At 45.2% G+C, this 288,358-nt stretch overlaps 1 protein-coding gene across 1 annotated transcript; it reads right to left on the reverse strand.

The window, feature by feature from the left end:
- Nucleotides 1–2,903: 2,903 nt before the first annotated feature.
- On the reverse strand, nt 2,904–225,175 carry baiap3 (BAI1 associated protein 3). The gene is made up of 34 exons (XM_059978679.1): nt 225,145–225,175; nt 210,292–210,435; nt 196,071–196,161; nt 192,246–192,323; nt 191,877–191,984; nt 190,680–190,739; nt 187,760–187,826; nt 186,607–186,820; nt 185,373–185,417; nt 66,859–66,936; nt 62,351–62,453; nt 61,282–61,389; nt 60,485–60,577; nt 57,951–58,054; nt 56,590–56,707; nt 36,662–36,786; nt 34,386–34,476; nt 33,649–33,705; nt 32,320–32,417; nt 31,644–31,695; nt 30,665–30,816; nt 27,981–28,101; nt 26,630–26,773; nt 25,192–25,269; nt 23,148–23,363; nt 22,215–22,283; nt 21,765–21,844; nt 20,906–21,014; nt 16,158–16,229; nt 12,321–12,404; nt 9,541–9,661; nt 8,027–8,150; nt 7,345–7,550; nt 2,904–3,651 (listed from the first exon to the last, which is right to left on the reverse strand). The coding sequence occupies exons 2-34, from the start codon at nt 210,369–210,371 to the stop codon at nt 3,551–3,553; spliced, it is 3,447 nt and encodes a 1,148-aa protein (XP_059834662.1). The 5' UTR covers nt 210,372–210,435; nt 225,145–225,175; the 3' UTR covers nt 2,904–3,550.
- Between the last annotated feature and the right edge of the window lie 63,183 nt (nt 225,176–288,358).

Below are 288,358 nucleotides of genomic sequence, written 5' to 3' on the forward strand. Positions count from 1 at the left end.
TCAGAGGCAATCTCAGAAACTCCCAGACAACTCCCTGTAAGAATTACCTAACAGAGTAATGGAGTAGATTTGAGAGGTTGTATGTCTTCTTCTGCTATATTTTGTTTTAAGTTGCCCTGTAGTCATCTTATTGCCTGTAGAAATCAGCTACATCTCATCTTGTTATTAGATGATCTCAGAACCCTCTCAGCTTCATAGAGCAATAAGCAATAAGCAATAAGCAATAAGCAATAAGCCCAGGAGCTACATACTTCACCCACTGTTCACTTAAATTTGAGATCTATGATTTTTATTCGTTGCCTTATTGTGGCTTTCTGCTGACGCCTTTAACGGCTCGTGAATTTTGGCAGCATGAATTCTTTGCTCCCTTTGGTTTTATTAAGTTGTTTTTCCTTGTTTTCATATTTCATGTCTTTCCCATTTCTAACTGTGACAACTAACAGGTGACATGCAGTCTTGTGGAACCTGCGTCACCATTTCTGTTGACTGTAAACTTGAAGTGAGATGCAACCTTGTTTCCTTAGCTCATGGCTTGATGACATTTCGTGTGAGATGAATTGTCGACAATGTCATCAATGACAGTGACTCAGGTAAATATGGGTACTAGTTATACAATCATAGGATGCTACAGAATGAAACAGACCCTTCAGCCCATCTACACCATAGCCCCATATACCTATCCAAGTTTCTCTTATGTGTTGAAGTCAAACCTGCAACCACCACTGGCACTCTCATGACCCTCCAAGTGAAGAAGCTCCCCTTAAACATGTCACCTTTCACCGTAACCCATGACCTCTAGCCCTAGTCTCACCCAACTTCCGTGGGAAAAGCCTGCCTGCTTTTACATTATCTATAACCCTCATAATTGTGTATATCAAATTTCCCCTCATTCTCTTACGCTCTAGGGGATAAAGTCCTAACCTATTCAACCTTTCCCTACAACTCAAGTCCGTAAGTCATATAACCATATACCAATTACAGCATGGAAACAGGCTATCTCGGCCCTTCTAGTCCATGCTGAACACTTACTCTCACCTAGTCCCACCGGCCCGCACTCAGCCCATAACCCTCCATTCCTTTCTTGTCCATATACCTATCCAATTTTGCTTTAAATGACAATACCGAACCTGCCTCTACCACTTCTACTGGAAGCTCGTTCCACACAGCTACCACTCTCTGAGTAAAGAAATTCCCCCTCATGTTACCCTTAAACTTTTTCCCCCTAAATCTCAACTCATGTCCTCTTGTTTGAATCTCCCCTACTCTCAAAGGAAAAAGCCTATCCACGTCAACTCTATCTATCCCCCTCATAATTTTAAATACCTCTATCAAGTCCCCCCTCAACCTTCTATGCTCCAAAGAATAAAGACCTAACTTGTTCAATCTTTCCCTGTAACATAGGTGCTGAAACCCAGGTAATATTCTAGTAAATCTTCTCTGTACTCTCTCTATTTTGTTGACATCTTTCCTATAATTCAGTGACCAGAACTGTACACAACACTCCAAATTTGGCCTTACCAATGCCTTGTACAATTTTAACATTACATCCCAACTCCTATACTCAATGCTCTGATTTATAAAGACCAACATACCAAAAGCTTTCTTCACCACCCTATCTTCAGGGAACTATGCACCATTATTCCTAGATCACAGTGTTCTACTGCATTCTTCAATGCCCTACCATTTACCATATATGTCCTATTTGGATTATTCCTACCAAAATGTAGCACCTCATACTTATCAGCATTAAACTCCATCTGCCATCGTTCAGCCCACTCTTCTAACTGGCCTAAATCTCTCTGCAAACTTTGAAAACCTACTTCATTATCCACAACGCCACCTACCTTAGTATCATCTGCATACTTAATTATCCAATTTACCACCCCATTATCCAGATCATTAATGTATATGACAAACAACATTGGACCTGGTACAGATCCCTAAGGCACACCACTAGTCACTGGCCTCCAACCTGATAAACAGTTATCCGCCACTACTCTCTGGCATCTCCCATCCAGCCATTGTTGAATCCATTTTACTACTTCAATATTAATACCTAATGATTGAACCTTCCTAACTAACCTTCCATGTGGAACCTTGTCAAAGGCCTTACTGAAGTTCACATAGACAACATCCACTGCTTTACCCTTGTCGTTTCCTCGTAACCTCTTCAAAAAATTCAATGATTTGTCAAACATGACCTTCCACGCACAAATCCATGTTGACTGTTCCTAATCAGACCCTGTCTATCCAGATAATTATATATACCATCTCTAAGAATACTTTCCATTAATTTACCCACCACTGACGTCAGCAAGTCCCGGCAGCAACCTTGTAAATTTTCTCTGCCTCTTTCAACCTTACTGATATCTTTCTGGTAGGTACATGACCAGAACAGCACACAATACTCCGAATTAGGCCTTACCAACATCTTACGTAACTTCAACATAACATCCCAACTCCTATAATCAATACTATGATTTATGAAAGCCAATATTCTAAAAGCTCTCTTTACAATCCTGTCTACCTGTGATGCCTCTTTCAAGGAGTTATTGATCTGTGTTCTCAAATCCCTTCGTTCTACCACAATCCTCAGTGTCCTACCACTCACTGTGCAAGTCTTACCCTGGTTTGTCCTCCCACAGTGCAATACATCAGACTTGTCTGCAATAATCCCATGTTAACCCACACTGATTCAACGATTAAATAAGATGATGTTGATTAAATGCTGAATGTTATGTAGGTGGCTGGACCTTCAATGACTGGAATGCAGAAGTAGGATCTTGGCTTAAACTTCATTACCACAATAAAACAGGAGGATGTTTCATTTGAATACTTTTAAACATTTTCAAAATTACAATTACAAAAATCTGACAGAATTTTGGACAAAATTAACACCATTTTTCAACATTTTTCAGACAGAAGTCACTGAAATTCATTACAAAAAGTAACACATTCACATTGATTGTCTTTCTATGGTAATAAATGGGCACTACATCACCTTAGTGACTGCCTACACAGCAGTAAGAAGCATCAGATTGTATTCAAAATTGCAAGAGACTAGGAGCTACTACATTATTTCCACAGTGATGACAGTGAGATGCTATAAGCACTGGAAAAACACTGCACTTCTTTTCTTACCCCATGTCCCACCTCCCCAGGCACAGGATCAGTTTTATTGCTGCTGCACTGAATTGCCTTTTCTTCTTGGATCATATCACTGGATCACACCCACAGCATTGGATTAACATTATCCCTACTGCACTTGATCGTGCCTGTGTCAATGGATCATCACTTCCTCAGCCCCAACACACCGATGACACTAGGTCAACATCACTGCCTCTTCTGTCCTTGCAGCACATGACAAATATTGCCTCCAAAGGTACTGGATCAAATTGCCCCTTACCCTCCCCCTGTGGCATTAGGTCAATGGAGTCTCAATGTTGAGGAGTTTTTGAATGTCTTCAATGTCATATTTACAAACCATGACTCCAACAGTTGATGCATTTCTGTAAGTCCAAATCTTTTACACATTTAAAGTTTGCTTTATTTATTCTGGAGACACCTCCAGCTCCTTCATCATCTTGACAAAGTCCTGTGCTTCTTTATCACCAGTGCGTCCTTCCATTATCTTCACGATTGGTCTCATCACTGTTAAAAAAAATAGTTTTCTATAGAGAGTGAATGCATTACAGGAAAGTGGTGCTGAACCATTTGACCAGGAATGTCCCAATCTAACTGCCCAAAGGATTCAGCAGCAGGTGGGGGGGGGGCACTTCTTTGTAATTCTTGTTCTTGCTACAGACACCTGCAAAACAGATACTATCAGGGGCTGCATTGTCCTCAGGTGCAAACCACAGCAATCACACGTTGATTGCTCATTTAACATGCTCAATCATCATCATCCATACCTGGTGTACTGATCTATAAAATGCCCCACCTCCAGAATCTGTGACTTAGAAAGGACAACAAGCACACTGGAACATTACCCCCACCCCCGCAAGTTTCCCTCCATATCTCACCATCCAGAGTTGAAAATATATCACCTCCCCTTCATTGCCAATGGTCTAAGTATAATGGTACTCCAGTCCAACAGCATTAGGAAAGTGCTGTCACTGCTAGGATTAAGGGTACTTAATGATGGGCAATATGTTCTGTTCTTGTCAGCAGCATGCTGACCCTACAAACATACTTTTCTAAAGAAAACAAATGAGAAAATCTGCAGATGCTGGAAATCCAAGGAACACACACAAATGCTGGAGGAACTCAGCAGGCCAGGCAGCCTCTATGGAAAAAAGTACAACGTTTCGGGCCTAGACCCTCCGGAAGGGTACTTTTTTCCATAGAGGCTGCCTAGTCTGCTGAGTTCCTCCAGCATTTTGTGTCTGTTTCTAAAGAAAACATTTGTTGATATTTAATGTCCATACTTGAGAATGAAAAGCACCTACCTGAGAGCTTTTACTGGTAGCATGAATCAACATAGCAAGGAGAATTCTGGAACTTCACAAAGATTAAACAGACTCAATCCTGATACAAATCAGTTCTACATTTTGCTGATAGGATCATATATCGCATTCCAACTGATCCCTCAAAAATAACTTGAGGGTAAAAGGATTTCAGATGAAGTGAATCGTTGGATGCTACTTTGAAGATTGAGAATGTTCTTGGATTTTCTCCTGCATCACTCCTATAAGAACATTAGTGGAAGAAGCAAGATTGAGCTATTTGCCTCCATGAAGCCTGCTTTACTGTTTGATAGGATCATGATTGAAATCTACTTCCATTCCTACTCTACAAGTTTCCTGAGGTTTTCTTCCCGAGTATTCAAAACCCTATAAAGTCTTCAGTGTACTCGACTAAACAGTCATAATGCTCGGGTAGAGAAATACAAATCCCTGAGAAATAAAATCTCTACCCTTCTTGGTCATTAATGACCAAATTCATTGTTTTAGACTCTTTAGCCAAAGGAAATATCCTCCAAGCACCCACCCAAAGCACCTGAAATCCAAAGTACAAGTTGCAATCTTATTCACCCCAAACTTTGGGACAGTTTTAGGAAAGCAACCTTCTTGGGTCAGATGAGTTGGAAGGGGGAATGGAGGGGTCTGCATCACAGTGTGGAGATGACTCCCATTGGGCAGCAAGGGGTAAATGCCATAGTTTGGGAATTGAAGCCCAACAGGAGTGGAGGGATCGGGGTTGTGTTGTGAGAGATGCAGCCATGGGATGTGAGTATTGCAGCATCATGAGAAAGAACTGCAGACGGAGAGGTGTGACTGCCGGAATGGAAAGGCAATCAGGGCTGCGAGTCTCAAGTTACAAGCTCCCGTTGCAACCCCCCTGCCGTCAGCTTAGGGACATACACCAGATTTTACAGTATCAATTCCTTAAACAAAGAGATTAAAATTCAGCGGAGAATCCAAGGTGTTAGTTTGCCAAATCCCTGTTTAATGGCAAAATAATTCTAATCTCCATTTAGCATTTTAATTATTTACTATACCAGTATGTTAGCTTTATTTGATTTACTTACAAGGAAAAACATCCCATCTTATAACGACATTTTTAGAACCTCACCATTTTGATATTCCCTTTAATATCTGTGGCAAAGTAGATAGCTTTATAGATCCCCACTGCCTCTTTCATGAATCTTCTGTTTTTTAAAAATTCTGTATTCACTTTCAGGTTGTTGATGTTCTCATTACAGCTTCTTTCTCGCCTACTTTGTACCTTTTTAAAATTTTAATAATATGCTCAGTCCCTTCCTATAAGATATTAATATAGATCGTAAATAACTGTGGCTCTTATTGCACAACTAATCCATGTTTGTACATCACTTCTGCTCTGCAAGCCCTGGATTTGTGTAATAACCTCACATTTTTTCATATTATTGATTTTTTATGGAAATACCTCAACAACCACCAGTCTGGCCTAGTCCTTTTCTCAAATCTGGGTTGAATGTCATTAATCATGTTGTGTTTTTATTAGATCAGTTATGTTTCTAGTTAGTTGCTAGTATCTTCCTTACTTCTAATGCCAAATTAACTGGCCACCTGTCTACTCTCTCATTATGATGGTTATTTTTGCTACTATGCAATCCACAAGCATCATTATAAAATCTAGGGAATTCTAGAAAATCAAACCATTCTCTTTGTAACCACCTCTTTAAACAATCCTCTGATGTCGGCCGTCATTGGGGAGCTTGCAATCATACCCTAATGAGTCTGAGCAGTAATAATTCTGAACGGGCACTTAAAAGGAAATATGCCCGCCTCTTGGATCAAAGTGTTCTGACATTAAACCAGCATTTATTGTCTGCACACTGATATTTAGATGTAACCATTTCCAGTTGGGTCACCCTAAAGTGAACTGCACAAGACTCCACTTGTGGCAAGTGAGGAATGCGACGACGAGGCTGTGCACTAACTCCCCTGCTGTCTGTCCTTCAATGAATATTGTCTTTTTTACTAACTTAACATCTTGTAGAGTAATTGATCTAATTAAGCTTTGAGTAGTTGGTATAAATATGGATATGCAAATTACTCGGGCAACTGGCCCTTTGTGACTCAAAACATGACCACTGTATTCCTTCCCCCTACAGATGCTACTCGGCTCATTGAGATCCTCCAGCAGATAAATTTAAGCTCTAGATTCTAACATCAGCAGTCTTACATTTTGTAATATTCTCCCCCATGCTGCTCTGCCCCAGTGAAATATATTTTTAATATATGCAAGATTACCCCTAAGGAAACAACAAACCATAGGCATTGCTACAAAGAATTTGGCCTTCCTGTGTCCTGTGCTTGTTATCAATCTTTAAATCAGCATTTAGGATTATGAGCCTGTTGTGTCGTAGTTGCACTTGTGGCTTGGTGATGTTATGTTGCAATACTGCCATGATTCGAGTGGATTATTATAGGGCCACCAATGTGCTTGAACAGGCAACTGCTTTACTTGGTACGTGGGGACCTTAGTGGTGCTGCCTTGATATCACGCAGTAGTATAATAAATTTTTCCACTGAGCCTGCTGGATTTAAAGAGAATGTGAGAAAGGAAACCTGGTGAGTTTTGAGGGAGTGTGAGAAAAGAACCTAGCTAGTTTTAAGGGAGTCTGGGAGATGAGGACCTGGTGAGTTTAATGAGCGTACAGGAACCCGGGTTTTGGTCTGTTACAGGGTGCATGGGAATGCAAATAAAATCCAGGGTCTCGGAGTGTAAAAGGGAGTCAGATGCCAAATAATTGCTGATGCTGAATCTGAACGAGCATTGTAAAATAAAACTTCGTCTTGGAGTTGCCACAATTATTTTTAACTTTTTATGAGCAGATTTTAAACGTTTGATTCTTACCACTAGGATCAGGGTGAGTCAGTTTTAGAAACACCGGGGAGACTTTTTTTATTCCGCCAGTGATGGCAGGTTTTTGGAACCCGTGAACCTCCTGTAGCAGCATCACAGCTTCTCCTGCAAAGTCATTGGTTGACAGCCAGTCATGGTCCATGACTGTGAAGTGAATACAAGCAATGTTGTTGCTGAACATCTCTTCCGTCACCGTGCTGAAAGAAGTCAAAGCACAGTAAATAAATATTGGAAAAGAAGAATCCTTCCTTCTGAGTCCAAGATGGGCAAGGGAGCTAGATGCCTATGTCTGGTAAATTGTGGAAGCCTGTTAGGAATTTTAATAATATGCAAACATTAATACAAGGTTGCTGGAATTTAACAAGCCATTCTCAAGAGTACTCTGTTCTTTCTTGTTTCAGACAGTTTGATGAAATTATGTTGAAGAAACTTTAACCTATGGTATACCTGTCCCTTGAGTATCTGATAAGGCAGAGGCACTTTACGCTGTAGCTAACCCATACTTTACTCACGAGTGGGATAGGGTAGAGGGAGCTGACCCTGCGTGCAGCCTGCCCAGTTCCTACCTTGAGAGGGTCATTGATAGGAAGCTTAGTTCTGTTTCTAACCTGTGCTAAATCTGCCCAGTGCATGATAGTAGAAAGAATTTAGATAACTGGAGGGAAATACTGACAAGTTAAACAGTTCGTCGAAAATAGGGTGCAGTGTTTTATTCTTGATTTGTGTTCGCTGGCTCTTTACTCCTGGGAAGATGTGCTGAGGAGCGAGTTCGATGATGACAAAAGGATCACTAAGACCTATAAACATGGAGACCAAGAGAACAGTAAATCGTCAAATTCTCATTTCTTCACCTCATCCCAATCCAGCCAAAAATTAAAATATTGTATTTCTGCAAACCGCAACATTTAAAGACAATAGCCTATATGAACAGATGAGACCTACAATTCACTGTTGTAAGATTTGAAACAACCACCAGATTGTACACGACAATATTTTCTTCCGAAGCTGTCTTTCAATCCTAAATAAATTACCCTAGCTTCGACTCATTTCCGCCAAACAATCCCCAACCAAAGTTACAGTACCATTAGACTCCCGGTTTCTGCACAAAATTGAACTAAGTAGCGGAAACTTGTAAAATCAGTTAGCTCTATTGTGGGCATTAGCCCCCGCAGTAACCAAGACGTCTTCAAGGAAGGTGGCGTCCACCCACCACCCGGGCCATGCCCCCTTCTTACTGTTACCATCAGGAAGGAGGTACAGAGCCTGAAGGCACACAGTGATTCAGGAACATCTTCTTCCCCTCTGCCATCCAATTTCTAAATGGACATTGAACCCGTGAATATTACCTCGCTATTTTTTTAATTTCTTTTTTTTGCACTACTTATTTTAACTTAACTATTTAATAGACATATATACTTACTGTAATTCAGGTTTTTTTCTTTGTATTTATTTATTATGTATTTCATTGTACTGCTGCCATAAAGTTAACAAATTTCACGACATATGTGGGTGATATTAAACCAGATTCTGAGTTTAACCCCTCCATCTAAATGTCCAATTAGTCTCACTGTCTCCATATCATCTTGCTTGAATCCATAATTAATCTCTATGTCTTCAGGATCCCCTGAATCCTGTGTCAAACTTAGTCAGATTTCAGTGCCTCCCTCTCTTCCTGCACCGCAATATCAATACCAACTAATCCCACAAGCTGCATACACCTATCTCCTTTCCAATCTAACCTGAGTCCTGACAACTGCCAAACCTTAGTTTAGTTAATCAATGCTATCTTTAGATTAATCACATAATGCGCGTGTGGGGGTGGTTGGTTACACCGATTTTAAAACCAAAGTTACAATACATTAATCATTTCCCCTTCTGCCTTGGACTCCTGAGTTCTATCACTGTTTATAAACAAACTTATAATCAAACGCCACTCTCATTAAGAATGTCAGCCAAAGCAGAAGAGAAGCAGGAGTGGAACGTTAGGCAATGCCACGTGTCTTGATGCCTTCCCAGCTTTTCTGTCCATTTCTTTCATGCTCCCCTACTTTTTTACAATTGTTTTAACAACCCCATGCATCTTTCACACTCTCGAAGGAGATTACACAATTTGTCCCTCTGTTCTTTCCACAGATGTTGATCATGTGTAATTGATACAAAACATCTCGCAGTTGTGGCCCCTCTCACCGTTCGTATCCAAGGCTATCAGGTTTGTAGCGTGTAGGATCTCAATGTACAGCTTGTGCTCAGCAGCTTCATAGTAGCATTTGATGCAAAGCATTCCATACGGCGTTGTCTCCTGTGATTTCTACGGAGGGACACTAAATTAGCATACATTTATAGTGGAGTTATTCCTTCCTATGCAAAAGGATTATTATTATTATTTCACACATTATTGCACTTTGGTAAAGTGATATTCTGTGTATTATGATTCTGTACCTTATTATTAGTTAAGTCTGCACACTGCTAAGTGTGTTTTTAAGTGTTGCTGCTGTAAAGAGATAATTTCCCACTTGGGATCAATAAAGTACTTCATAATATTATTATTATTAATTATTCCCATTTATTCCTCTCTCCTTCCATGTCTGGATACAGCATTACATCAAATCTGCTCTTGCTTGATGCTATGAAGATTTCATGGGGTTTGGCGTCGATGTACAAAACTCCAAGGGACACTGCTATCTACGTTATATATTACTATGTCACCAGCGCTGGTGGGTCTGTCCCGCTGCTGGGCAAAATATTTCCAGGGATCACAACAGAAGAATCTGGCATCACATCTATAAGATATAATTCTGTGAGGATAGCCAGGTCAGGCTGCTGTTTGACTGGCCGTACGATAGCTCTCGCAATCTAGACACCAGTCCCAAAATGCTCATGGAGAACTTTGCAAGAACTGCTGGGCTAAGACCATCTTTGCCACATTCAAATTCAAGTGCAGCCAGGTTGTTGTGGTGGGATTTGTTTCATTCCATCCTCATGCTATCATGATAATAGGGGATGCATTTGCCTGGTCTCTGAATCTATTCCAGGGAGCACCTGAGGGTTAACCCTATTTATGCAATCCTGGGGTCAAATATAGTTCAGGCAGCGTAAAGAGAACAAACGTCCTTCCTAGAAGGATTTTACCGAACAAGGTTTTTCTTGACAATCCAAGGGCCCTATGGTGAACATTACTAAAAAATTTTAGTATTTAAGTTCTTAAATCCAGATTTTTTTAAAACAAATGTAAAATCCTCTGCTTGCCTGGATCTCCAGAACATTGGCTTTGAGGTCAGAAAATATTAGTAGTTCAGTCAAATAAACACACCAACCATCAAAATAAATCCCCCAAACAACCGAGCAACCCTCCAAATGGTGAACTTGAAGCTGCAATTTGGAAGAGTTTAGGAGGTGGGTCATGTTTCTATCTTGTGATGAACCTGTGCTGCAGAAAGGGAGCCTTAGTTGTGCTGTCACCAGATATAGAAAGTGTTGGAAATATCGCGCAGCGCCTTGGAATCATATAGACCAGAAATAGGCTCTTTGGCACCCCATGCCTATACCCATCTTAACAAAATATTCATCCGCACTCGCTGGCCGCTTTATTAGGTTCAGGGGTGAAACATGGCATGGTCTTCCTTTGCTGTAGTCCATCCTCTTCAAGGTTGGACAAGCTATTCATTCAGAGATGCTCTTCTGCACACCATGGTTATATGTTACTGTCACCTTCCTGTCAGCTTGAACCGGTCTGACCATTCTCCTCTAACCTCTTACCTTAACGAGGTGTTTTCACCCACAGACCTGCTGCTCACTGGATGCTCTTTGTTTCTCACACCATTCTCTGTAAACATTACAGACTATTGTGCATAAAAATCCTAGGCAATCTGAGATTCTCAAACTAGCCCATCTGGCACCAACAGACATTCCATGTTCAAAGTTACTTTTAATTCACATTTCCCCCCACCCCATTCTGATGTTTGAACTGAACTTCTTGACCAGGTCTGCATGCTTTTATGCATTGAGTTGCTGCCACATGATTGGCTGATTAGATATTTGCATTAACGAGCAGGTGTACAGGTGTTCCTAATAAAGTGGCCACTGAGTGTAAGTATATTCCATGGAGAAGCAAACAAGGTAACAATTCTAATTAATCACCTTCCATCAGCACCAGGAAAATTAGATCATGTGTATGTTTTAAGTTTCAGAGTCGAGGAAGGGGTGCATGAGAAGCAGGGTTTCAATGGAAATGCAATGTATTCTATTCAGTTCTCATAATGAGGTCTCCACTACATTGGGGAATCCAAAACATATTGGGAGACTGATTTGTAAAAAAAAAACATCTGTTACATGCACAGGGGTGATCCTGAGCTGTAATTCGCTCTCCCATTCCACTGTGACTTCTTTGGCTCCGAGCTCCTGCACTGTTCTAGTGAGGCCCAGCTTCAGCTCAAGGATCAGTATCAGATCTTCTGATTAGGCACATTACAAGTTTCAGAACTCAACATCAAATTCAGTGATCTCTTACATCTCACCTTTTCAGTCAGAGTCAGAAATAGCCTGTTCTGATTAAAGGCCATCAACTAACTGGTTGATTTGCTGAGTGTTTCTTGCATTTTCTTTTATTTTGGATTTCCAGTAACTAGAGCCTTTTGCATCAGTTTTATTTTAATGTATGCTTTGCCTTCCATTCACCTTCCTCTACCTCTGTCTCCTCCAGATGGAACAGCTGCAGTGAACCAGCCTCTTTCATCCTGCACCACCACTCTGGGGATTGTATTAATCAACCTTCTTTGTCTCCCGCTTATCACGCACATCTCCCTCGTTCTCCTCTTCCTTTCCTCCTCTTTAACTTGAAACTTATTTGGCTTCCAACCGTTTGTGATTGTGATGGAAGCTCACAGGTCTGCTGAGACTCTGCAGCATTTGAATTTTTGTTTGCTTTGTGGAGCCAGTGTAAATGGAACTTCAACAGCTGATGCACTAACCTGCTGCTGTATTTTTGCCTGGTAGGCCTTCTCGATTAGCTGTTGTGTTGAGCATTTGTTTAGATGCAATTCTTCCTTCAATGCCTGGAGATCCAATGTTAAAAGATACAGAAGTGAAGAAAATATATTGAAAGATAGATTAAAATCATGGAACTATGCAACAATATATTCAGTAATTGATCCATGGTGGTAATACAATCAGTATATGTGGAAGTAAAGAGGGAAGCTTAAAGCACTGTCAAAATATTGTTGAATATTTGTTCGATAGAGATAAAACAGCTGAGGATTTAGCTTGATAGGAAAAGGCAGGAACATTTATTTTGATATTCATCCTAAAAGAGTGTTAGAAATAGAGAATGCAGAATACAGTGTGAGAGAGAAATGAAAATAATAGAAATTGCTATTTCTGGGTCGCACGGTGCTATTACAGGTTGGGGTGTCGTAGTTTGGAGTTCAATTCTGGTGTCAGTGGTAAGGAGTCTCTGTACGTCCTTCTAGTGGAATACGTGGGTTTTCCTTGAGTGCTCTGGTTTCCTCACACAGTCCCAAGACGTACCGGGTAGGTTAACTGGACATTGTAACTCGTCTCGTGATTAGGTTCAGGTTAAATCAGGGCTGTCGGGGGTTGCTGGGGCAGCGTGACTCGAAGGGCCAGAAGTCCGACTCTGCCTTGTATTGCCAATAAATAAACAGAATTGGGGAGAAGGTGGAATGAGTAGGGACAGGAAGAGAAGCAGTGTGAGATATGGAGAGAAACAGTTTGAGATATGGAGAGAAACAGTGTGAGCTACGGAGACAGTGTGAGATATGGAGAGAAACAGTGTGAGATGTGGAGACAGTGTGAGATATGGAGAGAAACAGTTTGAGATATGGAGAGAAACAGTGTGAGATATGGAGAGAAACAGTTTGAGATATGGAGACAGTGTGAGATGTGGAGACAGTGTGAGATGTGGAGACAGTGTGAGATGTGGAGACAGTGTGAGATATGGAGACAACGTGAGATATGGAGAGGAACAGTTTGAGATATGGAGACAGTGTGAGATGTGGAGAGAACAGTGTGAGATATGGAGAGAAACAGTGTGAGATATGGAGAGAAACAGTGTGAGATGTGGAGACAGTGTGAGATATGGAGAGAAACAGTTTGAGATATGGAGACAGTGTGAGATATGGAGACAGTGTGAGATGTGGAGACAGTGTGAGATATGGAGACAGTGTGAGATATGGAGACAGTGTGAGATATGGAGAGAAACAGTTTGAGATATGGAGACAGTGTGCGATATGGAGAGAAACAGTTTGAGATGTGGAGACAGTGTGAGATATGGAGAGAGACAGTTTGAGATATGGAGACAGTGTGAGATATGGAGACAGTGTGAGATGTGGAGACAGTGTGAGATATGGAGACAGTGTGAGATATGGAGACAGTGTGAGATGTGGAGACAGTGTGAGATATGGAGACAGTGTGAGATATGGAGAGAAACAGTTTGAGATATGGAGACAGTGTGCGATATGGAGAGTGTGAGATGTGGAGACAGTGTGAGATGTGGAGACAGTGTGAGATATGGAGAGAAACAGTTTGAGATACGGAGACAGTGTGAGATGTGGAGACAGTGTGAGATATGGAGACAACGTGAGATATGGAGAGGAACAGTTTGAGATGCGGAGACAGTGTGAGATGTGGAGACAGTGTGAGATATGGAGAGAAACAGTGTGAGATACGGAGACAGTGTGAGATGTGGAGACAGTGTGAGATATGGAGACAACGTGAGATATGGAGAGGAACAGTGTGAGATGTGGAGACAGTGTGAGATATGGAGAGTGTGAGATGTGGAGAGAAACAGTGTGAGATATGGAGAGAACAGTGTGAGATATGGAGACAGTGTGAGATGTGGAGACAGTGTGAGATATGGAGACTGTGTGAGATATGGAGAGAAACAGTTTGAGATATGGAGACAGTGTGAGATGTGGAGACAGTGTGAGATGTGGTGACAGTGTGAGATATGGAGACAACGTGAGATATGGAGAGGAACAGTTTGAGATACGGAGACAGTGTGAGATGTGGAGACAGTGTGAGATATGGAGAGAAACAGTTTGAGATACGGAGACAGTGTGAGATGTGGAGACAGTGTGAGATGTGGAGACAGTGTGAGATATGGAGACAACGTGAGATATGGAGAGGAACAGTGTGAGATGTGGAGACAGTGTGAGATATGGAGACAACGTGAGATATGGAGAGGAACAGTGTGAGATATGGAGACAGTGTGAGATGTGGATACAGTGTGAGATATGGAGACAGTGTGAGATATGGAGAGAAACAGTTTGAGATACGGAGACAGTGTGAGATGTGGAGACAGTGTGAGATATGGAGACAACGTGAGATATGGAGAGTGTGAGATGTGGAGACAGTGTGAGATATGGAGAGAACAGTGTGAGATGTGGAGAGGAACAGTGTGAGATGTGGAGAGGAACAGTGTGAGATGTGGAGAGGAACAGTGTGAGATATGGAGACAATGTGAGATATGGAGAAGAACAGTGTGAGATATGGAGACAATGTGAGATATGGAGAGAACAGTGTGAGATATGGAGACAATGTGAGATATGGAGGTGTGGAGACAGTGTGAGATGTGGAGACAGTTGAGATATGGAGACAGTGTGAGATATGGAGAGAAACTGTTTGAGATATGGAGACAGTGTGAGATATGGAGAGAAACAGTTTGAGATACGGAGACAGTGTGAGATGTGGAGACAGTGTGAGATATGGAGACAACGTGAGATATGGAGAGTGTGAGATGTGGAGACAGTGTGAGATATGGAGAGAACAGTGTGAGATGTGGAGAGGAACAGTGTGAGATGTGGAGAGGAACAGTGTGAGATGTGGAGAGGAACAGTGTGAGATATGGAGAGAACAGTGTGAGATATGGAGAGAAACAGTTTGAAATATGGAGACAGTGTGAGATATGGAGAGGAACAGTGTGAGATATGGAGACAATGTGAGATATGGAGAGAACAGTGTGAGATACGGAGACAGTGTGAGATGTGGAGACAGTGTGAGATGTGGAGACAGTGTGAGATGTGGAGACAGTGTGAGATGTGGAGACAGTGTGAGATATGGAGACAACGTGAGATATGGAGAGGAACAGTGTGAGATGTGGAGACAGTGTGAGATATGGAGAGAGTGTGAGATGTGGAGACAGTTGAGATATGGAGACAGTGTGAGATATGGAGAGAAACTGTTTGAGATATGGAGACAGTGTGAGATATGGAGAGGAACAGTGTGAGATATGGAGACAATGTGAGATATGGAGAAGAACAGTGTGAGATATGGAGACAATGTGAGATATGGAGAGAACAGTGTGAGATATGGAGACAATGTGAGATATGGAGATGTGGAGACAGTGTGAGATGTGGAGAGAACAGTGTGAGATGTGGAGACAGTGTGAGATATGGAGAGAAACAGTGTGAGATATGGAGAGGAACAGTGTGAGATATGGAAAGAACAATGTGAGATATGGAGAGGAACAGTGTGAGATATGGAGACAGTGTGAGATATGGAGATAAAGGAAAGAAGAGTGTGATGAAAAGGTTGAAGAGATAAAGAGTGGAGAGAGAGAAGAATAGATCGCAAGAAAGACTGCAGAGAGGGAGGGATGGACAAAAGAAAGCAGACACAGCAGACCAGTGGCTAGGAGAATATATCCTAAGGCCCCTATTAAAACGATTTTTATGTATCCCCTCTATTTTCACTTGGTAAATAAATATCTCAGCAAGGGCGAAGGCCATCATTTCATTTTGCCAGTGCTACTACTTCATTTGCATCTTTGTGAAGACAGCAGCATTTACCTTGTAACTCTCATTCCGTAAGGCCTGAACTGGCAATCCTTGTTCCTCAGCATGAAGAAACACCACAAGTGCCTAAGGAGAAAAAAGAATTAATGCAGAGTGTCGCACTACCACATTAGACCCTCTAGGCAGCAGTTTGTGAGCTATGGCTGCAGAAAAGGCCAAACCACGTTGAACCCATGGACTAAGCCATGGTTGCAGCTTGTTGCAAGTTTTATAAGTGGGCATGGGGTAGTTTCTGACTGGAAGCACCACTGCTCCCAGTATACTGGGCCACTGTGACCAGCTGGCATTAGACAGGGACTGGAGCTCCCACATGTTTTTCTGCAGGATAACCTAGAGGGATAGGGTGGGGGGGTGGGGTTTGGTGTTGGAGTTGGAAGGTGACTAGTGGTAAGGAAGAATATACATTGGGCTGAGGGAGGGTGGCCAGTAGTCAGGAGCTGTCTGGTAGGTGGCTCACATTAGTGCAGTTCATGGTAATTAATTTTGAAGGACAGTCAGAAATAGTTGTCAACGCTTTTCTCAATGTAATAAAATGTAAAATGGGTCTTGAGAAGTCATTGTTGAACAGAAACATTTAAGAACTTCTGGTTTAAGCTGACATTTTAGTGCAGATAGTAGAGGTGTCACACTGTCAGACAATTCAGGTGGGTCTAACACAGGTATGGGCACTATTATGAGGAAAGTTTTCTTATTACAAAACCACATTTATCACTTTCTAAACACAATCCTACAAAACAACAGGGGGATTATTCATTTAATGTAATAATCTGTAATTGTTTTATGGTCATCAACTGTGGAATTGGAGGGTGTGAAATCTGGTGTAGGACTGTGTCAAATGACAGTTCACGTGCTTAGTGTCAAAATGCAGGTTGCATTAAATCTGGAACCACAAAGTTGGAGATGTCACAATGGGGAAAATGGGAAAAGAGGCAATACAGGCAGTGCTGGCATATTTGTTCTACATGTTGGAGACACATTAGCAGCTGGGAGATAAGGTTTAATAGGTATTTTGAAATGGACAAACAGTCAACAAAAGCCAACATAGTAACATACAGTACTTTCAAAGACAAAGATGAACAGACATACATTAACTGACAGGTGTGAATTTGGGAGGAAAGAAGAAACAGGAAAGAGATGTCAGGTTGAATTGGTCACCTGTTGTACAATCTGGTCAGAATTCTTGGTATGGAACTTACATCCTGAGCATCAAAGGACCTGACAAACTCAACTCAGAATTAGTTTACTGCTAATAACAAGCACACTTTATCACAGGATGACTAGGCATCCTGATTATTTGGCATCATCCATGTATTACAAGCTTTGTTCAATCAAGAAACTGTTGCCATGCTGAGAGTTTACACATGACATCTGGTCATTTAGAATGACAAGAGTTTAGTGAAAATTGTAAGTAGTTTGCAGTATAATAGCATATGTGTGAAATATAACAGGAGGTGTGTATGCAATAGCTGGCTGGAGTTTCAGCAGCAGATTGGTGCTTCTGCCAATGCATCAATAGCCATCATCACAGTGAGCACTGGCCAAAGGCACCTTCTTGTCCTTTTCTCCAAGCAAGCATAGTCTTTGGCTGCTCCTCCTGCGCCAGGGGGGCGATGAGCATTGGAGACATGGGTGGGTGTGAGTTAGGGAGGGAGGAAAGTACAGAAAGGAGGACCTGTGTGCTTGCCTCTGACATCGCTCCTTGTTCATCCCCACACCCCGTTTCTGCTATCATACCTTCTGTACCCAAGCCCCCTTTCCCTTTCCTTTAGTAACTGCTCTGAAGCGTGATCACTTGAGGACACGTAGATTGATAAGAGACAACTAACCATTGCAGCTAGGAAATCCACCTATGGTCTACCTATGCATATTCTGAATAAAGTACTCAAATCAGCCATTAAGTATTAAATCAAACTGAGCATCGTCCCCGTTATTAATGAAAGGGTACAGGTACAGGGGCCAGCCATGGCACATCTGTGATGAGTGCCAAGAGTTGACTAGAAGCACATCCATGTTTTTCACTCCACCAGCCTCCACATTCAACAGTTCATCCTCCATAATTTATTAAACCTCCAAGGTGATCCCACCACCAGATATGTCTCCCCTACTCCCTGTTCAGAAGTACTGAGATCTGCTTTACCAACTTTCCCTATCATAAAACCTGCAGGAGTTTCAACAGCTGCCTTTTTAACTCATCCATTCCTGTAATCCAAACAGTCCTTCCAGGAAAAGTGGCGATTCAGATCTCCTTCTTCCACGCAAGTATCTTACAACAGATTGTGCTCTCCTCAGGACTGAGAAAACCAATCACAGACTGAGAACAACTTTGTTTGGTGTGCAAAGTTATCCTGAGAGTCCAGTTGCTTGTCACCTCAAATCTCCATTCTCTAATCTGAGCTGTGTCTTTGATATCTCACACTGTCCTAATAAACGTACACTTGAGCAGTCTGTCATCTTCCAGACTCACCACTGAAGTTCACAACCTCACGAACAGCATTCAGCTTCACTTTTCTCTTTTTCACTGGCATTTCAGGCTTCATTCGCTTCTTCCTAATTCACCCTAGACTCACCTTTTGTCATTTAGTACACTTTGCTCGCCTCTCCGCTAGCATCTTCACTTCTTATGTCACCCTCTCTCAGACTCCTTCCCCTTCCTTTGTAAATTTCAATTTAGCTCATTCACACTTATCCCAGTGCTAATGAAAGGTTGTAGACCTGCTACTTTCTGCATGGATGCTGCTTGAATTGCAGAGTCTTTCCAACATTTTCCGTTTTTATTAGGAGTGAATTCCCCTGGAGAAAATGTTTATAGAATTATGAAGTGGTGCAAGCAGACCGTTGAAGACAAAGTGTTACTTGAGAAGGCCATGAGGTAACTGTGGGTAAATCTCATTTCTACACAAAATGACCTGAAGAAATGAACTTGAACCCATAATGAACTTTGCAGCCATTTGCAAAGCAGTGTCTTATTCACTAAACATTATTATTCACTGACGTTGAAATTGTTTTGGGCAAATGACATGTAAAGCCACTGAAGCCTCCCTCACCTGCTTCTTCAACAGCATGTGTTCAAAGGACTTGTTCCTCAGCTTAGTTATGGCTATGGAGCTCAGTCTACGTGCATGCGCTATTTTGTATTACTACACATGCTACTACCCCTAGCATCAAACACACCCTTACTGAAAGAATGGGTCCTTACTTTGCACACTTGCTATCTGGTCACCCTATTCCAGCAGGAAATCCAATATAAGACAGTAGAAGCAGCCTAGAGCAGACGAGAACAAAGACATCTTCAGACCAAGAAAAAAAATCATGGACTTCAGGCATAAACTTTTCATCTCACAGGAATGTAGGCTGAGTTTTAATCCTGTTAACTCTGATAGACATTCACTGGGACTCGTTACCCCAAACTTTACAGGTAATATAACCTCAGTGTAGAGTCACAGCACGGGAAAGCCAAGTTCAACCCTGACCTCGGGTGTGTGGAGTTTGCATGTTCTCCCTGTGATCATGTGAGTTTCCTTAGTGTTCTCTGATTTCCTTCCACATCCCATAAAAGTGCTGGCTGGTAGATTAACTGGCCTCTTAAAAATTGCCCCAGTGTGCAGATGAGTGGAAGTACCTAGAGGGAGCTGATGAGAAGGTACTGTTAGGATTCGTGTCTATTCCAGAGTTGACCAGCAGGGGGCAGACAGAGTTCCCTAAGGGTTTTTTCCCTTTGGGTAAAAGGGGTTCCCTAAGGGTCTGATTGGACTCTATTCTTATTGATCATTGGCTGCACATGTTCCCAATTATCATTTGTCTGTCTAAACCCTACTTCCTGTATCTTACTTGCTTAGTCTTATAGTGTGATCTTGTGAGAAGCAAGAGCATGCACGCGTGCATGTTTTTTAAATGCCTGCTTACCTCCTGCCTTTCTGGATCCTACTTGTGCATCCAGATCTTGGATTGCTGCGTTTTTGAGTTGGACCGGTGGCCTGTTTTTGCCCATCTTGGCTACAAGAAAGTAAAGCTTGCTTTTGAACCTGCACATCAGCTACATCGTGGTTTCTGCAGTTGGGTTCTCTCACAGTCCTCAGTGTTGGACTTTCAACCCAGCAGTCAGATTTTAATCCCCAATCGGGCTATTTCCCTTACATGTAGGGAGAATAAAAATGGAATTAAAACAGGATTAATGTAAATGGTGGTCAACGGTTAACACAGACCTGATGGGCTGAAGGGCCTGTTCCTTTGCTGCATCTCTCTGATGCTGTGACTCCAAGCTACCACTTTATTTCTAATTTGTGTTCACTGTTACTGGACAAATTACTCACTTTTAACTAAAAGGGCATCAGCCAAATAATTACGAACAAAGAACCATATCCAAGTTAAAACCTTTCCTCAGCCACACATCTGCTTCGCTTTGTGTGCTTCATAGAAACCTGTTTATAATGCGGCAAGCGTAAAAATTGCCCATAAGAATGATTCTTAACTAGTGAAGCAACCATTTAAGGAACCCAAGTTATTAATCTGTACACTAAACTGATGTTTAGAGACTGAAGATAGAGATAAGCTGGACACACAGTGGAACAACATGTAATGTGAAAATGAGTTGTTTCTTTTGGTGGAGTACTAAGTGTCCACTGGTGGTCAGTGCCAGGATGCAATGGATACAGATGCAGTCATTTGCCACATAGAAATCTTAGCACAAATTGGGAATGGGCTGGTGCAAGTGTTGGTGACTGGACCCCGTTCTGTGTTCTAACCTCCAGAGTAAAGTGAAATCGCTCGTAGAATTCAGCAGACACCCCAGTATTTGTAGCCAATGCTTCAGCAATCAAATCCAACAGCAATTTCCACAGAGTAGTCAATATCCTGGAGAAAGACAGAAAAATCCATTGGCAGGGATGCCAGGAAGAAGCATTGAGTTTGGTTTGGTTGAAAGGGTCAAACAGTGGATCTTTACCTCTTGAGTCATTGGGACAGATTCTTTTCAAGGTGCCCTTAATATTAAAATATTCTTCAACAATTTCATTCAAAGTATGGACTAAATATAGAGTAAACCTCATAAATTTTGAAAAAAAATTGCATATGTTGGGACTTTGGACAAAGCGTTTCTGCCCAGAAACGTTAACTTCATTTTCCGGCATATTGTGTTTTTGTCTAACATAGAGTGAAGCTTGCTTTATACCAAGCCGTTCTCTCCAAATTGGGTAGAGCATAGAGATTTTACTTCACTGTCCCATCAGACAGTGTGTCGTCATGTACAGCATTCTCTCAGAGCTGATATGAAGTAAGGCTGATCTGGTTGTCAGTCTGTATTGGGTTGGAATCCATGTTCCAGAAGATAATAGAATTTAAACAAGTGAATTGTTCAATTGCTCCAGTATAAGTCTCAAACACATCAGGTTGACTTTAAACCAATAACTCCTAATCCACATGACCTGTCTATCTGACATTACAACAATGACTACACTTCAGAAATACTTGGTGTATTTCAGTGCAACAACTTCCAGGTTATTAATACTCAGTGTAAATACCTTGGAAGGGGTTGAGGGTATGAAAGTCTCTACAGAAATAATATTGTTTTCTGTTATCGATTTGGATCTTGTTGAACTTACTTACTTGCAGAGGTTCTCCTGCACAAGCCATTCACTGAGGATTATTAGATTGTCATCCAGCAATTTCATCAGTGGAGACACCGCCTTCAACAAGACAGATACAGGTGTGGGTAAGCGCATTGCAGTCAGGCCTAATCTACCTTGACGCGATATTTTCAGAGACACATACGCGATCAAACACCACCGAAAACTTGACTCATTTTCCAAATATTACCTTCCTCGCCCAATCTCTCAATCCCCATCTCATCCATCCATTATTCCCAGCCCCCTCCTCCTCTGAGCTCTCAGCATAAACTGTGGATCAGTTTCTTGTGTAATGAGGCTGAGACCCATGATGGGTGAACTGATCCACTTCATTCGGTGCCCAGATGTGTGAGGACAAGAGATGGAGCCTGCCCCTGCTGAAGAGTGGTTCCTAGGTAATCTACCATGACAGTCTCACCAAGTCACGTACATCATCAGGCTGGATGGAATCTGGAGACAAGCTAATATGTTGAATGTACTTTCGCAAGTCAAGGACCATCTGCAAAACAATCCACAGAAAATAGTGTTAGACTGGCGAATGAGAAACTTGCATGTTCCCACCAGGATATCCTCTTTACTTGAGGGTGCAGACCAGTTTGATGCTTCGATTCGGTGGGTAGAGGCTCACCTCTGAACTCCGAACATATCAAATCCCAGTCCCACAGAACAAGGTGAACCCCAGCTGATTCACAACTGGATCAAAACAATCTTGGCCAAATTAGCCCAATCTCCAGAGGGTCAAATTGATCTCCATTAAGTCACAGTGAACCACAAACAGAAATGCCACTTGATGAGATCAAGTGAGGTTATCCTGACTACATGAAACTGGTCTACATTGGATCTGGTGCTCAGCAGATTAAACAGATTCCTGCTGTATCAGATTGATCCTGACAGACCACACCAGCTCTATTGGAACAAATTACCTCCATTGGATCAAACAGGCTCCACCAGATCAATCAATCTCTGATAGATCAAAATGTTGCCATTGATCCTATAACTGGATTGAATGAAGCCCCATTGAACCGCTAAATCTTCATCATGTAAAGTTGACTCTTACTGGGCCAGACCCAAATGCTGCCCACTGGATGTACTGGGTGCAAATGGACCAGAAGAAACTGATCCCCATTGAGCAGGCTGGTCCCAGCTGGATTGAAGCAGTCGCCACTGTGACAAATCTATTCCCAGCAGATCGAGCTATGCTCCAGTAGTTTAAACTACATCAAGCTTCATCAGACCGTGAGGACTCCTGCTGTTTGCTCCAAATTCCACCACTGTTGTCATTCCCCACGGGATCAGCATGCTTCCTGTCCCAATCTTATCTGTGCAGGCTTTCCCCTTGTTCTAATTGTGCCACGCTGCTCACCTTCTCCACCACCTGGTTGATCATGTAGTTGGACTGCCGCTGCATGCCCGCGTTGATGCTCTGCAGCTGGGTGTCCAGGGCTCGCTGCACCTGCTGCTTCCCTTCCAGCCCACAGAGCTGCTCCACCGACATCGCCACCTCCTGCCATTGCAACTCCTTCGGCAGGTTCCAAATGTACTTGTGCACGTGCTCGATGTTATTCAGGACAATGCACAGCTGAGGAAGCGGAAGGAAAACAACCATGAGAAGGAGGAGGAGTGGCAAGACCAATACAGAGATGGGAATCGGCGGGATAAGGGCAGGATACAAGACACCGGGCAGAGCGTCAGCACTTGGTTATTCAGTTCATTTCTTGCAGAAGCTGAATTCCCTCAGTAAAATCAAACAGGTAATAGGTTGTCCTGCCATACAGCAGGAAGAAGAGCCTTCAGTCCATTGAGTCCATACTGTCAAGCACCCATTTAGACTAATCCCATCTTATTGTTTTCACATTCCCTCACTAGCACACTTGGAGCAATTTACAGTGGCCAATTAATGGGCCATCCTGCATCGTTGGGACCTGGGTGGAAACTGGGGAACTGGGAGGAGCCCCACATGGTCACAGGTAGAACATGCAAAGTCCACACACAGACAAGGTCAGGAGGTCAACACCAAACCTGGGTCACAGAAGCTGAGAGGTCACTGTGCTATGCTGGAGCTGGAGGGTTAATATCAAGATGGTGGCCTCTTATAGTGAATGCTGAGATGGTTGCCATGGTAATGTAGTGCCCTCTGTGAGGAGTTTGTGAACTTTCTCCCTGTGACAGCATGGGTTTTCACTGGGTTCTCCAATCTCCTCCCGCAGTCCAAAGACCTACAAGCTAATATGTTCATTGGTCATTGTAAGTTGTCCTTTGATCAGGCTAACAGGTGGGTGGCTAGGCAATGCGGCTCATTGGGCTGGAAGGGCCTGTTCCGTGCTGTATCTCGTAAAAGTAGTTTGTCATATTGTCAGGGTCCTAGTAATAGGAACTGCTGTAGTTCACAGACTCCATCCTAATCCCAAACTGATCTTTGCTGCAAACTCTAATTTAAGGGTTAAGAGGCAGAAGAGGGAGGGTGTTTCTGTTCAAGGCACCACCGGGTACGGAGAGGTTTTGTGGGTAATGGGTGAATTGAGCTTGGGTTGGGGGTGTACCATTCTTACACCCTGGCACCTGCTCTCCACTCACCATTTCTCGATTAATTACAAGCAGGAGAAGTCGGACAAGTCAGACCATTTCCAGAAGGTGTTTTAATAATTTAAAATAAATGGAATCCTCATTTTATAAACAGGTTTGCAGCATTAAATGTGACTGGAGGATCTCTCCAGATCTTCAGAAAGTTGGAAGCTAAAAGGAGACCTGGAGAGGTTGGAAGATATGGTAACATAACTTGACTGTTTTTCTGGAGGAACAGAAGTACTTGCTTTGAAACCAAGTTCTGTCAGTCCACGCACACTCCCGTGAATCTTCCTGGACTCACAACATGGTCTGACCCCATCTCAGCCAATTAGAAGCCAAGCAAGTTAATTAAGCTGACCGAAGGGGCCCACCATTTTCACTAAAAGCTTGTGTTGTACCCTTAGAACCAGGAATACAATAGAGCTAAAGCACTCAGCTTGCCTCTGTGCCTCCAAAGCTGCCTAGAGCCAACAGCATAAGCTATTTATCTGCATCAGCTTCCCACCGACTCGGGATGAAGAGGTCCGGTGTGCTATAGGACAGGAATGATAAATAGGCGTTAGGCAAATTGGTATTCTGTACAGTGGAGTCAATTGGGAAATGGTTTGCCCGTTAGGGATTCTATTCACTGGATATAAATGGAAAGGGCTTTGACCAGTTGGAGTTCTGTATAGTGGAACTGAGTGGGAGGAATTGGGTTCATTGGGATTTTGTGTATTAACAGTAAACAGGAGGTGGAATTCTATCTGGAGTCAAGGGCTATACTACACGATATCTGAAATAAAGAATAAGATGTGATTTATTGGATTCCTTCATATTGACAAGGGTTTGTCAGTGCTCACCTGTTGTGTAATTTTCTTCTGATCATCTGATTTTTGTCTGATCATTTCTGAGTACATCACAGCTGCATTGCAAATGTCCTGGAAAAAGACATTGAAGTGTTAGTCTATTTGAATCAGAGGTTCTATAAGGAGAACCAACCATTGGTACCTACTTACTGCCAATCCTGCTGTTTATCCAGTATTTATTTCCAGATTTCAGCAACTGCAACATCAGTTCTACATCTCCTGTGGATAACTATTGAGGTCTGCAGATAATGAGCCTTCCACCACTCTCTCGAAGCCACTTTAAACAATGGCGTCAGTCAGTCTCCCCATCACCAGCATTCCCTCTGTTCCTCCTAACTCTCTACAATAAAGCATACTTTTTTAAACAACACACCCTACTTTAGACAAAATGTCATCAATCTGAAATGGTTCCTCTCCGCACTGATGCTGCCCGACTTGCTCGTCATCCCCGGCATTTTCTGGGTTTATTTTGGATTTTCAGTGTCTCGCTTTTGACTGGTGCTGGGAATGCTGCTTGCAGAGTATCCAATCCGGATACTAAACTAATCCCCTGATTCCAAGTCTATTGTACCACACTCACGCAGCTCATTGGAATAATCTGAACTAGCAGAAAGCTAGAGCGGCTGCAGTTTGAATGTGTATTTGCCTTTCACACAGAAACCTTGCGAAGCATGTGACACAGAACAACTTAAACCAGTGAAGGATAGCTGCTGAACTGTTACTTTCTGCTTAAGTCAAGATTGAGAGAAGTGGGCATAAGGGACCATGAAATATTTGTAGGTCATGATCCAGTCTGAGTCAACTGAAGTGACAACTAACTAGACTGAACAAGATTGAATGGAGCTCTTGGAAACCATGCAGATTACTCTCTGTAATCAGCAGCTCAGGTTAGTTAAGCAACCATCTTTGGTGTCTCTCTTGTGAGTTTTATTCACTTCTCAGCCTCTTTATTCCAGTTTCTTCACTCCAGCCAGAGAATCTTATCACTGGTTAAACAGGAGGAGAAGATCCCAGCAGGCTAATGTGTTCCAGATCCCAACAGGCTAATGTGTTCCAGATCCCAACAGGCTAATGTGTTCGAGATCCCAGCAGGCTAATGTGTTCAAGATCCCAACAGGCTAATGTGTTCGAGATCCCATCAGGCTAATGTGTTCCAGATCCCAACAGGATAATGTGTTCCAGATCCCAACAGGCTAACGTCCTCGAGATCCCAGCAAGCTAATGTGTTCAAGATCCCAGCAGGCTAATGTGTTCGAGATCCCAGCAGGCTAATGTGTTTGAGATCCCAGCAGGCTAATGTGTTCAAGATCCCAGCAGGCTAATGTGTTCGAGATCCCAGCAGGCTAATGTGCTCGAGATTCCAGCGGGCTAATGTGCCTGGTTTGCTCTGTCTTTCTACACAGTATTGGGAGGAATCAGCGCGGTTACTCACATCAGTGATCTTTGTTACAAACACAAAAGCTCCCATTGGGTCAGGCCAGGCCAGCTGTAGCCAGAAGCTCTTGATCTGACTGAAGCAGGTCACCACATCAACTGCTGAGCTGCTGTGCTTGGACAGTGTGTCGACAGGATCAAGCTGAGAAAGAAAACCACAAACGTTCACCGTCATTACCAGCAGAAAGAAGAACAGGGCAGCACAGAATTCACCAGCAGACAGAATCATTCATTCAACACACACAGCCCTATTGCTTGCTCCATCCAAACTTTGAATCACCTGCCATTTCCCATCCGCATCCTCCCTTGTCAAGAAGTCTACCCTCCCTCTGATTCTCCTTTGTTGTGCTCCTTCAAAGAAAAAATGTAACCATACAGCACAGAAAGAAGCCCATCTTTCCATGATGGCTTTACTAATCATGAAGTCAACTTAAAAATAATCCCAACTGCCTGTACATTGATCAATATTCTTCCATTCCCTGCCTGCTCATATGCCTGTCTAATTCCTTTTAAATATTACTATTGTTTCTGCTTTCACCTCCTCTCCTGGCAGTACTTTCCAGGCACCCGTTACAAAAAACTTGCTCTCAAATCTTCTTTAAACTTTTTTTTCACCTTAAATCTCTGCCCTCTAGTATTTGACTCCTCCAGCCTGGGAAAAAGACTGACTTTCTACGTTGGTCATGTTCTATCAGTTTGCACACCAGCATCTGGCGCTCCAGAGAAAACCTTTCCTTATTGCCAGACCTCTCTAATCCAGGCAAAATCCTGGAGAATCCCTCTTGCATTCTCTCGGAAACTTCCACATCTCTCCTGTATTGCAACAACCAGAACTGCAACAATGTTCCAAATGCAAAGTTTTATATGGCTACTCAAAGTCCTGACTGCTAACGGAATGTATACCATAAACCTTCTTTACCACCCTAAATACTTGTATCACTAATTCAGGGAGCAACTTCCTAGCTCTTTGCTTCATCCCTCCCCCTCCAAGTTTCACCCATCATCTGGTGGTTCTCTCTTCCCTCCCCGTACGTTTTAAGACTTTTTCTCCAGTCCTGCCGAAGGGTTTCAGCCCGAAATGTCAACTGTACTTTTTTCCCATAAACGCTGACCGGCCTGCTGAGTTCCTCCAGCATTGTGTGTATGTGTGTTGCTCGGATTTCCAGCATTTGCAGATTTTCTCTTGTTTTACACACTCATTTTGTACTACAGTTCACTGATGTGAGTGAGTGGAACCTGCTAGCACAATTGTCAGCTGAGTGCAAGAGGAAGGGAAGAGCAAAAGGCCTACCTCATCAAAAACATGAAAAGCTGTTTGCTGATTCCATTTACCTTCTCAAGTCATTTACCTGATCCACCATCACCGCCTTCGTGATTCGTTCACATGCCTTCTCATAAACAATGTGTAGCCACTTGTTAATAGATATCTGGAACCAATCATGGAAATTCCCGAGTCCCAGATCTGAGTCCCTGGAGAGGTGGAGATAAACAGATTTAAGGCCTGAACAGGATGCAGTATTACAATTCTCCCTGCTAGGTCTTCGGGATCTGATGATAGACCAACCCCTGCTCGTTGGAATCAGCATGACATGATTCTCTGCTGAGTGGGATCTGTGTGTTTGATCATTCCCGTTGGGTGGGACCCAGTATGGGATTGCTGCTCTTCTTCACCCATAGGGAGATGCTGCTTCAGCTCAATGTTTCTTTGAACAGTACTGCACCTGAGATATAAAATCACCTGTATATAAAATCAGAGCGGATTTTATATGCAGTTGTAGAAAGTCCTTAGACTCACATCCTTCTGTAATGAGTGCTACCATTGGGCTATGATCGACATCCACATATGACATACATTTCTGGACATTTCACTTTTGGAAAGGTATCGTGGCCTTGGAAGAGACGCCGAGAAGATCACCTGGAATGGCCCTGGGGATGAGGGACTTCAATGTGGAGCAGCCAGGATTGTTTTTAGATGAGAGCAGGTTGAGAAAATTTCATAGAGGTGGCTCAAATGGAGTAATGTTAAAAGATCAAAACGGCATGCATATGGACACACAATTTAGGAGCATGAGTTGGCCACTCGATCTCTCAAGTCTGCTACACATTTTCTAAGATCAGGGTTTATCTGATTGTCATCCCATCTTTGCGTTGAAGCTTCTCCCTTTTCACCCCCTTATTTATCAAGAATCAATATGGTTCTCTCTTAAAAGTTATCAAAAATGTTGGTTCCATCACAGGGAAAGACTGTTACAAAGACTTGTAGCCCTTCAAGAGAAAAAGAAGTTCTATCTTAAAGGATGATCCTTTATTTTTAAACAGTGAACCTCATTCCAGATCATTCACAAAATGATATGCCCTCTGAGTGTTCACACCAGGAAAATCTTTGGTTAGTATGGTCCCCTTACTGCATAAACTATTATTCACACTCACTGTCACTCCCTATGACTTAGAGCATTTCATCCCAGGTACTGTATTGAAGGAAAATGTTGCATCTTGTGTAAATATCATTCCAGTCTCCCAAATTCCCAGTTCTGTTGATAATGCTACTTTCTACATCACAGTACTTTGATCTCTCTTTTTCCTCAACTGCTTGTAACCTTCCACCATGGTTGACAAGATATTCAGCCATGCCTGTTCTATTGCCCAAACCCACCTTCAGTTGTTGTAGTTCCACACTATGGAGCATCCACCATAATATCTGAATCCTCCAGCCTTATGCCTTCTCTAAAAGCTCTTCCCCTCCCCTCCTCCTTAAAGTTATTGAAAGAACTGTTCCTTCCTGAATCTCTGATTCAGTCTTCCCTTTCATCTTCTGCTTACTATGCACATGCGGGGCAATACCCATTTACCTCCAAGCATATCAGATGAAGGCAGGATTCACTTGCTCTTCAAATTGAGCATTCTACTGTTAGTGCTCACTCTGTGGTTTACATTACATTGGGAAATGCAGAGTGGGTGACATTTCTGCAGGAAACTTCATTCAGAGCACAAGTTCCACCCAGACTTTCAGCTGGCTGTTACTTTACCTCTCAATTTCTCTCTGACACGTCTGTCTTTGTCCTCCTGCACTATTTCAATGAAACTTAAGTAACAACACCCAATCTTCCTGCTAAGGTGGCATCACAGCCTGGTATGGAAACACCAATGCCTCTGAGCAGAAAGTCCGACAGAAAGTAGTGGATTTGGCTCAGTACATCACAGCTGAAGTCCTCCCACCCACTGAGCATATCTATTTGAATTATTATCATAGGAAAGCAGAATTCATCAAAGAGATCCCCACCACCCAGGTCATGCTCTCTTCTCACTGCTGCCATCAGGTAGAAGGTACAAGGGCCTCAGGACTTGCACCACCATTTCCAAAAGGGGATAACTAAACTCAGCTTCACTTGCCCCATCATTGAAATGTTCCCACAACATGTAATCTCATTTTCAAGGACCCTTTATCTCTTTACCTTATGTTCTCATTATTTATTTATATTTGCATTTGCACAGTTTGTTGCCTTCTGCACTCTGGCTGATCTTTCATTGATCCTGTTATTGTTACTATTCCATAGATTTGCTGACTGTGCCCACAGGAAAATTAATGTCAGGGTTGTATACGGTGACATATATGTACTTTGATAACAAAATTTACTTTGAATATTGAATGGACTTCCAGACTGAACATTGAATTCAACACTTACAGATAATCAGCACATTTTTCATTGCTCATTTTCAATAATTATCATTTTGGGGGTAGTTTTATATTTTATTCATCTTCTGCTTCTCAAGCTCCAGATACTTTCTATTTTTCACCGATGCCTTGACCACTCTTTCTCACCTGGCTCCATCACCACTTTGATCATTCATTCATTTCTATCCTCTCCCTTCACAGAGACCCCTCTCTGCTTCCTCCCCCATTCTCTGCACTCTGAAGCTTGTTTTATTTCCTAGTCCTCATAAATGATCAGCAACCTGAAACATTAATGCTTTCTCGCTGCAACCCTCTGATCTTCCAAGTAATTTAAAATAGTTGTAGCTTCAGTCAACTCACTTCAACGGCAGGAATTCCCTGAAGTGTTTAATTTCCTTCAGAGACAGATATAGCTCGAACAGTGTCTCTGCAATTTGCTGGCTCATCATTGACCTCTCCTGTTCCATGGCTGCTCCCAGCTCCTCCATTACTGTCAAGACATCATCTGCAATCTGCGGGAGGCATCAAACAGCAAGCTTAGGAAATCAGTTCGTGACTCAGCTAGAGACTAGGATGCAGTTTGAAAAGAGCCAAGATTCTCAGGTGGTCCTGTGTCACAGTCTTGTGGGGTTCTGCCTCCTCAGTGGAGAAGGAGCCTACCAGAAACAGAAACTACTCTGACGGATTTAATAACATGATGATGACAGGAGGGAGTTGTACGACAGGACCAATGCTCTGATTCTGAATGCGGTAAGTTCTTATCAAGCCCAAGTTGTTCATTTGCAATGAACAGTAGCCATACTGAGTAGGTCCCATCCACTCATTGTGAGAGTCAGGTACACAGCTGTCCAAAATCATCCACCCATTCCGAAAAACCTAAATGAGGAGATGGGAGATGCTGTCAAGGTAATGTAAAGGTCATGGTGGAACAAAACTACACTGGGAGATCATCAAATGAGGTGTGTCATAGGAGGAATGTAATGCCTGGGTCTCAGTTTGCTGATGTTCACACATTGTCTCAATTTGGAAAAGTCTTTGGCTGCAGGCTGATCTTTCACAAATGGGGTGCTCAATCCTCACAATACAGGCTCACCAGCAAAGCCTCCGTGGTGGAGAAGGATGGGGCCAATGCTGAGAAACTCATTTGTGAAAAGGCGGGGGACTTCCTCTCAGGGTATCTAAGGTTAGTCCCAATCTGTCCAATGGGGAGTTCACCCTCACACGGGGCTTACTCTATAATTCACTCACACCCATTGGGGGCTATCTCTGGGTGACTCTCACATGGGATGGGGGCTTACTTCACAGCAGATTCAGTCTCTGATATTCTCGGTATCCTTACCAGTTTCTCCAGCTGCTGGTAAGTCAAACTAAAGTACTCAATCTTCACAACACTAGAAACAGAAAGACATTCTTTTAAGATTACAAGGAACAGCAGCTCAGTGCAGTTAAAACCCCTTAAGAAGTTCATCCACACATCTGTATGAACATCTCTCTGGCATACCTCATTACCCCCTGACAAAGACTGAGGCATAATGTCAAGCTGGTAAAGTGGGATCGGCTCAGGGCAGGGCTCCAAGAACACAAGGAATTACTACTGTGTGCAAAGGAGAAGTTCAATCTGCACCAACACCTCATGCTCCATCCCTGTCTCGTGACCACCGCCTCACTGTCTCACCAAAGCCCGTCCAACCTCATCCTCCCCTCCTTCACCCACTCCGAACCCACCAAAGAATAAGAAAATAATCCACAATAAATCCAAAGAGGTTTTTAGATAAGCAACCCAAAGCAGAAGCACTGGATGATCTGGTGAATTATGTGTCCTCAAATGGGACAGAGGTATTGCTACGGTGTATGTCTTGTAGTGGTGGATTGGGGAAGCTCTACCATGTACCTCACTCATACTGCAGTATAGTTTTACTTCACAGCACCGGTCAAGTACAAGATACAGTTTCCTCTATCCTTAATTTAATCTCATAAAGTAATTGAAATGCTATAAAAAAAGCTAAAATGCTTACCTCATAAATATTTTGCCGTAGAGTTTTTGTTTTTTGCGCAAATCTGTGCAAACGGTGTCAACCAACAAGACCAGAGCCCTCAGCCGAGCCTGATCTGACTGAAATTTAAAGACAATGTTTTACAATGCAAGGAATCTTCCATTTCCACTTCACACCCCTCAAACCCAAATCACTCCAAAATCTCTCCCCTTGACCTGTCCTCTGCCCCAAGCACAGCTCACCCCCTAAATCCCAAAATGCCCCCATTCTGAACACAAATCATCCCCCAAAACTCAACCTGCAATCCACCCCAGACCCAGATTATTCCACAAACATACCTCACTCTTCCAAACGTAATTCAACCAATTCTGATGAATGATCATTTTTCTGAAACATTAACTCCATTTCTCTCTCCCCAGGTGATCCCCAACAGCTGAATAGTTCTAGCATTCTCTAACATTATTTCAGAATTCCAACATGTCAGTTTTTATCTTTCCCTTTCACTAATACATCGCCCACTTAATACAAAACCCCTCACAGGTAGGAGGCCTTCGGGCGGATCCGCTTGTGTTCATGGTTTGTGGTGTAGTAACAAGCTCCATCACTGAAACAGCCATCCTTCCCCATCCTTCTCACAGTCTGAGCTCGTACAGCCAAGCTGATCATGACAATTTAAAAAAAACGCCGGTGCAGAAAATATGAAAAACTCAAAAATGCAGGAAGTACTAAGCAGGTCAGGCTGTATCTGTGAGAAGATAAATGGCTCCTGACCATCCATCAAAAATATGATGTAAATTTCAAGTAGGTCCTGATGAATGATCATTCATCAAGAGTTCATGATCATGAGTTCGTTAATAAATGAGGAAGACTGAGTATTCAGCAACAATGGATAACAGGGAGACTGAGTATTCAACAACAATGGATAAGAGGGAGACTGAGTATTCAACAACAATGGATAACAGGGAGACTGAGTATTCAACAACAATGGATAACAGGGAGACTGAGTATTCAACAACAATGGATAAGAAGAAGACTGAGTATTCAACAACAATGGATAACAGGGAGACTGAGTATTCAACAACAATGGATAACAGGGAGACTGAGTATTCAACAACAATGGATAAGAGGGAGACTGAGTATTCAACAACAATGGATAACAGGGAGACTGAGTATTCAACAACAATGGATAACAGGGAGACTGAGTATTCAACAACAATGGATAAGAGGGAGACTGAGTATTCAGCAACAATGGACAACAGAGGGAGATTGAGTATTCAAGTAGCAATGGACAACAATGCCAAGTCACATTCCTGTGCTTTTACACAGACTCTCGAATTCACATCAACATACCTTGGTTACTGGTTTGAAGCTTTCTTGCATTTTCTCATACCATTCAACCGTGGATTTCTATAAAATTAGCACAGTGCCAATTACTACAGTGTTACTTTTCTCAGGGTTTCTTGATGCATGGTTGCAAATGCATTAACTGCAGTTGTTGCACAATCCGGTGCAGCTATGTTTATTCTCAGTCTGACTGAAACTGTATTCAGCTGACTGCAAGATACAACACACTTCCTACAACATATTCTCATCAACAATCTCTTTTGTCTTCCTTCTCACCTAAAAGAAGTTGAAAAATTGAGCTACTTGACAACTAACAGTATAAGAACTTTATTGTTCACTTCTTGGGTACATTCTCTCCCCCTCCCACAGAACCCACTGAAGAATGATATAGCACGTTATTTCATATAAAACTGTATTCAATTTTGACCTGCTGCCCTCGGCCCTTAGTTCTGATGAATTGTATGTTGCTGTGATTCTGGCTTCTCATCATCTTTACAAACCAGATCATCAAAGGGTTCTTTGGCATCTTTCCCTCTGTGAGCTTATGACATTTGCAGCTGTTATAGTCATGTCATAGCTCCAGAAGCCTCTCCAGTGGTACTTTATCAACAGCATTCTGCAAGATGAGTTACTTTACATCTGATGGGTTCTTTCCTCATTCCCACTAACAACATGCAGGTGAGCTTGACTGCATTGTTACCTTGTAGATTGTGCCTACTGACAGTGACAGTCACACACTGTACCTTTACTCTCACAACCAGTTCCTCATGGAGCGACTTGTCGACAGGGCAGAGTACTTTGAAAGCCTCCATGGAGTGAATCTTCAGCAAGCACCTGAAAATATTGAAGGAGAATGGATGAGAGAAGCATGGAGGGGTGGGGGGGGGGGGAATCTTGAAAAAGAAAAGAGCTGGGATGGGGATAGACATAGGGGAATAGTATGAGAGAGGGAAAGAAATAAACGGAGAGAACGAGATAGAAAGGTAATGAAACAGAGAGCTGGAGACAATGACAGCGAGAGAAAATCAGAGTGAGAAGGAGGCAAGGAAGGTGATGATAGATCTTGAATCTGAACATCTACATTGTTCAGCTTTTCATGTTTATGCTGCTTAAAAGGGGTAACCCCTACTAATCCCATCTTCCAGCCCTGCATCAGAGTCCTTGCAAACAGCCCTTTGTGTGCATGTCCAAGTACTGTGCAACTGTGCTAAGGGTAGTGCTGAAAATGCCCTTCCAAGCTGTGCTTTCCAGACCCCTACCACCCTCCGGATATAAAATATTTCCTCATCTCCGTTATGCTTTGTAATTTGAAAACGTTAAGCTAGTTCAAAGGAAAAGACGGGCATCTGAAATGTGAATCAAACTTAGTTTTCACTTTAATCGAGGCGTGTGTATATCATGTGGCTGAGTAATAGCATATGCAATTAACATATATATATACATAAACTGTAATGAATTAGTTAAATGAAGAGGAATACTTAATCAACCAATATGTTTACAATATTACTGAAATATTAAATACACAACCATCTCCCCTTCAGTTCTTCCGCCAATTACTTTAAATCTACACACCCTGGTTTGCAACTCCTTAGCTAAAGAGAGGGCTAAATTCCTTCCCCTATTAGAAAGATCAAGATGGAGAGGGAAGTAGAGAGAGACATTAGTTATTGGTTAAACATCCTCTCCATTGCAGCAGTTCTGTTTCTCCCACTATAGTTACTGACTTGCTGGGGCACATGGACCAAGAGGAGAGCTGGTCTGACCATTAACCTGTATGGCTGAGCTGGTCACTGAAGGGTTGGTTGTTCTGATAATGCACCAACCCACTATGACTGCTGATCACTATTCAGTAAAGGGACAGGTGATCTTTGCAGGTGTCAGATAGGCTGCGTTGATTGGTTCAGATATAAAGCTCTCCTTGATCAAATAGAGTGCCTGCACTCGCTGGCCCAGTTTGTTTTCTAGTCTGGCTTAACATGCTTCTGGCTTCATGGTCTGACCTGGAATGCTTCGGCCTGTTACAACTTGGTTTGGCTTCTGGCCACTTCATTGCCATCAGACACTGGAGATGAAGATCTGTCTCTTCCTCTGTCCAGGAGTCACCTGCCTCTTTTTGGTGTCAGCTACATTGGAAATGACCTCTAATACCACTGTGGCAGGGTGGGGAGCTGAAAGGGGCAAATTGTCATTTACATAAGAGAAAGGAGTGGGAGTCGGCCATCCGGCCCATTGAGCCTGCCCTGTCATTCAATAAGATCATGGCTGATCTGTCCGTAAACTCAGCTCCATCTACCTGCCTTTTGCCCATAACCCTTAATACCCCTACTATGTAAAAACCTATCTAACTGTATCTTAAATATATTTAAAGAAGAAGCCTCAACTGCTTCCCTGGGCAGAGAATTCCACAGATTCACCACTCTTTGGGAAAAACAGTTTCTCCTCATCTCTGTCCTAAATCTTCTTCCCTGAATCTTGAGGCAATGTCCCCTGGTTCTAATCTCACCTACCAATGGAAACAACTTTCCTACTTCTATCTTATCTATCCCTTTCAAAATTTTGTATGTTTCTATAAGATCCCCTCTCATTCTTCTGAGCTCAGAGAGTATAGTCCCAGGCAACTCAGTCTCTCCTCCTAGGTTAACCCCTTCATCTCTGGAATCAACCTGGTGAACCTCCTCTGCACTGACTCCAAAGCCAGTATATCCTTCCTCAAGTATGGAGACCAGAACTGCATTCATACCGAGCTGAGAGATCCAGTTACCTCAGTCAGCTTATTAATACCCCTCATAATTATAGATATCTCTATAAGATCAGCTCTCATCCTCCAGGAATGAAAAGCCCCTTGCTCAATCATCAAGTTGCCCCTCAGGTCCCTTTTAAATCCTCAGTCTCTCACCCTAAATCCCAGCCTCTTCTCATAAATCAAGCCCACTAGTCCTGGCGATGTCCTTCCTGTCTGATATGCTGTGGTCTAGTTTTACAAGTGCAGCTTAATCTGGCTCGGCTTGGTCCGGATTACCTCAGCATCAACTCCAGCTGCTTCAGCGCCTTTGGAGCATTGAAGGGAAAGACCTGTCTCATCCTGTGGAGCAACATCCAGCAGTAGTTGATGAAAAGGACAAAACTATCGCACAGGGACTCTTCCTGCAACAAACCAAAGTTACAGATATGAGACAACCATTACAATAGCTGAAATTATCGTAATGAGACGACCATTACAATAGCTGAAATGACAATAAGTCATTGGAATTCTGATGCTGGGACTTTGCTTTCCAGGGGTAGGTGTGATGTGGGTTGACGGTGGAAAATTCCAGAAAGAGTGACGAGCTCCTGCAATTTACCATCTGTTCTTTTGTCTAGACCAGGGCTTCCCAACCTGAGGTCCATGAACCCCTTGCTTAATGGTATTGGTCCATGGCATAAAATAGGTTGGGAACCTCTGGTCTGGAATATAAGCTTCTGGATTTAGCCCTTATTAATGCAGTAAGTACTTGAAGCAGTGAGTTCTGATGGTTCTGCCTGCTTAGAGCACAGCACGCCAGGAGAATTATGAGGAGTTCTGCATACATTAACTAGGACAGAAATTCTCTAGAACAGCCAAAGGGAACTTGTTTTATTAATGCACCCAAGTCGAATGACATGCTCAAAACAGTACAAATTCTTAAAGAGGAAATACATGCAGCATTCTTAAAAAGATGCATTAATATAGAATAATAACATCACATTCCTACATCCATAATAGCTAAAATAACCATTTTGGTCTTGTCCTTTGATCATTTTAAGATGCTTCATGGACTGCACCTGGTGAATTCTGGGTGGGAGGGTGTTGGATGCAAGGACTAAGGTGTTTCAGTTTCTTCTTCAATTTTGGAATAAATGTTTTGCACCTAGGGTGTTAATCATCAGTCTCATGGGTAATCGCTGGAAGACACATATGCACGGATTGTGTTGTGACTGTCAACGAAAGCCACTGGAGACACACGCAGCTGGGAGTATAAAAATCTTTATTTGGCACACACAAGCTGACACATTTGAAGTCATTCTGGAGGGAGGCTTTCTGACCCAACAATATTTCACATTTTTATATGCTAAAGATCAAAGATAAAGCAGGACAATTCTATCATTACGATGTATCTACAATGCTTCCTTTGAATTACATATACTTTTCAAACACCTAGATATTCACACCAACACTTCCAACACCCGAAATGCAGGTTAATCACCACTGAGTCTGGGCTGCATTCATGCATATCCAGACATCTCAGGTCAATGGGGTGCTTCCTGGCTTGTAATAGACCCCAATCTACAGATCCAAGTAGATCATTGTTCTGAGCAGCATTTTAAATTCAATCCACAATTGATGATTCAGATCTGAAGACTGGCTACTGTTGAAATTAATATTTGCTATATTCCATAACTCCAGAATATGCCCTGACAGACTGCATGAAGCAAAAGTGGCTGGTGCTGTTTATAGTGTTGTTTTGTATTCAGTAAAGTTCTTGCTTCCTTTTGGCTTGAACAATATGGATGACTTCCTTTAGCATTTGCATAAATCTTTCTGCTTCAGCATTGGCTTGTGGCCAGCCAGGTGTGATCTTGTCATATAGGAAACCTAGGAAGTTTGTGAACTTGGTGAATTGCTCACTATTGTACGGTGATCCATTATCTATCCTTGTTTGCAGTGCACCAAGCAACAGTGGTATATTCACCCTTCGGCTTAGTGGCATTCACAGGAGGGCTCCTCACACGTCCTACGACAGGGATTGTACTCATTGACAACCTCAAGCAAAAGACTGGTAGAAGATAAGTCAGCAAAGCCAACACTAACACTAGCCCTTTGGGTAACTCTGACATTCACATCAGTTCTTGCAGAATTAATAACGTGGTTATTTTGCACATGAAGTTTGGAGTCTGAGCTCAGAGATGAATCCACTGTGGACACTCGTCTCCCCACCGCTGAGGACATTTTCAGAAGGCAGTGCCTCAAGAAAGCAGCATCCACCATAAGGACCCTCTGCAACATGCCCTCTTCTCATTCCTATCATCAGGGAGGAGGCACAGGAGCCCGAAGGTGAACACTCAGTGTTTAGGAACAGATGTTTCCCCTATGCCATCAGACTTCTGAATGATCCATGCATCTCACTACTTTGCTCCCTTTTTGCACTGCTTAATTGTTTTTTATATATTTTGTGTTGTAATATTTTATCCACTACATTGTACTGCCACAATTCAAGTTTCACAACATAGCAGAAATGTCTGATGCAAGGGGCATAAAGTGATTGGAGGAAAGTGTAGGGGGTTGGTCAGAGGCAGGTTCTTTACAGAGAGTGTGGTGGTGGAAGAGGTACCTACATTAGTAGCATTTAAGAGACCCCTAGGCACCCGTATGATATGAAAATGGAGGGCTATGTGGGAGGGAGGGGTTAGATTGATCATGGATTGGGTTAAAAGGTCAGCACAACATTGTGGGCTGAAGGGCCTGTCCTGTGTTATGCCAGTGATAATACACCTGATTATGATTATGACATCAAACAATATCAACCTGAGAACCAAGGCTTCTTCTTTAATTGTTGTTTAGTTCCTTTGAACTGTTGATTAACTTCATCAAAGTCAAAATAAAATTTATTATCAAAGTGCGTACTTTACCGTGCACAATCCTGATTCATTTTCCTGTGGGCTTACTCAGCAAATCTATAGGATAGTAACTGTGCAAACACGAAGAAATCCGCAGATGCTGGAAATTCAAACAACACACACAAAATGCTGGTGGAACACAGCAGGCCAGGCAGCATTTATAGGGAGAAGCGCTGTTGACATTTTGGGCCGAGACCCTTCGTCAGAACTAACCGAAAGGAAAGTTACTAAGAGATTTGAAAGTAGGAGGGGGAGGGGAAAATGCGAAATGATAGAAGACTGGAGGGGTGGGATGAAGCTAAGAGCTGGAAAGGTGATTGGCGAAAGTGATACAGAGCTGGAGAAGGGAAAGGATCATGGGACTGGAGGCCTAGGGAGAAAGAAATGGGGGAGGGTGGGAGCACCAGAGGGAGATGGAGAACAGGCAGGGTGATGGGCAGAGAGAGAGGAAAAAAAAACAAACAACTAAATATGTCAGGGATGGGGTAAGAAGGGAAGGAGGGGCATTAAAGGAAGTTAGAGAAGTCAATGTTCATGCCATCAGGTTGGAGGCTACCCAGCCGGTATATAAGGTGTTGTTCCTCCAACCTGAGTTTGGATTCATTTTGACAGTAGAGGAGGCCATGGATAGAAATATCAGAATGGGAATGGGATGTGGAATTAAAATGTGTGGCCACTGGGAGATCCTGCTTTCTCTGGCGGACTGAGCATAGGTGTTCAGCGAAACGGTCTCCCAGTCTGCGTCGAGTCTCACCAATTTATAAAAGGCCACACCGGGAGCACCGGACGCAGTATACCACACCAGCCGACTCACAGGTGAAGTGTCGCCTCACCTGGAAGGGCTGTCTGGGGCCCTGAATGGTGGTGAGGGAGGAAGTGTAGGGGCAGGTGTAGCACTTGTTCCGTTTACAAGGATAAGTGCCAGGAGGGAGATCGGTGGGAAGGGATGGGGGGACGAGTAGACAAGGGAGTCGTGTAGGGAGTGATCCCTGCGAAAAGCAGAAAGAGGGGGGGGAGGGAAAAATTTGTTTGGTAGTGAGATCCAGTTGGAGGCTGCGGAAGTTACGGAGAATTATACATTGGACCTGGAGGCTGGTGGGGTGGCAGGTAAGGACAAGGGGAACCCTATCCCGAGTGGGGTGGCGGTTAGATGGGGTGAGGGCAGATGTGCAGGAAATGGGAGAGATAAACTGTAACGGATAGTAACTGTAACAGGATTAATGAAACATCACCCAGGGTGCAAGAGAACAAACTGTAAATGCAAATGTAAGTAAATAGCGATAAATAACCAGATCTTGAGATGATGAGATAAAGAGTCCTTAAATTGAGATCATTGACTGTGGGAAACATCTCACCGATGGAGTGTAGTTACTGTGTCCCCTTTTGTTCGAGAGCCTGATGGTTGAGGGGTAGTGGCTGTTCTTGAAGCTGGTGGCGTGAGTCCTGGGCTCGCTCTCGCACCTTCTGCCCGATGGGAGCAGCGAGAAGAGAGTATGGCCTGGGTGGTGGGGATCTCTGCTTTCCTACAACAGGATTTCATGTCGCTTTGCTCAATGCTTGGGAGAGCGTGATCTAACTGGGCTGAATCCACTAGGTTGTGTAGGATTTTCCGCTCAAAGGCATTGGTGCCAGTCAATACTCTCTCCACTATGCATCTATATTAGTTTGTCAAAGTTTTAAGATGTCACATGCATAGTGTCTGCTTTGTAACAGACTGCGTAATGACTTTACTTTTATTTTGCAGTCCGAGCTCCGAGATGGTGCAGTTGGAGTTGAGCTGCATTTGCAGTTAATGTGTAACGTCACTAGAGGGCGCACTCTCTATGAGATTTCTCCATTTTGTGTCTGAATTGCTGCGGCTCTCGGGGAAGAAATGTAATCTTGGCGTTCCGACAGTTTTGATTTTGTTTCGTGTCAAACTCACAGCCAATATTTACTGTTCTGTGGCCCTTTCTTCACAGCTAATTGAGTCACTGATAGCACCGCATTTGTGATCTTTACAACGGAAAGAGCTGAGCGGTGTTAACAACCAGACGTGTAATCGCAGTGACTTGAGATTAAGTAAAATATCATGCAGGTTTTCTTGGAATTGAATGTCGTTTGAGATGAAAATATTCCTAGAACTTTAAAGGAGTGGTGCAGTTGTAAGGAAATGTGCTCGCTGAGTTAAGCTGGTTGGAGGCTCGTTCACTCTTCATGTTAGCAGAAACCCAGTATGAACCGGTATGTGCAATGGCAATTTCAACATTCATTTCTAGCCACGGGTGAGCGGGGTGAAAAACGTAGGATCATCACAATTGTTGCTGAGTTCTGCTTTGACTTCCACATTGCTACCTGGTCTGATGAGGCTGGAAACCTTTGATGTGCTGAGTGACAAACGCTTGCAAATTCATTAAGAATTTCTACACGATACGTACTGCTTTCTTTTGGCAGGACATTCTTCTTTGCGAGGACAGCTTCAACCCCACTATTATAAGACTACTGAAACGGTTTCCCAGTGTGATACGATAGACCCTTAGCCACAGAATTTACCTCTCTGTCTCTCTACACCGCACTTTCTCTGTAGTTGCAACAGTTCATTCTGAATTCTGTCATTATTTTACTTTGTACTACCTCGGTACATCATGTACCGAATTGATCTGTGTGAACAGTAGTAAGTCAACTTTTTCACTGTACCTCGGTACAAGTGACAATAATAAACCAATTCCAATCCCAGCTGCCAGTTTAGATGTAACACTGGGAGTTCAGAAATGTTGTCGATTTTTTTTCTATAAATGGTTCTTTTCTGGGATCTATTTCTCTTCTAACAGTACTGTACTTTGTAGATTTTTTTTCCCTCAACTGCTCTTGTGTGTCTTTAACTGCTGGTTGAAAGCGACTCCACAGTGGGAGGTGGGGATTGGCCCATGGACGGAGCATTAGTTTCCAATTAGCTGATGACATCACGGCGCCATACGGGTTTGAACCAATCACACGGCAGCTGTGTGTTCCTGGGTTGTCGTGGACCAGGTAGATGGTCCACGGTAACCTGGAACCTTCCCAGGTTCCCCAGGAAAGGTAGACAGCGGGTGAATGTTAGAGTACTGCAGGCTGAGGGTCACCGTGCGTATGAATATAGAGATTGTTACAGGCCCTTCGGCCCACGATGTTGTGCCGACCATGTCACCTACTCTAGAAATTGCCTAGAATTTCCGTACCGCATAGTCCTCTATTTTTTTTTCTATGCTCAATGTACCTATCCGGCTCTACCACCGTCTCTGACAGTGCATTCTACCGCTCTATGTTTAGTGTCTGCTTTCTCCTGCTACTTATGGCGCTCCATTTAAATAGGTATTTGTGACTGAGTTTAGCTTCAAATGTTTCCTGAATGTTTAGTGTCCGTCTTGTCTTGTAAATAAATAGTTACCTTACTTAACGGGAGTGAGTCTATTCTGTCCCCAGTCTCAGAACCCGCAAGCTCTAGTCTCTGAAAACGACAATCATCTGCTAACTCAGACAGCTTGACACCCTCCATCAGGCGGTTGCTCTGATATTCATTCTTCAAGGTTTTCCGTTTTTAGCTGTTGCTCCAGGATCAGTCGATTCACGTTTTGGAACAGGTTGTCTCAGATACAAGCAGTATTGATCAACTGATCATTTCTTAGCTTGTGCAGAGGGACGTAATGACCTCATATCACATTCTTTTGTGGACTACAACATAGTTGGTGCATTTTGTTCTTCTAGGCAGCAGTTGTGGGCGGTAATGTGTCATAAATATCCAGCAATTCTATCTGTACTCGGCACAATGACAATAAAATTGAATCTAATCCAACCCATTGTGTAACAGGAGTACTTTTTTCTTACGAATGTGATTCCAAATCCTGTCATTGCTCTCAAAAGCTGCAAAGCCACTTTTCTCAGTGGGCAGAACTGCAGATCATAGGAGCAGAATTAGGCCATTCAGCCCATCGAGTCTGCTCCACCATTCCATAGTGGCTGATGTATTATCACCCCCTCAACTCCAGTCTCCTGCCTTTGCCCTGTAACTTTTGACACCCTGATTAATACACCCAATCACCTGGCCTGCACAGCTGTTTGTGGCAAGGAATTTCACAGATTTAGCACATTCTGGCGAAATAAACTTTTCATCATCTCTGTTCTAAATGGATGTCCCTCTGTTCAAAGGCAGCACCCTCCAGTCCTAGACTCCCCCACTATAGGAAACATCCTCTCCACATCTACTCCATCTAAGCTTTTCAATATTCGACAGGTTTCAATTTGATTCCCCTCATTCTACTAAACTCCAGTAAGTACAGGCCCAGAGCCATCAAATGCTCCTCACATGTTAACCCTTTCATTCCTGGGTTCATTCTTATGAACCTCCTCTGAACCCTCTTCAATGCCATCACATCATTTCTCAGATAAAGGGCCCAAAGCTGCTCACAATCCTCCAAGTGTGGTCTGAGCGATACCTTATAAAGCCTCAGCATTACATCCTTGCTTTTATATTCTAGACCCCTCGAAATGAATGCTAACATTGCATTTGCCTTCCTCTCCATAGTCTCAGCCTGCAAGTTAACCCTGAGGGAATCCTGCATGAGGACTCCCAAGTCTGTTTGCACCTCTGAGTTTTGAATTTTCTCCCTTTTTAGAAAATAGTCCACCTGCCTTTATTCCTTCTACCAAAGTGCAGGACCATATACTTCCCTACTCTATATTCCATCTGCCACTTCTTACCCCATTCTCCCAATCTGTCCAAGACAGCCCTTCTGCAGCCTCCCTGCTTCCTCAGCACTTCCTGCTGCTCCACCTATCTTCATATCATCCGCAAACTTGGTAACAAAGCCATCAGTTCCTTCATCCGAATCATTGACATGTAAAGTGAAAAGAAGTGGTCTAAAACCGAACCCTGTGGCACATCACTGGTCTCCAGCAGCCAACCAGAAAAAACCTCCTCTATTCTGACTCCTTCCCTCCTGTTAGTCAGTCAATCACCTATCCATGCCAGTACATTTCCTGTAATACCATGGGCTCTTATCTTGTTAAGCAGCCTCATGTGTGCCACCTTGTCAAAGGCCTTCTGAAAATCCAAGTAAACAACACCCATCGACTCTCCTTTATCTATCCTCAAAAGAATTCCAACAGATTTGTAAAGCAAGATTTCCCCTTAAGGAAACCATGCTAACTTTGTCTTACTTTATCATGTGCCTCTAAGTACCCTAACCTCACCCTTAATAATAGGCTCCAACATCTGTCCAACCATTGAATCAGCCTATATTTTCCTTTTTTCTGTTTCCCTCCCTTCTTAAAGACTGGAGTGACATTTGCAGTTTTCCAGTTCTCCAGAACCATTCCAGAATCTAGTGATTCTTGAAAGATAGAGTGTCAGCTTTCATAAATTGAGGGATAGAGTTAAGAGTCATGAGGTAATGATGCAACTCTATAAAACTCAGGTTAGGCCACACTTGGAGTTCTGTGTCCAGTTCTGATTGCCTCACTATCAGAAGGATTTGGAAACATTGGAAAGGGTACAGAAGAGATTGCCAGGATGCTGCCTGGCTTAGAGAGTATGGATTATGATCAGAGATTAAGGGAACTAGGGCTTTACTCTTTGGAGAGAAGGAGGATTGAGGAGACATGATAGAGGTGTACACAATATTAAGAGGAATAGATAGAGTGGACAACCAGCCACCACTGGACACCATTGGACACCACTGCTCAATACAAGAGGACATGGCTTTAAGGTAAGGGGTGGGAAGTTCAAGGGGGATATTAGAGGAAGGTTTTTTATTCAGAGAGTGGTTGGTGCATGGAATGCACTGCCTGAGTCAGTGGTGGAGGCAGATACACTAGTGAAGTTTAAGAGACTACTAGACGGGTATATGGAGGAATTTAGGGTGGGGGGGGGATATATGGCAGGCAGGGTTTAAGGGTTGGCACAACATTGTGGGCTGAAGGGCCTGTACTGTGCTGTACTATTCTATGTTCTATAGTTACTACTGCCTCCACAATCACTTCAGCTACCTCTTTCAGATGTCTTATCTACCTTCAGACTTTTCAGCTTCCCAAGCATCTTCTCCTTAGTAATAGCAATGACACTCACTTCTGCCCCCTGAAAAACTCACATTTCTGCTAGTGTCTTCCACAGTGAAGACTGTCGCAAAATACTTATTAAGTTCGTTCACCATTTTGTTGCCCCCATTACTACCCCTCCAGCATCATTTCCAGTGGTCTTGAGATCCACAGTCATCTCTCTTTTACTCTTTATATATCTGGAAAATCTTTTTGCACCTTTTATATTATTGGCTAACCTACCTTCATATTTCATAATTTCCCTCTTTATGGGTTTTTTAGTTGTGTACGGTTTGTCTTTAAAAGCTTCCCAACACTCTAACTTCCCACTAAGTTTTGCTTTATCATATGCCCTCTCTTTTGCCTTCATGCTGTTTTTGACTTCCCTTCTCAGCCACAGTTGCTTCATCTTGCCCGTAGAATACTTCTTCATCTTTGGGATGGACCTTTCTTCTGCCTTCCAATTTGCCCTCAGAAATTCCAGTCATTGCTATTCTGCCGTCATCCCTGCTAGTGTCCCCGTCCAATCAACTTTGTCCAGCTCCTCTCTCATGTCTCTGTAATTTCCTTTACTCCACTGTAATACTGATACATCTGATTTAGCTGTTCCTTCTCAAACAGCAGGGTGAATTCTATCATAGTATGATTACTACCTCCTAGGGGTTCCTTTACCTTCAGCTTCCTAATCAAATCTGGATCATTACATAACACCTGCTACATCCGTAGCCCCCTCCTTTGTGAGAATCGCAAGATCACTATTGAGTTGGGTCAAAGGGGGCCCAGGAAATGAGAGAGGGACGTGCAAAATGCCTCGTTTCCCCGGCGATGTAAGGCTACGGGACATGGCCATTGTCTCCGGAAGACCAAGTTGTGTATTGAGTACTGTACTATTCATTGAAGCCCCTCAGGGGATGACCAGAGTGGGCTGGTTGAGGGATTGCATCATCCCAACCTGATTGACATCTGAGACCCCGTGAGTAAGGATAAAAGAGGGTCTGGGGAACAACCCCCTCAGACACACCAGAAGAAACGTTAAGCGACCACGTAACAGCAGGAAGTCATCTGAAGGAAGCCACGTACGTTCAATTCCATGGCTGGAACCACGGAAAACAGCTTTTAGCTAACAACGGGGGAATCCGCTCCCCTGACTTAACGGATTGGCATCATAAAAGACCTGGGCAAGTTTAAACTGCATCGCTTTTAAACCCAACAACGCTGCAGCTTGAACGAACTGATAGTGACTGTTATCTTTCCATCGGACAATACATTAACCCCTAGACAACAATAGAGCTATTTCTTAATGGTTATTATTATACCCGCGCTTTAGATTGGTTATTATTATACCCGCGCTTTAGATTTAGTATTGACAACGTATATTATCCATATGTTTGCATTAATCTTATTTTTGTGCCCTTTATCAATAAATACTTTTAAAAGTAGTACCATCAGACTTCAACGGTCCTCTCTATCTTTGCTGGTAAGTGATCCAGTTATGGGATTTCGTAACAAAGTTGGGGTTCTCGTCTCGGGATTTGACACCAGATTGGGAGGCCAGTGAATTGGGCTTGTAGGTCCAAAACTTGGATCTGGTTATGCGGGTAGCCAGATGGGAAACCAGCAAAGAAGGATGTGGGTGAATTTAGCGAAAACCCGACTCTGGAGGCAGCCACCAAATCAGACTTGATAAAATTGGCGAAGGAGTTAAACCTCGCAGGGGTGAGGTTGTCAATGAAAAAGCGGGAGGTGCGAAGGGCAATAACTCAGTATTGGGAAGAATGTGTTTACAGATGAGGTATTGGAAAATATCCCTGAAGAGGCACCCGCTAGTGGGACGGCTCAGTTAGAGTTGGAGAAATTAAAGTTGGAACATGCAATTCAGTTAAAGCAGCTGGAGGCAGCTTAGAGAGAGAGAGAGAGGGGGAAAGGGCCGAGAGAGAGAAAGAGAGGGAGCATGCGCTCCAGCTGAAGGTGTTAGAGGTGAAACTAGAGCATGAAATGTGGTTAAGACAGCTGGAAGCAACTGAGAAAGAGAAACAGAGGAAACATGACTTGGAGATGGAGAAGTTACGGCAGGAGCCACGAGTTCCGGGGTCAGACCGAGAGGAGCGGTTCAATGTTAGTTGAGAGTTGAGGTTAGTACCTCCGTTCGAGGAGCCGGATGTTGACAGTTATTTCTTGCTTTTTGAAAAGGCGGCAGTGAATCAGAAGTGGCCCAGAGGTCAGTGGGTGGCGCTGTTACAGAGTGTGTGAAAGGGGAAGGCACAGCGGGCATATATGGTGTTGGCCATGGAGGAGGGAGGGGAGAAGAGGTATGACGAAGTAAAGGCGGCCATTCTCCGGAGTTATGAGCTAGTGCCTGAGGCGTATAGACAAAAGTTTAGAAATTTAAGGAAAGGGTTGAATCAGACGTATACCGAGTTTGCCTATGAGAAGGGTGTGCTCTTGGACCGTTGGTGCACCTCAGAGAGAGTGGAAGAGGATTATGGGCGTCTCAGGGAGTTAATTCTGATTGAGGAATTTAAAGGTTGTGTTTCGGAGGATATCCGGACATATTTGAATGAGAAGCCGCATAAGTCCATCTTGGAATTTGCTAGTTTCACAGATGAATATGCCCTAACCCACAAGACAAAGTTTTCCTCGAATAAAAGTTCCCAGAGAGACCATGGGAACGATTGAGAAAGTCCGCTGGCTGAGGCAGAGGTCCCGCCGGGAGCTAGTGGTAAGGTTGAGGGGGAAAGGCCAGATGGCCAGAGATTTCCAGGCTTGACCTGTTTTAATTGTGGAAAGGGGGGGCACATTGCATCTAGGTGCTTTGCTCTGAGGAAAGAGACAGGAAAAGGGAAAGCAGCAGTCCTTATCGGATGTGCTATGGTAATCAGTAGATTGACAAGAGAGCCCCGGGTAGACAGAGTACGAGAAAGGTCTGAGACTTGTCTGTCATACGGAACCGTGTCTGTGAGGGAGGGAGACACACCAGTTCCTGTACGGATCTGGAGAGACACAGGGGCTGAGCTATCGTTGATCAGCAGTAAGTTACTAGAGTTTGGTCGCAAGATGAGAATGGTAGCTGTGAAGGGAATAAGTAAAGGAACAGAAATGGTGCCCTTACATAAGGTCATTATGGATTGTGAGCTGGTGTCTGGACCAGTTGAAATAGGGGTGCGACCAGACTTCCCGAGAACTGACGCGGATGTCCTTCTCGGTAACGATTTAGCAGGTGGTAAGGTTTGGTCAGCAATGCTACCGACCCGCCGGCCAGTGAGTGTTGCGGCCCCGCCCCTAGATTCCCAGATCTATCCCGCATGCGAGATCACTCGCAGCCTGTCGAGGAAGGCAGCTGAGAATGAGAGCAGTTTAAATCTGGCCAGTTTTGATTTGGCCGAGACGTTTCTACTGTCCCTGTACCACGAGGGTTTAGAGGGTGGTAAAACAAAGAGTAGCAAAGTGAAGGAGGGTAAGGGAGTGGAGGTAGATCTGCCCTTAGCGAGGAGAAAGGTCCTAGAGTCAGGAAATAAAGATGAGGAACCGATAGAGCGGTTAAGAGGTCCAGGGTTGGACAGGGATGATCTGTCTGGTTTGGCAGAACTGTTTGAAGAAGTTGAAAATTCTAAAGGTGTTCCTGATAATGAAATGAGGGCAGCCCTAAATGAAAAGGGTGCTCTTGCCTGGAAGAAGTCTGCTGGGTTGGCAGATGAGGTTGTTTCAGCCCGTGGGGTTGAGTTTACTCCGGAAGGGAGTTGCCCAGAGAGTACCTGGGAGGATCGGGGAAATGTAGAATTTGAAAAGGGTACAGGTATTGAAAGCCTGGAAGAGGCCAATGTCCCGTTTGAATGTGTCCAAGATGGGGATGCATGTGGTACCGAACCTAGTAACGGAGCTCAGAAAAAGCCTGAGGTATTTGATTTAGTGGAATGAGACGGCCGTCCTTGTGAGTCAGATAGACTTGGTTCAGTGAAGTGTTATGATCCCAGCCCCCTCCTTTGTGAGAATCGCAAGAGCACTAGTTGAGTGGGGGTCAGTAGACCCAGGAAGTGAGAGAGAGAGAGAGAGAGACGTGCCGAATACCGCGTTCCACCGGGATGCAAAATAAGGCGACATTGACTATTGTCTCATGGAGACCACGTGCAAGCCCTCGGGCAAGGTGGGCTGGTTGAGAGAGAGATTGCATCATCCCAACCTGATTGACACCTGCGATCCCGTGAGGAAGTATAAAGGAAGGTCTGGGGGGGGACGACCCCTTCAGACGCACCAAGAAGACACGATTAGCGATCCCATCGTAGTGGGAAGCCATTTTGAAGGAAGCCACGTGTGTTAGATTCCGGGCCTGGAGTCTGTGGCTGGAATCACGGAAAACCACTTTTAACTAACAATGGGGGAGCCCGGTCCCCTGATTCAACAGATTTGCTTCATAAAGACCCGGGCAAGTTTTCCTTTTCTCACCAATCTCTCTCTCTCTCCAACACGTGAAACCCAGCGGTTCCCAAAAGGCTGAAGCCTGCAGACTTCTGAGTGACTTTTATAATTCCAGTGGACAATATATTATCCCCTAGACAAACGATAGAACGATTTCTTAATGATGATTATTAGTATACCCGTGCTTTAGATTGAGTATTGACGACGTATATTATCTGAATGTTTTTATTAACTTTACTTTTGTGCCTCTTTATAAATAAGAGACTTTTGAAAATAGTGCCATCAGACTTCATCGGACCTCTGTCTTTGCTGGTAAGTGATCCAGTTACAGGATACGTAACAGAAGAAAGGGTTAACCTTGGTAATAGTGGGAAGTGAGAGTTCCCAGGTGTTTGTGCTCGAAGGTGTGTTGAAAGTTAATGCGGAGTTCAAAAATGGGGAGATAAATATTATCATTGAAGGAAATGGGAAATCTGTAGTTCCCAAATCGAATGAAGAAATTTTAAACCCTGCCGATCGCTTACAGATTAAGCCGGAAGATGTCAGGGCCCCTCACGCTATTGTTATTCCAGAGTGTGGTGTGAAAAGGCAGAATTTGAAATGCTGCTTGAGCAAAGCGGTTGAACTGAAAACACATAGCCTGAATGGTCCTGGCAAGAGGGCTAGCCACCTGGGCAAAATTAAAGAGTTGGGTGGAAATTCAGAAGGTGGTCTAAGTTTGGGACACGGTGTTGATAAAATAATTCCTATATCTCACCACATTACCCAAGCTCCCCACATGGGACCTCACCGGAAAAGAGGTGACGGTTAAGGAGGACGCCATTTTTAAATAGCAAATCTGGTTTTACGGGATTTCGACACAGCCTATGAATAATAAAGACAACCCCCTTGGAAGCCTGCCTGTTCAGTTTGAAAACGACCGAAAAATTTGTAGTTCTATAAACTTTTGTAGATGCACGGAAGCTAAGATCACAACTCCTTAGAGTTGTTGCTGAAGGAAAGAAATAAAAATAGGTGGTTATTAAATTGAAGTCTGATGCTACAAAACTTTAGTATGGTACACGATGTTAAGGTATTGAAGAAAGTGACACTGTAATCGTTAACTGTTTAGATACTGAATTGAATGTATCACTGTATTACTCTGTAGAAAAAAAAACTTTGATGTTGTGTTAGATTCTAACACCCTGTAAGACTCTGTATTATTTTGTTTTTTTCCGATGGTAAAAAACGCACTGAAGAAAGGGGTTGTTACGTCCGTAGCCCCCTCTTTTGTGAGAATCGCAAGATCACTGTTGGGTTGGGTCAAAGGGGGCCCAGGAAATGAGAGAGGGACGTGCAAAATGCCTCGTTTCCCCAGTGATGTAAAGCTACTGGACATGGCCATTGTCTCCGGAAGACCAAGTTGTGTATTGAGTACTGTACTATTCATTGAAGCCCCTCAGGGGATGACCAGAGTGGGCTGGTTGAGGGATTGCATCATCCCAACCTGATTGACATCTGAGACCCCGTGAGTAAGGATAAAAGAGGGTCTGGGGAACAACCCCCTCAGACGCACCAGAAGAAACGTTAAGTGACCACGTAACAGCAGGAAGTCATCTGAAGGAAGCCACGTGCGTTCAATTCCATGGCTGGAACCACAGAAAACAGCTTTTAGCTAACAATGGGGGAATCTGCTCCCCTGACTTAACGGATTGGCATCATAAAAGACCTGGGCAAGTTTAAACTGCATCGCTTTTAAACCCAACAACGCTGCAGCTTGAACGAACTGATAGTGACTGTTATCTTTCCATTGGACAATACATTAACCCCTAAACAACGATAGAGCTATTTCTTATTGGTTATTATACCCGCGCTTTAGATTTAGTATTGACGATGTATATTATCCATATGTTTGCATTAATCTTATTTTTGTGTCCTTTATCAATAAATACTTTAAAAAATAGTACCATCAGACTTCAACGGACCTCTCTATCTTTGCTGGTAAGTGATCCAGTTACGGGATTTCGTAACACACCCAATCCAGAATTGCCATTCCCCTAATCGGTTCAACCACAAATTACTCTAAAGAGCCATCCTGTTGTTCTACTACAAATTCCCTCCCTTGGGATCCAGATCAACCTGATTCTCTAATCTACCTGGATATTGAAATCCCCATGATTATTGACAGTTGGCACATTTTTCACGCCACAGTCTCGAGGAGGCACTGGATTGCACATAATCAGGCAATACAAAGAAGTTAGGATTAAGCACAGCGGCCATTGTGTGAGTGGGTCAGTGTTAAAATGGGGAATTGAGGCTTTGGCTCAACAAGGAGAGGCGAAGGCCATAGGTAGACTTCTTTCTTTCTTTCTTTCTTTCTTATTGCACAGTTAGAGCCGTGGGGATGCCAAGCGGGATAGTGGGATGCTCCTCCTGCAGGATGTGGGAAGGCAGGGAGACCTCCAGTGTCCCTGACAACTACACCTGTGAGAAGTGCACGGAGCTGCAGCTTCTAACAGACCATGATAAGGGGCTGGAGCTGGAACTGATCATTCGGGAGGCTGAGGGATTCATAGACAGAACATACAGGGAGGTAGTTACATCCAGGACACAGATAACCGGGTGACTGTCAGCAGAGAGTTAGGTAGCCAGTGCAGAGTGTTCCTGTGGCTGTCCCCACAACAATGAGTATATTGATTTGGATACTGCTGGGGTGGGGTTGGGGGGGAAGCCACAGCGGTCAGATCTCTGGCACTGAGTCTGGCTCTGTGACTCAGAAGAGAAGGTGGGAGAAGAGGTGAGCTGTGGTGATAGAGGATTCATTGGTTATGGGAACAGAAAGGAGGTTCTACCAGTGTAAAATACAGAACATGGAATAGTACAGTGCAGGAACAAGCCCTTCAGCCCACAATGTTGTACTGAACTAGCTAAAAAGTAAATCAAAAACTCCCAAAAATCACACCCTCCTATCTACACAATGTCCATATCCCTCCATTTTCTTAATATTCATATGCCTCTCTCTTAAAAGCCTGTAATGCATTTGCCTCTTCCACCCTTCCAGGCAGTGCATTGTAGGCATCTATCCCGTTCTGAGTAAAAAACCTGCCTCTCACATCCCCCTTGAACTTACCCCCCTCTTACCTTCAATGCATGTCCGCTGGTATTAGACATTTCAACCCTGGAAAACAGATACTCTCTGTCCACTCTATCTATGCCTCTCATAATCTTATAAACGTCTATCAGCTCTCCCCTCAGCTTCCGCCACTCCAGAGAAAACGATATGAGTTTGTCTAGCCTCTCATGATAGCACATTCCCTCTAAACCAGACAGCATCCTGGTAGACCTCCTGCACCCTCCCCAAAGCCTCAACATCCTTCCTATAGTGGGGAAACCAAAAATGTATACAATACTCCAGATGTGACCTAACCAGAGTTCTATAAAGTTGCAACATAATCTGTTGACTTTTGAACTAACAAAACCAGGCATTCCATAAGCCTTCTTAACCACTTTATTGACCTGTGTAGCCATTTTCATGGAGCTATGAACTTCAATCCCAAGATCTCTCTGTTCAGCAACATTGTTAAGGATCTTGCCCTTAACAGTGTACTGTCTCTTTGCATTTGCCCTACCAAGGTGCAACTCCTCACATTTATCTGGGTTAAACTCCATCTGCCATTTCCCTGCCCATATCTGCAACTGCTGTATATTGTACTGAATTCTTTGCCAGTCGTCTACACTATCCACAAATCCACAACCTTGGTATTATCTGCAAATTTACTAACCCACCCATCTACATTTTCATCCAGGTCATTTATACACATCACAAACAGCAGTGATCCCAGCTCAGATCCCTGCAGAACAACACTAATTACAGACCATAAGATTTAGGAGTAGAAGTAGGCCATTTGGTCCATCAAGTCTGCTCTGCCATTCAATCATGGGCTGATCCAATTCTTCCAGTCATCCCCACTCCCCTGCCTTCTCCCCATACCCTTTGATGCCCTGGCTAATCAAAAACCTATCCATCTCTGCCTTAAATACACCTAATGACTTGGCCTCCACAGCCACTCATGGCAACAAATTCCACAGATTTACCACCCTCTGACTAAAGTAATTTCTCTGCATCTCTGTTCCAAATGGACGTCCTTCAATCCTGAATTTGTGCCCTCTTGTCCAAGAATCCCCTACCATAGGAAATAACCTTGCCATATCTAATCTGTTCAGGCATTTTAGCATTCGGAATGTTTCTATGAGATCCCCTCTCATTCTCCTCAACTCCAGGGAATACAGCCCAAGAGCTGCCAGATGTTCCTCATACGGTAACCCTTTCATTCCTGGAATCATTTTCTCTGAACCCTCTCCAATGTCAAGACCTCCAGTTCAAATAAATCCCTTTGACCACTAACCCCCATCTTCTTTGCACAAGCCAGTTCTGAGTCCAAACAGCCAATTCAGCACGGATCCCGTGATTTTAATCCTCTGGATTCACTTCCCACGAGGGACTTTGTCAAACCTCTTACTAACATCCACTGCTCTACCTTCATCAATCTCATCACCTTGTCAAAAAACTCAATCAAGCTGGTAAAATGTGACTTACTAGCTCTCCATGCTGGCTCTCCCTGACTAGACCATGGGTTTTTAAATGCTCATATACCCTATCCCGAAGAGCTTTCTCCAGCAATTTCCCTGTAGCTGGCGTGAAATTTAGCACTCTACAGTTTCCATGATATTCCCTTGCTCCCTGGAGGTACTGTACGGTGATTCAGGAGGTTTGTTGCCTCCTGGCTGCTATGGTCTGGGACATCTTGGATCAAGTCCTCGGCATTCTTAAGTGAGAGGGTGAGCAGCCAGAGGTTGTGGTCCACATGGGCAGAAGGGTGACAAGGTCCTGCAAAGGAGATACTAGATCTTCTGTTAGGGAATGAAACAGGGCTGGTGATAAAAATTTGGGTAGAAGTTTGTAGGGGAACACTTTCCAACTAGTGATCATAATGCCTATAGTTTCAAGGTAATTAATTATGGAGAAGGATAGATCTGGTCCTCAAATTGAGATTCGAAATTGGAGAGAGGCCAATTTGGATGGCATCAGAAAGGATCTGGCAAGTGTGGATTTGGACAGGCTACCTTCTGGCAAAGGTGTACTTGGTAAGTGGGAGGCCTTCAAAAGTGAAATATTGAGAGTATGTTCCTATCAGAATAAAAGACAATGACAATGGGTTTAGGGAACCTTGGTTTTCGAGAGATATTGTGGTCCTTGTTATGAAGAAGGAGGTGGCAGGCAGGAACAAATGCGGTACTTGAGGAGTATAAGAAATACAAGAGAACACTTAAGAAAGAAATCAGGAGGGCTAAAAAAAAGGCATGAGTTTGCTTTTGCAGACAAGACGAAGGAGAATCCTAAGGGCTTGTTCAGATATATTAAGAGCAAAAGGGAGAAAGTTGGTTCTCTGAAAAATTGAGTGGTAATCTATACATGGAGTTGAAAATGTTGGGGGAGATCTTAAATGTTCTTCTCTACCTGTGTTTACCTGGGGGCTGGACACAGAGTCTGTAGATAGGAGCCGAGGTGATAGACCAAAAGAGATTACAGAGAACGAGGTGTTTGCTGACTTGAGGTAAACTGGGGTGGGTAAACCCCCAGGGCCTGACAATGTGTTCCCTCAGACCCTGAGGGAGGCTGGTGCGGAAATGGCAGCCGCCCTCGCACGGATATTTAAAACTTCCTTAGCCACGGGGGAGGTGCTGGTTATAGGTGATTAATTAGGTAGACTCACTGCTGCATGACTTAGAACAACAGCTGCTTTTATTCGTTACTACGCTAAAGATACTGGAGAGGTTCAGCAAATAACAGGGTTCGCTAAATAAACACGTATGCACATACATGTGTGAACACATGCATGCTCACATTTACACTGACATTAGTAATGTATATCTTATTCAAAGCATATGAAAGAGACCCTCACGCACACATTTACACTGGCATTAGTAATGTATATCTTATTCAAAGTATATGAAAGAGACCCTCACGCACACATTTACACTGGCATTAGTAATGTATATCTTATTCAAAGTATATGAAAGAGACCCTCACGCACACATTTACACTGGTGTTAGTAATGTATATCTTATTCAAAGTATATGAAAGAGACCCTCACGCACATATTTACACTGGCATTAGTAATGTATATCTTATTCAAAGTATATGAAAGAGACCCTCACGCACACATTTACACTGGCATTAGTAATGTATATCTTATTCAAAGTATATGAAAGAGACCCTCACGCACACATTTACACTGGCATTAGTAATGTATATCTTATTCAAAGTATATGAAAGAGACCCTCACGCACACATTTACACTGGCATTAGTAATGTATATCTTATTCAAAGTATATGAAAGAGACCCTCACGCACACATTTACACTGGCGTTAGTAATGTATATCTTATTCAAAGCACATGAAAGAGACTCTCATGCGCACATTCAGACACTCACACTTCCCCCAATAAGCAAGGAGTACATCCAATACTGTGCAGGAGGGCCCATACACAGACACACAAGCACGCACCATTCACAAAGCACAAGAACAAATACGTAAACACATACTGACCCAAGTGCATATGGAAATGTGTCTATGTCGACAGCCTTTTCATTTAACTCAAGCTTTGGCTGAATACAGATTTTGAAACATGCTATATGAGCCAGCAGTTTGCCAACACTTACTGACCAAAATCAACAGTAGAGACTCGTAACATGGGGAAGTACTGACGAATGTTGAGCACCAGATCTGTCCCCACCTCCAGAGGCAGTGAATAAAGTGGAAGGGGTAATATCTTTCATTTATGATATTCCGTGATCCCACTGCCTTACCTGCTCTTGAGTGAGAGAGTTTAAGTCTAACTTCTTATCCAGTTCCTCAAGCAACTGGTGAAGGAAGCCATAGTCCACAGACTGGAGCTGGTGGTGTTTGCTGTAGGCCAGCCACTCTCTGCAGAGGGAGAAAAGTTACTCACTCATTGGTCCTGTTTATTATTTGTGGATCATTCCATTTATATGACAAAGATAATGGAGTTTTATTCTATATATACAACCCTTGCTTATTTTTTTCTGTGAGTATTTCAATAGGTACATTTAATGTCAGAGGAATGTATACAATATACATCCTGAAATGCTTTTTCTTCACAAACATCCACAAAAACAGAGAAGTGCCCCAAAGAATGAATGACAGTTAAACGTTAGAACCCCAAAGCACCTTCCCAAATTATTTGATTGATAGTTTAGAGGAAACTTCATCTAGTCAAGTCTAGTTATGATTATGGTCACGTGTACAAATGTAATGAGGTATAATGTTATCTTTTGTATCCTCAAAATATTAAACTAATTCAAATAGAGACACGGAAGTCTGAAATGTGAGTTCAATTATAGGTTTACTTTAATTGAGTTGTGCATGTGTCAAGTGGTAATGAGATGATGTATGCAATTATCATATTTTTACATATAACCCATAATTAATTTTTAAAGGCACAAGAATGCTTAATCAATATATATACAATATTACTCAAATATTATTGAAATAATAAATATACAAAACATATGGTACAACAAAAAACTTGCTTGTGGCAACATCACAGGCATGGAGGTACAGACAACACCCAGAATATAAATTATACATTAATTATATGTAAAATTATACCATACAGTGTTAAAAAATCTGACTGTGCAAAAGCAAGACCTTAGTGCAAAATAAATGAAAGACACAATTGAGAACAAGTCTATGATAGTGCAGGGTGTATCTGTAATGTTCTGCTATTGAGATAGGGCTAAGGTTGTGCAGGCTGATTCAAGAAGACCATTTAGGAGAGAAAATGTTTCTGAACCTGATGGTGTAGGACTTCAGGCTTCTTTATCCAGACAGTAGCAACAAGAAGATGGATGTGGGAATCCTTGATAACAGCTGCAGCCTTCCTGAGGCAGTGCCTCCTGTATACGCTGTCAGTGGTGGGAGGGCTGTGCCTGTAATGGACTGGGCTGTGTCCATTTCTCTCTGCAGCCTCTGTAAACCTGTGCTGGAACTGCCCTGGGGATGACTGATGTTGCTCTCTTTATGAATGGTGCCTTCCCAATGCAGATCTCTGGGTCTTAAACCGATGAATGCCAATAGCAGTATTTAAAGCATTACTATGATCAGCAGGCTTTATTATTTAAGGAAAATGCCAATGGGTTATACTCACACAGATGCCTTTTGTTGAGGTGAGAGGTCAATTTGCATGGCATGCTGGGAGAGGATGGTGACAGCATGCTTGCTGAGGCCCCCGTGGAAGCTGCCCTGGTCATTCTATGAGGAAAAGTAGAGAGTCAGAGTTACTCACTCATGTGAGGAATTTCTTCTCTGGTTCCCCCTGCCCTCTCCCTTACCATTCTGCCAGTGGGAATGAATGACCACAGAACATAAAACAGCCCAGCACAGACAGGCCCTTCCGCCTGTCATGTTTTAACCTAGTCCAAGGCCATTTTAACGCTTCCCTTCCATAAACCCCTCCATTTCTCTTTCATTGAGAGAAAGAGACATTCTAAGAGTCTCTTAAATGTCCCTAATATATCTGCCTCTACCACCACCAGCAAATCTACCTCTGACATCCTGGCCATACTGTCCTCCAATCCTGTTAAATTTATGCCCTTTCATACCCGCCATTTCCGCTCAGCATAACGCTGGTGAGCGGAAGCAGAGTCCCAAGGTTTTGGCCATCACTGTTGAGGACCATCTCCTCTCTCCTCACAGGTGAAGGCCTGAGTGGATTTTGTCTCCGCCAACACCATAATGGTAATCCCTAACCGTGCAAGTGGTCAGTATGGCTGAGATGGGCTGGATGGCCTGTTTCCCTGCTCTATCGCTCTATAACTGTGAGACATCAGTGCGGTAAAGTAACAGAGGCTGACACCTCAACGTCTGCATGGAGCTCCCAACTCAGGACTTGAGATTCAAGCTTGTTTAACATCGTTTCCTGTTCACAAGTGTAAAGGAGAACAACATAATTGTTCCTCTGAATCCAATGCAGGACAAAAATCACAAAAGGTAAAGAACAAAATAACAATAAAAACACAATAAATATAAATACATAAGATAGCCTAGGTACATAGATTGATTGCATGTCCTTAAAGTGACTCTAGGCACAGGAGTGTCTGTACGTAAGGTGACTGACAGGAAATGATGAAGTAGTGGTGGTTGGGGGTGTGCAGGGGTGGGTTAGTGGCTGGAGGTGTTGATCAGCCTTACTGCTCGGGGAAAGTCACTGTTTTTGAGTCTGCTGGTGGTGCGATGCATGCTATGTGACGTCCTTCCTGACGGTAGTGGGAGAAACAGACCATAATCAGGGTGGGTGGGGCCTTTCATGATGTTATTGGCCCTTTTCCGGCACCCTTCTGTACATGTGTCCTTGGTGGTGGGTAGAAGGGTGCTGATGATGCGCTGGGCAGTTTTGACTACCCGTTGTACAGCCTTGCTGTCCGCCGCAGTGTGGTCTCCGTACCGCGCAGTGATGCAGCTTGTCGGGATGCTCTCCACTGCGCATCGGTAGAATATCGTGAGTATGGGTGTGTACAGTCCAGCTCCCTTCAGCCTCCTCAGAAAGCAGAGGTGCTGGCGAGCTTTCCTGAATATGTAAGGTGTGTTCTGGGATCGTGGAAGGTGAGATGTGCACTCCCAGCAATTTGAAACTGCCTCCAGTTTCCTCCGCTGTAGCACTGACATATAAAGGGGCGAGTTCTCCGAAAGCTGATAACCATCTCCTTGGTCTTGTTTATGGAATGCCCTGGTTCATACTTTTACTGTTATGCTGTAAGTATTTCATTTAGCACCTCTGTAAGAGCAGTCCGTTCTGTTTTCAGCCTGTTTGGGTTATTGTTGCAGATAAGAGATGAAGAGAAATGTGTGCCATCCAATTAGGATGGTGGGATTAAGGCGAGGTTTTCTGTTGACCTCTGTTTCGGGACTGGCGTGGAAAATCTACCACAGAGGACTTATCTGAAGTGTGCGTCTGATATGAGAAGGGAGCTGAGAAAGGCTTACGAAATAGTTGAGGTCTCGGCTCCCAAGCAGAATAAAGGAAACCAGGGCGTTTCATTAACAGTGAGGAAGAGGTTATTTTCCCGGCACTTGGCCTTGGGCTCTTCCACCTCCTCTCTGTAGGCTGCCTCGTCGTCGTTGGTGATGAGCCCTGCCGCTGTCGTGTCACCGGTGAAATTGATGAAGTGATTACTTGGGTGTTTGGCCATGCAGTTGCGTGTGATCGGAGTGTACAGCAGTGGGCTCCGCTCACAGCCCCTTGAGGCACCCATGTCGAGGATGATGGGGAGGGAGCATCTTGACTATCTGAGGTGGTGCATTTAGACTGACGAGTAGGAGTTTGTTCACCAAGGTCTGCAGGGCAATAGCGTTGAATGCTGAAGTGAAACCCAGAAACAGTATTCTGACATGAGTGTCCATGTTTTCTAGGTTGTCAGGGCCAGGAGCATGACAGATGCCATAGTGGTATTTCCGTAAGTGTCCACTGTGGCAGAAATGGAGTGTTTGAAGTGTGCTATTATCTGCCGAATTATTGCAATTTAAATTGCAAATAATTACAAATATTTTACAGCAAATGGATTTGGTGGCACACCAATTCAAATGATCGCATGCCAGAGTTTGACCATGCATGAGAAATTTAATATCCGCTCATATCATTTACATACAAACCTGACCACACCCACTTGTGCCAAATGCACTTACCCACAGTTTGGGAAGCTCGGCTGTTAGCAGCTGCCTCAGCACCAGCTCATGGATCATCACGGGTTCCGTCGTGCTGGACAACTCTGTATCTCTCTGCAAGAAGAGGGAACAGCTGCCACCAGTCAGGCCACAGATACTGCGCCCGCTGCTGCTCCATCACAGCCGAAGAGACTGACTGACTCTGGGTGTGCATTTCCCTCTTGACTGTGGTATAGGATATCCTGCTCCTGAATGCACTGGCTCTGACTGGGGTTTGGCTCCCTTCTCTTCTGAAGCCAGTGAGTCTCACTGGGGGCAGGCACCATTTCAGCCTGAAGGCATTAACTCTGACTGGGGTTTGGGTCCTTTCTCTTCTGAAGCCACTGAGTCTCACTGGGGGACAGGCCCCATTTTGGCCTGAAGGCACTGGCTCTGACTGGGGTTTGGATCCCCTCTTCTGAAGCCAGTGAGTCTCACTGGGGGCAGGCACCATTTCGGCCTGAAGGCACTGGCTCTGACTGGGGTTTGGATCCACTCCTCTTCTGACGCTGCTGATTCTGAACTCTGGTGCCCTGGAGAGCCTTTCTCTTCCTCTCATCTGATTGTCTAACATCTCTGCTCAGTGTTCGCAGCCTCATCAAATGTCTGAGCTGTTTATGCCTAGGCTTTGGTGCTTAGAATAGAGCAGAGCCCTCAGTTATCACTAACAGATGCACAGTCCCATGGTAAAGATCTCATTAAGGAATACTGACACATCACAGAGCCACACCAGGGACTCATCCTGACTTATCACTTTCCCATTGTGCCAGCCCTGTTACCTGCATCATGGTCAGGGAGAGAACGAGGTGGCAATCTCCTTCAACCCGAGAAGTGCTTGATCGAGGCTCCAGTTTATACCACGTGTCAATCCCTTCGACAGGAATTTCCTGATGAAGGAACAGAAGAGATTCAGATTTTGGAATGAACCGGTGGAAACAAGAGACTGCAGAGGCTGGAATCTGCAGGAGGAGCATAGAGACACAAGAAATCCTGCAGATGCTAGAAATCTTCAGCAACATCCACAAAATGCTGGAGGAATTCTGCAGGTCAGGCAGCGTCTACGGAGGGAAATTAATGGTCAACATTTTGGGCCGTGGGCCCTTTGTCAGGAACTTCTGATGAAGGAGTTCAGTCCGAAATGGCGACCATTCACTTCCCTCCGTAGATGCTGCCTGACCTGCTGAGCTCTTCTAGTATTTTGCGGGTGTTTCTGGAAGAACTTGCTCTAGAAGGACCCACAGCTTTCTGCCAGCAGATTGTTTGTTGAATTGAAATGACCAACCTGAGGCAGTGCTCAGATCCTATTGTATTGCTTGGGCTTTTGGACAAGGCCTTGGGCACAGCTTGAGGTCATGTGGAGCCTGGAATAGATCCCCAAGCCAGGACCTGTGGTACGTCTGTTGCCTGTAGCTTTGGATCCAGCCTGTGGGACAGGGGAGCATGGGGTATATACACAGGTACACACTGCCTGAGCACAGGCAGGGGCCTGCAGAACAACATGGTACAGGCTGGGGCTGTGCTCCTGCGGGACACAATCAGCAGCCTGATTACTGGAGAGAAGGTCAGTTTTAAGGGGAAGAGCTGCTTCTTGCTGGGGCAGTAAACGCAAGACATCCTGCAGATGTTGGAGATCCAGAGCAGCACACACACACACACACAATGTTGGAAGAACTCTGCAGGTCAGATGGCATTGACTGAGAGGAGTAAACAGTCTCTGCTTCAGGCTAAGACTCAGCCCGAAATGTCGACTCTTGATTCCTCTCCATCGGTGCTGCCTGATCTGCTGAGTTCCTCCGGCAGTTTGTGTGTGTGCCTTCGGTGACAAACTGCTCCCTGCGTCACACTTACGCTGACAGGAATATCGAGGCAGCCGAGGAAATCGTCCATGTTTTCTTCCTGTGAACCCGAGGACCCGTTAGCTCGAGCTGACTTCATGATCTGTTTGAAGTACCTATGTAAATAAAATGACAATCGGTAAATTGTGAGAGAAGCAGGACACCTGAAGCTGGAGGCGAAGCTTGACCGGGCATACCAGCCCTGAGTGACTGGACAGGAGCATCCACCAGAACCACTCAGGCAAAGGAAAGTAGATGATAAAGATCCCTTTGTACAGAGTGAACTGGAACTTCACTCCTACACTGTTGCATAGAAAGATACTCCCAAACAATCTAATGGTGCTTTCCCAATGAGTTAAAACAATGTCTGATTGAGCACACAACCTTGGACGTTGACTGTCCATTTCCCTCCATAGATGCCGCCTGACCCGCAGTTCCTCCAGCTTCTCGATGTCTGATTAATTCTTGGTAATATTTAAATAATTAAAAATGTTATTAGATTAACTCAATAAAAAGGTTCATAAAAACAGTCTTGTTTAGAATACACGAGATTCTGTAGATGTTGGAAATCCTGATGGTGGGTCTCATCGGCTGTTTATTCCTCTTCACAGATGCTGCCTGACTTGCTGAGTTCTGCCAGTGTTTTGTGTGTGTTACTCTTGTTTAGACAAGTTCCATCTATACCCTCCCATGGCAGGTGGAATAGAACGAGAAGTAACTAAGGCTATTTTGACAAAATTCCATACTTTGTATTAATTGATTATGCCACTTGAAATGCCATGTTCTGAATCCTGCAGCGTTGGTACTTGTAGAAGCATCGATTGCAGACAACATTAGCTGTGCTTGCTGTGCCCTGGGATGTAGATAAAGTGGGTCACCTCGCTGTGACTATGTGGGCTTCAGGCCCTCTGGTTTCCTCTCGCATGCCAAAGGCTGAGTAATTAATGTAAATTATCCCAATTGCTGGTGGGAGAGTCAGGGGTTAGAGGGTGAGTGGGGAAATAGGATTGAGGATAGTGCTCTGGGAGTGATATAGACTCTGCACTGAAATGAAGGAAATATGAATATGAGTGGATATGAAGAAAATTCCCATTGAGACGAAGATTAGGAACCAGGAGACAAGGAATGGAGATGACTGGCAAATGTTGATTCTGATTAGTAAAATGTTCTTGCAAAAAATAAACAAGCGAAGGGTAGTACAGACTTACTAAGGACCAGCACAGAAGTTCGTCATGGATATTAGTCCTCGTTTAAGTTGTATGATTAGAGTTATATCAGAGGTAAGGGCGTCGCCCATTCCTTAAGAAAATGTATTTAGGGGTATAGGTGGGTGATGTGCCCCAAGGAAGATTCAGGGAGAAAGGTGAGACAGAAGATGAGTCACCTGGGGATGCCCTACTCACTGAGGGGACAATTGAGAAAGCAGTAGCTCTCCACGTGAAGCTGAGCGGAAGGGGATGAAGATTTACTGCAGAGACAGGATTCTTCTCCATTGACCTTCAACCTGTTCCAAGACTGAACATGAGAACACAGGAGTAGAAGCAGAACCCATTCAGCCCCCTTACTCTGTCAGAGCAGGAATGGTTCTTTCCAGTGTGGATGATATCACAGTTTTCACACCACATTCAAATTGCCCAATCACTCAGCCCAACCACACGGTCTATCAGCCTTCCTGCATTCTCCTCACACCACACTGCCACTTAACTTTGTATCATTAGTGGACTTGGAGTTACTACACTTGACTTCCTCATTCCTTTTATTGATGCAGATGATTAAAGACTGGGGGTCCCAGCACTAATCTCACACTAGCTACACACAGCCTTCCAACATGAAATTGTTCCTACTTAATGCTTTCTTTCAGACAATCCTCAGTCCATGCCGATGTATTTTGAATACTCCCATGGCCTACTTTGCACTTAGTTTAATCATCCTGAATGGCACCATATGAAAGGCCTTTAGCAAATCCAAACATTGCACATTCACCAGCTCCCTTTATCTAATCTATTAAACTAGTTAAAACTTCAAAGAAGATTCGAAGAACCTCAAAAAACCTCAAGGATTATTTACTTTTCATTAATCCTTGCTGTGCCTGTTTAGTCCAATTATTATTTTCTAAGCATTCCATTTTCCACTTTCTTTGTTGCAGATTCCAGCATTTTCCTTGCTATTGATGACAAGGTCAATAATTCCCTGTTTACTTACTTCCAGTCTGTGATAATCATTCTCAATCAATTGGGAGATAATATTATCCATTATAGATACTTATGTCAAATGCTGGTGATCCATGTCACCAGATTCTGGGAGTTCATGGACATTTCAACCCAATAATTTTTCCAAAATGCTTTATGCTTGCAATAATTTCTTCGAGCTCTTCCTTCCCTTTAAACCTAGTGTTCTCTCCAGAATGAGAACCGGCAGTGTTGTGCACTGGAATGGCACACAGGGCAACCTTGTGACCCTGTATATCTCTACAAGACACCTCATTGCCTGGGAACAGAAACTACCTGAAGCCTAAAGGCAAGATCAAAACTTGATCAAAGGCGAAAAGGTAAAGAACTGAGTTTCTCTCAAAGAACCGAGTTTTAATAAGGAAATTAAAAGTTGAGCATGGTAAACTGCCCATCTGAGCCTCTTTATTTTAATTTTAATTTAATTTTTATTGACATACAGTGCAAAATAGACCCTTCCGGCCCTTTCAAGGCATGCCACCCAACAATCCCCTGATTTAACTCTAGTCTAACCATGGGACAGTTTACAATGACCATTTACAATGATCATGGGCCTGTTTACAATGACCATTTACAATGATCATGGGCCTGTTTACAATGACCATTTAGAATGACCATGGGACAGTTTACAATAACCATTTACAATGACCATGGGCCTGTTTACAATGACCATTTAGAATGTCAATGCAACAGTTTACAATGACCATGGGACTGTTTACAATGACCATGGGACAATTTACAATGACCATGAGACAATTTAGACTGTGGGAAGAAACCCGCGCACCTGAAGGAAGCCTACACGGTCACAGGGAGAAAGTACAAACTCCTTACAGGCAGCGGTGGGAACTGAACCTGGGTCACCGGTACTGTAAAGTGTTGTGCTAACCACTACGCTACTGTGCTTGCTTGTAATTAGAATTTTTTTTAATGGTGTAACCTGCCATCTCAGCACAACACATTTCTAAAGTGCTTTTTTAGGAGCTTAGGAAAATCGAGGGTTATGCAGTAAGGAAATTCTAGGCAGCTTCTAGAGTATTTTGTGGGCCAAAGGACCTGTAATGTGCTGTAGATTTTCTGTGCTTTTCTATGCTAAACAAGGATGTGTTAATAACCTGGAACAAATCGGAATATTTAATCCACATTTCTGTCTTTAACAGCGTATAGAATGACAAAATTCCTCCAGTTTGTATGAATGGGATTTAATTGCAAATTTAGGAATGTGTAAAATTGATGAGAAGAAATAATTGAAATTGGAGTGCTAAGTGGTGTTGGGATCCTGATCCTGAAAGATGTTCACTATAAAGACCTTCAAGCTGTGCTTGGGTATAATTAAGTAGAAACTTTCTCTTGTGTCCTTGATAATGGACTTTCTGGGAGAAGCAGCTGAGCGAACCTGGTCATTATCTGAGGCACAGAGAGAAAAGATCAAATGGCATGTGGCATGAAAAAGAGATGCTAATGTGAGTGCAGCTGTTCAGAGTGAAAACAGAAGTGTGCAGCAATGCAGGCTTGTTAATGTGTTTCAGAGCAAAAAAAAATCTAAGTCATCAGGCTATAGCTGTCAAAAATACCTGTAGACAGAGAAAAAGACTATGAGACCAACATAACAGAGCTAAACCACACGGGCATTTTTGACACAAACTGAAGATGGGCTCTGGAAGTGTTGGAAATGAAGGGAAGATAATGGTTTACAATGATTTTCTGTGTGGTTGTATGCTTGCAAAGGGACAATAAAGAAGCTCTTTAACGTTACAATGAAATACTGTAATTTTCTTTGTAGAAGTTATTTACAGTTTTGAATAAAGAAATTATAGAAACGGGCAAATAGCTTAGAAATGTCAGGGTTAGTTTGATGCTACATGGGAAACTTCCTTTCAGAATGTGGGGAAAACGTAACTAAATTCTATCTTGTCCAGATGAAGTACTGCATTATAATTCCTGCAGTTTGTCTGTTTACAACATAGAACAATAGAAAATATCAGTTATGTAAATTTCTTTCACAAGGCTACAGTTCAGAAAAACAAATCTATATATGGGCAAAGTAGATTAATAAACCTGGGTAAAGAAGCCACTGGGAGTACTTGCCTAGTGGGTTCTGTCTGGAAGAGTTGTACAAAATGTTCTTGGAAAGGGTAACAAATGTATGACTGACAATGATAAACATCTAGGTTCGGTGACAGGCTCCTTTAATTGAGCAATTGAGTCAAGGGATATAATTAAAGTGATGGTTTTGTAATGCGATGGTCTTGTGACATTTATTTGATTGGATAATGAATGGGGCAATTTAACTTACCTGCCCATTCCTTTCAAACCACTGATCTGATTGAGATTTTTACATGCCTCAGCAACTGAAACATCGTCATCATGGTCCCTAGGGAGAGAACAACAATGCGTTGATATTCATTTCATGCTTTAAGCCTCCTTGCTGGTTGCAGTGTATATATGTGTGTGCCCACCGTGTAGGGTTCTGAGCAAGTTCACAAGTTGTTTCACGTCATGCAACTCTGGCACAAATACTGGGGCAGGAAGGAACTGGACCGTCATACCAAATTAGGCTGGGGCCAGAATCCATTTGTCAGGAATGCAGCAAGGCTCAGGGAAAGGAGCTAACATAATTTGTAGATCTAAAGCAAACTATGGGACAAAAGGAGGCCAATCATCAGAAACATATACCAAAGGGAAATTAAAGGATGTAAGTTTTAATCTAGGAGAGAGAAATAAGAAATATGTGAGTAAATAAATAATTTGGTGCAGGTGATACAAACAATTTTGTTCTCTGAGAATGCTTCATGTATAAATATTGAGTGATACACTTGCATAAAGTGAATGATATAGCAGCTGAAATTGAGAGCATCAGATATTCGACTGATGTAAATATATCAGGTTATAACATTCAAAGCTCAAAAGTTGGAAAAAGTTCAAAATAAGTGAATTTATTATCAAAGTAAAAATATATGTCACCTTATACAACCCTGAGATACATTTTCTTGTGGGCAGACTCAGCAAATCTGTAGAATTATAACCATAAGCAGAATCAATGAAAGATCAACTAGAGTCCAGAGAAAGGAAACTGTGGAAATGCAAATATAAATACATAGCAATAAATAATGAGAACATGAGGGTAATGAGATAGAGAGTCCTTGAAAGTGAGATTGGTGGTAGTGGAAACATTTCAATGATGGGACAAGTGAAGTTGAATGAAGTTATCCCCTTTTATTCTAGAGCTTGATGATTGAGGGATAGTAACTGTTTTTGAACTTGGTGGTGTGAGTCCTGAGGCTCCCGTACCATCAGCGGGAAGAGAGCATGAACTGTGTGGTGGGATCTCTGATAATGGGTGCTGCTTTTCTACAGTAGCGTTTCATGTAGATGTGCTCAGTGGTTCAGACCAACAACAGAATAAAAAGGCAGAGAAGGGTGAACAGACTTGATGACTAATGTTGTAACCTCACTATTGTTGGGGGAAGAAACAAAGATGTTCTAGTAAGAATAGAAAGAATTGAGAATTTGAAAAATATTTAATATTCATTTGTAGTAGTAAAATCAGAAGGAATAAAATGTGTGTTATTAATAGTATAGCTTAACTTTCCTGTAGATTGGGATAAGTAAATTAACTCTTGTCTGTAGAGTAAATGCATAGATTACACTTCTGCAACAACATATTCCCCCAAAGAAAAAGATCAGGTCACACAGTACTTTGTAATGAATAGAAGTCTAACTATCTGTGAATATTTTAATATTTAATCCTTGTAATTATAGTATGAGTTGGTCTAATGACATTAAACAGCTATTAAAATTCCTGATTAGATTAGGACTGACTTCCATGTGCTGAGGCAGAAGATATTCGCGATGAATTGCACAAATCTGCTTATACGTGAAGCCACTGGGAAGTGCATGAGAAGGTGCAGTGGTATACTGATGATATAGAGGGATCTTGGGCTCCAAGTCCATACCTCCAACATTCAAGCTTCGAGCTGATTTATCAGGTGTACTTTGGAACATACAGTGAAATATGTCATTTGCATTAACAACCAACATAGTCAAGGGTGTGCTGGGGGCAGTTCACAGGTATCGCCACTGAAAGTGACTGCACAGGTTGATAGGGTGGTAAAGAAGGTATTTGGCATACTTGCCTTTATTATTCGAGGCACCAAGTTCAAGAGTCGCAAAGTTGCATTTCAGCTTTACAAATTTATAACATTTAGTTCTGGTTGCCATATTATGGGAATGAAGTGGGGTCTTTGGAGAGAGTGCAGAAGAGGTTTACCAGGATGTTGCCTGGATTAGAGGGCAAGTATTAGAAGGAGAGGTCGGACAAACATGGCTTTTTCCTCTAGAATGTTGGAGGTTGAGGGGAAAGCTGATAGAAAGTTATAAAATTATGAAAAGCACAGATTGTTTTGCCTGCAGGCACCTCCCAGTATCCCACCAACTAACAGGAGTCCCTTGACACTTTTCAAACACATCACCGGCAGCCTATTTAACCCTAGCTCTCATCCACAGTCCTTGTTCACTCATTAAACTGGCTGGACTCATTCAATTACTCCTAGCTTTCAACTTCCTTATAGCCTGTTGTGTTTAGTATTTGTTCTCTCATGTTCTGTGGCCCCTTGTGGCTTGTTACTTTCAGAATATTATTAAAGTTCTTGATCACCACTAATTCATCACTGCTCCTCTGATTTTAGGTCAAGCTTCCTCTTCATTTCCTGTCATAGGCAGCTGGTATCTTTGTCCCAGGGCTAAAATTTTGAAGATAGGAGGGAGTAAGGTGAAATGAGATGTGCAGAGTAGGGCAATTGCTTCACACAGATTGTGACTGATGCTTACAATGCGATGCCTGGGAAGGTGGTGGAAATGCAACAGAATAATTAAAGGAGGTTGTTCGATAGATATGTGAATGTACAGGGAGTGCAGGGTTAGTGTAGGCAGAATGGATTAGATCAGTTAGATATTTGGAAAAAATCAGGCAGATACTGGATCCCAAGAGAAAAAAATATGGAATGCCCAAGAAACGGCTTTTTAGAGCAGCTTATGGTCAAGCTCAGTAGAGAGAAGCAAATTCTCGATTTGGTGTTGTGCAATGAACCAGGTTTAATTAGGGAGCTTAAGGCAAAGGCACCCTTAGGAGACAGTGACCAAAATGTGATAGAATCCACTTTGAAGTCTGAAAAGCAAAAGCTAAAATTGGATGTGTTCGTATCACAATTGAGGAAATGTAACTACAGAGTCATGAGAGAGGATCTGGCCTGATTGGAAGGTACAGCAGCAGGGGTGATGGCTGCAATGGCTGGGGTTTCTGAGTGTAATTCAGAAGACACGGAATCAGTTCATCCTAAAGAAGAAACATTCCAAAAAGTAGGATATGACAAATGTGGCTGACAGGGAAAGCCAAAGATGTCAGGAAAGCAAAAGAAAAGCCACACAATCTAACAAAATTTTGTGGGAAGCTTTTCAAAACCAGCAGAAAGCTACTAAGCAAGCTATAGGGAGGGAAAAAAGAAGAAATATGAACATAAGCTAGCCAATGATATGAAAGAGGATACCAGAGGTTTATTTTTCAGATAGAGCAAGAAGAAAAGAGAGACAAGACTGGACATTGATCCACTGGAAACAGACATTGGAGAAGTAGTAACGGGAACAAAGGTGAACTGAATAAGTATTTTGCATCAGTTTTCACTGTGGAAGTCACCAGAAACATGCCAGAAATTTGAGTAAGTCAGGGAGCAGAAATGCATGTAGTTGCTATTACTATGTGAGAAGGTGCTTGGGAAGCTGAAAGGTATGAAGATAGGTAAGTCACCTGGACTGCACGGAATATAGCCCAGGGTTCTGAAAGAGGTAGCTGGAGAGATTGTGAAGGCATTAAGATTGATCTTTCAAGAATCACTAGATTCTGGAATGGCTCTGGAGGACTGGAAAATTGCAAATATCACTCCACTTTTAAGAAGGCAGAGAGACAAAAGGCAGGGTATTACAAGCTACCCAGCCTGGCTTCAGTGGCTGGTAAGATGTTAGAGTCCATGATTAAGGAAGTGGTTTCGGGGTACTTGGAGGCACATGGTAAAATGGGTCGAAGTCAGCATGGTTTTCTTAGGGGAAACTCTTGCCTGACAAATCTGTTAGAATTCTTTGAGGAAATAACAGACAGGACAGCCAAAGGAGAGTCAGTGGATGTTGCCCACTTAGATTTCCAGAAGGCCTTTGGCAAGGTGCCACACATGAGGCTGCTAACAAGACATTCTACAGGATATATACTGTACGAGCACCAATGAAAGATTCGCTGACTGGCAGAAAGTAAAGAGTGGGAACAAAGTGTACCTTCAGTGGTGTTCTGCAGGGACTGCTGTTGGCTCCACTTCTTTTCACGTTAAATGTTAATGATCTAGATGATGGAATTGATGGCTTTGTGTCTATGGTTGAGGATAACACAAAGATAAGAGGAGGGGCGGGTAGTGTTGAGGGAGTGTTGAAGTGTGGCCTCCTGTATATCTGCGAGACCCAGTGTAGATTGGGAGACCGCCTTGCCGATTACCTACGCTCCGTTCGCCAGAAAAAGAGGGATCGCCTGGTGGCTACCCATTTAATTCCACTTCCCATTCCCATTCCAACATGTCAGTTCATGGCCTCCTCTACTGCTGTGATGAAGCCACACTCAGGCTGGGGGAGCAACACCTTATATTCTGTCTGGGTAGCCTCAAAGCTGATGGCATGAATATCGATTTCTTGAACTTCTGGTAGTTGCCCCCCCCCCCCTTCACCATTCCTCATTCCCATTCCCCTCTCTCACCTTACCTGCCCATCTCCTCCCTCTGGTGCTCCTCCCCTTCCCTTTCCTCCATGGCCTTCTGTCTGTTCCTATCTGATTCTCCTTCTCCAGCCTTTTATCTCTTTCACCAATCGACTTCCCAGCTCTCTACTTCACCTCTCCTGGTTTCACCTGTCACTCTACTACCTTGTATTCTTTCCTACCCACCACCCACCTACTTACTCCCTCACCTCTCATCTTTCTCTCTGGTTCTGATGAAAAGTCCCGGCCCGAAATGTCAACTGTTTACTCTTTCCCACAGACGCTGCCCGGCATTCTGTGTGCGTTGCTTGGATTTCCAGCATCGGCAGGTTTTCACTTGTTAGTGTTGAAGAAGCAGGAATTCTGCAGAAGGACCTGGGCTGATGACGAGAATGGGCAATAGAGTGGGAGATGGAATACAGTGTAGGGATGTGTGTGGTTATGCACTTTGGTAGAAAGAGTAAATGAACAGTCTATTCACTAAGCAAGGGGCAAATTCAGGAATCTGACGTACAAAGGGACTTGGGATCCGAGTGCAGGATTCCCTAAAGTTAACTTAGAGGTTGAATTGGTAGTAAGAAATAGAATGGTAGCGTTCATTTTGAGAGGACTAGAATATAAAAGCAAGGATGTGATGCTGGGACTATAAGAGGCATTGGTCAGACCACATTTGGAGAGTTGTGAACTGTTTTGGGTCCCTTATCTAAGGAAGGGTCTGCTGCCCTTCGAGAGGGTCCGGGGGGAATTTACAAAAATGATCCCAGGAAAGAAAGGGTTAACATATGAGGAGTGTTTGATGGCTCTAGGCCTTTATTCACAAAGAGAATTTAGAATAATGAAAGGGGATCTCACTGAAACCTACCAAATATCAAAAGGCCTGGATAGACTGGACATGGACTCGTATAGTAGACGAGTCTAGGACCGGAGAGCACAGCCTCAGAATAGAAGAACGTCCCTTTAGAACAGAGATGAGGAGGAACTTCTTTAGCCAGAGAATCTGTGGAATTCATTGCCACATATGCCTATGGTGGCAAAGTCATTGGGTGCATTTAAAATGGAGCTTGATAGGTTTTTGATTAGTAAGGGTATCAAAGATTATGGGGAGAAGCAGGAGAATAGGGTTGAGAGAGAAAAGTACTCAGCCATGATCGAATGCCAGAATGGACACGATGGACTGAATGGCCTAATTATGCTCCTATATCTTATGGCCTTAGTTCATTAGTTCAGTACAACATTATGGGCTGAAGTGCTTGTTCCTGTTCTCTTCCGTTCTATGTTCCGTGTTGTATTCAGAATAGTTTTATACCAATCAATTCACAAGAGTCCTGGATGTGAAACCAAACCCTTGTGGAATGTGGATGGTCAGCATAAAGTTAAAATAAAGCAGGCAATGTGTTAAAGACTGGTGTCAATCTGAGAAACTGGGAAGGGTACGAAGCAACATGAAGTCATGTGAAAAGAACATCAAAATCAAACAAAGATTTCTATTCTTATATCAGGAAGATGGGAGTAGCCAGCGTCAATGTGGGGTCCATAACAATGGATAACTCATACAGCAGGTTAAATAAAGAAGTGGTAGATTTTTTTCCAGTATTTATAGCAGGAGAAGAGAGCAACCCTCAGTCATCAAAGGAAACTAACAGTCAGTCACCCAAAGTGACCATAAGCAAAGTTGGAGGGGTTGAAGGAAAGAACTGAAACTGTTGTGGTTTGTGCGACGCTATTGCAGATTGGGGCGTTTGAGAGTTCAAAGTTCAATTCTGGAGGCTGTTATGAAAGGAGTCTCTGTACGTCCTCCCCATCGAATGTGTAGATTTCCTCCAGGTTCTCTGGTTTCCTCCCACAGTCCAAAGACGTAGTGGTTAGGCCAATTAGTCCTGCGTTTAGGTTGGGGTTAATCGGGTTTGTTGGGGGTTGCTGGGGCAGTGCGGCTCAAAGGGCCAGAAAAGTCTACTTCGCACTGTCTCACTAATTAAAATAAATAATTACAAGACCATAAGATATAGGAGCAGAATCAGGCCATTTGGCCCATCAAGTGTGCTCTACCATTTCATCAATAAGGAATGACAAATTCCCAGGAGCGGGTGGTAATAATCTCAGGGTGTTAAAGGAAACTTCAGATGATTAATGCATAATCATCCAAAATTCTCTCAGTTGAAGAGCAATCATTTAGATTAGGTAACTACGTATATCAGCCTGCTGTTGAAAAATGAGGGGAGAGTAAAAATGAAGAATTACGGACCATTAGCCCAAGTTGTCAGGAAGTGATGCAGTTCCTCAGCTTGGGCAGATCCTTGGGCGTTGAGAGCGACCTGTTTCCACTACAAGCCTGCAAGCTCTGATGGGGCCAGTTCATCTAGCGAGAGGCTCACCATGGCTGCCTCAGGTGGGGAGTTTGTGAGATGGTGCCGTTTACACTCGGCTTCTCAATGCCATTCGCAATATAGCTTCTCCTCTCTGTGAGGCAGGGATTCTCACAAGTCAGGGTTGATTTTACACCTTCCAAGTAAAATATCCTTGATTCATTCCCACTGACCACTGGGCAATCTTGCAGCTAAGACAGAGATCAGAACACAGTAACTGTATTGGGAGTTGGCCGGTGGGTGTGTGAAATATACAATGAAAATACTGGCCGATCAGACGCATCTGTGGGAGGAGATGCAGTTAACATTTCAGGTCTGAGGAATTGCCCAAGGAGAGGGAAGCGAGAAACCAGATTAGTTTTCAGTGGTAGAGGAGGTTAGGGAACAGATCGTGCTTGAAGGCTGCTTGTGTGGGATGATCCTGTGGGTTTATGGCCGGTGGGTGACAGAGATAGTGACTGTGGATTTAGGGTCAATGTGGGGGAGACAGAGACCCCATGAGTCTAAAGGCAGTCATGGTGGTAAATGAATTCACAACGAGTAAATGGTTGATCTGATTGCAGGAGACTGTGATCTGGCAGGACTGTGTGGACAGATTTCCCACAACTTTTGGGGAGAGCTCAGGTATCTTTGGGGTGAGCAGCCAGCAGCTTGAAAGTGATGGGAAGCCGGGTAGGGGAGAGGGACAGGGAACTGCGTGTTGGTAGTGAAATGTAGTGACTGATTACACTAAGCACTTTGAATTGCTCAGAGAGACCTGGCAGAGATGTGTGGAATGGGCAACTTGTGTCCGTGGCGCAGATGTAGGTTCCTGAAGAAATAACTAAGGCTGTGAACAAAGGGAAGTCTATCGATTTTATTCATAGGGATTTACAGGCTACATTTAACGACATCGCTCAGGATAGAAAAGCTCATGGAATTGAAGGAAAGTTGTTGACCCTTCTAGGCAGATAATGGGTAGGCTGTCAAATGATCAGGATATGCCTCATTGCATCAATGCTGGTAAGTGCATTTAGAAACGGTTTAGATTACGGGATTGATACTGATGTCCAACATGGCCAAATGCTTAAGCATAAAATTGCAAAGAATGTTGCAAAGATTAAAGAATTGAACAGAACTGTGGCAAATGTCTTTCACTGGGGGATAAAATAGATCCACTTTTGACCAGACAATGGCAGAATAGTGTCCCTTCTAAATGGTGTGACACATCCTTGCACTGTGGGAAGTGATGGATGTGACCTATACTGAGGAGTGATTGGCTCCTGTTGTATGGTGATGAGTGTGATCTATACTGAGGAGTGATCGGCTCCTGTTGTATAGTGATGAGTGTGATCTACACTGAGGAGTGATCGGCTCCTGTTGTATAGTGATGGGTGTGATCTATACTGAGGAGTGATCGGCTCCTGTTGTATAGTGATGGGTGTGATCTATACTGAGGAGTGATCGGCTCCTGTTGTATAGTGATGAGTGTGATCTATACTGAGGAGTGATCGGCTACTGTTGTATAGTGATGAGTGTGATCTATACTGAGGAGTGATCGGCTCCTGTTGTATAGTGATGGGTGTGATCTATACTGAGGAGTGATCGGCTCCTGTTGTATAGTGATGGGTGTGATCTATACTGAGGAGTGTCTGGGTCCTGTTGTACAGTGATGGTCTGATCTATACTGAGGAGTGTCTGGGTACTGTTGTATAGTGATGAGTGTGATCTATACTGAGGAGTATCTGGGTCCTGTTGTATAGTGATGGGTATGATCTATACTGAGGAGTGTCTGGGACCTGTTGTATAGTGATGGGTGTGATCTATACTGAGGAATGTCTGGGTGCTGTTGTACAGCGATGGGTGTGATCTATACTGAGGAGTGTCTGGGTCCTGTTGTATAGTGATGTGTGTGATCTATACTGAGGAATGTCTGGGTGCTGTTGTACAGCGATGGGTGTGATCTATACTGAGGAGTGTCTGGGTGCTGTTGTGTAGTGATGGGTGTGATCTATACTGAGGAGTGATCGGCTCCTGTTGTATAGTGATGGATATGATCTATACTGGGGAGTTTCTGGGTCCTTTTGTATAGTGATGGGTGTGATCTATACTGAGGAGTGATCGGCTCCTGTTGTACAGTGATGGGTGTGATCTATACTGAGGAGTGATCGGCTCCTGTTGTACAGTGATGGGTGTGATCTATACTGAGGAGTGATCGGCTCCTGTTGTATAGTGATGGGTGTGATCTATGCTGAGGAGTGATCGGCTCCTGTTGTATAGTGATGTGTGTGATCTATACTGAGGAGTGTCTGGGTCCTGTTGTATAGTGATGTGTGTGATCTATACTGAGGAGTGTCTGGGTCCTGTTGTATAGTGATGAGTGTGATCTATACTGAGGAATGTCTGGGTGCTGTTGTACAGTGATCGGTGTGATCTATGCTGAGGAGTGTCTGGGTCCTGTTGTATAGTGATGTGTGTGATCTATACTGAGGAGTGATCGGCTCCTGTTGTATAGTGATGAGCGTGATCTGTAGTGAGGAGTGTCTGGGTCCTGTTGTATAGTGATGTATGTGATCTATACTGAGGAGTGTCTGGGTGCTGTTGTATAGTGATCGGTGTGATCTATACTGAGGAGTGGCTGGGTGCTGTTGTATAGTGATGTGTGTGATCTATGCTGTGGAGAGTCCGGCTCCTGTTATATAGTGATGGGTGTGATCTATACTGAGGAGTGATCGGCTCCTGTTGTATAGTGATGGATATGATCTATACTGGGGAGTTTCTGGGTCCTTTTGTATAGTGATGGGTGTGATCTATACTGAGGAGTGATCGGCTCCTGTTGTATAGTGATGGGTGTGATCTATGCTGAGGAGTGATCGGCTCCTGTTGTATAGTGATGTGTGTGATCTATACTGAGGAGTGTCTGGGTCCTGTTGTATAGTGATGTGTGTGATCTATACTGAGGAGTGTCTGGGTCCTGTTGTATAGTGATGTGTGTGATCTATACTGAGGAGTGTCTGGGTCCTGTTGTGTAGTGATGAGTGTGATCTATACTGAGGAGTGTCTGGGTGCTGTTGTATAGTGATGTGTGTGATCTATACTGAGGAGTGATCGGCTCCTGTTGTATAGTGATGAGCGTGATCTGTAGTGAGGAGTGTCCGGGTGCTGTTGTATAGTGATGTGTGTGATCTATGCTGTGGAGAGTCCGGCTCCTGTTATATAGTGATGGGTGTGATCTATACTGAGGAGCGATCGGCTCCTGTTGTATAGTGATGGATATGATCTATACTGGGGAGTTTCTGGGTCCTTTTGTATAGTGATGGGTGTGATCTATACTGAGGAGTGATCGGCTCCTGTTGTACAGTGATGGGTGTGATCTATGCTGAGGAGTGATCGGCTCCTGTTGTACAGTGATGGGTGTGATCTATACTGAGGAGTGTCTGGGTCCGGTTGTATAGTGATGGGTGTGATCTATACTGAGGAGTGATCGGCTCCTGTTGTATAGTGATGGGTGTGATCTAGGCTGAGGAGTGATTGGCTCCTGTTGTATAGTGATGGGTATGATCTATACTGAGGAGTGTCTGGGTCCTGTTGTATAGTGATGGGTGTGATCTATACTGAGGAGTGATCGGCTCCTGTTGTATAGTGATGAGTGTGATCTATACTGAGGAGTGTCTGGGTCCTGTTGTATAGTGATGAGTGTGATCTATGCTGAGGAGTGATCGGCTCCTGTTGTATAGTGATGAGTGTGATCTATACTGAGGAGTGTCTGGGTCCTGTTGCATAGTGATGGGTGTGATCTATACTGAGGAGTGATCGGCTCCTGTAGTACAGTGATGGGTGTGATCTATGCTGAGGAGTGTCTGGGTCCTGTTGTATAGTGATGGGTCTGATCTATATTGATGAGTGTCTGGGTCCTGTTGTATAGTGATGGGTGTGATCTATACTGAGGAGTGTCTGGGTCCTGTTGTATAGTGATGGGTGTGATCTATACTGAGGAGTGTCTGGGTCCTGTTGTATAGTGATGGGTATGATCTATACTGAGGAGTGTCTGGGTCCTGTTGTACAGTGATGGGTGTGATCTACACTGAGGAGTGACTGGGTCCTGTTGTATAGTGATGAGTGTGATCTATACTGAGGAGTGTCTGGGTCCTGTTGTATAGTGATGGGTGTGATCTATACTGAGGAGTGATCGGCTCCTGTTGTATAGTGATGAGCGTGGTCTATATTCAGGAGTGTCTGGGTCCTGTTGTATAGTGATGTATGTGATCTATACTGAGGAGTGTCTGGGTCCTGTTGTATAGTGATGTGTGTGATCTATACTGAGGAGTGTCTGGGTCCTGTTGTATAGTGATGGGTGTGATCTATACTGAGGAGTGTCTGGGTCCTGTTGTACAGTGATGTATGTGATCTATACTGAGGAGTGTCTGGGTCCTGTTGTATAGTGATGTATGTGATCTATACTGAGGAGTGTCTGGGTCCTGTTGTATAGTGATGTATGTGATATATACTGAGGAGTGTCTGGGTCCTGTTGTATAGTGATGTATGTGATCTATACTGAGGAGTGTCTGGGTCCTGTTGTATAGTGATGGGTATGACCTATACTGAGGAGTGTCTGGGTCCTGTTGTATAGTGATGTATGTGATCTATACTGAGGAGTGTCTGGGTCCTGTTGTATAGTGATGGGTATGATCTATACTGAGGAGTGTCTGGGTCCTGTTGTATAGTGATGTATGTGATCTATACTGAGGAGTGTCTGTGTCCTGTTGTATAGTGATGGGTGTGATCTATACTGAGGAGTGTCTGGGTCCTCTTGTATAGTGATGAGTGTGATCTATACTGAGGAGTGTCTGGGTCCCCTTGTATAGTGATGAGTGTGAACTATACTGAGGAGTGATCGGCTCCTGTTGTATAGTGATGTACGTGATCTATACTGAGGAGTGATCGGCTCCTGTTGTATAGTGATGAGTGTGATCTATACTGAGCAGTGATCAGCTCCTGTTGTATAGTGATGGGTGTGATCTGTACTGAGGAGTGATCGGCTCCTGTTGTATAGTGATGTATGTGATCTATACTGAGGAGTGTCTGGGTCCTGTTGTATAGTGATGTGTGTGATCTATACTGAGGAGTGTCTGGGTCCTGTTGTATAGTGATGTATGTGATCTATACTGAGGAGTGTCTGGGTCCTGTTGTATAGTGATGTGTGTGATCTATACCGAGGAGTGTCTGGGTCCTGTTGTACAGTGATGGGTGTGATCTATACTGAGGAGTGTCTGGGTCCTGTTGTATAGTGATGGGTATGACCTATACTGAGGAGTGTCTGTGTCCTGTTGTATAGTGATGGGTGTGATCTATACTGAGGAGTGTCTGGGTCCTGTTGTATAGTGATGAGTGAACTATACTGAGGAGTGATCGACTCCTGTTGTATAGTGATGTATGTGATCTATACTGAGGAGTGATCGGCTCCTGTTGTATAGTGATGTGTGTGATCTATACTGAGGAGTGATCGGCTCCTGTTGTATAGTGATGAGTGTGATCTATACTGAGCAGTGATCAGCTCCTATTGTATAGTGATGGGTGTGATCTGTACTGAGGAGTGATCGGCTCCTGTTGTATAGTGATGTATGTGATCTATACTGAGGAGTGTCTGGGTCCTGTTGTATAGTGATGTGTGTGATCTATACTGAGGAGTGTCTGGGTCCTGTTGTATAGTGATGTATGTGATCTATACTGAGGAGTGTCTGGGTCCTGTTGTATAGTGATGTGTGTGATCTATACCGAGGAGTGTCTGGGTCCTGTTGTACAGTGATGGGTGTGATCTATACTGAGGAGTGTCTGGGTCCTGTTGTATAGTGATGGGTATGACCTATACTGAGGAGTGTCTGTGTCCTGTTGTATAGTGATGGGTGTGATCTATACTGAGGAGTGTCTGGGTCCTGTTGTATAGTGATGAGTGAACTATACTGAGGAGTGATCGACTCCTGTTGTATAGTGATGTATGTGATCTATACTGAGGAGTGATCGGCTCCTGTTGTATAGTGATGTGTGTGATCTATACTGAGGAGTGATCGGCTCCTGTTGTATAGTGATGAGTGTGATCTATACTGAGCAGTGATCAGCTCCTATTGTATAGTGATGGGTGTGATCTATACTGAGGAGTGATCGGCCCCTGTTGTATAGTGATGAATGTGATCTATACTGAGCAGTGATCGGCTCCTGTTGTATAGTGATGAGTGTGTTCTATACTGAGGAGTGATCGGCTCCTGTTGTATAGTGATGAGTGTGATCTATACTGAGGAGTGTCTGGGACCTGTTGTATAGTGATGTATGTGATCTATACTGAGGAGTGTCTTGGTCCTGTTGTATAGTGATGTGTGTGATCTATACTGAGGAGTGATCGGCTCCTGTTGTACAGTGATGGGTGTGATCTATACTGAGGAGTGTCTGGGTCCGGTTGTATAGTGATGGGTGTGATCTATACTGAGGAGTGATCGGCTCCTGTTGTATAGTGATGGGTGTGATCTAGGCTGAGGAGTGATTGGCTCCTGTTGTATAGTGATGGGTATGATCTATACTGAGGAGTGTCTGGGTCCTGTTGTATAGTGATGGGTGTGATCTATACTGAGGAGTGATCGGCTCCTGTTGTATAGTGATGAGTGTGATCTATACTGAGGAGTGTCTGGGTCCTGTTGTATAGTGATGAGTGTGATCTATGCTGAGGAGTGATCGGCTCCTGTTGTATAGTGATGAGTGTGATCTATACTGAGGAGTGTCTGGGTCCTGTTGCATAGTGATGGGTGTGATCTATACTGAGGAGTGATCGGCTCCTGTAGTACAGTGATGGGTGTGATCTATGCTGAGGAGTGTCTGGGTCCTGTTGTATAGTGATGGGTCTGATCTATATTGATGAGTGTCTGGGTCCTGTTGTATAGTGATGGGTGTGATCTATACTGAGGAGTGTCTGGGTCCTGTTGTATAGTGATGGGTGTGATCTATACTGAGGAGTGTCTGGGTCCTGTTGTATAGTGATGGGTATGATCTATACTGAGGAGTGTCTGGGTCCTGTTGTACAGTGATGGGTGTGATCTACACTGAGGAGTGACTGGGTCCTGTTGTATAGTGATGAGTGTGATCTATACTGAGGAGTGTCTGGGTCCTGTTGTATAGTGATGGGTGTGATCTATACTGAGGAGTGATCGGCTCCTGTTGTATAGTGATGAGCGTGGTCTATATTCAGGAGTGTCTGGGTCCTGTTGTATAGTGATGTATGTGATCTATACTGAGGAGTGTCTGGGTCCTGTTGTATAGTGATGTGTGTGATCTATACTGAGGAGTGTCTGGGTCCTGTTGTATAGTGATGGGTGTGATCTATACTGAGGAGTGTCTGGGTCCTGTTGTACAGTGATGTATGTGATCTATACTGAGGAGTGTCTGGGTCCTGTTGTATAGTGATGTATGTGATCTATACTGAGGAGTGTCTGGGTCCTGTTGTATAGTGATGTATGTGATATATACTGAGGAGTGTCTGGGTCCTGTTGTATAGTGATGTATGTGATCTATACTGAGGAGTGTCTGGGTCCTGTTGTATAGTGATGGGTATGACCTATACTGAGGAGTGTCTGGGTCCTGTTGTATAGTGATGTATGTGATCTATACTGAGGAGTGTCTGGGTCCTGTTGTATAGTGATGGGTATGATCTATACTGAGGAGTGTCTGGGTCCTGTTGTATAGTGATGTATGTGATCTATACTGAGGAGTGTCTGTGTCCTGTTGTATAGTGATGGGTGTGATCTATACTGAGGAGTGTCTGGGTCCTCTTGTATAGTGATGAGTGTGATCTATACTGAGGAGTGTCTGGGTCCCCTTGTATAGTGATGAGTGTGAACTATACTGAGGAGTGATCGGCTCCTGTTGTATAGTGATGTACGTGATCTATACTGAGGAGTGATCGGCTCCTGTTGTATAGTGATGAGTGTGATCTATACTGAGCAGTGATCAGCTCCTGTTGTATAGTGATGGGTGTGATCTGTACTGAGGAGTGATCGGCTCCTGTTGTATAGTGATGTATGTGATCTATACTGAGGAGTGTCTGGGTCCTGTTGTATAGTGATGTGTGTGATCTATACTGAGGAGTGTCTGGGTCCTGTTGTATAGTGATGTATGTGATCTATACTGAGGAGTGTCTGGGTCCTGTTGTATAGTGATGTGTGTGATCTATACCGAGGAGTGTCTGGGTCCTGTTGTACAGTGATGGGTGTGATCTATACTGAGGAGTGTCTGGGTCCTGTTGTATAGTGATGGGTATGACCTATACTGAGGAGTGTCTGTGTCCTGTTGTATAGTGATGGGTGTGATCTATACTGAGGAGTGTCTGGGTCCTGTTGTATAGTGATGAGTGAACTATACTGAGGAGTGATCGACTCCTGTTGTATAGTGATGTATGTGATCTATACTGAGGAGTGATCGGCTCCTGTTGTATAGTGATGTGTGTGATCTATACTGAGGAGTGATCGGCTCCTGTTGTATAGTGATGAGTGTGATCTATACTGAGCAGTGATCAGCTCCTATTGTATAGTGATGGGTGTGATCTGTACTGAGGAGTGATCGGCTCCTGTTGTATAGTGATGTATGTGATCTATACTGAGGAGTGTCTGTGTCCTGTTGTATAGTGATGTGTGTGATCTATACTGAGGAGTGTCTGGGTCCTGTTGTATAGTGATGTATGTGATCTATACTGAGGAGTGTCTGGGTCCTGTTGTATAGTGATGTGTGTGATCTATACCGAGGAGTGTCTGGGTCCTGTTGTACAGTGATGGGTGTGATCTATACTGAGGAGTGTCTGGGTCCTGTTGTATAGTGATGGGTATGACCTATACTGAGGAGTGTCTGTGTCCTGTTGTATAGTGATGGGTGTGATCTATACTGAGGAGTGTCTGGGTCCTGTTGTATAGTGATGAGTGAACTATACTGAGGAGTGATCGACTCCTGTTGTATAGTGATGTATGTGATCTATACTGAGGAGTGATCGGCTCCTGTTGTATAGTGATGTGTGTGATCTATACTGAGGAGTGATCGGCTCCTGTTGTATAGTGATGAGTGTGATCTATACTGAGCAGTGATCAGCTCCTATTGTATAGTGATGGGTGTGATCTATACTGAGGAGTGATCGGCCCCTGTTGTATAGTGATGAATGTGATCTATACTGAGCAGTGATCGGCTCCTGTTGTATAGTGATGAGTGTGTTCTATACTGAGGAGTGATCGGCTCCTGTTGTATAGTGATGAGTGTGATCTATACTGAGGAGTGTCTGGGACCTGTTGTATAGTGATGTATGTGATCTATACTGAGGAGTGTCTTGGTCCTGTTGTATAGTGATGTATGTGATCTATACTGAGGAGTGTCTGGGTCCTGTTATATAGTGATGAGTGTGATCTATACCGAGGAGTGTCTGGGTCCTGTTGTATAGTGATGGGTGTGATCTATACTGAGGAGTGTCTGGGTCCTGTTGTATAGTGATGTGTGTGATCTATACCGAGGAGTGTCTGGGTCCTGTTGTACAGCGATGGGTGTGATCTATACTGAGGAGTGTCTGGGTCCTGTTGTATAGTGATGAGTGTGATCTATACCGAGGAATGTCTGGGTCCTGTTGTATAGTGATGTATGTGATCTATACTGAGGAGTGTCTGGGTCCTGTTGTATAGTGATGTATGTGATCTATACTGAGGAGTGTCTGGGTCCTGTTGTATAGTGATGGGTGTGATCTATACTGAGGAGTGACTGGGTCCTGTTGTATAGAGATGAGTGTGATCTATACTGAGGAGTGTCTGGGTCCTGTTGTATAGTGATGTGTGTGATCTATACTGAGGATTGTCTGGGTCCTGTTGTGTAGTGATGAGTGTGATCTATACCGAGGAGTGTCTGGGTCCTGTTGTATAGTGATGTGTGTGATCTATACTGAGGAGTGTCTGGGTTCTGTTGTATAGTGATGAGTGTGATCTATACTGAGGAGTGTCTGGGTCCTGTTGTATACCGATGAGTGTGATCTATACTGAGGAGTGTCTGGGTCCTGTTGTATAGTGATGAGTGTGATCTATACTGAGGAGTGTCTGGGTCCTGTTGTATAGTGATGTATGTGATCTATACTGAGGAGTTTCTGGGTCCTGTTGTATAGTGATGGGTGTGATCTATACTGTGGAGTGTCTGGGTCCTGTTGTATAGTGATGTATGTGATCTATACTGAGGAGATTCTGGGTCCTGTTGCATAGTGATGGGTGTGATCTATACAGAGGAGTGTCTGGGTGCTGTTGTACAGCGATGGGTGTGATCTATACTGAGGAGTGTCTGGGTCCTGTTGTTTACTGATGAGTGTGATCTATACTGAGGAGTGATCGGCTCCTGTTGTATAGTGATGAGTGTGATCTATACTGAGGAGTGTCTGGGTCCTGTTGTATAGTGATGTATGTGATCTATACTGAGGAGTGTCTGGGTCCTGTTGTATAGTGATGTATGTGATCTATACTGAGGAGTGTCTGGGTCCTGTTGTATAGTGATGAGTGTGATCTATGCTGAGGAGTGATCGGCTCCTGTTGTATAGTGATGAGTGTGATCTATACTGAGGAGTGTCTGGGTCCTGTTGCATAGTGATGGGTGTGATCTATACTGAGGAGTGATCGGCTCCTGTAGTACAGTGATGGGTGTGATCTATGCTGAGGAGTGTCTGGGTCCTGTTGTATAGTGATGGGTCTGATCTATATTGATGAGTGTCTGGGTCCTGTTGTATAGTGATGGGTGTGATCTATACTGAGGAGTGTCTGGGTCCTCTTGAATAGTGATGAGTGTGATCTATACTGAGGAGTGTCTGGGTCCTCTTGTATAGTGATGAGTGTGAACTATACTGAGGAGTGATCGGCTCCTGTTGTATAGTGATGTGTGTGATCTATACTGAGGAGTGATCGGCTCCTGTTGTATAGTGATGAGCGTGATCTGTAGTGAGGAGTGTCCGGGTGCTGTTGTATAGTGATGTGTGTGATCTATGCTGTGGAGAGTCCGGCTCCTGTTATATAGTGATGGGTGTGATCTATACTGAGGAGCGATCGGCTCCTGTTGTATAGTGATGGATATGATCTATACTGGGGAGTTTCTGGGTCCTTTTGTATAGTGATGGGTGTGATCTATACTGAGGAGTGATCGGCTCCTGTTGTACAGTGATGGGTGTGATCTATGCTGAGGAGTGATCGGCTCCTGTTGTACAGTGATGGGTGTGATCTATACTGAGGAGTGTCTGGGTCCGGTTGTATAGTGATGGGTGTGATCTATACTGAGGAGTGATCGGCTCCTGTTGTATAGTGATGGGTGTGATCTAGGCTGAGGAGTGATTGGCTCCTGTTGTATAGTGATGGGTATGATCTATACTGAGGAGTGTCTGGGTCCTGTTGTATAGTGATGGGTGTGATCTATACTGAGGAGTGATCGGCTCCTGTTGTATAGTGATGAGTGTGATCTATACTGAGGAGTGTCTGGGTCCTGTTGTATAGTGATGAGTGTGATCTATGCTGAGGAGTGATCGGCTCCTGTTGTATAGTGATGAGTGTGATCTATACTGAGGAGTGTCTGGGTCCTGTTGCATAGTGATGGGTGTGATCTATACTGAGGAGTGATCGGCTCCTGTAGTACAGTGATGGGTGTGATCTATGCTGAGGAGTGTCTGGGTCCTGTTGTATAGTGATGGGTCTGATCTATATTGATGAGTGTCTGGGTCCTGTTGTATAGTGATGGGTGTGATCTATACTGAGGAGTGTCTGGGTCCTGTTGTATAGTGATGGGTGTGATCTATACTGAGGAGTGTCTGGGTCCTGTTGTATAGTGATGGGTATGATCTATACTGAGGAGTGTCTGGGTCCTGTTGTACAGTGATGGGTGTGATCTACACTGAGGAGTGACTGGGTCCTGTTGTATAGTGATGAGTGTGATCTATACTGAGGAGTGTCTGGGTCCTGTTGTATAGTGATGGGTGTGATCTATACTGAGGAGTGATCGGCTCCTGTTGTATAGTGATGAGCGTGGTCTATATTCAGGAGTGTCTGGGTCCTGTTGTATAGTGATGTATGTGATCTATACTGAGGAGTGTCTGGGTCCTGTTGTATAGTGATGTGTGTGATCTATACTGAGGAGTGTCTGGGTCCTGTTGTATAGTGATGGGTGTGATCTATACTGAGGAGTGTCTGGGTCCTGTTGTACAGTGATGTATGTGATCTATACTGAGGAGTGTCTGGGTCCTGTTGTATAGTGATGTATGTGATCTATACTGAGGAGTGTCTGGGTCCTGTTGTATAGTGATGTATGTGATATATACTGAGGAGTGTCTGGGTCCTGTTGTATAGTGATGTATGTGATCTATACTGAGGAGTGTCTGGGTCCTGTTGTATAGTGATGGGTATGACCTATACTGAGGAGTGTCTGGGTCCTGTTGTATAGTGATGTATGTGATCTATACTGAGGAGTGTCTGGGTCCTGTTGTATAGTGATGGGTATGATCTATACTGAGGAGTGTCTGGGTCCTGTTGTATAGTGATGTATGTGATCTATACTGAGGAGTGTCTGTGTCCTGTTGTATAGTGATGGGTGTGATCTATACTGAGGAGTGTCTGGGTCCTCTTGTATAGTGATGAGTGTGATCTATACTGAGGAGTGTCTGGGTCCCCTTGTATAGTGATGAGTGTGAACTATACTGAGGAGTGATCGGCTCCTGTTGTATAGTGATGTACGTGATCTATACTGAGGAGTGATCGGCTCCTGTTGTATAGTGATGAGTGTGATCTATACTGAGCAGTGATCAGCTCCTGTTGTATAGTGATGGGTGTGATCTGTACTGAGGAGTGATCGGCTCCTGTTGTATAGTGATGTATGTGATCTATACTGAGGAGTGTCTGGGTCCTGTTGTATAGTGATGTGTGTGATCTATACTGAGGAGTGTCTGGGTCCTGTTGTATAGTGATGTATGTGATCTATACTGAGGAGTGTCTGGGTCCTGTTGTATAGTGATGTGTGTGATCTATACCGAGGAGTGTCTGGGTCCTGTTGTACAGTGATGGGTGTGATCTATACTCAGGAGTGTCTGGGTCCTGTTGTATAGTGATGGGTATGACCTATACTGAGGAGTGTCTGTGTCCTGTTGTATAGTGATGGGTGTGATCTATACTGAGGAGTGTCTGGGTCCTGTTGTATAGTGATGAGTGAACTATACTGAGGAGTGATCGACTCCTGTTGTATAGTGATGTATGTGATCTATACTGAGGAGTGATCGGCTCCTGTTGTATAGTGATGTGTGTGATCTATACTGAGGAGTGATCGGCTCCTGTTGTATAGTGATGAGTGTGATCTATACTGAGCAGTGATCAGCTCCTATTGTATAGTGATGGGTGTGATCTGTACTGAGGAGTGATCGGCTCCTGTTGTATAGTGATGTATGTGATCTATACTGAGGAGTGTCTGGGTCCTGTTGTATAGTGATGTGTGTGATCTATACTGAGGAGTGTCTGGGTCCTGTTGTATAGTGATGTATGTGATCTATACTGAGGAGTGTCTGGGTCCTGTTGTATAGTGATGTGTGTGATCTATACCGAGGAGTGTCTGGGTCCTGTTGTACAGTGATGGGTGTGATCTATACTGAGGAGTGTCTGGGTCCTGTTGTATAGTGATGGGTATGACCTATACTGAGGAGTGTCTGTGTCCTGTTGTATAGTGATGGGTGTGATCTATACTGAGGAGTGTCTGGGTCCTGTTGTATAGTGATGAGTGAACTATACTGAGGAGTGATCGACTCCTGTTGTATAGTGATGTATGTGATCTATACTGAGGAGTGATCGGCTCCTGTTGTATAGTGATGTGTGTGATCTATACTGAGGAGTGATCGGCTCCTGTTGTATAGTGATGAGTGTGATCTATACTGAGCAGTGATCAGCTCCTATTGTATAGTGATGGGTGTGATCTATACTGAGGAGTGATCGGCCCCTGTTGTATAGTGATGAATGTGATCTATACTGAGGAGTGATCGGCTCCTGTTGTATAATGATGAGTGTGATCTATACTGAGCAGTGATCGGCTCCTGTTGTATAGTGATGAGTGTGTTCTATACTGAGGAGTGATCGGCTCCTGTTGTATAGTGATGAGTGTGATCTATACTGAGGAGTGTCTGGGACCTGTTGTATAGTGATGTATGTGATCTATACTGAGGAGTGTCTTGGTCCTGTTGTATAGTGATGTATGTGATCTATACTGAGGAGTGTCTGGGTCCTGTTATATAGTGATGAGTGTGATCTATACTGAGGAGTGTCTGGGTCCTGTTGTATAGTGATGAGTGTGATCTATACCGAGGAGTGTCTGGGTCCTGTTGTATAGTGATGGGTGTGATCTATACTGAGGAGTGTCTGGGTCCTGTTGTATAGTGATGTGTGTGATCTATACCGAGGAGTGTCTGGGTCCTGTTGTACAGCGATGGGTGTGATCTATACTGAGGAGTGTCTGGGTCCTGTTGTATAGTGATGAGTGTGATCTATACCGAGGAATGTCTGGGTCCTGTTGTATAGTGATGTATGTGATCTATACTGAGGAGTGTCTGGGTCCTGTTGTATAGTGATGTATGTGATCTATACTGAGGAGTGTCTGGGTCCTGTTGTATAGTGATGGGTGTGATCTATACTGAGGAGTGACTGGGTCCTGTTGTATAGAGATGAGTGTGATCTATACTGAGGAGTGTCTGGGTCCTGTTGTATAGTGATGTGTGTGATCTATACTGAGGATTGTCTGGGTCCTGTTGTGTAGTGATGAGTGTGATCTATACCGAGGAGTGTCTGGGTCCTGTTGTATAGTGATGTGTGTGATCTATACTGAGGAGTGTCTGGGTTCTGTTGTATAGTGATGAGTGTGATCTATACTGAGGAGTGTCTGGGTCCTGTTGTATACCGATGAGTGTGATCTATACTGAGGAGTGTCTGGGTCCTGTTGTATAGTGATGAGTGTGATCTATACTGAGGAGTGTCTGGGTCCTGTTGTATAGTGATGTATGTGATCTATACTGAGGAGTTTCTGGGTCCTGTTGTATAGTGATGGGTGTGATCTATATTGTGGAGTGTCTGGGTCCTGTTGTATAGTGATGTATGTGATCTATACTGAGGAGATTCTGGGTCCTGTTGCATAGTGATGGGTGTGATCTATACAGAGGAGTGTCTGGGTGCTGTTGTACAGCGATGGGTGTGATCTATACTGAGGAGTGTCTGGGTCCTGTTGTTTACTGATGAGTGTGATCTATACTGAGGAGTGATCGGCTCCTGTTGTATAGTGATGAGTGTGATCTATACTGAGGAGTGTCTGGGTCCTGTTGTATAGTGATGTATGTGATCTATACTGAGGAGTGTCTGGGTCCTGTTGTATAGTGATGTATGTGATCTATACTGAGGAGTGTCTGGGTCCTGTTGTATAGTGATGAGTGTGATCTATGCTGAGGAGTGATCGGCTCCTGTTGTATAGTGATGAGTGTGATCTATACTGAGGAGTGTCTGGGTCCTGTTGCATAGTGATGGGTGTGATCTATACTGAGGAGTGATCGGCTCCTGTAGTACAGTGATGGGTGTGATCTATGCTGAGGAGTGTCTGGGTCCTGTTGTATAGTGATGGGTCTGATCTATATTGATGAGTGTCTGGGTCCTGTTGTATAGTGATGGGTGTGATCTATACTGAGGAGTGTCTGGGTCCTGTTGTATAGTGATGGGTGTGATCTATACTGAGGAGTGTCTGGGTCCTGTTGTATAGTGATGGGTATGATCTATACTGAGGAGTGTCTGGGTCCTGTTGTACAGTGATGGGTGTGATCTACACTGAGGAGTGACTGGGTCCTGTTGTATAGTGATGAGTGTGATCTATACTGAGGAGTGTCTGGGTCCTGTTGTATAGTGATGGGTGTGATCTATACTGAGGAGTGATCGGCTCCTGTTGTATAGTGATGAGCGTGGTCTATATTCAGGAGTGTCTGGGTCCTGTTGTATAGTGATGTATGTGATCTATACTGAGGAGTGTCTGGGTCCTGTTGTATAGTGATGTGTGTGATCTATACTGAGGAGTGTCTGGGTCCTGTTGTATAGTGATGGGTGTGATCTATACTGAGGAGTGTCTGGGTCCTGTTGTACAGTGATGTATGTGATCTATACTGAGGAGTGTCTGGGTCCTGTTGTATAGTGATGTATGTGATCTATACTGAGGAGTGTCTGGGTCCTGTTGTATAGTGATGTATGTGATATATACTGAGGAGTGTCTGGGTCCTGTTGTATAGTGATGTATGTGATCTATACTGAGGAGTGTCTGGGTCCTGTTGTATAGTGATGGGTATGACCTATACTGAGGAGTGTCTGGGTCCTGTTGTATAGTGATGTATGTGATCTATACTGAGGAGTGTCTGGGTCCTGTTGTATAGTGATGGGTATGATCTATACTGAGGAGTGTCTGGGTCCTGTTGTATAGTGATGTATGTGATCTATACTGAGGAGTGTCTGTGTCCTGTTGTATAGTGATGGGTGTGATCTATACTGAGGAGTGTCTGGGTCCTCTTGTATAGTGATGAGTGTGATCTATACTGAGGAGTGTCTGGGTCCCCTTGTATAGTGATGAGTGTGAACTATACTGAGGAGTGATCGGCTCCTGTTGTATAGTGATGTACGTGATCTATACTGAGGAGTGATCGGCTCCTGTTGTATAGTGATGAGTGTGATCTATACTGAGCAGTGATCAGCTCCTGTTGTATAGTGATGGGTGTGATCTGTACTGAGGAGTGATCGGCTCCTGTTGTATAGTGATGTATGTGATCTATACTGAGGAGTGTCTGGGTCCTGTTGTATAGTGATGTGTGTGATCTATACTGAGGAGTGTCTGGGTCCTGTTGTATAGTGATGTATGTGATCTATACTGAGGAGTGTCTGGGTCCTGTTGTATAGTGATGTGTGTGATCTATACCGAGGAGTGTCTGGGTCCTGTTGTACAGTGATGGGTGTGATCTATACTGAGGAGTGTCTGGGTCCTGTTGTATAGTGATGGGTATGACCTATACTGAGGAGTGTCTGTGTCCTGTTGTATAGTGATGGGTGTGATCTATACTGAGGAGTGTCTGGGTCCTGTTGTATAGTGATGAGTGAACTATACTGAGGAGTGATCGACTCCTGTTGTATAGTGATGTATGTGATCTATACTGAGGAGTGATCGGCTCCTGTTGTATAGTGATGTGTGTGATCTATACTGAGGAGTGATCGGCTCCTGTTGTATAGTGATGAGTGTGATCTATACTGAGCAGTGATCAGCTCCTATTGTATAGTGATGGGTGTGATCTGTACTGAGGAGTGATCGGCTCCTGTTGTATAGTGATGTATGTGATCTATACTGAGGAGTGTCTGGGTCCTGTTGTATAGTGATGTGTGTGATCTATACTGAGGAGTGTCTGGGTCCTGTTGTATAGTGATGTATGTGATCTATACTGAGGAGTGTCTGGGTCCTGTTGTATAGTGATGTGTGTGATCTATACCGAGGAGTGTCTGGGTCCTGTTGTACAGTGATGGGTGTGATCTATACTGAGGAGTGTCTGGGTCCTGTTGTATAGTGATGGGTATGACCTATACTGAGGAGTGTCTGTGTCCTGTTGTATAGTGATGGGTGTGATCTATACTGAGGAGTGTCTGGGTCCTGTTGTATAGTGATGAGTGAACTATACTGAGGAGTGATCGACTCCTGTTGTATAGTGATGTATGTGATCTATACTGAGGAGTGATCGGCTCCTGTTGTATAGTGATGTGTGTGATCTATACTGAGGAGTGATCGGCTCCTGTTGTATAGTGATGAGTGTGATCTATACTGAGCAGTGATCAGCTCCTATTGTATAGTGATGGGTGTGATCTATACTGAGGAGTGATCGGCCCCTGTTGTATAGTGATGAATGTGATCTATACTGAGGAGTGATCGGCTCCTGTTGTATAATGATGAGTGTGATCTATACTGAGCAGTGATCGGCTCCTGTTGTATAGTGATGAGTGTGTTCTATACTGAGGAGTGATCGGCTCCTGTTGTATAGTGATGAGTGTGATCTATACTGAGGAGTGTCTGGGTCCTGTTGTATAGTGATGTATGTGATCTATACTGAGGAGTGTCTTGGTCCTGTTGTATAGTGATGTATGTGATCTATACTGAGGAGTGTCTGGGTCCTGTTATATAGTGATGAGTGTGATCTATACTGAGGAGTGTCTGGGTCCTGTTGTATAGTGATGAGTGTGATCTATACCGAGGAGTGTCTGGGTCCTGTTGTATAGTGATGGGTGTGATCTATACTGAGGAGTGTCTGGGTCCTGTTGTATAGTGATGTGTGTGATCTATACCGAGGAGTGTCTGGGTCCTGTTGTACAGCGATGGGTGTGATCTATACTGAGGAGTGTCTGGGTCCTGTTGTATAGTGATGAGTGTGATCTATACCGAGGAATGTCTGGGTCCTGTTGTATAGTGATGTATGTGATCTATACTGAGGAGTGTCTGGGTCCTGTTGTATAGTGATGTATGTGATCTATACTGAGGAGTGTCTGGGTCCTGTTGTATAGTGATGGGTGTGATCTATACTGAGGAGTGACTGGGTCCTGTTGTATAGAGATGAGTGTGATCTATACTGAGGAGTGTCTGGGTCCTGTTGTATAGTGATGTGTGTGATCTATACTGAGGATTGTCTGGGTCCTGTTGTGTAGTGATGAGTGTGATCTATACCGAGGAGTGTCTGGGTCCTGTTGTATAGTGATGTGTGTGATCTATACTGAGGAGTGTCTGGGTTCTGTTGTATAGTGATGAGTGTGATCTATACTGAGGAGTGTCTGGGTCCTGTTGTATACCGATGAGTGTGATCTATACTGAGGAGTGTCTGGGTCCTGTTGTATAGTGATGAGTGTGATCTATACTGAGGAGTGTCTGGGTCCTGTTGTATAGTGATGTATGTGATCTATACTGAGGAGTTTCTGGGTCCTGTTGTATAGTGATGGGTGTGATCTATACTGTGGAGTGTCTGGGTCCTGTTGTATAGTGATGTATGTGATCTATACTGAGGAGATTCTGGGTCCTGTTGCATAGTGATGGGTGTGATCTATACAGAGGAGTGTCTGGGTGCTGTTGTACAGCGATGGGTGTGATCTATACTGAGGAGTGTCTGGGTCCTGTTGTTTACTGATGAGTGTGATCTATACTGAGGAGTGATCGGCTCCTGTTGTATAGTGATGAGTGTGATCTATACTGAGGAGTGTCTTGGTCCTGTTGTATAGTGATGGGTGTGATCTATGCTGAGGAGTGTCTGGGTCCTGTTGTATAGTGATGTGTGTGATCTATACTGAGGAGTGATCGGCTCCTGTTGTATAGTGATGGGTGTGATCTATACTGAGGAGTGTCTGGGTGCTGTTGTACAGCGATGGGTGTGATCTATACTGAGGAGTGTCTGGGTCCTGTTGTTTACTGATGAGTGTGATCTATACTGAGGAGTGATCGGCTCCTGTTGTATAGTGATGAGTGTGATCTATACTGAGGAGTGTCTGGGTCCTGTTGTATAGTGATGGGTGTGATCTATACTGAGGAGTGATCGGCTCCTGTTGTATAGTGATGAGCGTGGTCTATATTCAGGAGTGTCTGGGTCCTGTTGTATAGTGATGTATGTGATCTATACTGAGGAGTGTCTGGGTCCTGTTGTATAGTGATGTGTGTGATCTATACTGAGGAGTGTCTGGGTCCTGTTGTATAGTGATGTATGTGATCTATACTGAGGAGTGTCTGGGTCCTGTTGTATAGTGTTGTGTGTGATCTATACTGAGGAGTGTCTGGGTCCTGTTGTATAGTGATGTGTGTGATCTATACCGAGGAGTGTCTGGGTCCTGTTGTATAGTGATGAGTGTGATCTATACTGAGGAGTGTCTGGGTCCTGTTGTATAGTGATGTGTGTGATCTATACTGAGGATTGTCTGGGTCCTGTTGTGTAGTGATGAGTGTGATCTATACCGAGGAGTGTCTGGGTCCTGTTGTATAGTGATGTGTGTGATCTATACTGAGGAGTGTCTGGGTTCTGTTGTATAGTGATGAGTGTGATCTATACTGAGGAGTGTCTGGGTCCTGTTGTATACCGATGAGTGTGATCTATACTGAGGAGTGTCTGGGTCCTGTTGTATAGTGATGAGTGTGATCTATACTGAGGAGTGTCTGGGTCCTGTTGTATAGTGATGTATGTGATCTATACTGAGGAGTTTCTGGGTCCTGTTGTATAGTGATGGGTGTGATCTATACTGTGGAGTGTCTGGGTCCTGTTGTATAGTGATGTATGTGATCTATACTGAGGAGATTCTGGGTCCTGTTGCATAGTGATGGGTGTGATCTATACAGAGGAGTGTCTGGGTGCTGTTGTACAGCGATGGGTGTGATCTATACTGAGGAGTGTCTGGGTCCTGTTGTTTACTGATGAGTGTGATCTATACTGAGGAGTGATCGGCTCCTGTTGTATAGTGATGAGTGTGATCTATACTGAGGAGTGTCTTGGTCCTGTTGTATAGTGATGGGTGTGATCTATGCTGAGGAGTGTCTGGGTCCTGTTGTATAGTGATGTGTGTGATCTATACTGAGGAGTGATCGGCTCCTGTTGTATAGTGATGGGTGTGATCTATACTGAGGAGTGTCTGGGTGCTGTTGTACAGCGATGGGTGTGATCTATACTGAGGAGTGTCTGGGTCCTGTTGTTTACTGATGAGTGTGATCTATACTGAGGAGTGATCGGCTCCTGTTGTATAGTGATGAGTGTGATCTATACTGAGGAGTGTCTGGGTCCTGTTGTATAGTGATGGGTGTGATCTATACTGAGGAGTGATCGGCTCCTGTTGTATAGTGATGAGCGTGGTCTATATTCAGGAGTGTCTGGGTCCTGTTGTATAGTGATGTATGTGATCTATACTGAGGAGTGTCTGGGTCCTGTTGTATAGTGATGTGTGTGATCTATACTGAGGAGTGTCTGGGTCCTGTTGTATAGTGATGTATGTGATCTATACTGAGGAGTGTCTGGGTACTGTTGTATAGTGTTGTGTGTGATCTATACTGAGGAGTGTCTGGGTCCTGTTGTATAGTGATGTATGTGATCTATACCGAGGAGTGTCTGGGTCCTGTTGTATAGTGATGTGTGTGATCTATACTGAGGAGTGTCTGGGTCCTGTTGTATAGTGATGGGTATGACCTATACTGAGGAGTGTCTGTGTCCTGTTTTATAGTGATGGGTGTGATCTATACTGAGGAGTGTCTGGGTCCTCTTGTATAGTGATGAGTGTGAACTATACTGAGGAGTGATCGGCTCCTGTTGTATAGTGATGTATGTGATCTATACTGAGGAGTGATCGGCTCCTGTTGTATAGTGATGAGTGTGATCTATACTGAGCAGTGATCAGCTCCTGTTGTATAGTGATGGGTGTGATCTGTACTGAGGAGTGATCGGCTCCTGTTGTATAGTGATGTATGTGATCTATACTGAGGAGTGATCGGCTCCTGTTGTATAGTGATGAGTGTGATCTATACTGAGGAGTGTCTGGGTCCTGTTGTATAGTGATGTGTGTGATCTATACTGAGGAGTGTCTGGGTCCTGTTGTATAGTGATGTATGTGATCTATACTGAGGAGTGTCTGGGTCCTGTTGTATAGTGATGTGTGTGATCTATACGGAGGAGTGTCTGGGTACTGTTGTACAGTGATGGGTGTGATCTATACTGAGGAGTGTCTGGGTCCTGTTGTATAGTGATGGGTATGACCTATACTGAGGAGTGTCTGTGTCCTGTTGTATAGTGATGGGTGTGATCTATACTGAGGAGTGTCTGGGTCCTCTTGTATAGTGATGAGTGTGAACTATACTGAGGAGTGATCGACTCTGTTGTATAGTGATGTATGTGATCTATACTGAGGAGTGATCGGCTCCTGTTGTATAGTGATGAGTGTGATCTATACTGAGCAGTGATCAGCTCCTGTTGTATAGTGATGGGTGTGATCTATACTGAGGAGTGATCGGCTCCTGTTGTATAGTGATGTATGTGATCTATACTGAGGAGTGATCGGCTCCTGTTGTATATTGATGAGTGTGATCTATACTGAGCAGTGATCAGCTCCTGTTGTACAGTGATGGGTATGATCTATACTGAGGAGCGTCTGGGTCCTCTTGTATAGTGATGAGTGTGAACTATACTGAGGAGTGATCGGCTCCTGTTGTATAGTGATGAGTGTGATCTATACTGAGCAGTGATCAGCTCCTGTTGTATAGTGATGGGTGTGATCTATACAGAGGAGTGATCGGCCCCTGTTGTATAGTGATGAATGTGATCTATACTGAGGAGTGATCGGCTCCTGTTGTATCAGTGATGAGTGTGATCTATACTGAGCAGTGATCGGCTCTTGTTGTATAGTGATGGGTGTGATCTATACTGAGGAGTGATCGGCCCCTGTTGTATAGTGATGAATGTGATCTATACTGAGGAGTGATCGGCTCCTGTTGTATAGTGATGAGTGTGATCTATACTGAGCAGTGATCGGCTCCTGTTGTATAGTGATGAGTGTGATCTATACTGAGAGTGATCGGCTCCTGTTGTATAGTGATGAGTGTGATCTATACTGAGCAGTGATCGGCTCCTGTTGTACAGTGATGAGTGTGATCTATACTGAGGAGTGATCGGCTCCTGTTGTATAGTGATGGGTGTGATCTATACTGAGGAGTGATCGGCCCCTGTTGTATAGTGATGAATGTGATCTATACTGAGGAGTGATCGGCTCCTGTTGTATAGTGATGAGTGTGATCTATACTGAGCAGTGATCGGCTCCTGTTGTATAGTGATGAGTGTGATCTATACTGAGGAGTGATCGGCTCCTGTTGTATAGTGATGAGTGTGATCTATACCGAGGAGTGTCTGGGTCCTGTTGTATAGTGATGGGTGTGATCTATACTGAGGAGTGTCTGGGTCCTGTTGTACAGCGATGGGTGTGATCTATACTGAGGAGTTTCTGGGTCCTGTTGTATAGTGATGAGTGTGATCTATACCGAGGAGTGTCTGGGTCCTGTTGTATAGTGATGTATGTGATCTATACTGAGGAGTGTCTGGGTCCTGTTGTATAGTGATGTATGTGATCTATACTGAGGAGTGTCTGGGTCCTGTTGTATAGTGATGTGTGTGATCTATACTGAGGAGTGTCTGGGTCCTGTTGTATAGTGATGTATGTGATCTATACCGAGGAGTGTCTGGGTCCTGTTGTATAGTGATGTATGTGATCTATACTGAGGAGTGTCTGGGTCCTGTTCTATAGTGATGGGTATGACCTATACTGAGGAGTGTCTGTGTCCTGTTATATATTGATGAGTGTGATCTATACTGAGGAGTGTCTGGGTCCTGTTGTATAGTGATGAGTGTGAACTATACTGAGGAGTGATCGACTCCTGTTGTATAGTGATGTATGTGATCTATACTGAGGAGTGATCGGCTCCTGTTGTATAGTGATGTATGTGATCTATACTGAGGAGTGATCGGCTCCTGTTGTATAGTGATGAATGTGATCTATACTGAGCAGTGATCAGCTCCTGTTGTACAGTGATGGGTATGATCTATACTGAGGAGTGTCTGGGTCCTCTTGTATAGTGAAGAGTGTGAACTATACTGAGGAGTGATCGGGTCCTGTTGTATAGTGATGAGTGTGATCTATACTGAGCAGTGATTAGCTCCTGTTGTATAGTGATGGGTGTGATCTATACTGAGGAGTGATCGGCCCCTGTTGTATAGTGATGAATGTGATCTATACTGAGGAGTGATCGGCTCCTGTTGTATTGTGATGAGTGTGATCTATACTGAGCAGTGATCGGCTCCTGTTGTATAGTGATGAGTGTGATCTATACTGAGGAGTGATCGGCCCCTGTTGTATAGTGATGAATGTGATCTATACTGAGGAGTGATCGGCTCCTGTTGTATAGTGATGAGTGTGATCTATACTGAGCAGTGATCGGCTCCTGTTGTATAGTGATGAGTGTGATCTATACTGAGGAGTGATCGGCTCCTGTTGTATTGTGATGAGTGTGATCTATACTGAGGAGTGTCTGGGTCCTGTTATATATTGATGAGTGTGATCTATACTGAGGAGTGTCTGGGTCCTGTTGTATAGTGATGAGTGTGATCTATACCGAGAAGTGTCTGGGTCCTGTTGTATAGTGATGGGTGTGATCTATACTGAGGAGTGTCTGGGTCCTGTTGTACAGCGATGGGTGTGATCTATACTGAGGAGTGTCCGGGTCCTGTTGTATAGTGATGAGTGTGATCTATACCGAGGAGTGTCTGAGTCCTGTTGTATAGTGATGTATGTGATCTATACTGAGGAGTGTCTGGGTCCTGTTGTATAGTGATGGGTGTGATCTATATTCAGGAGTCTCTGGGTCCTGTTGTATAGTGATGAGTGTGATCTATACTGGGGAGTTTCTGGGTCCTTTTGTATAGTGATGGGTGTGATCTATACTGAGGAGAGATCGGCTCCTGTTGTATAGTGATGGGTGTGATCTATGCTGAGGAGTGATCGGCTCCTGTTGTATAGTGATGTGTGTGATCTATACTGAGGAGTGTCTGGGTCCTGCTGTATAGTGATGTGTGTGATCTATACTGAGGAGTGTCTGGGTCCTGTTGTATAGTGATGTGTGTGATCTATACTGAGGAGTGTCTGGGTCCTGTTGTGTAGTGATGAGTGTGATCTATACTGAGGAGTGTCTGGGTGCTGTTGTATAGTGATGTGTGTGATCTATACTGAGGAGTGATCGGCTCCTGTTGTATAGTGATGAGCGTGATCTGTAGTGAGGAGTGTCTGGGTGCTGTTGTATAGTGATGTGTGTGATCTATGCTGTGGAGAGTCCGGCTCCTGTTATATAGTGATGGGTGTGATCTATACTGAGGAGTGATCGGCTCCTGTTGTATAGTGATGGATATGATCTATACTGGGGAGTTTCTGGGTCCTTTTGTATAGTGATGGGTGTGATCTATACTGAGGAGTGATCGGCTCCTGTTGTACAGTGATGGGTGTGATCTATGCTGAGGAGTGATCGGCTCCTGTTGTACAGTGATGGGTGTGATCTATACTGAGGAGTGATCGGCTCCTGTTGTATAGTGATGGGTGTGATCTATGCTGAGGAGTGATCGGCTCCTGTTGTACAGTGATGGGTGTGATCTATACTGAGGAGTGTCTGGGTCCGGTTGTATAGTGATGGGTGTGATCTATACTGAGGAGTGATCGGCTCCTGTTGTATAGTGATGGGTGTGATCTAGGCTGAGGAGTGATTGGCTCCTGTTGTATAGTGATGGGTATGATCTATACTGAGGAGTGTCTGGGTCCTGTTGTATAGTGATGGGTGTGATCTATACTGAGGAGTGATCGGCTCCTGTTGTATAGTGATGAGTGTGATCTATACTGAGGAGTGTCTGGGTCCTGTTGTATAGTGATGAGTGTGATCTATGCTGAGGAGTAATCGGCTCCTGTTGTATAGTGATGAGTGTGATCTATACTGAGGAGTGTCTGGGTCCTGTTGTATAGTGATGGGTGTGATCTATACTGAGGAGTGATCGGCTCCTGTTGTATAGTGATGAGTGTGATCTATACTGAGTAGTGATCGGCTCCTGTTGTATAGTGATGTGTGTGATCTATACTGAGGAGTGTCTGGGTCCTGTTGTATAGTGATGTGTGTGATCTATGCTGTGGAGAGTCCGGCTCCTGTTATATAGTGATGAGTGTGATCTATACTGAGGAGTGATCGGCTCCTGTAGTACAGTGATGGGTGTGATCTATGCTGAGGAGTGTCTGGGTCCTGTGGTATAGTGATGGGTGTGATCTATATTGATGAGTGTCTGGGTCCTGTTGTATAGTGATGGGTGTGATCTATACTGAGGAGTGTCTGGGTCCTGTTGTATAGTGATGGGTGTGATCTATACTGAGGAGTGTCTGGGTCCTGTTGTATAGTGATGAGTGTGATCTATACTGAGGAGTGTCTGGGTCCTGTTGTATAGTGATGAGTGTGATCTATACTGAGGAGTGATCGGCTCCTGTTGTATAGTGATGAGTGTGATCTATACTGAGGAGTGTCTGGGTCCTGTTGTACAGTGATGGGTGTGATCTACACTGAGGAGTGACTGGGTCCTGTTGTATAGTGATGAATGTGATCTATACTGAGGAGTGTCTGGGTCCTGTTGTATAGTGATGGGTGTGATCTATACTGAGGAGTGTCTGGGTCCTGTTGTATAGTGATGAGTGTGATCTATATTCAGGAGTGTGTGGGTCCTGTTGTATAGTGATGGGTGTGATCTATACTGAGGAGTGATCGGCTCCTGTTGTATAGTGATGGGTATGATCTATACTGAGTAGTGTCTGGGTCCTGTTGTATAGTGATGGGTGTGATCTATACTGAGGAGTGTCTGGGTCCTGTTGTATAGTGATGAGTGTGATCTATATTCAGGAGTGTCTGGGTCCTGTTGTATAGTGATGGGTGTGATCTATACTGAGGAGTGTCTGGGTCCTGTTGTATAGTGATGAGTGTGATCTATACTGAGGAGTGTCTGGGTCCTGTTGTACAGTGATGGGTGTGATCTATACTGAGGAGTTTCTGGGTCTTGTTGCATAGTGATGGGTGTGATCTATACTGAGGAGTGTCTGGGTGCTGTTGTACCGCGATGGGTGTGATCTATACTGAGGAGTGTCTGGGTCCTGTTGTTTACTGATGAGTGTGATCTATACTGAGGAGTGATCGGCTCCTGTTGTATAGTGATGAGTGTGATCTATACTGAGGAGTGTCTGGGTCCTGTTGTATAGTGATGGGTGTGATCTATACTGAGGAGTGATCGGTTCCTGTTGTATAGTGATGAGCGTGGTCTATATTCAGGAGTGTCTGGGTCCTGTTGTATAGTGATGTATGTGATCTATACTGAGGAGTGTCTGGGTCCTGTTGTATAGTGATGTGTGTGATCTATACTGAGGAGTGTCTGGGTCCTGTTGTATAGTGATGGGTGTGATCTATACTGAGGAGTGTCTGGGTCCTGTTGTACAGTGATGTATGTGATCTATACTGAGGAGTGTCTGGGTCCTGTTGTATAGTGATGTATGTGATCTATACTGAGGAGTGTCTGGGTCCTGTTGTATAGTGATGGGTGTGATCTATATTGATGAGTGTCTGGGTCCTGTTGTATAGTGATGGGTGTGATCTATACTGAGGAGTGTCTGGGTCCTGTTGTATAGTGATGGGTGTGATCTATACTGAGGAGTGTCTGGGTCCTGTTGTATAGTGATGAGTGTGATCTATACTGAGGAGTGTCTGGGTCCTGTTGTATAGTGATGAGTGTGATCTATACTGAGGAGTGATCGGCTCCTGTTGTATAGTGATGGGTATGATCTATACTGAGGAGTGTCTGGGTCCTGTTGTACAGTGATGGGTGTGATCTACACTGAGGAGTGACTGGGTCCTGTTGTATAGTGATGAATGTGATCTATACTGAGGAGTGTCTGGGTCCTGTTGTATAGTGATGGGTGTGATCTATACTGAGGAGTGTCTGGGTCCTGTTGTATAGTGATGAGTGTGATCTATATTCAGGAGTGTGTGGGTCCTGTTGTATAGTGATGGGTGTGATCTATACTGAGGAGTGATCGGCTCCTGTTGTATAGTGATGGGTATGATCTATACTGAGGAGTGTCTGGGTCCTGTTGTGTAGTGATGGGTGTGATCTATACTGAGGAGTGTCTGGGTCCTGTTGTATAGTGATGAGTGTGATCTATATTCAGGAGTGTCTGGGTCCTGTTGTATAGTGATGGGTGTGATCTATACTGAGGAGTGTCTGGGTCCTGTTGTATAGTGATGAGTGTGATCTATACTGAGGAGTGTCTGGGTCCTGTTGTACAGTGATGGGTGTGATCTATACTGAGGAGTTTCTGGGTCTTGTTGCATAGTGATGGGTGTGATCTATACTGAGGAGTGTCTGGGTGCTGTTGTACAGCGATGGGTGTGATCTATACTGAGGAGTGTCTGGGTCCTGTTGTTTACTGATGAGTGTGATCTATACTGAGGAGTGATCGGCTCCTGTTGTATAGTGATGAGTGTGATCTATACTGAGGAGTGTCTGGGTCCTGCTGTATAGTGATGGGTGTGATCTATACTGAGGAGTGATCGGTTCCTGTTGTATAGTGATGAGCGTGGTCTATATTCAGGAGTGTCTGGGTCCTGTTGTATAGTGATGTATGTGATCTATACTGAGGAGTGTCTGGGTCCTGTTGTATAGTGATGTGTGTGATCTATACTGAGGAGTGTCTGGGTCCTGTTGTATAGTGATGGGTGTGATCTATACTGAGGAGTGTCTGGGTCCTGTTGTACAGTGATGTATGTGATCTATACTGAGGAGTGTCTGGGTCCTGTTGTATAGTGATGTATGTGATCTATACTGAGGAGTGTCTGGGTCCTGTTGTATAGTGATGTGTGTGATCTATACTGAGGAGTGTCTGGGTCCTGTTGTATAGTGATGTATGTGATCTATACTGAGGAGTGTCTGGGTCCTGTTGTATAGTGATGTATGTGATCTATACTGAGGAGTGTCTGGGTCCTGTTGTATAGTGATGGGTATGACCTATACTGAGGAGTGTCTGGGTCCTGTTGTATAGTGATGTATGTGATCTATACTGAGGAGTGTCTGGGTCCTGTTGTATAGTGATGTATGTGATCTATACTGAGGAGTGTCTGGGTCCTGTTGTATAGTGATGGGTATGACCTATACTGAGGAGTGTCTGGGTCCTGTTGTATAGTGATGTATGTGATCTATACTGAGGAGTGTCTGGGTCCTGTTGTATAGTGATGGGTATGATCTATACTGAGGTGTGTCTGGGTCCTGTTGTATAGTGATGTATGTGATCTATACCGAGGAGTGTCTGGGTCCTGTTGTATAGTGATGGGTATGATCTATACTGAGGAGTGTCTGGGTCCTGTTGTATAGTGATGTATGTGATCTATACCGAGGAGTGTCTGGGTCCTGTTGTATAGTGATCTATGTGATCTATACTGAGGAGTGTCTGGGTCCTGTTGTATAGTGATGGGTATGACCTATACTGAGGAGTGACTGTGTCCTGTTGTATAGTGATGGGTGTGATCTATACTGAGGAGTGTCTGGGTCCTCTTGAATAGTGATGAGTGTGATCTATACTGAGGAGTGTCTGGGTCCTCTTGTATAGTGATGAGTGTGAACTATACTGAGGAGTGATCGGCTCCTGTTGTATAGTGATGTATGTGATCTATACTGAGGAGTGATCGGCTCCTGTTGTATAGTGATGAGTGTGATCTATACAGAGCAGTGATCAGCTCCTGTTGTATAGTGATGGGTGTGATCTGTACTGAGGAGTGATCGGCTCCTGTTGTATAGTGATGTATGTGATCTATACTGAGGAGTGATCGGCTCCTGTTGTATAGTGATGAGTGTGATCTATACTGAGGAGTGTCTGGGTCCTGTTGTATAGTGATGTGTGTGATCTATACTGAGGACTGTCTGGGTCATGTTGTATAGTGATGTATGTGATCTATACTGAGGAGTGTCTGGGTCCTGTTGTACAGTGATGTGTGTGATCTATACCGAGGAGTGTCTGGGTCCTGTTGTACAGTGATGGGTGTGATCTATACTGAGGAGTGTCTGGGTCCTGTTGTATAGTGATGGGTATGACCTATACTGAGGAGTGTCTGTGTCCTGTTGTATAGTGATGGGTGTGATCTATACTGAGGAGTGTCTGGGTCCTGTTGTATAGTGATGAGTGAACTATACTGAGGAGTGATCGACTCCTGTTGTATAGTGATGTATGTGATCTATACTGAGGAGTGATCGGCTCCTGTTGTATAGTGATGAGTGTGATCTATACTGAGGAGTGATCGGCCCCTGTTGTATAGTGATGAATGTGATCTATACTGAGGAGTGATCGGCTCCTGTTGTATAGTGATGAGTGTGATCTATACTGAGGAGTGATCGGCTCCTGTTGTATAGTGATGAGTGTGATCTATACTGAGGAGTGATCGGCTCCTGTTGTATTGTGATGAGTGTGATCTATACTGAGGAGTGTCTGGGTCCTGTTATATATTGATGAGTGTGATCTATACTGAGGAGTGTCTGGGTCCTGTTGTATAGTGATGAGTGTGATCTATACCGAGAAGTGTCTGGGTCCTGTTGTATAGTGATGGGTGTGATCTATACTGAGGAGTGTCTGGGTCCTGTTGTACAGCGATGGGTGTGATCTATACTGAGGAGTGTCTGGGTCCTGTTGTATAGTGATGAGTGTGATCTATACCGAGGAGTGTCTGAGTCCTGTTGTATAGTGATGTATGTGATCTATACTGAGGAGTGTCTGGGTCCTGTTGTATAGTGATGGGTGTGATCTATATTCAGGAGTCTCTGGGTCCTGTTGTATAGTGATGAGTGTGATCTATACTGGGGAGTTTCTGGGTCCTTTTGTATAGTGATGGGTGTGATCTATACTGAGGAGTGATCGGCTCCTGTTGTATAGTGATGGGTGTGATCTATGCTGAGGAGTGATCGGCTCCTGTTGTATAGTGATGTGTGTGATCTATACTGTGGAGTGTCTGGGTCCTGTTGTATAGTGATGTGTGTGATCTATACTGAGGAGTGTCTGGGTCCTGTTGTATAGTGATGTGTGTGATCTATACTGAGGAGTGTCTGGGTCCTGTTGTGTAGTGATGAGTGTGATCTATACTGAGGAGTGTCTGGGTCCTGTTGTATAGTGATGTGTGTGATCTATACTGAGGAGTGTCTGGGTCCTGTTGTATAGTGATGGGTGTGATCTATACTGAGGAGTGTCTGGGTCCTGTTGTACAGTGATGTATGTGATCTATACTGAGGAGTGTCTGGGTCCTGTTGTATAGTGATGTATGTGATCTATACTGAGGAGTGTCTGGGTGCTGTAGTATAGTGATGTGTGTGATCTATACTGAGGAGTGATCGGCTCCTGTTGTACAGTGATGGGTGTGATCTATACTGAGGAGTGTCTGGGTCCGGTTGTATAGTGATGGGTGTGATCTATACTGAGGAGTGATCGGCTCCTGTTGTATAGTGATGGGTGTGATCTAGGCTGAGGAGTGATTGGCTCCTGTTGTATAGTGATGGGTATGATCTATACTGAGGAGTGTCTGGGTCCTGTTGTATAGTGATGGGTGTGATCTATACTGAGGAGTGATCGGCTCCTGTTGTATAGTGATGAGTGTGATCTATACTGAGGAGTGTCTGGGTCCTGTTGTATAGTGATGAGTGTGATCTATACTGAGGAGTGTCTGGGTCCTGTTGTATAGTGATGGGTGTGATCTATACTGAGGAGTGATCGGCTCCTGTTGTATAGTGATGAGTGTGATCTATACTGAGTAGTGATCGGCTCCTGTTGTATAGTGATGTGTGTGATCTATACTGAGGAGTGTCTGGGTCCTGTTGTATAGTGATGTGTGTGATCTATGCTGTGGAGAGTCCGGCTCCTGTTATATAGTGATGAGTGTGATCTATACTGAGGAGTGATCGGCTCCTGTTGTATAGTGATGGGTATGATCTATACTGAGGAGTGATCGGCTCCTGTAGTACAGTGATGGGTGTGATCTATGCTGAGGAGTGTCTGGGTCCTGTTGTATAGTGATGGGTGTGATCTATATTGATGAGTGTCTGGGTCCTGTTGTATAGTGATGGGTGTGATCTATACTGAGGAGTGTCTGGGTCCTGTTGTATAGTGATGGGTGTGATCTATACTGAGGAGTGTCTGGGTCCTGTTGTATAGTGATGAGTGTGATCTATACTGAGGAGTGTCTGGGTCCTGTTGTATAGTGATGAGTGTGATCTATACAGAGGTGTGATCGGCTCCTGTTGTATAGTGATGGGTATGATCTATACTGAGGAGTGTCTGGGTCCTGTTGTACAGTGATGGGTGTGATCTACACTGAGGAGTGACTGGGTCCTGTTGTATAGTGATGAGTGTGATCTATACTGAGGAGTGTCTGGGTCCTGTTGTATAGTGATGGGTGTGATCTATACTGAGGAGTGTCTGGGTCCTGTTGTATAGTGATGAGTGTGATCTATATTCAGGAGTGTGTGGGTCCTGTTGTATAGTGATGGGTGTGATCTATACTGAGGAGTGATAGGCTCCTGTTGTATAGTGATGAGCGTGATCTGTAGTGAGGAGTGTCTGGGTCCTGTTGTACAGCGATGGGTGTGATCTATACTGAGGAGTGTCTGGGTCCTGTTGTATAGTGATGGGTGTGATCTATACTGAGGAGTGTCTGGGTCCTGTTGAATAGTGATGAGTGTGAACTATATTCAGGAGTGTCTGGGTCCTGTTGTATAGTGATGGGTGTGATCTATACTGAGGAGTGTCTGGGTCCTGTTGTATAGTGATGAGTGTGATCTATACTGAGGAGTTTCTGGGTCTTGTTGCATAGTGATGGGTGTGATCTATACTGAGGAGTGTCTGGGTCCTGTTGAATAGTGATGAGTGTGAACTATATTCAGGAGTGTCTGGGTCCTGTTGTTTACTGATGAGTGTGATCTATACTGAGGAGTGATCGGCTCCTGTTGTATAGTGATGAGTGTGATCTATACTGAGGAGTGTCTGGGTCCTGTTGTATAGTGATGGGTGTGATCTATACTGAGGAGTGATCGGTTCCTGTTGTATAGTGATGAGCGTGGTCTATATTCAGGAGTGTCTGGGTCCTGTTGTATAGTGATGTATGTGATCTATACTGAGGAGTGTCTGGGTCCTGTTGTATAGTGATGTGTGTGATCTATACTGAGGAGTGTCTGGGTCCTGTTGTATAGTGATGGGTGTGATCTATACTGAGGAGTGTCTGGGTCCTGTTGTACAGTGATGTATGTGATCTATACTGAGGAGTGTCTGGGTCCTGTTGTATAGTGATGTATGTGATCTATACTGAGGAGTGTCTGGGTCCTGTTGTATAGTGATGTGTGTGATCTATACTGAGGAGTGTCTGGGTCCTGTTGTATAGTGATGTATGTGATCTATACTGAGGAGTGTCTGGGTCCTGTTGTATAGTGATGTATGTGATCTATACTGAGGAGTGTCTGGGTCCTGTTGTATAGTGATGGGTATGACCTATACTGAGGAGTGTCTGGGTCCTGTTGTATAGTGATGTATGTGATCTATACTGAGGAGTGTCTGGGTCCTGTTGTATAGTGATGTATGTGATATATACTGAGGAGTGTCTGGGTCCTGTTGTATAGTGATGGGTATGACCTATACTGAGGAGTGTCTGGGTCCTGTTGTATAGTGATGTATGTGATCTATACTGAGGAGTGTCTGGGTCCTGTTGTATAGTGATGGGTATGATCTATACTGAGGTGTGTCTGGGTCCTGTTGTATAGTGATGTATGTGATCTATACCGAGGAGTGTCTGGGTCCTGTTGTATAGTGATGGGTATGATCTATACTGAGGAGTGTCTGGGTCCTGTTGTATAGTGATGTATGTGATCTATACCGAGGAGTGTCTGGGTCCTGTTGTATAGTGATGTATGTGATCTATACTGAGGAGTGTCTGGGTCCTGTTGTATAGTGATGGGTATGACCTATACTGAGGAGTGACTGTGTCCTGTTGTATAGTGATGGGTGTGATCTATACTGAGGAGTGTCTGGGTCCTCTTAAATAGTGATGAGTGTGATCTATACTGAGGAGTGTCTGGGTCCTCTTGTATAGTGATGAGTGTGAACTATACTGAGGAGTGATCGGCTCCTGTTGTATAGTGATGTATGTGATCTATACTGAGGAGTGATCGGCTCCTGTTGTATAGTGATGAGTGTGATCTATACTGAGCAGTGATCAGCTCCTGTTGTATAGTGATGGGTGTGATCTGTACTGAGGAGTGATCGGCTCCTGTTGTATAGTGATGTATGTGATCTATACTGAGGAGTGATCGGCTCCTGTTGTATAGTGATGAGTGTGATCTATACTGAGGAGTGTCTGGGTCCTGTTGTATAGTGATGTGTGTGATCTATACTGAGGAGTGTCTGGGTCCTGTTGTATAGTGATGTATGTGATCTATACTGAGGAGTGTCTGGGTCCTGTTGTATAGTGATGTGTGTGATCTATACCGAGGAGTGTCTGGGTCCTGTTGTACAGTGATGGGTGTGATCTATACTGAGGAGTGTCTGGGTCCTGTTGTATAGTGATGGGTATGACCTATACTGAGGAGTGTCTGTGTCCTGTTGTATAGTGATGGGTGTGATCTATACTGAGGAGTGTCTGGGTCCTGTTGTATAGTGATGAGTGAACTATACTGAGGAGTGATCGACTCCTGTTGTATAGTGATGTATGTGATCTATACTGAGGAGTGATCGGCTCCTGTTGTATAGTGATGAGTGTGATCTATACTGAGGAGTGATCGGCCCCTGTTGTATAGTGATGAATGTGATCTATACTGAGGAGTGTCTGAGTCCTGTTGTATAGTGATGTGTGTGATCTATACTGAGGAGTGTCTGGGTCCTGTTGTATAGTGATGTGTGTGATCTATACTGAGGAGTGTCTGGGTCCTGTTGTACAGTGATGGGTGTGATCTATCCTGAGGAGTGTCTGGGTCCTGTTGTATAGTGATGAATGTGATCTATACTGAGGAGTGATCGGCTCCTGTTGTATAGTGATGAGTGTGATCTATACTGAGCAGTGATCGGCTCCTGTTGTATAGTGATGAGTGTGATCTATACTGAGGAGTGATCGGCTCCTGTTGTATTGTGATGAGTGTGATCTATACTGAGGAGTGTCTGGGTCCTGTTATATATTGATGAGTGTGATCTATACTGAGGAGTGTCTGGGTCCTGTTGTATAGTGATGAGTGTGATCTATACCGAGAAGTGTCTGGGTCCTGTTGTATAGTGATGGGTGTGATCTATACTGAGGAGTGTCTGGGTCCTGTTGTACAGCGATGGGTGTGATCTATACTGAGGAGTGTCTGGGTCCTGTTGTATAGTGATGAGTGTGATCTATACCGAGGAGTGTCTGAGTCCTGTTGTATAGTGATGTATGTGATCTATACTGAGGAGTGTCTGGGTCCTGTTGTATAGTGATGGGTGTGATCTATATTCAGGAGTCTCTGGGTCCTGTTGTATAGTGATGAGTGTGATCTATACTGGGGAGTTTCTGGGTCCTTTTGTATAGTGATGGGTGTGATCTATACTGAGGAGTGATCGGCTCCTGTTGTATAGTGATGGGTGTGATCTATGCTGAGGAGTGATCGGCTCCTGTTGTATAGTGATGTGTGTGATCTATACTGAGGAGTGTCTGGGTCCTGTTGTATAGTGATGTGTGTGATCTATACTGAGGAGTGTCTGGGTCCTGTTGTATAGTGATGTGTGTGATCTATACTGAGGAGTGTCTGGGTCCTGTTGTGTAGTGATCAGTGTGATCTATACTGAGGAGTGTCTGGGTGCTGTAGTATAGTGATGTGTGTGATCTATACTGAGGAGTGATCGGCTCCTGTTGTATAGTGATGAGCGTGATCTGTAGTGAGGAGTGTCTGGGTGCTGTTGTATAGTGATGTGTGTGATCTATGCTGTGGAGAGTCCGGCTCCTGTTATATAGTGATGGGTGTGATCTATACTGAGGAGTGATCGGCTCCTGTTGTATAGTGATGGATATGATCTATACTGGGGAGTTTCTGGGTCCTTTTGTATAGTGATGGGTGTGATCTATACTGAGGAGTGTCTGGGTCCTGTTGTATAGTGATGTATGTGATCTATACTGAGGAGTGTCTGGGTCCTGTTGTATAGTGATGTGTGTGATCTATACTGAGGAGTGTCTGGGTCCTGTTGTATAGTGATGTATGTGATCTATACTGAGGAGTGTCTGGGTCCTGTTGTGTAGTGATGTATGTGATCTATACTGAGGAGTGTCTGGGTCCTGTTGTATAGTGATGGGTATGACCTATACTGAGGAGTGTCTGGGTCCTGTTGTATAGTGATGTATGTGATCTATACTGAGGAGTGTCTGGGTCCTGTTGTATAGTGATGTATGTGATATATACTGAGGAGTGTCTGGGTCCTGTTGTATAGTGATGGGTATGACCTATACTGAGGAGTGTCTGGGTCCTGTTGTATAGTGATGTATGTGATCTATACTGAGGAGTGTCTGGGTCCTGTTGTATAGTGATGGGTATGATCTATACTGAGGTGTGTCTGGGTCCTGTTGTATAGTGATGTATGTGATCTATACCGAGGAGTGTCTGGGTCCTGTTGTATAGTGATGGGTATGATCTATACTGAGGAGTGTCTGGGTCCTGTTGTATAGTGATGTATGTGATCTATACCGAGGAGTGTCTGGGTCCTGTTGTATAGTGATGTATGTGATCTATACTGAGGAGTGTCTGGGTCCTGTTGTATAGTGATGGGTATGACCTATACTGAGGAGTGACTGTGTCCTGTTGTATAGTGATGGGTGTGATCTATACTGAGGAGTGTCTGGGTCCTCTTAAATAGTGATGAGTGTGATCTATACTGAGGAGTGTCTGGGTCCTCTTGTATAGTGATGAGTGTGAACTATACTGAGGAGTGATCGGCTCCTGTTGTATAGTGATGTATGTGATCTATACTGAGGAGTGATCGGCTCCTGTTGTATAGTGATGAGTGTGATCTATACTGAGCAGTGATCAGCTCCTGTTGTATAGTGATGGGTGTGATCTGTACTGAGGAGTGATCGGCTCCTGTTGTATAGTGATGTATGTGATCTATACTGAGGAGTGATCGGCTCCTGTTGTATAGTGATGAGTGTGATCTATACTGAGGAGTGTCTGGGTCCTGTTGTATAGTGATGTGTGTGATCTATACTGAGGAGTGTCTGGGTCCTGTTGTATAGTGATGTATGTGATCTATACTGAGGAGTGTCTGGGTCCTGTTGTATAGTGATGTGTGTGATCTATACCGAGGAGTGTCTGGGTCCTGTTGTACAGTGATGGGTGTGATCTATACTGAGGAGTGTCAGGGTCCTGTTGTATAGTGATGGGTATGACCTATACTGAGGAGTGTCTGTGTCCTGTTGTATAGTGATGGGTGTGATCTATACTGAGGAGTGTCTGGGTCCTGTTGTATAGTGATGAGTGAACTATACTGAGGAGTGATCGACTCCTGTTGTATAGTGATGTATGTGATCTATACTGAGGAGTGATCGGCTCCTGTTGTATAGTGATGAGTGTGATCTATACTGAGGAGTGATCGGCCCCTGTTGTATAGTGATGAATGTGATCTATACTGAGGAGTGATCGGCTCCTGTTGTATAGTGATGAGTGTGATCTATACTGAGCAGTGATCGGCTCCTGTTGTATAGTGATGAGTGTGATCTATACTGAGGAGTGATCGGCTCCTGTTGTATTGTGATGAGTGTGATCTATACTGAGGAGTGTCTGGGTCCTGTTATATATTGATGAGTGTGATCTATACTGAGGAGTGTCTGGGTCCTGTTGTATAGTGATGAGTGTGATCTATACCGAGAAGTGTCTGGGTCCTGTTGTATAGTGATGGGTGTGATCTATACTGAGGAGTGTCTGTGTCCTGTTGTACAGCGATGGGTGTGATCTATACTGAGGAGTGTCTGGGTCCTGTTGTATAGTGATGAGTGTGATCTATACCGAGGAGTGTCTGAGTCCTGTTGTATAGTGATGTATGTGATCTATACTGAGGAGTGTCTGGGTCCTGTTGTATAGTGATGGGTGTGATCTATATTCAGGAGTCTCTGGGTCCTGTTGTATAGTGATGAGTGTGATCTATACTGGGGAGTTTCTGGGTCCTTTTGTATAGTGATGGGTGTGATCTATACTGAGGAGTGATCGGCTCCTGTTGTATAGTGATGGGTGTGATCTATGCTGAGGAGTGATCGGCTCCTGTTGTATAGTGATGTGTGTGATCTATACTGAGGAGTGTCTGGGTCCTGTTGTATAGTGATGTGTGTGATCTATACTGAGGAGTGTCTGGGTCCTGTTGTATAGTGATGTGTGTGATCTATACTGAGGAGTGTCTGGGTCCTGTTGTGTAGTGATGAGTGTGATCTATACTGAGGAGTGTCTGGGTGCTGTAGTATAGTGATGTGTGTGATCTATACTGAGGAGTGATCGGCTCCTGTTGTATAGTGATGAGCGTGATCTGTAGTGAGGAGTGTCTGGGTGCTGTTGTATAGTGATGTGTGTGATCTATGCTGTGGAGAGTCCGGCTCCTGTTATATAGTGATGGGTGTGATCTATACTGAGGAGTGATCGGCTCCTGTTGTATAGTGATGGATATGATCTATACTGGGGAGTTTCTGGGTCCTTTTGTATAGTGATGGGTGTGATCTATACTGAGGAGTGATCGGCTCCTGTTGTACAGTGATGGGTGTGATCTATGCTGAGGAGTGATCGGCTCCTGTTGTACAGTGATGGGTGTGATCTATACTGAGGAGTGATCGGCTCCTGTTGTATAGTGATGGGTGTGATCTATGCTGAGGAGTGATCGGCTCCTGTTGTACAGTGATGGGTGTGATCTATACTGAGGAGTGTCTGGGTCCGGTTGTATAGTGATGGGTGTGATCTATACTGAGGAGTGATCGGCTCCTGTTGTATAGTGATGGGTGTGATCTAGGCTGAGGAGTGATTGGCTCCTGTTGTATAGTGATGGGTATGATCTATACTGAGGAGTGTCTGGGTCCTGTTGTATAGTGATGGGTGTGATCTATACTGAGGAGTGATCGGCTCCTGTTGTATAGTGATGAGTGTGATCTATACTGAGGAGTGTCTGGGTCCTGTTGTATAGTGATGAGTGTGATCTATGCTGAGGAGTGATCGGCTCCTGTTGTATAGTGATGAGTGTGATCTATACTGAGGAGTGTCTGGGTCCTGTTGTATAGTGATGGGTGTGATCTATACTGAGGAGTGATCGGCTCCTGTTGTATAGTGATGAGTGTGATCTATACTGAGTAGTGATCGGCTCCTGTTGTATAGTGATGTGTGTGATCTATACTGAGGAGTGTCTGGGTCCTGTTGTATAGTGATGTGTGTGATCTATGCTGTGGAGAGTCCGGCTCCTGTTATATAGTGATGATTGTGATCTATACTGAGGAGTGATCGGCTCCTGTTGTATAGTGATGGGTATGATCTATACTGAGGAGTGATCGGCTCCTGTAGTACAGTGATGGGTGTGATCTATGCTGAGGAGTGTCTGGGTCCTGTTGTATAGTGATGGGTGTGATCTATATTGATGAGTGTCTGGGTCCTGTTGTATAGTGATGGGTGTGATCTATACTGAGGAGTGTCTGGGTCCTGTTGTATAGTGATGGGTGTGATCTATACTGAGGAGTGTCTGGGTCCTGTTGTATAGTGATGAGTGTGATCTATACTGAGGAGTGTCTGGGTCCTGTTGTATAGTGATGGGTGTGATCTATACTGAGGAGTGTCTGGGTCCTGTTGTATAGTGATGAGTGTGATCTATATTCAGGAGTGTGTGGGTCCTGTTGTATAGTGATGAGTGTGATCTATATTCAGGAGTGTGTGGGTCCTGTTGTATAGTGATGGGTGTGATCTATACTGAGGAGTGTCTGGGTCCTGTTGTATAGTGATGGGTGTGATCTATACTGAGGAGTGTCTGGGTCCTGTTGTATAGTGATGAGTGTGATCTATATTCAGGAGTGTCTGGGTCCTGTTGTATAGTGATGGGTGTGATCTATACTGAGGAGTGTCTGGGTCCTGTTGTATAGTGATGAGTGTGATCTATATTCAGGAGTGTGTGGGTCCTGTTGTACAGCGATGGGTGTGATCTATACTGAGGAGTGTCTGGGTCCTGTTGTATAGTGATGGGTGTGATCTATACTGAGGAGTGTCTGGGTCCTGTTGTATAGTGATGAGTGTGATCTATATTCAGGAGTGTCTGGGTCCTGTTGTATAGTGATGGGTGTGATCTATACTGAGGAGTGTCTGGGTCCTGTTGTATAGTGATGAGTGTGATCTATACTGAGGAGTGTCTGGGTCCTGTTGTACAGTGATGGGTGTGATCTATACTGAGGAGTTTCTGGGTCTTGTTGCATAGTGATGGGTGTGATCTATACTGAGGAGTGTCTGGGTGCTGTTGTACAGCGATGGGTGTGATCTATACTGAGGAGTGTCTGGGTCCTGTTGTTTACTGATGAGTGTGATCTATACTGAGGAGTGATCGGCTCCTGTTGTATAGTGATGAGTGTGATCTATACTGAGTAGTGTCTGGGTCCTGTTGTATAGTGATGGGTGTAATCTATACTGAGGAGTGATCGGTTCCTGTTGTATAGTGATGAGCGTGGTCTATATTCAGGAGTGTCTGGGTCCTGTTGTATAGTGATGTATGTGATCTATACTGAGGAGTGTCTGGGTCCTGTTGTATAGTGATGTGTGTGATCTATACTGAGGAGTGTCTGGGTCCTGTTGTATAGTGATGGGTGTGATCTATACTGAGGAGTGTCTGGGTCCTGTTGTACAGTGATGTATGTGATCTATACTGAGGAGTGTCTGGGTCCTGTTGTATAGTGATGTATGTGATCTATACTGAGGAGTGTCTGGGTCCTGTTGTATAGTGATGTGTGTGATCTATACTGAGGAGTGTCTGGGTCCTGTTGTATAGTGATGTATGTGATCTATACTGAGGAGTGTCTGGGTCCTGTTGTATAGTGATGTATGTGATCTATACTGAGGAGTGTCTGGGTCCTGTTGTATAGTGATGGGTATGACCTATACTGAGGAGTGTCTGGGTCCTGTTGTATAGTGATGTATGTGATCTATACTGAGGAGTGTCTGGGTCCTGTTGTATAGTGATGTATGTGATCTATACTGAGGAGTGTCTGGGTCCTGTTGTATAGTGATGGGTATGACCTATACTGAGGAGTGTCTGGGTCCTGTTGTATAGTGATGTATGTGATCTATACTGAGGAGTGTCTGGGTCCTGTTGTATAGTGATGGGTATGATCTATACTGAGGTGTGTCTGGGTCCTGTTGTATAGTGATGTATGTGATCTATACCGAGGAGTGTCTGGGTCCTGTTGTATAGTGATGGGTATGATCTATACTGAGGAGTGTCTGGGTCCTGTTGTATAGTGATGTATGTGATCTATACCGAGGAGTGTCTGGGTCCTGTTGTATAGTGATGTATGTGATCTATACTGAGGAGTGTCTGGGTCCTGTTGTATAGTGATGGGTATGACCTATACTGAGGAGTGACTGTGTCCTGTTGTATAGTGATGGGTGTGATCTATACTGAGGAGTGTCTGGGTCCTCTTGAATAGTGATGAGTGTGAACTATACTGAGGAGTGATCGGCTCCTGTTGTATAGTGATGTATGTGATCTATACTGAGGAGTGATCGGCTCCTGTTGTATAGTGATGAGTGTGATCTATACTGAGCAGTGATCTGCTCCTGTTGTATAGTGATGGGTGTGATCTGTACTGAGGAGTGATCGGCTCCTGTTGTATAGTGATGTATGTGATCTATACTGAGGAGTGATCGGCTCCTGTTGTATAGTGATGAGTGTGATCTATACTGAGGAGTGTCTGGGTCCTGTTGTATAGTGATGTGTGTGATCTATACTGAGGAGTGTCTGGGTCCTGTTGTATAGTGATGTATGTGATCTATACTGAGGAGTGTCTGGGTCCTGTTGTATAGTGATGTGTGTGATCTATACCGAGGAGTGTCTGGGTCCTGTTGTACAGTGATGGGTGTGATCTATACTGAGGAGTGTCTGGGTCCTGTTGTATAGTGATGGGTATGACCTATACTGAGGAGTGTCTGTGTCCTGTTGTATAGTGATGGGTGTGATCTATACTGAGGAGTGTCTGGGTCCTGTTGTATAGTGATGAGTGAACTATACTGAGGAGTGATCGACTCCTGTTGTATAGTGATGTATGTTATCTATACTGAGGAGTGATCGGCTCCTGTTGTATAGTGATGTGTGTGATCTATACTGAGGAGTGATCGGCTCCTGTTGTATAGTGATGAGTGTGATCTATACTGAGCAGTGATCAGCTCCTGTTGTATAGTGATCGGTGTGATCTATACTGAGGAGTGATCGGCTCCTGTTGTATAGTGATGAGTGTGTTCTATACTGAGGAGTGATCGGCTCCTGTTGTATAGTGATGAGTGTGATCTATACTGAGGAGTGTCTGGGTCCTGTTGTATAGTGATGTATGTGATCTATACTGAGGAGTGTCTTGGTCCTGTTGTATAGTGATGTATGTGATCTATACTGAGGAGTGTCTGGGTCCTGTTATATAGTGATGAGTGTGATCTATACTGAGGAGTGTCTGGGTCCTGTTGAATAGTGATGAGTGTGATCTATACCGAGGAGTGTCTGGGTCCTGTTGTATAGTGATGGGTGTGATCTATACTGAGGAGTGTCTGGGTCCTGTTGTATAGTGATGTGTGTGATCTACACCGAGGAGTGTCTGGGTCCTGTTGTACAGCGATGGGTGTGATCTATACTGAGGAGTGTCTGGGTCCTGTTGTATAGTGATGAGTGTGATCTATACCGAGGAGTGTCTGGGTCCTGTTGTATAGTGATGTATGTGATCTATACTGAGGAGTGTCTGGGTCCTGTTGTATAGTGATGTATGTGATCTATACTGAGGAGTGTCTGGGTCCTGTTGTATAGTGATGGGTGTGATCTATACTGAGGAGTGACTGGGTCCTGTTGTATAGTGATGAGTGTGATCTATACTGAGGAGTGTCTGGGTCCTGTTGTATAGTGATGTGTGTGATCTATACTGAGGATTGTCTGGGTCCTGTTGTGTAGTGATGAGTGTGATCTATACCGAGGAGTGTCTGGGTCCTGTTGTATAGTGATGTGTGTGATCTATACTGAGGAGTGTCTGGGTCCTGTTGTATAGTGATGAGTGTGATCTATACTGAGGAGTGTCTGGGTCCTGTTGTATACCGATGAGTGTGATCTATACTGAGGAGTGTCTGGGTCCTGTTGTATAGTGATGAGTGTGATCTATACTGAGGAGTGTCTGGGTCCTGTTGTATAGTGATGTATGTGATCTATACTGAGGAGTTTCTGGGTCCTGTTGTATAGTGATGGGTGTGATCTATACTGTGGAGTGTCTGGGTCCTGTTGTATAGTGATGTATGAGATCTATACTGAGGAGTTTCTGGGTCCTGTTGTATAGTGATGGGTGTGATCTATACTGTGGAGTGTCTGGGTCCTGTTGTATAGTGATGTATGTGATCTATACTGAGGAGATTCTGGGTCCTGTTGCATAGTGATGGGTGTGTTCTATACTGAGGAGTGTCTGGGTGCTGTTGTACAGCGATGGGTGTGATCTATACTGAGGAGTGTCTGGGTCCTGTTGTTTACTGATGAGTGTGATCTATACTGAGGAGTGATCGGCTCCTGTTGTATAGTGATGAGTGTGATCTATACTGAGGAGTGTCTGGGTCCTGTTGTATAGTGATGGGTGTGATCTATGCTGAGGAGTGTCTGGGTCCTGTTGTATAGTGATGTGTGTGATTTATACTGAGGAGTGATCGGCTCCTGTTGTATAGTGATGGGTGTGATCTATACTGAGGAGTGTCTGGGTGCTGTTGTACAGCGATGGGTGTGATCTATACTGAGGAGTGTCTGGGTCCTGTTGTTTACTGATGAGTGTGATCTATACTGAGGAGTGATCGGCTCCTGTTGTATAGTGATGAGTGTGATCTATACTGAGGAGTGTCTGGGTCCTGTTGTATAGTGATGGGTGTGATCTATACTGAGGAGTGATCGGCTCCTGTTGTATAGTGATGAGCGTGGTCTATATTCAGGAGTGTCTGGGTCCTGTTGTATAGTGATGTGTGTGATCTATACTGAGGAGTGTCTGGGTCCTGTTGTATAGTGATGTATGTGATCTATACTGAGGAGTGTCTGGGTCCTGTTGTATAGTGATGTATGTGATCTATACTGAGGAGTGTCTGGGTCCTGTTGTATAGTGATGTGTGTGATCTATACTGAGGAGTGTCTGGGTCCTGTTGTATAGTGATGTGTGTGATCTATACTGAGCAGTGTCTGGGTCCTGTTGTACAGCGATGGGTGTGATCTATACTGAGGAGTGTCTGGGTCCTGTTGTACAGTGATGTATGTGATCTATACTGAGGAGTGTCTGGGTCCTGTTGTATAGTGATGTATGTGATCTATACTGAGGAGTGTCTGGGTCCTGTTGTATAGTGATGTGTGTGATCTATACTGAGGAGTGTCTGGGTCCTGTTGTATAGTGATGTATGTGATCTATACTGAGGAGTGTCTGGGTCCTGTTGTATAGTGTTGTGTGTGATCTATACTGAGGAGTGTCTGGGTCCTGTTGTATAGTGATGTATGTGATCTATACCGAGGAGTGTCTGGGTCCTGTTGTATAGTGATGTATGTGATCTATACTGAGGAGTGTCTGGGTCCTGTTGTATAGTGATGGGTATGACCTATACTGAGGAGTGTCTGTGTCCTGTTTTATAGTGATGGGTGTGATCTATACTGAGGAGTGTCTGGGTCCTCTTGTAAAGTGATGAGTGGGAACTATACTGAGGAGTGATCGGCTCCTGTTGTATAGTGATGTATGTGATCTATACTGAGGAGTGATCGGCTCCTGTTGTATAGTGATGAGTCTGATCTATACTGAGCAGTGATCAGCTCCTGTTGTATAGTGATGGGTGTGATCTGTACTGAGGAGTGATCGGCTCCTGTTGTATAGTGATGTATGTGTTCTATACTGAGGAGTGATCGGCTCCTGTTGTATAGTGATGTGTGTGATCTATACTGAGGAGTGTCTGGGTCCTGTTGTATAGTGATGTATGTGATCTATACTGAGGAGTGTCTGGGTCCTGTTGTATAGTGATGTGTGTGATCTATACCGAGGAGTGTCTGGGTCCTGTTGTACAGTGATGGGTGTGATCTATACTGAGGAGTGTCTGGGTCCTGTTGTATAGTGATGGGTATGACCTATACTGAGGAGTGTATGTGTCCTGTTGTATAGTGATGGGTGTGATCTATACTGAGGAGTGTCTGGGTCCTGTTGTATAGTGATGAGTGAACTATACTGAGGAGTGATCGACTCCTGTTGTATAGTGATGTATGTTATCTATACTGAGGAGTGATCGGCTCCTGTTGTATAGTGATGTGTGTGATCTATACTGAGGAGTGATCGGCTCCTGTTGTATAGTGATGAGTGTGATCTATACTGAGCAGTGATCAGCTCCTGTTGTATAGTGATCGGTGTGATCTATACTGAGGAGTGATCGGCCCCTGTTGTATAGTGATGAATGTGATCTATACAGAGGAGTGATCGGCTCCTGTTGTATAGTGATGAGTGTGATCTATACTGAGCAGTGATCGGCTCCTGTTGTATAGTGATGAGTGTGTTCTATACTGAGGAGTGATCGGCTCCTGTTGTATAGTGATGAGTGTGATCTATACTGAGGAGTGTCTGGGTCCTGTTGTATAGTGATGTATGTGATCTATACTGAGGAGTGTCTTGGTCCTGTTGTATAGTGATGTATGTGATCTATACTGAGGAGTGTCTGGGTCCTGTTATATAGTGATGAGTGTGATCTATACTGAGGAGTGTCTGGGTCCTGTTGAATAGTGATGAGTGAGATCTATACCGAGGAGTGTCTGGGTCCTGTTGTATAGTGATGGGTGTGATCTATACTGAGGAGTGTCTGGGTCCTGTTGTATAGTGATGTGTGTGATCTATACCGAGGAGTGTCTGGGTCCTGTTGTACAGCGATGGGTGTGATCTATACTGAGGAGTGTCTGGGTCCTGTTGTATAGTGATGAGTGTGATCTATACCGAGGAGTGTCTGGGTCCTGTTGTATAGTGATGTATGTGATCTATACTGAGGAGTGTCTGGGTCCTGTTGTATAGTGATGTATGTGATCTATACTGAGGAGTGTCTGGGTCCTGTTGTATAGTGATGGGTGTGATCTATACTGAGGAGTGACTGGGTCCTGTTGTATAGTGATGAGTGTGATCTATACTGAGGAGTGTCTGGGTCCTGTTGTATAGTGATGTGTGTGATCTATACTGAGGATTGTCTGGGTCCTGTTGTGTAGTGATGAGTGTGATCTATACCGAGGAGTGTCTGGGTCCTGTTGTATAGTGATGTGTGTGATCTATACTGAGGAGTGTCTGGGTCCTGTTGTATAGTGATGAGTGTGATCTATACTGAGGAGTGTCTGGGTCCTGTTGTATACCGATGAGTGTGATCTATACTGAGGAGTGTCTGGGTCCTGTTGTATAGTGATGAGTGTGATCTATACTGAGGAGTGTCTGGGTCCTGTTGTATAGTGATGTATGTGATCTATACTGAGGAGTTTCTGGGTCCTGTTGTATAGTGATGGGTGTGATCTATACTGTGGAGTGTCTGGGTCCTGTTGTATAGTGATGTATGAGATCTATACTGAGGAGTTTCTGGGTCCTGTTGTATAGTGATGGGTGTGATCTATGCTGTGGAGTGTCTGGGTCCTGTTGTATAGTGATGTATGTGATCTATACTGAGGAGATTCTGGGTCCTGTTGCATAGTGATGGGTGTGTTCTATACTGAGGAGTGTCTGGGTGCTGTTGTACAGCGATGGGTGTGATCTATACTGAGGAGTGTCTGGGTCCTGTTGTTTACTGATGAGTGTGATCTATACTGAGGAGTGATCGGCTCCTGTTGTATAGTGATGAGTGTGATCTATACTGAGGAGTGTCTGGGTCCTGTTGTATAGTGATGGGTGTGATCTATGCTGAGGAGTGTCTGGGTCCTGTTGTATAGTGATGTGTGTGATTTATACTGAGGAGTGATCGGCTCCTGTTGTATAGTGATGGGTGTGATCTATACTGAGGAGTGTCTGGGTGCTGTTGTACAGCGATGGGTGTGATCTATACTGAGGAGTGTCTGGGTCCTGTTGTTTACTGATGAGTGTGATCTATACTGAGGAGTGATCGGCTCCTGTTGTATAGTGATGAGTGTGATCTATACTGAGGAGTGTCTGGGTCCTGTTGTATAGTGATGGGTGTGATCTATACTGAGGAGTGATCGGCTCCTGTTGTATAGTGATGAGCGTGGTCTATATTCAGGAGTGTCTCGGTCCTGTTGTATAGTGATGTATGTGATCTATACTGAGGAGTGTCTGGGTCCTGTTGTATAGTGATGTGTGTGATCTATACTGAGGAGTGATCAGCTCCTGTTGTACAGTGATGGGTATGATCTATACTGAGGAGTGTCTGGGTCCTCTTGTATAGTGATGAGTGTGAACTATACTGAGGAGTGATCGGCTCCTGTTGTATAGTGATGAGTGTGATCTATACTGAGCAGTGATCAGCTCCTGTTGTATAGTGATGGGTGTGATCTATACAGAGGAGTGATCGGCCCCTGTTGTATAGTGATGAATGTGATCTATACTGAGGAGTGATCGGCTCCTGTTGTATAGTGATGAGTGTGATCTATACTGAGCAGTGATCGGCTCCTGTTGTACAGTGATGAGTGTGATCTATACTGAGGAGTGATCGGCTCCTGTTGTATAGTGATGGGTGTGATCTATACTGAGGAGTGATCGGCCCCTGTTGTATAGTGATGAATGTGATCTATACTGAGGAGTGATCGGCTCCTGTTGTATAGTGATGAGTGTGATCTATACTGAGCAGTGATCGGCTCCTGTTGTATAGTGATGAGTGTGATCTATACTGAGGAGTGATCGGCTCCTGTTGTATTGTGATGAGTGTGATCTATACTGAGGAGTGTCTGGGTCCTGTTATATATTGATGAGTGTGATCTATACTGAGGAGTGTCTGGGTCCTGTTGTATAGTGATGAGTGTGATCTATACTGAGCAGTGATCAGCTCCTGTTGTATAGTGATGGGTGTGATCTGTACTGAGGAGTGATCGGCTCCTGTTGTATAGTGATGTATGTGATCTATACTGAGGAGTGATCGGCTCCTGTTGTATAGTGATGAGTGTGATCTATACTGAGGAGTGTCTGGGTCCTGTTGTATAGTGATGTGTGTGATCTATACTGAGGAGTGTCTGGGTCCTGTTGTATAGTGATGTATGTGATCTATACTGAGGAGTGTCTGGGTCCTGTTGTATAGTGATGTGTGTGATCTATACCGAGGTGTGTCTGGGTCCTGTTGTACAGTGATGGGTGTGATCTATACTGAGGAGTGTCTGGGTCCTGTTGTATAGTGATGGGTATGACCTATACTGAGGAGTGTCTGTGTCCTGTTGTATAGTGATGGGTGTGATCTATACTGAGGAGTGTCTGGGTCCTCTTGTATAGTGATGAGTGTGAACTATACTGAGGAGTGATCGACTCCTGTTGTATAGTGATGTATGTGATCTATACTGAGGAGTGATCGGCTCCTGTTGTATAGTGATGAGTGTGATCTATACTGAGCAGTGATCGGCTCCTGTTGTATAGTGATGTATGTGTTCTATACTGTGGAGTGATCGGCTCCTGTTGTATAGTGATGTGTGTGATCTATACTGAGGAGTGTCTGGGTCCTGTTGTATAGTGATGTATGTGATCTATACTGAGGAGTGTCTGGGTCCTGTTGTATAGTGATGTGTGTGATCTATACCGAGGAGTGTCTGGGTCCTGTTGTACAGTGATGGGTGTGATCTATACTGAGGAGTGTCTGGGTCCTGTTGTATAGTGATGGGTATGACCTATACTGAGGAGTGTCTGTGTCCTGTTGTATAGTGATGGGTGTGATCTATACTGAGGAGTGTCTGGGTCCTGTTGTATAGTGATGAGTGAACTATACTGAGGAGTGATCGACTCCTGTTGTATAGTGATGTATGTTATCTATACTGAGGAGTGATCGGCTCCTGTTGTATAGTGATGTGTGTGATCTATACTGAGGAGTGATCGGCTCCTGTTGTATAGTGATGAGTGTGATCTATACTGAGCAGTGATCAGCTCCTGTTGTATAGTGATCGGTGTGATCTATACTGAGGAGTGATCGGCCCCTGTTGTATAGTGATGAATGTGATCTATACAGAGGAGTGATCGGCTCCTGTTGTATAGTGATGAGTGTGATCTATACTGAGCAGTGATCGGCTCCTGTTATATAGTGATGAGTGTGTTCTATACTGAGGAGTGATCGGCTCCTGTTGTATAGTGATGAGTGTGATCTATACTGAGGAGTGTCTGGGTCCTGTTGTATAGTGATGTATGTGATCTATACTGAGGAGTGTCTTGGTCCTGTTGTATAGTGATGTATGTGATCTATACTGAGGAGTGTCTGGGTCCTGTTATATAGTGATGAGTGTGATCTATACTGAGGAGTGTCTGGGTCCTGTTGAATAGTGATGAGTGTGATCTATACCGAGGAGTGTCTGGGTCCTGTTGTATAGTGATGGGTGTGATCTATACTGAGGAGTGTCTGGGTCCTGTTGTATAGTGATGTGTGTGATCTATACCGAGGAGTGTCTGGGTCCTGTTGTACAGCGATGGGTGTGATCTATACTGAGGAGTGTCTGGGTCCTGTTGTATAGTGATGAGTGTGATCTATACCGAGGAGTGTCTGGGTCCTGTTGTATAGTGATGTATGTGATCTATACTGAGGAGTGTCTGGGTCCTGTTGTATAGTGATGTATGTGATCTATACTGAGGAGTGTCTGGGTCCTGTTGTATAGTGATGGGTGTGATCTATACTGAGGAGTGACTGGGTCCTGTTGTATAGTGATGAGTGTGATCTATACTGAGGAGTGTCTGGGTCCTGTTGTATAGTGATGTGTGTGATCTATACTGAGGATTGTCTGGGTCCTGTTGTGTAGTGATGAGTGTGATCTATACCGAGGAGTGTCTGGGTCCTGTTGTATAGTGATGTGTGTGATCTATACTGAGGAGTGTCTGGGTCCTGTTGTATAGTGATGAGTGTGATCTATACTGAGGAGTGTCTGGGTCCTGTTGTATACCGATGAGTGTGATCTATACTGAGGAGTGTCTGTGTCCTGTTGTATAGTGATGAGTGTGATCTATACTGAGGAGTGTCTGGGTCCTGTTGTATAGTGATGTATGTGATCTATACTGAGGAGTTTCTGGGTCCTGTTGTATAGTGATGGGTGTGATCTATACTGTGGAGTGTCTGGGTCCTGTTGTATAGTGATGTATGAGATCTATACTGAGGAGTTTCTGGGTCCTGTTGTATAGTGATGGGTGTGATCTATGCTGTGGAGTGTCTGGGTCCTGTTGTATAGTGATGTATGTGATCTATACTGAGGAGATTCTGGGTCCTGTTGCATAGTAATGGGTGTGTTCTATACTGAGGAGTGTCTGGGTGCTGTTGTACAGCGATGGGTGTGATCTATACTGAGGAGTGTCTGGGTCCTGTTGTTTACTGATGAGTGTGATCTATACTGAGGAGTGATCGGCTCCTGTTGTATAGTGATGAGTGTGATCTATACTGAGGAGTGTCTGGGTCCTGTTGTATAGTGATGGGTGTGATCTATGCTGAGGAGTGTCTGGGTCCTGTTGTATAGTGATGTGTGTGATTTATACTGAGGAGTGATCGGCTCCTGTTGTATAGTGATGGGTGTGATCTATACTGAGGAGTGTCTGGGTGCTGTTGTACAGCGATGGGTGTGATCTATACTGAGGAGTGTCTGGGTCCTGTTGTTTACTGATGAGTGTGATCTATACTGAGGAGTGATCGGCTCCTGTTGTATAGTGATGAGTGTGATCTATACTGAGGAGTGTCTGGGTCCTGTTGTATAGTGATGGGTGTGATCTATACTGAGGAGTGATCGGCTCCTGTTGTATAGTGATGAGCGTGGTCTATATTCAGGAGTGTCTCGGTCCTGTTGTATAGTGATGTATGTGATCTATACTGAGGAGTGTCTGGGTCCTGTTGTATAGTGATGTGTGTGATCTATACTGAGGAGTGATCAGCTCCTGTTGTACAGTGATGGGTATGATCTATACTGAGGAGTGTCTGGGTCCTCTTGTATAGTGATGAGTGTGAACTATACTGAGGAGTGATCGGCTCCTGCTGTATAGTGATGAGTGTGATCTATACTGAGCAGTGATCAGCTCCTGTTGTATAGTGATGGGTGTGATCTATACAGAGGAGTGATCGGCCCCTGTTGTATAGTGATGAATGTGATCTATACTGAGGAGTGATCGGCTCCTGTTGTATAGTGATGAGTGTGATCTATACTGAGCAGTGATCGGCTCCTGTTGTACAGTGATGAGTGTGATCTATACTGAGGAGTGATCGGCTCCTGTTGTATAGTGATGGGTGTGATCTATACTGAGGAGTGATCGGCCCCTGTTGTATAGTGATGAATGTGATCTATACTGAGGAGTGATCGGCTCCTGTTGTATAGTGATGAGTGTGATCTATACTGAGCAGTGATCGGCTCCTGTTGTATAGTGATGAGTGTGATCTATACTGAGGAGTGATCGGCTCCTGTTGTATTGTGATGAGTGTGATCTATACTGAGGAGTGTCTGGGTCCTGTTATATATTGATGAGTGTGATCTATACTGAGGAGTGTCTGGGTCCTGTTGTATAGTGATGAGTGTGATCTATACTGAGCAGTGATCAGCTCCTGTTGTATAGTGATGGGTGTGATCTGTACTGAGGAGTGATCGGCTCCTGTTGTATAGTGATGTATGTGATCTATACTGAGGAGTGATCGGCTCCTGTTGTATAGTGATGAGTGTGATCTATACTGAGGAGTGTCTGGGTCCTGTTGTATAGTGATGTGTGTGATCTATACTGAGGAGTGTCTGGGTCCTGTTGTATAGTGATGTATGTGATCTATACTGAGGAGTGTCTGGGTCCTGTTGTATAGTGATGTGTGTGATCTATACCGAGGTGTGTCTGGGTCCTGTTGTACAGTGATGGGTGTGATCTATACTGAGGAGTGTCTGGGTCCTGTTGTATAGTGATGGGTATGACCTATACTGAGGAGTGTCTGTGTCCTGTTGTATAGTGATGGGTGTGATCTATACTGAGGAGTGTCTGGGTCCTCTTGTATAGTGATGAGTGTGAACTATACTGAGGAGTGATCGACTCCTGTTGTATAGTGATGTATGTGATCTATACTGAGGAGTGATCGGCTCCTGTTGTATAGTGATGAGTGTGATCTATACTGAGCAGTGATCAGCTCCTGTTGTATAGTGATGGGTGTGATCTATACTGAGGAGTGATCGGCTCCTGTTGTATAGTGATGTATGTGATCTATACTGAGGAGTGATCGGCTCCTGTTGTATAGTGATGAGTGTGATCTATACTGAGCAGTGATCAGCTCCTGTTGTACAGTGATGGGTATGATCTATACTGAGGAGTGTCTGGGTCCTCTTGTATAGTGATGAGTGTGAACTATACTGAGGAGTGATCGGCTCCTGTTGTATAGTGATGAGTGTGATCTATACTGAGCAGTGATCAGCTCCTGTTGTATAGTGATGGGTGTGATCTATACAGAGGAGTGATCGGACCCTGTTGTATAGTGATGAATGTGATCTATACTGAGGAGTGATCGGCTCCTGTTGTATAGTGATGAGTGTGATCTATACTGAGCAGTGATCGGCTCCTGTTGTACAGTGATGAGTGTGATCTATACTGAGGAGTGATCGGCTCCTGTTGTATAGTGATGGGTGTGATCTATACTGAGGAGTGATCGGCCCCTGTTGTATAGTGATGAATGTGATCTATACTGAGGAGTGATCGGCTCCTGTTGTATAGTGATGAGTGTGATCTATACTGAGCAGTGATCGGCTCCTGTTGTATAGTGATGAGTGTGATCTATACTGAGGAGTGATCGGCTCCTGTTGTATTGTGATGAGTGTGATCTATACTGAGGAGTGTCTGGGTCCTGTTATATATTGATGAGTGTGATCTATACTGAGGAGTGTCTGGGTCCTGTTGTATAGTGATGAGTGTGAGCTATACCGAGGAGTGTCTGGGTCCTGTTGTATAGTGATGGGTGTGATCTATACTGAGGAGTGTCTGGGTCCTGTTGTACAGCGATGGGTATGATCTATACTGAGGAGTTTCTGGGTCCTGTTGTATAGTGATGAGTGTGATCTATACCGAGGAGTGTCTGGGTCCTGTTGTATAGTGATGTATGTGATCTATACTGAGGAGTGTCTGGGTCCTGTTGTATAGTGATGTATGTGATCTATACTGAGGAGTGTCTGGGTCCTGTTGTATAGTGATGTGTGTGATCTATACTGAGGAGTGTCTGGGTCCTGTTGTATAGTGATGTATGTGATCTATACCGAGGAGTGTCTGGGTCCTGTTGTATAGTGATGTATGTGATCTATACTGAGGAGTGTCTGGGTCCTGTTCTATAGTGATGGGTATGACCTATACTGAGGAGTGTCTGTGTCCTGTTGTACAGTGATGGGTGTGATCTACACTGAGGAGTGTCTGGGTCCTCTTGTATAGTGATGAGTGTGAACTATACTGAGGAGTGATCGGCTCCTGTTGTATAGTGATGTATGTGATCTATACTGAGGAGTGATCGGCTCCTGTTGTATAGTGATGAGTGTGATCTATACTGAGCAGTGATCAGCTCCTGTTGTATAGTGATGGGTGTGATCTTTACTGAGGAGTGATCGGCTCCTGTTGTATAGTGATGTATGTGATCTATACTGAGGAGTGATCGGCTCCTGTTGTATAGTGATGAGTGTGATCTATACTGAGGAGTGTCTGGGTCCTGTTGTATAGTGATGAGTGTGATCTATACTGAGGAGTGTCTGGGTCCTGTTGTATAGTGATGTATGTGATCTATACTGAGGAGTGTCTGGGTCCCGTTGTATAGTGATGTGTGTGATCTATACCGAGGAGTGTCTGGGTCCTGTTGTACACTGATGGGTGTGATCTATACTGAGGAGTGTCTGGGTCCTGTTGTATAGTGATGTATGTGATCTATACTGAGGTGTGTCTGGGTCCTGTTGTACAGTGATGGGTATGACCTATACTGAGGAGTGTCTGTGTCCTGTTGTATAGTGATGGGTGTGATCTATACTGAGGAGTGTCTGGGTCCTCTTGTATAGTGATGAGTGTGAACTATACTGAGGAGTGATCGGCTCCTGTTGTATAGTGATGTATGTGATCTATACTGAGGAGTGATCGGCTCCTGTTGTATAGTGATGAGTGTGATCTATACTGAGCAGTGATCAGCTCCTGTTGTACAGTGATGGGTATGATCTATACTGAGGAGTGTCTGGGTCCTCTTGTGTAGTGAAGAGTGTGAACTATACTGAGGAGTGATCGGGTCCTGTTGTATAGTGATGAGTGTGATCTATACTGAGCAGTGATCAGCTCCTGTTGTATAGTGATGGGTGTGATCTATACTGAGGAGTGATCGGCCCCTGTTGTATAGTGATGAATGTGATCTATACTGAGGAGTGATCGGCTCCTGTTGTATAGTGATGAGTGTGATCTATACTGAGCAGTGATCGGCTCCTGTTGTATAGTGATGAGTGTGATCTATACTGAGGAGTGATCGGCCCCTGTTGTATAGTGATGAATGTGATCTATACTGAGGAGTGATCGGCTCCTTTTGTATAGTGATGAGTGTGATCTATACTGAGCAGTGATCGGCTCCTTTTTTATAGTAATGAGGGTGATCTATACTGAGGAGTGATCGGCTCCTGTTGTATTCTGATGAGTGTGATCTATACTGAGGAGTGTCTGGGTCCTGTTATATATTGATGAGTGTGATCTATACTGAGGAGTGTCTGGGTCCTGTTGTATAGTGATGAGTGTGATCTATACCGAGGAGTGTCTGGGTCCTGTTGTATAGTGATGGGTGTGATCTATACTGAGGAGTGTCTGGGTCCTGTTGTACAGCGATGGGTGTGATCTATACTGAGGAGTGTCTGGGTCCTGTTGTATAGTGATGAGTGTGATCTATACCGAGGAGTGTCTGAGTCCTGTTGTATAGTGATGTATGTGATCTATACTGAGGAGTGTCTGGGTCCTGTTGTATAGTGATGGGTGTGATCTATATTCAGGAGTGTCTGGGTCCTGTTGTATAGTGATGAGTGTGATCTATACTGAGGAGTGATCGGCTCCTGTTGTATAGTGATGAGTGTGATCTATACTGAGGAGTGTCTGGGTCCTGTTGTATAGTGATGGGTGTGATCTATACTGAGGAGTGATCGGCTCCTGTTGTATAGTGATGAGCGTGATCTGTAGTGAGGAGTGTCTGAGTCCTGTTGTATAGTGATGTATGTGATCTATACTGAGGAGTGTCTGGGTCCTGTTGTATAGTGATGTGTGTGATCTATACTGAGGAGTGTCTGGGTCCTGTTGTATAGTGATGGGTGTGATCTATACTGAGGAGTGTCTGGGTCCTGTTGTACAGTGATGTATGTGATCTATACTGAGGAGTGTCTGGGTCCTGTTGTATAGTGATGTATGTGATCTATACTGAGGAGTGTCTGGGTCCTGTTGTATAGTGATGTGTGTGATCTATACTGAGGAGTGTCTGGGTCCTGTTGTATAGTGATGTATGTGATCCATACTGAGGAGTGTCTGGGTCCTGTTGTATAGTGATGTGCGTGATCTATACTGAGGAGTGTCTGGGTCCTGTTGTATAGTGATGTATGTGATCTATACCGAGGAGTGTCTGGGTCCTGTTGTATAGTGATGTATGTGATCTATACTGAGGTGTGTCTGGGTCCTGTTGTATAGTGATGGGTATGACCTATACTGAGGAGTGTCTGTGTCCTGTTGTATAGTGATGGGTGTGATCTATACTGAGGAGTGTCTGGGTCCTGTTGTATAGTGATGGGTATGACCTATACTGAGGAGTGTCTGTGGCCTGTTGTATAGTGATGGGTGTGATCTATACTGAGGAGTGTCTGGGTCCTTTTGTATAGTGATGTATGTGATCTATACTGAGGAGTGTCTGGGTCCTGTTGTATAGTGATGTGTGTGATCTATACTGAGGAGTGTCTGGGTCCTGTTGTATAGTGATGTATGTGATCTATACTGAGGAGTGATCGGCCCCTGTTGTATAGTGATGAATGTGATCTATACTGAGGAGTGATCGGCTCCTGTTGTATAGTGATGAATGTGATCTATACTGAGGAGTGATCGGCTCCTGTTGTATAGTGATGAGTGTGATCTATACTGAGCAGTGATCGGCTCCTGTTGTATAGTGATGAGTGTGATCTATACTGAGGAGTGATCGTCTCCTGTTGTATTGTGATGAGTGTGATCTATACTGAGGAGTGTCTGGGTCCTGTTATATATTGATGAGTGTGATCTATACTGAGGAGTGTCTGGGTCCTGTTGTATAGTGATGAGTGTGATCTATACCGAGGAGTGTCTGGGTCCTGTTGTATAGTGATGGGTGTGATCTATACTGAGGAGTGTCTGGGTCCTGTTGTACAGCGATGGGTGTGATCTATACTGAGGAGTGTCTGGGTCCTGTTGTATAGTGATGGGTGTGATCTATACTGAGGAGTGATCGGCTCCTGTTGTATAGTGATGACTGTGATCTATACTGAGGAGTGTCTGGGTCCTGTTGTATAGTGATGGGTGTGATCTATGCTGAGGAGTGTCTGGGTCCTGTTGTATAGTGATGTGTGTGATTTATACTGAGGAGTGTCTGGGTCCTGTTGTATAGTGATGTGTGTGATCTATACTGAGGAGTGTCTGGGTCCTGTTGTATAGTGATGAGCGTGATCTGTAGTCAGGAGTGTCTGAGTCCTGTTGTATAGTGATGTATGTGATCTATACTGAGGAGTGTCTGGGTCCTGTTGTATAGTGATGGGTGTGATCTATACTGAGGAGTGATCGGCTCCTGTTGTATAGTGATGACTGTGATCTATACTGAGGAGTGTCTGGGTCCTGTTGTATAGTGATGGGTGTGATCTATACTGAGGAGTGATCGGCTCCTGTTGTATAGTGATGAGCGTGATCTGTAGTCAGGAGTGTCTGAGTCCTGTTGTATAGTGATGTATGTGATCTATACTGAGGAGTGTCTGGGTCCTGTTGTATAGTGATGGGTGTGATCTATACTGAGGAGTGTCTGGGTCCTGTTGTACAGTGATGTATGTGATCTATACTGAGGAGTGTCTGGGTCCTGTTGTATAGTGATGTATGTGATCTATACTGAGGAGTGTCTGGGTCCTGTTGTATAGTGATGAGTGTGATCTATACTGAGGAGTGATCGGCTCCTGTTGTATAGTGATGAGTGTGATCTATACTGAGGAGTGTCTGGGTCCTGTTGTATAGTGATGGGTGTGATCTATACTGAGGAGTGATCGGCTCCTGTTGTATAGTGATGAGCTTGATCTGTAGTGAGGAGTGTCTGAGTCCTGTTGTATAGTGATGTATGTGATCTATACTGAGGAGTGTCTGGCTCCTGTTGTATAGTGATGTGTGTGATCTATACTGAGGAGTGTCTGGGTCCTGTTGTATAGTGATGTATGTGATCTATACTGAGGAGTGTCTGGGTCCTGTTGTATAGTGATGTGTGTGATCTATACTGAGGAGTGTCTGGGTCCTGTTGTATAGTGATGTATGTGATCTATACTGAGGAGTGTCTGGGTCCTGTTGTATAGTGATGTGTGTGATCTATAGTGAGGAGTGTCTGGGTCCTGTTGTATAGTGATGTATGTGATCTATACTGAGGAGTGTCTGGGTCCTGTTGTATAGTGATGTATGTGATCTATACTGAGGTGTGTCTGGGTCCTGTTGTATAGTGATGTGTATGACCTATACTGAGGAGTGTCTGTGTCCTGTTGTATAGTGATGGGTGTGATCTATACTGAGGAGTGTCTGGGTCCTCTTGTATAATGATGAGTGTGAACTATACTGAGGAGTGATCGGCGCCTGTTGTATAGTGATGTATGTGATCTATACTGAGGAGTGATCGGCTCCTGTTGTATAGTGATGAGTGTGATCTATACAGAGCAGTGATCAGCTCCTGTTGTATAGTGATAGGTGTGATCTGTACTGAGGAGTGATCGGCTCCTGTTGTATAGTGATGTATGTGATCTATACTGAGGAGTGATCGGCTCCTGTTGTATAGTGATGAGTGTGATCTATACTGAGGAGTGTCTGGGTCCTGTTGTATAGTGATGTGTGTGATCTATACTGAGGAGTGTCTGGGTCCTGTTGTATAGTGATGTATGTGATCTATACTGAGGAGTGTCTGTGTCCTGTTGTATAGTGATGGGTGTGATCTATACTGAGGAGTGTCTGGGTCCTCTTGTATAGTGATGAGTGTGAACTATACTGAGGAGTGATCGACTCCTGTTGTATAGTGATGTATGTGATCTATACTGAGGAGTGATCGGCTCCTGTTGTATAGTGATGAGTGTGATCTATACTGAGCAGTGATCAGCTCCTGTTGTATAGTGATGGGTGTGATCCATACTGAGGAGTGATCGGCTCCTGTTGTATAGTGATGGGTGTGATCTATACTGAGGAGTGATCGGCTCCTGTTGTATAGTGATGTATGTGATCTATACTGAGGAGTGTCTGGGTCCTGTTGTATAGTGATGTGTGTGATCTATACTGAGGAGTGTCTGGGTCCTGTTGTATAGTGATGGGTGTGATCTATACTGAGGAGTGTCTGGGTCCTGTTGTATAGTGATGTATGTGATCTATACTGAGGAGTGTCTGGGTCCTGTTGTATAGTGATGAGTGTGATCTATACTGAGGAGTGTCTGGGTCCTGTTGTATAGTGATGAGTGTGATCTATAGTGAGGAGTGTCTGGGTCCTGTTGTACAGTGATGTATGTGATCTATACTGAGGAGTGTCTGGGTCCTGTTGTATAGTGATGTATGTGATCTATACTGAGGAGTGTCTGGGTCCTGTTGTATAGGGATGTGTGTGATCTATACTGAGGAGTGTCTGGGTCCTGTTGTATAGTGATGTATGTGATCTATACTGAGGAGTGTCTGGGTCCTGTTGTATAGGGATGTGTGTGATCTATACTGAGGAGTGTCTGGGTCCTGTTGTATAGTGATGTATGTGATCTATACTGAGGAGTGTCTGGGTCCTGTTGTATAGTGATGAGTGTGATCTATACTGAGGAGTGTCTGCGTCCTGTTGTATAGTGATGAGTGTGATCTATACTGAGGAGTGTCTGGGTCCTGTTGTACAGTGATGTATGTGATCTATACTGAGGAGTGTCTGGGTCCTGTTGTATAGTGATGTATGTGATCTATACTGAGGAGTGTCTGTGTCCTGTTGTATAGTGATGGGAGTGATCTATACTGAGGAGTGTCTGGGTCCTCTTGTATAGTGATGAGTGTGAACTATACTGAGGAGTGATCGACTCCTGTTGTATAGTGATGTATGTGATCTATACTGAGGAGTGATCGGCTCCTGTTGTATAGTGATGAGTGTGATCTATACTGAGCAGTGATCAGCTCCTGTTGTATAGTGATGGGTGTGATCTATACTGAGGAGTGATCGGCTCCTGTTGTATAGTGATGGGTGTGATCTATACTGAGGAGTGATCGGCTCCTGTTGTATAGTGATGTATGTGATCTATACTGAGGAGTGTCTGGGTCCTGTTGTATAGTGATGTGTGTGATCTATACTGAGGAGTGTCTGGGTCCTGTTGTATAGTGATGGGTGTGATCTATACTGAGGAGTGTCTGGGTCCTGTTGTATAGTGATGTATGTGATCTATACTGAGGAGTGTCTGGGTCCTGTTGTATAGTGATGAGTGTGATCTATACTGAGGAGTGTCTGGGTCCTGTTGCACAGTGATGAGTGTGATCTATACTGAGGAGTGTCTGGGTCCTGTTGTACAGTGATGTATGTGATCTATACTGAGGAGTGTCTGGGTCCTGTTGTATAGTGATGTATGTGATCTATACTGAGGAGTGTCTGGGTCCTGTTGTATAGTGATGTGTGTGATCTATACTGAGGAGTGTCTGGGTCCTGTTGTATAGTGATGTATGTGATCTATACTGAGGAGTGTCTGGGTCCTGTTGTATAGTGATGTGTGTGATCTATACTGAGGAGTGTCTGGGTCCTGTTGTATAGTGATGTATGTGATCTATACTGAGGTGTGTCTGGGTCCTGTTGTATAGTGATGGGTATGACCTATACTGAGGAGTGTCTGTGTCCTGTTGTATAGTGATGGGTGTGATCTATACTGAGGAGTGATCAGCTCCAGTTGTACAGTGATGGGTATGATCTATACTGAGGAGTGTCTGGGTCCTCTTGTATAGTGATGTGTGTGAACTATACTGAGGAGTGATCGGCTCCTGTTGTATAGTGATGTATGTGATCTATACTGAGGAGTGATCGGCTCCTGTTGTATAGTGATGAGTGTGATCTATACTGAGCAGTGATCAGCTCCTGTTGTATAGTGATGGGTGTGATCTGTACTGAGGAGTGATCGGCTCCTGTTGTATAGTGATGTATGTGATCTATACTGAGGAGTGATCGGCTCCTGTTGTATAGTGATGAGTGTGATCTATACTGAGGAGTGTCTGTGTCCTGTTGTATAGTGATGGGTGTGATCTATACGGAGGAGTGTCTGGGTCCTCTTGTATAGTGATGAGTGTGAACTATACTGAGGAGTGATCGGCTCCTGTTGTATAGTGATGTATGTGATCTATACTGAGGAGTGATCGGCCCCTGTTGTATAGTGATGAATGTGATCTATACTGAGGAGTGATCGGCTCCTTTTGTATAGTGATGTATGTGATCTGTACTGAGGAGTGATCGGCTCCTGTTGTATAGTGATGTATGTGATCTATACTGAGGAGTGATCGGCTCCTGTTGTATAGTGATGAGTGTGATCTATACTGAGGAGTGTCTGGGTCCTGTTGTATAGTGATGTGTGTGATCTATACTGAGGACTGTCTGGGTCCTGTTGTATAGTGATGTATGTTATCTATACTGAGGAGTGTCTGGGTCCTGTTGTATAGTGATGTGTGTGATCTATACTGAGCAGTGATCAGCTCCTGTTGTATAGTGATGGGTGTGATCTGTACTGAGGAGTGATCGGCTCCTGTTGTATAGTGATGTATGTGATCTATACTGAGGAGTGATCGGCTCCTGTTGTATAGTGATGAGTGTGATCTATACCGAGGAGTGTCTGGGTCCTGTTGTATAGTGATGTATGTGATCTATACTGAGGTGTGTCTGGGTCCTGTTGTATAGTGATGGGTATGACCTATACTGAGGAGTGTCTGTGTCCTGTTGTATAGTGATGGGTGTGATCTATACTGAGGAGTGATCAGCTCCAGTTGTACAGTGATGGGTATGATCTATACTGAGGAGTGTCTGGGTCCTCTTGTATAGTGATGAGTGTGAACTATACTGAGTAGTGATCGGCTCCTGTTGTATAGTGATGTATGTGATCTATACTGAGGAGTGATCGGCTCCTGTTGTATAGTGATGAGTGTGATCTATACTGAGCAGTGATCAGCTCCTGTTGTATAGTGATGGGTGTGATCTGTACTGAGGAGTGATCGGCTCCTGTTGTATAGTGATGTATGTGATCTATACTGAGGAGTGATCGGCTCCTGTTGTATAGTGATGAGTGTGATCTATACTGAGGAGTGTCTGTGTCCTGTTGTATAGTGATGGGTGTGATCTATACGGAGGAGTGTCTGGGTCCTCTTGTATAGTGATGAGTGTGAACTATACTGAGGAGTGATCGGCTCCTGTTGTATAGTGATGTATGTGATCTATACTGAGGAGTGATCGGCCCCTGTTGTATAGTGATGAATGTGATCTATACTGAGGAGTGATCGGCTCCTGTTGTATAGTGATGTATGTGATCTATACTGAGCAGTGATCAGCTCCTGTTGTATAGTGATGGGTGTGATCTGTACTGAGGAGTGATCGGCTCCTGTTGTATAGTGATGTATGTGATCTATACTGAGGAGTGATCGGCTCCTGTTGTATAGTGATGAGTGTGATCTATACTGAGGAGTGTCTGGGTCCTGTTGTATAGTGATGTGTGTGATCTATACTGAGGACTGTCTGGGTCCTGTTGTATAGTGATGTATGTTATCTATACTGAGGAGTGTCTGGGTCCTGTTGTATAGTGATGTGTGTGATCTATACCGAGGAGTGTCTGGGTCCTGTTGTACAGTGATGGGTGTGATCTATACTGAGGAGTGTCTGGGTCCTGTTGTATAGTGATGGGTATGACCTATACTGAGGAGTGTCTGTGTCCTGTTGTATAGTGATGGGTGTGATCTATACTGAGGAGTGTCTGGGTCCTCTTGTATATTGATGAGTGTGAACTATACTGAGGAGTGATCGACTCCTGTTGTATAGTGATGTATGTGATCTATACTGAGGAGTGATCGGCTCCTGTTGTATAGTGATGAGTGTGATCTATACTGAGCAGTGATCAGCTCCTGTTGTATAGTGATGGGTGTGATCTATACTGAGGAGTGATCGGCTCCTGTTGTATAGTGATGTATGTGATCTATACTGAGGAGTGATCGGCTCCTGTTGTATAGTGATGAGTGTGATCTATACTGAGCAGTGATCAGCTCCTGTTGTACAGTGATGGGTATGATCTATACTGAGGAGTGTCTGGGTCCTGTTGTATAGTGATGTATGTGATCTATACTGAGGAGTGTCTGGGTCCTGTTGTATAGTGATGAGTGTGATCTATACTGAGGAGTGTCTGGGTCCTGTTGCACAGTGATGAGTGTGATCTATACTGAGGAGTGTCTGGGTCCTGTTGTACAGTGATGTATGTGATCTATACTGAGGAGTGTCTGGGTCCTGTTGTATAGTGATGTATGTGATCTATACTGAGGAGTGTCTGGGTCCTGTTGTATAGTGATGTGTGTGATCTATACTGAGGAGTGTCTGGGTCCTGTTGTATAGTGATGTATGTGATCTATACTGAGGAGTGTCTGGGTCCTGTTGTATAGTGATGTGTGTGATCTATACTGAGGAGTGTCTGGGTCCTGTTGTATAGTGATGTATGTGATCTATACTGAGGTGTGTCTGGGTCCTGTTGTATAGTGATGGGTATGACCTATACTGAGGAGTGTCTGTGTCCTGTTGTATAGTGATGGGTGTGATCTATACTGAGGAGTGATCAGCTCCAGTTGTACAGTGATGGGTATGATCTATACTGAGGAGTGTCTGGGTCCTCTTGTATAGTGATGAGTGTGAACTATACTGAGGAGTGATCGGCTCCTGTTGTATAGTGATGAGTGTGATCTATACTGAGCAGTGATCAGCTCCTGTTGTATAGTGATGGGTGTGATCTGTACTGAGGAGTGATCGGCTCCTGTTGTATAGTGATGTATGTGATCTATACTGAGGAGTGATCGGCTCCTGTTGTATAGTGATGAGTGTGATCTATACTGAGGAGTGTCTGTGTCCTGTTGTATAGTGATGGGTGTGATCTATACGGAGGAGTGTCTGGGTCCTCTTGTATAGTGATGAGTGTGAACTATACTGAGGAGTGATCGGCTCCTGTTGTATAGTGATGTATGTGATCTATACTGAGGAGTGATCGGCCCCTGTTGTATAGTGATGAATGTGATCTATACTGAGGAGTGATCGGCTCCTTTTGTATAGTGATGTATGTGATCTGTACTGAGGAGTGATCGGCTCCTGTTGTATAGTGATGTATGTGATCTATACTGAGGAGTGATCGGCTCCTGTTGTATAGTGATGAGTGTGATCTATACTGAGGAGTGTCTGGGTCCTGTTGTATAGTGATGTGTGTGATCTATACTGAGGACTGTCTGGGTCCTGTTGTATAGTGATGTATGTTATCTATACTGAGGAGTGTCTGGGTCCTGTTGTATAGTGATGTGTGTGATCTATACTGAGCAGTGATCAGCTCCTGTTGTATAGTGATGGGTGTGATCTGTACTGAGGAGTGATCGGCTCCTGTTGTATAGTGATGTATGTGATCTATACTGAGGAGTGATCGGCTCCTGTTGTATAGTGATGAGTGTGATCTATACCGAGGAGTGTCTGGGTCCTGTTGTATAGTGATGTATGTGATCTATACTGAGGTGTGTCTGGGTCCTGTTGTATAGTGATGGGTATGACCTATACTGAGGAGTGTCTGTGTCCTGTTGTATAGTGATGGGTGTGATCTATACTGAGGAGTGATCAGCTCCAGTTGTACAGTGATGGGTATGATCTATACTGAGGAGTGTCTGGGTCCTCTTGTATAGTGATGAGTGTGAACTATACTGAGTAGTGATCGGCTCCTGTTGTATAGTGATGTATGTGATCTATACTGAGGAGTGATCGGCTCCTGTTGTATAGTGATGAGTGTGATCTATACTGAGCAGTGATCAGCTCCTGTTGTATAGTGATGGGTGTGATCTGTACTGAGGAGTGATCGGCTCCTGTTGTATAGTGATGTATGTGATCTATACTGAGGAGTGATCGGCTCCTGTTGTATAGTGATGAGTGTGATCTATACTGAGGAGTGTCTGTGTCCTGTTGTATAGTGATGGGTGTGATCTATACGGAGGAGTGTCTGGGTCCTCTTGTATAGTGATGAGTGTGAACTATACTGAGGAGTGATCGGCTCCTGTTGTATAGTGATGTATGTGATCTATACTGAGGAGTGATCGGCCCCTGTTGTATAGTGATGAATGTGATCTATACTGAGGAGTGATCGGCTCCTGTTGTATAGTGATGTATGTGATCTATACTGAGCAGTGATCAGCTCCTGTTGTATAGTGATGGGTGTGATCTGTACTGAGGAGTGATCGGCTCCTGTTGTATAGTGATGTATGTGATCTATACTGAGGAGTGATCGGCTCCTGTTGTATAGTGATGAGTGTGATCTATACTGAGGAGTGTCTGGGTCCTGTTGTATAGTGATGTGTGTGATCTATACTGAGGACTGTCTGGGTCCTGTTGTATAGTGATGTATGTTATCTATACTGAGGAGTGTCTGGGTCCTGTTGTATAGTGATGTGTGTGATCTATACCGAGGAGTGTCTGGGTCCTGTTGTACAGTGATGGGTGTGATCTATACTGAGGAGTGTCTGGGTCCTGTTGTATAGTGATGGGTATGACCTATACTGAGGAGTGTCTGTGTCCTGTTGTATAGTGATGGGTGTGATCTATACTGAGGAGTGTCTGGGTCCTCTTGTATATTGATGAGTGTGAACTATACTGAGGAGTGATCGACTCCTGTTGTATAGTGATGTATGTGATCTATACTGAGGAGTGATCGGCTCCTGTTGTATAGTGATGAGTGTGATCTATACTGAGCAGTGATCAGCTCCTGTTGTATAGTGATGGGTGTGATCTATACTGAGGAGTGATCGGCTCCTGTTGTATAGTGATGTATGTGATCTATACTGAGGAGTGATCGGCTCCTGTTGTATAGTGATGAGTGTGATCTATACTGAGCAGTGATCAGCTCCTGTTGTACAGTGATGGGTATGATCTATACTCAGGAGTGTCTGGGTCCTCTTGTATAGTGATGAGTGTGAACTATACTGAGGAGTGATCGGCTCCTGTTGTATAGTGATGAGTGTGATCTATACTGAGCAGTGATCAGCTCCTGTTGTATAGTGATGGGTGTGATCTATACTGAGGAGTGATCGGCCCCTGTTGTATAGTGATGAATGTGATCTGTACTGAGGAGTGATCGGCTCCTGTTGTATAGTGATGAGTGTGATCTATACTGAGCAGTGATCGGCTCCTGTTGTATAGTGATGAGTGTGATCTATACTGAGGAATGATCGGCTCCTGTTGTATAGTGATGGGTGTGATCTATACTGAGGAGTGATCGGCCCCTGTTGTATAGTGATGAATGTGATCTATACTGAGGAGTGATCGGCTCCTGTTGTATAGTGATGAGTGTGATCTATACTGAGCAGTGATCGGCTCCTGTTGTATAGTGATGAGTGTGATCTATACTGAGGAGTGATCGGCTCCTGTTGTATTGTGATGAGTGTGATCTATACTGAGGAGTGTCTGGGTCCTGTTATATATTGATGAGTGTGATCTATACTGAGGAGTGTCTGGGTCCTGTTGTATAGTGATGAGTGTGATCTATACCGAGGAGTGTCTGGGTCCTGTTGTATACTGATGGGTGTGATCTATATTCAGGAGTGTCTGGCTCCTGCTGTGTAGTGATGAGTGTGATCCATACTGAGGAGTTTCTGGGTCCTGTTGTATAGTGATGAATGTGATCTATACTGAGGAGTGTCTGGGTCCTGTTGTATAGTGATGGGTGTGATCTATACTGAGGAGTTTCTGGGTCTTGTTGCATAGTGATGGGTGTGATCTATACTGAGGAGTGTCTGGGTGCTGTTGTACAGCGATGTGTGTGATCTATACTAAGGAGTGTCTGGGTCCTGTTGTATAGTGATGGGTGTGATCTATACTGTGGAGTGTCTGGGTCTTGTTGTATAGTGATGTATGTGATCTATACTGAGGAGTTTCTGGGTCTTGTTGCATAGTGATGGGTGTGATCTATACTGAGGAGTGTCTGGGTGCTGTTGTACAGCGATGGGTGTGATCTATACTGAGGAGTGTCTGGGTCCTGTTGTTTACTGATGAGTGTGATCTATACTGAGGAGTGATCGGCTCCTGTTGTATAGTGATGAGTGTGATCTATACTGAGGAGTGTCTGGGTCCTGTTGTATAGTGATGGGTGTGATCTATGCTGAGGAGTGTCTGGGTCCTGTTGTATAGTGATGTGTGTGATCTATACTGAGGAGTGATCGGCTCCTGTTGTATAGTGATGAGCGTGATCTGTACTGAGGAGTGTCTAGGTCCTGTTGTATAGTGATGGGTGTGATCTATACTGAGGAGTGTCTGGGTCCTGTTGTATAGTGATGTGTGTGATCTATACTGAGGAGTGTCTGGGTCCTGTTGTATAGTGATGGGTGTGATCTATACTGAGGAGTGTCTGGGTCCTGTTGTACAGTGATGTATGTGATCTATACTGAGGAGTGTCTGGGTCCTGTTGTATAGTGATGTATGTGATCTATACTGAGGAGTGTCTGGGTCCTGTTGTATAGTGATGTGTGTGATCTATACTGAGGAGTGTTTGGGTCCTGTTGTATAGTGATGTATGTGATCTATACTGAGGAGTGTCTGGGTCCTGTTGTATAGTGATGTGTGTGATCTATACTGAGGAGTGTCTGGGTCCTGTTGTATAGTGATGTATGTGATCTATACCGAGGAGTGTCTGGGTCCTGTTGTATAGTGATGTATGTGATCTATACTGAGGTGTGTCTGGGTCCTGTTGTATAGTGATGGGTATTACCTATACTGAGGAGTGTCTGTGTCCTGTTGTATAGTGATGGGTGTGATCTATACTGAGGAGTGTCTGGGTCCTCTTGTATAGTGATGAGTGTGAACTATACTGAGGAGTGATCGGCTCCTGTTGTATAGTGATGTATGTGATCTATACTGAGGAGTTATCGGCTCCTGTTGTATAGTGATGAGTGTGATCTATACTGAGCAGTGATCAGCTCCTGTTGTATAGTGATGGGTGTGATCTGTACTGAGGAGTGATCGGCTCCTGTTGTATAGTGATGAGTGTGATCTATACTGAGGAGTGTCTGGGTCCTGTTGTATAGTGATGTGTGTGATCTATACTGAGGAGTGTCTGGGTCCTGTTGTATAGTGATGTATGTGATCTATACTGAGGAGTGTCTGGGTCCTGTTGTATAGTGATGTATGTGATCTATACCGAGGAGTGTCTGTGTCTTGTTGTATAGTGATGGGTGTGATCTATACTGAGGAGTGTCTGGGTCCTCTTGTATAGTGATGAGTGTGAACTATACTGAGGAGTGATCGACTCCTGTTGTATAGTGATGTATGTGATCTATACTGAGGAGTGATCGGCTCCTGTTGTATAGTGATGAGTGTGATCTATACTGAGCAGTGATCAGCTCCTGTTGTATAGTGATGGGTGTGATCTATACTGAGGAGTGATCGGCTCCTGTTGTATAGTGATGGGTGTGATCTATACTGAGGAGTGATCGGCTCCTGTTGTATAGTGATGTATGTGATCTATACTGAGGAGTGATCGGCTCCTGTTGTATAGTGATGAGTGTGATCTATACTGAGCAGTGATCAGCTCCTGTTGTACAGTGATGGGTATGATCTATACTCAGGAGTGTCTGGGTCCTCTTGTATAGTGATGAGTGTGAACTATACTGAGGAGTGATCGGCTCCTGTTGTATAGTGATGTGTGTGATCTATACTGAGGAGTGTCTGGGTCCTGTTGTATAGTGATGTATGTGATCTATACTGAGGAGTGTCTGGGTCCTGTTGTATAGTGATGTGTGTGATCTATACTGAGGAGTGTCTGGGTCCTGTTGTATAGTGATGGGTGTGATCTATACTGAGGAGTGTCTGGGTCCTGTTGTACAGTGATGTATGTGATCTATACTGAGGAGTGTCTGGGTCCTGTTGTATAGTGATGTATGTGATCTATACTGAGGAGTGTCTGGGTCCTGTTGTATAGTGATGTGTGTGATCTATACTGAGGAGTGTCTGGGTCCTGTTGTGTAGTGATGAGTGTGATCTATACTGAGGAGTGATCGGCTCCTGTTGTATAGTGATGTATGTGATCTATACTGAGCAGTGATCAGCTCCTGTTGTATAGTGATGGGTGTGATCTGTACTGAGGAGTGATCGGCTCCTGTTGTATAGTGATGTATGTGATCTATACTGAGGAGTGATCGGCTCCTGTTGTATAGTGATGAGTGTGATCTATACTGAGGAGTGTCTGGGTCCTGTTGTATAGTGATGTGTGTGATCTATACTGAGGACTGTCTGGGTCCTGTTGTATAGTGATGTATGTTATCTATACTGAGGAGTGTCTGGGTCCTGTTGTATAGTGATGTGTGTGATCTATACCGAGGAGTGTCTGGGTCCTGTTGTACAGTGATGGGTGTGATCTATACTGAGGAGTGTCTGGGTCCTGTTGTATAGTGATGGGTATGACCTATACTGAGGAGTGTCTGTGTCCTGTTGTATAGTGATGGGTGTGATCTATACTGAGGAGTGTCTGGGTCCTCTTGTATATTGATGAGTGTGAACTATACTGAGGAGTGATCGACTCCTGTTGTATAGTGATGTATGTGATCTATACTGAGGAGTGATCGGCTCCTGTTGTATAGTGATGAGTGTGATCTATACTGAGCAGTGATCAGCTCCTGTTGTATAGTGATGGGTGTGATCTATACTGAGGAGTGATCGGCTCCTGTTGTATAGTGATGTATGTGATCTATACTGAGGAGTGATCGGCTCCTGTTGTATAGTGATGAGTGTGATCTATACTGAGCAGTGATCAGCTCCTGTTGTACAGTGATGGGTATGATCTATACTCAGGAGTGTCTGGGTCCTCTTGTATAGTGATGAGTGTGAACTATACTGAGGAGTGATCGGCTCCTGTTGTATAGTGATGAGTGTGATCTATACTGAGCAGTGATCAGCTCCTGTTGTATAGTGATGGGTGTGATCTATACTGAGGAGTGATCGGCCCCTGTTGTATAGTGATGAATGTGATCTGTACTGAGGAGTGATCGGCTCCTGTTGTATAGTGATGAGTGTGATCTATACTGAGCAGTGATCGGCTCCTGTTGTATAGTGATGAGTGTGATCTATACTGAGGAATGATCGGCTCCTGTTGTATAGTGATGGGTGTGATCTATACTGAGGAGTGATCGGCCCCTGTTGTATAGTGATGAATGTGATCTATACTGAGGAGTGATCGGCTCCTGTTGTATAGTGATGAGTGTGATCTATACTGAGCAGTGATCGGCTCCTGTTGTATAGTGATGAGTGTGATCTATACTGAGGAGTGATCGGCTCCTGTTGTACAGTGATGTATGTGATCTATACTGAGGAGTGTCTGGGTCCTGTTGTATAGTGATGTATGTGATCTATACTGAGGAGTGTCTGGGTCCTGTTGTATAGTGATGTGTGTGATCTATACTGAGGAGTGTCTGGGTCCTGTTGTGTAGTGATGAGTGTGATCTATACTGAGGAGTGATCGGCTCCTGTTGTATAGTGATGTATGTGATCTATACTGAGCAGTGATCAGCTCCTGTTGTATAGTGATGGGTGTGATCTGTACTGAGGAGTGATCGGCTCCTGTTGTATAGTGATGTATGTGATCTATACTGAGGAGTGATCGGCTCCTGTTGTATAGTGATGAGTGTGATCTATACTGAGGAGTGTCTGGGTCCTGTTGTATAGTGATGTGTGTGATCTATACTGAGGACTGTCTGGGTCCTGTTGTATAGTGATGTATGTTATCTATACTGAGGAGTGTCTGGGTCCTGTTGTATAGTGATGTGTGTGATCTATACCGAGGAGTGTCTGGGTCCTGTTGTACAGTGATGGGTGTGATCTATACTGAGGAGTGTCTGGGTCCTGTTGTATAGTGATGGGTATGACCTATACTGAGGAGTGTCTGTGTCCTGTTGTATAGTGATGGGTGTGATCTATACTGAGGAGTGTCTGGGTCCTCTTGTATATTGATGAGTGTGAACTATACTGAGGAGTGATCGACTCCTGTTGTATAGTGATGTATGTGATCTATACTGAGGAGTGATCGGCTCCTGTTGTATAGTGATGAGTGTGATCTATACTGAGCAGTGATCAGCTCCTGTTGTATAGTGATGGGTGTGATCTATACTGAGGAGTGATCGGCTCCTGTTGTATAGTGATGTATGTGATCTATACTGAGGAGTGATCGGCTCCTGTTGTATAGTGATGAGTGTGATCTATACTGAGCAGTGATCAGCTCCTGTTGTACAGTGATGGGTATGATCTATACTCAGGAGTGTCTGGGTCCTCTTGTATAGTGATGAGTGTGAACTATACTGAGGAGTGATCGGCTCCTGTTGTATAGTGATGAGTGTGATCTATACTGAGCAGTGATCAGCTCCTGTTGTATAGTGATGGGTGTGATCTATACTGAGGAGTGATCGGCCCCTGTTGTATAGTGATGAATGTGATCTGTACTGAGGAGTGATCGGCTCCTGTTGTATAGTGATGAGTGTGATCTATACTGAGCAGTGATCGGCTCCTGTTGTATAGTGATGAGTGTGATCTATACTGAGGAATGATCGGCTCCTGTTGTATAGTGATGGGTGTGATCTATACTGAGGAGTGATCGGCCCCTGTTGTATAGTGATGAATGTGATCTATACTGAGGAGTGATCGGCTCCTGTTGTATAGTGATGAGTGTGATCTATACTGAGGAGTGATCGGCTCCTGTTGTATTGTGATGAGTGTGATCTATACTGAGGAGTGTCTGGGTCCTGTTATATATTGATGAGTGTGATCTATACTGAGGAGTGTCTGGGTCCTGTTGTATAGTGATGAGTGTGATCTATACCGAGGAGTGTCTGGGTCCTGTTGTATACTGATGGGTGTGATCTATATTCAGGAGTGTCTGGCTCCTGCTGTGTAGTGATGAGTGTGATCCATACTGAGGAGTTTCTGGGTCCTGTTGTATAGTGATGAATGTGATCTATACTGAGGAGTGTCTGGGTCCTGTTGTATAGTGATGGGTGTGATCTATACTGAGGAGTTTCTGGGTCTTGTTGCATAGTGATGGGTGTGATCTATACTGAGGAGTGTCTGGGTGCTGTTGTACAGCGATGTGTGTGATCTATACTAAGGAGTGTCTGGGTCCTGTTGTATAGTGATGGGTGTGATCTATACTGTGGAGTGTCTGGGTCTTGTTGTATAGTGATGTATGTGATCTATACTGAGGAGTTTCTGGGTCTTGTTGCATAGTGATGGGTGTGATCTATACTGAGGAGTGTCTGGGTGCTGTTGTACAGCGATGGGTGTGATCTATACTGAGGAGTGTCTGGGTCCTGTTGTTTACTGATGAGTGTGATCTATACTGAGGAGTGATCGGCTCCTGTTGTATAGTGATGAGTGTGATCTATACTGAGGAGTGTCTGGGTCCTGTTGTATAGTGATGGGTGTGATCTATGCTGAGGAGTGTCTGGGTCCTGTTGTATAGTGATGTGTGTGATCTATACTGAGGAGTGATCGGCTCCTGTTGTATAGTGATGAGCGTGATCTGTACTGAGGAGTGTCTAGGTCCTGTTGTATAGTGATGGGTGTGATCTATACTGAGGAGTGTCTGGGTCCTGTTGTATAGTGATGTGTGTGATCTATACTGAGGAGTGTCTGGGTCCTGTTGTATAGTGATGGGTGTGTTCTATACTGAGGAGTGTCTGGGTCCTGTTGTACAGTGATGTATGTGATCTATACTGAGGAGTGTCTGGGTCCTGTTGTATAGTGATGTATGTGATCTATACTGAGGAGTGTCTGGGTCCTGTTGTATAGTGATGTGTGTGATCTATACTGAGGAGTGTTTGGGTCCTGTTGTATAGTGATGTATGTGATCTATACTGAGGAGTGTCTGGGTCCTGTTGTATAGTGATGTGTGTGATCTATACTGAGGAGTGTCTGGGTCCTGTTGTATAGTGATGTATGTGATCTATACCGAGGAGTGTCTGGGTCCTGTTGTATAGTGATGTATGTGATCTATACTGAGGTGTGTCTGGGTCCTGTTGTATAGTGATGGGTATGACCTATACTGAGGAGTGTCTGTGTCCTGTTGTATAGTGATGGGTGTGATCTATACTGAGGAGTGTCTGGGTCCTCTTGTATAGTGATGAGTGTGAACTATACTGAGGAGTGATCGGCTCCTGTTGTATAGTGATGTATGTGATCTATACTGAGGAGTTATCGGCTCCTGTTGTATAGTGATGAGTGTGATCTATACTGAGCAGTGATCAGCTCCTGTTGTACAGTGATGGGTGTGATCTGTACTGAGGAGTGATCGGCTCCTGTTGTATAGTGATGAGTGTGATCTATACTGAGGAGTGTCTGGGTCCTGTTGTATAGTGATGTGTGTGATCTATACTGAGGAGTGTCTGGGTCCTGTTGTATAGTGATGTATGTGATCTATACTGAGGAGTGTCTGGGTCCTGTTGTATAGTGATGTATGTGATCTATACCGAGGAGTGTCTGTGTCTTGTTGTATAGTGATGGGTGTGATCTATACTGAGGAGTGTCTGGGTCCTCTTGTATAGTGATGAGTGTGAACTATACTGAGGAGTGATCGACTCCTGTTGTATAGTGATGTATGTGATCTATACTGAGGAGTGATCGGCTCCTGTTGTATAGTGATGAGTGTGATCTATACTGAGCAGTGATCAGCTCCTGTTGTATAGTGATGGGTGTGATCTATACTGAGGAGTGATCGGCTCCTGTTGTATAGTGATGGGTGTGATCTATACTGAGGAGTGATCGGCTCCTGTTGTATAGTGATGTATGTGATCTATACTGAGGAGTGATCGGCTCCTGTTGTATAGTGATGAGTGTGATCTATACTGAGCAGTGATCAGCTCCTGTTGTACAGTGATGGGTATGATCTATACTCAGGAGTGTCTGGGTCCTCTTGTATAGTGATGAGTGTGAACTATACTGAGGAGTGATCGGCTCCTGTTGTATAGTGATGTGTGTGATCTATACTGAGGAGTGTCTGGGTCCTGTTGTATAGTGATGTATGTGATCTATACTGAGGAGTGTCTGGGTCCTGTTGTATAGTGATGTGTGTGATCTATACTGAGGAGTGTCTGGGTCCTGTTGTATAGTGATGGGTGTGATCTATACTGAGGAGTGTCTGGGTCCTGTTGTACAGTGATGTATGTGATCTATACTGAGGAGTGTCTGGGTCCTGTTGTATAGTGATGTATGTGATCTATACTGAGGAGTGTCTGGGTCCTGTTGTATAGTGATGTGTGTGATCTATACTGAGGAGTGTCTGGGTCCTGTTGTATAGTGATGTATGTGATCTATACTGAGGAGTGTCTGGGTCCTGTTGTATAGTGATGTGTGTGATCTATACTGAGGAGTGTCTGGGTCCTGTTATATAGTGATGTATGTGATCTATACCGAGGAGTGTCTGGGTCCTGTTGTATAGTGATGTATGTGATCTATACTGAGGTGTGTCTGGGTCCTGTTGTATAGTGATGGGTATGACCTATACTGAGGAGTGTCTGTGTCCTGTTGTATAGTGATGGGTGTGATCTATACCGAGGAGTGTCTGGGTCCTCTTGTATAGTGATGAGTGTGAACTATACTGAGGAGTGATCGGCTCCTGTTTTATAGTGATGTATGTGATCTATACTGAGGAGTGATCGGCTCCTGTTGTATAGTGATGAGTGTGATCTATACTGAGCAGTGAACAGCTCCTGTTGTATAGTGATGGGTGTGATCTGTACTGAGGAGTGATCGGCTCCTGTTGTATAGTGATGTATGTGATCTATACTGAGGAGTGATCGGCTCCTGTTGTATAGTGATGAGTGTGATCTATACTGAGGAGTGTCTGGGTCCTGTTGTATAGTGATGTGTGTGATCTATACTGATGAGTGTCTGGGTCCGGTTGTATAGTGATGTATGTGATCTATACTGAGGAGTGTCTGGGTCCTGTTGTATAGTGATGTGTGTGATCTATACCGAGGAGTGTCTGGGTCCTGTTGTACAGTGATGGGTGTGATCTATACTGAGGAGCGTCTGGGTCCAGTTGTATAGTGATGGGTATGACCTATACTGAGGAGTGTCTGTGTTCTGTTGTATAGTGATGGGTGTGATCTATACTGAGGAGTGTCTGGGTCCTCTTGTATAGTGATGAGTGTGAACTATACTGAGGAGTGATCGACTGTTGTATAGTGATGTATGTGATCTATACTGAGGAGTGATCGGCTCCTGTTGTATAGTGATGAGTGTGATCTATACTGAGCAGTGATCAGCTCCTGTTGTATAGTGATGGGTGTGATCTATACTGAGGAGTGATCGGCTCCTGTTGTATAGTGATGAGTGTGATCTATACTGAGGATTGATCGGCTGCTGTTGTATAGTGATGAGTGTGATCTATACTGAGGAGTGTCTGGGTCCTGTTGTATAGTGATGTATGTGATCTATACTGAGGAGTGTCTTGGTCCTGTTGTATAGTGATGTATGTGATCTATACTGAGGAGTGTCTGGGTCCTGTTATATAGTGATGAGTGTGATCTATACTGAGGAGTGTCTGGGTCCTGTTGTATAGTGATGTATGTGATCTATACTGAGGAGTGTCTTGGTCCTGTTGTATAGTGATGTATGTGATCTATACTGAGGAGTTTCTGGGTCCTGTTGTATAGTGGTGAGTGTGATCTATACTGAGGAGTATCTGGGTCCTGTTGTATAGTGATGAGTGTGATCTATACCGAGGAGTGTCTGGGTCCTGTTGTATAGTGATGGGTGTGATCTATACTGAGGAGTGTCTGGGTCCTGTTGTACAGCGATGGGTGTGATCTATACTGAGGAGTGTCTGGGTCCTGTTGTATAGTGATGAGTGTGATCTATACCGAGGAGTGTCTGGGTCCTGTTGTATAGTGATGTATGTGATCTATACTGAGGAGTGTCTGGGTCCTGTTGTATAGTGATGGGTGTGATCTATACTGAGGAGTGTCTGGGTCCTGTTGTACAGTGATGTATGTGATCTATACTGAGGAGTGACTGGGTCCTGTTGTATAGTGATGGGTGTGATCTATACTGTGGAGTGTCTGGGCCCTGTTGTATAGTGATGTATGTGATCTATACTGAGGAGTGTCTGGGTCCTGTTGTACAGTGATGGGTGTGATCTATACTGAGGAGTTTCTGGGTCTTGTTGCATAGTGATGGGTGTGATCTATACTGAGGAGTGTCTGGGTGCTGTTGTACAGCGATGGGTGAGATCTATACTGAGGAGTGTCTGGGTCCTGTTGTTTACTGATGAGTGTAATCTATACTGAGGAGTGATCGGCTCCTGTTGTATAGTGATGAGTGTGATCTATACTGAGGAGTGTCTGGGTCCTGTTGTATAGTGATGGGTGTGATCTATGCTGAGGAGTGTCTGGGTCCTGTTGTATAGTGATGTGTGTGATCTATACTGAGGAGTGATCGGCTCCTGTTGTATAGTGATGAGCGTGATCTGTAGTGAGGAGTGTCTAGGTCCTGTTGTATAGTGATGTATGTGATCTATACTGAGGAGTGTCTGGGTCCTGTTGTATAGTGATGTGTGTGATCTGTACTGAGGAGTGTCTGGGTCCTGTTGTATAGTGATGGGTGTGATCTATACTGAGGAGTGTCTGGGTCCTGTTGTACAGTGATGTATGCGATCTATACTGAGGAGTGTCTGGGTCCTGTTGTATAGTGATGTATGTGATCTATACTGAGGAGTGTCTGGGTCCTGTTGTATAGTGATGTGTGTGATCTATACTGAGGAGTGTCTGGGTCCTGTTGTATAGTGATGTATGTGATCTATACTGAGGAGTGTCTGGGTCCTGTTGTATAATGATGTGTGTGATCTATACTGAGGAGTGTCTGGGTCCTGTTGTATAGTGCTGTATGTGATCTATACCGAGGAGTGTCTGGGTCCTGTTGTATAGTGATGTATGTGATCTATACTGAGGAGTGTCTGGGTCCTGTTGTATAGTGATGTGTGTGATCTATACTGAGGAGTGTCTGGGTCCTGTTGTATAGTGATGTATGTGATCTATACTGAGGTGTGTCTGGGTCCTGTTGTATAGTGATGGGTATGACCTATACTGAGGAGTGTCTGTGTCCTGTTGTATAGTGATGGGTGTGATCTATACCGAGGAGTGTCTGGGTCCTCTTGTATAGTGATGAGTGTGAACTATACTGAGGAGTGATCGGCTCCTGTTGTATAGTGATGTATGTGATCTATACTGAGGAGTGATCGGCTCCTGTTGTATAGTGATGAGTGTGATCTATACTGAGCAGTGATCAGCTCCTGTTGTATAGTGATGGGTGTGATCTGTACTGAGGAGTGATCGGCTCCTGTTGTATAGTGATGTATGTGATCTATACTGAGGAGTGATCGGCTCCTGTTGTATAGTGATGAGTGTGATCTATACTGAGGAGTGTCTGGGTCCTGTTGTATAGTGATGTATGTGATCTATACTGATGAGTGTCTGGGTCCGGTTGTATAGTGATGTATGTGATCTATACTGAGGAGTGTCTGGGTCCTGTTGTATAGTGATGTGTGCGATCTATACCGAGGAGTGTCTGGGTCCTGTTGTACAGTGATGGTTGTGATCTATACTGAGGAGTGTCTGGGTCCTGTTGTATAGTGATGGGTATGACCTATACTGAGGAGTGTCTGTGTCCTGTTGTATAGTGATGGGTGTGATCTATACTGAGGAGTGTCTGGGTCCTCTTGTATAGTGATGAGTGTGAACTATACTGAGGAGTGATCAGCTCCTGTTGTATAGTGATGGGTGTGATCTATACTGAGGAGTGATCGGCTCCTGTTGTATAGTGATGAGTGTGATCTATACTGAGGATTGATCGGCTGCTGTTGTATAGTGATGAGTGTGATCTATACAGAGGAGTGTCTGGGTCCTGTTGTATAGTGATGTATGTGATCTATACTGAGGAGTGTCTTGGTCAGGTTGTATAGTGATGTATGTGATCTATACTGAGGAGTGTCTGGGTCCTGTTATATAGTGATGAGTGTGATCTATACTGAGGAGTGTCTGGGTCCTGTTGTATAGTGATGTATGTGATCTATACTGAGGAGTGTCTTGGTCCTGTTGTATAGTGATGTATGTGATCTATACTGAGGAGTGTCTGGGTCCTGTTGTATAGTGGTGAGTGTGATCTATACTGAGGAGTGTCTGGGTCCTGTTGTATAGTGATGAGTGTGATCTATACCGAGGAGTGTCTGGGTCCTGTTGTATAGTGATGGGTGTGATCTATACTGAGGAGTGTCTGGGTCCTGTTGTACAGCGATGGGTGTGATCTATACTGAGGAGTGTCTGGGTCCTGTTGTATAGTGATGAGTGTGATCTATACCGAGGAGTGTCTGGGTCCTGTTGTATAGTGATGTATGTGATCTATACTGAGGAGTGTCTGGGTCCTGTTGTATAGTGATGGGTGTGATCTATACTGAGGAGTGTCTGGGTCCTGTTGTACAGTGATGTATGTGATCTATACTGAGGAGTGACTGGGTCCTGTTGTATAGTGATGGGTGTGATCTATACTGTGCAGTGTCTGGGCCCTGTTGTATAGTGATGTATGTGATCTATACTGAGGAGTGTCTGGGTCCTGTTGTACAGTGATGGGTGTGATCTATACTGAGGAGTTTCTGGGTCTTGTTGCATAGTGATGGGTGTGATCTATACTGAGGAGTGTCTGGGTGCTGTTGTACAGCGATGGGTGAGATCTATACTAAGGAGTGTCTGGGTCCTGTTGTATAGTGATGAGTGTGATCTATACTGAGGAGTGATCGGCTCCTGTTGTATAGTGATGAGTGTGATCTATACTGAGGAGTGTCTGGGTCCTGTTGTATAGTGATGGGTGTGATCTATGCTGAGGAGTGTCTGGGTCCTGTTGTATAGTGATGTGTGTGATCTATACTGAGGAGTGATCGGCTCCTGTTGTATAGTGATGAGCGTGATCTGTAGTGAGGAGTGTCTAGGTCCTGTTGTATAGTGATGTATGTGATCTATACTGAGGAGTGTCTGGGTCCTGTTGTATAGTGATGTGTGTGATCTGTACTGAGGAGTGTCTGGGTCCTGTTGTATAGTGATGGGTGTGATCTATACTGAGGAGTGTCTGGGTCCTGTTGTACAGTGATGTATGCGATCTATACTGAGGAGTGTCTGGGTCCTGTTGTATAGTGATGTATGTGATCTATACTGAGGAGTGTCTGGGTCCTGTTGTATAGTGACGTGTGTGATCTATACTGAGGAGTGTCTGGGTCCTGTTCTATAGTGATGTATGTGATCTATACTGAGGAGTGTCTGGGTCCTGTTGTATAATGATGTGTGTGATCTATACTGAGGAGTGTCTGGGTCCTGTTGTATAGTGCTGTATGTGATCTATACCGAGGAGTGTCTGGGTCCTGTTGTATAGTGATGTATGTGATCTATACTGAGGAGTGTCTGGGTCCTGTTGTATAGTGATGGGTATGACCTATACTGAGGAGTGTCTGTTTCCTGTTGTATAGTGATGTATGTGATCTATACTGAGGAGTGATCGGCTCCTGTTGTATAGTGATGAGTGTGATCTATACTGAGCAGTGATCAGCTCCTGTTGTATAGTGATGGGTGTGATCTGTACTGAGGAGTGATCGGCTCCTGTTCTATAGTGATGTATGTGATCTATACTGAGGAGTGATCGGCTCCTGTTGTATAGTGATGAGTGTGATCTATACTGAGGAGTGTCTGGGTCCTGTTGTATAGTGATGTGTGTGATCTATACTGATGAGTGTCTGGGTCCGGTTGTATAGTGATGTATGTGATCTATACTGAGGAGTGTCTGGGTCCTGTTGTATAGTGATGTGTGTGATCTATACCGAGGAGTGTCTGGGTCCTGTTGTACAGTGATGGGTGTGATCTATACTGAGGAGTGTCTGGGTCCTGTTGTATAGTGATGGGTATGACCTATACTGAGGAGTGTCTGTGTCCTGTTGTATAGTGATGGGTGTGATCTATACTGAGGAGTGTCTGGGTCCTCTTGTATAGTGATGAGTGTGAACTATACTGAGGAGTGATCGACTGTTGTATAGTGATGTATGTGATCTATACTGAGGAGTGATCGGCTCCTGTTGTATAGTGATGAGTGTGATCTATACTGAGCAGTGATCAGCTCCTGTTGTATAGTGATGGGTGTGATCTATACTGAGGAGTGATCGGCTCCTGTTGTATAGTGATGAGTGTGATCTATACTGAGGATTGATCGGCTGCTGTTGTATAGTGATGAGTGTGATCTATACAGAGGAGTGTCTGGGTCCTGTTGTATAGTGATGTATGTGATCTATACTGAGGAGTGTCTTGGTCCTGTTGTATAGTGATGTATGTGATCTATACTGAGGAGTGTCTGGGTCCTGTTATATAGTGATGAGTGTGATCTATACTGAGGAGTGTCTGGGTCCTGTTGTATAGTGATGTATGTGATCTATACTGAGGAGTGTCTTGGTCCTGTTGTATAGTGATGTATGTGATCTATACTGAGGAGTGTCTGGGTCCTGTTGTATAGTGGTGAGTGTGATCTATACTGAGGAGTGTCTGGGTCCTGTTGTATAGTGATGAGTGTGATCTATACCGAGGAGTGTCTGGGTCCTGTTGTATAGTGATGGGTGTGATCTATACTGAGGAGTGTCTGGGTCCTGTTGTACAGCGATGGGTGTGATCTATACTGAGGAGTGTCTGGGTCCTGTTGTATAGTGATGAGTGTGATCTATACCGAGGAGTGTCTGGGTCCTGTTGTATAGTGATGTATGTGATCTATACTGAGGAGTGTCTGGGTCCTGTTGTATAGTGATGGGTGTGATCTATACTGAGGAGTGTCTGGGTCCTGTTGTACAGTGATGTATGTGATCTATACTGAGGAGTGACTGGGTCCTGTTGTATAGTGATGGGTGTGATCTATACTGAGGAGTGTCTGGGTCCTGTTGTACAGCGATGGGTGTGATCTATACTGAGGAGTGTCTGGGTCCTGTTGTACAGTGATGGGTGTGATCTATACTGAGGAGTTTCTGGGTCTTGTTGCATAGTGATGGGTGTGATCTATACTGAGTAGTGTCTGGGTCCTGTTGTATAGTGATGTATGTGATCTATACTGAGGAGTGACTGGGTCCTGTTGTATAGTGATGTGTGTGATCTATACTGAGGAGTGTCTGGGTCCTGTTGTACAGTGATGGGTGTGATCTATACTGAGGAGTGTCTGGGTGCTGTTGTACAGCGATGGGTGAGATCTATACTGAGGAGTGTCTGGGTCCTGTTGTTTACTGATGAGTGTGATCTATACTGAGGAGTGATCGGCTCCTGTTGTATAGTGATGGGTGTGATCTATGCTGAGGAGTGTCTGGGTCCTGTTGTATAGTGATGTGTGTGATCTATACTGAGGAGTGATCGGCTCCTGTTGTATAGTGATGAGCGTGATCTGTAGTGAGGAGTGTCTAGGTCCTGTTGTATAGTGATGTATGTGATCTATACTGAGGAGTGTCTGGGTCCTGTTGTATAGTGATGTGTGTGATCAGTACTGAGGAGTGTCTGGGTCCTGTTGTATAGTGATGGGTGTGATCTATACTGAGGAGTGTCTGGGTCCTGTTGTACAGTGATGTATGCGATCTATACTGAGGAGTGTCTGGGTCCTGTTGTATAGTGATGTATGTGATCTATACTGAGGAGTGTCTGGGTCCTGTTGTATAGTGATGTGTGTGATCTATACTGAGGAGTGTCTGGGTCCTGTTGTATAGTGATGTATGTGATCTATACTGAGGAGTGTCTGGGTCCTGTTGTATAATGATGTGTGTGATCTATACTGAGGAGTGTCTGGGTCCTGTTGTATAGTGCTGTATGTGATCTATACCGAGGAGTGTCTGGGTCCTGTTGTATAGTGATGTATGTGATCTATACTGAGGAGTGTCTGGGTCCTGTTGTATAGTGATGGGTATGACCTATACTGAGGAGTGTCTGTTTCCTGTTGTATAGTGATGGGTGTGATCTATACTGAGGAGTGTCTGGGTCCTCTTGTATAGTGATGAGTGTGAACTATACTGAGGAGTGATCGGCTCCTGTTGTATAGTGATGGGTGTGATCTATACTGTGCAGTGTCTGGGCCCTGTTGTATAGTGATGTATGTGATCTATACTGAGGAGTGTCTGGGTCCTGTTGTACAGTGATGGGTGTGATCTATACTGAGGAGTTTCTGGGTCTTGTTGCATAGTGATGGGTGTGATCTATACTGAGGAGTGTCTGGGTGCTGTTGTACAGCGATGGGTGAGATCTATACTAAGGAGTGTCTGGGTCCTGTTGTATAGTGATGAGTGTGATCTATACTGAGGAGTGATCGGCTCCTGTTGTATAGTGATGAGTGTGATCTATACTGAGGAGTGTCTGGGTCCTGTTGTATAGTGATGGGTGTGATCTATGCTGAGGAGTGTCTGGGTCCTGTTGTATAGTGATGTGTGTGATCTATACTGAGGAGTGATCGGCTCCTGTTGTATAGTGATGAGCGTGATCTGTAGTGAGGAGTGTCTAGGTCCTGTTGTATAGTGATGTATGTGATCTATACTGAGGAGTGTCTGGGTCCTGTTGTATAGTGATGTGTGTGATCTGTACTGAGGAGTGTCTGGGTCCTGTTGTATAGTGATGGGTGTGATCTATACTGAGGAGTGTCTGGGTCCTGTTGTACAGTGATGTATGCGATCTATACTGAGGAGTGTCTGGGTCCTGTTGTATAGTGATGTATGTGATCTATACTGAGGAGTGTCTGGGTCCTGTTGTATAGTGACGTGTGTGATCTATACTGAGGAGTGTCTGGGTCCTGTTCTATAGTGATGTATGTGATCTATACTGAGGAGTGTCTGGGTCCTGTTGTATAATGATGTGTGTGATCTATACTGAGGAGTGTCTGGGTCCTGTTGTATAGTGCTGTATGTGATCTATACCGAGGAGTGTCTGGGTCCTGTTGTATAGTGATGTATGTGATCTATACTGAGGAGTGTCTGGGTCCTGTTGTATAGTGATGGGTATGACCTATACTGAGGAGTGTCTGTTTCCTGTTGTATAGTGATGTATGTGATCTATACTGAGGAGTGATCGGCTCCTGTTGTATAGTGATGAGTGTGATCTATACTGAGCAGTGATCAGCTCCTGTTGTATAGTGATGGGTGTGATCTGTACTGAGGAGTGATCGGCTCCTGTTCTATAGTGATGTATGTGATCTATACTGAGGAGTGATCGGCTCCTGTTGTATAGTGATGAGTGTGATCTATACTGAGGAGTGTCTGGGTCCTGTTGTATAGTGATGTGTGTGATCTATACTGATGAGTGTCTGGGTCCGGTTGTATAGTGATGTATGTGATCTATACTGAGGAGTGTCTGGGTCCTGTTGTATAGTGATGTGTGTGATCTATACCGAGGAGTGTCTGGGTCCTGTTGTACAGTGATGGGTGTGATCTATACTGAGGAGTGTCTGGGTCCTGTTGTATAGTGATGGGTATGACCTATACTGAGGAGTGTCTGTGTCCTGTTGTATAGTGATGGGTGTGATCTATACTGAGGAGTGTCTGGGTCCTCTTGTATAGTGATGAGTGTGAACTATACTGAGGAGTGATCGACTGTTGTATAGTGATGTATGTGATCTATACTGAGGAGTGATCGGCTCCTGTTGTATAGTGATGAGTGTGATCTATACTGAGCAGTGATCAGCTCCTGTTGTATAGTGATGGGTGTGATCTATACTGAGGAGTGATCGGCTCCTGTTGTATAGTGATGAGTGTGATCTATACTGAGGATTGATCGGCTGCTGTTGTATAGTGATGAGTGTGATCTATACAGAGGAGTGTCTGGGTCCTGTTGTATAGTGATGTATGTGATCTATACTGAGGAGTGTCTTGGTCCTGTTGTATAGTGATGTATGTGATCTATACTGAGGAGTGTCTGGGTCCTGTTATATAGTGATGAGTGTGATCTATACTGAGGAGTGTCTGGGTCCTGTTGTATAGTGATGTATGTGATCTATACTGAGGAGTGTCTTGGTCCTGTTGTATAGTGATGTATGTGATCTATACTGAGGAGTGTCTGGGTCCTGTTGTATAGTGGTGAGTGTGATCTATACTGAGGAGTGTCTGGGTCCTGTTGTATAGTGATGAGTGTGATCTATACCGAGGAGTGTCTGGGTCCTGTTGTATAGTGATGGGTGTGATCTATACTGAGGAGTGTCTGGGTCCTGTTGTACAGCGATGGGTGTGATCTATACTGAGGAGTGTCTTGGTCCTGTTGTATAGTGATGAGTGTGATCTATACCGAGGAGTGTCTAGGTCCTGTTGTATAGTGATGTATGTGATCTATACTGAGGAGTGTCTGGGTCCTGTTGTATAGTGATGGGTGTGATCTATACTGAGGAGTGTCTGGGTCCTGTTGTACAGTGATGTATGTGATCTATACTGAGGAGTGACTGGGTCCTGTTGTATAGTGATGGGTGTGATCTATACTGAGGAGTGTCTGGGTCCTGTTGTACAGCGATGGGTGTGATCTATACTGAGGAGTGTCTGGGTCCTGTTGTACAGTGATGGGTGTGATCTATACTGAGGAGTTTCTGGGTCTTGTTGCATAGTGATGGGTGTGATCTATACTGAGGAGTGTCTGGGTCCTGTTGTATAGTGATGTATGTGATCTATACTGAGGAGTGACTGGGTCCTGTTGTATAGTGATGTGTGTGATCTATACTGAGGAGTGTCTGGGTCCTGTTGTACAGTGATGGGTGTGATCTATACTGAGGAGTGTCTGGGTGCTGTTGTACAGCGATGGGTGAGATCTATACTGAGGAGTGTCTGGGTCCTGTTGTTTACTGATGAGTGTGATCTATACTGAGGAGTGATCGGCTCCTGTTGTATAGTGATGGGTGTGATCTATGCTGAGGAGTGTCTGGGTCCTGTTGTATAGTGATGTGTGTGATCTATACTGAGGAGTGATCGGCTCCTGTTGTATAGTGATGAGCGTGATCTGTAGTGAGGAGTGTCTAGGTCCTGTTGTATAGTGATGTATGTGATCTATACTGAGGAGTGTCTGGGTCCTGTTGTATAGTGATGTGTGTGATCAGTACTGAGGAGTGTCTGGGTCCTGTTGTATAGTGATGGGTGTGATCTATACTGAGGAGTGTCTGGGTCCTGTTGTACAGTGATGTATGCGATCTATACTGAGGAGTGTCTGGGTCCTGTTGTATAGTGATGTATGTGATCTATACTGAGGAGTGTCTGGGTCCTGTTGTATAGTGATGTGTGTGATCTATACTGAGGAGTGTCTGGGTCCTGTTGTATAGTGATGTATGTGATCTATACTGAGGAGTGTCTGGGTCCTGTTGTATAATGATGTGTGTGATCTATACTGAGGAGTGTCTGGGTCCTGTTGTATAGTGCTGTATGTGATCTATACCGAGGAGTGTCTGGGTCCTGTTGTATAGTGATGTATGTGATCTATACTGAGGAGTGTCTGGGTCCTGTTGTATAGTGATGGGTATGACCTATACTGAGGAGTGTCTGTTTCCTGTTGTATAGTGATGGGTGTGATCTATACTGAGGAGTGTCTGGGTCCTCTTGTATAGTGATGAGTGTGAACTATACTGAGGAGTGATCGGCTCCTGTTGTATAGTGATGGGTGTGATCTATACTGTGCAGTGTCTGGGCCCTGTTGTATAGTGATGTATGTGATCTATACTGAGGAGTGTCTGGGTCCTGTTGTACAGTGATGGGTGTGATCTATACTGAGGAGTTTCTGGGTCTTGTTGCATAGTGATGGGTGTGATCTATACTGAGGAGTGTCTGGGTGCTGTTGTACAGCGATGGGTGAGATCTATACTAAGGAGTGTCTGGGTCCTGTTGTATAGTGATGAGTGTGATCTATACTGAGGAGTGATCGGCTCCTGTTGTATAGTGATGAGTGTGATCTATACTGAGGAGTGTCTGGGTCCTGTTGTATAGTGATGGGTGTGATCTATGCTGAGGAGTGTCTGGGTCCTGTTGTATAGTGATGTGTGTGATCTATACTGAGGAGTGATCGGCTCCTGTTGTATAGTGATGAGCGTGATCTGTAGTGAGGAGTGTCTAGGTCCTGTTGTATAGTGATGTATGTGATCTATACTGAGGAGTGTCTGGGTCCTGTTGTATAGTGATGTGTGTGATCTGTACTGAGGAGTGTCTGGGTCCTGTTGTATAGTGATGGGTGTGATCTATACTGAGGAGTGTCTGGGTCCTGTTGTACAGTGATGTATGCGATCTATACTGAGGAGTGTCTGGGTCCTGTTGTATAGTGATGTATGTGATCTATACTGAGGAGTGTCTGGGTCCTGTTGTATAGTGACGTGTGTGATCTATACTGAGGAGTGTCTGGGTCCTGTTCTATAGTGATGTATGTGATCTATACTGAGGAGTGTCTGGGTCCTGTTGTATAATGATGTGTGTGATCTATACTGAGGAGTGTCTGGGTCCTGTTGTATAGTGCTGTATGTGATCTATACCGAGGAGTGTCTGGGTCCTGTTGTATAGTGATGTATGTGATCTATACTGAGGAGTGTCTGGGTCCTGTTGTATAGTGATGGGTATGACCTATACTGAGGAGTGTCTGTTTCCTGTTGTATAGTGATGTATGTGATCTATACTGAGGAGTGATCGGCTCCTGTTGTATAGTGATGAGTGTGATCTATACTGAGCAGTGATCAGCTCCTGTTGTATAGTGATGGGTGTGATCTGTACTGAGGAGTGATCGGCTCCTGTTCTATAGTGATGTATGTGATCTATACTGAGGAGTGATCGGCTCCTGTTGTATAGTGATGAGTGTGATCTATACTGAGGAGTGTCTGGGTCCTGTTGTATAGTGATGTGTGTGATCTATACTGATGAGTGTCTGGGTCCGGTTGTATAGTGATGTATGTGATCTATACTGAGGAGTGTCTGGGTCCTGTTGTATAGTGATGTGTGTGATCTATACCGAGGAGTGTCTGGGTCCTGTTGTACAGTGATGGGTGTGATCTATACTGAGGAGTGTCTGGGTCCTGTTGTATAGTGATGGGTATGACCTATACTGAGGAGTGTCTGTGTCCTGTTGTATAGTGATGGGTGTGATCTATACTGAGGAGTGTCTGGGTCCTCTTGTATAGTGATGAGTGTGAACTATACTGAGGAGTGATCGACTGTTGTATAGTGATGTATGTGATCTATACTGAGGAGTGATCGGCTCCTGTTGTATAGTGATGAGTGTGATCTATACTGAGCAGTGATCAGCTCCTGTTGTATAGTGATGGGTGTGATCTATACTGAGGAGTGATCGGCTCCTGTTGTATAGTGATGAGTGTGATCTATACTGAGGATTGATCGGCTGCTGTTGTATAGTGATGAGTGTGATCTATACAGAGGAGTGTCTGGGTCCTGTTGTATAGTGATGTATGTGATCTATACTGAGGAGTGTCTTGGTCCTGTTGTATAGTGATGTATGTGATCTATACTGAGGAGTGTCTGGGTCCTGTTATATAGTGATGAGTGTGATCTATACTGAGGAGTGTCTGGGTCCTGTTGTATAGTGATGTATGTGATCTATACTGAGGAGTGTCTTGGTCCTGTTGTATAGTGATGTATGTGATCTATACTGAGGAGTGCCTGGGTCCTGTTGTATAGTGGTGAGTGTGATCTATACTGAGGAGTGTCTGGGTCCTGTTGTATAGTGATGAGTGTGATCTATACCGAGGAGTGTCTGGGTCCTGTTGTATAGTGATGGGTGTGATCTATACTGAGGAGTGTCTGGGTCCTGTTGTACAGCGATGGGTGTGATCTATACTGAGGAGTGTCTTGGTCCTGTTGTATAGTGATGAGTGTGATCTATACCGAGGAGTGTCTGGGTCCTGTTGTATAGTGATGTATGTGATCTATACTGAGGAGTGTCTGGGTCCTGTTGTATAGTGATGGGTGTGATCTATACTGAGGAGTGTCTGGGTCCTGTTGTACAGTGATGTATGTGATCTATACTGAGGAGTGACTGGGTCCTGTTGTATAGTGATGGGTGTGATCTATACTGAGGAGTGTCTGGGTCCTGTTGTACAGCGATGGGTGTGATCTATACTGAGGAGTGTCTGGGTCCTGTTGTACAGTGATGGGTGTGATCTATACTGAGGAGTTTCTGGGTCTTGTTGCATAGTGATGGGTGTGATCTATACTGAGGAGTGTCTGGGTCCTGTTGTATAGTGATGTATGTGATCTATACTGAGGAGTGACTGGGTCCTGTTGTATAGTGATGTGTGTGATCTATACTGAGGAGTGTCTGGGTCCTGTTGTACAGTGATGGGTGTGATCTATACTGAGGAGTGTCTGGGTGCTGTTGTACAGCGATGGGTGAGATCTATACTGAGGAGTGTCTGGGTCCTGTTGTTTACTGATGAGTGTGATCTATACTGAGGAGTGATCGGCTCCTGTTGTATAGTGATGGGTGTGATCTATGCTGAGGAGTGTCTGGGTCCTGTTGTATAGTGATGTGTGTGATCTATACTGAGGAGTGATCGGCTCCTGTTGTATAGTGATGAGCGTGATCTGTAGTGAGGAGTGTCTAGGTCCTGTTGTATAGTGATGTATGTGATCTATACTGAGGAGTGTCTGGGTCCTGTTGTATAGTGATGTGTGTGATCAGTACTGAGGAGTGTCTGGGTCCTGTTGTATAGTGATGGGTGTGATCTATACTGAGGAGTGTCTGGGTCCTGTTGTACAGTGATGTATGCGATCTATACTGAGGAGTGTCTGGGTCCTGTTGTATAGTGATGTATGTGATCTATACTGAGGAGTGTCTGGGTCCTGTTGTATAGTGATGTGTGTGATCTATACTGAGGAGTGTCTGGGTCCTGTTGTATAGTGATGTATGTGATCTATACTGAGGAGTGTCTGGGTCCTGTTGTATAATGATGTGTGTGATCTATACTGAGGAGTGTCTGGGTCCTGTTGTATAGTGCTGTATGTGATCTATACCGAGGAGTGTCTGGGTCCTGTTGTATAGTGATGTATGTGATCTATACTGAGGAGTGTCTGGGTCCTGTTGTATAGTGATGGGTATGACCTATACTGAGGAGTGTCTGTTTCCTGTTGTATAGTGATGGGTGTGATCTATACTGAGGAGTGTCTGGGTCCTCTTGTATAGTGATGAGTGTGAACTATACTGAGGAGTGATCGGCTCCTGTTGTATAGTGATGAGTGTGATCTATACTGAGCAGTGATCAGCTCCTGTTGTATAGTGATGGGTGTGATCTATACTGAGGAGTGATCGGCTCCTGTTGTATAGTGATGTATGTGATCTATACTGAGGAGTGATCGGCTCCTGTTGTATAGTGATGAGTGTGATCTATACTGAGGAGTGTCTGGGTCCTGTTGTATAGTGATGTGTGTGATCTATACTGAGGAGTGTCTGGGTCCTGTTGTACAGTGATGGGTGTGATCTATACTGAGGAGTGTCTGGGTCCTGTTGTATAGTGATGGGTATGACCTATACTGAGGAGTGTCTGTGTCCTGTTGCAGAGTGATGGGTGTGATCTATACTGAGGAGTGTCTGGGTCCTCTTGTATAGTGATGAGTGTGAACTATACTGAGGAGTGATCGACTCCTGTTGTATAGTGATGTATGTGATCTATACTGAGCAGTGATCAGCTCCTGTTGTATAGTGATGGGTATGATCTATACTGAGGAGTGTCTGGGTCCTCTTGTATAGTGATGAGTGTGATCTATACTGAGGGGTGTCTGGGTCCTGTTGTATAGTGATGTATGTGATCTATACTGAGGAGTGTCTTGGTCCTGTTGTATAGTGATGAGTGTGATCTATACTGAGGAGTGTCTGGGTCCTGTTGTATAGTGATGTATGTGATCTATACTGAGGAGTGTCTTGGTCCTGTTATATAGTGATGAGTGTGATCTATACTGAGGAGTGTCTGGGTCCTGTTGTATAGTGATGAGTGTGATCTATACCGAGGAGTGTCTGGGTCCTGTTGTATAGTAATGGGTGTGATCTATACTGAGGAGTGTCTGGGTCCTGTTGTACAGCGATGGGTGTGATCTATACTGAGTAGTGTCTGGGTCCTGTTGTATAGTGATGAGTGTGATCTATACCGAGGAGTGTCTGGGTCCTGTTGTATAGTGATGTATGTGATCTATACTGAGGAGTGTCTGGGTCCTGTTGTATAGTGATGGGTGTGATCTATACTGAGGAGTGTCTGGGTCCTGTTGTACAGTGATGTATGTGATCTATACTGAGGAGTGTCTGGGTCCTGTTGTATAGTGATGGGTGTGATCTATACTGTGGAGTGTCTGGGTCCTGTTGTATAGTGATGTATGTGATCTATACTGAGGAGTGTCTGGGTCCTGTTGTACAGTGATGGGTGTGATCTATACTGAGGAGTTTCTGGGTCTTGTTGCATCGTGATGGGTGTGATCTATACTGAGGAGTGTCTGGGTGCTGTTGTACAGCGATGGGTGTGATCTATACTGAGGAGTGTCTGGGTCCTGTTGTTTACTGATGAGTGTGATCTATACTGAGGAGTGATCGGCTCCTGTTGTATAGTGATGGGTGTGATCTATACTGTGGAGTGTCTGGGTCCTGTTGTATAGTGATGTATGTGATCTATACTGAGGAGTGTCTGGGTCCTGTTGTACAGTGATGGGTGTGATCTATACTGAGGAGTTTCTGGGTCTTGTTGCATAGTGATGGGTGTGATCTATACTGAGGAGTGTCTGGGTGCTGTTGTACAGCGATGGGTGAGATCTATACTGAGGAGTGTCTGGGTCCTGTTGTTTACTGATGAGTGTGATCTATACTGAGGAGTGATCGGCTCCTGTTGTATAGTGATGAGTGTGATCTATACTGAGGAGTGTCTGGGTCCTGTTGTATAGTGATGTGTGTGATCTATACTGAGGAGTGATCGGCTCCTATTGTATAGTGATGAGCGTGATCTGTAGTGAGGAGTGTCTAGGTCCTGTTGTATAGTGATGTATGTGATCTATACTGAGGAGTGTCTGGGTCCTGTTGTATAGTGATGTGTGTGATCTATACTGAGGAGTGTCTGGGTCCTGTTGTATAGTGATGGGTGTGATCTATACTGAGGAGTGTCTGGGTCCTGTTGTACAGTGATGTATGTGATCTATACTGAGGAGTGTCTGGGTCCTGTTGTATAGTGATGTATGTGATCTATACTGAGGAGTGTCTGGGTCCTGTTGTATAGTGATGTGTGTGATCTATACTGAGGAGTGTCTGGGTCCTGTTGTATAGTGATGTATGTGATCTATACTGAGGAGTGTCTGGGTCCTGTTGTATAGTGATGTGTGTGATCTATACTGAGGAGTGTCTGGGTCCTGTTGTATAGTGATGTATGTGATCTATACCGAGGAGTGTCTGGGTCCTGTTGTACAGTGATGTATGTGATCTATACTGAGGAGTGTCTGGGTCCTGTTGTATATTGATGGGTATGACCTATACTGAGGAGTGTCTGTTTCCTGTTGTATAGTGATGGGTGTGATCTATACTGAGGAGTGTCTGGGTCCTCTTGTATAGTGATGAGTGTGAACTATACTGAGGAGTGATCGGCTCCTGTTGTATAGTGATGTATGTGATCTATACTGAGGAGTGATCGGCTCCTGTTGTATAGTGATGAGTGTGATCTATACTGAGCAGTGATCAGCTCCTGTTGTATAGTGATGTGTGTGATCTATACTGAGGAGTGTCTGGGTCCTGTTGTATAGTGATGTGTGTGATCTATACTGAGGAGTGTCTGGGTCCTGTTGTACAGTGATGGGTGTGATCTATACTGAGGAGTGTCTGGGTCCTGTTGTATAGTGATGGGTATGACCTATACTGAGGAGTGTCTGTGTCCTGTTGTATAGTGATGGGTGTGATCTATACTGAGGAGTGTCTGGGTCCTCTTGTATAGTGATGAGTGTGAACTATACTGAGGAGTGATCGACTCCTGTTGTATAGTGATGTATGTGATCAATACTGAGCAGTGATCAGCTCCTGTTGTATCGTGATGGGTATGATCTATACTGAGGAGTGTCTGGGTCCTCTTGTATAGTGATGAGTGTGATCTATACTGAGGAGTGTCTGGGTCCTGTTGTATAGTGATGTATGTGATCTATACTGAGGAGTGTCTTGGTCCTGTTGTATAGTGATGAGTGTGATCTATACTGAGGAGTGTCTGGGTCCTGTTGTATAGTGATGTATGTGATCTATACCGAGGAGTGTCTGGGTACTGTTGTATAGTGATGTATGTGATCTATACTGAGGAGTGTCTGTTTCCTGTTGTATAGTGATGGGTGTCATCTATACTGAGGAGTGTCTGGGTCCTCTTGTATAGTGATGAGTGTGAACTATACTGAGGAGTGATCGGCTCCTGTTGTATAGTGATGTATGTGATCTATACTGAGGAGTGATCGGCTCCTGTTGTATAGTGATGAGTGTGATCTATACTGAGCAGTGATCAGCTCCTGTTGTATAGTGATGGGTGTGATCTATACTGAGGAGTGATCGGCTCCTGTTGTATAGTGATGTATGTGATTTATACTGAGGGATGTCTGGGTCCTGTTGTTTACTGATGAGTGTGATCTATACTGAGGAGTGATCGGCTCCTGTTGTATAGTGATGAGTGTGATCTATACTGAGGAGTGTCTGGGTCCTGTTGTATAGTGATGGGTGTGATCTATGCTGAGGAGTGTCTGGGTCCTGTTGTATAGTGATGTGTGTGATCTATACTGAGGAGTGATCGGCTCCTGTTGCATAGTGATGAGCGTGATCTGTAGTGAGGAGTGTCTAGGTCCTGTTGTATAGTGATGTATGTGATCTATACTGAGGAGTGTCTGGGTCCTGTTGTATAGTGATGTGTGTGATCTATACTGAGGAGTGTCTGGGTCCTGTTGTATAGTGATGGGTGTGATCTATACTGAGGAGTGTCTGGGTCCTGTTGTACAGTGATGTATGTGATCTATACTGAGGAGTGTCTGGGTCCTGTTGTATAGTGATGTATGTGATCTATACTGAGGAGTGTCTGGGTCCTGTTGTATAGTGATGTGTGTGATCTATACTGAGGAGTGTCTGGGTCATGTTGTATAGTGATGTATGTGATCTATACTGAGGAGTGTGTGTGTCCTGTTGTACAGTGATGTGTGTGATCTATACTGAGGAGTGTCTGGGTCCTGTTGTATAGTGATGTATGTGATCTATACCGAGGAGTGTCTGGGTACTGTTGTATAGTGATGTATGTGATCTATACTGAGGAGTGTCTGTTTCCTGTTGTATAGTGATGGGTGTGATCTATACTGAGGAGTGTCTGGGTCCTCTTGTATAGTGATGAGTGTGAACTATACTGAGGAGTGATCGGCTCCTGTTGTATAGTGATGTATGTGATCTATACTGAGGAGTGATCGGCTCCTGTTGTATAGTGATGAGTGTGATCTATACTGAGCAGTGATTAGCTCCGGTTGTATAGTGATGGGTGTGATCTATACTGAGGAGTGATCGGCTCCTGTTGTATAGTGATGTATGTGATCTATACTGAGGAGTGATCGGCTCCTGTTGTATAGTGATGAGTGTGATCGATACTGAGGAGTGTCTGGGTCCTGTTGTATAGTGATGTGTGTGATCTATACTGAGGAGTGTCTGGGTCCTGTTGTATAGTGATGGGTGTGATCTATGCTGAGGAGTGTCTGGGTCCTGTTGTATAGTGATGGGTATGACCTATACTGAGGAGTGTCTGTGTCCTGTTGTATAGTGATGGGTGTGATCTATACTGAGGAGTGTCTGGGTCCTCTTGTATAGTGATGAGTGTGATCTATACTGAGGAGTGATCGGCTCCTGTTGTATAGTGATGAGCGTGATCTATACTGAGGAGTGTCTGGGTCCTGTTGTATAGTGATGTATGTGATCTATACTGAGGAGTGTCTGGGTCCTGTTGTATAGTGATGTGTGTGATCTATACTGAGGAGTGTCTGGGTCCTGTTGTATAGTGATGTATGTGATCTATACTGAGGAGTGTCTGGGTCCTGTTGTACAGTGATGTGTGTGATCTATACTGAGGAGTGTCTGGGTCCTGTTGTATAGTGATGTATGTGATCTATACCGAGGAGTGTCTGGGTCCTGTTGTACAGTGATGTGTGTGATCTATACTGAGGAGTGTCTGGGTCCTGTTGTATAGTGATGTATGTGATCTATACCGAGGAGTGTCTGGGTACTGTTGTATAGTGATGTATGTGTATCAATACTGAGGAGTGCCTGTTTCCTGTTGTATAGTGATGGGTGTGATCTATACTGAGGAGTGTCTGGGTCCTCTTGTTTAGTGATGAGTGTGAACTATACTGAGGAGTGATCGGCTCCTGTTGTATAGTGATGTATGTGATCTATACTGAGGAGTGATCGGCTCCTGTTGTATAGTGATGAGTGTGATCTATACTGAGCAGTGATCAGCTCCTGTTGTATAGTGATGGGTGTGATCTATACTGAGGAGTGATCGGCTCCTGTTGTATAGTGATGTATGTGATCTATACTGAGGAGTGTCTGGGTCCTGTTGTTTACTGATGAGTGTGATCTATACTGAGGAGTGATCGGCTCCTGTTGTATAGTGATGAGTGTGATCTATACTGAGGAGTGTCTGGGTCCTGTTGTATAGTGATGTGTGTGATCTATACTGAGGAGTGTCTGGGTCCTGTTGTATAGTGATGGGTGTGATCTATGCTGAGGAGTGTCTGGGTCCTGTTGTATAGTGATGTGTGTGATCTACACCGAGGAGTGTCTGGGTCCTGTTGTATAGTGATGGGTGTGATCTATGCTGAGGAGTGTCTGGGTCCTGTTGTATAGTGATGTGTGTGATCTATACTGAGGAGTGATCGGCTCTTGTTTTATAGTGATGAGCGTGATCTGTAGTGAGGAGTGTCTAGGTCCTGTTGTATAGTGATGTATGTGATCTATACTGAGGAGTGTCTGGGTCCTGTTGTATAGTGATGTGTGTGATCTGTACTGAGGAGTGTCTGGGTCCTGTTGTATAGTGATGGGTGTGATCTATACTGAGGAGTCTCTGGGTCCTGTTGTAAAGTGATGTATGTGATCTATACTGAGGAGTGTCTGGGTCCTGTTGTATAGTGATGTATGTGATCTATACTGAGGAGTGTCTGGGTCCTGTTGTATAGTGATGTGTGTGATCTATACTGAGGAGTGTCTGGGTCCTGTTGTATAGTGATGTATGTGATCTATACTGAGGAGTGTCTGGGTCCTGTTGTACAGTGATGTGTGTGATCTATACTGAGGAGTGTCTGGGTCCTGTTGTATAGTGATGTATGTGATCTATACCGAGGAGTGTCTGGGTACTGTTGTATAGTGATGTATGTGATCTATACTGAGGAGTGTCTGTTTCCTGTTGTATAGTGATGGGTGTGATCTATACTGAGGAGTGTCTGGGTCCTCTTGTATAGTGATGAGTGTGAACTATACTGAGGAGTGATCGGCTCCTGTTGTATAGTGATGTATGTGATCTATACTGAGGAGTGATCGGCTCCTGTTGTATAGTGATGAGTGTGATCTATACTGAGGAATGATCGGCTCCTGTTGTATAGTGATGAGTGTGATCTATACTGAGGAGTGTCTGGGTCCTGTTGTATAGTGATGTGTGTGATCTATACTGAGGAGTGTCTGGGTCCTGTTGTACAGCGATGGGTGTGATCTATCCTGAGGAGTGTCTGGGTCCTGTTGTATAGTGATGGGTATGACCTATACTGAGGAGTGTCTGTGTCCTGTTGTATAGTGATGGGTGTGATCTATACTGAGGAGTGTCTGGGTCCTGTTGTATAGTGATGTATGTGATCTATACTGAGGAGTGTCTGGGTCCTGTTCTATAGTGATGTGTGTGATCTATACTGAGGAGTGTCTGGGTCCTGTTGTATAGTGATGTATGTGATCTATACTGAGGAGTGTCTGGGTCCTGTTGTATAGTGATGTGTGTGATCTATACTGTGGAGTGTCTGGGTCCTGTTGTATAGTGATGTATGTGATCTATACTGAGGAGTGTCTGGGTCCTGTTGTATAGTGATGGGTATGACCTATACTGAGGAGTGTCTGTTTCCTGTTGTATAGTGATGGGTGTGATCTATACTGAGGAGTGTCTGGGTCCTCTTGTATAGTGATGAGTGTGAACTATACTGAGGAGTGATCGACTCCTGTTGTATAGTGATGTATGTGATCTATACTGAGCAGTGATCAGATCCTGTTGTATAGTGATGGGTATGATCTATACTGAGGAGTGTCTGGGTCCTCTTGTATAGTGATGAGTGTGATCTATACTGAGGAGTGTCTGGGTCCTGTTGTACAGTGATGTATGTGATCTATACTGAGGAGTGTCTTGGTCCTGTTGTATAGTGATGAGTGTGATCTATACTGAGGAGTGTCTGGGTCCTGTTGTATAGTGATGTATGTGATCTATACTGAGGAGTGTCTTGGTCCTGTTGTATAGTGATGAGTGTGATCTATACTGAGGAGTGTCTGTGTCCTGTTGTATAGTGATGAGTGTGATCTATACCGAGGAGTGTCTGGGTCCTGTTGTATAGTGATGTATGTGATCTATACTGAGGAGTGTCTGAGTGCTGTTATATAGTGATGAGTGTGATTTATACTGAGGAGTGTCTGGGTCCTGTTGTATAGTAATGAGTGTGATTTATTCCGAGGAGTGTCTGGGTCCTGTTGTATAGTGATGGGTGTGATCTATACTGAGGAGTGTCTGGGTCCTGTTGTACAGCGATGGGTGTGATCTATACTGAGTAGTGTCTGGGTCCTGTTGTATAGTGATGAGTGTGATCTATACCGAGGAGTGTCTGGGTCCTGTTGTATAGTGATGTATGTGATCTATACTGAGGAGTGTCTGGGTCCTGTTGTATAGTGATGGGTTTGATCTATACTGAGGAGTGTCTGGGTCCTGTTGTACAGTGATGTATGTGATCTATACTGAGGAGTGTCTGGGTCCTGTTGTATAGTGATAGGTGTGATCTATACTGTGGCGTGTCTGGGTCCTGTTGTATAGTGATGTATGTGATCTATACTGAGGAGTGTCTGGGTCCTGTTGTACAGTGATGGGTGTGATCTATACTGAGGAGTTTCTGGGTCTTGTTGCATAGTGATGGGTGTGATCCATACTGAGGAGTGTCTGGGTGCTGTTGTACAGCGATGGGTGTGATCTATACTGAGGAGTGTCTGGGTCCTGTTGTTTACTGATGAGTGTGATCTATACTGAGGAGGGATCGGCTCCTGTTGTATAGTGATGTGTGTGATCTATACTGAGGAGTGTCTGGGTCCTGTTGTATAGTGATGGGTGTGATCTATGCTGAGGAGTGTCTGGGTCCTGTTGTATAGTGATGTGTGTGATCTATACTGAGGAGTGATCGGCTCCTGTTGTATAGTGATGAGCGTGATCTGTAGTGAGGAGTGTCTAGGTCCTGTTGTATAGTGATGTATGTGATCTATACTGAGGAGTGTCTGAGTCCTGTTGTATAGTGATGTGTGTGATCTATACTGAGGAGTGTCTGGGTCCTGTTGTATAGTGATGTGTGTGATCTATACTGAGGAGTGTCTGGGTCCTGTTGTACAGTGATGGGTGTGATCTATCCTGAGGAGTGTCTGGGTCCTGTTGTATAGTGATGGGTATGACCTATACTGAGGAGTGTCTGTGTCCTGTTGTATAGTGATGGGTATGATCTATACTGAGGAGTGATCAGCTCCTGTTGTATAGTGATGAGTGTGATCTATACTGAGGAGTGATCAGCTCCTGTTGTATAGTGATGAGTGTGATCTATACTGAGGAGTGTCTGGGTCCTCTTGTATAGTGATGAGTGTGAACTATACTGAGGAGTGATCGACTCCTGTTGTATAGTGATGTATGTGATCTATACTGAGCAGTGATCAGATCCTGTTGTATAGTGATGGGTATGATCTATACTGAGGAGTGTCTGGGTCCTCTTGTATAGTGATGAGTGTGATCTATACTGAGGAGTGTCTGGGTCCTGTTGTATAGTGATGTATGTGATCTATACTGAGGAGTGTCTTGGTCCTGTTGTATAGTGATGAGTGTGATCTATACTGAGGAGTGTCTGGGTCCTGTTGTATAGTGATGTATGTGATCTATACTGAGGAGTGTCTTGGTCCTGTTGTATAGTGATGAGTGTGATCTATACTGAGGAGTGTCTGGGTCCTGTTGTATAGTGATGAGTGTGATCAATACCGAGGAGTGTCTGGGTCCTGTTGTATAGTGATGGGTGTGATCTATACTGAGGAGTGTCTGGGTCCTGTTGTACAGCGATGGGTGTGATCTATACTGAGTAGTGTCTGGGTCCTGTTGTATAGTGATGAGTGTGATCTATACCGAGGAGTGTCTGGGTCCTGTTGTATAGTGATGTATGTGATCTATACTGAGGAGTGTCTGGGTCCTGTTGTATAGTGATGGGTTTGATCTATACTGAGGAGTGTCTGGGTCCTGTTGTACAGTGATGTATGTGATCTATACTGAGGAGTGTCTGGGTCCTGTTGTATAGTGATGGGTGTGATCTATACTGTGGAGTGTCTGGGTCCTGTTGTATAGTGATGTATGTGATCTATACTGAGGAGTGTCTGGGTCCTGTTGTACAGTGATGGGTGTGATCTATACTGAGGAGTTTCTGGGTCTTGTTGCATAGTGATGGGTGTGATCCATACTGAGGAGTGTCTGGGTGCTGTTGTACAGCGATGGGTGTGATCTATACTGAGGAGTGTCTGGGTCCTGTTGTTTACTGATGAGTGTGATCTATACTGAGGAGGGATCGGCTCCTGTTGTATAGTGATGTGTGTGATCTATACTGAGGAGTGTCTGGGTCCTGTTGTATAGTGATGGGTGTGATCTATGCTGAGGAGTGTCTGGGTCCTGTTGTATAGTGATGTGTGTGATCTATACTGAGGAGTGATCGGCTCCTGTTGTATAGTGATGAGCGTGATCTGTAGTGAGGAGTGTCTAGGTCCTGTTGTATAGTGATGTATGTGATCTATACTGAGGAGTGTCTGGGTCCTGTTGTATAGTGATGTGTGTGATCTATACTGAGGAGTGTCTGGGTCCTGTTGCATAGTGATGGGTGTGATCTATACTGAGGAGTGTCTGGGTCCTGTTGTACAGTGATGTATGTGATCTATACTGAGGAGTGTCTGGGTCCTGTTGTATAGTGATGTATGTGATCTATACTGAGGAGTGTCTGGGTCCTGTTCTATAGTGATGTGTGTGATCTATACTGAGGAGTGTCTGGGTCCTGTTGTATAGTGATGTATGTGATCTATACTGAGGAGTGTCTGGGTCCTGTTGTATAGTGATGTGTGTGATCTATACTGTGGAGTGTCTGGGTCCTGTTGTATAGTGATGTATGTGATCTATACTGAGGAGTGTCTGGGTCCTGTTGTATAGTGATGGGTATGACCTATACTGAGGAGTGTCTGTTTCCTGTTGTATAGTGATGGGTGTGATCTATACTGAGGAGTGTCTGGGTCCTCTTGTATAGTGATGAGTGTGAACTATACTGAGGAGTGATCGGCTCCTGTTGTACAGTGATGTATGTGATCTATACTGAGGAGTGATCGGCTCCTGTTGTATAGTGATGAGTGTGATCTATACTGAGCAGTGATCAGCTCCTGTTGTATAGTGATGGGTGTGATCTATACTGAGGAGTGATCGGCTCCTGTTGTTTAGTGATGTATGTGATCTATACTGAGGAGTGATCGGCTCCTGTTGTATAGTGATGAGTGTGATCTATACTGAGGAGTGTCTGGGTCCTGTTGTATAGTGATGTGTGTGATCTATACTGAGGAGTGTCTGGGTCCTGTTGTATAGTGATGTATGTGATCTATACTGAGGAGTGTCTGGGTCCTGTTGTATAGTGATGTGTGTGATCTATACCGAGGAGTGTCTGGGTCCTGTTGTACAGTGATGAGTGTGATCTATACTGAGGAGTGATCGGCTCCTGTTGTATAGTGATGAGTGTGATCTATACTGAGCAGTGATCAGCTCCTGTTGTATAGTGATGGGTGTGATCTATACTGAGGAGTGATTGGCCCCTGTTGTATAGTGATGAATGTGATCTATACTGAGGAGTGATCGGCTCCTGTTGTATAGTGATGAGTGTGATCTATACTGAGCAGTGATCGGCTCCTTTTGTATAGTGATGAGTGTGATCTATACTGAGGAGTGATCGGCTCCTGTTGTATAGTGATGAATGTGATCTATACTGAGGAGTGTCTGGGTCCTGTTGTATAGTGATGTATGTGATCTATACTGAGGAGTGTCTTGGTCCTGTTGTATAGTGATGTATGTGATCTATACTGAGGAGTGTCTGGGTCCTGTTATATAGTGATGAGTGTGATCTATACTGAGGAGTGTCTGGGTCCTGTTGTATTGTGATGAGTGTGATCTATACCGAGGAGTGTCTGGGTCCTGTTGTATAGTGATCAGTGTGATCTATACCGAGGAGTGTCTGGGTCCTGTTGTATAGTGATGTATGTGATCTATACTGAGGAGTGTCTGGGTCCTGTTGTATAGTGATGGGTGTGATCTATACTGAGGAGTGACTGGGTCCTGTTGTATAGTGATGAGTGTGATCTATACTGAGGAGTGTCTGGGTCCTGTTGTATAGTGATGTGTGTGATCTATACTGTGGAGTGTCTGGGTCCTGTTGTATAGTGATGTATGTGATCTATACTGAGGAGTGTCTGGGTCCTGTTGTATAGTGATGTATGTGATCTATACTGAGGAGTGTCTGGGTCCTGTTGTATAGTGATGAGTGTGATCTATACTGAGGAGTGTCTGGGTCCTCTTGTATAGTGATGAGTGTGATCTATACTGATGAGTGATCGGCTCCTGTTGTATCGTGATGTATGTGATCTATACTGAGGAGTGATCGGCTCCTGTTGTATAGTGATGAGTGTGATCTATACTGAGGAGTGATCGGCTCCTGTTGGATAGTGATGAGTGTGATCTATACTGAGGAGTGATCGGCTCCTGTTGTATAGTGATGTGTGTGATCTATACTGAGGAGTGTCTGGGTCCTGTTGTATAGTGATGAGTGTGATCTATACTGAGGAGTGTCTGGGTCCTGTTGTATAGTGATGAGTGTGATCTATACTGAGGAGTGTCTGGGTCCTGTTGTATAGTGATGAGTGTGATCTATACTGAGGAGTGTCTGGGTCCTGTTGTATAGTGATGAGTGTGATCTATACTGAGGAGTGTCTGGGTCCTGGTGTATAGTGATGAGTGTGATCTATACTGAGGAGTGTCTGGGTCCTGTTGTATAGTGATGAGTGTGATCTATATTGAGGAGTGATCGGCTCCTGTTGTATAGTGATGTGTGTGATCTATACCGAGGAATGTCTGGGTGCTGTTGTACAGCGATGGGTGTGATCTATACTGAGGAGTGTCTGGGTCCTGTTGTATAGTGATGTGTGTGATCTATGCTGTGGAGAGTCCGGCTCCTGTTATATAGTGATGGGGGTGATCTATACTGAGGAGTGATCGGCTCCTGTTGTATAGTGATGGGTGTGATGTATACGGGAGTTTCTGGGTCCTTTTGTATAGTGATGAGTGTGATCTATACTGAGGAGTGACTGGGTCCTGTTGTATAGTGATGAGTGTGATCTATACTGAGGAGTGTCTGGGTCCTGTTGTATAGTGATGGGTGTGATCTATACTGTGGAGTGTCTGGGTCCTGTTGTATAGTGATGTATGTGATCTATACAGAGGAGTGTCTGGGTCCTGTTGTATAGTGATGTATGTGATCTATACTGAGGAGTGTCTGGGTCCTGTTGTATAGTGATGAGTGTGATCTATACTGAGGAGTGTCTGGGTCCTCTTGTATAGTGATGAGTGTGATCTATACTGATGAGTGATCGGCTCCTGTTGTATCGTGATGTATGTGATCTATACTGAGGAGTGATCGGCTCCTGTTGTATAGTGATGAGTGTGATCTATACTGAGGAGTGATCGGCTCCTGTTGGATAGTGATGAGTGTGATCTATACTGAGGAGTGATCGGCTCCTGTTGTATAGTGATGTGTGTGATCTATACTGAGGAGTGTCTGGGTCCTGTTGTATAGTGATGAGTGTGATCTATACTGAGGAGTGTCTGGGTCCTGTTGTATAGTGATGAGTGTGATCTATACTGAGGAGTGTCTGGGTCCTGTTGTATAGTGATGAGTGTGATCTATACTGAGGAGTGTCTGGGTCCTGTTGTATAGTGATGAGTGTGATCTATACTGAGGAGTGTCTGGGTCCTGGTGTATAGTGATGAGTGTGATCTATACTGAGGAGTGTCTGGGTCCTGTTGTATAGTGATGAGTGTGATCTATATTGAGGAGTGATCGGCTCCTGTTGTATAGTGATGTGTGTGATCTATACCGAGGAATGTCTGGGTGCTGTTGTACAGCGATGGGTGTGATCTATACTGAGGAGTGTCTGGGTCCTGTTGTATAGTGATGAGTGTGATCTATGCTGTGGAGAGTCCGGCTCCTGTTATATAGTGATGGGGGTGATCTATACTGAGGAGTGATCGGCTCCTGTTGTATAGTGATGGGTGTGATGTATACGGGAGTTTCTGGGTCCTTTTGTATAGTGATGAGTGTGATCTATACTGAGGAGTGACTGGGTCCTGTTGTATAGTGATGAGTGTGATCTATACTGAGGAGTGTCTGGGTCCTGTTGTGTAGTGATGGGTGTGATCTATACTGTGGAGTGTCTGGGTCCTGTTGTATAGTGATGTATGTGATCTATACTGAGGAGTGTCTGGGTCCTCTTGTATAGTGATGAGTGTGATCTATACTGATGAGTGATCGGCTCCTGTTGTATCGTGATGTATGTGATCTATACTGAGGAGTGATCGGCTCCTGTTGTATAGTGATGAGTGTGATCTATACTGAGGAGTGATCGGCTCCTGTTGGATAGTGATGAGTGTGATCTATACTGAGGAGTGATCGGCTCCTGTTGTATAGTGATGTGTGTGATCTATACTGAGGAGTGTCTGGGTCCTGTTGTATAGTGATGAGTGTGATCTATACTGAGGAGTGTCTGGGTCCTGGTGTATAGTGATGAGTGTGATCTATACTGAGGAGTGTCTGGGTCCTGTTGTATAGTGATGAGTGTGATCTATATTGAGGTGTGATCGGCTCCTGTTGTATAGTGATGTGTGTGATCTATACCGAGGAATGTCTGGGTGCTGTTGTACAGCGATGGGTGTGATCTATACTGAGGAGTGTCTGGGTCCTGTTGTATAGTGATGTGTGTGATCTATGCTGTGGAGAGTCCGGCTCCTGTTATATAGTGATGGGGGTGATCTATACTGAGGAGTGATCGGCTCCTGTTGTATAGTGATGGGTGTGATGTATACGTGAGTGTCTGGGTCCTGTTGTATAGTGATGAGTGTGATCTATACTGAGGAGTGTCTGGGTCCTGTTGTATAGTGATGTGTGTGATCTATACTGAGGATTGTCTGGGTCCTGTTGTGTAGTGATGAGTGTGATCTATACCGAGGAGTGTCTGGGTCCTGTTGTATAGTGATGTGTGTGATCTATACTGAGGAGTGTCTGGGTCCTGTTGTATAGTGATGAGTGTGATCTATACTGAGGAGTGTCTGGGTCCTGTTGTATAGTGATGGGTGTGATCTATATTCAGTAGTGTTTGGGTCCTGTTGTATAGTGATGGGTGTGATCTATACTGTGGAGTGTCTGGGTCCTGTTGTATAGTGATGGGTGTGATCTATACTGTGGAGTGTCTGGGTCCTGTTGTATAGTGATGTATGTCATCTATACTGAGGAGTGTCTGGGTCCTGTTGTATAGTGATGTATGTGATCTATACTGAGGAGTGTCTGGGTCCTGTTGTATAGTGATGAGTGTGATCTATACTGAGGCGTGTCTGGGTCCTCTTGTATAGTGATGAGTGTGATCTATACTGAGGAGTGATCGGCTCCTGTTGTATAGTGATGTATGTGATCTATACTGAGGAGTGATCGGCTCCTGTTGTATAGTGATGAGTGTGATCTATACTGAGGAGTGATCGGCTCCTGTTGTATAGTGATGAATGTGATCTATACTGAGGAGTGATCGGCTCCTGTTGTATAGTGATGTATGTGATCTATACTGAGCAGTGATCAGCTCCTGTTGTATAGTGATGGGTGTGATCGGTACTGAGGAGTGATCGGCTCCTGTTGTATAGTGATGTATGTGATCTATTCTGAGGAGTGATCGGCTCCTGTTGTATAGTGATGAGTGTGATCTATACTGAGGAGTGATCGGCTCCTGTTGTATAGTGATGTGTGTGATCTATACTGAGGAGTGTCTGGGTCCTGTTGTATAGTGATGAGTGTGATCTATACTGAGGCGTGTCTGGGTCCTCTTGTATAGTGATGAGTGTGATCTATACTGATGAGTGATCGGCTCCTGTTGTATCGTGATGTATGTGATCTATACTGAGGAGTGATCGGCTCCTGTTGTATAGTGATGAGTGTGATCTATACTGAGGAGTGATCGGCTCCTGTTGGATAGTGATGAGTGTGATCTATACTGAGGAGTGATCGGCTCCTGTTGTATAGTGATGTGTGTGATCTATACTGAGGAGTGTCTGGGTCCTGTTGTATAGTGATGAGTGTGATCTATACTGAGGAGTGTCTGGGTCCTGTTGTATAGTGATGAGTGTGATCTATACTGAGGAGTGTCTGGGTCCTGTTGTATAGTGATGAGTGTGATCTATACTGAGGAGTGTCTGGGTCCTGTTGTATAGTGATGAGTGTGATCTATACTGAGGAGTGTCTGGGTCCTGGTGTATAGTGATGAGTCTGATCTATACTGAGGAGTGTCTGGGTCCTGTTGTATAGTGATGAGTGTGATCTATATTGAGGAGTGATCGGCTCCTGTTGTATAGTGATGTGTGTGATCTATACCGAGGAATGTCTGGGTGCTGTTGTACAGCGATGGGTGTGATCTATACTGAGGAGTGTCTGGGTCCTGTTGTATAGTGATGTGTGTGATCTATGCTGTGGAGAGTCCGGCTCCTGTTATATAGTGATGGGGGTGATCTATACTGAGGAGTGATCGGCTCCTGTTGTATAGTGATGGGTGTGATGTATACGGGAGTTTCTGGGTCCTTTTGTATAGTGATGAGTGTGATCTATACTGAGGAGTGTCTGGGTCCTGTTGTATAGTGATGGGTGTGATCTATACTGTGGAGTGTCTGGGTCCTGTTGTATAGTGATGTATGTGATCTATACTGAGGAGTGTCTGGGTCCTGTTGTATAGTGATGTATGTGATCTATACTGAGGAGTGTCTGGGTCCTGTTGTATAGTGATGAGTGTGATCTATACTGAGGAGTGTCTGGGTCCTCTTGTATAGTGATGAGTGTGATCTATACTGATGAGTGATCGGCTCCTGTTGTATCGTGATGTATGTGATCTATACTGAGGAGTGATCGGCTCCTGTTGTATAGTGATGAGTGTGATCTATACTGAGGAGTGATCGGCTCCTGTTGGATAGTGATGAGTGTGATCTATACTGAGGAGTGATCGGCTCCTGTTGTATAGTGATGTGTGTGATCTATACTGAGGAGTGTCTGGGTCCTGTTGTATAGTGATGAGTGTGATCTATACTGAGGAGTGTCTGGGTCCTGTTGTATAGTGATGAGTGTGATCTATACTGAGGAGTGTCTGGGTCCTGTTGTATAGTGATGAGTGTGATCTATACTGAGGAGTGTCTGGGTCCTGTTGTATAGTGATGAGTGTGATCTATACTGAGGAGTGTCTGGGTCCTGGTGTATAGTGATGAGTGTGATCTATACTGAGGAGTGTCTGGGTCCTGTTGTATAGTAATGAGTGTGATCTATATTGAGGAGTGATCGGCTCCTGTTGTATAGTGATGTGTGTGATCTATACCGAGGAATGTCTGGGTGCTGTTGTACAGCGATGGGTGTGATCTATACTGAGGAGTGTCTGGGTCCTGTTGTATAGTGATGTGTGTGATCTATGCTGTGGAGAGTCCGGCTCCTGTTATATAGTGATGGGGGTGATCTATACTGAGGAGTGATCGGCTCCTGTTGTATAGTGATGGGTGTGATGTATACGGGAGTTTCTGGGTCCTTTTGTATAGTGATGAGTGTGATCTATACTGAGGAGTGACTGGGTCCTGTTGTATAGTGATGAGTGTGATCTATACTGAGGAGTGTCTGGGTCCTGTTGTATAGTGATGGGTGTGATCTATACTGTGGAGTGTCTGGGTCCTGTTGTATAGTGATGTATGTGATCTATACTGAGGAGTGTCTGGGTCCTGTTGTATAGTGATGTATGTGATCTATACTGAGGAGTGTCTGGGTCCTGTTGTATAGTGATGAGTGTGATCTATACTGAGGAGTGTCTGGGTCCTCTTGTATAGTGATGAGTGTGATCTATACTGATGAGTGATCGGCTCCTGTTGTATCGTGATGTATGTGATCTATACTGAGGAGTGATCGGCTCCTGTTGTATAGTGATGAGTGTGATCTATACTGAGGAGTGATCGGCTCCTGTTGGATAGTGATGAGTGTGATCTATACTGAGGAGTGATCGGCTCCTGTTGTATAGTGATGTGTGTGATCTATACTGAGGAGTGTCTGGGTCCTGTTGTATAGTGATGAGTGTGATCTATACTGAGGAGTGTCTGGGTCCTGTTGTATAGTGATGAGTGTGATCTATACTGAGGAGTGTCTGGGTCCTGTTGTATAGTGATGAGTGTGATCTATACTGAGGAGTGTCTGGGTCCTGTTGTATAGTGATGAGTGTGATCTATACTGAGGAGTGTCTGGGTCCTGGTGTATAGTGATGAGTGTGATCTATACTGAGGAGTGTCTGGGTCCTGTTGTATAGTGATGAGTGTGATCTATATTGAGGTGTGATCGGCTCCTGTTGTATAGTGATGTGTGTGATCTATACCGAGGAATGTCTGGGTGCTGTTGTACAGCGATGGGTGTGATCTATACTGAGGAGTGTCCGGGTCCTGTTGTATAGTGATGTGTGTGATCTATGCTGTGGAGAGTCCGGCTCCTGTTATATAGTGATGGGGGTGATCTATACTGAGGAGTGATCGGCTCCTGTTGTATAGTGATGGGTGTGATGTATACGTGAGTTTCTGGGTCCTTTTGTATAGCGATGAGTGTGATCTATTCTGAGGAGTGTCTGGGTCCTGTTATATAGTGATGGGTGTGATCTATACTGAGGAGTGTCTGGGTCCTGTTGTATAGTGATGAGTGTGATCTATACCGAGGAGTGTCTGGGTCCTGTTGTATAGTGATGAGTGTGATCTATACCGAGGAGTGTCTGGGTCCTGTTGTATAGTGATGTATGTGATCTATACTGAGGAGTGTCTGGGTCCTGTTGTATAGTGATGGGTGTGATCTATACTGAGGAGTGACTGTGTCCTGTTGTATAGTGATGAGTGTGATCTATACTGAGGAGTGTCTGGGTCCTGTTGTATAGTGATGTGTGTGATCTATACTGAGGATTGTCTGGGTCCTGTTGTGTAGTGATGAGTGTGATCTATACCGAGGAGTGTCTGGGTCCTGTTGTATAGTGATGTGTGTGATCTATACTGAGGAGTGTCTGGGTCCTGTTGTATAGTGATGAGTGTGATCTATACTGAGGAGTGTCTGGGTCCTGTTGTATAGTGATGGGTGTGATCTATATTCAGTAGTGTTTGGGTCCTGTTGTATAGTGATGGGTGTGATCTATACTGTGGAGTGTCTGGGTCCTGTTGTATAGTGATGGGTGTGATCTATACTGTGGAGTGTCTGGGTCCTGTTGTATAGTGATGTATGTCATCTATACTGAGGAGTGTCTGGGTCCTGTTGTATAGTGATGTATGTGATCTATACTGAGGAGTGTCTGGGTACTGTTGTATAGTGATGAGTGTGATCTATACTGAAGCGTGTCTGGGTCCTCTTGTATAGTGATGAGTGTGATCTATACTGAGGAGTGATCGGCTCCTGTTGTATAGTGATGTATGTGATCTATACTGAGGAGTGATCGGCTCCTGTTGTATAGTGATGAGTGTGATCTATACTGAGGAGTGATCGGCTCCTGTTGTATAGTGATGAGTGTGATCTATACTGAGGAGTGATCGGCTCCTGGTGTATAGTGATGTATGTGATCTATACTGAGGAGTGATCGGCCCCTGTTGTATAGTGATGAATGTGATCTATACTGAGGAGTGATCGGCTCCTGTTGTATAGTGATGTATGTGACCTATACTGAGCAGTGATCAGCTCCTGTTGTATAGTGATGGGTGTGATCGGTACTGAGGAGTGATCGGCTCCTGTTGTATAGTGATATATGTGATCTATACTGAGGAGTGATCGGCTCCTGTTGTATAGTGATGAGTGTGATCTATACTGAGGAGTGATCGGCTCCTGTTGTATAGTGATGTGTGTGATCTATACTGAGGAGTGTCTGGGTCCTGTTGTATAGTGATGAGTGTGATCTATACTGAGGCGTGTCTGGGTCCTCTTGTATAGTGATGAGTGTGATCTATACTGAGGAGTGATCGGCTCCTGTTGTATAGTGATGTATGTGATCTATACTGAGGAGTGATCGGCTCCTGTTGTATAGTGATGAGTGTGATCTATACTGAGGAGTGATCGGCTCCTGTTGTATAGTGATGAGTGTGATCTATACTGAGGAGTGATCGGCTCCTGTTGTATAGTGATGTGTGTGATCTATACTGAGGAGTGTCTGGGTCCTGTTGTATAGTGATGAGTGTGATCTATACTGAGGAGTGTCTGGGTCCTGTTGTATAGTGATGAGTGTGATCTATACTGAGGAGTGTCTGGGTCCTGTTGTATAGTGATGAGTGTGATCTATACTGAGGAGTGATCGGCTCCTGTTGTATAGTGATGTGTGTGATCTATACCGAGGAATGTCTGGGTGCTGTTGTACAGCGATGGGTGTGATCTATACTGAGGAGTGTCTGGGTCCTGTTGTATAGTGATGTGTGTGATCTATGCTGTGGAGAGTCCGGCTCCTGTTATATAGTGATGGGGGTGATCTATACTGAGGAGTGATCGGCTCCTGTTGTATAGTGATGGGTGTGATCTATACGGGAGTTTCTGGGTCCTTTTGTATAGTGATGAGTGTGATCTATACTGAGGAGTGATCGGCTCCTGTTGTACAGTGATGGGTGTGATCTATACTGAGGAGTTTCTGGGTCTTGTTGTATAGTGATGAGTGTGATCTATACTGAGGTGTGATCGGCTCCTGTTGTACAGTGATGTGTGTGATCTATGCTGAGGAGTGTCTGTGTCCTGTTGTTTAGTGATGTATGTGATCTATACTGAGGAGTGTGTGGATCCTGTTTTATAGTGATGAGCGTGATCTATAGTGAGGAGTGTCTGGGTCCTGTTGTATAGTGATGGGTGTGATCTATGCTGAGGAGTGATCGGCACCTGTTGTATAGTGATGGGTGTGATCTATGCTGAGGAGTGATCGGCTCCTGTTGTATAGTGATGGGTGTGATCTATACTGAGGAGTGATCGGCTCCTGTTGTATAGTGATGGGTGTGATCTATACTGAGGAGTGATCGGCACCTGTTGTATAGTGATGGGTGTGATCTATATTCAGGAGTGTCTGGGTCCTGTTGTATAGTGATGAGTGTGATCTATACTGAGGAGTGTCTGGTTCCTGTTGTGTAGAGATGAGTGTGATCTATACTGAGGAGTGTCTGGGTCCTGTTGTATAGTGATGAGTGTGATCTATACTGAGGAGTGTCTGGGTCCTGTTGTATAGTTATGAGTGTGATCTATACTGAGGAGTGTCTGGGTCCTGTTGTATAGTGATGGGTGCGATCTATACCGAGCAGTGATCGGCTCCTGTTGTATAGTGATGAGTGTGATCTATGCTGAGGAGTATCTGGGTCCTGTTGTATAGTGATGAGTGTGATCTATATTGAGGAGTGTGTGGGTCTTGTTGTATGATGATGAGTGTGATCTATACTGAGGAGTGATCGGCTCCTGTTGTATAGTGATGAGCGTGATCTGTAGTGAGGAGTGTCTTGGTCCTGTTGTACAGCGATGGGTGTGATCTATACTGAGGAGTGTCTGGGTCCTGTTGTATAGTGATGAGTGTGATCTATACTGAGGAGCGTCTGGGTCCTGTTGTATAGTGATGAGTGTGATCTATACTGAGAAGTGTCTGGGTCCTGTTGTCTAGTGATGAGTGTGATCTATACTGAGCAGTGTCTGGGTCCTGTTGTATAGTGATGAGTGTGATCTATACTGAGGAGTGATCGGCTCCTGTTGTACAGTGATGAGTGTGATCTATACTGAGAAGTGTCTGGGTCCTGTTGTATAGTGATGAGTGTGATCTATACTGAGGAGTGTCTGGGTCCTGTTGTATAGTGATGAGTGTGATCTATGCTGAGGAGTGTCTGGGTCGTGTTGTATAGTGATGAGTGTGATCTATACTGAGGAGTGATCGGCTCCTGTTGTACAGTGATGAGTGTGATCTATACTGAGAAGTGTCTGGGTCCTGTTGTATAGTGATGAGTGTGATCTATACTGAGGAGTGTCTGGGTCCTGTTGTATAGTGATGAGTGTGATCTATGCTGAGGAGTGATCGGCTCCTGTTGTACAGTGATGAGTGTGATCTATACCGAGGAGTGTCTGGGTCCTGTTGTATAGTGATGAGTGTGATCTATACTGAGGAGTGATCGGCTCCTGTTGTATAGTTATGGGTGTGATCTATACTGAGGAGTTTCTGGGTCTTGTTGCATAGTGATGTGTGTGATCTATACTGAGGAGTGTGTGGGTCCTGTTGTATAGTGATGGGTGTGATCTATACTGAGGAGTGTCTGGGTCCTGTTGTATAGTGATGGGTGTGATCTGTAGTGAGGAGTGTCTGAGTTCTATGCTCTATTGATGAGTGTGATCTATGCTGTGGAGAGTCCCGCTCCTGTTGTATAGTGATGAGTGTGATCTCTGCTGTGGAGAGTCCGGCTCCTGTTGTATAGTGATGGGTGTGATCTATACTGAGGAGTGTCTGGGTCCTGTTGTATAGTGATGTGTGTGATCTATACTGAGGAGTGTCTGGGTCCTGTTGTATAGTGATGAGTGTGATCTATACTGAGGTGTGATCGGCTCCTGTTGTAAAGTGATGCTGTGATCTATGCTGGAGCAGCGTCCCGCTCCTATATCTACCCCTGCCTACTTCCTTTTCATCACGATCACTGCTGAGACCTTCAGTTTGAGCAAATCAGAGTCCATTTCATCTATTTTTCCTTTGGTCACCTGGGAGAGGAAGGAGGGTGGAGGAAGGAGGGTGGGCTGGTTATGTCATGCCCTTCCAATGCTTTTATCCCTTGTTTTTGGTTTGTACACTTGATTCCCTTTTCTTTAACTCTGTTGCTCCCCCTCCTGCGGACAAGGAATAACTGAGAAATCCACTCTGAGTAACAGCCGCAGAGAGTGGGATAGCATGTGGTTTTTGTTCAAAGAGACTTGGGACAAATATTCTTGTCAAACATGGTGAAGTGCACTTTTTTTTGACCCCAACATTAAGGGGGTTTTAGATATTACAGCCTAACAGAATGGCCATCATTACACTCTCAGATCCCAGGCAAAACCCTCTGATCTCAACTTCACACATTTGAGAGAGAGAGAGAGAGAGAGAGAGAGAGAGGGGGGGAAGGAGTGTGAGAGGGAGAAGGGGAGGGAGAGACAGAGAGAGGAGGAGAGGGGGAGGGTAGAGGGACGGAGAGAGAGAAGAAAGGAGTTGATTGAAGGAGGCAGTGACAGAAAGAATAAAGGAGAGACAGAGCATAAAGGAGGAAGAGTTACATAAAAGCAACAGAAAGACAGAAAGAGAAAAGCAGATGAAGGGAAAAGCAATATAAATAAATATGTGAAGGAGCGGGAGAGTAAAAAGAGAGGGAAGAAGAGAAAAATTGAGAAAGAAGGATGTACAATGAAAGAAAGAGAGGGGAAAGAGGCAAAAGAGAAGGGAATTGGAGACAGAGCGAGTGAGGGAGAGGGTGAGAGACAGGCAGAGAATAGAAAGTGAAATAAGTGGAACAAAACTCACCAAATGTCAAGGTGGAGCTGATCAATGTGGATGTCATCCACTTCACTGGAATAAACAAGAAATCAATACTCAATAAAGAGAGAAAGGAGGCTTTGCTTTCCTGCAGTACCTTTCAGAATCCCATGCTGCCTCGAGGTATTTCACAGTCAATGAGGTACGTTTGAAATCTATTTGCTGTCAGACCCATTCAGTCCTGGAATCTCAGCTGACTGGGCTTCTTGTACTCAGAGCTCCTGGTGGGAAGTTGCCGGGAGATGCTCTGGGAACATTGTTTGGGAGAGCTCACCATTTGCAAATTGATTTTCTGCAAAGTGAGTGGTCAGGACTCGGGCAGCACAGCAGTCCAGTTAGCAGGGCAGGTCCCTGACAGCTCTGGAGACCCAGGTTTGATCCTATGCTCCGGTGCTGCCTGTGTGGAGTTTGCATGCCACATGGGTTTCTCTCAGGTGCTCTGGTTTTCTCACCTTGGTGGGTTAACTGAGTGTACTAAATTTCCCCTGGTATAGGTGGGTGATAGAAACACCATCAAACACACACATGGCTTCAGTAATGACTCCTAGTCCCACCATACCATAACCTCTCTGTGACCCCTGCCCCCCAGTCTGGGTTAAATTGCCCATTATTCAGCACTAAATGGTCAGAAATTCCACCTACCTACATCTCACTCAGCTCCAGTTTCACTAACCCATCTCTCTGTTACCTCTAGGCCTGGTTATTCCAACACACTCACTCGACTTTTCACCTGTAAGCTTCTCATCCAGAAATCTGCTGAGCCTGGCTTTGCTCCCGTTGAGACCAATTCAGCCATGTACTTGTCGCGTTGGTTTCTGTTCAAGCAAGTTCTCATCTCTACTCGGTCTTGTCCCTCTCTGTCCCTGTATTTCTGTGACATAGCTCTCTGCATTGCCCTCCCACACTGCAGCTTTTAGAGATGCTCTTCTGCACACCACTGCTGTAACCTGAGATTATTTGAGTTCCTGTCAGTCCGGCCATTCTCCTCTGATCTCTCTCACCAACAAGGCACTTTCACCCACAGAACTGCCGCTCACTGGATTTGTTTTTTGTTTTCCACACCGTTCTCTGGAAACTCTAGAGCCCTTTGGTCGGAACAACGACTGAACCTCTTGACCACATCGGCATGCTTTAACGCACTGAGTTCCTGCCAGCTGATTGGCTGGTTAGATACTTGCATTAATGAGCAGGTGTACAGGTGTGCCTCTGAGTGGCTACTCACAAAGCATAGCTCTCGTTCCACACAGGATTTAGTGTATTGGGTTTGACATCCGTGACGTGGATGTACTTGGCAGGGAGGACGTCCTTGAGGCTCGACCTCTTCTCCATCTTCTCCCTTTTCCTCCTGAAGCTGAATTTCCGACCCTTCTTCTCTTCTACTTCCTGCGTGGTGTGTCCCTGAGTGATTCCCAGCATACAGTAGGGATCACTGAAACCTGCAGAGATACATAATGTCAGGGAGCAGAAGGTGAGAGGGCTCCCCTTGGCATCACCCTATTGGGGGTCTTTGGTCAGATGAAGGGGTGACAGTAGAGGAGGCAGCTAGGGTGGGGACGAGGAAAGGAAGTGGTACAATAATTTTATAAATAGTGTGAGGCAGCGCTGTGTACCCCATCACTAGCAGTAATCACCTGAACTAGGGAATTATCAATGAGGTTAAAGAGTATCAGTGGGATTGGAAGTAATCACTGGAATGGCAGTACCCAGGCACTCACAGCTCAAAATGCTGGGAAATGTGCAGGCAGGCCTGATAACTCCAAAAGACTGGAAGTAGAGTGAATACTGAAAGGCTTTTATTAGCAGTAAAACGGAGCACGTCCATGCTGGATGACTGTGGGAGGAGCAGTGACACAATCACCTTTAACCAGGGGTATGTGGGAGGAGCCACAGGAGTGGTCAGCAGAGGGGTGTCCCAACAGGTATACATGGTTTACCACGAGGCCTACATCTTCCTCCAGCCTGGCTTGTGTGTGATTAGGGGCCCTGCGTACACACTTGTAAAGGCTCCAAAGCTTTAACACAACAATCCCTTCACCCACCCAGCCATTGTCTGCCCCTATTTCAAGCACTTCCACTCTTTAAACAGCTTGCTGCCTTACTGATTTGTGAGCTGGGCATTCATTTCAATGGGAAAATTACTGGAATGTAACAGATAGCCTGTGACCTGGGAAAGGCAAAAACTTCAGTGTTAACACTTTAAATAGTTAGCTGGTTGTTAGCTTCTGTGTAAAAAAATGTTAATGCTTGTCTTTTGACTTAAGCGTTAACTGATTTATACCAAGATTTCCTCCCCAGGGAAGCCCGGCACATCCGTCTCACATTAATGAAGAACTTTGGAAGATAGACAAGCAATTCCTAGACTCTGGGTTACACACCATTGGCATCCTTGGCTAACAGGTTCCTTGCCTCCACAATAGTCACCTTCAGGTTGAGGGAGGGTGCCTGTGAGAGACAGAAGCAAGTACTTCAGCATCTGCAGAATCTCTTGTGTTTAAGAAGCACACAATATCAGCACAGCTGGGGATCAATCAGCTCAAACAGGAGAAAGGGCAACGCAGCTCCCACCTCCCCGCTCCAGTACGATGGGTAAAAAAGCATCCAACAAGCATGCCAGAGAAAGACTAAATCACCGAGTTATCTGGTTCGAGGTAACCCAGAAACTGCTGCTTAGCCAGCAGAAGGCAGCAACTGAAAGGCAGAGAGGGGAGTCAATGTTTCTGAGAGGGTTTCCGGAATTGAGTTCTGGTCCAGTTTACTTTTGCACCTTTTCCAATGTAGTTAAGACCAGCTTGGGTCTCTGCAACAGGAGCCCCCGGGTCATTCACAAACAGCAGACAGAGCACGTATCCCTAACTGCCCACTGAGGCCCCTGCGACATTAAACCCATCAGCCACCCCAGAACTCCCAGAACTGCAGTCATTCTCCACTGCCTGAGCAGAAAAGAACGTTCGCAACTTCAAATTCTGCAGATGATATGAAAACTGGAAACGCAGTGAAAAGAATTGAGGGTGATGAATTCATTCAGGGAGATGTAGACTGATGAAACGGGCAAAGAGGTAGAGGTAGACAGAGAGGTAGTATCCAGGGCATCTTAAAGGAGTGGTGCCTCACAATGGTAGCACCCCTCATTAATGACCCCCAGCGCCCAGGACATGCCTTGTTCTCATTGCTACCATCAGGAAGGAGTCACAGAAGCCTGAAGAGATACACTCAATGATTCAGGAACAGCTTCTTCCCCTCTGCCATCCAATTTCTGAATGGGCATTGAACTTATACCTTACTATTTTTTTATTTCTATTTTTGCACTACTGATTTAACTTTACTATTTTTATATAAATATATACATATATACATTTACTGTAGTTCAGTTTTTTTTCTCTATTGTTAGGTAACTGTGCTGCAAACACAACAAATTTCACGACATAGGCCAATGATAGCAAACCTGATTCTGATTCTGACATGAACTTTAAGACAGACAAGGGTAGGGAGATACTTGGGCAAAGTGGTGAGTGTACAAAGGATGAATGAGGTGTTTCTCTCTCCTCAAAGCAATGAAGGGAGATTTGATAGGGGTGAATAGGCCCAGAGCGATTCGCTGGGCGGCCTAGTCTAGGCCTGGACTGTTTCACTGTAATGGAGCCCGGGTCCTAATGTGAGGCACAACCCGCCGTCTGGACAATTTAAGTATCAGCCCAGACAGGCTGGAATGGCAGGGTGTCGAGTCTGGAGGCAAGGGTTTTGCTCGCTTTCCCGCGATGTTCACTCCTTTCTCCGCGACGCTGAGGCGACCCTGGCTGCTGTGCTTCACGTCTGTGAGCTTTGCAGCGGTTTGCTCCAGTAATACAATGAGGCTTTGGGCCTTCTCCGGGGACTTGGATCTGAGAACTCATTCGGTTTGGAATGCTGTGCTCGTTACTGGTATTTGCATTATTTGTATTTTTTCCTTTTCCTGTGTGCGTTGGGTGTTGGTCTTTATTTTTTAAAATTTGGTTCTTTAGGGTTTCTTGCCTTGTAGCTGCCTGTAAGCAGACAAACCTCAAGGCTGTATAACTTACACATTCTTTGATAATAAGGATACTTCGAATCTTTGGATCACCAATAGAGTAATTAACACGAACTCGGGTGGGTCAGTGTCGAGAGGAGACAGGCTGAATGTGCATGTCAAGGTGAACGGTATGAGAAAAAACACATTTATATAGTGAGTTGTGATTGGAATATGTTGTCTGACTGGAAAACAATCAGATAATACCCTTCAAAAGAAAGATGCATAAGTACCTGAAAAGAAGTCAATTCAAGAGCGGTGAGGAAAGAAACCGAGTGTTGGAGCTAATGATATTGCTTCAGGAGAGGGCTAGCACGGGCTAAAGGAAGCCATTTGTACTCAGACACATTAGTATTCTAGATGAATACAATAGAGGCTCTTCAATTGGCACGTGAGTATGCTGAGAATGGAAGGATATAGGCAGAAGGATTCATTTAGTTAGGTCTTTAATTACTAGTTTAATGAATTTGGCCCACTTTCTCTGTATTCTGTGTTTATTTAGGCAGTGACCATTGGAGCTTACTGTAACTGAATGTGGACAGCTCCTGGGCCCGGACCCAGAGGGTAAACTCTGAGATCAACCCTGGCCACTTCCTCTTAAGAGTCCCCAAGAGACAGACACACCTGTTTCTTACCCTGGGAATGGAGATGAATTTTAGACATCATGCCTGAGGTACGAACCTCAGGATATGAACACAGGGATGGTCCCTGGCTGTCAAAGTCTGGGACACACTTTGGAAACGCATCCTTGGAATGCGGCTTGGGGGAGTATCATGTGAAAAGGCACTGGGAATTGATGTGGAGCGTAGACGAGGACCAGATCCCGGGCACTGCACCTCAGGGACTCAGTCAGGAACTGACCTGTGGAGTAAAGTCTGAGAAACACACACCAAAGTCGTCTGGGGCAGTCTGAGAGCTGGTCAAGTGAACAGAATACAAGATGCACCTTACTGCAAGCACAAGAGAAACAAAAGCAAGAGACGCAGCTGATGCCAGCTGGGCTTAACTCTCCGCCTCAGCCCCCCTCCGGCCGGCCTCATTTATATCAATGGCCTTGAATGGACGGGCCACATAGTACAGAACCAGAACTTAGCCACTTGGCCGAAAACCAGGAATAGAATCGAGTGGCAGAAGCTACCTGCCCGCCTTTGCTTGTGGCTCTGTTGAGTTTGTCTCTTAATTGAAGTGAGGGAGGGATTAGCGTGTGAGGAGTTGTCCCAGGGCTGTATTCTAACCCTTAGCAACAATTTTACCTTAGCCTCTTTCACTCTGCGCATGATGGCTTCATGATCACACGTGTCAAGCTGAAAGACCTGCAAAACATTGAAGGTTGCTTCAGACCTTTGCAGCCTACGCAAACACGACAGAACAATGCAAGTGACAGTCTCCGACCTGGCACTTCCTCCCCTTGTGGGGGCACATTCCCCAACTCCCCGACCTGCTCTGACATTGGGGCTGTCTGCAGCAGGAACCCTGGCAATGCCAGCCTGCAGAAAGGCACTGCCATGAGCCGAGGCTGATGGCAATGCAGGTGGTTCAGCAAGCGGATAATTGCACAGCAAGGTGCAACAGGTAACTACACTTACCCCACGCCAGAAACAGACAGGCTGTCCGCATTTTCCATTTGACATCAAGACACAGACCAACTGTTCACAGCGGATTTGTTACTGAAATCAGCGCAAGTGGTTTTGGGAACATTGGGAGAATCACAGTGTTTCTCTAACACTTGGGTAGGTCATTCTCTCTCTTTCATCTGCCTTATAATCCTATCTGTCGCTGTTAGTTTCTTTATGCTTGCATTTTCATTAGTAACACTCAGTTTATCTCACTCTACAGACTGCAGATGCTGGAGACAGAAGCAACTCAATGGCACAGGCAGCACCAAGGGAGATATAGTTCATGTTTTGGGTCAAAATCTTTCCAGTCCAGATGAAGAATTTGTTGATTTCTGTCTCCTTCTTTCTCTCCTCATCACTACTTCTTTCTCTCCCCCATTCCTCTCTCTCCCCCTCTCTCTCTCCAATTCTCTCTCCCTCTCCCTTTTTCTCTCTCTCTCCCCTTTCACTCCTCTCCCTCTCCCTCCCCCTCTCTCTCCCTCCCCCTCTCCCTCCCCCTCCCTCCCCCTCCCTCCCCCTCTCTCTTCCTCTCCCTCCCCCCCCCCCCCTCTCTCTCTCTCTCTCTCTCTCTCCTGGTCTCTCTTTCTCTCCCTCTTTCTCTCTCCCCCCTCTCCTCTCTCTCCCCCCTCCCTTTCTCTTTCTCCAACTCTCTCACTCTCACTCCCTCCCTCTCTCTCCTGGTCTTTCCTCCTCCCTGCCAATCCAGGGTCTCTGTGATTATCTTTAGAAATGCAGGTTGTGGAGCTTTCCCGGGTCATCCTGAACCACCTGTAGTTTTGGGTTTGGGATTTCAATGTGCCCACACTAAGCAGGAGGCGGGACTCCAAGGGTTACCTTCTGCAGATAGTGGATCATCTCCTCTTGGTCTGTGACGTGTGTTACGGAGGGAACGCCGGCTTGATGGTTCAGGGTATACAGCACGTCCTCGTAGAGAAGCATTTGCTGCGAAAACAGATACAATACAGACATCATCTTTCACTTCAGACAGTCTCAACGTAGTCCTGTCCCCACTTCTCCTGCTCACCTCTGCACTGTCCAGGACATCCTGACAATCACCATCCTCTCAGTTCCTGTCCTCAGAACACAGTGATCAACCCTCAATACTCCACTCTTTTCCTGAGTTCCCATTCAAATGCCTTTTCCTGTCACATGGCCACCCACTCCCACCCCAAACACCCCCCCAGCTCTCAAAATTGGCATTACCTTCTTGTGTGATATCTTCAGATTCTCACTGTGTCCAGATGCCTGAGGTAGGGGCAAGTCACTGGAGTACTCAGGAGGCTGTGGTGGGCAGAGAGAGACCTCATTACATTTCACACCAGTTCCAAAGCACTGTGAACGTTGTCTGAGTTACCTTGCAGCACTGACCATGATCTCTGACCACAGTTACTGACAGACACTGACCATGATCTCTGACCACAGGTACTGACAGACAGTGACCATGGACCATGACCACAGTTACTGACAGACAGTGACCATGAACCATGACCACAGTTACTGACAGACAGTGACCATGAACCATGACCACAGTTACTGACAGACACTGACCATGAACCATGACCACAGTTACTGACAGACACTGACCATGGACAATGACCACAGTTACTGACAGACACAGACCATGAACCATGACCACAGTTACTGACAGACAGTGACCATGGACCATGACCACAGTTACTGACAGACACTGACCATGATCTCTGACCACAGTTACTGATAGACACTGACCATGGACCATGACCATAGGGACTGACAGACACTGACCATGAACCATGACCACAGTTACTGACAGACACTGACCATGATCTCTGACCACAGTTACTGACAGACAGTGACCATGGACCATGACCACAGTTACTGACAGACAGTGACCATGAACCATGACCACAGTTACTGACAGACACTGACCATGATCTCTGACCACAGGTACTGACAGACAGTGACCATGGACCATGACCACAGTTACTGACAGACAGTGACCATGAACCATGACCACAGTTACTGACAGACAGTGACCATGAACCATGACCACAGTTACTGACAGACACTGACCATGAACCATGACCACAGTTACTGACAGACACTGACCATGGACAATGACCACAGTTACTGACAGACACTGACCATGAACCATGACCACAGTTACTGACAGACAGTGACCATGGACCATGACCACAGTTACTGACAGACACTGACCATGATCTCTGACCACAGTTACTGATAGACACTGACCATGGACCATGACCATAGGGACTGACAGACACTGACCATGAACCATGACCACAGTTACTGACAGACACTGACCATGATCTCTGACCACAGTTACTGACAGACAGTGACCATGGACCATGACCACAGTTACTGACAGACACTGACCATGGACCATGACCACAGTTACTGACAGACACTGACCATGAACCATGACCACAGTTACTGACAGACAGTGACCATGGACCATGACCACAGTTACTGACAGACACTGACCATGGACCATGACCATAGGGACTGACAGACACTGACCATGAACCATGACCACAGTTACTGACAGACACTGACCATGGACCATGACCATAGGGACTGACAGACACTGACCATGAACCATGACCACAGTAACTGACAGACAGTGACCATGATCTCTGACCACAGTTACTGACAGACAGTGACCATGGACCATGACCACAGTTACTGACAGACAGTGACCATGGACCATGACCATAGGGACTGACAGACACTGACCATGGTCTCTGACCACAGTTACTGACAGACACTGACCATGATCTCTGACCACAGTTACTGACAGACAGTGACCATGGACCATGACCACAGTTACTGACAGACAGTGACCATGGACCATGACCACAGTTACTGACAGACACTGACCATGGACCATGACCATAGGGACTGAGAGACACTGACCATGGACCATGACCATAGGGACTGAGAGACACTGACCATGGTCTCTGACCACAGTTACTGACAGACACTGACCATGGACCATGACCACAGTTACTGACAGACACTGACCATGGACCATGAACATAGGGACTGACAGACACTGACCATGGACCATGACCACAGTTACTGACAGACACTGACCATGGACCATGACCATAGGGACTGACAGACACTGACCATGGACCATGACCACAGTTACTGACAGACACTGACCATGGACCATGACCACAGTTACTGACAGACACTGACCATGGACCATGACCACAGTTACTGACAGACACTGACCATGGACCATGACCATAGGGACTGACAGACACTGACCATGGACCATGACCACAGTTACTGACAGACACTGACCATGGACCATGACCACAGTTACTGACAGACACTGACCATGGACCATGACCACAGTTACTGACAGACACTGACCATGGACCATGACCATAGGGACTGAGAGACACTGACCATGGACCATGACCATAGGGACTGAGAGACACTGACCATGGTCTCTGACCACAGTTACTGACAGACACTGACCATGGACCATGACCACAGTTACTGACAGACACTGACCATGGACCATGACCACAGTTACTGACAGACACTGACCATGGACCATGACCATAGGGACTGACAGACACTGACCATGGACCATGAACATAGGGACTGACAGACACTGACCATGGACCATGACCACAGTTACTGACAGAAACTGACCATGGACCATGACCATAGGGACTGAGAGACACTGACCATGGTCTCTGACTTATCTACTGATGTCTACTATAAGCCTACAGACTCTCACAGCTACCTGGACTATTCCTCTTCCCACCCTGTCTCTTGCAAAAGTGCTGGCACTTATCCTTGTAAACGGAACAAGTGCTACAACTGCCCTTACACTTCCTCCCTCACCACCATTCAGGGCCCCAGACAGTCCTTCCAGGTGAGGCGACACTTCACCTGTGAGTCGGCTGGTGTGGTATACTGTGTCTGGTGCTCCCGGTGTGGCCTTTTATATATTGGTGAGACCTGACGCAGACTGGGAGACCGTTTCGGTGAACACCTACGCTTGGTCCGCCAGAGAAAGCAGGATCTCCCAGTGGCCACACACTTTAACTCCACGTCCCATTCCCATTCTGATATGTCTATCCATGGCCTCCTCTACTGTCAAGATGAAGCCCCACTCAGGTTGGAGGAACAACAACTTATATACTGTTTGGGTAGCCTCCAACCTGATGGCATGAACATTGACTTCTCTAACTTCCGTTAATGCCCCTCCTCCCCTTCTTACCCCATCCCTGACATATTTAGTTGTTTGTTTTTTTCTCTCTCTCTCTGCCCTTCACTCTGCCTGTTCTCCATCTCCCTCTGGTGCTTCCCCTCCTTCCCCTTTCTTCCTCCCAAGGCCACCTGTCCCATGATCCTTTCACTTTAGCCAATCACCTTTCCAGCTCTTAGCTTCATCCCACCCCCTCTGGTCTTCTCCTATCATTTCACTTTTCCCCCTCCCCCCACTACTTTCAAATCTCTTACTATCTCTCCTTTCAGTTAGTCCTGAGGAAGGGTCTGAAACGTCGACAGTGCTTCTCTTTATAGATGCTACCTGGCCTGCTGTGTTCCACCAGCACTTTGCGTGTGTTGTTTGAATTTTCAGCATCTGCAGATTTATTCGTGTTTGACCAATAGGCTCTGTCCACAGCTGCTGTCTGATTGTAGACACAAAGACCATGAGTAATGTCTACAAACTCCATCCATGGGCACTGTCCATGGTGTTGACCACAACCGTCTCGGCTTCTCTGACTGGTATAGCCCAGAACACCACCCTCAGGTTCTCTGACCTATTCCCTCATTGTCTTGCCTGTGCCCTGCCTTCTTGACACAGTTGAGCTATCAACTTTGCCCCCCAGTGAGTGGCTCTCCCACTGATACCTCCTAATGGAGAACTCGTTGTGTTTAATGGAAGTGGACAATCGCTGGGTCACTGAGCCCAAGCCAACAAACCACCCAGGAGCCGAGGCAGTTGGAGCTAGGCAGAGTGGTCAAGGCTGTGCATGGGGTTGGGCTGTTCCATACCAGTGTGTAGTCTGACCGCTTCATGTTCTCCTGCTTCTGTTCGATGGCACTCAACGTGGCAAAAAAATCGTCCTCACCTCCATCGTCAGACCTGTAACAGAGAAGAGGTATTTCCTTAAAATTATCTGAACCATACAGAGCACTTCTGATACATTCAGCCTGGGAAGTTGCTGGAATTGGTTATGTAGAAAATGATTGCACATAATAAATCCTTAGCTAGATTCAGTTGGGTTTTCTGAAAGTGAACTTGCATTTAACAAATTGACTTTTTTTCTTCCCAGAGGGTGGTGAATCTGTGGAATTCATTGCCACAGACAGCTGTGGAGGCCACGTCGTTGGGTATATAAAAACTGGAGATTGATAGGTTCTTGATTAGTCAGGGCATCAAAAGTTACGGGAAGAAGGTAGGAGAATGGGGTTGAGGGGGGTAATAAATCAGCCATGATTAAATGGTGGAGCAGACACCATGGTCCAAATGGCCTAATTTGCTCCTAGGTCTTATGATCTAAGGAAAGGTTGCTGAACAAGGAAAGGCTAATCTATTTTAACATGGATAAAGGATTGGGTAAAAAAAATGAAAGTGGAGTTCAGGTCGGCAAGCAGAAACAACTAATGAGGTGCCAAAGGGACTTTAGTTGTGGGGAGGAGTTGGACAGACAGGGAGCAAAGGAGCTTGACCGATGACTTAACAGAAGTATATAATATTAGATGGGTCAGATTGGCAAAATCTCTTTGCCATTTTTGGTGTATCAAACAAGAGGGCACGGTTCTGAGGTGACAGGTAGGAGATTTAAAGGGGAATTCAGGGGTAATTTTTTTTACAGAAAGTTACTGATAGCCGGAACACATTGCCAGAGGAGTCGGATACAATTACTACATTAAAGAAGAATTCCGATAAATGATTGAATAGGTAAGGGATAGAAGGAAGCAGATTAATGTGGGATTAACATAGGTGGGCCAAAAAATCGATATGGACGTGACCCTTTGACCCTTTGATTCTGCTCACAATCTATATTAATAACTTGAAAGAAAGGACAAAGGGCAACGTGTCCAAGTTTGCTGAAGTACAAGGCTAGGAGGGAGATAACGGTAAGGTGGACAGAGAATACAAAAGGAATATACTTTTAGTAGTTAGCTTCAGTAAGCAGGAGAAAGATGGCTTGAATTCTTTGTAACAGAGGAGGCTGAGGGATGGCCTGATAGAGATTATAACAGGCATAGATAGGGTAAATAGCCAAAATCTTTGCCCATATTGCGGCATTGTGTGGGAGGCTAGAGATTATTTTCTATAATAAAAGAATAAGACAAAATTTTACTTAAGATAATTAAATGTTGGCATTCAGAGAGAACTAGATGTCCTTGTATTAGAAACACAAAGAGTTAGCAGAAGCGAGTTATTAAGAAGACAAATTGAACACGGATCTTTATTTTGAAGGGTAGAATATACAACGGTATGCAAAAGTTTGGACACCCCAGTCAAAATTTCTGTTACTGTGAACAGCTGAGCAAGTAAAACATGACCTGATTTCCAAAAGGCATGAAGTTAAAGATGACGCATTCCTTTAATATTTTAAGCAAGATTGCCTTTTTATTTCCATCTTTCACAGTTCCAAAATAACAAAAAAGGAAAAGGGCCCGAAGCAAAGGTTTGGGCACCTGCATGGTCAGTACTTAGTAACACCCCATTTGGCAAGTATCACAGCTTGTAAACGCTTTCTGTAGCCAGCTAAGAGTCTTTCAATTCTTGTTTGGAGGATTTTCGCCCATTCTTCCTTGCAAAAGGCTTCTAGTTCTGTGAGATTCTTGGGCCATCTTGCATGCTCTGCTCTTTTGAGGTCTAGCCACAGATCTTCGATGATGTTTAGGTAGTCTATTGTGGATTTTGAGGTGTGTTTAGGATCATTATCCTGTTGTAGAAGCCTCTTTTCATCTTCAGTGTTTTTACAGACGGTGTGATGTTTGCTTCCAGAATTTGCTGGTATTTAATTTAATTCATTCTCCCCTCTACCAGTGAAATGTTCCCCGTGCTACTGGCTGCAACACAAGCCCAAAGCATGATCGATTCACCCCTGTGCTTAACAGCTGGAGAGGTGTTCTTTTCATGAAATTCTTCACCCTTTCTTCTCCAAACATACCTTTGCTCATTGTGGCCAAAAAGTTCTATTTTAACTTCATCAGTCCAGAGGACTTGTTTCCAAAATGCATCAGGCTTGTTTAGATGTTCCTTTGCAAACTTCTGATGCTGAATTTTGTGGTGAGGATGCAGGAAAAGTTTTCTTCTGATGACTCTTCCATGAAGATCATATTTGTACAGGTGTCACTGCACAGTAGAACAGTGCACCACCACTCTGGAGTTTGCTAAATCTTCCTGAAGGTCTTTTGCAGTCAAACGGGGGTTTTGATTTCCCTTTCTAGCAATCCTACAAGCAGTTCTCTCAGAAAGTTTTCTTGATCTTCCAGACCTCAGCTTGACCTCCACCGTTCCTGTTAACTGACATATCTTAATTACAATACGAACTGAGGAAATGGCTCCCTGAAAACACTTTGCTATCTTCTTATAGCCTTCTCCTGCTTTGTGGGCATCATTTATTTTAATTTTCAGAGTGCTAGGCAGCTGCTTAAAGGAGCCCATGACTGCTGATTGTTGGGACAAGGTTTGAGGAGTCAGGGTATTTACAAAGCTTTGAAATTTGCATCACCTGGCCTTTCCTAATGATGACTGTGAACAAGCCATAGCTCTAACAAGCTAATTAAGATCTGAGACCTTGGTAAAAGTTATCTGAGAGCTCAAATCTCTTGGGGTGCCCAAACTTTTGCATGGTGCTCCTTTCCTTTTTTCACTCTAAAATTGTACGAAACAAAAATAATACACTAATCTTGTTTAAAATGTTGAAAAGAATGTTTCATCTTTAACTTTATGACTTTTGGAGATCAGTTCATCTTCTACTCACTTAACTAATCACAGTAACAGAAATTTTGACCAGGGTTGCCCAAACTTTTGCATGCCACTGGAAATGTAAGACTTGCTAAATTCTATAGGCTTTGGTCAGCCTGAACCCATGTACATGTGAACAGTTTTGGTCTCTTTATTTGGCAAAGGCCATACTTGCCTTGGAAGTCCACTAGTTGCTTACTAAGATAAGAGATCATCTTCGGCAAAGACTGAGTAATGATTTATGATCAAGCACCTGCAAATATTGGAAGTTTGAAATGTGAAGATAAAATTTTTGGAAACACTCTGCAGGTCAGGCAGCATCTGTGGGGGGGGGGAAGAAGAGTTAAAATCTAAGGTTTATCAAAACTTTATAAAGATTGAGCAGAATGGGCCTATAATCGAGGAGGAAGAGAGTGGAACTAGGAGTGTTGGCTCAGGATAAAAGTTTGGCCACAAGGTGGCCTTGTGGAGATTTGTGAACATGTACCCGGAGAACTTTGTTTACTGGCCACTTGCTTTTTTCTGTGTTAGGGCATATTCTGGAGTTAGAGTACTGTATATAGCAAATATTTACTTCAGCAACCAATCTTTAGACCTGAATGTGAACAGTAGAATAAATTTAAAATGCAGTCCTGGACAATAGTTTCCTGGCACTGTAGACATCAGTTAATTGAAAAACCAGATGATGCTGATTAACATTCATTTTGGGTGTCTGGAGTGTAGGTGCGGAGAAGGAGTTGTGTGAAAATTATATGTAATTCAAAGGAAGCATTGTAGAAGCATTGTCCTTTGATCTTTAGCATATAAGATGTCATGTGATATAGGGTCGATCAGGCCTCTTCCTCCAGGTCTCGTTTCATTGAATAAAAAATTACTTTTATATCTACCAACTGTGTCTCTCTAGTGACTTTGTTCACACTACAACGTTCTGTACTCCGTTCTATTCTTTACATGAAAACAATGAATGAAATGATTCAATTCTTTTGCTTCAACCCATTATAATTTCATCATTCATATTCTTTGGGTCCCCACCTACCACCCTCATCCAAGCCCATTTGGAAACATTGGTCCTACTGCAGAGAACTGCGCCATTAAAGTCTTTTTGAGGCAGAAAGAGACTGAATGTTTGTATTTGGGGAGAGACAACCAAGAATCAAGAATCGGGATGGTTAAGCAGGAAGTGGAAGTGAGGTGAAAGATCAGATCGCGCCATGGTAACATAGTGGTTATACAGGTCGGGGCATTGGGGCATCTGTAAGGAGTCTGTACATCCTTCCTGTGGAATACATGGGTTTCCCCAGGTGCTCCAGTGTCCCCCCACAGTCCAAAGACTTACTGGTTGGTAGGTTAATTGGTCATTGTAAATTGTCTTGTGATTAAGCCAGGGTTAAATCGAGGTTTGTTGGGTGGCACAGCTCAAAGGGCCTGAAGGCTCCATTCTGCACTGTATCCTAATAAATAAATACAATTAAATCAGGTCCTGTTGCAGGGACTCAAGCTGTAACATTGACAATTCCTTTCTCTCCACAAATGCTGAAACATCAACAATTCCTGTCTCTCTACAAGTGCTGCAACATTTCAAGTTGAAACATCAACAATTTCTTTTCCTCTGTAAGTGCTGCTCAACTGGCTGTTCATTTCTTGCTTCAGATCTCATTGAATGAGGGAAAAGGACAGGAACTGAGGGGCAAAAGGCCCAGATGCTGATATTTCACGTGAATTATTTACAGCTCTAAAATGGATATACAGTACCTTGAAAAAGTATTACCCTCAACCTTTTGTTTACATAAATGCATATTACAACCAGAGATTTTGATCAATTTAACTTGCTCTTTTTTTTCCCACAGTAGAGCCTGAAAAATAAAACCAGGGGAAGTTGTAAAGCATGAAAAACTAAAAATTTAGAGACTAATGTCAGCAGTTCAAAAGTATTCATCTGTTTTTGCTCAGTACTTAGTTGAACCTCCTCTCTATATCTAGTCTACTGTAAAGTATGGTGGAGGTAGCATTAGCATCATGCTATGGAGATGCTTTTCAGCAGCGAGACTGGTAATCTGGTCTGGGTTGTTGGGAAGAAGAATGCTGCTAAATACGGAGAGATGCTGGATAAACAACCTGCTAGTTTCTGCCAGAAAGCTTAAATCAGGAAGGAAGCTCATCTTCCTGCAAGACAACGGCCCAAAGCACACTGACAGAGCAACCATGGAGCGGCTTCAAATGAAGAGAATTGATGTCCTTGAGTGGCCCAGAGTCCTGATCTTAACCCCAATGAACATTTCTGACAAGACCTCAAGATTGCTGTCCATGGTTGATCCCCAACTAACCTGGCACAGCTTGAGCGATTTTGCAAAGAGGAATGGGCAAATCTTGCTCCATCATGTTGTGCAAAGCTGATAGAGACATATCCAAAAAGACTGCTGGCTGTAGCACTGTGAGAGGAGGTTCATCTAAACACTGAGCAGGCAGATGACTACTTTTGAACTGCTTATATTTCAGGTTTTGAATTTTTAAGTTTTTCATGCTTTACAATATTCCCTTTTTTGGGCTCTACTGTGAGAAAAAGGAAGAAGTGATTCAGAAATAAAATTTTCAGTTAAATTGATCAAAATGCCTGGTTGTAGTATTTAATTATGTGAACAAAGGGTTGGGGGCTGAATACTCTGACAAGGCACAGTACCTGTATAATTCTGAATACTGATACCACCTCCAGGTACAAATGCAGCCCCAACATTGACGGCTATCCCTTCTTCAATGCAAACACTGCCTTCTCATCACAAGCCTTCGTATGCCTAATACTGACCAATACATCCTCCCCCCCCCCCCCCCCAGGCAGCCACAGTCCCACAGTGAATTCAGTCACTCCTGCTTTAGACGCAGGTTCAAAATGAACACTAATTTGTTAGAGACATTAACAAAGGTCACACCCGTCACTAACACCGACACTACCTCATACTGACAATGCTTTCAAGATGTTCAAAATATCCTGAGAAATTTTGGAACAGCATTTATTAAAAAATGGAATACGTTCTGAATACGCATAGTATGGAGAGTGGAGGAGTGGTACAGACTGGTGCACTGACTACTATTTGAGTTGTGGTTGGCAAATTTTCTTGAGCCATGGACCTGTTGCTAGGAGACTATCAGTTAAAGATCATCCTGATGGCCAAATTCACTGGATAAGCGAGAGACATGCATTTGAAATCAGATGCAAGTTTGGAATGAATAAAATCAGCACAAATCTGCAGGAAGGAGATCGCAATAATTGTGCACATTTACTTCCGATTGAGCAAATGAATGAAAGAAAAAGAATGGGATGATGAAAGGCGGGGGGGGGGGGGGGGGGGGGGGGAGGGGCGGCAAGAAGAAGCAAGTGAAGGCAGAGAGGGTGAGAAAGGGAAAGGGAGTGAGAGATTGAAAGGGAAAGGGAGGGAGAGGGAGAAAGGGAAAGGGAGAGGGGGAGAGAAAGGGAAAGAGAAAGAGGAAGTAGGGAGAAAAAGGGAAAGGGAGTGAAGGTGGGAAGGGAAAGGAAAGAGGGAGGGAGAGCAAGGGGAGAGAGAGGGAGAAAGGATAAAGGAGAGGGTGAAGGGGAAAAGGAGAGAGAGAGGGTAGAGAAAAGGAAAGGGTTGTGGACAGAGAGGGAGGGAGGGAGAGATAAGGAAAGGGGGGAGAGAGAGATGCAGACAATGTGTTGGTGAATTGAGGAAAGATACAGAAACAAGGAAGAGAGGAAAGGAGTTAGTTAAAAGAGAGGAGATAGAGATAGAGGAGAAAGCAAAATGTATTTGGATTATGATCTGTCCTTGCAGACTGTTGTTCCAGGTGCCTGTCACAGGCTCTGGTCTCCAGCCAGTGATTTCCACCCACTCTTTGATCCCAGGGCTGACCCGAATATTTCTATATATTTCCTACTTGCTTCTCTCTATTAATGAAGCATTACTCTTGAGAGAAGGAAGAGACTCAACGGATTATCCTTACAGTGCTGTGCTTCATGTGCTGATTGAAGGCAATGCACGTTGTTGCTGGGCAGGGAGTCCCAGGATGAAAGATCGTTGTGTGGGACTTGGAGGAAGCTAAAATGAGCCACAGTTCCAATATACCTGCTGTCCTTATTCCTCCGGACATTACAGATCGCAGGGAAAAGGAAGCAATGGCAGACGAGTTAGAAAGATACTTTACCACAGTTTTCACTATGGAGGATCGAAGTAATATCTCAAAGTAGCATTAACTTGGGAATGGGAAGGGAGGGAAGAAGTCAGCAAAGTTACAACCACCAGGGTAGTGGTTGGAGCTGAGGGCCAACAAGGACCTGTTGCTAATGGACTTCATCCTAAGATGGTAAAAGAATTATATAACAAGGGAGTTGATATGTTTGTTTCAATTTTCAAAAATTCCCTAGATTCACAAAGTTTCATTGGATTTGAAAATAGTAAATGTGACTCAATTATTTGAAAAGGGAATCAGAAAACAGGAAATTACAGGACAGTTAGCTTAAGATCTGCCTGAGGGAGAACGTTTGATGCTATTATTAAATACATTTAGAAGGAGACTTAGAAAAACTTTAAAGTAATCAAACAAAATCAACATGGTTCTTTGAAAGGGAATTGATTTTTGACCAATTTATTGGAGTCTTTTGAAAAAATAACATGTACTGTGGATAAAGGGGAATTGATGGATACACTGTACTTAGATCTCCAAAAGGAATTTAATATGGTGCCACACAAAGGTTATTGCAGAAAATTGAAGTTTGGGATGTAGGCGGTGATATATTGGCACAGCTGAAAGATTGGCTAGCCTGCAGAAAACAGCGACGAGACCTACAAAGGTCTTTTTCTGGTTGGTAAGATATGAGCCACACGGTGACCTAGTCAGACATGCGCAGGCAGGCACCTCCCAGTCTCCAACCCACTAATAGGAATCACCTGCCACTCATTTCCAACTCATCAGCCTATTTAAACCCAGCTCTCATCCACAGTCCTTGTTCACTCATTGAACCAGCCAGCATCACCCAGTTGTTCCTAACCTTTAGTTATCTTGTTGCCTGTTGTGTTTAGTATCGGTTCTGTCTTGTTTTGCGGTCTGTTATTAGCAGTTTATTTGTAAAATATCATTTACTGCTAAATAATCTCTGCTGCTCTGTGTTTGGGTTAGGTCTCCTCAACACTTCCTGGACTAGCGATTGACCCAGAGGAGCTTGCTTACCTAAAGGAGTCATTTATCAAAAAGAGGAATCCATTGACCATCTGCTCGCCACTCTCAACCAGCTCTCTGTCTCGATACAGCTCCCTTAACCGCCCCCCTCAAGAGTGTGTGTGTCGTTGGAGAAACAACTTGTGCGCTTACCGCCAACTGATCACCCACGCGTCAAATGCCCACTGTTTCCAGGAAGTGGCACCGCCAGGTAGAGACAAGGGGTCTAGCAGCTCAGTCCAGCACCATAGCCCAACTCACTTTCTCTGTCCTCCTCTGCACACCGACAGTTCTACATGCGCAGCAGGCAACTTTCTGGACCATTGAACTCCCTACTGAGCCTACTCCTCGTCCCTTCTATGCCACGGCCATTGATCAACATCCCCTGGGGTCTGGGTTGGTCTGAGCGTGCACACAGCCTATACACGGGAGCATGGGAGAGCACCACGAGTCCATCTGAATTCCCCTGATCGACTCACTCCACACTCCTCTCATCTTGACTTGCTCCTGGCTCTCCACTCAGAACCCTCACTTTGTCTGGTCATCCGGTTCACTGCTGAACTGTCCCAGCTGCCTGAAACCTCAGTTGGCTTCACACTGTAAATCCGTGGAAACCCTGGGCACACTGCTACAGGAATACCGTGACTTAGCCTTCGCCTTCAGTAAAAGGGAAGCCAGCACCCTACAGTCTTACAGACCACACAACTGTGTGATTGACCTCTTTCCAGGCACTCCATCTCCCTGAGGTCACCTATTCTCCCTCTTCCCCCCCCGAGACCCAAACTATGAATGACTACATTGCCAAAGTGCTACAGCATGGCTTAAATTGCCCATCCCAGTCCCCAGCAGGTGCAGGATTCTTTTTTGTCAAAAAGAAAGTTGGGGATGGGGTAGTCTTCATCCCTGCATTGACTACCATAGACTCAACAATATCACTATTAAGAACCACAAACCACTATCCTCTGCCCTTGATGGATAGTGCCTCTGAACCACTCAAATCTTCACCAAACTGGATCTTCAGTGTGTCTTCAAACTGATACGCATTTTCCAGCGGGATGAATGGAAGACGATGTTCATAACACCCACTGGCCACTACAAATACCTGGTGATGCCTTTTGGAATTTCCAACAGTCCAACCATTTCCAAGCCTTTATTAACAAGAGACATGCTACATCTATCTATCCACCTTGGTCTATCTCGATGTCATCCTCATCTTCTCTAAGGACCCCGAAGACCATGTCTGTTTCATCCATTTAATGTCTTTCAAATACCAAATGTAGTGCAAATTAGAGAAATGCCAGTTCCACACCACAATCATTTCCTTCTGGGTCACGTCCATTCACCCCAGGGTCTAATCATAGACCGAGAGGAAGTGCGTGCTATCATTGAATGACCCCATCCATGCTCTCAAACCACTACAGTGCTTCTTGGGCTTTTCCACTTCTACTGCAGTTTTATCAGAAACTACAGCCAAGTCATGCTCCTCTCACCTTCCTACCTCACACATAATCTGGTCTGTTGCAACAAACCACAGTTTCAAGGAGCTCAAGAGATGTTTGAACATCACTCACATTCTCCACCATCCAACCCCTGCAGGCCTTTTGTGGCAGAGATGGATGCATCTGTGAGGGCAATCTCTCCAGATGAAAGACATACTCTTGTGCCTTCCTCTCGTGCACGCTAACTCTACACAGTTTTGCCCGATGACCTGGAGGGTCATTCCATAAGATGCTGATCATTACGGATTGCCAGAGTGATAAGGCTTTTGAGGTCAGTAAGCATCTCCCAGGTAGACAAGCTCGCCATAGGCCTTGGAGGAGCAAAGACATTGGCTGATGGGGAACACCAAGCCCTTCCTGATCTGGTCTGACCACCAGAACCTGATATCCATTCAAGAGACCAGCCAGCTTAACCCATGTCAGGCTCACCATCTCCATCTGACCCAGCTCCAGGAACATTAAGGTGGACGCCCGGTCACACCAGTTTGACGCAGCAGAAGCAGAGATTGACCCTCAGCCCATCATTCCATCCTCCCAGATCCACACCTCGGTCATCTGGGACCTTGAAGATGGCAGGTGAAGCTAGGTGGGTGGGAAATTTAGCGACCACACTTTCACTGCCTTATTCCCAGTAATTTGAAAAAAAGTATAGAAATGGAGGTCACATCTATCGGGAAATATCAAGGAGGTTGATCCAAAATCAGAGTAGTGGAAACAATTTAGCAGTAAACAAATTTTTACTAATAAACTGCAAAGTAACAAGCCATGAGGGGCCACAAAACAAGAGAGAACAGATACACAACACAACAGGCAACAAGTTAACTGAAGGAACAACTGGTCGAGGTTGGCTGGTTCGATGGGTGAACAAGGACTGTGGATGACAGATGGGTTTAAATAGGCTGCAGGTGATGAGTTGGAAACAAGTGGCAGGCGACTCCTGGTAACTGGGTGGAGACTGGGAGGAGTCTACCTGTGCAGGCATGACAGGACCCCACATCCCAACCCTGGCTGGCATCTGATGGCCCAGGATGAACTGAATGGACCAGATGGATCTCTCAATGAGTGATGGATCCAAGATGAACTGGACGGCACCTCTGACTCTTGCATCCTGTGCGTGTGGTCTAGCACACAGGTTCATGTGCTTTGGAGTGGTATGCAGTTTGGAACCTCAGTGAAAATTGTTCTCGATGTTGCTTTAATCTCATTTGTATGTGCCTTTCCCTCAGCCTCACTCTGCTGGTTCCCAAACTGAATATTTGATTCTGCTGGTTTCCAGTCCTAATTTTCGTGCCACACACCCCGGTCCTGCTTCTTCCCAGCACTGGTCCCTATTCCTGGTACTGTTGGTTTTCAGAGCCAGTTTCCATTCCAGATCCTGCGACATTCCAGCCCAGTCACTACCCCTGTCCTCCTGTTTCCCAGGTCAAATTCCCACCCTGGATCCAGCCAGTTCTCAGCCAAAAATCCCTGATCCTGCTTTCTTCCCCCCCCCCCCCCCCCCGAGTTGTTTTCGGCTCAGTATTGATGCCATAATCAAGTGTTGTTCTCCCCATTCAAATCCAGTGCTAGTTACAGGTTGTCTCAGGTTGTGTAGTTGAGAAAAAGGAAATAAAAAAAAACAGGAAGAATCATAGAGGCAGAGGAACAGAGAGAATCTGAATCACAAAGGAAGTATGAGAGGGTTTCAGCATTGAGAGTCACATATTGAGAAATCTGAACATGGAATTTCACCTCCAGGATTACAAAGCTATTTTACAATATCAAATACTTTATTCTTCTTTGAATCAGGGAAGATGCTGAGATTCCACTAAATGGTATGAGGAGAGATTTATGAAATTGAACTTACGCTCCTCAAATTGAGAATTTGATTGGTGAAATGCTAATGATATTTCAGTGTATACACAGTACTATATATTTCCTGTTGAGATTTGAGTGTCATCGACAATGTCAGTCCACATAGTTTCCTAACAAGTAAAAAGCAAGCTTTGAGTGATACCCAGCTGTGTTTACCTAACAATCTTCTGCATAATTATTCATTCTGATACTCATCAGGTGTGAAACCACATAAGCGTGGGCTGGAACTATGATAGACCTGACAGGAGAACAGCATGTTCTACTTTTAGAAAAGTCATTACCAACTCCTGCTAATACTCTGGTGCCTTTGTGGCTTAAAGGTGAGGACAGATACCACAACAACTCACATTCATATCTAGATCTGACGCAGAAATAATTGGTCTGGTACTCACAGTGAGTCAGGTCGACAATACTAAAGTTTATAAGTTTCAGAATGAGATCAGAAGTTAGAAGAATTTTTACACAGCCTCGTGTCCCAGCAACAGATGATGATATTAGATCAATCAGAACCTGTCTAAAGGATCTGGTGAATGTTTCCCTGGAGAACGGAGTGAGAGGTGGCCCGGAGAGGCTGGCATCCGATGCCCCTCTCAGAAAAGCAGGCCTATCGGTGGCTATTGCACAGTCTGTGTGCGAACTGTTGGCTGCCAGTTTACCTGGGGACGCCTGCTCACGTGAAGTGAGAACCTGGCAGCTAATAAGTGGGAAGAGGCGAAGGGCTGAAGAACAAGGAATCTGATAGGACAAGAGAACAGGTGGGAGGAAAACCAGAACGGTGACTGGAAAAAGGGTGGACATGGGGGGTTCACTAATTAGTGAAATTGATGTTCATATCATCATGTTGCAGGCCAAACCTGAGTGTTGGCCTTATTGCGGCAGTAGAGGAGGCCATGGACTGACATGTTGGAATGGGAATGGGAAGCTAAATCGAGATAGGTGTAGAGGAGGCGCATGGCGAGTGTTTTGTAGAGCGCCTTCTGTCTGTTGCAAAAGGTGGGATATCCCAGTGGATATCCATTTCAAGAGCAAACACGAGGAAATCTGCAGATGCTGGAAATTCAAGCAACACACAAAATGCTGGTGGAACACAGCAGGCCGGACAGCACCTATAAGTAGAAGCACTGTCGACGTTTCTGGCCGAGACCCTTCATCATTTCAATTTGACTTCTCTTTCCCTCCCACTTCTCTCTTTTTCTGTTCCCCATTCTGGTTTCCCTTTCACCCATTTTCTTTTCCTTGCTTGCCCATCACTTCCCTCTGATGCACCTCCTGCTCCTCTTTCTCCTGTCCTCTCCTATCAGACTCCTTCTTTCACCCTTCACCTCCCAGCTCCTTACTTCATCCCCCTTCCCTCACCCACTCGCCTTACCCCTCAACTGATTTCACCCATCACTTGCCAGCCTGTACTTCTTTCCCTTCCCCCTTCTGTCTTCTTTCCAGACCTGACAAAGGGCCTCAGCCCAAACTGCTAGATCCAGCTCAAACCAGATCATCAAGTTCACTGCCCATCCAGCACTAGTTGGCCCCGGCAACAATGATGATGCGGTGGTGTACAGAGATGGTAGAATGGCGTGAGCACAGCAACTTGAGTCTCAATGTGGACAAGACCAAAGAGGTGATTGTGGACCTTAGGAAGGTGCAGGCTGGCCACTCCTCGCTGCACAATAAAGGCTCCTCCGGAGAGAGTTAGGAGCACCAAGTTTCTGGGAGTGCACATAATGGATGATATCACCACTTTGTTGGCCAAGAAAGCACAGCAGCATCTCCACTTCCTGAGGAGAACGAGGCTTTCCAGTCCCTAATTTTTACAGGAGCACCACTGACCAGCTCCATCACCCTCTGGTATGGGAATTGTTTAGACATATGACCACAAGACCCTGCAAAGGTCCACGAGGACTGCTAAGAGGATCATTGGAGTCTCTCTTCCACCCATCGGAGATATTTTTTAGGAACATTGCTTGCTCAGGGCCCTTAGCATTGTCAATTATCCCTCCCATCCATCCAACAACCTCCTTGACTCCCAACCATCAGGCAGAAGGTCCTGTACGATTAGGACAAGGACTGTTAGGATGGGAAACAGCTTCTTCCCTGAGGCTGAGAGAACCACCCAGATCTCATCATGTATGAAGAACCAGTAGCGATATACTGTTTACTTTTTAACATGTCGTAAATGCACCTTATTACTGCATTTGTTAATCTATTTGTGGTAATATTACTTTGTGTTGTGTGTGAGTTATATATATCGTGTTCAGCACCTTTGTCCAGAGAAATATTGTTCCATTTGGCGGTATACCTGTGTATCACTGAATGACAATAAACTTGAACTTGAAGTCAAACTTGAACTGTCAACTGTATATTCCCCTTCCATAAATGCTGCCTGACTTGCTGAGTTCCTCCAGAATTTTATGTGTGTTGCTCAGGCACACGTCCTGCTTTGTGCTGATGTACCCCACAGCTGGTGACCGAGAGGATTCAAAGCCCCAAAAGTCAAGAGCAGCAAGCGAGAACACCTTGATAATCCACCTCAGGCCGACCGGATGGAAACGCTTATTTTCAGCAGAAAGCACGGGACATCAACCAACATAAATATCCAAGAGTTTCACAGCTCCACTTAATATCCTTCTTTGCCATCAGGGTGCTATGGGGTTATATTCTTACTTGGATTTGAAAAGGTCCTGAGGGAGAGACATTACTCGGAGGGATTTGACCAGTGAGAAGGAGATGGATGGGCTTGCACCCACCTTACCTGGACTTGCAGTCAGTGGAACATGCTCCCTCCCTGGCCGCAGGCTGACGAAGTGACTGGCGGCTCTGGAACTGCTGCATCGTGCAGCTTCTGGGCACCGATACGAGCAGGGTGGCGTGCTTAGCTGGAGGAAATTATGCAAGCCTGAAAGAGGAAAACCAGTAACATCAAATAGTGAAGAAATAAGCACCATGAGAGCGACACCGTGTTCAGAACTTTTCCGACTCAGCATCTGTGGCACGCCCACTCATGGTAGTATGTTATACATTGCGATCACAAGCACCAAACTCCCAAGCTTACCTTCTGTGATCATTTGTGACTCCGCTCAAACACTGTGGCTGAAGGGTTAAGGGTCCAATGCACTTTTCAGGTCAGACTCAGTTTATTCAAACTATAGAACAGATGGTTAGTGTTTCTGCACAATGATCCACTTTCTATTCATAAAGTATGTAAATATACTTGCACTAACTTCCCCCTAGTACACACCACACAGAAACACAGAACTCTTACAGGAATATGTTGCACAAAAGAGAACATGCCTTTTGAAGTATAATGTATGGGTATACAGAGCCCCTCTTTGAATTCATTGCAGGCACATGGAATGTGCAGCAGGGGTGTTTGGAAACTTCCCTGAAGCACAGTCGATGGATACACACACCCAGTCCTAGGAAACATTGCTCGGACCTCTCCGGGAGTAGATGGCGTAAATGAAACACACTGCATGTGTACACAGAACCGCCCCTGGAATACTTTGCATGGAGAACCATTCCTCCAGGCTGCAGGAATCGTTGATACGGTACATATCAACAGTACGTTGAATTTCTATAACAACCAACGTTATGAGGAGCTACGTTCAGGCCTCCGAACAGTAGCCAGGATGTAGGGTACAAATTACAATGGGAGACAGAAAAAGGGCAATGTTACAATAGTCCTGGGGGATTTCAATATGTAGGTAGATTGTGAAAATCAGGTTGGTGCTGATTTTGGATCTGAAGAGAGAGGATTTGTAGAATACTTACAGGATAGCTTTTTAGAGCAGCTTGTGTTTGAGCCCACTAGGGGATCTGCTATCTGGATTGGGTGCTGCGTAATGAACTGGTTTGGATTAGGAAGCTTAGGTAAAGGAACCATCAGAAGGCTATGATCATAAGACCCACTCTGCAGTTTGAGAAGAGGGAGAAGCTAAAGTCAAATGTATCGGTATTACAGTGGAGTAAAGGGAATTACAGAGACATGAGAGAAGAGCAGGCCAAAGTTGATTAGAAGGTGACACTAGCAGGGATGACGGCACAGCAGCAATGGCTGGAGTTTCTGAGAGCAATTCAGAAGGTGCAGGATAGATACATCCCAAGGAAGAAAGTATTCTAAAGGCAGGATGACACAACTATTGCTGACAAGGGAAGTCAAAGCCAGCATACAAGCAAAAGAGAGGACATATAATAGAGCAAAAATTAGTAGGAAGTTAGAGACTGGGAAGTTCTTAAAAACCTTTAGGCAACTAGAAATGCTATAAGGAGGGAAGAGATGAAATTTGAAGGTAAGGCGGCCAATAATATCAAAGAGGATGCCAAAAGTTTTCTCCAGATATATAAAGAGTAAAAGAGAGGCGAGATATTGTACCATTGGGAAATGGTGCTGGAGGGGTAGAAAGGGGGGACGAAGAAATGGCGGCTGAACTGAATAAGTATTTTGCATCAGTCTTCACTGAGCAAGACACTAGCAGTGTGCCAGAAGTTCGAGAGTGCGGGTGGCAAAAGTGAGTGCAGTTGCTATTACGAAGAAGGAGGTGCTTCGGAAGCTGAAAGGTCTGAAGGAAGATAAACCATCTGGTCCAGATGGTGTACACCCAGTGATTTTGAAAACAGGTGGCCGAAGAGATTGTGGAGGCATTAGTAACGGCCTTTCAAGAATCGATCGATTCTGGCATGGTTCCAGAGAGCTGGAAAATTGCAAATGTCACCTCACTCTTCAAGATGAACGGGAGGCAGAAGGCTAGTCAGACTGAGCTCTGTGATTGGGGAGATGTTGGAGTTGGTTGTTAGGTTTGGGGCTTCAGGGTACTTAGGAGGCACATGGCACAATAGGCCAAAGTCAGCGTGATTTCTACAAGGGAAAATCTTACCTGACAAATCTAGTGGAATTCTTTGAGGAAATAACAAGCAGGATAAACAAAGGAGAGTCAGTGGATGTTGTGTACTTGGATTTTCAGAAGGCTTTTGACAAATTGCCGCACATGAGGATGCTTAGCAAGTTAATAGCTCATGGTATTACAGGAAAGGCATTGGCATGGATGGAGCATTGGCTGATTGGCAGGAGGTAAAGAGTTGGAAGGGAGCCTTTTCTGACTGGCTGCCAGAACCTAGTGGTGTTGCACAGGGGTCTGTTGAGACTGCTTCTTTTTACGTTGTATGTCAATAATTTGGATGACAAAATTGTTGACTTTGTGGCCAAGTTTGCAGAGGATATGAAGATAGGCGGGAGCGGGGCAGGTAGTGTTGAGGAAGTAGAGAGGCTGCAGAAGGAGTTAGACAGATTAGGAGAATGGGCAAAGAAGTGGCAGATGGAATATAGTATCGGGAAGTGTTTGGTCGTGCACTTTGGTAGAAGAAATAAAAGTGTAGACTATTTTCTAAACGGAGAGAAAATTCAAAAGTCAGAGGTGCAAAAGGATTTGGGAGTCCTCGCACAGGTTCCCTAAAGGTTAACTTGCAGGCTGGGCCCATGATCAGGAAGGCAAATGCGATGTTAGCACTCATTTTGAGAGGACTAAAATATAAAAACAAGGGCACAATACTTTATAAGACAATGTGAGGCCTCACTTGGGGTATTGTGAACAGTTTTGGGCCCCTTATCTAAGTCAGGATGTGCTGGCATTGAAGAAGGTTCAAGGGAGGTTCCTGTAAATGATTCCAGGAATGAAAGGAGGAGTGTTTGATAGCTCTGGGCCTGTACTCACTGAAATTTAGAAGAATGAGGTTGGGGGTGGGGAAACTCATTGAAACCTATCCAATATTGAAGGGCCTAGATAGTGTGGATGTGGAGAGGATATTTCCTTTAGTGGGGGAGTCTAGGACCTCAGACTAGGGGGACATCCATTTAGATCGGAGATGAGGAGAAATTTCTTTAGCCAGAGGGTGGTGACTCTGTGGAATCTGTTGCTCCAGGCAGCCGTGGAGGCCTAGTCATTGGGTATATTTAGGGGCAGATTATGGGAGAGGTGGATAGATCCTTGATAAATCAGGGTGTGAAAGGCTATGGTAAGAAGGCAGGAGAATGGAGCTGAAAGGGAAATAGATCAGCCAGCCATGATCAGATGGTGGAGCAGACTTGATGGGCCATATAGCCTAAGCGTGTGCAGAGCAGCACCAGGATTAAGTTCCGCAGAATTACTCTTTAGGATTACATATTTTGGAGGACAGAATCACTTCAAGAACTTATTGCAAGGGTACACAGAAGACCTTCAGGAATCCATTACACAAATACAGAGGGTTCCTCAGCTTCATAGATACACAGAATTCCAGAAATAGTCTCCATGGGAGAGGAAATCTCTCCAGGATTATACTGCATGGGAACGAAAACAAAACACTTCAGCAATGCGCACATAGATCATAGTTAAATCCTTACCCACCCCCTTTCCCCCTCTCCGACTACACTGCTCAGGTGAACAGATGTCGCTCCTGGAAAGCACGATATGGGTACAATTAAAAGGTCCAGGAATCCACAGCATGGGTACAGGGGATCTCTGCTTGAACAGACTACACTAGTTCATAAAATGTTTCCTGGAATCTATTGCAAAGGTACATAGAACCTCTTCTGGAAAACTGGATGTTGTGACACTGAAACCCCCCCCCCCCCACCCCCACTCAGGAATCAATGGCTAGGTTCCTGAAATAAGCACTCCTCTGGCAGTGCACTGAATGGTTATTGCAGCACATTACAGGCCCTTCGGCCCACAATGTTGTGCTGACCATGTAACCTACTCTAAATACTGCCTAGAATTACCCTACCACATAGCCCTCTATTTTTCTAAGCTCCATGTACCTATCTAAGAGTCTCTTAACAGACCCTATTGTACCCGACTCCACCTCTGCCAGCAGTACATTTCACACACCCACCACTCTCTGTGTGAAAAACTTACCCCTGACATCCCCCCTGTACCTACTGCCAAGCACCTTAAAACTATGCACCCTCATGTTAGCCATTTCAGCCTGGGGAAAGCCTCTGACTATCCACACGATCAATGCCTCTCATCATCTTATATAGAGAACTGCTTTGGAATACACTGGAGTTACACAGAATTGCCCCAAGGATGGTATTCCTTCAGGATGGTAAAGAGAACTTGGGGAATACACTGCAGAGATATACAGATACAAATGTAACGCCTTAGGAGAGGTTTCACTGCCAATGTAATGGCTGTTCTGCAGCAGCAGTGTTTGGGTTATGACTAGAGATAATGGGGGCTTTGGAATGTGCACCGTCCAATGAAGGGAGTGTTTTATTCTTGTTGTGTATCTGAGACTGAGTTGTTTTAGGTCGTTGGTTCAATGGAAGATGGAGAGAGAAGAGGCCAGAAAGTAGACTGCAGGACGGGGTGGATTTGGAATGGGGTCAGGAGTTGCTGACGCCTGAGGAGAAGTCAACGGAGGATGAACGGACAGGAAACTGTGAGCTCCAACATGTGCACAATAGACTGTTTTGTTAAAATGGGCCCCTTTCTTTTTGTTTTCTTTACTAACCCTATAGTCGAATTAAGAATTATAAAGCTAAATCGTTTAATTGCATATGCTGCACTTTCTGTTATTTTTTAATGGGGGAGCAGATGACACAGCATCCACACAAGCAGAGGATTTGCACCGTTGATTTCACGTTTTAGTGGGGCCAGAGACTGTCTTTCCTAGACTAAGCTGAGGGTTGCACAAAGCGTGCATACTACAATAGGTAACTCCTGTATTTGCTATGCAGTTGCACAGAATCCCTCTGAGAATAAAAAGCAGGTACATAATTCTCTCCTCAGTTATGGACTGCACCCAGCCACCCCTCCCCCTTTCCTATTAGCATGTTCTACATGATACCCAGAATCTCTCCTGGAATATATTGTTACGGTGTGGGGGAATCTCTTTGGAAACATGAATAGAGAGAAATCCTAGGAATAAACTTCACAGGTAGATAGAGCCCCTCTGGGAATAAACAGGATCAATTAACTTTGTGAATATGCAGCACCATTGTTCAAAAGCTCTCTGGAAGTAAGCTGAACTACCAAGAGTATACTGTTATAGTTCCACAAAGCCACTGGAAAATGTGCACAAGCCAATGGGGAATGGAATGACAGCATAGAATTCTCTGTGTGGGCTTAATGAACCCCTTTGGAATAAATCCTCGCTGGTATGGATCCTCTTGGGAACTGCAGAATCCCTCTGACACAGAGAATATCGTAGACACATTCCATAGGTACACAGAATTCCTTCTGGAATATCCTGCAAAGGTACACAGAAGCCCTCCCAGGATACACCCCAGCGTCTCCAGGAAAAACCTTGCCCGGATACAAAGAATCCCTCCAGGCACAGGGAATCTCACTCCGCAAATGCATGGCGCTCCTCCAGAAACACTTAGCATGGGTTCACAGGATTACCGTGGACGTGCACTAAGTACACAGAACTGTCTGGGAATCACTACTTAGGCAGAGAAGCATTTTTAACAGTGTTCAGCCTTGATGCACAGAATCTGCCTTCCAGCATATACTGCAAGTGTTATTGGAATTCCTCCAGGTATGTACAAAGGTACATGGAGCTTCGAAAGGGATGCACAGCACAGAAGCACAGAATGCCCCTTGAAGTATAATGTATGAAGACACAGAATGGGTCTGGCTAAACACAGTACAGATTTAATAAAGGACAATCAATCGCTTTGAACGTTTTGGAGGCTGTAACCAGCAGGACGGATGAAGGTGGACCAGTGGACGTTGTGGCTTTGTTATGTATCTCTAATTTTCAAGGAGCTTTGAAGTTGCCACACTAGATAATAAAACAGAATTACAGTACAGCATGTTGGGGGTAATATACTGCCCTGCACTGAGCTTTCGTTAACAAATAGATACCAGAGATTAAGAATATATAGGTTCTGAATTCTGATGAAGTTTTACAACATGAAATGTTAACCCAGTTGCCGTTTTAATTATTGCCTGACTTGCAAAATGCTCTTTTTCTATTTATCAAACGAATCAGTAGTGTTTTCAGGGATCGTGGTCAGTGAGACACCTCAGGGAAGGGTGTGGGGGCCCCAGCTTTATATACTCTATATCAGCAATTTGGATGAAGCAGCCAGGTGTGGTATATACAAGTGTTCTGGTGGTGCAAATCTAGTTACTAACGTGGATTGTGAGGAAGATATAGAGAGGCTTCAGGGGAATCGGTGATGGCATGGCAGATAGATTATGATGTGGGAAAAATGTGATGTTATTCAGTTTGACAGAAGAAAGTAGTTAACACAAAGTATTTTTGAAATGCTGAGACACTGAAAGGTTTTGGTGTGTAGAGGGACCTGCTGTCCTTGTATACAAATCACTAGAAGTTAATGGATTAGTACACCAAGCAGTTAGCAAGTCAAATGGTATGGTGGCCTAATCTCAAGATGATTGTGAATAAGAGGATAAATGGCCTACCCTCAGGTGAGAATGCACCAGAAATATTCTGTCCATCTCTGGTCTTACTACTTGAGGAACAATATACATGATAGTCATGGAAGGCTCACCAGATCGTTTCTGAGGATAGGGGTTTTGTCCTTTGAGGACAAGTAAAGTGACTGGTCTATCTTGAGTTTAGAAGAATAAGAGACGACCTCATTGAAACACACAAAATTCCTACTGGGATTGACAGGGATAGTGTTTCCCTGGCAAAGTGCTGAGGACCAACGTCCAGCATCCAGGACTGAGATGAGAAGACATTTCTTCATTTTGGGACTGGATGACTCTTTGGAATTATCCATTCAACAGTAACTGCCTATAGATGAAAGAAAGAGATAAAAGAGATTTTCAAACACAGTATTAAAAGAAGGGATTTGGGATGTTTACAGAAGAGTGATAATGATTTGAAGAATCCATTATGAAGGACTTTATTCCTTGGAGCATTAGAGATTTTGAGTTGATCGTATAGAGGTGTATAAAATTATGAGGGACATTGATAGATTGAATGCACTCAATCTTTTTTCCCCAGAATTGGGGAATCAAGAACTAGAGGGCATAGGTTTAAGGTAAGAAGAGAAAGATTTAAAAGCAACTTGAGAAGCAACTTTTTTTTTACACAAAGGGTGGTATCTATGAAGAATCAGCTGCCAGAGTAGTTGCTGAGGCAGGTACAATAACAATTTTTAATTGACAGTTAAACAGGTACATGGATTGAAAGGCTGATGAGATTATAGGTCAAACATTGGCAAATAGGACTAACATGGGTGGGCGGTCTTGGTTGGCAAGGACCAGCTGGGCTGAAGGACTAGTTCTCTTGTTGTATAACTTGATGTTTGCAGTACTGCTGCTCGATGGCCTCATGATTCTCCGCAAAGACAGGACAGCTGGGTCTTTTAAAGGCAGAGGAAATGGGGTATACCTTATGATTAACTCATCATAATGCACAAATGTGGTACTCTGGCTCAGTCCAACCTGGAACATCTAGTGGTCAAATGTTTATCTGCCAAGCCAGTTTTCCACCATCATCCTGGTAGTGATGTACATTCCATCTCAGGCCAATGTCAGGCAGGCTCTGGAGAAACTGAGCAGACGTGAAACTACACACCTGATGCTTTCTCCATCACTGAGGGAGATTTCAACCAGGCCAGCCTCTGAACACCTACTATTCAACATTTTACTTGTGGAACCAGAGGAGCCAACACGTTTGACCACTGTTATAACACTACCAAGTACGTTGACTATGCAAGCTCGTGTCCACACTTTGGAAAATCTGATCATCTGACTGTACTTCTACTCCCAACATATAGGCAGAGACTAAAGAACGCAGCACCAGTGGTAAGGACCAAGAAAGTATGGTCAATGGGGGGCAGAGGAGGGCTTACAGGACTGCTTCGAGTTGGTGGACTGGACAACATTCAGGGATTCATCTTTGAATATGAATGAATAAGCCACAGTTGTCACCAACTTCATCAAGACCTTTATGGATAAGTGTGTACCTTCAAGAACACACCAGAAAGGGAGAATAAAACTACATCTGTGCAAATCCCTGAAGCATCTGGTAACCCTGTGATCCTTGATTTGGAGGACAACATCAGAAGATCTTTCAAGAGGGTAAACCCTCCCAAGATGTCGGGCCCTGATGGTGTACCTGGTAGGGTTCTGAAAACCTATGCCAACCTACAGGCGAGAGTGTTCAAGGACATCTTCAATCTCTCTCTGCTGCAGTTGGAGATACCCAACTGCTTCTAAAAGGTGACAATCGTACCAGTGCCCAAGAAGAACAGGGTGAGCTGCCTCAACAACTATCACTTAGTGGCACTCACATCATAAGACCATTTGGCCCATTGAATCTGCTCCAACATTTCATCGTGGCTGATCCATTTCCCTCTCAGCCCTAATCTCCTGTTTTCTCCCCATAACCCTTCATGCTCTGGCTAATGCTGAATTTTTTATCCTCTGCCTTAAATATACCCGATGACTTGCCTGCACAGCCATCTGTGGCAACAAATTCCACAGATTCGCCACTCTCTGACTAAAGGAATTCCTCCTCATCTCCATTCCAAATCGATATCCCTTTATTCTGAGGTGGTGTCCCCTGGCCTTGGACTCCCTCACCATCTTTTCCAAATCTACTCAATTGAGGTCTTTCAACATTTGATAGGTTTCAATGAGATCCCCCTCTCATTCTTCTGAATTCCAGTGAGAGCAGACCCAGAGCCATCAAATGCTCCTCATATGATAAACCTGCCAATCCTGGAATCATTTTCATGAACCTCCTTTGAACCCTCTCAAACATCAGCACATCCTTTTTCAGATAATGGGAACAAAACTGCTCACAATAGTCCAAATGAGCCCTTACCAGCACCGTATAAAGCCTTAACATTACAACCTTGCTTTTATATTCTAATCCTCTCAAATCTACTGTGAGAGATTTGAGAGATTGGTCATGGCTAGAATCAACTCCTGCCTAAGCAAGGACCTGACCTGCTGCAATTTGCCTATCGCCACAATAGGTCTACGGCGGATGCATCCTTACTGGCTCCTCACTTGGCCTCGAATCACCTGGACAACATCAACACCTCTGTCAGGCTGTAGATTTTTGACTTCAGCTCAACATTCAACACAGTCATGCCCTCAGTTCTAATTAGCAGGCTCTGAAACCTAGGTCTCTGAACCTCCCTCTGCAGCCTGATCCTTCACTTCCTCACCAGGAGACCACAGTCTGTGTGGATCAGAAACGACATCTCCTCCTTGCTGATAATCAGCACCAGGATGTGTGCTTAGCCCAGGGGTGGGCAAACTTTTTGACTTGTGGGCCACAAAGGGTTCTAAAATTTGACAGGGGGGCCGGACCAGGAGCAGATGGATGGAGTGTTTTGGTAATACACCTCATAAGAGAAAATAAAATATCATGGGATACGTAGAAAACATGTGCTTTAATTTCAATTGAAAATGAACAAATGCATTACAACAAAATATCTGTCTTTGAAGTCCCATGGTATTTAGCTATTTATTGAAATGACTTTTAAAACACTGAAAATTAAATGAATAAAATACAGCTTTTTTTAATAGTAACAGTTATTATTTTAAAGCACTGAAAATTCTGTTATCCTTCAAGATATTATCATCATCACTCTCCTCCTGACTGTCTTTATTTCAAAAATGGTAGGAGATGCAGGTCTACTTGTCCTGCTCCTTCTTATTCAATTGTCCCCTGTGCCAAAACTCAACAACGACCAGCACAAGGACAGAACAGTGACAGCGCTCCAGTATGTGGAGCGCGTTATTTGCGCCTTTTTTATTTTGAGAACGTATGTGCACCTGCACCTGTACTCACTTAACAGAAATGACATGTAACATGTAAGGCTTATTGAAAAAAATATTTTCAAATGCATTTTTTACATAATACAACGAAGAAACTTATTTTTAATTTCAGTGGGAACAGTGTTGTTGGTCTCCCTTTTTAGCCAGTGCATCAAAGTCTGGATTTAGTTTTGTTGTGGCGATTCTCAGGATGGATCTGAGGTGTTGGTCAGTTAACTTGGATCTGTGGCTGGCTTTGTTGATGTTCATGATGCTGAACGCCTGTTCACACAAATAGGTCGAGCCGAACAAAGAGTACAGCGCAAATGTGGAGTAATACGCTGCACCTCAACAAAGGTCAATGTATATAGAGTGCGTCATCTATTGGGAAAACGCCAGAATTGCGGGGAAAAAACGTTAACAAGGTTTATTAATATAATTTCATCAAGTTCTGCGGGCTGGATTAAAAAGCTTAACGGGCCGCATATGGCCCCCGGGCCGTAGTTTGCCCATGCCTGGCTTAGCCCATTGTTCTACTCTCTCTATGCCTACGAATGTGTGGTAATGCACAGCTCAAACACCAGCCATAAATTTGCTGACAACACAACTGCTGTTGGTGGAATTTCAGATGATGAGGAGAAGGTGTGCAGGAGGAAGATGGATCAGCTGGTAGAGTGAAGTCCCAGCAACAACCTTGTACTCAATGTCAGAAAGACCAGGGAATCGATTGTGGACTTCAGGAAGTGGAAGTTGATTGAACACACACCAGTCCTCATTGAGGGATCAGAAGTTCCTGGGCATCAACATTTCTGGGGCCCTGTCCTGGGACCAACATTTAACATGATTACAGGGAAGGCACATCAGCAGCTATATTTCATTGGGAGTTTGGGGAGAATTGGTATGTCACCAAAGACAGTCATGAGTTTTTGTGTATGCATTGTGGAGAATATTCTAACTGGTTGCATCACTGTCTGGCATGGAGGAGCCACTGCAAAGGACTGGAAAAAGCTGCGGAGAGTTGTGGATTCTTCCAGCTCCATCGTGGGCATTGACTTCCCAGCAACCAGAACACCTTCACAAGGCAATGCATCAGGAGAGCAGCATTGATCACTAAGGAGCCCCATCACCCTGGACACGTTCTCTTCTCATCGTTCCCATCAAAGAGGTGGTTCAGGAGCATGAAGAAACATGCTTTGCAGGAACAGCTTCTTCTCCTCCACCATCAGATTTATGAATGGACAAAGAACCCATGAATGTTACTTCAGTATTTTCCCTCTCTTTTTGCACTACTTGTTTAATTTTCTTTTTTAATATGTACCTGTTATTGTAACTTCATAGTTTTTACTATTATGCGTTGCAATGTACATCTGCTGAAACATAACAAATTTCATGACATATGCCAGTGATATTTAACCTGATGCAGATTCTGACTCCAGGATCTCACGAGATGGTAGATCAGGCAAGAGTGGCTGAATGGTAGCAACTCTAGCTATATTTTATGATCTTAGAAATCAATGATTCAGTGCACTCAGAGAGCTATTAACAGAGCAATGCAATGAATCCCAGCATTTCCCCCACTCCCACCGCCACCTTCCATTCTTTCTCTGAACACTTGCAAAGTATTCTCCCTCAAGGTCTTCTCCAATTCCCTTCCAGACTGCAAGATCCAGTTCATATGTATGCTCCATAAAAACATTTATCCTCATATTCTCCTTGTATCTTTGGCCCCAAAATTTAACTCCCGCCTCATTAATACTCATTCTGCTTTAAATTCATGGAACACATCCAGGAGTATACTGGAAGGGTACATGGAACCAATATTAAATACTACTCTGAGAATACTTTACAAGGGTGTACAGACTCTTTTGGAGTTACCTGTAGAATTCTGTGGGATCACACTGCCTGGAATGCACCATGTGGGCTCACAAAACCAACACAATGGAAATGCACATGGGCACAGAACCTCTCCAGCTGAAAACTATTTTGGTACATAGAATATAATGCAATCCACAAATATACAAGAAGATTCACCAAATGTTGACAGAGATGTAGCATTTCAGCTGTGAGTAGAGACTGGGTGGGGGGGGGGTTGGTACTGGTGAGATTGGTTTCTTTCTCTTTTCTTTGAGAAGACTCGGGGATGAGGGGCAGAACTCGGGGATGAGGGGATGTGTGATATAGAACATGTTGAGTGGTATAGGTAGAATAGCAAGGAGAATATTTTCTCCATAGCAAAGATGTCCAAAGGGAATAGACATAAGAGAGGGCCCTCGAGGAAGATCAGAGGATGGTTGAAATCTGAACATAATGCCTGTTAGAGGCAGGTACTCTCGAGTATTTTAAGAAATACTTAGGTGAACATTGGAAACCAAACAGAAGCTCACAGGCTGCGTTGAAAAATAGGATTAGAGTAGGTAGATTCTTGGTGGCTGTCACTATCACTGCAGAGCCTGTTTCTATTTGCCATGACTCAATGACCCTGCACAGGTACACAGCACTTCTAAATATAATACATCAGTGCTCAGACAGCCCAAAGGTGCACCGAGCCTGTCTGGGAATAAACTTCAAAGGTATTAATAACACCTCAGGGAATATGAAGACACTAGTCATACTGTATCTGTCAGAGACCTGGATATTGGGACTACCTGTTAGAGTGATATTCCCCGAGGAATCCCTGCCATGCATTCTTAGAGAAATCCTGTCTACCTGTGCTCTCAATCCCCTAATACCTGGCCTGCACATTCCCAGAGGTGCTTTGATGTCCTGGTGCCCAGCATACCAGTATTCAATCCTCCAGCCGTGATCTAGTAGGGCCTAGCCCACTTACAGAGAACTGGTGCAATGGTATCTAGCACACTGACAGGGTGCTCAAGGGGACCTGGCCCTTCAACAACGTTCAGCTCTCCTGCGGGTGCTCTCCCATTTTTGACTGTTTTCCAGCCTGGTTCTCCAAAATGCTCTCCATTAGTCTCACTGGGTGCATCCCAGCAGAGAGTTGGAATCCACTGTTCAGCCGTTTAACCGCTGGTATTCCATCCGCGGACGGGTGGTCTTGCAGCGACCTGCGCTGCACGGGTCCATTCTCCAACCCTTGTCGTCCAACGCCTTCTCAGTCCACCCACCACCGCCTTCCATCGCCTAGAGATCAAAGAGCCGCTCGGTCCTCCAGCAGGAAGGTTGCTGGTTCCTGGTCGGTGACAGCGGGGTATCTGGCAGTCAACGGCTTCTCCACTCAGAGTAAACCCAATGGCCGTGACTCTGCCATCGCACGTTATGGAGACCACGAATACTTAATTTTGTGTGATTTTCTCTAGCGCAGCGGGGGAAGAGCAGGAGACAGGCTGTCGTTAGGTTAAACCCTTCTGTCGATAGTGTTTAACTGCGCTTTAGTAAGGTTAATATATGTGGATTGGCAAGTGGACATGCTATTGGCTTGCTGGGGCTGGGTATCTTGGCCAAGTGGAAATGTTGCAACTAATTCGGAAGTCAGCCCACGTGCGAGAACTAGAACCAAAGGCATCAGGCGCCAATGATGTGGGCACAGGGTAATGTACCAACCAAGGATTCTCGAAAACGTGTTGTGGTAGAAAGGAAGGAAATGTGCAGTACGCAACCAATCTTCACAAACAGAGAGAATCAGCCCTGCGTTCATACTTTGGGCTTGCAACATCCCATTTGTTGCTCCCTCCCACACACCTTTGGGCAAGTGTGTCCCAACTTCCCAAACGCCTGTTGTGAAATCGGCCCAGACTGGGTGAAGACTCGCAGCCGTTCCTCGGTGAATTAAATCCCGCGAGCTGGTTCCTCAAGGAAGCTCCGGGCGCTTGAAGCGGCGCTTCGACCCGCCATTCTGGACTGAACTTTGTTTCACGGTGTCTGGGTAAACCAGTCTCGCCGGCGTACGGCACCTGTCTGTGACTCTCTTACTCAGCAAGGGGAGAGTAATTTTTCCTAACGCGACTGCTCTTTCAGCAAACACAACGACTGGCGGCGAGTGGGGTGGCAGGGGAGGGGGGAGCACGGGGTTTTCAGGTTTTTGAGGTTAAAATCGATTAAAGTGAAATATAAAGAAAAAGGAAGATCTGCGTGGGAAAGCTAGCTGGACGTGGAAAGGGAAAGCTCTGTAGGAAATGAGCTCGATTTGAAACATTCAGGGGGGTTAGAACAGAGGAGAGCGAGGAGGGGCAGACGGCTAGTGATGGAAATGCACCCGGAGACTGCCGAGACGTAATCAGCGGAGCCCTGTCCACCTCTCACACTGTAAACAGTCTGGCGTCATAGACTGGGGCAAGATAGCGAGAGGGAAGTGACAGAGCGAGGTGGGGGGGGGGGCAGACGGGCAGAGACAGACATAGCTAGAGACATACGCACACTGGCACTGAGAGGGAGCGACAAGACGGCGAGGATACTGTGAGGGAAGGGTAGTTGAAAATGAGACTGGGGAGGGAGAAGGAAGAGTCCTGTGCACTTCAATAAAAGGGGGTAAACAACCAATCTTGTGGATTTTCCCAATCCAAATAGACACATGAAATGTGAGATGTTCGGACGGAAAGGATGAGGGATTGAGGAGGCGATGGTGGGGGGGGGGGGGGGGGTGTCAGGGGAGATGGAGACAGGATACAGCGAGGGAGATAGACAGAAGGAGATATTCATAGAGGAGGTAAAAAACAAGGGAGAGAATAGTGTGAGAGAGGGACAGAGTGAGGGGAGGGGGCAAGGAAGGAGAGATATTCCTACAGGTAGAAATAAAGTAATTGGAAAGGCAGCGGCTGCCAGAGAGTGGGCTGCGAACGTACCGCTCCGATCATGTTCCCCACACTTGCATCGCGGGTGCACCATCCGCCCCTGGCCCCAGTCTCCGGGCTCCTTACCTGCTGCAGCCGGTCACTGCCTCGGGCACTCTTGACAGTTCGAGACACATCGCGCTGAGGATGGAAGAAGCAGAGAGGAGCCGCCCACAGGCCGGACCAGCCTATCAGAACTTCGGGAGAGCGCCCAGACACGAGGGCGGGGCCAAAGTTTCTCGGTTCCGAAATACCAGTTCATCCTCCCACGGGTGCTGTCAATCAGACCAAAAGGCTTCGAATCCTGCTTTCACACATTCATTTCATCTTAGTTCAGTTTAGAAATTATCACGGTCCCGTCCGAATCGGTGTTAATGCACTCCTTTCTCACAACGATGTCTATTCCAGCTCTGTCAAAACCGGCAGTCACTCTCCAAATTCTTCATTTATTATGTCTCTCCAAACCAATTGCTATTATCGAAACAAATCTTGTCCAGATTATAGTGTCGATCAAAACACTATTAATAATAGTTATTTACACCTTACTTGCCCCAGTCCTGGTGAAAACTGTTAATTATATGTTATCACGAACGAAAGTTACAGTATTGTCCAAATTAGTGTTTTATAAAGCCCAGTCCAAACCAGTATTTGATACAAGTCTAATCATAATCCTTGTTAATTATATCCCCTGGCAAACCAGAATTTATTTCAATCTTGCCAATCAGTGTTTATTAAAATCCCAAACAAACCAGGGTTTATTGATTTCCTCAAACAAGAGTCCTGATAAAGGGTCTTGACCTGAGAAGACAACTGTACTCTTTTTCACAGATGCTGCCTTGCCTGCTGAATTCCTCCAGCAATTTGTGTGTGTTGCTTTATTACATTCCTGTCCAATTAATGTTTAATTTTGCCCAATGCAAATAAAGATTTAATATAGTTCCCCAAACATTGTTATATCCTAGCCCATTAAAAACGTTGTGAATTACAGTTTAATTCAAAACAAATTTCATTATATGCAGATCAAATCAGCGTTTATCACAGTCCTGTTGAAACCAATGTTGATGAAAGTCCAATACAAACCAAGAATCACTATATAACCCTGTACAGACCAGTGCTTGTTAATGTTCAGTAGTTAGAATCAAGTTCAAACTCGATAGCTACATATGAACATACAGTACAGATTATGGAAGAATAGGTCATTTGGCACTTTAATCCTCCTGCATCATATAATATGTTCATGGTTGACCAGTTTCATACTATAATCTCAACTTCCCATTCTTATCCATCTATCCACTTCTACCCTCTTGTTTACCAGGCATCTGCCTATCTCTGAATTCAGAATAATCATAGACTCTGCTTCACAAACAAGAGAAAATCTGCAGATGCTGGAAATCCAAGCAACACACACAAAACACTGGAGGAACTCAGCAGGCCAGGCAGCATCTATGGAAAAGAGTACAGCGGACATTTTGGGCTGAGACCCTTTGACTCTGGTTCCATTGCCATTTAAGGAAAAGTGGTCTAGAGATTTACTGTCCTTTGAGAGAAAAGAAAGATACCTCATCTCTCTCTTAAATGGGTGACTCCTTTATTTTTAAACAGCGAGCCTTAGTTCTAGAATCTCCCTTAAGAGAAACCATTCTCTCCAAATTCACCATGTCAAGATATCTATATAATTCCTCAGAAAGGAACTTCCTTGAAATATGTATTTCAACAAGTTCCTTCTCTCTTTTCTACAGTCCAGCAGACACAACTTTCTTCAAAAGGCAGTCCTCCAACTCCAGGAAATTTCAGATTCCCAGATTATAATAAGCAAAAAGCAAAACAAAAAGCTGTAGGTGAAATATTTTAGACCTGAAGTGTTAACTTTATTTTCCTGCAGATCCTGCCTGACCTGTTGAATAACTCCATCAATTTTTATTTCAAGTGATTACAGCACAGTCAAAATAAAGCTTTTTTTTTATAGTCCTCTCCAAACCTAGGTTTACAGTAGATAAAAGCAGCTTTCATCATGGTCTAGTCAAGCAGAATGATTCTTAAGGTGGTTTGGAAACAATTGTTCATCACTGCCCAATGCAGGTTATTGCAACCTTGTCCAAGCCTATGGTTGATACAGTCCAGTTCTAATAAGGTTACATTACAACAAATCTAGAGTTTTATTGACCAATTCAATCCAGAATGAATTATACCTTTATCCAAGCCACTGCATATTAAATTCCAGTGTATCTAGAGCTTATTACACAAGTTGCCAAATAAATGTTAATCACAGCCTAGTTTACCATACCCTAGAACAAACCAGAATTACAGAGTTGTTATAAGACAGACAATGGCTATTAGGCTTGCCAAATTCAAATTGTCCCTACATAAGAAAATCCAGTTGCCCCCAACTTCCTAACAGTTCCCCATAACTTTGTATTTTTTCAGATATATTGAGGGGTATAGATAGGGTAAGTGCAAACATTTTTCACCGAGGTTAAGTGAGACCAGAATTGGAGGTCGTGGGTTAAGAGTGAAAGGTGAAATGTTTTAGCAGAACATGAGGGGGATCTTCTTTGTTCAGAAGGTGGTGCGAGTGTGCAAGGAGCTGCCAGTGGAAGTGGCGGATGCAGGTTCCATTTCAACATTTAAGAGAAATTTGAATAGGCTTATGGATGGGAGGGGTATGGAGTGCCATGCTCTGGATGAAAGTCGATGGGACTTGGCAAATCAATAGATCAGCATGGACTAGATGGGCCAAATAGCCTGTTTCTCTGCTATAGTATTCTACGACAATGACTCTGTACTTATTGACTCTGTTTTGAATGCTACAATTGAAACTGTCTCCAAAGCTGCCCTGGCGGTGTGTTAACCACTGCATTAAAATGTTGTTTCTTTTGTAAATCACCTTTAATCATGACTGCTGTAAACTGCCCCCTAGTGTATGTGAATGGTAGAGAACCTGGGGGGAATTGATAGGAGCAAGGGAACAATAGGTTATAGGGAAATTAGTGGAGAATGCGGTTGCCCTGTGAACTGGCATAGGCCCAATGTGCTGAAGTGGCATCCTTCTGTGTCATACAGAAACAACCCCTAGTTATTTGCCCCTCTGCCAATGCAAAACAGCTTCCTGTTATATCCTTGGTGACTTAAATACCCATTAGATCCCCTTGCAGCCTCCTCTGGCCCAGGCAGAACAACCCGAGTTTCTCCAGTCCATCCACATAAACAAAGACATATTTGTACATGCCTCGAATCATTTTAGTAAAACTCTTCTGCATGCTCCCGGAAGCCTTTATATTTTTCTTAAAGTATTGTACCCAGAACTGGTCTGTATTCCAGCTGTGTTCTTCTTTGTTTGTAGAGCAAGGAAGTCACCATGAAACTTTACCACACTTGGGTTTCTGGAATGGAACAACTGTAAGTAAAGCCAAGCATTGTATTCACTGTATTAACCACCTCCTCAGCCTGTCCTTTCACTTCCAATAAAATACACAACATACCTTCAGGTCTCTGTTTCTGTACTCCTTTTAAAAACGTTCCCCCAATTTAGATTCACTCTTCTAATTTTTTCTACCAAAGATGTACCACTTTACATTTCTCCGCATTAAATTCCATCTTCCACCAACCATTCCTGAACTGCTTTTATTTCTACCTTCCCCAGTTCACTGCACATAAATGGATCATGCCACTAGTTAATGCAATTGGAGTTTATTATAGAATAATCCAACTCAAGAACTACCATTGACAAAGCATCTTCAGCCTGAAGCATTAATTCTGTCCCTCTTTCTCCAGAAGCTTCCTGACCTGCTGAGTTTTTCATTTTTCCCTTTATAAGTTCAGTTTATTATAGCACAGTTCAAATCATCTTTGTAGGTCAGGACAAAACAGGTTATTACAATTCTGTCCAAGCTAAATCATCATCAAGTTCAAACCAATACTTATCTTCATTTTCTCTAAATCTGTGTTCAGTATTGCTGAAAAATAATTGCTTATTACAGCACAGACAAGGCAGCATTTACTTCAGCCCAGCCCCAAACCATATGTGGCATTCCTGCCCAAGCCAGTGTTCATTACAATGAGGGATAATTGCAGTCCAGTGACAGTAGACACTTTTTGACCAAGTCCACAGCAGAGTTTATACAAACCAATGTTGATTATAGCCTTGTGCAAATGTCAGTTTATTCAAGTCCAGTCTAAACCACTATCTATTACAGCCCAATGCAAATCAATATTTACCACTAGCCTGTACAGAACAATGCATTTACAGTATGATGCCAACCAGTGTTTATTATCACCCTGTCCAAACTACTGTTTGTTAGGTCCTAAAAAATATGTTTGTCATAGCTTTGTCCGGAGCAATGTTAAGGAACTGATGAAACAGAAAAAAAAGCATGAGGAGCCTTGAAGAGCCTTTGCTCCATTCAGTAAGATTGTGAGTAAACAGTTGTATTATCTCCACTTTTCTCCCATCTTAAACCACTATCCTCTCAGCCTTATGAATCTCTCAAGCATGAAATCTATTGCCATCAGCCTTGTTGGAGTTCTCTTGTATAGTAACTATCGCGAATAAACTCTCTTCATCACAATTCTAACTGTGAAACGGTGGGATTGAAATGCATCCTCAGTCACATGCATCATGGTTTCTCATGTTTATCAGAATTCTCAATAATTTATAAAGCACCATAAGTTACAATCCCAAGCAAATGCACAAGTATTTTAATAGAACTCTCCGGTTTAACACTCTAAGCTGTCAATTAAGTTAGTGCAAATCAGTGCATATAGAGTTCTGTTCAGAACAGTGCAACAAAAAGAACAGAAAGTTGGAGAAACTTAACAAGTCAGGCAGTATCTGTGGAAAGAGAAACAGTTAATGCTTTGGGTCAAAGATCCTTCTATTTTCTGGTTTTATTTTATAGCTTTGATTTTAATACTCTGATAATCAAATGCAAATTAATATTTATTACAGCCCAATCTAAGCCACTCTTGTACAAATGATACTTACAGCTCTGTACAGATCTGCAGTTATTCTTGACATGGTGGATGCAGGGAAGATATTTCCTCTTAGTCCAGAAGACCATAAGATATAGCAGCAAATTTAGGCCATTCGGCTGATTGAGTTCGCTCCGCCAATCCACCATGGCTGAAGCAGTCTTTGAATATTTTTAGTCCTGAGCAGATAGATGCTTTTCAAAAAGAAAGATTAATTTTATTTGTGAACGCAGTGAAATGTGTCATTTTGTGACAAATCAAATCAGTGAGGATTGTCTGGGGGCACCCCGCAAAAGTTGCCATGCTTCTGGCACCAAAACAGCAACTCTACAACTCACTAGCCCTAACTCTACTGACACCTTTGGAAAGGGGGAGGAAACTGGAGCACTGACAGAAATGTACACAGTCATGGAGAGAAAGTACAAACACTTTACAGACAGTCGCGGAAATCAAACTTAAGAAAGGAAGTGAAAGGTTAGTGCTGTTAAATGAGAATCCAAAATTGAGTCTGTAATCAAATCAGATATGATTAAAAGGCACAGCAGGTTTGAGGGTTTAAAACTGCTAACTCTGCTCCTCGTAACGTATTATCACAGAGCACTAGACACTTGGTGCATGGACTGGCTTGCTGGAAGGTCAATTGAAGGTTATCTCTGAGTTGGTGCCAGGATTTCTCATCGGGCCAAAATGTTAGAAGAGTTTCCCCCTCCACAGTTGCTGTCTCACCAGCTGAGCTTTTCCGGCATTCGACTTATTTACTTCAGGTTTTCTACATCTGAAGTCTTTTGCTTTCCAATTTTTTTGTGTGTGTGGCCTGCTACATGCTGCCTGATGGCAGTATTGTGAATAAGTGGCTTCTCCTACAGCAATAATTATTGGGGGGAACTGGCGTAGGATCAGGAGTTAAAAGAGGAGGAGGAGGAGGAAGTTCAACCCCAGGAGCCTCTGTGAACAACAGTGGTTCCAGTAAATATTGCATGGGAGCATTGTCAGCAACACTTTTCTCTTCAAGTCACACCCTGAGTTGGAATCATGTTGGTGCTCCTCCTGATAAATCTAAATCTTGGAACTCGCTTCCTACAAGCGTTCAGAGGTGGCTTACTGTGATCTGCTGGAGAACAGTTAGGGATGTGTGATAAAGGCTGGCCCTACCATCAATTCCCATAAACAAAGAATAAGCAAACACAAGCCTAACTCTCTGAATCTTTATTGTGAACAGCTTCTACAGGATTGCTTTGAGTCAGTGGCTGTGTTCAACAACTCTTCTGTGGATCTGAATGAATACGTGATGGTTATCATGGATTTTATAAAAACAGTCACAGACAAGTGAGTCCCTGCGAAATCATTCAGAATCTTCCCCAACCAGAAGCCCTGGGTGAACCACGAGAACAGTGATCTGCTGAGGCATTCAGGTCTGGCGACTAAGAAAGTTAAAAGAAGGTTCAGGTAAGATTTCCAGAAAGCCATCCCATGGTTAAAGTGGCAATTCCAAACTAAACTTAATCAATAGTGAATGTTTGACGGTTGTGGTAGGGCTTGAATGCTTTCACCTCTTACAAAGTGTATTCAGATGATGTAGATGACAACAGGGCTTCGCTTCCAGATGAGCTCAGTGCCTTCTATGCTCGCTTTGACCTTGAAAACCTGGAGGAACCATCATGAACTCCCACCGCCCCTGACGACCCTGTGACTTCTGTCTCTGAGGCTGATGTGAGAGCATTGTTCGTGAAGGTGAACCCATGAAAAGCGTCCGGTCCAGATGGCGTACCTGGTGAGCACTAAAGACCTGTGCTGATCAACTGGCTGGAGTGTTCACTGAGATCCTTAACCTCTCACTTCAGTAGTCTTCAAGCAGACTCCTATTATATTGGTATCTAAGAAGAACGTGGCAACCTGCCTCAGTGACCATCATCCAGTGGCACCTACATCCACGGTGATGAAGTGTTTTGAGAGGCTGGTGAAGAAACATCTAAATTCCTGCCTGAGAAGTGACTTGGATCCATTCCGATTTGCAACAGGAGCAACATCATCATCATCAGGTGCCATGCCCAGTTTGAGCTTTGACTGCCATGGCCCACACACTCCTGTTCAATTCATTGGTATTCATTTCCAGTTCTCTGGCTGCTGTCTCCATCATCATTTGTCTTTGCCTTCCTCTTGCTTTCTTCCCTTCAATCTTTCCCATAACTGCAGTGCATACTAACTTCTCTTTCCTAATCACATGTCTAATGAAGTTATGTTCCCTTTTCATGACCTCATACATCATTTCTCCTTTTGTGTTTGCTCTGTTCATGACATCCTCATTAGATATTCGTTTTGTCCATGATATTCTTTGCATGCTCCTCAAAAACCACATCTCTGCTTCTTCAATTCATTTCCTCTTGTTACTAGATATTGTCCAACATTCTGAGCCACATAACATAACTGGATAAACGTAACTTTTCAGTACTCTGAGGCGGGTTGTCATGCCTAGTTTAGTGTTGGTCAGTATACTTTTCATTCTCGTAAAGGTGTCTTTTGCCATCCCTATTCTTCTTTTGACATCCATGTCGCACCTGCCATCTGATGTCACCCAGCTTCCTAAGTAGCAAAAGTTCTGTACTTGTTTTATGTCTTCCCCATTTATTCTCAGCCTGCAGATAGGATTCTTCTTCTTTTTGGATATCACCATACATTGTCTTTTTGCAATTGACAGACAGACCCATTTTTGCACTTTCTTCAACAACTATATCAATTAAGTTTTGTAGTTCTTCCTCCATACTTGCAATTAACACAGTGTCATCAGCATATCTGAAATTATTGACGTTTTCACCACCAACTTTGATTTCCAAGATGTATCATTTTTTGTAATATTGTTTCACAGTACACATTACACAAATCAGGGGAGAAAACACACCCTTGTCTAATGCCTCTCTTGATTTTCGTATACTGACTCAGGTCTCCATCTATTCTTACAGCAGTAGATTGTTCCCAGTACAGATTTCTGATTAGGCGGAGGTCTTTCGAATCTAGATCTAGAGTTTCTTGCAATATTTCAAATAACTTATTGTGCTTCACTTTATCAAATGCTTTTGTGTAGTCAATAAAACAAACAAACAAATCTTTTTGCACTTGAATAGTTCATTCTGATAGTATCCTTAACATCAACATCACATTTCTTGTACCTTTGTCTTTCACAAAACCACATTGTTCTTTATCTATTTCAGCTTGTATCTTACTTTTAGCTCTTGTCATCAAAGTTCTTAGAAGTATCTTGGTGATATGACTCATTAAACTTATGGTCCTATGTAATTCACATTCTATTGCTCCAGGATTCTTAGGAAGAGTGATAAATATTGATTTTTTTCATCTCTTCTGGTATTATTCCAGTCTCATAAATGTCATTGATTAAATCAGTAAGTTTTTCAATTCCATAATCTTCAAGGGTGATAGTTTGTTCTATTACTAATTCATCAGGATCTGCTGTCTTTCCTTTCTTCATCTTATTTATTGCATTACAAACTTCAGATTTTAAAATACTTGGACCTTCAATGTTCTTCTTAATTTCTGGTTTTTCACTTTGATCGTCTTCAAACAATTCCTGAATATACTCAGTCCATCTGTTCGTAATCTCATCTTTTTCAGTGATAATGGTACCGTCCTTTGCTTTCAAACATCCACCTGAAGAACAGAGGAGCTTTTTACCAGTGATATTCTTGGTTTGTTGATGTAACCTTATTGGATCAGTAATAGGGATTCTTTCCAGGTGCTCACATTCCTGGTTTAATCTTTGGCCTTTTGACATAAGCTTTTAACTTTTTTATCTAAGGACTTATACTGTATAGGATTTGCTTTCTTCTGTCTTTCTTCCATTAGATTTTTGATTTCATCTGTCATCCATTTATGCTTTGTGCTTTTTTTTCTTTTTTAGGAATCACTGACTTTGCTGATTCTACCAAAGCATCCTTTAGAGAGTTAAACTTCATTTCTACATGATTGCTGTTATCTTCAACAGATTCTATTTCTAGACTTTGAAATCTATTTCTTACTTCAATTGTAGATTTTCATCTTAAGTTTTTTTCTTTAATTAATTTCGAGTAGTCAAGGGATTGTTCAGGTTTTTGCTTCTTCAGTTTTTCTTTTACGTGACATGTTACTGGGTTATGGTCACTGTTACAGTCTGCACCTGGATATGTTTTGTATTGAGTCACTGAGTTTCTGAATCTTTGATTTATAGTAATAAAGTCAATTTGATTTCTGGTGTTATCACCTGGACTTTTCCAGGTCCGCAAGCATCTTGAATGGTTTTTAAAGTAGGTATTTATAAGTCAAGTCAAGTCACTTTTATTGTCATTTTGACCATAACTGCTGGTACAGTGCATAGTAAAAATGAGACAACGTTTTTCAGGACCGTGGTGTTACATGACACAGTACAAAAACTAGACTGAACTATGTAAAAAAAAACAACACAGAGAAAGCTACACTAGACTACAGACCTACACTGGACTGCATAAAGTGCACAAAAACAGTGCAGGCATTACAATAAATAATAAACAGGACAATAGGGCAAGGTGTCAGTCCAGGCTTCAGGTATTGAGGAGTCTGGTAGCTTGGGGGAAGAAACTGTTACATAGTCTGGCCGTGAGAGCCCGAATGCTTCGGAGCCTCTTCCCAGACGGCAGGAGGGAGAAGAGATTGCATGAGGGGTGCATGGGGTCCTTCATAATGCTGTTTCCTTTGCAGATGCAGCGCATAGCGTAAATGTTCGTGATGGCGGGAAGAGAGACCCCGATGATCTTCTCAGCTGACCTCACTATCCGCTGCAGGGTCTTGCGATCCGAGATGGTGCAATTTCCGAACCAGGCAGTGATGCAGCTGCTCAGGATGCTCTCAATACAACCCCTGTAGAATGTGATGAGGATGGGGGGGTGGAAAATGGACTTTCCTCAGCCTTCGCAGAAAGTAGAGACGCTGCTGGGCTTTCTTTGCTATGGAACTGGTGTTGAGGGACCAGGTGAGACTCTCTGCCAGGTGAACACCAAGAAACTTGGTGCTCTTAACGATCTCTACCGAGGAGCCGTCGATGTTCAGTGGGGAGTGGTTGCTCTGTGCCCTGCTGAAGTCAACAACCATCTCTTTTGTTTTGTTCACATTCAGAGACAGGTTGTTGGCTCTGCATCAGTCTGTTAGCCGTTGCACCTCCTCTCTGTAAGCTGACTCGTCGTTCTTGCTGATGAGACCCACCACGGTCATGTCATTAGCGAACTTGATGATATGGTTCGAGCTGTGTGTTGCAGCACAGTCATGGGTCAGCAGAGTGAACAGCAGTGGACTGAGCACACAGCCCTGGGGGGCCCCTGTGTTCAGTGTGATGGTGTTGGAGATGTTGCTCCCGATCCGGACTGACTGAGATCTCCCAGTCAGGAAGTCTAGTATCCAGTTGCAGAGGGAGGTGTTCAGGCCCAGTAGGCTCAGCTTTCCAATCAGTTTCTGAGGGATGATTGTGTTAATGGCCTGGTCATTCATCTTGCACTATTCTGCCCATTTCTCGCCTCTTCCATGTCTTTCCCCAGTCCAAATTTTCCTGTGGTATTTCCATCAGCACCTTGTCCTACAAATTTGCATTTAGATCTCCCATGATAATAATAATATCAAGAGGATCTTCAAGACAATTCTGAAGATGCTTCGCTCGGTTGGGTTGATTCTGGGCAGCAGGGGATCCCCAACCGTCATCAAGCTACTGCTCATAAAATTCAAGTAACACAAAAGAAAATTATTGCCACTTGGAATGTAAGAACCCTATATCAAGCAGGAAGATTGGACAATGTGATAAATGAAATGAAAAGACTAAAGATTAACATGATGGGAAGTAGCGAAGTTCGTTGGACAGGTGCTGGAACATGTCAGAATAGAAACAAAACACTAATGTAAAATCCCATACCAATGGAGTAGGAATTCTTATGGATGAAAACATGGCAAAAAGTGTTTTAGGACATTGGGCAGTATCAGAAAGAGTGCTCTTTGTTAGATTCAGAGGCCAGCCTTTTGATTTAGCCATTGTACAGGCACATGCACCAACAACAGATGGAACAAATGAGGATACAGATAAATTCTGTGACGAACATGAACAAGAAAAGAATGGATGCAAATCTCAACAGGTCCACAGCAGATGTCATTTCATTGACACTTCACTCAACCCTAGAGCATCTGGACTGCAAAGGTGCATACATCAGGAAGTCCTTTTTTGACTACAGCTTGGCATTCAACACTATCTTTCCCTAAAAACTAATCAGTAAGCTTCAAGAACTTGACCTCGGTACCTCCTTGCTCAATTGGATCCCTGATTTCCTCACTTGCTGTCTCTAGTCAGTTCAGGATTGGCAAAAACATCTCCTCACTACCTCCATCAACACAGGTGCATCAAAAGGCTGTGTACTTAGCACCCTGCTCTACTCTGCTTATGACTGTGTGGCCAAGCACAGCTCCAATTCAAGTTTGCTGATGACACCACTGCCATTGGCTGAATCAAAGGTGGTGATGAATCAGCATATAGGAGGGAGATTGGAAATCTGGCTGAGTGGTGTAATAACAACAACCTCTTACTCAATGTCAGCAAGAACAAGGAGCTGATTATTGTTTTCAGGTGGAGGAGGTCCATGGGCCACTGAGGGAATTGGACTTGGAGAGGGTCAGTAACTTTAAACTCCTCAGTGTTGTTATTTCAGAGGACCTTTCAGGGGCCAGCAAGTAAGTGCAATTATGAAGAAAGCACAGTAGTGTTTCTACTTCATCAGAAATTTCTGATGATTGGGCATGACGTCTATGGATGTGCGGTGCAGAGTATATAGACGGGCTGCACCATGGCCTGTTATGGAAACACCTGCAGAAAATCTGACAAAAGAGTCGTGGATATGGTTCAGCCCTCCCCACCACCGAGCACATCTATTCAGGGTGTTATTGACCACAGTCGGTCAGAGATGAGTTAGTCAGTACAACTCAGTCAGAAGAGAGTTTGTCAGAGCAGAGTCAGTCACAGCAGAGTCAATCAGAGCAGAGTCAGTCAGAGTAGAGTCAGTCAGAGTCGAGTCTGTCAGAGCAGAGTCAGTCAGAATAGAGTCAGTCAGAGTAGAATCAGTCAGAGCAGAGTCAGTCAGAGCAAAGTCAGTCAGAGCAGTTAATCAGAGCAGAGTCAGTCAGAGCAGTCAGTCAGTGCAGAGTCAGTCAGAGCAGAGTCAGTCAGAATAGAGTCAGTCAGAGTAGAATCAGTCAGAGTAGAGTCAGTCAGGGCAGAATCTGTCAGAGTAGAGTCATTCAGAGCAGATTCAGTCAGGGCAGAATCTGTCAACACATCTAAGTCAGATCAGAGTCAATGAGATCAGAGTCGATCAAAACAGAGTCAATTAGAGCAGAAAGTCAGCACATCTAAGTCAGATCATAGTCCATCAGAGTCAGTCAGAACAAAGTCAGTCAGAGCAGGGACAGTCAGAACAGAGTCAGTCAAAGCAGAGTCAATCAGTGCAGAGTCAGTCAGTACAGAATCGGTCAGTACATTCAGTCAGACTATAATCAGTCAAAGGAGAATAATTTAAAAGGGTCCGTCAAGGCAGTTCTGTCAGAGCAGCAGAATTCTGAGCAGAAACAGCCGGAGCAGCTCAGACAGAGCAGAGTCAGTCATAGCAGAGTCAGTCAGAGTAGATACAGTCAGAGCGGAGTCAGTCAGAGCAGAGTCAGTCAAAGCAGAGTCCATCAGAACAGAGTCAATCAGAGCAGAAAGTCAGCACACTTAAGTCAGATCATAGTCCATCAGAAAAGAGTCTGTCAGAGCAAAGCCTGTCAGAGTAGAAGTAGTCAGAGTAGAAGTAGTCAGAACAGAATCAGTCAGGACAGATTCAGTCAAAGCAGCTCCAGTCAGTTCAGATTCTGTGAGAACAGTCAGAGACAGGCAGAGCAGATTCAGTCAGAGAAGAGTCAATTGTAGTAAAGTCAGTCAGAATAGATTCAGTCAGAACAGAGTCAGTCAGACCATGTTCAGTAACCGAAGCAGTCAGTACAGTCAGTCTCAGCAACTCAGTCAGAGCAGAGTTAGTTGTAGTAACTCAGGCAGAGCTGCTCAATCAGAGGAGAGTCAGTCAGAACATATCAGTCAGAGTAGTGTCAATCAGTAAAGAGTCAGTCAGACCATGTTCATTAAGAGAAACAGTCAGTACAGTCAGTCTCAGCAACTCAGTCAGAGCAGAAAGAGCCAGAGCAGCATCAGGCGGAGCTGAGTTAGTCAGATAAGCTGAGTCGGAACAAGAGTCAGTCAGAGCCCGGTCATTCAAAGCAGAATCTGTCAAAGACCGAGTCACAGTAGCTGGGTCTGACACAATCAGTCAGAGCAGAGTCAGTCAGAACAGTGTGAGTCAGTCAGAGCAGTTTGGGCAGAGCCATCAGTCAGAATTGCTCACTCAGAGCAGTTTCATACAGAGCAGAGTCAGTGTGGACAGACTAGTCAGAGCAGATTTATTCAGAGCAGATCAGCTCAGACACAGCAGGGGCTGTCAGAATAGGGTCAGTCAGAGCGGTGTCAGTCAGGACAGAATCAGTCAGTACAGTCAGTCAGACTATATTCAGTCAGAGGAGAATAAGTCAGAATGGTCAGTCAAGGCAGTTTTTTCAGAGCAGCATCAGTCGGAGCAAAGTCAGTCAGAGCAGCTTAATCAGAATAGAGTAATTCAGATCAGCTTCATCAGAGCAGAGACAGTCAAAGCAGATTCAGTCAGAGCAGAGTCAGTCAGTGCAGTCAGTCAGAGCAGAGTCAGTCGGAGTAGAGTCAGTCGGAGTAGAGTTAGTCGGAGTAGAGTTAGTCAGAGGAGATTCATTCAGGGCAGTTCCGTCTGAGCAGATTCAGTTAGAACAGATCACTTACAGCAGTTTCACTGAGAGCAGAGACAGTCAGAGAAGTCAGTCAGAGCACGGTCAGTCAGAGCAGTCAATCAGAGCAGAGTCCATCAGAGTAGAATCAGTCAGAGCAGAGTCAGTCAGAATAGAGTCAGTCAGAGCAGAGACAGTCAAAGCAGAGTCGATCAGGGCCGAGTCAGTCAGAGGAGATTCATTCAGGGCAGTTCCATCTGAGCAGATTCAGTCCGAGCAGATCACTCACAGCAGTTTCACTGAGAGTAGAGACAGTCTGAGCAGAGTCAGTCAGAGCGGAGTCTGTCAGAACACAGTCAATCAGAGCAGAGTCAATTAGAGCAGAAAGTCAGCGCATCTAAGACAGATCATAGTCCATCAGAGTCAATCAGAGCAGCTTAGTCAGAATAGAGCAATTCAGATCAGCTTCATCAGAGCAGAGACAGTCAAAGCAGATTCAGTCAGAGCAGAGTCAGTCGGAGCAGAGTCAGTCGGAGTAGAGTCAGTCGGAGTAGAATTAGTCGGAGTAGAGTCAGTCAGAGGAGATTCATTCAGGGCAGTTCTGTCTGAGCAGATTCAGTCAGAGCAGATCAGTTACAGCAGTTTCACTGAGAGTAGAGGCAGTCAGAGTAGTCAGTCAGAGCAGTCAATCAGAGCAGAGTCCATCAGAGTAGAATCAGTCAGAGCAGAGTCAGTCAGAATGGAGTCAGTTAGAGCAGATCACTCACAGCAGTTTCACTGAGAAGAGAGACAGTCTGAGCAGAGTCAGTCAGAGGGGAGTCTGTCAGAACAGAGTCAATCAGAGCAGGTACAATCAGAGCAGAGTCAGTCAGAGCACAGTCAGTCAGAGCAGTCAGTCAGAGAAGAGTCCATCAGAGTAGAGTCAGTCAGAATAGAATCAGCCAGAGCAGTCAGTCAGAGCAGGTTATTCAGAGCAGAGACAGTCAAAGCAGAGTCAGTCAGAATAGAGTCAGTCAGAGGAGATTCATTCAGGGCAGTTCCGTCTGAGCAGATTCAGTCAAAGCAGCTCACTCAAAGCAGTTTCACTGAGAGTAGAGACAGTCTGAGCAGAGTCATTCAGAGGGGAGTCTGTCAGAGCAGGTACAATCAGAGCAGAGTCAATCAGAGCAGAGTCAGTCAGAGTGGAGTCAGTCAGAGCAGAGTCAGTCAGAGTAGAATCAGTCAGAACAGAGTCAGTCAGAGTGGAGTCAGTCAGAGCTGTCAGTCAGAGCTGAGTCAGTCAGAGCTGACAGTCAGAGCAGAGTCAGTCAGAATAGAGTCAGAGTAGAGTCAGTCAGAGCAGTCAATCAGAGCAGAGTCAGTCAGAGCAGAGTCAGTCAGAGCAGTCAATCACAGCAGAGTCAGTCAGAGTGGAGTCAGTCAGAGCAGAGTCAGTCAGAGTAGAGTCAGTCAGAGCAGAGTCCTTCAAAGTAGAGTCAGGCTGCGCAGAGTCAGTCAGAGTAGAGTCAGTCAGAGTAGAGTCAGTCAGTGCAGAATCTGTCAGCGCAGTGTCTGTCAGATCAGAGTCAATCAGAACAGAGTCAATCAGAGCAGAAAGTCAACACATCTAAGTCAGATTATAGTCCATCAGATTCAATCAGAGCAGCTCACTCACAGCAGATTCCTTCAGAGTAGAGTCAGTCTGATCAGAGTCAGTCAGAACAGAGTCAGTGAAAGCAGCTCCTGTCAGTTCAGATTCTGTGAGAACATTCAGAGACAGGCAGAGCAGAGTTAGTTGTAGTAAAGTCAGGCAGAGCCACTCAGTCAGAGGAGAGTCAGTCAGAACATATCAGTCATATCAGTAAAGAGTCAGTCAGACCATGTTCATTAAGAGAAACAGTCAGTACAGTCAATCTCAGCAACTCAGTCAGAGCAGAAAGAGCCAGAGCAGCTTCAGGCGGAGCTGAGTTAGTCGGATAAGCTGAGTCGGAACAAGAGTCAGTCAGAGCCCGGTCATTCAAAGCAGAATCTGTCAAAGTCCGAGTCACAGTAGCTGGGTCTGACACAATCAGTCACAGCAGTTTCACTGAGAGTAGAGACAGTCTGAGCAGAGTCATTCAGAGGGGAGTCTGTCAGGACACAGTCAATCAGAGCAGGTACAATCAGAGCAGAGTCAGTCAGAGTGGAGTCAGAGTAGAGTCAGTCAGAGCTGTCAGTCAGAGCTGAGTCAGTCAGAGTAGAGTCAATCAGAACAGAGTCAATCAGAGCAGAAAGTCAGCGCATCTAAGTCAGATCATAGTCCATCAGAGTCAGTCAGAGCAGCTCACTCACAGCAGATTCCTTCAGAGTAGAGTCAGTCTGATCAGAGTCAGTCAGGACAGAGTCAGTCAGAACAGAGTCAGTGAAAGCAGCTCCTGTCAGTTCAGATTCTGTGAGAACATTCAGAGACAGGCAGAGCAGAGTTAGTCGTAGTAAAGTCAGGCAGAGCCGCTCAGTCAGAGGAGAGTCAATCAGAACATATCAGTCAGAGTAGTGTCAATCAGTAAAGAGTCAGTCAGACCATGTTCATTGAGAGAAACAGTCAGTACAGTCAGTCTCAGCAACTCAGTCAGAGCAGAAAGAGCCAGAGCAGCTTCAGGCGGAGCTGAGTTAGTCAGATAAGCTGAGTCGGAACAAGAGTCAGTCAGAGCCCGGTCATTCAAAGCAGAATCTGTCAAAGACCGAGTCACAGTAGCTGGGTCTGACACAATCAGTCAGAGCAGAGTCAGTCAGAACAGTGTGAGTCAGTCAGAGCAGTTTGGGCAGAGCCATCGGTCAGAACTGCTCACTCAGAGCAGATTCCTTAAGAGTAGAGTCAGTCTGATCACAGTCAGTCAAAACAGTGTGAGACAGTCAGAGCAGTTTGGGCAGAGCCATCAGTCAGAATTGCTCACTCAGAGCAGTTTCATATAGAGCAGAGTCAGTGTGGACAGACTAGTCAGAGCAGATTTATTCAGAGCAGATCAGCTCAGACACAGCAGGGGCTGTCAGAATAGGGTCAGTCAGAGCGGTGTCAGTCAGGACAGAATCAGTCAGTACAGTCAGTCAGACTATATTCAGTCAGAGGAGAATAAGTCAGAATGGTCAGTCAAGGCAGTTTTTTCAGAGCAGCATCAGTCGGAGCAAAGTCAGTCAGAGCAGCTTAATCAGAATAGAGTAATTCAGATCAGCTTCATCAGAGCAGAGACAGTCAAAGCAGATTCAGTCAGAGCTGTCAGTCAGAGCAGAGTCAGTCAGAACAGTGTGAGTCAGTCAGAGCAGTTTGGGCAGAGCCATCGGTCAGAACTGCTCACTCAGAGCAGATTCCTTAAGAGTAGAGTCAGTCTGATCAGAGTCAGTCAGGACAGAGCCAGTCAGAACAGTGTGAGTCAGTCAGAGCCGTTTGGGCAGAGCCATCAGTCGGAATTGCTCACTCAGAGCAGTTTCATACAGAGCAGAGTCAGTGTGGACAGACTAGTCAGAGCAGATTTATTCAGAGCAGATCAGCTCAGACACAGCAGGGGCTGTCAGAATAGGGTCAGTCAGAGCGGTGTCAGTCAGGACAGAATCAGTCAGTACAGTCAGTCAGACTATATTCAGTCAGAGGAGAATAAGTCAGAATGGTCAGTCAAGGCAGTTTTTTCAGAGCAGCATCAGTCGGAGCAAAGTCAGTCAGAGCAGCTTAATCAGAATAGAGTAATTCAGATCAGCTTCATCAGAGCAGAGACAGTCAAAGCAGATTCATTCAGGGCAGTTCCGTCTGAGCAGATTCAGTCGAAGTAGCTCACTCAAAGCAGTTTCACTGAGAGTAGAGACAGTCTGAGCAGAGTCATTCAGAGGGGAGTCTGTCAGAGCAGGTACAATCAGAGCAGAGTCAGTCAGAGTGGAGTCAGTCAGAGTAGAATCAGTCGCAGCAGAGTCAGTCAGTCAGAGCAGCGTCAATCAGAACAGAGTCAATCAGAGCAGCAAGTCAGATCATAGTCCATCAGTCAGTCAGAGCAGCTTAGTTAGAGTAGAGTAATTCAGATCAGCTTCATCACAGCAGAGACAGTCAAAGCAGATTCAGTCAGAATAGAATCAGTCAGAGCAGCTTAGTCAGAGCAGAGTCAGTCAAAGCAGATTCAGTCAGTGCAGAGTCAGTCAGTGCAATCAGTCAGAGCAGAGTCAGTCACAGTAGAGTCAGTCAGAGCAGTCAATCACAGCAGAGTCAGTGAGAGTGGAGCCAGTCAGTGCAGAGTCCAGAGTAGGGTCAGGCAGTGCAGAGTCAGTCAGAGTAGAGTCAGTCAGTGCAGAATCTGTCAGAGCAGAAAGTCAGCGCATCTAAGTCAGATTATAGTCCATCAGAGTCAATCAGAGCAGCTCACTCACAGCAGATTCCTTCAGAGTAGAGACAGTCTGATCAGAGTCAGTCAGAACAGAGTCAGTGAAAGCAGCTCCTGTCAGTTCAGATTCTGTGAGAACATTCAGAGACAGGCAGAGCAGAATAAGTCAGAGCAGAGTTAGTTGTAGTAAAGTCAGGCAGAGTCGCTCAGTCAAAGTAGAGTCAATCAGTAAAGAGTCAGTCAGACCATGTTCATTAAGAGAAACAGTCAGTACAGTCAGTCTCAGCAACTCAGTCAGAGCAGAAAGAGCCAGAGCAGCTTCAGGCGGAGCTGAGTTAGTCGGATAAGCTGAGTCAGAACAAGAGTCAGTCAGAGCCTGGTCATTCAAAGCAGAATCTGTCAAAGACTGAGTCACAGTAGCTGGGTCTGACACAATCAGTCAGAGCAGAGTCAGTCAGAACAGTGTGAGTCAGTCAGAGCAGTTTGGGCAGAGCCATCGGTCAGAACTGCTCACTCAGAGCAGATTCCTTAAGAGTAGAGTCAGTCTGATCAGAGTCAGTCAGGACAGAGTCAGTCAGGACAGAGTCAGTCAGAACAGTGTGAGACAGTCAGAGCTGTTTGGGCAGAGCCATCAGTCAGAATTGCTCACTCAGAGCAGTTTCATACAGAGCAGAGTCAGTGTGGACAGACTAGTCAGAGCAGATTTATTCAGAGCAGATCAGCTCAGACACAGCAGGGGCTGTCAGAATAGGGTCAGTCAGAGCGGTGTCAGTCAGGACAGAATCAGTCAGTACAGTCAGTCAGACTATATTCAGTCAGAGGAGAATAAGTCAGAATGGTCAGTCAAGGCAGTTTTTTCAGAGCAGCATCAGTCAGAGCAAAGTCAGTCAGAGCAGAGTCTGTCGGAGTAGAGTCAGTCGGAGTAGAGTCAGTCAGAGGAGATTCATTCAGGGCAGTTCCGTCTGAGCAGATCACTCACAGCAGTTTCACTGAGAGTAGAGACATTCTGAGCAGAGTCAGTCAGAGCGGAGTCTGTCAGAACACAGTCAATCAGAGCAGAGTCAATTAGAGCAGAAAGTCAGCGCATCTAAGACAGATCATAGTCCATCAGAGTCAGTCAGAGCAGCTTAGTCAGAATAGAGTAATTCAGATCAGCTTCATCAGAGCAGAGACAGTCAAAGCAGATTCAGTCAGAGCAGAGTCAGTCGGAGCAGAGGCAGTCGGAGTAGAGTCAGTCGGAGTAGAGTTAGTCGGAGTAGAGTCAGTCAGAGGAGATTCATTCAGGGCAGTTCTGTCTGAGCAGATTCAGTCAGAGCAGATCAGTTACAGCAGTTTCACTGAGAGTAGAGACAGTCAGAGTAGTCAGTCAGAGCAGTCAGTCAGAGCAGTCAATCAGAGCAGAGTCCATCAGAGTAGATTCAGTCGCAGCAGAGTCAGTCAGTCAGAGCAGCGTCAATCAGAACAGAGTCAATCAGAGCAGCAAGTCAGATCATAGTCCATCAGAGTCAGTCAGAGCAGCTTAGTCAGAATAGAGTAATTCAGATCAGCTTCATCAGAGCAGAGACAGTCAAAGCAGATTCAGTCAGAGCAGAGTCAGTCGGAGCAGAGTCAGACAGAGTAGAGTCAGTCGGAGCAGAGTCTGTCGGAGTAGAGTCAGTCGGAGTAGAGTCAGTCAGAGGAGATTCATTCAGGGCAGTTCCGTCTGAGCAGATTCAGTTAGAGCAGATCACTTACAGCAGTTTCACTGAGAGTAGAGACAGTCAGAGTAGTCAGTCAGAGCACAGTCAGTCAGAACAGAGTCCATCAGAGTAGATTCAGTCGCAGCAGAGTCAGTCAGTCAGTGCAGTGTCAATCAGAACAGAGTCAATCAGAGCAGCAAGTCAGATCATAGTCCATCAGAGTCAGAGCAGCTTAGTCAGAATAGAGTAATTCAGATCAGCTTCATCACAGCAGAGACAGTCAAAGCAGATTCAGTCAGAATAGGGTCAGTCAGAGCAGCTTAGTCAGAATATAGTAATTCAGATCAGCTTCATCACAGCAGAGACAGTCAAAGTAGATTCAGTCAGTGCAGAGTCAGTCAGTGCAATCAGTCAGAGCAGAGTCAGTCGGAGTAGAGTCAGTCGGAGTAGAGTTAGTCAGAGGAGATTCATTCAGGGCAGTTCCGTCTGAGCAGATTCAGTCAGAGCAGATCACTCACAGCAGTTTCACTGAGAGTAGAGACAGTCTGAGCAGAGTCAGTCAGAGCGGAGTCTGTCAGAACACAGTCAATCAGAGCAGAGTCAATTAGAGCAGAAAGTCAGCGCATCTAAGACAGATCATAGTCCATCAGAGTCAGTCAGAGCAGCTTAGTCAGAATAGAGTAATTCAGATCAGCTTCATCAGAGCAGAGACAGTCAAAGCAGATTCAGTCAGAGCGGAGTCTGTCAGAACACAGTCAATCAGAGCAGAGTCAATTAGAGCAGAAAGTCAGCGCATCTAAGACAGATCATAGTCCATCAGAGTCAGTCAGAGCAGCTTAGTCAGAATAGAGTAATTCAGATCAACTTCATCAGAGCAGAGACAGTCAAAGCAGATTCAGTCAGTGCAGAGTCAGTCAGTGCAGTCAGTCAGAGCAGAGTCAGTCAGAGTAGAGTCAGTCGGAGTAGAGTTAGTCGGAGTAGAGTCAGTCAGAGGAGATTCATTCAGGGCAGTTCCGTCTGAGCAGTCAGTCAGAGCAGATCACTCACAGCAGTTTCACTGAGAGTAGAGACAGTCTGAGCAGAGTCAGTCAGAGGGGAGTCTGTCAGAACACAGTCAATCAGAGCAGAGTCAATTAGAGCAGAAAGTAAGCGCATCTAAGACAGATCATAGTCCATCAGAGTAGAATCAGCCAGAGCAGAGTCCGTCAGAATAGAGTCAGTCAGAGCAGCTTAGTCAGAATAGAGTAATTCAGATCAGCTTCATCAGAGCAGAGACAGTCGTAAAGGGGATTTCTTCTTTTTCTTTGTTACTGTGTCTGTAATCAAAAGGGCTTTGTTTTGTTAACTAGCAGGAATGTTTCTTTGTGGCGCGAGAGTGCTGTGAGAATTGTATTCCTTTGTAAACCAAATGGGGATTAATGTTCTTTCTTCTGAGTCTGTAAGCAATTGTTGACGGGCTTTTGGGCAGATCGGCGCGAGGGGGTCGAGAGAGAGGACGCAATGCTCTAAGCTGGGTGAGGAACGGACCACAACCGGGGGTCCGAGGTCAGGAGGTACTCCGAGGAGGGGGATGAAGCTAGATGTGCTTGGTCGACCATTCGGAGTGTCCTGAGCTGCGAGTCGAGGAGTTCGGAGGGGATCGAATGGTGGCCAGAAGACTTCAGTAATTGAGCTCCAACGGTTGTGCACGAAGTGGTTCAGACTTTGATAAGTTTGGCGCCTTTTCTTTATTTTTTCTCTTCATATATACTGTATCGTTATTAATCACTTAGTTATAGTAACCTTTATAAATTGTACTCATTTAATCGCTTATGGTGTACTGTCTGTTTTTGGGCGAGGCGGGGACATCACACAGCATCCACACCAGCTGATTACCCACTTTGGCGGGGCCGAAGTCTGCTCCCCCTAGACGAGAACGAGCTGAGCGAGCCTGAGGCGACCCAGGGGGTTACATTGTGGGGGCTCGTCTGGGATTGATTTCTGTGGAAGCTGTGTGATCACCCTCTTTGGATTGTGTCTGCGGCGAAGAGCTGGTGTGCCTTTGTGGGTGTGCGATTGCTGGTTATCACTGCGTGTGTGTTGTGTGGGGTGGCTGCTGTTGGTAGCCTGGAGGTCGTTGTTCAAGTTCTGACTTGTGCTGACGAAATGGTGGTGGGACCATGGGTTGTCCGTACTGTTTGGAGAGTGAGGAGTGACAGGTTGGGATGTTTCAGCAGTGGTGAGCTCCGCCCGGTTGTTGGAATAATGTCCAGCCCTAAAGGGGCGGAGGCGTGGGCGGAGCGGACCCCTCAGTTGTTGGGTGAGTGGCAGTGCTTGGCTGAGGAAAAGCGACAGGGACGGGTTAAAAGTTTGAGTAGGCGGGCTGGTGACTTTGTTAGAACTGTCGGGCTCAATTACCTCGAAGTGACAGCTGCCAGTTCTGGGAAAGTGTGGGAAAATGCGGGTGGTTTGACAGGAAGTCAAATGCCGCAGCTGGGGGGCTTATCATATCCGTGGCAGAAGATTGGTGGAAAGTTTATAGGGTATCCCGTTTGCCTAGGGGGGCAGGTAAATTGCTTGTGGTGCCAAGGGGATCTGTCAAGGGGATCAGTTGTTCCATTGATTCGAGAGGTGTCGGGAAACTTAGAGGAGGCCCAGTGGGGGAACGGCTTGGGGTCTCTGGGGGAGCACGTTCCCAGCAATGTACCAAGGAACTCCCGAAAGGAGCAGACCCTATTCCTGAAGGCTTAGAGGGGCCATGCGCACAGGTATTGTTACGGATGGATGGAAGTCAAGTTAAAGCCATCCTCGGCACCAGGGCGTCAGTTAAGTTACTGTACAGTTTGTTTTATAACTGTTATTGGAAGCATTTACCCTTGATGACATTGAGGGCACTGGAGATTTGGGGTACCAGTGCAGTTGATTATCCAGACGATGGTTGTTGGTCAGTGAAAATGGAGTTCTTAGAGGCAAATGTGGAGGAGACTGAGGTTCGTGAATCGTTAATGCTGATGTGTCCGGACACTGTTGAGACGGGCAGCGTTTCTGTTCTGGAGAGGACCAATATCCTGCTGGTGCGCTTGGGGGCCTGCCCGGAGGAGGCGGGTGAGCGCAGTTTGGAGGCATTGTCGATGCACCCAGAGTTTCGAGCTGTTTGTGCGGACGTGTATAGCAGCATTGGGCCGATACCGAATTCAAACAAGAGCCAGTGGTGGTACGGCCTGGGGGAAGTATCTGAGGGTGAGACCCTCTTACTGGACGCTGTGAAATACCACGAGGGAGGGGAGTTGACTGCTGAAGACACCTCGGAGAGGGAGAGGTTGCGGCGACTGGCCCCTACAGCCGTGGAAGACGTAGGCAGCGTGTGTGTGGATTATATTGCGCTGAAGAGGCGCAATGTCAGTGACCAGAATATGGCCCTGAGGGCCGAAGAGGTGATGGCCTATCTGAGTGGTGCGATGTGGTTTAAGGTGCTGGATCTGAGGAGTGGATGTTGCCAGATCCCGATGAGTGAGGCCGACAAAGAGAAGACAGCCGTTATAAATTCCCTAGGAGTCTTCGGGTCCGAAAAGATGCCACAGGGCATATCTGGAGCCCTTGCAACCTTCCTGCGGGGCATGTGGAAGACCATAGGGGATGTGGAGGCGTTTGGAGTTTTGGTGTATGTGGATGATCTCTTGGTATTTGGATTTGCCTCAGGAGATATGAAGTGAGGTCGTTGCAGGAGCAGTTGAGAACTACCGAGTTAAAGTGTTTTCTGGACACGTACCAGGGCTGGCGAAGGTCGCAGCTCGTGAGTGACTGTCTCTACGGAATCAAGTTTGAAATGAAGGCGGAGAGACTGGAGAAAGTGATCTGGAACCATTCGGAAGACTTACAAGTTGGAGAGAATGAAGAAAGTTGGCTGACTGAGGGCAATAGCAAACTGAGAACCTGGAGAGGGGAGTTTGTGGAGGTGAAGAAATTACAAACAAATCTCAGAAGAGAGAAGCGAAAGCTTGAAGGGAACCTGAAGATGACCATCGACAGTTCAAATGAAGTGCAAAACCTGAAAGTTGATCTGGAAGTCATGAGGAAGAAAAAGCTGGAGAGAAGTGCAGTGAATACTGAACAGGAGGCTGAAGAGACTGCGGGAGCAGTGCAGGCCACGTGTTTCCGTTTGGAGAAGATCAAACAGCAGCTACCGATCACAGGAATGAGGAAGAATACAGATTCGATGGATGATGTGCTGGATGTGTGGTACATGCTGCCTTTTGCTGACTTTCCCTTGATTGAGGAAGAGACCTTTGGCCCTTCTCCCATTGAGTCAGGTGTAGCGGGGAGGGTTAGCTGTGTGCGGTGTGGGGCATGAGTGAGAGGTTGAGAGAGGAGTTGGTGGTGGGCCCAAGGTATCCCCAGTTGTGTCCGAGCCTGAAGGGTTTAGGTGAGGGGTTACAGAGGTCTCAGAAGGGTTAGGGAACTCCCAGGTAGTTGGCCTAAGTAGTGCCTGAGGAACAGGGCGTGAGGTTTACTGTGTGGGGAGGAGATGTCACTGTGCTTGGGTTACGGTGTGTTGGCAGGAAAGGTGGCGAGTTATTTAATAGTCATGAGGACATGACTTTTATTTGGTGGGGGGAGATTATAAAGGGAGGTTTCTTCTTTTTCTTTGTTACTGTGTATGTAATCAAAAGGGCTTTGTTTTGTTAACTAGCAGGAATGTTTCTTTGTTGCGAGAGAGTGCTGGGAGAATTGTATTCCTTTGTAAACCAAATGGGGATTAATGTTCTTTCTTCTGAGTCTGTAAGCAATTGTTGACGGGCTTTTGGGCAGATCGGCGCGAGGGGGTCGAGAGAGAGGACGCAATGCTGTAAGCTGGGCGAGGAACGGACCCCAAGCGGGGGTCCGAGGCAGGGAGGTACTCCGAGGAGGGGGGATGAAGCTAGATGTGCTTGGTTGACCACTCGGAGGGTCCTGAGCTGCGAGTCGAGGAGTTCGGAGGGGATTGAATGGTGGCCAGAGGACTTCAGTAATTGAGCTCCAACGGTTGTGCACGAAGTGGTTTGGACTTTGATAAGTTTGGTGCCTTTTCTTTATTTTTTCTCTTCATGTATACTGTATCATTATTAATCAATTAGTTATAGTAACCTTTATAAATTGTACTCATTTAATCGCTTATGGTGTACTGTCTGTTTTTGGGCGAGGCGGGGACATCGCACAGCATCCGCACCAGCTGATTACCCAGTTTGGCGGGGCCGAAGGCTGCTCCCCCTAGACGAGAACGAGCTGAGCGAGCCTGAGGCGACCCAGGGGGTTACACAGTCAAAGCAGAGTCAGTCAGAATAGAGTCAGTCAGAGCAGCTTAGTCAGAATAGAGTAATTCAGATCAGCTTCATCAGAGCAGAGACAGTCAAAGCAGATTCAGTCAGAGCAGAGTCAGTCGGAGCAGAGTCAGTCGGAGTAGAGTCACTCAGAGGAGATTCATTCAGGGCAGTTCCGTCTGAGCAGATTCAGTCAGAGCAGATCACTTACAGCAGTTTCACTGAGAGTAGAGACAGTCAGAGTAGTCAGTCAGAGCACAGTCAGTCAGAATAGAGTCAGTCAGAGCAGATCACTCACAGCAGTTTCATTGAGAAGAGAGACAGTCTGAGCAGAGTCAGTCAGAGCAGAATCAGTCAGAATAGAGTCAGAGTAGAGTCAGTCAGAGCAGTCAATCAGAGCAGAGTCAGTCAGAGCAGAGTCAGTCAGAGCAGACTCAGTCAGAGTAGAGTCAGTCAGAGTAGAGTCAGTCAGAGTAGAGTCGGTCAGCGCAGAGTCCTTCAGAGTAGAGTCAGTCAGATCAGTGTCAATCAGAACAGAGTCAATCAGAGCAGAAAGTCAGCACATCTAAGTTAGATCATAGTCCATCAGAGTCAGTCAGAGCAGCTCACTCACAGCAGAGCAGAGTCAGTCTGATCAGAGTCAATCAGATCAGAGTCAGTCAGGACAGAGTCAGTCAGAACAGAGGCAGTGAAAGCAGCTCCTGTCAGTTCAGATTCTGTGAGAACATTCAGAGACAGGCAGAGCAGAATAAGTCAGAGCAGAGTTAGTTGTAGTAAAGTCAGGCAGAGCCACTTAGTCAGAGGAGAGTCAGTCAGAGTAGTGTCAATCAGTAAAGAGTCAGTCAGACCATGTTCATTAAGAGAAACAGTCAGTACAGTCAGTCTCAGCAACTCAGTCAGAGCAGAAAGAGCCAGAGCAGCTTCAGGCGGAGCTGAGTTAGTCAGATAAGCTGAGTCAGAACAAGAGTCAGTCAGAGCCTGGTCATGCAAAGCAGAATCTGTCAAAGACCGAGTCACAGTAGCTGGGTCTGACACAATCAGTCAGAACAGTGTGAGTCAGTCAGAGCAGTCAGTCAGTCAGTGCAGAGTCAGTCGGAGTAGAGTCAGTCGGAGTAGAGTTAGTCAGAGGAGATTCATTCAGGGCAGTTCCATCTGAGCAGATTCAGTCAGAGCAGATCACTAACAGCAGTTTCACTGAGAGTAGAGACAGTCAGAGTAGTCAGTCAGAGCACAGTCAGTCAGAGCAGTCAATCAGAGCAGAGTCCATCAGAGTAGAATCAGTCAGAGCAGAGTCAGTCAGAGCAGATCACTCACAGCAGTTTCACTGAGAAGAGAGACAGTCTGAGCAGAGTCAGTCAGAGGGGAGTCTGTCAGAACACAGTCAATCAGAGCAGGTACAATCAGAGCAGAGTCAGTCAGAGCAGTCAGTCAGAGCACAGTCGGTCAGAGCAGTCAGTCAGAGAAGAGTCCGTCAGAGTAGAGTCAGTCAGAATAGAATCAGCCAGAGCAGTCAGTCAGAGCAGCTTATTCAGAGCAGAGACAGTCAAAGCAGAGTCAGTCAGAGTGGAGTCAGTCAGAGCAGAGTCAGTCAGAGTGGAGTCAGTCAGAGCTGTCAGTCAGAGCACAGTCAGTCAGAGCAGAGTCAGTCAAAGTAGAGTCAGTCAGAATAGAGTCAGAGTAGAGTCAGTCAGAGCAGTCAATCAGAGCAGAGTCAGTCAGAGTGGAGTCAGTCAGAGCAGAGTCAGTCAGAGATGTCAGTCAGAGCAGAGTCCTTCAGAGTAGAGTCAGTCAGTCAGAGTCAGTCAGTGCAGAATCTGTCAGCGCAATGTCTGTCAGATCAGAGTCAATCAGAACAGAGTCAATCAGAGCAGAAAGTCAGCACATCTAAGTCAGATCATAGTCCATCAGAGTCAGTCAGAGCAGCTCACTCACAGCAGATTCCTTCAGAGTAGAGTCAGTCTGATCAGAGTCAGTCAGGACAGAGTCAGTCAGAACAGAGTCAGTGAAAGCAGCTCCTGTCAGTTCAGATTCTGTGAGAACATTCAGAGACAGGCAGAGCAGAGTTAGTCGTAGTAAAGTCAGGCAGAGCCGCTCAGTCAGAGGAGAGTCAGTCAGAACATATCAGTCAGAGTAGTGTCAATTAGTAAAGAGTCAGTCAGACCATGTTCATTAAGAGAAACAGTCAGTACAGTCAGTCTCAGCAACTCAGTCAGAGCAGAAAGAGCCAGAGCAGCTTCAGGCGGAGCTGAGTTAGTCGGATAAGCTGAGTCGGAACAAGAGTCAGTCAGAGCCCGGTCATTCAAAGCAGAATCTGTCAAAGTCCGAGTCACAGTAGCTGGGTCTGACACAATCAGTCACAGCAGTTTCACTGAGAGTAGAGACAGTCTGAGCAGAGTCATTCAGAGGGGAGTCTGTCAGGACACAGTCAATCAGAGCAGGTACAATCAGAGCAGAGTCAGTCAGAGTGGAGTCAGAGTAGAGTCAGTCAGAGCTGTCAGTCAGAGCTGAGTCAGTCAGAGTAGAGTCAATCAGAACAGAGTCAATCAGAGCAGAAAGTCAGCGCATCTAAGTCAGATCATAGTCCATCAGAGTCAGTCAGAGCAGCTCACTCACAGCAGATTCCTTCAGAGTAGAGTCAGTCTGATCAGAGTCAGTCAGGACAGAGTCAGTCAGAACAGAGTCAGTGAAAGCAGCTCCTGTCAGTTCAGATTCTGTGAGAACATTCAGAGACAGGCAGAGCAGAGTTAGTTGTAGTAAAGTCAGGCAGAGCCACTCAGTCAGAGGAGAGTCAATCAGAACATATCAGTCAGAGTAGTGTCAATCAGTAAAGAGTCAGTCAGACCATGTTCATTGAGAGAAACAGTCAGTACAGTCAGTCTCAGCAACTCAGTCAGAGCAGAAAGAGCCAGAGCAGCTTCAGGCGGAGCTGAGTTAGTCAGATAAGCTGAGTCGGAACAAGAGTCAGTCAGAGCCCGGTCATTCAAAGCAGAATCTGTCAAAGACCGAGTCACAGTAGCTGGGTCTGACACAATCAGTCAGAGCAGAGTCAGTCAGAACAGTGTGAGTCAGTCAGAGCAGTTTGGGCAGAGCCATTGGTCAGAACTGCTCACTCAGAGCAGATTCCTTAAGAGTAGAGTCAGTCTGATCAGAGTCAGTCAGGACAGTCAGTCAGAACAGTGTGAGACAGTCAGAGCAGTTTGGGCAGAGCCATCGGTCAGAACTGTTCACTCAGAGCAGTTTCATACAGAGCAGAGTCAGTGTGGACAGACTAGTCAGAGCAGATTTATTCAGAGCAGATCAGCTCAGACACAGCAGGGGCTGTCAGAATAGGGTCAGTCAGAGCGGTGTCAGTCAGGACAGAATCAGTCAGTACAGTCAGTCAGACTATATTCAGTCAGAGGAGAATAAGTCAGAATGGTCAGTCAAGGCAGTTCTGTCAGAGCAGCATTAGTCTGAGTTTAAAATATCTTTCACTGGTTGGGAAGTTCTTTGGAGAGCCAACCCTGAAATTTTGTCGGCGTTTCTGATTCAGCAGCAGATGAGATTGCAGCAAGTCCTTCAGCCCCACTGCACTCCCCCTTTAAGCCAGTGGTCTCCAACCACTGGGCCACAAAGCACGTGCTACCAGGCCGCGAGGAAATGATATGATTTGTCGATATGAAACGATTTGAGTCAGCTGCACCTTTCCTCATTCCCTGTCACGCCCACTGTTGAACTTGAATACCTGAGAGGTCATCAGTTGCCTAAACGCAGTGATATCCTCGCGCCAGTGGGAAGTGCCGATGCTACTGGCCTGGAGCGTGGACAAATGGGCGCCGCCTCTAAAACTGTTTACCACACTGAATGTTCGTGGGGAACCCGGTGCTAAAATATTCTCAGAGGACCTAATTCGGGCTCAGGGTTTCGTAAGTAGCAGAGCAGCTACCTCACAGTGATCTACTGAAAATCATCCCTCGAAACAAACCCTTGTCGGCAGTGCAAAGAAGGTTGATGACCCCTGCTTTAAGTGAAAGTGGCGAAGTCTGGTTTTTAAGAGGGCTCTCTCAGATACTGTCTCTGTTTGTTCAGGGAACGCTGTCTTCCTCACGAGTACCTCGAGTACATGTCCCCTCGCCGTGACCTATCGAACCCTCGAAATCGTTCGCTTCATTTGCCGGGTTTCATAACAATATTATTCAATTGATGCAGCAATGAACGGAAGTTATACAGATACAGTTCATGAGGGAGCCCAGAACGGGCAAGACCTCTGAGAACCATCTTTTAGCCACTACATCACTGGCAGTGTTATTCCAAATACAATTACAGTATGACATTATGCACAGGATTCCACAGCCCTGAGGTCCCCACATTGCAGATACCTTCACCTTCCTCATCATCCAAAGAGCTATGACAGGCTTTCTTGCTTTACTTTCCACTCAGCAGCCTTCACACTAACCAGGCCAACCTCCGTGCTTTCCGTAACCACCTACCCCCACAAAACAGCAATGTTTATCACTATAACACTGGCCTCTGCTGTGTTCGTTTTGAAAGAGAGAAACAGGCCAGAACATTCCAAGGAGTATAAGCTCTTATTAAATTCTGCATCAGGCCCAAAGAGACGCAAGAAGTCTTTGCCAATCAGTTTTAATGGCAGAAAATGCTAATAGAGTCCTCAGACAAGCATTAGGTAATATAAGAAAGATTTTTGATTGAAACAATCTAATACTGTGAATTTATATGCTTCAATCTTTCTACAGTGTTGAAAAGCTTTTCTTTCCCATGTCTCAGCCAGCCTTCAATGTCAGGGACTCTACTGGAGAGTGTCATCAAGGTTCTCCTTTTTTGGTGAAGCACTCCTTCAGATCCCTGCTTACCAAACTGTGCAAGACTGCCTCGATTCTGTATCTCTCCGTAACTGCTTTTCATCAGTGTAGGCTTCTCTCAGAACTGCCCCTCCCACAGTGCAGTGTCCCCTCAGTACTGTCCCTCCATCAGTCCAACAAATTCCTCAGTACTATCCCTCAATCAGTCCAACCATCCCTCAGTACTGTCCCTCAATCAGTCCAACCATCCCTCAGTACTGTCCCTCTATCAGTCCAACCATCCCTCAGTACTGTCCCTCAATCAGTCCAACCATCCCTCAGTACTGTCCCTCAATCAGTCCAACCATCCCTCAGTACTGTCCCTCTATCAGTCCAACCATCCCTCAGTACTGTCCCTCAATCAGTCCAACCATCCCTCAGTACTGTCCCTCAATCAGTCCAAACATCCCTCCTACTGTCCCTCTATCAGTCCAACCATCCCTCATACTGTCCCTCTATCAGTCCAACCATCCCTCCTACTGTCCCTCCATCAGTCCAATTATCCTTCAGTACTGTCCCTCCATCAGTCCAATTATCCCTCAGTACTGTCCCTCCATCAGTCCAATTATCCCTCAGTACTGTCCCTCCATCAGTCCAAACATCCCTCCTACTGTCCCTCTATCAGTCCAATCATAACTCTGTACTGTCCCTCCATCAGTCCAATTATCCTTCAGTACTGTCCCTCCATCAGTCCAATTATCCTTCAGTACTGTCCCTCCATCAGTCCAACCATTCCTCCTACTCTCCCTCTATCAGTCCAACCATTCCTCCTACTGTCCCTCTATCAGTCCAACCATCCCTCAGTACTGTCCCTCCATCAGTCCAATTATCCTTCAGTACTGTCCCTCCATCAGTCCAACCATACCTCAGTACTGTCCCTCTATCAGTCCAATTATCCTTCAGTACTGTCCCTCCATCAGTCCAATTATCCTTCAGTACTGTCCCTCCATCAGTCCAACCATCCCTCAGTACTTTCCCTCCATCAGTCCAACCATCCTTCAGTACTGTCCCACCATCTGTCCAACCATCCCTCAGTACTGTCCCTCCATCAGTCCAACCATCCCTCAGTACTGTCCCTCCATCAGTCCAACCATCCTTCAGTACTGTCCCTCCATCAGTCCAATTATCCTTCAGTACTGTCCCTCCATCAGTCCAATTATCCATCAGTAATGTCCCTCCATCAGCCCAATCATCCCTCCTACTGTCCCTCTATCAGTCCAATCATCCCTCCTACTGTCCCTGTATCAGTCCAATCATCCCTCAGTACTGTCCCTCAATCAGTCCAATCACCCCTCAATACTGTCCCTCTATCAGTCCAATCATCCCTCCTACTGTCCCTCTATCCGTCCAGCCATCCGTCAGTACTGTCCCTCTATGTCCAATCATCCCTCCTACTGTCCCTCTATCAGTCCAACCATCCCTCCTACTGTCCCTCTATCAGTCCAGCCATCCCTCAGTACTGTCCCTCTATCAGTCCAATTATCCCTCCTACTGTCCATCTATCAGTCCAACCATCCCTCCTACTGTCCCTCCATCAGTCCAATCATAACTCTGTACTGTCCCCCATCAGTTCAATCATCCGTCAGTACAGTCCTGCTAGTAGTCCAACCATTCTTCCTACTGTCCCTCCATCAGTCCAACCATCCGTCAGTACTGTCCCTCCATCAGTCCAACCATCCCTCAGTACTGTCCCTCCATCAGTCCAATTATACTTCAGTACTGTCCCTCCATCAGTCCAACCATCCCTCCTACTGTCGCTCTATCAGTCCAGTCATCCCTCAGTACTGTCCCTCCATCAGTCCAATTATCCTTCAGTACTGTCCCTCCATCAGTCCAATTATCCTTCAGTACTGTCCCTCCATCAGTCCAACCATTCCCCCTACTCTCCCTCTATCAGTCCAACCATTCCTCCTACTGTCCCTCTATCAGTCCAACCATCCCTCAGTACTGTCCCTCCATCAGTCCAATTATCCTTCAGTACTGTCCCTCCATCAGTCCAACCATCCCTCAGTACTGTCCCTCTATCAGTCCAATTATCCTTCAGTACTGTCCCTCCATCAGTCCAATTATCCTTCAGTACTGTCCCTCCATCAGTCCAACCATCCCTCAGTACTTTCCCTCCATCAGTCCAACCATCCTTCAGTAATGTCCCTCCATCAGCCCAATCATCCCTCCTACAGTCCCTCTATCAGTCCAATCATCCCTCCTACTGTCCCTGTATCAGTCCAATCATCCCTCAGTACTGTCCCTCAATCAGTCCAATCACCCCTCAATACTGTCCCTCTATCAGTCCAATCATCCCTCCTACTGTCTCTCTATCCGTCCAGCCATCCGTCAGTACTGTCCCTCTATGTCCAATCATCCCTCCTACTGTCCCTCTATCAGTCCAATCATCCCTCCTACTCTCCCTCTATCAGTCCAGCCATCCGTCAGTCCAGTCCCTCTATCAGTCCAACCATCCCTCCTACTGTCCCTCTATCAGTCCAGCCATCCCTCAGTACTGTCCCTCTATCAGTCCAATTATCCCTCCTACTGTCCCTCTATCAGACCAACCATCCCTCCTACTGTCCCTCTATCAGTCCAGCCATCCCTCAGTACTGTCCCTCTATCAGTCCAATTATCCCTCCTACTGTCCATCTATCAGTCCAACCATCCCTCCTACTGTCCCTCCATCAGTCCAATCATAACTCTGTACTGTCCCCCATCAGTTCAATCATCCGTCAGTACAGTCCTGCTAGTAGTCCAACCATTCTTCCTACTGTCCCTCCATCAGTCCAACCATCCGTTAGTACTGTCCCTCCATCAGTCCAATTATACTTCAGTACTGTCCCTCCATCAGTCCAATTATACTTCAGTACTGTCCCTCCATCAGTCCAATTATACTTCAGTACTGTCCCTCCATCAGTCCAACCATCCCTCCTACTGTCCCTCCATCAGTCCAACCATCCCTCAGTACTGTCCCTCCATCAGTCCAATTATACTTCAGTACTGTCCCTCCATCAGTCCAACCATCCCTCCTACTGTCGCTCTATCAGTCCAGTCATCCCTCAGTACTGTCCCTCCATCAGTCCAATTATCCTTCAGTACTGTCCCTCCATCAGTCCAACCATCCCTCCTACTGTCCCTCTATCAGTCCAACCATCCCTCCTACTGTCCCTCTATCAGTCCAGCCATCCCTCAGTACTATCCCTCCATCAGTCCAATTATCCGTCAGTACTGTCCCTCTATCAGCCCAATCGTCCCTCCTACTGTCCCACTATCAGTCCAATCATCCCTCCTACTGTCCCTCTATCAGTCCAATCATTCCTTAGTACTGTCCCTCTGTCCAATCACCCCTCAATACTGTCCCTCTATCAGTCCAATCATCCCTCCTACTCTCCCTCTATCAGTCCAGCCATCCGTCAGTCCAGTCCCTCTATCAGTCCAACCATCCCTCCTACTGTCCCTCTATCAGTCCAATCATCCCTCCTACTGTCCCTCTATCAGTCCAGCCATCCGTCAGTCCAGTCCCTCTATCAGTCCAATTATCCTTCAGTACTGTCCCTCCATCAGTCCAATTATCCCTCAGTACTGTCCCTCCATCAGTCCAATTATCCCTCAGTACTGTCCCTCCATCAGTCCAAACATCCCTCCTACTGTCCCTCTATCAGTCCAATCATAACTCTGTACTGTCCCTCCATCAGTCCAATTATCCTTCAGTACTGTCCCTCCATCAGTCCAATTATCCTTCAGTACGGTCCCTCCATCAGTCCAACCATTCCTCCTACTCTCCCTCTATCAGTCCAACCATTCCTCCTACTGTCCCTCTATCAGTCCAACCATCCCTCAGTACTGTCCCTCCATCAGTCCAATTATCCTTCAGTACTGTCCCTCCATCAGTCCAACCATACCTCAGTACTGTCCCTCTATCAGTCCAATTATCCTTCAGTACTGTCCCTCCATCAGTCCAATTATCCTTCAGTACTGTCCCTCCATCAGTCCAACCATCCCTCAGTACTTTCCCTCCATCAGTCCAACCATCCTTCAGTACTGTCCCACCATCTGTCCAACCATCCCTCAGTACTGTCCCTCCATCAGTCCAACCATCCCTCAGTACTGTCCCTCCATCAGTCCAACCATCCTTCAGTACTGTCCCTCCATCAGTCCAATTATCCTTCAGTACTATCCCTCCATCAGTCCAATTATCCATCAGTAATGTCCCTCCATCAGCCCAATCATCCCTCCTACTGTCCCTCTATCAGTCCAATCATCCCTCCTACTGTCCCTGTATCAGTCCAATCATCCCTCAGTACTGTCCCTCAATCAGTCCAATCACCCCTCAATACTGTCCCTCTATCAGTCCAATCATCCCTCCTACTGTCCCTCTATCCGTCCAGCCATCCGTCAGTACTGTCCCTCTATGTCCAATCATCCCTCCTACTGTCCCTCTATCAGTCCAACCATCCCTCCTACTGTCCCTCTATCAGTCCAGCCATCCCTCAGTACTGTCCCTCTATCAGTCCAATTATCCGTCCTACTGTCCATCTATCAGTCCAACCATCCCTCCTACTGTCCCTCCATCAGTCCAACCATCCCTCAGTACTGTCCCTCCATCAGTCCAATTATACTTCAGTACTGTCCCTCCATCAGTCCAACCATCCCTCCTACTGTCGCTCTATCAGTCCAGTCATCCCTCAGTACTGTCCCTCCATCAGTCCAATTATCCTTCAGTACTGTCCCTCCATCAGTCCAATTATCCTTCAGTACTGTCCCTCCATCAGTCCAACCATTCCCCCTACTCTCCCTCTATCAGTCCAACCATTCCTCCTACTGTCCCTCTATCAGTCCAGTCATCCCTCAGTACTGTCCCTCCATCAGTCCAATTATCCTTCAGTACTGTCCCTCCATCAGTCCAACCATCCCTCCTACTGTCGCTCTATCAGTCCAGTCATCCCTCAGTACTGTCCCTCCATCAGTCCAATTATCCTTCAGTACTGTCCCTCCATCAGTCCAACCATCCCTCCTACTGTCCCTCTATCAGTCCAACCATCCCTCCTACTGTCCCTCTATCAGTCCAGCCATCCCTCAGTACTATCCCTCCATCAGTCCAATTATCCGTCAGTACTGTCCCTCTATCAGCCCAATCGTCCCTCCTACTGTCCCACTATCAGTCCAATCATCCCTCCTACTGTCCCTCTATCAGTCCAATCATTCCTTAGTACTGTCCCTCTGTCCAATCACCCCTCAATACTGTCCCTCTATCAGTCCAATCATCCCTCCTACTCTCCCTCTATCAGTCCAGCCATCCGTCAGTCCAGTCCCTCTATCAGTCCAACCATCCCTCCTACTGTCCCTCTATCAGTCCAATCATCCCTCCTACTGTCCCTCTATCAGTCCAGCCATCCGTCAGTCCAGTCCCTCTATCAGTCCAACCATCCCTCCTACTGTCCCTCTATCAGTCCAACCATCCCTCCTACTGTCCCTCCATCAGTCCAATCATAACTCTGTACTGTCCCCCATCAGTTCAATCATCCGTCAGTACAGTCCTGCTAGTAGTCCAACCATTCCTCCTACTGTCCCTCCATCAGTACAACCATCCCTCAGTACTGTCCCTCCATCAGTCTTATTATCCTTCAGTACTGTCCCTCCATCAGTCCAACCATCCCTCAGTACAGTCCCTCCATCAGTCCAATTATACTTCAGTACTGTCCCTCCATCAGTCCAACCATCCCTCCTACTGTAGCTCTATCAGTCCAGTCATCCCTCAGTACTGTCCCTCCATCAGTCCAATTATCCTTCAGTACTGTCCCTCCATCAGTCCAACCATCCCTCCTACTGTCCCTCTATCAGTCCAACCATCCCTCCTACTGTCCCACCATCAGTCCAATTATCCTTCAGTACTGTCCCTCCATCAGTCCAACCATCCTCCTACTGTCCCTCTATCAGTCCAACCATCCTTCAGTACAGTCCCTCCATCAGTCCAATTATCCTTCAGTACTGTCCCTCCATCAGTCCAATTATCCTTCAGTACTGTCCCTCTATCAGTCCAATCATCCCTCCTACTGTCCCTCTATCAGTCAAATCATCCCTCCTACTGTCCCTCTATCAGTCCAGCCATCCCTCAGTACTGTCCCTCCATCAGTCCAATTATCCGTCAGTACTGTCCCTCTATCAGTCCAATCATCCCTCCTACTGTCCCTCTACCAGTCCAATCATCCCTCCTACTGTCCCTCTATCAGTCCAGCCATCCGTCAGTCCAGTCCCTCTATCAGTCCAACCATCCCTCCTACTGTCCCTCTATCAGTCCAACCATCCCTCTTACTGTCCCTCCATCAGTCCAATCATAACTCTGTACTGTCCCCCATCAGTTCAATCATCCGTCAGTACAGTCCTGCTAGTAGTCCAACCATTCCTCCTACCGTCCCTCCATCAGTCCAACCATCCCTCAGTACTGTCCCTCCATCAGTCCAACCATCCCTCCTACTGTCCCTCTATCAGTCCAATCATCCCTCAGTACTGTCCCTCCATCAGTCCAATTATCCTTCAGCACTGTCCCTCCATCAGTCCAACCATCCCTCCTACTGTCCCCCTACAGTCCAATCATCCCTCAGTACTGTCCCTCCATCAGTCCAATTATCCTTCAGTACTGTCCCTCCATCAGTCCAATTATCCTTCAGTACTGTCCCTCCATCACTCCAACCATCCCTCAGTACTGTCCCTCCATCAGTCCAATTATCCTTCAGTACTGTCCCTCCATCAGTCAAACCATCCCTCAGTTCTGTCCCTCCATCAGTCCAATTATCCTTCAGTACTGTCCCTCCATCAGTCCAACCATCCCTCAGTACTGTCCCTCCATCAGTCCAACCATTCCTCCTACTGTCCCTCTATCAGTCCAACCATTCCTCCTTCTGTCCCTCTATCAGTCCAACCATCCCTCAGTACTGTCCCTCCATCAGTCCAATTATCCTTCAGTAATTTCCCTCCATCAGTCCAACCATCCCTCAGTACTGTCCCTCTATCAGTCCAATTATCCTTCAGTACTGTCCCTCCATCAGTCCAATTATCCTTCAGTACTGTCCCTCCATCAGTCCAACCATCCCTCAGTACTGTCCCTCCATCAGTCCAACCATCCCTCCTACTGTCCCTCCATCAGTCCAACCATCCTTCAGTACTGTCCCTCCATCTGTCCAACCATCCCTCAGTACTGTCCCTCCATCAGTCCAACCATCCTTCAGTACTGTCCCTCCATCTGTCCAACCATCCCTCAGTACTGTCCCTCCATCAGTCCAACCATCCTTCAGTACTGTCCCTCCATCAGTCCATTTGTCCTTCAGTACTGTCCCTCCATCAGTCCAATTATCCATCAGTAATGTCCCTCCATCAGCCCAATCATCCCTCCTACTGTCCCTCTATCAGTCCAATCATCGCTCAGTACTGTCCCTCTATCAGTCCAATCACCCCTCAATACTGTCCCTCTATCAGTCCAACCATCCCTCAATACTGTCCCTCTATCAGTCCAATCATCCCTCCTACTGTCCCTCTATCCGTCCAGCCATTCGTCAGTATGTCCAATCATCCCTCCTACTGTCCCTCTATCAGTCCAATCATCCCTCCTACTGTCCCTCTATCAGTCCAATCATCCCTCCTACTGTCCCTCTATCAGTCCAGCCATCCGTCAATCCAGTCCCTCTATCAGTCCAACCATACCTACTACTGTCCCTCTATCAGTCCAATCATCCCTTCTACTGTCCCTCTATCAGTCCAGCCATCCGTCAGTCCAGTCCCTCTATCAGTCCAACCATCCCTCCTACTGTCCCTCCATCAGTCCAATCATAACTGTGTACTGTCCCCCATCAGTTCAATCATCCATCAGTACAGTCCTGCTAGTAGTCCAACCATTCCTCCTACTGTCCCTCCATCAGTCCAACCATCCCTCAGTACTGTCCCTCCATCAGTCCAATTATACTTCAGTACTGTCCCTCCATCAGTCCAACCATCCCTCCTACTGTCGCTCTATCAGTCCAGTCATCTCTCAGTACTGTCCCTCCATCAGTCCAATTATCCTTCAGTACTGTCCCTCCATCAGTCCAATTATCCTTCAGTACTGTCCCTCCATCAGTCCAACCATCCCTCAGTACTGTCCCTCCATCAGTCCAATTATCCTTCAGTACTGTCCCTCCATCAGTCCAACCATTCCTCAGTACTGTCCCTCCATCAGTCCAATTATCCTTCAGTACTGTCCCTCCATCAGTCCAACCATCCCTCAGTACTGTCCCTCTATCAGTCCAACCATCCTTCAGAACTGTCCCTCCATCAGTCCAACCATCCTTCAGTACTGTCTCTCCATCAGTCCAATTATCCTTCAGTACTGTCCCTCCATCAGTCCAATTGTCCTTCAGTACTGTCCCTCCTTCAGTCCAATCATCCCTCCTACTGTCCCTCTATCAGTCCAATCATCCCTCCTACTGTCCCTCTATCAGTCCAATCATCCCTCAGTACTGTCCCTCTATCAGTCCAACCATCCCTCCTACTGTCCCTCTATCAGTCCAATCACCCCTCAGTACTGTCCCTCTATCAGCCCAATCACCCCTCAGTACTGTCCCTCTATCAGTCCAATCATCCCTCCTACTGTCCCTCTATCAGTCCAGCCATCCCTCAGTACTGTCCCTCTATCAGTCCAATTATCCCTCCTACTGTCCCACTATCAGTCCAACCATCCCTCCTACTGTCCCTCTATCAGTCCAACCATCCCTCCTACTGTCCCTCCATCAGTCCAATCATAACTCTGTACTGTCCCTCCATCAGTCCAACCATCCTTCAGTACTGTCCCTCCATCAGTCCAACCATCCCTCAGTACTGTCCCTCCATCAGTCCAACCATCCTTCAGTACTGTCCCTCCATCAGTTCAATCATCCGTCAGTAAAGTCCTGCTAGTAGTCCAACCATTCTTCCTAATGTCCCTCCATCAGTCCAACCATCCGTTAGTACAGTCCCTCCATCAGTCCAACCATCCCTCAGTACTGTCCCTCCATCAGTCCAACCATCCTTCAGTACTGTCCCTCCATCAGTCCAACCATCCCTCAGTACTGTCCCTCCATCAGTCCAACCATCCTTCAGTACTGTCCCTCCATCAGTCCAATTATCCTTCAGTACTGTCCCTCCATCAGTCCAATTATCCTTCAGTACTGTCCCTCCTTCAGTTTAATCATCCCTCCTGCTGTCCCTCTATCAGTCCAATCACCCCTCAATACTGTCCCTCTATCAGTCCAATCACCCCTCAGTACTGTCCCTCTATCAGTCCAATCACCCCTCAATACTGTCCCTCTATCAGTCCAATCATCCCTCCTACTGTCCCTCTATCAGTCCAGACATCCCTCAGTACTGTCCCTCTATCAGTCCAATTATCCCTCCTACTGTCCCTCTATCAGTCCAACCATCCCTCCTACTGTCCCTCTATCAGTCCAACCATCCCTCCTACTGTCCCTCCATCAGTCCAATCATAACTCTGTACTGTCCCCCATCAGTTCAATCATCCGTCAGTACAGTCCTGCTAGTAGTCCAACCATTCTTCCTACTGTCCCACCATCAGTCCAACCATCCGTTAGTACAGTCCCTCCATCAGTCCAACCATCCCTCAGTACTGTCCCTCCATCAGTCCAACCAGCCTTCAGTACTGTCCCTCCATCAGTCCAACCATCCCTCAGTACAGTCCCTCCATCAGTCCAACCATCCTTCAGTACTGTCCCTCCATCAGTCCAATTATCCTTCAGTACTGTCCCTCCATCAGTCCAACCATCCTTCAGTACTGTCCCTCTATCAGTCCAACCATCCCTCAGTACTGTCCCTCTATCAGTCCAATTATCCTTCAGTACTGTCCCTCCATCAGTCCAACCATCCTTCAGTACTGTCCCTCCATCAGTCCAATTATCCTTCAGTACTGTCCCTCCATCAGTCCAATTATCCTTCAGTACTGTCCCTCCTTCAGTCCAATCATCCCTCCTACTGTCCCTCTATCAGTCCAATCATCCCTCCTACTGTCCCTCTATCAGTCCAATCATCCCTCAGTACTGTCCCTCTATCAGTCCAACCATCCCTCCTACTGTCCCTCTATCAGTCCAATCATCCCTCCTACTGTCCCTCTATCAGTCCAATCACCCCTCAGTACTGTTCCTCTATCAGTCCAATCACCCCTCAGTACTGTCCCTCTGTCAGTCCAATCACCCCTCAATACTGTCCCTCTATCAATCCAATCGTCCCTCCTACTGTCCCTCTATCAGTCCAGCCATCTGTCAGTCCAGTCCCTCTATCAGTCCAACCATCCCTGCTACTGTCCCTCTATCAGTCCAACCATCCCTCCTACTGTCCCTCCATCAGTCCAATCATAACTCTGTACTGTCCCCCATCAGTTCAATCATCCGTCAGTACAGTCCTGCTAGTAGTCCAAACATTCTTCCTACTGTCCCTCCATCAGTCCAACCATCCCTCAGTACTGTCCCTCCATCAGTCCAACCATTCCTCCTACTGTCCCGCTATCAGTCCAACCATTCCTCCTTCTGTCCCTCTATCAGTCCAACCATCCCTCAGTACTGTCCCTCCATCAGTCCAATTATCCTTCAGTACTGTCCCTCCATCAGTCCAACCATCCCTCAGTACTGTCCCTCTATCAGTCCAACTATCCTTCAGTACTGTCCCTCCATCAGTCCAATTATCCTTCAGTACTGTCCCTCCATCAGTCCAACCATCCTTCAGTACTGTCCCTCCATCAGTCCAATTATCCTTCAGTACTGTCCCTCCATCAGTCCAATTATCCTTCAGTACTGTCCCTCCTTCAGTCCAATCATCCCTCCTACTGTCCCTCTATCAGTCCAATCATCCCTCCTACTGTCCCTCTATCAGTCCAATCATCCCTCAGTACTGTCCCTCTATCAGTCCAACCATCCCTCCTACTGTCCCTCTATCAGTCCAATCATCCCTCCTACTGTCCCTCTATCAGTCCAATCACCCCTCAGTACTGTTCCTCTATCAGTCCAATCACCCCTCAGTACTGTCCCTCTGTCAGTCCAATCACCCCTCAATACTGTCCCTCTATCAATCCAATCGTCCCTCCTACTGTCCCACTATCAGTCCAGCCATCTGTCAGTCCAGTCCCTCTATCAGTCCAACCATCCCTGCTACTGTCCCTCTATGTCCAACCATCCCTCCTACTGTCCCTCCATCAGTCCAATCATAACTCTGTACTGTCCCCCATCAGTTCAATCATCCGTCAGTACAGTCCTGCTAGTAGTCCAAACATTCTTCCTACTGTCCCTCCATCAGTCCAACCATCCCTCAGTACTGTCCCTCCATCAGTCCAACCATTCCTCCTTCTGTCCCTCTATCAGTCCAACCATCCCTCAGTACTGTCCCTCCATCAGTCCAATTATCCTTCAGTACTGTCCCTCCATCAGTCCAACCATCCCTCAGTACTGTCCCTCTATCAGTCCAACTATCCTTCAGTACTGTCCCTCCATCAGTCCAATTATCCTTCAGTATTGTCCCTCCATCAGTCCAACCATCCCTCAGTACTGTCCCTCCATCAGTCCAACCATCCTTCAGGACTGTCCGTCCATCTGACCAACTATCCCTCAGTACTGTCCCTCCATCAGTCCAACCATCCTTCAGTACTGTCCCTCCATCTGTCCAACCATCCCTCAGTAGTGTCCCTCCATCAGTCCAACCATCCTTCAGTACTGTCCCTCCATCAGTCCATATATCCTTCAGTACTGTCACTCCATCAGTCCAATTATCCATCAGTAATGTCCCTCCATCAGCCCAATCATCCCTCCTACTGTCCCTCTATCAGTCCAATCATCGCTCAGTACTGTCCCTCTATCAGTCCAATCACCCCTCAATACTGTCCCTCCATCAGTCCAACCATCCCTCCTACTGTCCCTCCATCAGTCCAACCATCCTTCAGTACTGTCCCTCCATCTGTCCAACCATCCCTCAGTACTGTCCCTCCATCAGTCCAACCATCCTTCAGTACTGTCCCTCCATCTGTCCAAACATCCCTCAGTACTGTCCCTCCATCAGTCCAACCATCCTTCAGTACTGTCCCTCCATCAGTCCAATTATCCATCAGCAATGTCCCTCCATCAGCCCAATCATCCCTCCTACTGTCCCTCTATCAGTCCAATCATCGCTCAGTACTGTCCCTCTATCAGACCAATCACCCCTCAATACTGTCCCTCTATCAGTCCAATCATCCCTTCTACTGTCCCTCTATCCATCCAGCCATCCGTCGGTATGTCCAATCATCCCTCCTACTGTCCCTCTATCAGTCCAATCATCCCTCCTACTGTCCCTCTATCAGTCCAGCCATCCGTCAGTACTGTCCCTCCATCAGTCCAACCATCCCTCCTACTGTCGCTCTATCAGTCCAGTCATCCCTCAGTACTGTCCCTCCATCAGTCCAATTATCCTTCAGTACTGTCCCTCCATCAGTCCAACCATCCCTCAGTACTGTCCCTCCAATAGTCCAATTATCCTTCAGTACTGTCCCTCCATCAGTCCAACCATTCCTCAGTACTGTCCCTCCATCAGTCCAATTATCCTTCAGTACTGTCCCTCCATCAGTCCAACCTTCCCTCAGTACTGTCCCTCTATCAGTCCAACCATCCTTCAGAACTGTCCCTCCATCAGTCCAAACATCCCTCAGTATTGTCCCTCCATCAGTCCAACCATCCTTCAGTACTGTCCCTCCATCAGTCCAATTATCCTTCAGTACTGTCCCTCCATCAGTCCAATTGTTCTTCAGTACTGTCCCTCCATCAGTCCAATCATCCCTCCTACTGTCCCTCTATCAGTCCAATCACCCCTCAGTACTGTCCCTCTATCAGTCCAATCACCCCTCAGTACTGTCCCTCTATCAGTCCAATCACCCCTCAATACTGTCCCTCTATCAGTCCAATCATCCCTCCTACTGTCCCTCTATCAGTCCAGCCATCCCTCAGTACTGTCCCTCTATCAGTCCAATTATCACTCCTACTGTCCCTCTATCAGTCCAACCATCCCTCCTACTGTCCCTCTATCAGTCCAAACAACCCTCCTACTGTCCCTCCATCAGTCCAATCATAACTCTGTACTGTCCCCCATCAGTTCAATCATCCGTCAGTACAGTCCTGCTAGTAGTCCAACCATTCTTCCTACTGTCCCTCCATCAGTCCAACCATCCGTTAGTACTGTCCCTCCATCAGTCCAACCATCCCTCAGTACTGTCCCTCCATCAGTCCAATTATCCTTCAGTACTGTCCCTCCATCAGTCCAATTATCCTTCAGTACTGTCCCTCCATCAGTCCAACCATCCCTCAGTACTGTCCCTCCATCAGTCCAACCATCCCTCAGTACTGTCCCTCCATCAGTCCAATTATCCTTCAGTACTGTCCCTCCATCAGTCAAACCATCCCTCAGTTCTGTCCCTCCATCAGTCCAATTATCCTTCAGTACTGTCCCTCCATCAGTCCAACCATCCCTCAGTACTGTCCCTCTATCAGTCCAACTATCCTTCAGTACTGTACCTCCATTAGTCCAATTATCCTTCAGTACTGTCCCTCCATCAGTCCAACCATCCCTCAGTACTGTCCCTCCATCAGTCCAACCATCCTTCAGTACTGTCCGTCCATCTGACCAACTATCCCTCAGTACTGTCCCTCCATCAGTCCAACCATCCTTCAGTACTGTCCCTCCATCTGTCCAACCATCCCTCAGTACTGTCCCTCCATCAGTCCAACCATCCTTCAGTACTGTCCCTCCATCAGTCCATTTATACTTCAGTACTGTCCCTCCATCAGTCCAATTATCCATCAGTAATGTCCCTCCATCAGCCCAATCATCCCTCCTACTGTCCCTCTATCAGTCCAATCATCGCTCAGTACTGTCCCTCTATCAGTCCAATCACCCCTCAATACTGTCCCTCCATCAGTCCAACCATCCCTCCTACTGTCCCTCCATCAGTCCAACCATCCTTCAGTACTGTCCCTCCATCTGTCCAACCATCCCTCAGTACTGTCCCTTCATCAGTCCAACCATCCTTCAGTACTGTCCCTCCATCTGTCCAAACATCACTCAGTACTGTCCCTCCATCAGTCCAACCATCCTTCAGTACTGTCCCTCCATCAGTCCAATTATCCATCAGCAATGTCCCTCCATCAGCCCAATCATCCCTCCTACTGTCCCTCTATCAGTCCAATCATTGCTCAGTACTGTCCCTCTATCAGACCAATCACCCCTCAATACTGTCCCTCTATCAGTCCAATCATCCCTTCTACTGTCCCTCTATCCGTCCAGCCATCCGTCAGTATGTCCAATCATCCCTCCTACTGTCCCTCTATCAGTCCAATCATCCCCCCTACTGTCCCTCTATCAGTCCAGCCATCCGTCAGTACCGTCCCTCCATCAGTCCAACCATCCCTCCTACTGTCGCTCTATCAGTCCAGTCATCCCTCAGTACTGTCCCTCCATCAGTCCAATTATCCTTCAGTACTGTCCCTCCATCAGTCCAACCATCCCTCAGTACTGTCCCTCCATTAGTCCAATTATCCTTCAGTACTGTCCCTCCATTAGTCCAACCATTCCTCAGTACTGTCCCTCCATCAGTCCAATTATCCTTCAGTACTGTCCCTCCAACAGTCCAACCATCCCTCAGTACTGTCCCTCTATCAGACCAACCATCCTTCAGAACTGTCCCTCCATCAGTCCAACCATCCTTCAGTACTGTCCCTCCATCAGTCCAATTATCCTTCAGTACTGTCCCTCCATCAGTCCAATTGTCCTTCAGTACTGTCCCTCCATCAGTCCAATCATCCCTCCTACTGTCCCTCTATCAGTCCAATCACCCCTCAGTACTGTCCCTCTATCAGTCCAATCACCCCTCAGTACTGTCCCTCTATCAGTCCAATCACCCCTCAATACTGTCCCTCTATCAGTCCAATCATCCCTCCTACTGTCCCTCTATCAGTCCAGCCATCCCTCAGTACTGTCCCTCTATCAGTCCAATTATCACTCCTACTGTCCCTCTATCAGTCCAACCATCCCTCCTACTGTCCCTCCATCAGTCCAATCATAACTCTGTACTGTCCCCCATCAGTTCAATCATCCGTCAGTACAGTCCTGATAGTAGTCCAACCATTCTTCCTACTGTCCCTCCATCAGTCCAACCATCCGTTAGTACTGTCCCTCCATCAGTCCAACCATCCCTCAGTACTGTCCCTCCATCAGTCCAAATATCCTTCAGTACTGTCCCTCCATCAGTCCAATTATCCTTCAGTACTGTCCCTCCATCAGTCCAACCATCCCTCAGTACTGTCCCTCCATCAGTCCAACCATCCCTCAGTACTGTCCCTCCATCAGTCCAATTATCCTTCAGTACTGTCCCTCCATCAGTCAAACCATCCCTCAGTTCTGTCCCTCCATCAGTCCAACCATCCCTCAGTACTGTCCCTCCATCAGTCCAATTATCCTTCAGTACTGTCCCTCCATCAGTCCAACCATCCCTCAGTACTGTCCCTCCATCAGTCCAAACATTCCTCCCACTGTCCCTCTATCAGTCCAACCATTCCTCCTTCTGTCCCTCTATCAGTCCAACCATCCCTCAGTACTGTCCCTCCATCAGTCCAATTATCCTTCAGTACTGTCCCTCCATCTGTCCAACCATCCCTCAGTACTGTCCCTCTATCAGTCCAATTATCCTTCAGTACTGTCCCTCCATCAGTCCAATTATCCTTCAGTACTGCCCTCGATCAGTCCAACCATCCCTCCTACTGTCCCTCCATCAGTCCAAACATCCTTCAGTACTGTCCCTCCATCTGTCCAACCATCCCTCAGTACTGTCCCTCCATCAGTCCAACCATCCTTCAGTACTGTCCCTCCATCTGTCCAACCATCCCTCAGTACTGTCCCTCCATCAGTCCAATTATCCATCTGTAATGTCCCTCCATCAGCCCAATCATCCCTCCTACTGTCACTCTATCAGTCCAATCATCGCTCAGTACTGTCCCTCTATCAGTCCAATCACCCCTCAATACTGTCCCTCTATCAGTCCAACCATCCCTCCTACTGTCCCTCTATCCGTCCAGCCATCCGTCAGTATGTCCAATCATCCCTCCTACTGTCCCTCTATCAGTCCAATCATCCCTCCTACTGTCCCTCTATCAGTCCAGCCATCCGTCAGTCCAGTCCCTCTATCAGTCCAACCATACCTACTACTGTCCCTCTATCAGTCCAATCATCCCTTCTACTGTCCCTCTATCAGTCCAGCCATCCGTCAGTCCAGTCCCTCTATCAGTCCAACCATCCCTCCTACTGACCCTCCATCAGTCCAACCATCCCTCAGTACTGACCCTCCATCAGTCCAGTCATCCCTCAGTACTGTCCCTCCATCAGTCCAATTATCCATCAGTACTGTCCCTCCATCAGTCCAATTATCCTTCAGTACTGTCCCTCCATCAGTCCAACCATCCCTCAGTACAGTCCCTCCATTAGTCCAATTATCCTTCAGTACTGTCCCTCCATCAGTCCAACCATTCCTCAGTACTGTCCCTCGATCAGTCCAATTATCCTTCAGTACTGTCCCTCCATCAGTCCAACCATCCCTCAGTACTGTCCCTCTATCAGTCCAACCATCCTTCAGAACTGTCCCTCCATCAGTCCAACCATCCTTCAGTACTGTCCCTCCATCAGTCCAATTATCCTTCAGTACTGTCCCTCCATCAGTCCAATTGTCCTTCAGTACTGTCCCTCCATCAGTCCAATCATCCCTCCTACTGTCCCTCTATCAGTCCAATCACCCCTCAGTACTGTCCCTCAATCAGTCCAATCACCCCTCAGTACTGTCCCTCTATCAGTCCAATCACCCCTCAATACTGTCCCTCTATCAGTCCAATCATACCTCCTACTGTCCCTCTATCAGTCCAGCCATCCCTCAGTACTGTCCCTCTATCAGTCCAATTATCACTCCTACTGTCCCTCTATCAGTCCAACCATCCCTCCTACTGTCCCACTATCAGTCCAACCATCCCTCCTACTGTCCCTCCATCAGTCCAATCATAACTCTGTACTGTCCCCCATCAGTTCAATCATCCGTCAGTACAGTCCTGCTAGTAGTCCAACCATTCTTCCTACTGTCTCTCCATCAGTCTAACCATCCGTTAGTGCTGTCCCTCCATCAGTCCAACCATCCCTCAGTACTGTCCCTCCATCAGTCCAATTATCCTTCAGTACTGTCCCTCCATCAGTCCAATTATCCTTCAGTACTGTCCCTCAATCAGTCCAACCATCCCTCAGTACTGTCCCTCCATCAGTCCAACCATCCCTCAGTACTGTCCCTCCATCAGTCCAATTATCCTTCAGTACTGTCCCTCCATCAGTCAAACCATCCCTCAGTTCTGTCCCTCCATCAGTCCAATTATCCTTCAGTACTGTCCCTCCATCAGTCCAACCATCCCTCAGTACTGTCCCTCCATCAGTCCAAACATTCCTCCTACTGTCCCTCTATCAGTCCAACCATTCCTCCTTCTGTCCCTCTATCAGTCCAACCATCCCTCAGTACTGTCCCTCCATCAGTCCAATTATCCTTCAGTACTGTCCCTCCATCAGTCCAACCATCCCTCAGTACTGTCCCTCTATCAGTCCAATTATCCTTCAGTACTGTCCCTCCATCAGTCCAATTATCCTTCAGTACTGTCCCTCCATCAGTCCAACCATCCCTCCTACTGTCCCTCCATCAGTCCAAACATCCTTCAGTACTGTCCCTCCATCTGTCCAACCATCCCTCAGTACTGTCCCTCCATCAGTCCAACCATCCTTCAGTACTGTCCCTCCATCTGTCCAACCATCCCTCAGTACTGTCCCTCCATCAGCCCAATCATCCCTCCTACTGTCACTCTATCAGTCCAATCATCGCTCAGTACTGTCCCTCTATCAGTCCAATCACCCCTCAGTACTGTCCCTCAATCAGTCCAATCACCCCTCAGTACTGTCCCTCTATCAGTCCAATCACCCCTCAATACTGTCCCTCTATCAGTCCAATCATACCTCCTACTGTCCCTCTATCAGTCCAGCCATCCCTCAGTACTGTCCCTCTATCAGTCCAATTATCACTCCTACTGTCCCTCTATCAGTCCAACCATCCCTCCTACTGTCCCACTATCAGTCCAACCATCCCTCCTACTGTCCCTCCATCAGTCCAATCATAACTCTGTACTGTCCCCCATCAGTTCAATCATCCGTCAGTACAGTCCTGCTAGTAGTCCAACCATTCTTCCTACTGTCTCTCCATCAGTCTAACCATCCGTTAGTGCTGTCCCTCCATCAGTCCAACCATCCGTCAGTACTGTCCCTCCATCAGTCCAATTATCCTTCAGTACTGTCCCTCCATCAGTCCAATTATCCTTCAGTACTGTCCCTCAATCAGTCCAACCATCCCTCAGTACTGTCCCTCCATCAGTCCAACCATCCCTCAGTACTGTCCCTCCATCAGTCCAATTATCCTTCAGTACTGTCCCTCCATCAGTCAAACCATCCCTCAGTTCTGTCCCTCCATCAGTCCAAACATTCCTCCCACTGTCCCTCTATCAGTCCAACCATTCCTCCTTCTGTCCCTCTATCAGTCCAACCATCCCTCAGTACTGTCCCTCCATCAGTCCAATTATCCTTCAGTACTGTCCCTCCATCTGTCCAACCATCCCTCAGTACTGTCCCTCTATCAGTCCAATTATCCTTCAGTACTGTCCCTCCATCAGTCCAATTATCCTTCAGTACTGCCCTCGATCAGTCCAACCATCCCTCCTACTGTCCCTCCATCAGTCCAAACATCCTTCAGTACTGTCCCTCCATCTGTCCAACCATCCCTCAGTACTGTCCCTCCATCAGTCCAACCATCCTTCAGTACTGTCCCTCCATCTGTCCAACCATCCCTCAGTACTGTCCCTCCATCAGTCCAATTATCCATCTGTAATGTCCCTCCATCAGCCCAATCATCCCTCCTACTGTCACTCTATCAGTCCAATCATCGCTCAGTACTGTCCCTCTATCAGTCCAATCACCCCTCAATACTGTCCCTCTATCAGTCCAACCATCCCTCCTACTGTCCCTCTATCCGTCCAGCCATCCGTCAGTATGTCCAATCATCCCTCCTACTGTCCCTCTATCAGTCCAATCATCCCTCCTACTGTCCCTCTATCAGTCCAGCCATCCGTCAGTCCAGTCCCTCTATCAGTCCAACCATACCTACTACTGTCCCTCTATCAGTCCAATCATCCCTTCTACTGTCCCTCTATCAGTCCAGCCATCCGTCAGTCCAGTCCCTCTATCAGTCCAACCATCCCTCCTACTGACCCTCCATCAGTCCAACCATCCCTCAGTACTGACCCTCCATCAGTCCAGTCATCCCTCAGTACTGTCCCTCCATCAGTCCAATTATCCATCAGTACTGTCCCTCCATCAGTCCAATTATCCTTCAGTACTGTCCCTCCATCAGTCCAACCATCCCTCAGTACAGTCCCTCCATTAGTCCAATTATCCTTCAGTACTGTCCCTCCATCAGTCCAACCATTCCTCAGTACTGTCCCTCGATCAGTCCAATTATCCTTCAGTACTGTCCCTCCATCAGTCCAACCATCCCTCAGTACTGTCCCTCTATCAGTCCAACCATCCTTCAGAACTGTCCCTCCATCAGTCCAACCATCCTTCAGTACTGTCCCTCCATCAGTCCAATTATCCTTCAGTACTGTCCCTCCATCAGTCCAATTGTCCTTCAGTACTGTCCCTCCATCAGTCCAATCATCCCTCCTACTGTCCCTCTATCAGTCCAATCACCCCTCAGTACTGTCCCTCAATCAGTCCAATCACCCCTCAGTACTGTCCCTCTATCAGTCCAATCACCCCTCAATACTGTCCCTCTATCAGTCCAATCATACCTCCTACTGTCCCTCTATCAGTCCAGCCATCCCTCAGTACTGTCCCTCTATCAGTCCAATTATCACTCCTACTGTCCCTCTATCAGTCCAACCATCCCTCCTACTGTCCCACTATCAGTCCAACCATCCCTCCTACTGTCCCTCCATCAGTCCAATCATAACTCTGTACTGTCCCCCATCAGTTCAATCATCCGTCAGTACAGTCCTGCTAGTAGTCCAACCATTCTTCCTACTGTCTCTCCATCAGTCTAACCATCCGTTAGTGCTGTCCCTCCATCAGTCCAACCATCCCTCAGTACTGTCCCTCCATCAGTCCAATTATCCTTCAGTACTGTCCCTCCATCAGTCCAATTATCCTTCAGTACTGTCCCTCAATCAGTCCAACCATCCCTCAGTACTGTCCCTCCATCAGTCCAACCATCCCTCAGTACTGTCCCTCCATCAGTCCAATTATCCTTCAGTACTGTCCCTCCATCAGTCAAACCATCCCTCAGTTCTGTCCCTCCATCAGTCCAATTATCCTTCAGTACTGTCCCTCCATCAGTCCAACCATCCCTCAGTACTGTCCCTCCATCAGTCCAAACATTCCTCCTACTGTCCCTCTATCAGTCCAACCATTCCTCCTTCTGTCCCTCTATCAGTCCAACCATCCCTCAGTACTGTCCCTCCATCAGTCCAATTATCCTTCAGTACTGTCCCTCCATCAGTCCAACCATCCCTCAGTACTGTCCCTCTATCAGTCCAATTATCCTTCAGTACTGTCCCTCCATCAGTCCAATTATCCTTCAGTACTGTCCCTCCATCAGTCCAACCATCCCTCCTACTGTCCCTCCATCAGTCCAAACATCCTTCAGTACTGTCCCTCCATCTGTCCAACCATCCCTCAGTACTGTCCCTCCATCAGTCCAACCATCCTTCAGTACTGTCCCTCCATCTGTCCAACCATCCCTCAGTACTGTCCCTCCATCAGCCCAATCATCCCTCCTACTGTCACTCTATCAGTCCAATCATCGCTCAGTACTGTCCCTCTATCAGTCCAATCACCCCTCAGTACTGTCCCTCAATCAGTCCAATCACCCCTCAGTACTGTCCCTCTATCAGTCCAATCACCCCTCAATACTGTCCCTCTATCAGTCCAATCATACCTCCTACTGTCCCTCTATCAGTCCAGCCATCCCTCAGTACTGTCCCTCTATCAGTCCAATTATCACTCCTACTGTCCCTCTATCAGTCCAACCATCCCTCCTACTGTCCCACTATCAGTCCAACCATCCCTCCTACTGTCCCTCCATCAGTCCAATCATAACTCTGTACTGTCCCCCATCAGTTCAATCATCCGTCAGTACAGTCCTGCTAGTAGTCCAACCATTCTTCCTACTGTCTCTCCATCAGTCTAACCATCCGTTAGTGCTGTCCCTCCATCAGTCCAACCATCCGTCAGTACTGTCCCTCCATCAGTCCAATTATCCTTCAGTACTGTCCCTCCATCAGTCCAATTATCCTTCAGTACTGTCCCTCAATCAGTCCAACCATCCCTCAGTACTGTCCCTCCATCAGTCCAACCATCCCTCAGTACTGTCCCTCCATCAGTCCAATTATCCTTCAGTACTGTCCCTCCATCAGTCAAACCATCCCTCAGTTCTGTCCCTCCATCAGTCCAATTATCCTTCAGTACTGTCCCTCCATCAGTCCAACCATCCCTCAGTACTGTCCCTCCATCAGTCCAAACATTCCTCCTACTGTCCCTCTATCAGTCCAACCATTCCTCCTTCTGTCCCTCTATCAGTCCAACCATCCCTCAGTACTGTCCCTCCATCAGTCCAATTATCCTTCAGTACTGTCCCTCCATCAGTCCAACCATCCCTCAGTACTGTCCCTCTATCAGTCCAATTATCCTTCAGTACTGTCCCTCCATCAGTCCAATTATCCTTCAGTACTGTCCCTCCATCAGTCCAACCATCCCTCCTACTGTCCCTCCATCAGTCCAAACATCCTTCAGTACTGTCCCTCCATCTGTCCAACCATCCCTCAGTACTGTCCCTCCATCAGTCCAACCATCCTTCAGTACTGTCCCTCCATCTGTCCAACCATCCCTCAGTACTGTCCCTCCATCAGCCCAATCATCCCTCCTACTGTCACTCTATCAGTCCAATCATCACTCAGTACTGTCCCTCTATCAGTCCAATCACCCCTCAATACTGTCCCTCTATCAGTCCAACCATCCCTCAATACTGACCCTCTATCAGTCCAATCATCCCTCCTACTGTCCCTCTATCCGTCCAGCCATCCGTCAGTATGTCCAATCATCCCTCCTACTGTCCCTCTATCAGTCCAATCATCCCTCCTACTGTCCCTCTATCAGTCCAGCCATCCGTCAGTCCAGTCCCTCTATCAGTCAAACCATACCTACTACTGTCCCTCTATCAGTCCAATCATCCCTTCTACTGTCCCTCTATCAGTCCAGCCATCCGTCAGTCCAGTCCCTCTATCAGTCCAACCATCCCTCCTACTGTCCCTCCATCAGTCCAATCATAACTGTGTACTGTCCCCCATCAGTTCAATCATCCATCAGTACAGTCCTGCTAGTAGTCCAACCATTCCTCCTACTGTCCCTCCATCAGTCCAACATCCCTCAGTACTGACCCTTCATCAGTCCAATTATACTTCAGTACTGTCCCTCCATCAGTCCAACCATCCCTCCTACTGTCGCTCTATCAGTCCAGTCATCCCTCAGTACTGTCCCTCCATCAGTCCAATTATCCTTCAGTACTGTCCCTCCATCAGTCGAATTATCCTTCAGTACTGTCCCTCCATCAGTCCAACCATCCCTCAGTACTGTCCCTCCATTAGTCCAATTATCCTTCAGTACTGTCCCTCCATCAGTCCAATTATCCTTCAGTACTGTCCCTCCATCAGTCCAACCATTCCTCAGTACTGTCCCTCCATCAGTCCAATTATCCTGCAGTACTGTCCCTCCATCAGTCCAACCATCCTTCAGAACTGTCCCTCCATCAGTCCAAACATCCCTCAGTACTGTCCCTCCATCAGTCAAACCATCCTTCAGTACTGTCTCTCCATCAGTCCAATTATCCTTCAGTACTGTCCCTCCATCAGTCCAACCATCCCTCAGTACTGTCCCTCTATCAGTCCAACCATCCTTCAGTACTTTCCCTCCATCAGTGAAATTATCCTTCAGTACTGTCCCTCCATCAGTCCAACCATCCGTTAGTACTGTCCCTCCATCAGTACAACCATCCCTCAGTACTGTCCCTCCATCAGTTCAACCATCCTTCAGTACTGTCCCTCCATCAGTCCAACCATCCCTCAGTACTGTCCCTCCATCAGTACAACCATCCTTCAGTACTGTCCCTCCATCAGTCCAATTATCCTTCAGTACTGTCCCTCCATCAGTCCAATTATCCTTCAGTACTGTCCCTCCATCAGTCCAACCATCCTTCAGTACTGTCCCTCTATCAGTCCAACCATCCCTCAGTACTGTTCCTCCATCAGTCCAATTATCCTTCAGTACTGTCCCTCCATCAGTCCAATTATCCTTCAGTACTGTCCCTCCATCAGTACAACCATCCTTCAGTACTGTCCCTCCATCAGTCCAATTATCCTTCAGTACTGTCCCTCCATCAGTCCAATTATCCTTCAGTACTGTCCCTCCATCTGTCCAACCATCCTTCAGTACTGACCCTCCATCAGTCCAATTATCCTTCAGTACTGTCCCTCCATCAGTCCAATTATCCTTCAGTACTGTCCCCCCTTGTCCAATCATCCCTCCTACTGTCCCTCTATCAGTCCAATCATCCCTCCTACTGTCCCTCTATCAGTCCAATCACCCCTCAATACTGTCCCTCTATCAGTACAATCGTCCCTCCTAGTGTCCCTCTATCAGTCCAGCCATCTGTCAGTCCAGTCCCTCCATCAGTCCAACCATCCCTCAGTACTGTCCCTCCATTAGTCCAATTATCCTTCAGTACTGTCCCTCCATCAGTCAAACCATCCTTCAGTACTGTCTCTCCATCAGTCCAATTATCCTTCAGTACTGTCCCTCCATCAGTCCAATTGTCCTTCAGTACTTTCCCTGCTTCAGTCCAATCATCCCTCCTACTGTTCCTCTATCAGTCCAATCATCCCTCCTACTGTCCCTCTATCAGTCCAATCATCCCTGAATACTGTCCCTCTATCAGTCCAACCATCCCTCCTACTGTCCCTCTATCACTCCAATCACCCCTCAGTACTGTCCCTCTATCAGTCCAATCATCCCTCCTACTGTCCCTCTATCAGTCCAGCCATCCCTCAGTACTGTCCCTCTATCAGTCCAATTATCCCTCCTACTGTCACTCTATCAGTCCAATCATCCCTCCTACTGTCCCTCTATCAGTCCAACCATCCCTCCTACTGTCCCTCCATCAGTCCAACCAACCGTTAGTACTGTCCCTCCATCAGTCCAACCATCCCTCAGTACTGTCCCTCCATCAGTCCAACCATCCTTCAGTACTGTCCCTCCATCAGTCCAACCATCCCTCAGTACTGTCCCTCCATCAGTCCAACCATCCTTCAGTACTGTCCCTCCATCAGTCCAATTATCCTTCAGTACTGTCCCTCCATCAGTCCAATTATCCTTCAGTACTGTCCCTCCTTCAGTTTCATCATCCCACCTACTGTCCCTCTATCAGTCCAATCACCCCTCAGTACTGTCCCTCTATCAGTCCAATCACCCCTTAGTACTGTCCCTCTATCAGTCCAATCACCCCTCAATACTGTCCCTCTATCAGTCCAATCATCCCTCCTACTGTCCCTCTATCAGTCCAGCCATCCCTCAGTACTGTCCCTCTATCAGTCCAATTATCCCTCCTACTGTCCCTCTATCAGTCCAACTATCCCTCCTACTGTCCCTCCATCAGTCCAGTCATAACACTGTACTGTCCCCCATCAGTTCAATCATCCGTCAGTACAGTCCTGCTAGTAGTCCAACCATTCTTCCTACTGTCCCTCCATCAGTCCAACCATCCGTTAGTACTGTCCCTCCATCAGTCCAACCATCCCTCAGTACTGTCCCTCCATCAGTCCAACCATCCTTCAGTACTGTCCCTCCATCAGTCCAACCATCCCTCAGTACTGTCCCTCCATCAGTCCAACCATCCTTCAGTACAGTCCCTCCATCAGTCCAATTATTCTTCAGTACTGTCCCTCCATCAGTCCAACCATCCGTTAGTACTGTTCCTCCATCTGTGCAACCATCCCTCAGTACAGTCCCTCCATCAGTTCAACCATCCTTCAGTACTGTCCCTCCATCAGTACAACCATCCTTCAGTCCTGTCCCTCCATCAGTCCAATTATCCTTCAGTACTGTCCCTCCATCAGTCCAATTATCCTTCAGTACTGTCCCTCCATCAGTCCAACCATCCTTCAGTACTGTCCCTCTATCAGTCCAACCATCCCTCAGTACTGTCCCTCCATCAGTCCAATTATCCTTCAGTACTGTCCCTCCATCAGTCCAACCATCCCTCAGTACTTTTCCTCTATCAGTCCAATTATCCTTCAGTACTGTCCCTCCATCTGTCCAACCATTCTTCAGTACTGACCCTCCATCAGTCCAATTATCCTTCAGTACTGTCCCTCCATCAGTCCAATTATCCTTCAGTACTGTCCCCCCTTCAGTCCAATCATCCCTCCTACTGTCCCTCTATCAGTCCAATCATCCCTCCTACTGTCCCTCTATCAGTCCAATCACCCCTCAATACTGTCCCTCTATCAGTCCAATCGTCCCTCCTACTGTCCCTCTATCAGTCCAGCCATCTGTCAGTCCAGTCCCTCCATCAGTCCAACCATCCCTCAGTACTGTCCCTCCATTAGTCCAATTATCCTTCAGTACTGTCCCTCCATCAGTCCAACCATTCCTCAGTACTGTCCCTCCATCACTCCAATTATCCTTCAGTACTGTCCCTCCATCAGTCCAACCATCCCTCAGTACTGTCCCTCTATCAGTCCAACCATCATTCAGAACCATCCCTCCATCAGTCCAAACATCCCTCAGTACTGTCCCTCCATCAGTCCAACCATCCTTCAGTACTGTCCCTCCATCAGTCCAATTATCCTTCAGAACTGTCCCTCCATCAGTCCAATTGTCCTTCAGTACTGTCCCTCCATCAGTCCAATCATCCCTCCTACTGTCCCTCTATCAGTCCAATCACCCCTCAGTACTGTCCCTCTATCAGTCCAATCACCCCTCAGTACTGTCCCTCTATCAGTCCAATCACCCCTCAATACTGTCCCTCTATCAGTCCAATCATCCCTCCTACTGTCCCTCTATCAGTCCAGCCATCCCTCAGTACTGTCCCTCTATCAGTCCAATTATCACTCCTACTGTCCCTCTATCAGTCCAACCATCCCTCCTACTGTCCCTCTATCAGTCCAACCATCCCTCCTACTGTCCCTCCATCAGTCCAATCATAACTCTGTACTGTCCCCCATCAGTTCAATCATCCGTCAGTACAGTCCTGCTAGTAGTCCAACCATTCTTCCTACTGTCCCTCCATCAGTCCAACCATCCGTTAGTACTGTCCCTCCATCAGTCCAACCATCCCTCAGTACTGTCCCTCCATCAGTCCAATTATCCTTCAGTACTGTCCCTCCATCAGTCCAATTATCCTTCAGTACTGTCCCTCCATCAGTCCAACCATCCCTCAGTACTGTCCCTCCATCAGTCCAACCATCCCTCAGTACTGTCCCTCCATCAGTCCAATTATCCTTCAGTACTGTCCCTCCATCAGTCAAACCATCCCTCAGTTCTGTCCCTCCATCAGTCCAATTATCCTTCAGTACTGTCCCTCCATCAGTCCAACCATCCCTCAGTACTGTCCCTCCATCAGTCCAAACATTCCTCCTACTGTCCCTCTATCAGTCCAACCATTCCTCCTTCTGTCCCTCTATCAGTCCAACCATCCCTCAGTACTGTCCCTCCATCAGTCCAATTATCCTTCAGTACTGTCCCTCCATCAGTCCAACCATCCCTCAGTACTGTCCCTCTATCAGTCCAATCATCCCTTCTACTGTCCCTCTATCAGTCCAGCCATCCGTCAGTCCAGTCCCTCTATCAGTCCAACCATCCCTCCTACTGTCCCTCCATCAGTCCAATCATAACTGTGTACTGTCCCCCATCAGTTCAATCATCCATCAGTACAGTCCTGCTAGTAGTCCAACCATTCCTCCTACTGTCCCTCCATCAGTCCAACATCCCTCAGTACTGACCCTTCATCAGTCCAATTATACTTCAGTACTGTCCCTCCATCAGTCCAACCATCCCTCCTACTGTCGCTCTATCAGTCCAGTCATCCCTCAGTACTGTCCCTCCATCAGTCCAATTATCCTTCAGTACTGTCCCTCCATCAGTCGAATTATCCTTCAGTACTGTCCCTCCATCAGTCCAACCATCCCTCAGTACTGTCCCTCCATTAGTCCAATTATCCTTCAGTACTGTCCCTCCATCAGTCCAATTATCCTTCAGTACTGTCCCTCCATCAGTCCAACCATTCCTCAGTACTGTCCCTCCATCAGTCCAATTATCCTGCAGTACTGTCCCTCCATCAGTCCAACCATCCTTCAGAACTGTCCCTCCATCAGTCCAAACATCCCTCAGTACTGTCCCTCCATCAGTCAAACCATCCTTCAGTACTGTCTCTCCATCAGTCCAATTATCCTTCAGTACTGTCCCTCCATCAGTCCAACCATCCCTCAGTACTGTCCCTCTATCAGTCCAACCATCCTTCAGTACTTTCCCTCCATCAGTGAAATTATCCTTCAGTACTGTCCCTCCATCAGTCCAACCATCCTTCAGTACTGTCCCTCCATCAGTCCAATTATCCTTCAGTACTGTCCCTCCATCAGTCCAATTATCCTTCAGTACTGTCCCTCCATCAGTACAACCATCCTTCAGTACTGTCCCTCTATCAGTCCAACCATCCCTCAGTACTGTTCCTCCATCAGTCCAATTATCCTTCAGTACTGTCCCTCCATCAGTCCAATTATCCTTCAGTACTGTCCCTCCATCAGTCCAATTATCCTTCAGTACTGTCCCTCCATCAGTCCAATTATCCTTCAGTACTGTCCCTCCATCTGTCCAACCATCCTTCAGTACTGACCCTCCATCAGTCCAATTATCCTTCAGTACTGTCCCTCCATCAGTCCAATTATCCTTCAGTACTGTCCCCCCTTGTCCAATCATCCCTCCTACTGTCCCTCTATCAGTCCAATCATCCCTCCTACTGTCCCTCTATCAGTCCAATCACCCCTCAATACTGTCCCTCTATCAGTACAATCGTCCCTCCTACTGTCCCTCTATCAGTCCAGCCATCTGTCAGTCCAGTCCCTCCATCAGTCCAACCATCCCACAGTACTGTCCCTCCATTAGTCCAATTATCCTTCAGTACTGTCCCTCCATCAGTCAAACCATCCTTCAGTACTGTCTCTCCATCAGTCCAATTATCCTTCAGTACTGTCCCTCCATCAGTCCAATTGTCCTTCAGTACTTTCCCTGCTTCAGTCCAATCATCCCTCCTACTGTTCCTCTATCAGTCCAATCATCCCTCCTACTGTCCCTCTATCAGTCCAATCATTCCTGAATACTGTCCCTCTATCAGTCCAACCATCCCTCCTACTGTCCCTCTATCACTCCAATCACCCCTCAGTACTGTCCCTCTATCAGTCCAATCATCCCTCCTACTGTCCCTCTATCAGTCCAGCCATCCCTCAGTACTGTCCCTCTATCAGTCCAATTATCCCTCCTACTGTCACTCTATCAGTCCAATCATCCCTCCTACTGTCCCTCTATCAGTCCAACCATCCCTCCTACTGTCCCTCCATCAGTCCAACCAACCGTTAGTACTGTCCCTCCATCAGTCCAACCATCCCTCAGTACTGTCCCTCCATCAGTCCAACCATCCTTCAGTACTGTCCCTCCATCAGTCCAACCATCCCTCAGTACTGTCCCTCCATCAGTCCAACCATCCTTCAGTACTGTCCCTCCATCAGTCCAATTATCCTTCAGTACTGTCCCTCCATCAGTCCAATTATCCTTCAGTACTGTCCCTCCTTCAGTTTCATCATCCCACCTACTGTCCCTCTATCAGTCCAATCACCCCTCAGTACTGTCCCTCTATCAGTCCAATCACCCCTTAGTACTGTCCCTCTATCAGTCCAATCACCCCTCAATACTGTCCCTCTATCAGTCCAATCATCCCTCCTACTGTCCCTCTATCAGTCCAGCCATCCCTCAGTACTGTCCCTCTATCAGTCCAATTATCCCTCCTACTGTACCTCTATCAGTCCAACTATCCCTCCTACTGTCCCTCCATCAGTCCAGTCATAACACTGTACTGTCCCCCATCAGTTCAATCATCCGTCAGTACAGTCCTGCTAGTAGTCCAACCATTCTTCCTACTGTCCCTCCATCAGTCCAACCATCCGTTAGTACTGTCCCTCCATCAGTCCAACCATCCCTCAGTACTGTCCCTCCATCAGTCCAACCATCCTTCAGTACTGTCCCTCCATCAGTCCAACCATCCCTCAGTACTGTCCCTCCATCAGTCCAACCATCCTTCAGTACAGTCCCTCCATCAGTCCAATTATTCTTCAGTACTGTCCCTCCATCAGTCCAACCATCCGTTAGTACTGTTCCTCCATCTGTGCAACCATCCCTCAGTACAGTCCCTCCATCAGTTCAACCATCCTTCAGTACTGTCCCTCCATCAGTACAACCATCCTTCAGTCCTGTCCCTCTATCAGTCCAACCATCCCTCAGTACTGTCCCTCCATCAGTCCAATTATCCTTCAGTACTGTCCCTCCATCAGTCCAACCATCCCTCAGTACTGTTCCTCTATCAGTCCAATTATCCTTCAGTACTGTCCCTCCATCTGTCCAACCATTCTTCAGTACTGACCCTCCATCAGTCCAATTATCCTTCAGTACTGTCCCTCCATCAGTCCAATTATCCTTCAGTACTGTCCCCCCTTCAGTCCAATCATCCCTCCTACTGTCCCTCTATCAGTCCAATCATCCCTCCTACTGTCCCTCTATCAGTCCAATCACCCCTCAATACTGTCCCTCTATCAGTCCAATCGTCCCTCCTACTGCCCCTCTATCAGTCCAGCCATCTGTCAGTCCAGTCCCTCCATCAGTCCAACCATCCCTCAGTACTGTCCCTCCATTAGTCCAATTATCCTTCAGTACTGTCCCTCCATCAGTCCAACCATTCCTCAGTACTGTCCCTCCATCACTCCAATTATCCTTCAGTACTGTCCCTCCATCAGTCCAACCATCCCTCAGTACTGTCCCTCTATCAGTCCAACCATCCTTCAGAACCATCCCTCCATCAGTCCAAACATCCCTCAGTACTGTCCCTCCATCAGTCCAACCATCCTTCAGTACTGTCCCTCCATCAGTCCAATTATCCTTCAGAACTGTCCCTCCATCAGTCCAATTGTCCTTCAGTACTGTCCCTCCATCAGTCCAATCATCCCTCCTACTGTCCCTCTATCAGTCCAATCACCCCTCAGTACTGTCCCTCTATCAGTCCAATCACCCCTCAGTACTGTCCCTCTATCAGTCCAATCACCCCTCAATACTGTCCCTCTATCAGTCCAATCATCCCTCCTACTGTCCCTCTATCAGTCCAGCCATCCCTCAGTACTGTCCCTCTATCAGTCCAATTATCACTCCTACTGTCCCTCTATCAGTCCAACCATCCCTCCTACTGTCCCTCTATCAGTCCAACCATCCCTCCTACTGTCCCTCCATCAGTCCAATCATAACTCTGTACTGTCCCCCATCAGTTCAATCATCCGTCAGTACAGTCCTGCTAGTAGTCCAACCATTCTTCCTACTGTCCCTCCATCAGTCCAACCATCCGTTAGTACTGTCCCTCCATCAGTCCAACCATCCCTCAGTACTGTCCCTCCATCAGTCCAATTATCCTTCAGTACTGTCCCTCCATCAGTCCAATTATCCTTCAGTACTGTCCCTCCATCAGTCCAACCATCCCTCAGTACTGTTCCTCCATCAGTCCAACCATCCCTCAGTACTGTCCCTCCATCAGTCCAATTATCCTTCAGTACTGTCCCTCCATCAGTCAAACCATCCCTCAGTTCTGTCCCTCCATCAGTCCAATTATCCTTCAGTACTGTCCCTCCATCAGTCCAACCATCCCTCAGTACTGTCCCTCCATCAGTCCAAACATTCCTCCTACTGTCCCTCTATCAGTCCAACCATTCCTCCTTCTGTCCCTCTATCAGTCCAACCATCCCTCAGTACTGTCCCTCCATCAGTCCAATTATCCTTCAGTACTGTCCCTCCATCAGTCCAACCATCCCTCAGTACTGTCCCTCTATCAGTCCAATTATCCTTCAGTACTGTCCCTCCATCAGTCCAATTATCCTTCAGTACTGTCCCTCCATCAGTCCAACCATCCCTCCTACTGTCCCTCCATCAGTCCAAACATCCTTCAGTACTTTCCCTCCATCTGTCCAACCATCCCTCAGTACTGTCCCTCCATCAGTCCAACCATCCTTCAGTACTGTCCCTCCATCTGTCCAACCATCCCTCAGTACTGTCCCTCCATCAGTCCAATTATCCATCAGTAATGTCCCTCCATCAGCCCAATCATCCCTCCTACTGTCACTCTATCAGTCCAATCATCGCTCAGTACTGTCCCTCTATCAGTCCAGTCACCCCTCAATACTGTCCCTCTATCAGTCCAACCATCCCTCAATACTGTCCCTCTATCAGTCCAATCATCCCTCCTACTGTCCCTCTATCAGTCCAATCATCCCTCCTACTGTCCCTCTATCAGTCCAATCATCCCTCCTACTGTCCCTCTATCAGTCCAGCCATCCGTCAGTCCAGTCCCTCTATCAGTCCAACCATATCTACTACTGTCCCTCTATCAGTCCAATCATCCCTTCTACTGTCCCTCTATCAGTCCAGCCATCCGTCAGTCCAGTCCCTCTATCAGTCCAACCATCCCTCCTACTGTCCCTCCATCAGTCCAATCATAACTGTGTACTGTCCCCCATCAGTTCAATCATCCATCAGTACAGTCCTGCTAGTAGTCCAACCATTCTTCCTAATGTCCCTCCATCAGTCCAACCATCCCTCAGTACTGACCCTCCATCAGTCCAGTCATCCCTCAGTACTGTCCCTCCATCAGTCCAATTATCCTTCAGTACTGTCCCTCCATCAGTCCAATTATCCTTCAGTACTGTCCCTCCATCAGTCCAACCATCCCTCAGTACTGTCCCTCCATTAGTCCAATTATCCGTCAGTACTGTCCCTCCATCAGTCCAACCATCCCTCAGTACTGTCCCTCCATCAGTACAACCATTCCTCAGTACTGTCCCTCCATCAGTTCAATTATCCTGCAGTACTGTCCCTCCATCAGTCCAACCATCCCTCAGTACTGTCCCTCTATCAGTCCAACCATCCTTCAGAACTGTCCCTCCATCAGTCCAAACATCCCTCAGTACTGTCCCTCCATCAGTCAAACCATCCTTCAGTACTGTCTCTCCATCAGTCCAATTATCCTTCAGTACTGTCCCTCCATCAGTCCAATTGTCCTTCAGTACTGTCCCTCCTTCAGTCCAATCATCCCTCCTACTGTTCCTCTATCAGTCCAATCATCCCTCCTACTGTCCCTCTATCAGTCCAATCATCCCTCAGTACTGTCCCTCTATCAGTCCAACCATCCCTCCTACTGTCCCTCTATCAGTCCAATCACCCCTCAGTACTGTCCCTCTATCAGCCCAATCTCCCCTCAGTACTGTCCCTCTATCAGTCCAATCATCCCTCCTACTGTCCCTCTATCAGTCCAGCCATCCCTCAGTACTGTCCCTCTATGTCCAATTATCTCTCCTACTGTCCCTCTATCAGTCCAACCATCCCTCCTACTGTCCCTCCATCAGTCCAACCATCCCTCAGTACTGTCCCTCTATCAGTCCAATTATCCCTCCTACTGTCCCTCTATCAGTCCAACCATCCCTCCTACTGTCCCTCTATCAGTCCAACCATCCCTCCTACTGTCCCTCCATCAGTCCAATCATAACTCTGTACTGTCCCCCATCAGTTCAATCATCCGTCAGTACAGTCCTGCTAGTAGTCCAACCATTCCTCCTACTGTCCCTCCATCAGTCCAACCATCCCTCAGTACTGTCCCTCCATCAGTCCAATTATCCTTCAGTACTGTCCCTCCATCAGTCCAATCATCCCTCCTACTGTCCCTCTATAAGTCCAATCACCCCTCAGTACTGTCCCTCTATCATTCCAATCACCCCTCAATACTGTCCCTCTATCAGTCCAATCATGCCTCCTACTGTCCCTCTATCAGTCCAGTCATCCGTCAGTACTGTCCCTCTATCAGTCCAACCATCCCTCCTACTGTCCCTCTATCAGTCCAG

This window comes from Hypanus sabinus, chromosome 9, assembly GCF_030144855.1.
Source record: "Hypanus sabinus isolate sHypSab1 chromosome 9, sHypSab1.hap1, whole genome shotgun sequence".
Classification (NCBI taxonomy): domain Eukaryota; kingdom Metazoa; phylum Chordata; class Chondrichthyes; order Myliobatiformes; family Dasyatidae; genus Hypanus; species Hypanus sabinus.

Bases quoted from the DNA above. Each gene is read 5' to 3' on its own strand.
- baiap3 (XM_059978679.1), bottom strand. From the start codon at position 210,371: ATGCAGCAGTTCCAGAGCCGCCAGTCACTTCGTCAGCCTGCGGCCAGG. The intron at 34,477-36,661 runs GTAATCCGGACC...CAATATTTTCAG, and splicing joins CAGCTGGAGTTGATGCTGAG to GTGCTTGCTGAAGATTCACT. The intron at 26,774-27,980 runs GTAAATGACTTG...TTTCTTTCTCAG, and splicing joins AGGCGGTGATGGTGGATCAG to CTTGATCCTGTCGACACACT.